Genomic DNA, 288,358 nt, shown 5'->3' with positions numbered 1-288,358 from the left:
CAGGTTAATTCTACAACCTTGAATGTTCCTCTGCCACTTGGGAGAATCCTGGAGATTTAGTTTCTACAGGTTGGAGAAAATTTCTGGATGTTGTTCAGTCACTCAGTCATGTTTGACTTTGTACCCCACGGAGTGCAGCATGCCAGGCTTCCCTTTACTATTCCCTTTACTATCTCCCAGAATTTGCTCAAACTCATTTCCGTTGAGTTGAGGAAGTCATCCAATCATCCTGTCCTCTCTTGCCCCCTTCTCCTTCTGTCCTCAATATTTCCCAACATCAGGGTCTTTTGCAGTGAGTTGGCTCATCGCATCAGGTGGCCAAAGTATTGGTGCAACAGCTTCAGCATCAGTCCTTCCAATGAATATTCAGTACCAATTTCCTTTAGGATTGACTGGTTTGATCTTCTTGCTGTCCAAGGGACACTCAAGAGTCTTCTCTTGCACCACAGTTCAAAAGCATCAATTCTTCAACACTCAGCCAGCTTTATGGTTCAGCATTCACATTGATGTATGACTACTGAGAAAATAGCTTTGACTATATGGACTTTTGTTGGCAAAGCGATGCCTCTGCTTTTTTATGTGCTGTCTAGGTTTGTCATAGCTTTTCTTCCAAGGAGCAAGCATCTTTTAATTTTGTGGCTGCAGTCACTGTCCACAGTGATTTTGTAGCCCAAGAAAAGAAAGTCTGTCACTGTTTCCACTTTTTCCCCATCTATTTGCCATGAAGTGATAGGACTCGATGCCATGATCTTAAATTTTGAATGTTGCGTTTCAAGCCAGCTTTTGTACTCTCCACTTTCACCCTCATTAAGAGGATCTTTAGTTCCTCTTTGCTTTCCAGCATAAGGATAGTATCATCTGCATATCTGAAGTTGTTGATATTTCTCCTGACAATCTTGATTCTAGCTTGTGAGTCTTCCAACCCAGCATTTCCCATGATGTATCCAGCATAGAAGTTAAATAATTAGGGTGACAATATACAGCCTTGATGTACACCTTTCCCAATTTTGAACAGGTCTGTTGTTCCATGTCTGGTTCTAACTGTTGATTGTTGTCCTGCATACAGGTTTCTCAAGAAACAGGTAAGGTGAGCTGGTATTCCCATCACTTTAAGTATTTTCCACAGTTTGTTGTGATCTACACAGTCAAAGGCTTTAGCATAGTCAATGAAGCAGACATTTTTGGTATTCTCTTAGTTTTTCTATGATCCAGTGGATGTTGGCAATTCGATATGTAGTTCCTATGCTTTTTCTAAATCCAGTTTGTACACATGGAAGTTAGTTCATGTACTGCTGAAACCTACCTTGATGACTTTTGAGCATTACCTTGCTAGAATGTGAAGTGAGCACAATTGTGTAGTGTGAACATTCTTTGGCATTGCCCTTCTTTGGGATTGGAATGAAAACGGACATTTTCCAGTCCTGAGTCCACTGCTGAGTTTTCCAAATGTGCTGGCATATTGAGTGCAGCACTTTAACAGTATCATCTTTTAGAATTTTAAATAGCTCAGCTGGAATTCCATCACCTGCACTAACTTTGTTCATAATAATGCTTCCTAAGGCCCATTTGACTTCACACTCCATGCTGTCTGGCTCTTCATGGGTGACCACAACATTGTGGTTATCTGGATCATTAAGACATTTTTGTATAGCCTGCCCCCTCTTCTTAATCTCTTCTGCTTTTCTTAGATCCTTGCCTTTTCTGTCCTTTATGGTGCTAATCTTTGCATGAAATGTTCCCTTGGTATCTCTGATTTTCTTGAAGAGATCTCTAGTCTTTCTCATCTATTGTTTTCTTCTATTTCTTTGCATTGTTCAGTTAAGATGGCTTTCTTAGCTGTCCTTGATATTCTTTGGAACTCTGCATTTAGTTGGGTATATCTTTCCCTTTATGCTTCTCCTTTCACTTCTCTTCTTTTCTCAGCTATTTGTAAGGGCTTCTCAGTCAACCATGTTGTCTTTTGCATTTCTTTTTCTTGGGGATGGTTTTGATCACAGCCTCCTGTACAATATTATGAACCTCTGTCCATAGTTCTTCAGGCACTCTGTCTATCAGATCTAATCCCTTGAAACTATTTGTCACTTCCACTATATAATCATAAATGATCTGATTCGGGTCATACCTGAATGGTCTAGTGGTTTTCCCTTCTTTCTTCAATTTAATTTGAATTTTGATATCAGAGTTCATGATCAAGCACTAGGTCTTGTCTTTGCTGATTGTACAGAACTGCTCCATCTTCAGCAGCAAAGAATATAATCAATATGATTTTAGTGTTGACCCATCTGGTGATGTCCATGTGTAGAGTCATCTCTTCTTTTGTTGAAAGAGTGTGTTTGCTATGAACCATGTGTTCTCTTGGCCGAACTGTACAGTTAGCCAATGAAGTTTGGAATATAAAACTTCATTTTATATTCCAAGGCCAAACTTGCTTGTGACTCCAGTTATCTTTTGACTTCCTACTTTTGCATTTCAATCTTCTATGATGAAAAAAGGACATTTTTTTTAATGTTAGTTATAGAAGTTCTTTTAGGTTTTCATAGAACCATTCATCTTCTTTGGTATTATTGGTTGGGGCATAGACTTGGATTACTGTGGTGTTGAATGGCTCGCCTTGGAAATGAACCAAGATTATTCAATCATTTTTGAGATTGCACCCAAATACTGCATTTTGGACTCTTTTGTTGACTATAAGGGCTATTCCATTTCTTCTAACTGATTCTTGCCACAGTAGTAGATATAATGGATATCAGGCACAATGGAGGCCTCAGTATGAGTGCATGCTAAATCACTTCCATTGTGCCTGACTCTTTGTGACCCCCAAGGACACTAGCCTACAAGGCTCCTCTGTCCATGGGATTTTCCAAGGAAGGAAATGGTTTGCCTTTTCCTCCTCCAGGAGGCCTCAGATTGGACACTGCATGAATGTTTATAGAATATAGAGACCACTACTCGTGCTAAGCACAAAATTTACCAACGTGGTTTACAATCCATTTTTGATGATGGAATAGACTTCTCTGAATTGTGATGAACCTAAAAGAAAAATTATAAAGATACTCTGATGTAGTCCATGTCTGTTTAATTGATGGGGAATGATCTTCCATCAGAATCTTATTTTTCTATCACTAAATACAAAGTGACAGTTAAGGATTACCACAAATTTAATAAAAGAAATGTATCCTCTACATAGAAAACCCTAAAGACTCCACCAGAAAATTACTAGAACTAATCAATGACTATAGTAAAGTTGCAGGATATAAAATCAACACACAGAAATCCCTTGCATTCCTATACACTAATAATGAGAAAACAGAAATAGAAATTAAGGAAACAATTCCATTCACCATTGCAACGGAAAGAATAAAATACTTAGGAATATATCTACCTAAAGAAACTAAAGACCTATATATAGAAAACTATAAAACACTGGTGAAAGAAATCAAAGAGGACACTAATAGATGGAGAAATATACAATGTTCATGGATTGGAAGAATCAATATAGTGAAAATGAGTATACTACCCAAAGCAATTTATAAATTCAATGCAATCCCTATCAAGCTACCAACAGTATTCTTCACAGAGCTAGAACAAATAATTTCACAATTTGTATGGAAATACAAAAAACCTCGAATAGCCAAAGCGATCTTGAGAAAGAAGAATGGAACTGGAGGAATCAACCTACCTGTCTTCAGGCTCTACTACAAAGCCACAGTTATCAAGACAGTATGGTACTGGCACAAAGACAGAAATATAGATCAATGGAACAAAATAGAAAGCCCAGAGATAAATCCACGCATATATGGACACCTTATCTTTGACAAAGGAGGCAAGAATATACAAAGGATTAAAGACAATCTCTTTAACAAGTGGTGCTGGGAAAACTGGTCAACCACTTGTAAAAGAATGAAACTAGAACACTTTCTAACACCATACACAAAAATAAACTCAAAATGGATTAAAGATCTCAACGTAAGACCAGAAACTATAAAACTCCTAGAGGAGAACATAGGCAAAACACTCTCTGACATACATCACAGCAGGATCCTCTATGACCCACCTCCCAGAATATTGGAAATAAAAGCAAAATAAACAAATGGGACCTAATTAACCTTAAAAGCTTCTGCACATCAAAGGAAACTATTAGCAAGGTGAAAAGACAGCCTTCAGAATGGGAGAAAATAATAGCAAATGAAGCAACTGACAAACAACTAATCTCAAAAATATACAAGCAACTCCTACAGCTCAACTCCAGAAAAATAAATGACCCAATCAAAAAATGGGCCAAAGAACTAAATAGACATTTCTCCAAAGAAGACATACAGATGGCTAACAAACACATGAAAAGATGCTCAAAATCACTCATTATCAGAGAAATGCAAATCAAAACCACTATGAGGTACCATTTCACACCAGTCAGAATGGCTGCGATCCAAAAGTCTACAAGTAATAAATGCTGGAGAGGATGTGGAGAAAAGGGAACCCTCTTACACTGTTGGTGGGAATGCAAACTAGTACAGCCACTATGGAGAACAGTGTGGAGATTCCTTAAAAAACTGGAAATAAAACTTCCTTATGATCCAGCAATCCCACTGCTGGGCATACATACTGAGGAAACCAGAAGGGAAAGAGACATGTGTACCCCAATGTTCATCGCAGCACTGTTTATAATAGCCAGGACATGGAAGCAACCTAGATGTCCATCAGCAGATGAATGGATAAGAAAGCAGTGGTACATATACACAATGGAGTATTACTCAGCCATTAAAAAGAATACATATGAATCTAATGAGGTGGATGAAACTGGAGCCTATTATACAGAGTGAAGTAAGCCAGAAAGAAAAACACCAATACAGTATACTAACGCATATATAGGGAATTTAGAAAGATGGTAACAATAACCCTGTGTACGAGACAGCAAAAGAGACACTGATGTATAGAACAGTCTTATGGACTCTGAGGGAGAGGGAGAGGGTGTGAAGATTTGGGAGAATGGCATTGAAACATGTAAAATATCATGTATGAAACGAGTTGCCAGTCCAGGTTCGATGCACGATACTGGATGCTTGGGGCTAGTGCACTGGGACGACCCAGAGGGATGGTATGGGGAGGGAGGAGGGAGGAGGGTTCAGGGTGGGGAACACATGTATACCTGTGGCGGATTCATTTTGATATTTGGCAAAACTAATACAATTATGTAAAGTTTAAAAATAAAATAAAATTAAAAAAAAAGAAATGTAAAGAAAATACCTTATGAAAATTATCTAAAATTAAATGCAGACACAAAAGTAAAACAAGAAACAAATGCAAATTGCAGGAAATAGATAAGAATGAAGTAATCAAACTTAAAGGATCACTATTAACAGTTTTAGCTTTTTGAGTATCCCTGGTAAAAGAAAGCTTTAATAAGTAATTGCTTACTAAAAGAAAAGGAAAAAAAAAAAAAAAGAAGGCAAAAATACGATACCTATGTGCATGCTGTGTATTATCTGACTCTTTGGGACCCCACAGACTGTATCCCACCAGGCTCCTCTGTTCATGGGATTTCCCATGGCAAGAACACTGGAATAAGTTGCCATTTACTTCTCCAGGGAACCTTGCAGATCCAGGGATTGAAGCCGTGTCTCTTGTGTCTCCTGAATTAGCAGGAGAAATTTTTACCAATGCACAATCCCAAAAGTGTGATGGCAATAACTAGTACTCAGTAGAAATATTGGAAGATAAAGATACAAAATATCTCCCAGAAGGAAAGAAAACATTAGAAAATTAGACACTTGTCTAGAGAGCTGATAAATCTTTGTTAGAAGAGGGAATTTATGTATTTAGCAAGCTTCAATTCTGTGACAGTGCAAAGAAACTAAGGGTGCCTTTTGGAGGTTATACTTAAAGCTCAGAAAGAACAAAAGATATCCCTGATTGGGTATGTCTTTATATTCAGGGCTTTCCAACATTTCAGAATCAAAAGTTAAAGGGAACTTTCCAGGCTGGCTCAGAAGGCACTCTTCATTCCATCTATTTCTAGTGATTAATAAATGTGTTATAACCTTTTTTTTCCCTGACATTTTCCCTTTTAATCTATTCTGCTTTGAAGGCTGAGAAAATATGCTAAACTTTAGGTACCCCCTAGGAATCAAGAATATTACTGGGCTCATTTTTGATGGGTTATGATGCATATTTTGTTATTTGACCCAACAGTTAATACTTCTCTTCCTATCTTTCAAAGGTCCATATATGTTTTACTCTGCAAATTCTTATTTATTATCTTAAAGATCATTTGCAAGTGAATTAGTGATCAGTTTTTATGTTTGTTGTTTTGCTTGACTCTGGTACAAAGAAGACAAATGTATTACTTAGGAAATAATCCCAAACCCAATTTCTATCTACTAGTTTCCAAAAGGTAAAAAGTTCATATTTTAACAAAACTTTGAAACCACTTTTCTTTAAATCTTGTAATAGTTTGCATCTTCTTGTATGATATAAAATTCCCTGGTCTGTGCCTAATATGTTGAATGCAGTTTTAAAATAACATATAAGATAGGTGGGAAATATTATGAAATTTATTCAAAAACTGCCTAAATCTATTTGGTTTGTAATATTAAAGGCTTAATTGAAGGACTCCCACTTCCAGCAAGAATTGTTTCTTCTTGCCTGAAATAACTCAACATTCAGGAAAAATATATGGAAAAAAATTGTTTTCAGAAGCAAGATAACAAGCGGTCCAAGGCAATGATCACTGAAAGACAGAAAATAAACAAGGTAAGCTGATGTCTGTGTCAGTTTATTACCTGAAAGAGTCCCAGAGTTCAGGGAGTGGAACCCAGCTCTTCTACCCTGGGCTCATTGAGAGGATCTTGTGCACATGCCAAGGATATGGATATGAGGGGGATTAAATTCAGAGCTTTTGAGTTCACATTGTATGATACCCTCTTTTCCAGTTTTCTTCCCTGAGTTACAGTCCTGAATCCCTCTGATGACTTAAGCCAGTAACAATGAAGCTTTCCCAGACAACACTTACCACTCCATGCTAAACAACTGGAAAGTGCTGTTAGGGGCCACAGAACATAAATGTGGACTTCACTCTCTGCAGTTCATTTATTTGAAAGAATGAACTCTTTCCAAATTCTGTGATTTTAGTTGATTCAGTTCCATCAGATAACCCTTTCATTTTTTGGTCCAGAATCCCCAAGGACAGGGAAGCCTGCTGGGCTGCAGTTCATAGGGTCACAAAGAGTCAGATGTGACTGAAGCAATGTGGAATGCACGCAAATAATGATTATCAGAGTTACAGTTAAGTCCAAAACAAGTTATGTAAAGTGATTTTTGTCATGATTTTTTTATGCATGATTCTCAAATTGAATTGGATGATATATATAAAAATATAGATATTTACTTATATTCATTATAAAGCATAGCAATGCTTAGCAGTCTACCATCTAGAACTCAAACTGGAAACATACAAACTTATTCAGTAACCTGGAATCTCAAATATTTTATTTTCTGATAAATATTTTTGTGCAAAGATACATTACTGATGAATAGGCACATAGTTATGATCTCATTTTATAATATTTCATAATTTTAGGCATAAAAAAGCAGCAAGCCAAATAGGTGATATTTCCTTCTATAAACAATCTTTGACCAAGCAATGATCTTGTTCATTTATTTGAATCTAAACTTATTATAAACATACATAGTTATGTATGGATATGAGAGTTGGATCATAAAGAAAGCTGAGTGCCAAAGAATTGTTGCTTTTGAACTGTGGTCTTGGAGAAGAAGATTCTTGAGAGTCCCTTGGACAGCAAGGAGATCAAAACAATCAATCCTAAAGGAAATCAGTCCTGAATGTTCTTTGGAAGAACCGATTCTGAAGCTGGAGCTCCAATATTTTGGCCACCTATTGCAAAGAACTGACTCATTGGGAAAGACCCTGATGCTGGGAAAAATCGAAGGTGGGAGAAGGGGATGACAGAGAATGAGATGGCTGGATGGCATCACCAACTTGATGGGCATGAATTTGAGCAAGCTCTGGGAGTTGGTGTTGGACAGGGAAGCTTGGCATGCTGCAGTCCGTGGGGTTGCAAAGAGTTGGACACAACTGAGCGACTGAACAGAAAACATATTATAACCAGTCAACAGTTAGTATTCCAGTTTGACATACAGATAAATAAATGCAATATATATATATATATATATATATATATATATATATATATATATATAGAGTAAGTGCACATTGACAGGAATGACATAGGGGAAATATAGAAATATGCCCCTCCTTCATGCTATATTCAGAAAGAGCCTCTTGGAGTAGGTGACTTTTAAGTGCAGATATGAACATGATATGATGTCACTTTGCAACACTTTGATGGAATGCATACCTGTGGCGGATTCATTTTGATATTTGGCAAAACTAATACAATTATGTAAAGTTTAAAAATAAAATAAAATTAAAAAAAAAAAAAAGAGAGAATGAACAAACTATGCAGAAACCCTGAGGTGGGGAAGCTCTCAATAAAAAGACTATAGAGACTAGTGTCGGAGAAGGCAATGGCACCCCACTCCAGGAAAATCCCATGGACGGAGGAGCCTGGTAGGCCACAGTCCATGGGGTCACTGAGGGTCAGACACAGCTGAGCGACTTCACTTTCACTTTTCACTTTCATGCATTGGAGACGGAAATGGCAACCCACTCCGTGTTCTTGCCTGGAGAATCCCAGGGACGGGGGAGCCTGGTGGGCTGCCATCTGTGGGGTCACACAGAGTCAGACACGACTGAAGTGACTTAGCAGCAGCAGCAGCAGAGACTAGTGTGACTAGATTATGATGAAAAAGTGGCAAGAGATGAAAGGAGAAAGCTCAACAGGGACCAGATCATAAAGATCCTTATCTTTATTGTACAGTATTTAGATTTTTAAGGTACAAAAAAGAAAAATATGGGTTTTTTGGTAAGGAAACATGATTTAAAATTTAAAAAATAAAGTCATTCTGTGCTAAATGTAGAAGTGATTTTGAAACCAGCAGAAGAGAAGCAGGGAAAAGTTGCTTTATTAGGTGCTTACTTAGAATATTGCTGATTGGGGTGATGAAGAGAAAGTGGATGAGATTAAAGATACAGACTTAAAATATTGATATACTCTGAGAGTACAACAAAAAGATTTAAAACTGATAGACTGAATGTATGTGACTGATGAGCAAGATAATATTTTGAGACCCTTTGGCATTCACTTGGTTATAATTACTACTATAATGATGGGGGGACTGATTAGGAAGTTGGCTATTTCATAATCCATCTGATTCTGAGAGGTCATATTTATCATGCATCTTAAAATAACTTGATAGATTTCTATACATTTTAGTAAATTCCTCCTATAGATTTAAATCTGGCACTGAAACCACATTCAGGACTGGTAAATATCTCTTTAAACTTATACATTTAAACTACTTCTCTAAATGTTGAATTTTACATTTCTGTACTGGATGTTAAATAGTAACTGCTTCCAAATCCTGATATGTTCCCTTCTCTTCTCTCAGGACTTCAAAACATTCTTGTGATTTAAAAATTAGAGGAGTAAAACCTAGCATGGTAGAAAGTGTCCAGAACTCTGCTCTAGTTTTATGGTTTGGTTCCTATATTTGCTCATAACGCTGAAGCCCAAGTCATGTATTTTGGGTACTACGTAAGACCAATTCTTTACAGTTATTCAGTTTTTTTCTAGACAAAATTTCCTAGATAGATTCATAACACCTTTTAGAGTGTTTTTCCATCTATGAAAAATTTTGTTCTAATATTTGTATTGTATTTACATTACTTATGTATAGATACATTCAGAGACATTAAATGTCTTTGCAAAATTGAAAATTTTCTGTTAACAACATGATTCTTCCACATAAACCAATTTTACCCTAGGTCTTAGAGTTGTATAATTTTCTTTATGTAAGTTCTATACTTTTCTGAAGATGTTTATATTTATAGATTTTATATTTTAAAAATGTAGATGGAAATTTTTTAAATCATACTTGCTATATGTTATTAAAATTTAAGAAAAATATTTCTTGCCTCACATTTATAGGTGCAACTGACCACCTTACTGAAATCTCAGAGTTCTCCAGTGATTTTCATCTTCCTATGCTTTATGCCTAGTAAATCAAGTGATATTGTTGATGAGTAATAATCATTTTTCCCTCACTTGTATTTATATTTCTTGTGTATAGGTTATATACTTCAGAGTTTTAATTAAGCAGTTATGACTTCTTTCAGTCAACTGTAAAATCACACTCGCTTATTCCCTTCAAATCAGATTTGATTATGAGGCTTGCTTTAAGCAAAGTTTTACTTGTCAGAATGGTTAGAAATATTTCATATGGCCCACCTAAAGAACACTATATAACCCTGCCTACTGCATGTATTCAATACATATTATGTCTCGAAGTTCTACAAGATATGCTAAATATGATTAGTATCAACCCCTATTTTCAGTTCAAAGGGACTTTTCCTATTAAATTTTTTTCTATGAAGAAATGTACTTACATCGTTCTATTCAGAAAATAAAATTTTATGCTGATTTTTGCATAAATAACTGTGTGTATACAAACATATGTTTCTATTTAAGAAAACAATAGTGCTTAAAATTGACAGAGTTGACTCAGATATGTATATTATCATATGCGGATGCTTTATGTATGATATACACATTCATGCTTACATACACACATACATGGGCATTTTCTGTTGTATAATAAAATCACTGGGAGTAGAAAATGACTGACTATTTCTACATTTTTCTCTATATATCACATGCCTAGTATAATCCTCAGTTTAAAAATATTTCTTGACTGAAGTTCTAACTATAAATGCTACTGTTAACATAGTTTCTGCACTATTTATGTGGTCAAATAATTTGTGTACTTCAAATATGAAAGGTTGAAAAATTTACCTTTATTCATAAATGTAAAAAAATATTTAAGCCATAATTCAGCCATAAACATTGATATAGGTGAGCTTTAAATGACTATATATGTGTGTAATTCTCTGCTTATAGTTTAATAAGTACTATTATTATTTCATGAGACATCATTAACTTTTATGGTGGTTTTTCTATGCATATAAAGTCACTGCCAATTTGATGTACTGGAAATTCTTATTTAAGATTAATACATATAATTGTATGCACAGGACTCTGGTTATTCTTTGTAAGAGCATATTTTAATTGAGTTTTAATGCCCATGCAAGGAAATAATAATTAGAATGCCAAACATAAAATCAATCATCCTTATCCAGAACTGTTCATTTGTGCTAATCATTAAGATTGGAATCATTAACAAAGAAAATATATTCATTGAGTATGAAAACTTGAAAGCAGTGGATTTATCCCAAGGCTAGTGTTCTGACATCCTCCTATTTAAATTTTCACATATAAAGCATTGCATAAAACCTTGAACTTGCCTGTTGTCTAACTATTTTAACTCCAAAGCTAAGTTTGTTCTCTCTCTAGATATTTAGAAACAAAAAGATTCTTTACAAAAATTTTCACTTTGAGATAAAAATTTAATTTCTTCCTACTCTATGAAATAATTTTAATAAGTATAGCAAATAATTTTTAAATATAATGTGATACAAGAATGATGTAAAAGAAATGAGTTATAAGGTAATAATAAATGAAAAGTTGTGATAAATATCTGCATGGCAGGATAGTTAATATTTGAATCATAGACACTTTAAAATTGTTTAGTTAAATTATAAGAAAAGTAAAAGTAATGTCATTAATTTATATAAATATATCATGTCTTAGAAGATTTCCCTTCCATCTGTGTTAAGAATCTTAAGAGAGAGAATATTCTCATTCTTGATTGTCTTGTGGATTATTATAGCCTCATTAAAAAGTGTAACCAGAAACTACCTTGATACTTTCAGAGTAGGGCTTTGGGATGAAAATTAATTATTTCCTCCTACCTCCCTTTTAATGCCTAAACTTACAAAATCCTATTTCCACTTGTCCCAGGTTTGTCAGCTGAAGAAGCTCATGGAATGGATGCCATCGATGATATGGTTCAGCTCTGTGATGCCCATTGTGTGCCTTATTTTTAATCTTAAATTCCTAGAAATGTTCAAGGTGAACTAATCAGTTGGTTACAGGAGACCAGGTCCAAAATCAGGAATAACAATGGGATCCATTATTGTGAATAGGGCAGATTTTTCTAGCAATCACATACTGGCATTTTCTAATAACTATTCATGAGTCCTATTCCAACTACAATCTCGCCTTGTATCATTGTTTCCAAGTTTTGCAATCCTGCAGATAGTCTGGCTTTTCAGTTTCTACACCATATCCAACTATTTTTTTTCATGTGTGGGCTTTTCACTTGTTTCTTCTAACTGGAATATGCCCTTCTATATTTCTTGCACACTTAACCTAGAGGATCAGGGTGGGTGGGGGTCTCTGTCTGTATGCTAAAATTTCATAGGTAAATCATCCTGTTGAAATGAGTATATCACTCTAAAACTATTCTGCAAAGAATCTATTAAAATCTGTAGTTTTCTGTAGAAGAAACATATAGGTTTACATGGTTCCTTCTGATTTTGGCATCAGAATTTAAGAGCCATAAAAAGAACATTTTAAAATCCTCATTACTAGTATATCTACAATGACTAACACAAGCAATACATTTGAAAATGAATAAATGTAAATAATTGAGTAGTGAAATGTGAACTTGGATGTATGATTCCTGAATGCCTCTCTCACATTTCACAAATTTAAAACAGAATTATCAACTATACTAACCAATTAAATATAATTGTTGAATACGTACAAGTTGTTGATGCTACAGAAGAAAAATTATATTATTAGCATTGTCAAGAGTTAATGTTGCCATGCAGATATCTTCATTCTCATCAGTCAGTCAGTTCAATGGCTCAGGCATGTCCAACATGTTGCGACCCCATGGACTGCAGCATACTGGACTTCCCTGTTCATCACCAACTCCTGGAGATTGCTCAAACTCATGTCAAAAGTGTCAGTGATTCCATCCAGCCATCTCATCCTCTAGTGTTCGCTTCTCCTCCTGCCTTCAAACTTTCCCAACATCAGGGTATTTCCCAATGAGTCAGTTCTTCGCATCATGTGGCCAAGGTTTTGGAGCTTCAGCTTCAGCCTCAGTCCTTCCAATGAATATTCAGGACTGATTTCCTTTAGGATTGACTGGTTTGATTTCCTTGTATTCCAAAGGACTCTCAAGAGTCTTCTGCAACACCACAGTGCAAAAGCATCAATTCTTGGGTGCTCAGCTTTCTTTATATTCCAACTCTCATATCCATACATGACTACTAGACAAACCATAGCTTTGATTAAATGGATCTTTGTCAGTAATGTCTCTGCCTTTTACTATGCTGTCTAGGTTGGTCATAGCTTTTCTTCCAAGGAGCAAGCGTCTTTTAATTATGGCTGCAGTTATAATCTGCAGTAATTTTGGAGCACAAGAAAATAAAGTCTGTCACTGTTTGCATTATTTCACCATCTATTTGCCATGAAGTGATGGGACCAGATGCAATGATCTTAGTCTTTTGAATATTGAGTATTAGGCCAGGTTTTTCACTCTCCTCTTTCACTTTCATCAAGAGGCTCTTTAGTTTCTCTTTGCTTTCTACCATAAGAGTGGTGTCATCTGCATATATGAGGTTATTGACATTGCTCCCTGCAGTCTTGATTCCAGCTTGTGCTTCATCCAGCCTGGCATTCTGCATGATATACTCTGTATAGAAGTTAAATAAGCAGGGTGACAATATACAATCTTGACTTACTCCTTTCCCAATTTGGAACCAGCCTGTCATTTCATGTCTCATTCTAACTGTTGCTTCTTGACCTGCATACAGATTTCCCAGGGGGCAGGTCAGGTGGTCTGGCATTCCCATCTCTTTAAGAATCTTCCACAGTTTGTTGTGATCCACACAGTCAAATGCTTTAGCATAGTCAATGAAGCTGAAGTAGATGTGTTTCTGGAATTCTCTTGCTTTTTCTTTTTAAAATTTTATTTTATTTTTTAACTTTACAATATTGTATTGGCTTTGCCATATATCAAAATGAATCCGCCACAGGTATACATGTGTTCCCCATCCCAAACCCTCCTCCCTCCTCTCTCCCCATACCATCCCTCTGGGTCATCCCAGTGCACCAGCCCCAAGCATCTAGTATTGTGCATCAGGCCTGGACTGGTGACTCGTTTCATATATGATATTATACATGTTTCAATGCCATTCTCCCAAGTCATCCCACCCTCTCCCTCTCCCACAGAATCCAAAAGACTGTTCTATATGATCCAGTGGATGTTGGCAATTTCATCTCTGGTTCCTCTGCCTTTTCTAAATCTAGCTTGAACATCTGGAAGTTCTTGGTTCACATACTGTTTAAGCCTAGCTTAGACAATTTTGAGCATTGCTTTGCAAGTGTATAATATGAGTGCAATTGTGAGGTAGTTTTACCATTCTTTGGCATTCCTTTTCTTTGTGATTGGAATGAAAACTGACCTTTTCCAGTCCTGTGGCCACTGCAGAGTTTTCCAAATTTGCTGACATATTGAGAGCAGCACTTTTACAGCATCATCTTTTAGGATTCATGCTCATTTTATCATTAATTTTCAAAACTATAGTAATCAAAGAAAAGTGGCCTGCAAGTGTAGGGGCTGGAAAAAAAGTTGCCTTTAAATCGTAGCTTGACACCTTGTCTTTAGGTCACTTAATTTCTCTGTGACTCAGTATTTATATCATGAAGAGATAAAAAAATACATATGAATAGATTTTTATGGACAGTAAATGATTTTTTAGATTTTTATGGACATAAAAAGCTTATGATATCAAAATTATAGTTACATTCTCTCTTTAAAACTGATATCTTCTCTAATCATTTGTTTACATATCTAAATATGAACTGCACAGTAATACTAAATGATTGCTTAGTAAATTGTTCAGAAAAGTTATGATCCAATGACAGAATTTATCATACCTTCACAGTAAGAAGTACCATGGCAAATATAAACACAATATTTGTATTTTAATTTGAGCCACATTTATTAAACTGAATAAATCATTATATTTATTCTATGAATCATAGATTTTCTCCATGACATAATTCTAATTCCCTTTTCATCCGTTTTACAGTAAACTTCTCTTAACTTGAACGCAGCAAAAATTTACTACTTTTTAGTAGTGTGTGACTATCTTGTTTATTTATGCCCACAGCCAAAAAGAAGAATTTGCAGTTTAAACTACATGACACATACTGGACAATAATTGTCATTCTATAGCAAAAGCCACACTCCATTTTTACTCAAGGCAAAATATGTCTTTGTGTGTTTCAAACAGAGAATGGAAAGAGTCTGTAAGCCTGACCATCTGAATCCTGAAATAAATATTAAGAACTATATTTAGGAATCCAGTGTCATTTTTTTAATGTAGGCTTTATCCTAATTTCTAAAGCAAAGAAAAAAGTCTATTATAATAGTGGAAGTATGATTAAAATGACATGTCCACATAAAGAAAATCATTTATGGTTATCCATAGTGTGAAAAGCTTGTTTTAAAAGAGAAATGTAGCTGATTTCACAATTTAAGTAGATAATAAGAAGTAATATTAAATGTATCCATGTGAATAACATTAAGCATAAAGATTCATAAGAAAATACCTGCATAAATAAAGGCTATCAATTTCCCAATTTGGGGAAAAGACAAATGATACCTCCAAAAAGTCCACTGAACTCCAAATAAAATAAAATCAAAGAAAATCTCATGGAGATACATTATAACAACTTTGCATAAAGCCAAACCTAAAGAGAAAATATTGAATGCAGCAAGAGAGAAATGATATGTCATATACACAAAACAATGAATCAAATAATGGTTGAATTTTCATCAGAAATAATAGAAGCCAGAAAACAATGGAATGACATACTCAAATATTGAAAGACAAGATCTGTCAAACAAAAATTCTTCATACAGGGTAACTATTCTTCAAAAATGAAAGGGAAATAAAGACATTTCTAGACAAACCAACAATGAGAGAAAATTTGCAAGCAGACATACCTACAATAAATTCTTAAGGAAAAATTGATGAAATGATGTCAGATGGTAACTTGAATCCACATAAAGGAAAGAAGCGAATGTGTGTGTGTGTGTTCTCAGTTGTTCAGTCATGTCCAACTCTGCAATCCCATGGATTGTAGCTCTCCAGACACCTCTGTCAATGGAAATTTTCCAGGCAAGAATACCGGGGTGGGTTGCCATTTTCTACTCCAAGGGATCTTCTTGACCCAGGGATTAAACTCGTGTCTCTTGCTTCTCCTGCACTGGCAGGTGGATTCTCTACATCAGGATACAAATAACTGAGACCAACCATATGAGGAAACAGTGAGAAAGTTGTTTTCTGCAAGTCAAGGAAAGAGGACACACAAGAAACTAAGTACCTTTATCTTTGTTTACCAACCACTAGAAAGGTGAGAAACATTGTTTTTCTATTCACCACCCAGCCTGTGGTATTTTTTAGGGCACCCATTGCAAATCAGTATAACTTATTACCTTCTTACAATAATACCATAGAAACAACAAATTATGATCTCAATCTTATTGATCACTTTCTGAGTTCGTAGTACGTTTTTAGTTAACTATGTCTTGAAGTTATTCTAAGTTATAGGTACTGCACACATGCACACGTATACACATCTGCACATATATAATTTTGCTTTTTAATATTGTGATATTTAATATTGCTTTTTAGAGAACTAAAACTAATAAATATCTAAAGATAACTGAATATTTAATAATTAGTATTCTTAGATAATCCAAACAGCAACCAAAATACAAGGAATACAAGATACCATGAAACCAGGTGGTACTGCATCAATGAGAATAAAATATATGACATTTGATCATCCTTTTCCTTTATATGGGCTTCCTTGGTGGCTCAGATGGTAAAGAATCTGCCTGAAATGCAAGAGACCCAAGTTTGATCCCTGGGTCAAGAAGAACCCCCAGAGAAGGCAATGGCTACCCAAACTCCAGTATTCTTGTCTAGAGAATTCCATGGACTGAGAGCCTGGAGGTCTACAGTCCATGGGGTCACAGAGAATAGGACATGACTGAGTGACTAACACACTTATTGCTATATATGTTATTTTGGGAAAATTATTTTAATTGAAACAGTTTTTATAAGTAGTTTTTTGTTTAATTTGGTTTTCCTTTATCTGTCATTATGAGTTATAGGTCTTTCCAAAAGTATATACTTATGGGAAGAGAATGTAATTAATAATTTGGTTAATAATTAATTAATATTTAAGTTTTGATAAGAACAGAATGTCAGAATCTTAATAGCCCGTGACTGTTAGAGTTCCTTAAAAAATTCATAAAGCGTCTAGGAATAGATAGATATTTGTTCAATATCATGAATCACCAGGATGTATGCTATAGTTAATACAATTTACATATATTATTTTCTATGTTTGTAATATATTACATATGTTTAGTAATGTATATAGGTAGGAAGTTAAGCAGGTAGATAGATAGATAAATCGATATTACCATATTATTCTTTCTAGTGAAGTGACAGTCACTCAGTCATGTCCGACTCTTTGAGACCCCATGGACTGTACTGTCCATGGAATTCTCCAGGCCAGAATACTGGAGTGGATAGCTGTTCCCTTCTGCAGAGGATCTTCCCAATCCAGGGATTGAACCCAAGTCTCCCACATTGCAGGCAGATTCTTTACAAGCTGAGCCACCAGCCTGCTTCTTTCTAGAGTGTGTATCATTCTGTATTCTCACAAGCAAGATATGAGAGTTCAAATGTCTCCAAATTTCACCAACAGAATATGTTTTAAATTTTAATCTGATACATGAGAAATGGTATCTCAGTATAAGCTAATTTTTAATTTATTTTATTAACAGCAAGGTTAAACATCTTCTATACATTTACTTCTATTGGTATTTCTTTTAATGAACTGTGGAATCTTATTTTGACCATTTTTTCTATTCAAATTTGAGGTTTCACCTCTAAACTTAATAGAGGGAGAGAACAAAGAGAAGTAGACAGTTCCTGTTTCTATATTTAGAGAATAAAGATTTCTCTGACTATAAATTATATTTCAAATATAAATTTGAAATTTTTTGGTGAATAAATAAAATTAATCTTAGAAAATTGGGGGAAGCATTTGCTAATTTTGAATGCAAGCATTAAATGTCTTTGGAAAACAACAATAAGTTTTCCCTCTACACTTCTAGGTTCTTGGATAAGATTCCTTTAATAAATAGATTAACAGGTTAAAACAAATAGAACTTTAGTAATATGTTTACCTCCTGTTTGTATGGAAAATACCTAGGAAAACTGAGTAACTCCCCCAAATGACCCAAGCCTACACTTTAAATACCATTTTGAGGTTCAGATTTAGACAGGTGTTTGGGGTTGGGGAGAGGCCAGATTTGGAAAGTTACCTGAAAGAACACAGGGAGAAAGGATATAGTTGCTATGCAGATTTAAGTTGGTACCTAATTCTTTGATAAGAGTTTCTAGAGATATGATCACCTTCCTCTTCCTGGTACAGAGATGGAGACATCCTCACAAATGGAGATTTTCCTTGTAAATGCACATGTCTCTTAAAAAAGAGTAGTTAATTTCTACTCTATTTTCAAAGCTTCTTCTATGTCTGCTGTTTCTTGAAATAATCCTTAGGCCAGAGAAGCATATTTTGGTAGCATATACTGCTACCCATCAGTTGTTATGTGCCTCTCCCACCATTGTAAAAAGACATATCTAGATTAGTCCAGTGTTCTCAAAAGAAGCATAATAAATAGAGACTAAACATTCAAAAAGTGAAGATCATGGCATCTGGTCCCATCACTTCATGGCAAATAGATGGGGAAACAATGGAAACAGTGGTAGACTTTATTTTTCTGAGCTCCAAAATCACTGTGGATGGTAACTGCAGCCATGAAATTAAAAGACGTTTGCTCCTTGGAAGAAAAGCTATGACAAACTTAGACAACGTATTAATTAAAAAGCAGAAACATTACTTTGCCATCAAAGGTCCATATAGACAAAGCTGTGGTTTTTCCTGTAGTTATGTATGGATGTGAGTGTTGGACAATAAAGAAGGCTGAGCACCAAAGAATTGATGCTTTTGCACTGTGGTGTTGGAGAATACTCTTGAAAGCCCCTGGACTGCAAGGAGATCAAACCAGTTAATCGTAAAGGAAATTAGTCCTGAATATTCACTGGAAGGACTAATGCTGAAGCTGAAGCTCCATTACTTAGGCCACCTGATACAAAGAACCTTCTATCTTTCCCAGCATCAGGGTCTTTTCCAATAAAGAGAAGGTGATGACAGAGGATGAGATGGTTGGATGTCATCACTACTCCATGGACATGCGTTTCAGCAAGCTCTAGGAGATGATGAAAGATAGGGAATCCTTGCCTGCTGCAGTCCATGGGGTCACAAAGATTCGGACACCACTGAATGACTGAACAACAGAGCCCTTATGGCCAAGTGACCATGAAGAGCCTTCTAGATTAGCTCACTCCTAACCTAAAGCATGAACAAGTTTAGCTATGATCAGCATAATCCACAGATGTCCCAAGCCTAGATTGGCTGACTTTCAGCCCATCCATGGTAACAAGAGCTAAATGAATCCTTGTGTTTGTATACAAAAGAGTTTTGTTCTTGTTGTTTGTTTCATATTGTGGCAATAACTGATAGAAATAATCGAGTTCATGTTCAAATGCCATCTCTTTTTGACATATTGGCTATTGAACATTCAGAAAAGTTCTTAAACTCTGAGTTTCTTCAAGCATGTCATGTAGACAATAATACTTAACTCAAGAGCATTTAGTGACAGATACATTTGATTGTTGCAGAGTAGGGACATATTTCATGTCAAATACAGCAGTAATATAAAGTATTAGCTATTTCAGGTATTAAATATTCATCTTTCAAAGAACCTTTTTATCAATTTTTAATTAATCATACTTTCTTTATTACCTACTATGTGTCAGGCTCTGTGCTAGGCACTAGGAACAAAATGACAAGGATAATAAATCCAATGTGTGTTCTCATGTAGGTTAAAATTTAGAAAAAGAATTAGACAATAGATAAATAATAATATAAACAGGAATAAACAGCTACAGCAAGTGTTACAAAAGTGCAAAATGATGATATTAAATTTAAAGTAGTGAGAATTATTCTGGCATGGATGTTTAGAGAAGATTTTCCTAAGGAACAGGCTTCTCTGATGGCTCAAATGATAAAGAATCCCCTGCTATGCAGAAGACACAGTAGACGCAGGTTCGATCCCTGGGTCAGGAAGATCCCCTGGAGGAGGAAACTGGCTCCTGTATTCTAGCCTGGAAAATTTCATGGACAGAGAAGCCTAGCGGGTTACAATCCATAGGGTCCCAAAGAGTAGGACATGGTCAAGTGACTGAACACACTTACATTCTTAAGGAATACTATTTGAATTTACCTAGGAATAGATAACTTCAAATATAGCTCTTCATAACCCAGATGAGTGTTTTACAAGTATTGGTGTGTGTATAAGATCATGGCCTCTGGTCCCATCACTTCATGCAAATAGAAGGGGAAAAAGTAGAAGCAGTGACAGATTTTCTTTTCTCGGCCTCCAAAATAACTGTTGACGGTGAGTGCAGTCATGAAATTGAAAGATACTGGCTCTTTGGAAGGGAAGCTATGACAAACCTAGAGAGTGTATTGAAAAGCGTCGACATCAATTTGTCAACAAAGGTCCATATAGCCAAAGCTATGATTTTTCCAGTAGTCATGTACAGATATGAGAGCTGGACCATAAATAAAACTGAGCACTGATGAATTGATGTTTTTGAACTGTGATGCTGGAGAAGAGCCTGCAGAGTCCCTTGAACAGCAAAGAGATCGAACTAGTCAATCCTAGAGGAAATCAACCCTGAATATTCATTGGAAGAACTGATGCTGAACTTCAAAGACTTTAGCCTCCTCATGTGAAGGAGGAGGCCATTGAAAAAGACCCTGATGCTGGAAAACATTGAGGGCAGGAGGAGAAGCGGGCAGCAGAGGACTAGATGATTAGACAGCATAATGACTTAATGGATATGAATTTCAGCAAACTTCTGGAGAGAGTAGAGGACAGAGGAGCCTGGCATACTGCAGTCCATGGGATTGCAAACAGTTAGACATGACTTAGCAGCTGAACAATAACAACAAGACCTGCTGTATGTTCCTATCTGAATAGGAAAAGTTTGGATTATCTGAATCTTTTAAAAGATATCACGGATTAATTCTGGGAATATATTTATTTTTATTTTTGTGAAATATTACATTTTATTTTTCTTCAAACATGTGACATACATTATACACTAATAGTATTTTCAGCTTTCATAATTTTTTTGAAGTGTAATGGAGGGAGGATATGAACATGGCAGGATAGGAGAACACTGAGTTTCTGTCCTTCCAGAAACACATCAAAAATATACCTATATGTGGATCAATTCTCACTGAAAACAAACTGGAGATCAGCAGAAAGCCTCTTCTACAACCAAGGCTGTAAAGAAAGATCTACAGGAAGTGGAATAGGAAGAAAAGAGAGGCAATCAGGTCAGGACCCATGCCCCTAAGAAGGGGCACAGAAGAGGAGTGGGATATCATGGGCTCAGAAATCCCTCCTAGGGAGTGAGCAGTTCATACTGACTGTTGGGCACCCCATCCCAGGGGTTGGACCCCAGGAGGACAAGGCCCTTTAGCTAGGGGCTTTATGAAAGCCAGTGAGATTTACAAGAATGCTATAAAAATCTAAAACTCTGCATGTGAAGAGTCACAGATGCTTGTTTACATCCAGGAGCAAGGCAGAGGAAACAGAATGAAATTGCCAGGGGTACTGGCCAGTTTCCCATAACCAAGAGAGTGCACACCCTGACCATCCTGAGTACCTGCTCTGGCCCCTCTGGCTCCAGCACAGCACCCTACTAGGGCAAAGGAGAGTGTGCACTTGGGGGAGAAAGACAGCTAGAACCCAGCTTCGTAGCTGAATGGGGTTAAGGCAGACATTGTTGAAGCTCAGGGAAGCAGTAGACCAGGAGCTTTCAAGCTCTGACGGCATGGCTGGACCATCCCAGCACACCACGCAGCCTGTCTGGGAGCCCACTCTGGCCCCTCCTGCTGCAGCACTGCTTCAGGGTGAAGGTGCCATTATTGGAAAGGCAGAGACCAGCCATTGCCTCTGATAGGAAAGTGACGATCACTGAACACAGAAGTTCTGGCTCACATGTGGCTCTCACTCTAGTTCCTCCATGCTTGGCCATGCCTCTCACCAAGTTGGTGCTGCCAGCACAATGAGAATTTTAGCAAAGAACTCGAAAACATACAAAAGAATGGTCAGTCAAAGCTGAAGAATACATTAAGAATACATAATCATTAATACATAAATGAAAAGCACACTAGAAGGAATTAAAAATGACTAGGTGATAAAAGGCAATGGCACCCCAACTCCAGTACTCTTGCCTAGAAAATCCCAGGGGCGGAGGAGCCTGATAGGCTGCTGTCCATGGGGTCGCAAAGAGTCGGACACGACTGAGCAACTTCACTCTCACTCTTCACTTTCATGCATTGGAGAAGGAAATGGCAACCCACTCCAGTGTTCTTGCCTGGAGAATCCCAGGGACGGGGGAGCCTGGTGGGCTGCCGTCTATGGGGTCGCACAGAGTTGGACACAACTGAAGCGACTTAGCAGCAGCAGCAGCAGGTGATAAAAAGAACACATAAATGATCTGAAAGATAAAATAACGACCACCCATTCAGAAGAACAAAAAGAAAAAAATATTTAAAAATGACATCAAGTGCATTAACATTCACATTGTAGGGATTCCAGAAGAAGAAGAAGAGAGAGAGGGGTGCCAAAAATGCATTCAATGAAATTATGGCTAAAAACCTCCCCAAACTGAAGAAGGAAACAGATTATCCAAGTAGAGGAGCACAGACAGCCTCAATGAAGGTGAACCTAATGAGACCCACATCAAAACATATGACTAAAATGGCAAAATTTAAAGATAGAGAGTTCTAAAGACAGCAAGAAAATTTGTAATTTGAAACTGTATGGATGGACCTGGAGGGGATTATTCTTAAACAGAGAAAAACAAGCACTGTATATGTTAACACCTTATATATATATAATCTAAAAAATAAAACAAAAATGATAGAATAAAAGAGAAACAAGCTCACAGATTTAGAGAACAAAATATTGATTACCAGTGGAAAGAAGGAAGTGGGGAAAGACAATATATGGTTATGGATTAAGAGCTACAAGTTCTTTCTTACAAAATTAGCTACAAGGATGTATTGTACAGCAGAGGGAATATGGCCAATATTTTAAAATAATTTTAAATAGAGCATAATCTTAAAAATACTGAATCATTATGTTGTACAGCTGAAGCTAATACATTTTAAAACAACCATACTTCAATAAAAAATGAACTCATGTTTTTAAAAAAATGTAAAAGGTAGAATAACACAAAAGCATATCAGATAACATCATTCTATAAATACTTATACACTTATTTTACCAAAATAATTAGATCTCACATTGATCTGCAGAAAAAGAGGCTTTTTGACTTTATTAAGAATTATTTTCATGATAACTGTGAGAAATTAAAACGAGGAAAATTCCAAACTGTGGCATTGTGCAAATTATGAGAAAATGCTAGTTTATAACCATGACAAATTAAAAAATGTAAAACTAGGAATGAAACTGCAATACTATTCTTGTTATGAAGATTCTGTCAAATAAAAAACAAATAAATATTATAGTTTATGAAGAAATTAAAATTAGAGCAGATGTTACTGAAAATATGTTTAAGGTTTTAACCTTAATTTTTTGTATAAACAAAGCTGAATGCAAATAGTTGCTCATTTGTAGATTGCTTTTTATATTCTTCTCCCTTTATGGGGACTGTACATTAGTTAGACAACAAACATGACACAGTTCTGGAAATTTCTTTTAAAAAGGCTTTTTCATCATTTGAATATCAAACAAGAATTTTCAAGCTTTTTTTTTTTCAGCCACTGCCTAAGCACACATATACACTGAAGAAACAAAGATCTTCAACATCTGTTCTTCACTGTCTCTAGATTATTACACATTTTCCAATCAGCATATTTTTAAATGCATCTAAGTACTATTTTTCTTACTGAGGGTATTTTCAAGCTGCTGGTTGATCCTTACTCTGGGGCCCACACCCCCTGTATTCTACTATGTGTGTTTTTCCTAGTAGAAAGAAAGCGAAATTGCTCAGTGTGTCCAACTCTCTGGGGCCCCATGGAGCTAGCTTACCAGACTCCTCTGTCCATGGAAATCTCCAGGTAAGAATACTGGAGTGAGTCGGCATTTCCTTAATCATGCGATCTTCCTGACTCGAGGATCGAACTCAGATCTCCTGCACTGTGGGGAGACGCTTTACCCTCTGAGCCACCAGGAATTCTCTAGTAATATCTGACCAATTCAGGCTTTCATGGTGAGGAAAAGGCTAAGTTTTACCTCTTTTTCACACTCTATATACTTGATATAGCCTAGATATTAATCTGTTCCTTCCTAACTGTGATGTATAGCTACCACCATTCTTGTTCCCCGCCCCCCACCCCCTTAGGTAAGTGCAGACTACAAGCAGGCTGAGTTATCTTCCATGTGATTTTCAGTAAAGCTTTCTCCTTCCCCAGTATATTTCCTTGTACTTCTTGTCACTCCACTGCAGGATCTTTGATTTGTTTTCATCTAGTTCTATATCATCTGCTACTATAATCATCATTTTCTTTTTGGGAATCTCTTTTCTTTTACTTTTCAAAATCACAGTCTTTGCCTGACACTTAATTCACCTTTGTGTTCTGCAGCTTCACCCTCAATAACCCCATTGGCCTGATACTGCAGCTCTTGAGTTACTGGAAGAATAGCATAGGTATTTTTATAAATTTTGATTTTTGATTTAGTAGTTTTCCTGTGATTCTGCTGCCAACCTCATTTTTGCCCTATTCTTCTTGGTATAAACTTGCCTGTTTAGTTCTGGCTGCTTCTTTCCTGGGCAGACAGGTTGGTACATCTTAAACTTCTGTCACTGCCTGCCTTAAAATACAACCAATCATGTATCTAGGTATCTATTTTGATATTATTTTTTTGTTTAGCAACTTTTCATAGTCACATAAGAAAGTTTCTCAAGTATAGTCATAACTATTCATATATTAATTTTCAAAGAAGGCCAGTAGATTGTGGTGATTTTAGTCTTTAAAACACACTAAATCCTATATAACTGTAAGGTACTAATGGAATACATCTAACCATCGTCCTCAATAAGTGGGAGCTGCTAAAAGTGCTGAAGGCTGTGATCAGCCTCCCAAGAAAGATTCAAAAGTTTCTAGGGATACCGAGTTTGGAACAAAAGATTCCCTTTCTTTCCTAATCTGGAATATTTTTATTTTTAAAGGTTGCTTAATTCCTTTCTTGAAATAGTACATGGTATTTCTAAAATTGTTGATATTTTTCAAGACTCTGAGGGAGGTTCATCACAGCCATATGAGACAGGAGTAGAATTGTGGACTTCAAGCTGTTTGCATAGCTGCATGGAATATCATTATGGAAATTAACTAGTTCTTATTAGCTATAGTATTATATTATCAGTTTACCTGCTTATGGATTTTTATTATATTGAGGCTCAAATTCTGAAACCTTATTATACTGGCATTCAAATTCAGCTAAAATTATAATGAGAGACCTTACTTTTCTCTGGTTTGATTTTCATAAATGTATAAATCTATTTAATGCACATTAAGATCTGGTCTCCTCTCTCACAAATTGATATAACCAAGAACACAGAAAAGATGAAAGGGTTACCATAAATTTAAGCCCACATTGAGGAGAACCAAAACTGAGTTTTTCTAATTGACTATCCCAACTCTCAAAGGACTTCCAAAGCTAATGGCTTGAAGCCATTCTATGTTGTCAAATTCTTGCTGCCTTTACTAGGATACATCAGTTAAAGTAGTAAAAACTTTTGCAATACTCATGAATACCATTTTATCTCACTCTTTTCTTGGATTGTATTTAAGTAATGACAAATAGTAATGCTTAAAATTTTCTACTACAGTTGTTTTAGGCTCGAATTTGATATTTATAAGATTGTGTTCTTGATATTATGGCCCGTTTGCAATCTTTGTGTGCAAGAAATGAAATTAATAACTGTCTGAAAGTAGGACTCATCCTTTTATTGTAGAAATATTCTCCTCAATGTTATGTGGCAGCCTGGATGGGAGGAGAGTTTGGAGGAGAATGGACACATGTATATGTATGGCTGAGTCTCTTCACTGTTCGCCTGAAACTATCACAACATTGTTAATCAGCTATCCCCCAATATGAAATAAAACATTTAATAAAGAAAAAGAAATATTTGACTGATGATACCATAGAGATTGTGAATATACTTTTCCAATATTCTTTCACAGGTGTTCTCATCATTCTGGTCGGGGGGCCTGAGGGTAGCACATGTCTATGTTCACAACGAGCCTTGTGAAGGAGGCAAAGAGTCATATTTGCTAACATTGCACTGTCACTGCTTCCTCACCATGGCATCTTTTTCTTCCTCATCCTTCTCCGTCTCTCTCCTTCTGCTGTTAACATGAGCCTGATGGATGTTCCTGCTCGTAGTGCACCAGCCCCATGAGATGTAGCTCCAACTCGGCCGCCACCACTGATGTCATGTCTAACTTACCTATTTCTAATGCTCAAAGCAGAACCTTATTGGAAACTTACTTACTGTTTATGCCAGAGCGTATTTCTCAAATGTCTCACTCACACCTCTTTGTCATTAGAGATACTTCTCAAATATGCAGATTCCTGGAACCCGGGAACAACTGAATCAGAATCACTTACAGCTGCATTTATAATTTAAAAGTTTAACAGGACTTCTATAAAGAAAATGCTTGATGAATATTTTATTCATGTGAGTGAAACAATATTTCACTATCAAATCTTTTTTGGGAAAAACTTGCTTTGATCATTTTCAATCTTCTCCAAATGAGAAAATCAATATAAAGTTGTTATTCACTATTCAATAAGGCCACAGTGGAACAGGATACTCCTTCCGTCAGTCACCTCATAGGAGGTCTCTCCACTCTGACCACTAGCTACTTGCTCTATTGATAGCCTGCCATGAGCTCTGAGTTTACTACCTGCTCCTCTTCTGGTTTTTTTCCCCTTACTTCATTGCTTCTTTTCATGCATGAGCTGTTCAGTATTCAGCTAAAAACTGGAGGGTGCTTCTCAGGTGGCACCAGAGGTAAAGAATCTGCCTGCCAATGCAGGAGATGCAAGAGATGTGGATTGGGTCCCTGGACCGGAAGATCTCTTGGAGTAGGAAATGGCAGCCCACTCCAGCATTCTTGCCTGGAGAATCCCATGGACAGAGGAGCCTGGTGGGCTACAGTCCATGGCGGGAGAGTGGAGTCGCCAGGAGTCAGACATAGACTGAGTGAGTGACTTACTGAAAGACTGGAGAGGCACTCTCTGTAGATCTTCAGAGCTCTCTCTGCCTTTCTCTCCTCTCTGGTATTCTAACATGCCATCCTTAGATGTCTGGGTTTACATGAGCTCTGAGTCCAGTGTCCTCAACTCAGCAGTACCTTTGCTGAGTGTTTCTGCTCCCTGTACTGCAGCCTGGAAACTCTTTCCAGGCAGTTGTGCTTAGTCTCTCAGTCGTGTCCCACTCTTTGCGACACCATGTTACTATAGCCCACCAGGCTCCTCCATCCGTGGGGATTCTCCAGGCAAGAATACTGGAGTGGGTTGCCATCCCCTCCTCCAAGGGATCTTCCCAACCCAGGGATCGAACCCAGGTCTCTCACATTGCAAGTGGATTCTTTACTGTCTAAGCCAGCGGGGAAGCCCAGGAATACCGGAGTGGGTAGCTTATCCCTTCTCCAGGGGATCCTTCTGGCCCAGGAATCAAATTGGGGTCTCCTGCGTTGCAACTGGATTCTTTACCATTTGTGCTACCAGGGAAGCCCTCCAGGCAGTTACCTCAGCCAATTATGTGGATCATATCATTTGTTTCTCTTCTCTTAGGATTTAATATCTTTTATTATCTATTGCCCAATTTCTGAAAACAGTCGTTCCTATATTTTAATTCTGTTCCGTTTTACTTCATCAAAGAAAGAGGTGAATTTCTCAACATTGTTCTAAATTTAACTTGTTAAAATTTCCCTTCTATTAGTTTAGCAAAATATACTGTGTAAGGAAGAAAACATTTCATACATAATTTTCTATTTCCCAAACTCTGAACTCAAAGATTTTTTATAATGGCTGTATTCATTATAACAGAAGCTAGTTTATATTTATCAGTGAAACACTACATTTTTTTAGCAAGTTCAATCAAATACTCCAGTTCAAATCACTCCAGACAGAAATGGTTAAAAAAAAAAGGCAGTTATATACAGCATGAATATGTTTTCCATGTTGAACCAAAGAAGTTAGATAAAAAAGCTATATATATATATATATATATATATATAATCTTGTGAATCTATGTATTTATATAGCAAAGAACAGGCAAAACTAAGCTATCATATTAGAAATTAGAATCATAGTTTCTTTGGAGACCAAGGAATGTATAATGATTGAGTGGAACAAAATGAAAGTCTTCTTGGGCGCTGGCAACATTGTGCTTCTTACTATGTCTTACAAATATTCTCTCCATTCATTTTTAGTTTATATTTTAACCATATGAAATATTTTAACTTGTATCTAGTGAAATTTTTGATTTTTATAAATATTTGATTTTTATGGGCAAAATTTCATTTTTATGGGCAATTCTACCTTTGTATCACTCTTGTGTTCTTCTCAAACATGTTAAAGTTTTTATAGTTAAAGTTAAATCTATGATTCATTTGAAGCAAATGTTGAAAACATGAGAGAGATAAACTCACTTTGAATTTTTAAATTATATACTTAAATCTTATTGTCAATAGACAGTTTATTGATCCAACAGCAGTTTTTTCTCAAGAATTAAGAATACCACCCTTTCAATTTTATTTAAAATTTCCCATTAAAGATGACCATATAAAGTGAACACTAATTGACTAAATACTAATTTTTTCTTTGAAAGTATGTAAGAAATAACACAGTATTGAAACGTTATTGGCCAGTATTCCAGAGGAGCAGAGGGATAAACATTTGCAGAGGAAGATCAGTGGTACCTGATACCTTGATTGGCATTCTGAAGTACTTTATTCTCAAGGTAAGGAAAATTCATAAACACACATAGAATTCTTTTGGAAGAAGAAAAATTTACCCTAGACATCAAATTATTTACCACAAAGATTGTGCAAACCCAGTATCTGGCACATAGTAAAATATTCTGGGCCTGAAAGAAGATAAAATAGCATGAAAGAAATCCAAGGGAAGAAACAGACCACAGAAACAGAAAAACTGTGGTTCAGACATTGGCGTTCTTCAAATAAGCTTTGGTATATCTGCTTGTCATGTTCAAAGAGATAAAAGGCAAGATGGAGAACATTTGTGGAGAAATGGTGCTGTACAAGAGAATCAAGTGGAAATTCTAATCCTGAAATATATGATAATCAAAATTAAGAACTCGAAGAAGATTCTAACAGCAGGTGAGATACAGATACAAATATTAATCATTGGGAATATAGTCCAGAGGAAAATATAAAGAAAGAGTAATAAATAGAAAAAAAAAACTATAGGGAATTAACTAAATACATGTAGTAATGCAACATACTAATCATTCAGGAAATTAAATAAATTACGATGTGAATCATTTCCAAACAAATTCGTATAACCAATGTTATCCCAGTAAAATATTGTGTAAATCTTTTTAAAGTGTATGTGTATGGAACTGAAAGTCAGTACTAAGTTTTGTACATAATTTCAGAAAACCAAGAATAGCCAGTGGTCCCCTTGAGAAGAAGGCGAATAAGTAGTGCCACCTGATATAAAGACTTAAGACTAGTGATTTTAAAAGTGTGTCATTAGCAGAAGCATAAATCTTTTTAACAAAGGAAGCATCATAAAGATTCCAAATATATATATTTTCATTATCTTTTCCAGCTTTACTGAGGTTATGAATGAATATATACACACACACCCCCCACATATGCTATAAATGTGATTTTTAAGGTATACAGTGTGATGATTTAATATACATAGAGCTTCCCTGGTAGCTCAGTCAGTAGAGAATCTGCCTCCAGTGCAGGAGATCCTGGTTCAATCCCTGAGTCAGGAAGTTCCCCTGGAGAAGGAAATGACAACCCACTCCAGTATTCTTGCCTGGAAAATCCAATGGACAGAAGAACCTGGCGGCCTGAAGTCCATGGGGTCACAAGCATTGAATATGACCCAGTGGCTCAACCACCACCACATTATGAAATGATTGTCACAATAATTTAGAAATTAATTTATATGCCTAGCATCTCAAATCATTATCTTTTTATTTGTGGTGAGGACACTTAAGATCTGCTGCTGCTGCTGCTAAGTCGCTTCAGTCGTGTCCGACTCTGAGACCCCATAGACGGCAGCCCACCAGGCTCCCCCGTCCCTGGGATTCTCCAGGCAAGAACACTGGAGTGGGTTGCCATTTCCTTCTCCAATGCATGAAAGTGAAAAGTGAAAGTGAAGATGCTCAGTCGTGTCCAACTCTTAGCGACCCCATGGACTGCAGCCCACCAGGCTCCTCCGTCCATGGGATTTTCCAGGCAGGAGTACTGGAGTGGGTTGCCATTGCCTTCTCCCACTTAAGATCTACTTTCTTAGCAAATTTCAAGTGCACAATATAATATTAACTATAAATACTATGCTGTACATTAGATCCCAGAATTTATAACTCAGTTTGTGCCCTCAAAATATATTTACATACAGTACCATAGACTTATTGCAAAGGTGGAGCTCTGGTATGTATGTTAATTGCAACTACTTCCTCAGCCATTCTGAAGTGTAGAAGTCTCACATAATTTTATGTTGCCTAGACACAACCTCTGTCCATACTATTAAAAGTAAGGCTAGTTTAACACTTTTAATTAGATTTGGGGCTCTGGGAATGGAATGCCTGGTTTAAGAACTTGGCTCTGCTGCTTAGCGGCTAAGCCTTGTTGGCATTATTGGTATTCTGATCAGACCTTCCTAGATCTGTATTAACATTTTCTGCCTTTCCCACTCCAGCTTCAATATGCTCTGAAGATTACAGCTTTTAAGCAACTTGAGCCTGCTTTTTCCATATCCAGAGAGTCCCTAGTGGCTCAGTTGGTAAAGAATCTGCCTGCAATGCAGGAGATCTGGGTTCAATCCATGGGTCAAGAAGATCCCCTGGAGAAGGAAATGGCAACCCACGCCAGTACTCTTGTCTGGAGAATTCCATGGACAGACGAGCTAGGCAGGCTATAGTCCACGGCACTGCAAAGAGTTGGACAGGACTGTGTGACTAACTTTCACTTTTCTTTTCTTTCAGAGAGACCTAGACATTACTGGGAATTTGTAGCTTCCATGGCCCCAGATGACTGACTGGACAGAACAGAGGAAACAGGTTGAAATGTCTTTCTGTGGGACTTGGCCTGAGATCTCACACTTACTAGGTGTTCTCCCTTTCCTGTCCTGTTTTTTCTGCACATAGTCTGATTGATTCTCTCTGTGAACACTTAGAAACTCTTGCATAGGCATCTTCATCTTGGAACCTGTTTCTGGGTAACACAACTGAAGACAGGATATAATATGCAACTTAAGTGTAAATTCTTCAGTTTCTTTCTATTGCCAAAAAAAAAAAAAAAAGATATTTTAAAACACTCTTCTCACAAAGTTGCCATGGGAGTTAAAAAAATTAGCACAGAGCTGGGTGTGTGCATATCATAAATGTTTGCTATTTTATTAGTTGAACCATTCAGTGATAAAACAATCAGTTCCAGAACATTTTACAAGACTGGGGATATACGTGTCTGTGTGTGTGCTCAGCTGCTCAGTCGTTTCTGACCCTTTGAGCCTGCCAGGTTCCTTTGTCCATGGAATTTTCCAAGAAAGACTAGAGTGGGTTGCCTTTTTCCCCTGCAGGGGATCTTCCCAACCCAAGGATCTTACCCACATTTCCTGCATTGGCAGGAAAATTCTTTACCACTGAGCTACCTGGAAGCATATATATATATATATATGAATTGATTTTACTACATTGTTATCTTTACTGATTATAATGACATACACAGAAAAGGGACAAATTTTCCTTCATCTAAAAATTGTCTAAAAATATGTAAATCCAGGAAATGAATACAGAATTCTATATATTTTCAAAAGTACAATATTGCTCTTTTTTTTTTTTTAAGCAAAAGGTCCTAATTCAAATTTTGTGAAGTGTTGTATGAGCCTCTCGCCACATGATTCCCATTAAGGTCAATGATCCCCACTGACTATAATGGGAATCATAACAGTTCCACCCCCAGGAAGCCCTTCACACGTTTACTTATGTCTGTAAAACCGCTTAGGCAACTTAGGTGTTATCGTGTTTCAATAAGAAAAAAATAATAATTTGGTATTTTAAAAAGCCTTTAGTTTTCACCAGAAAAGCACAGCCTAAAACAGTTTAATAAAAGTTTTAGAGAAAGAATGCCCCACCTAATTGGATGCTATGACTAAGTTTTGGCATCACTTAACTTTCATCCCATTAATAAAATAAAGAAGTGCAGTTTTATGACATGAACACTCAAATAAAAATACAGCACCTAATACCAAGATCTGGTCAAGTGATTCCTAATTGATAGTACTGGAAACTTAAATATTTCCACCACTTCTCTATTTTCTTTGCAAGTAAGAGTGATCATAAAACAATGACCATTTTTGGGGGGAAATTTAAAGGAGAAAAAGAGGAAACCTAAACATTTATGAGTTACAAGCTTGGTAATTTTCAGTCTTATTTGTCCTTTCTCTCTTTGCAAACACACACATTCTCAAACAAGCACATACACACACACACACACACTGAGAATGAAGATGCATGGATATTTTTCACTTCTAAGTGGAAACAGTATATCATGAAGGTAAGTGCACCTTCTGTAGAGCTGCTAAGTCGCTTCAGTTGTGTCCGACTCTGTGCGACCCCATAGATGGCAGCCCACCAGGCTTCCCTGTCCCTGGGATTCTCCAGGCAAGAACACTGAAGTGGGTTGCCATTTCCTTCTCCAGTGCATGAAAGTGAAAAGTGAAAGTGAAGTCACTCAGTTGTGTCCGACTCTAGCAACCCCATGGACTGCAGCCTACCAGGCTCCTCCATCCATGGGATTTTCTAGGCAAAAGTACTGGAGTGGGGTGCCATTGCCTTCTCCTTCTATAGAGCTAGACTGCTCCAATGGACACCTACTCCTATCACTTAATATTAAATCTACTTCAATAATATCAAACTTCACAGTGTTCCCAACCTATAAAATGAGGAAAACAATAGGATCTATATCATAAAGTTATTGTGAAGAATATATATGACAATATGTATAAAACATTTAAAGCAGAGCTTTATATAAGCTCTCTAAATGTAAGCTAATAATTTAAATTACTTATATCCATATTTAAACTAAGTGATTTACATTGTGCACATTTTTCCTAAGGGGAACTGGAAGGAAATGAACATGTGTGTCAATCCTAGGTATTAAGACATTATGCTTGGCACTATACTGTGTATTCTGTGAGTATGCTGCAAAGTCATATTAATACCTTTATCTTGACAGATAAGGAAACAAGTTTGCAGTGCTTAAGTAACTTTAATAGGTCATGAACCTACTGATTGGTGGGTCTGTGAGTCAAACTTAGATTTTCTGAAAATGTATCAATTCATTCCAAAGTTATTTTCATATGTTACATACAATGTCCCTGAACAAAACAGACAAGGATACTTCTCTGATGCTTCTTGTGTTCTAGTAAGGAGAGAGAGGAAATAAACAGGATGATAAACACAAACTAGTTTTAACAATGGTAACTATCTAAAGAAAACAAAATGAGACCACTTAAGAAATATAACAAGAATGGAGGCTTATGGTAGATAGAGGTATCAGGGAAAGCACTCAGCAGAGTTAACATATCAATCTAGAATTTAGTGATGAGATGGAGTTTCCAGCCAGTGTAGGGATGACAAGGGGTGGTTAGATTTGAAAGTAGAGAGAGTTATAAGCTTAAAGGCCTTGAGAGAGGGACTAAAGTTGCCAGCTTGTGTAATTGAGCAAATACTGGTAAGGATTCCTGGGAAAAGAAATGAACCAATTGCAAATTAACTATAATAATTTGATTTGGGGCAAGTTACGTGTATAATGCCTTAATAGGTATTCAAGTGGAAATAAATCAGCAATTGAAACATACATGTAGAGCTTAGGAGCAAAATCATCTTCATACATATGAAATGTTAACTGCACTGAATGAAAAGACCTGGAGAAGAAAGCAAGGCACATGCACAAGCTTTGGGATATTCCAAATTTTTAATATAAAGCAGAAAAAATATTCAGTAAGAGAAACAAAAATGGACAGCTTGGTATAGACAGAATATAGACTGTGCTGTCACAAAAGCCAAATGATATAAGTTTTTCAAAGATCTATGAAAGGTCAGCTCAGTGAGAAACTATAAAACAGGCGAGCATCAAGAGCACAGAGGACAGTCTGCAACATGGATTTCAGCTGTTCGTGTGGGATGGTGTGGTAAGAGGTCTGGTTGTTCTGCATTAAGGGAAGACTTTGAGACAGGAGATTAGGGAGTTGGTGGGGACAGCTCCTCCAATGGGTAGTCTGGAACAAGAGCAGAAACCTGGTTAGTACCAAGTGAAGAGAGGTCATATAGCAAATGTAAGAACACCTTAAGAAAATAATAGACCATGTTGCTAGCTAATGAAAATACACTGGTAGAAAGAGATAATTTGATGATGTAGAAGAGAGAGCATAATTGTCAAAGCAAAATTCTAAAGTGACTAGGATATATTGAATCTAGGGCACCACTTGGAGCTAGCTTTAGAAAAAGTACAGAAATGCATTCTTCCTTTTTAAAGAGGAAAAGGAGAGGGTTTAAGTCCCACTGCACGTGAGTTGGTAAATTTGAATGTGGAGAATTATGGAATTCTCACTTGATTACCTCTCTGTTCTTAACTTAGCTTCCTTTTGTGGGTTAGACATTTAAAAGGGATGAGAGGGTGCAAATGTTTGTTTTGGAAAGAAAGTAAACATACTCACTAAAGTGAAGGAGTTTTACTAAAGTAAAACACTGAGTGTATGAGCCAAATATGAGGATCACATAACCAGAATGACATGAATCAGAGATGAAGATATGCTAATAATTTCAAGTAATAAGTCATTTAAGAGGGACTGAATAATTAGTGAAACATCTGGATGTTGTGGATATCTATGTTTGTTCTATATTCCTGTATCAGACAGGTGCTTTGTGGCCCAGAATAATTACTGAAGTCTCTAGTGTGTTCTGCAAGCCACTTTACACAGCAGGCAGATTTTCAGGTAACTTCACATATCTGTTTAATATTACAGACTGTTGCATAGCTTATTGCAGAAGGCAATTGCACCCCACTCCAGTACTCTTGCCTGGGAAATCCAATGGATGGAGAAGCCAGGTGGGCTACAGTCCATGGGGCCAAGAGGAGTCAGACATGACTGACCGACTTCACTTTCACTTTTCACTTTCATGCATTGGAGAAGGAAATGGCAACCCACTCCAGTGTTCTTGCCTGGAGAATCCCAGGGACGGGGGAGCCTGGTGGGCTGCCGTCTATGGGGTCGCACAGAGTTGGACACGACTGAAGTGACTTAGAGGCAGCAGCAGCATAGCTTATGTGAGTTTATCCAGTGAGCCATGTCACAGACATTCAGAGGTCTATTTAATATAAGATATAGTTTATGCAGGAAACATCCTATAGATATGGTCCTTCTTTCTAATAAAGATCCTTAGTTTACTTACCTGGAAGTGCAGTTGACAAGGATATTAGCCTGGATCCATGCTCTGTTTTCTTCCCTCGCCTCAAAGGATTTTCCCTACCTTCCCAAAGAAGCAACACAATCACAGGCCAGCAATTTTAACTCCATGCTCCTCAGTGTTCACTTGCAATTTATGCATTTACAGATTTTAAGTGAGAGAAGTCATCATGCTTTCTGTTGCTATTATTTGCTTTTTTTATAAAAGTAGAAAGGTTCATGAATGGGAAGTCATGAAAATACTTTAAAAATATTGGAATAAGGGATTCTAGAGTACTTAAAAGCAGTGGCCTAGTGGTACAGTGATTAACCTTTAGAGATGGTATAGTTATTGGTCATGGTAAATTTAAGATAACCATGGGAGTAGAATGAAGGAGAATATAGAAAGTATGAAAGGCAAAATTTGAGTATATATATATATATATATCTTTTCCAACCAATATACGTATGAACACATATGAATATACATATCCACTCATATATATAGATATATGGTTATATGTACATATATATGGGCTTCCCGGGTGGTGCTAATAGTAAACCTGCCTGCCAATGCAGGAGACATAAGAGACACAGGTTCAATCCCTGGGTCAGGAAGATCCCCTGGAGAAAAGCATGGCAATCTACTCCAGTATTCTTGTCTGGAGAAGAGGAGCCTGGTGAGCTACAGTCCGTAGGGTTGAAAAGAATCAGACACAATTGAAGTGACTTAACATCCATGTATACGTATATATATTCAGTTAAAACTTAATCTAATACAATTATGTTAAGTTTAAAAATAAAATAAAATTAAAAAAAAAACTTAATCTAAAAGCTATCATATAGAAGTTAAAGTAAAATGTATTTACACTGAACTTTTGTGAGTTAAGTGTCTGGAAACTATCATAATCAGTGTTGTTATTCTAAAGGCATAGAGCTTTTAGGGCTGAACCATGTTTTCTTTAATGAAATCTACCTTTCAATGTTTATTCATAAGTTTCTAATTAATTGTCAAGTGTAATCCATCAAAACAAATTGGGATACAATTTGCACAACATCATGTAGAATTTGACCTTCACCAAATTTTACCTCACTAAATCTTCCTCATGCTTCTTTGAAAATGCTCTCCTAAGTCAAATGTATTTCTCAACTGTCTTGTATGTTTTGAGGAAATACAACTAGAAGAAATGAATGATAGGTTTACATTTTATATGTAATATTCAGTCAGCCCTCTTCCACTCAACAGCCACCTCGCACAGTCCTAAAAGTATTTAGAAAATAATTAACAGTGGAGGTAACACTGTTTGCACCTCATATAACTAGGTTTGTCTCCTTTTTAAAAAAAAAATTAAAATTAATTTATTTTTTAATTGGAGGATAATTGCTTTACACAATTTTGTTGTTTTCTGTCAAACCTCAACATGAATCTCCTTTTAATCAAGTTTTAAAAAAGAAGAGGATTACGATCCGTGTATGATACATATGTATATTTCACACTTTTGACTCTACACCATCAGAAAGAGAGGAGATGAGTGCAGGACTACATGCCATAATTGGCAAGCTCTTCATATAGGCACAAAAGTTTAGCTGAGTTAATAATAATAGATGCAGTAAATTTTATGGCAAATACCTACTGATCTTAAGAATTGCTCAGGCAATTCTAGAAATGCACAAATAAATTTAACCAGGATTATGAAGAAGAAGATCCTAAAGCATATAAAAAAATGTTTGGGGTAGGAATGTTGGAAAGGTGGGTTGAGCCCAGACTTTCAAAGATTATGAAATATAGATCCATTAAATAGTTTTATACCAATTCTGAGCCATAAAAAAAAGTAATATGTCCACTGAAAATTGCAGATTGTTTTAACTAGGCAAAATAATGTCCCCATCTCCCAGATATTATATATACTGGTTTTGTAAAACTGAAGAAAATAGAGCATATAACATCTAAATTGAAAATTCTAAAATGATTTTCCCCTAATGAAACAGTAACAAGTGTGGTAAAACTAAGGAACTTGAGAAAAGAAAAACAAAACAAAATAGAATGCCAGCATTTCTGAAGGCAGTATATTGGCGGAGGGGAAGTGACTAGCAATTTAAGTAGGGCCAAGTACTAAGTGGATAAGGAAAGGAAAAAGATGAAATTGCTCAAATGCAGAAATAATCCTTCTTCATAGAAAATTGGACAAGTTACACTTTTTCAATATCAAAAATGGATTACCCTAAAAATGGAATGATTGCAGTCTTTGACTGAAATATCAGAAAGAGAAGTATTAAAATCCTTAAGTTAAGAAATTGAAGGGGAAAAAGAACCATATAATTGATCATCATTTTGACACCAAAGGAAATAGAATGTTAAGGAAATCTTGATTCATTAAAGGACGGAAAATCTGAAAACTATTGATAAGTGCTCCGGAGAAAATGGATATCTAAGAATCAGTTCCAGTGCTAGATTAGCAGTAACAGGAAGAATTCAACAGGGCAAAACTTATGACCAGAATAAGGAAAATCATTGACAGCAGGACAATTGAACTATAATTGTGCTAGATGGTGTAATAATAAAAATGTAATAAAAAGGTCAAAGGCTTAGAGACTCATAAAACATTTTGAAAGGTGAATAATTCATATTATATTAACCAGACAGAAAAATATGAATATGATTGCAACTATTTTCTATAGCATAGGAAAATGCTTTTTGCTAACCCATGCAAAATTGAAGTGATATGCATGGCTAGGACAATACCCAGTAAACCAATTTGATCTCTAAGAGAAATGAAGGAAACACTGTTTGCAAATGGAAGTTGATAAAAACATAAGAAAGTAGTGGCCTGTAATATGACATTAAAGTTCCTCTAATTCTTAACTATGATGTTGATAAAAACAGTACTAAACAAATATATTAATTTAACTACTAGCAGTAAGAAATTTGAGACTTAGGGTCAAATTTAAATTGAGGTCATCATCAGATCACCTATGTTTACCTAAATGATTTGAGATGAATACTAACAGTTGCACAGAGAAACTGTGCACAGTGTTGCAAACAGAATGGACTATTTAACCTTAGTTAATCACACACACAGAACATATTATTCTTATCTACTTTATTTCATTCTTTGGCATTGCCTTTCTTTGGGATTGGAATGAAAACTGATCTTTTCCAGTCCTGTGGCCACTGCTGAGTTTTCCAAATTTGCTGGCATATTGAGTGCAGCACTTTCACAGCATCATCTTTTAGGATTTGAAAGAGCTCAACTGGAATTCCATCACCTCCACTAGCTTTGTTCATAGTGATGCTTCCTAAGGCCCACTTGACTTCACATTCCAGGATGTCTGGCTCTCGATGAGTGATCACACCATTGTGGTTAACTGGGTCATGTAGATCTTTTTTGTATAGTTCTTCTGTGTATTCTTGCCAACTCTTCTTAATATCCTCTGTTTCTGTTAGGTCCATAATATTTATGTCCTTTGTTGTGCTCATCTTTGCATGAAATATTTTCTTCGTATCTCTAATTTTCTTAAAGAGATCTCTAGTCTTTCCCATTCTTTGTTTTCCTCTATTTCTTTGCAGTGATCACTGAGGAAGGCTTTCTTATCTCTCCTTGCTATTCTTTGGAGCTCTGCATTCAAATCAGCATATCTTTCTTTCTCCTATGCCTTTCACTTCTCTTCTTTTCACAGCTATTTGTAAGGCCTCCTCAGACAATCGTTTTGCCTTTTTTCATTTCTTTTTCTTGGGGATGGTCTTGATCACTGCCTCTTGTACAATGTCATGAACCTCTATCCATAGTTCTTCAGGCACCCTGTCAATCATATCTAATCCCTTGAAACTATTTGTCACTTCCATTGTATAATCATAAGGGATTTTATTTAGGACAAACCTGAATGGTCTGGAGTTTTCCTTACTTTCCTCAATTTAATTCTGTATTTGGCATAAGGAGTACATGATGTGTACCACAGTCAGCTCTTGGTCTTCATTCTGCTGACTATATAAAGCTACCAAAGTAATGATCAACATCCTCCAAGCCAAGCGTCAACAGTACACAAACTGTGAAATTCCAGATTTTCAAGCTGGATTTAGAAAAGGCAGAAGAACCAGAGATCAAATTGCCAACATCTGTTGGATCATAGGAAAAGCAAGAGAGTTCCAGAAAAAACTACTTCTGCTTTCTTGAGTACGCCAAAGCCTTTGACTGTGTGGATCACAACAAACTGGAAAATTCTTAAAGAGATGGAAATATCAGACCATCTGACCTGCCTCCTGAGAAATATGAATGCAGGTCAAGAAGCAACAGTTAGAACTGGACATGGAACAACAGACTGTTTCCAAATCAGGAAAGGAGTACGTCAAGGCTGGATATTGTCATCCTGCTCATTTAACTTATAAGCAGAGTACATCATATGAAATGCTGGGCTGGATGAAACACAAGCTGGAATCAAGATTGATGGAAGAAATATCAATAACATCAGATACATAGATGACACCACCCATATGGCAGAAAGCGAATAAGAACTAAAGATGAAAATGAAAGTGGAGTTGAGAAAGTTGGGTTAAAACTCAATGTCTGAAAACTAAGATCATGGCATCTGGTCCTGTCTCTTCGTGGCAAATAGATGGGGAAACAATGGAAACAGTGAGAGACTTTATTTTGGGGATCTTCAAAATCACTGAAGATGGTGACTGTAGCCAGGAAATTAAAAGGTGCTTGCTCCTTGGAAGAAAAGCTATGATCAACCTAGACAGCGTATTAAAAAAGCAGAGACATTACTTTGCCAACAAAGATCCATTTAAACAAAGCTTTGATTTTTCCAGTAGTCATGTTTAGATGTGAGAGTTGGACTGTAAAGAAAGCTGAGCACTGAATAATTGATGCTTTTGAACTGTGGTGTTGGAGAAGACTCTTGAGAGCCCCTTGGACTGCAAGGAGACCCAATCAGTCTATCCTAATGGAAATCAGTCCTGAATATTGGAAGGACTGCTGATGAAGCTGAAACGCCAATACTTTGGCCACCTGATGGGAAGAACTGACTCACTAGAAAAGACCTTGATGCTAGCAAAGATTGAAGGCAGGTGGAGAAGGGGATGCCAGAGGATCACGTGGATGGATGGCGTCACCAACACGATGGACATGAGTTTGAGTAAGCTGCGGGTGTTGGTGATGTGCAGGAAGCCTGGTGTGCTGCAGTCCATGGGTTGCAAAGAGTTGGACATGACTGAATGACTGAACTGACTGACTTTATTTCATATTTGATATTTACATTTTATAAATTTAAATCGAGAGAACATATCAGTTATTGATACCAATAATTACAAACTACTAAAAATCAATAATTCAAAAGACTAATAATAGAAATGAATTACAGACAAAAATCCTAAAAAAATGATTTCACACAGGAGGAGCCACCATTTGCTATAAAGATTTGAAGAGAAGCTAAATATCATTAGTAAAAAGGGACATGTACTTAAAAATATCTTTTGAAATAATTTTTTTACATTTTTACATTAAATAACTTTATTTACATTCTATGGAAGCAACTAAGAATGCTGATAACACCAAACATTAAAGAAGATATAAATCAATAGGGCTATCCATTTCAAAGTGGTAGGAAGTACAGAATGCTTTTGAAAATGAATTAGCACTATTTTTTTTTAAGTTGACCAGTTACATTTCCTATTATTCACCAATTGCACTTTTCTGGTATAAGCAAGATAAATTTTAGCATATTTGAATCAAAAGACAAGAACAAGGTTTATACCACTGTTCTGTTAATAGTAGTTAGGAATAATAACCTGGAAACAATTCAAATGTCCATTGGTAATAAAAATTTACACACAATTTGTGGTCTATTCACATCACAGGATAAAGTTAGGGGTAATCACACAACAACATGAATTTTATTAACCTAATACTGAGGTTCCAAAAAGGAAGTAAGGCAGAAAGAATGTAATATATAATGTTCAATCAAAACTAAATAATGTATCATTTGGACATTCATATATGTTTAATAAAACTTGAAAAATTTAAATAAGGAAATTATGACACCAACTAATAGAAAACCATCTACAGAAGTACTAGGTTCAGGGATAGGGAAGAGAATATGGGTAAATATAAGAAACAAGTAATTTCATAGTTGCTTGAGAAGTAGTTTCCTGAATGTGAATCATATGATAATACATTTAAATTTAAGGAATCTCTTCACTCTTTAAAGTAAAAGAGGCCTATATAGAGAAAAGCTCTGGTTTTTCTCTGTATAGAAAAGCTATGACCAACCTAGACAGCATATTAAAAAGTAGAAACATTACTTTGCCAACAAAGTTCCACCTAATCAAAGCTATTGTTTTTCCAGTAGTCATGTATGGATGTGAAAGTTGGACTATAAAGAAAGCTGAGCACTGAAGAATTGATGCTTTTGAACTGTGGTGTTGGAGAAGACTCTTGGGAGTCCTTTGGACTGCAAGGACATCTAACCAGTCTATCCTAATGGAAATCAGTCCTCAGTATTCATTGGAAGGACTGATGATGAAGCTGAAATTCCAATATTTTGGCCACCTGATGTGAAGAACTGACTAATTGGAAAAGACCCTGATGTTGGGAACGATTGAAGGTGGGAGGAGAAGGGGATGACAGAGGTTGAGATGGTTAGATGGCATCAGCAACTCGATGGACATGAGTTTGAGTAAGCTCCAGGAGTTCATGATGGACAGGGAAACCTGGCATGCTGCAGTCCATGGGGTCTCAAAGAGTCGGACACAACTGAGTGACTGAACTGACTGACTAATATAGAGAAAAATAGGATTAATCAAATCCATTGTATCTGAGGACAAAAAAAACCATTAGGAGAAATCTTTGATATTAATGTATGCAATATATATATAATGTATAAAATTAGGAGATAAATTTTGCAGTGAATAAAAGAGTTAAATTTGTCACCAACATTTTTATTTTGCTTTAGTTTATTGTAGTTATATGTATAAACAAGTCTCCAAAAGTCATTTCTTCACCTTTGTGTAAGTCAAGTTTCTCAACCTTTCTTGGCCTCACCTTTCACATGTAGAAAATTAACATAGTGAAATAAATTTGCTTGGTTATTTTGGGCATTAAATGTAGCTGTGAGTGTGAAAAATAGGAGAGAGTGTTTTCTCAGTAAATATTAATATTATAATTCCTGGCAATGGCCTACATCTCCCTCTACTAATATTATTTAAAGAAGACATTCCATATTAAGTCAGATGTTTTGGGATGGCAAACAAACATTGTCTGTTCAGTTAAGCTCCTCTTTCCAATGATGCCCTCAAATGAAAATCATAGACAGCCTAGTATTTATTTTATTTTTTTAATATTTTATTTTTTAACTTTACAATATTGTATTGGTTTTGCCATATATCAACATGAATCCACCACAGGTATACATGTGCTCCCCATCCTGAACCCTCCTCCCTCCCCACACCATCCCTCTGGGTCGTCCCAGTGCACCAGCCCCAAGCATCCAGTATCATGCATCAAACCTGGACTGGCGACTCGTTTCATACACGATATTATACATGTTTTTATAAATGATCATACAGCATTCCGAGAGCTCAGACAAATATCACTTTCTTTATAAGGATGCAATTTATAAAGTTATTAATATAAGATAATCTAGTTACACATAATTAATATAAAAATTACTTTAAAAAGCAGGTAAGAAAAAGGAGAATCAAACAGAGGAAAAATTCCCTGATGACGGAAAATGTAACATTTACTTATAAGGCTCTTGAAGATTTGAGATAGGCTTGGAAAAGTTCATAAAACATTACCTTGTGGAAGATATAGTAAGAAACCACATACAACTGTTACATACTTGTTCTAGAAAAAAAAAATAGCACTCTTGAGTTTCTTGAACTTCTGGTTCAAGCTTCTATCTACAGGATTTGACCTATTAATGTTTTAGTTATTTTAGATATATATAGTCATGCCCAATAAGAATGAATTGGTTGAATGAATAAAATAAATACAAAAGAATTAAATATATCAATGGATGGAGATAGACTAACATTATTTTTCTTTTTCTCATCTTATTTATCTTGATTCTTGAAACCACAGTTCATGTAATTTTAGTTTTAACTTTTTATATACAATATCATCATTGCCCTGCAGGTTCTTTCCTGTTCATAATTCATATGATTAGTTTTGATCTCTGGCCTCATTACTGAACATTCTGGCATATTTAATCACATTAAGTACTTTTTTAGCCTGTAAACTTTTACCTAGGAGATTCTGAAGGATAGCACAAATTGAAATTCATAGTTTCTCTTTGTAGTAATTTGTGTCTGGTACAAATTCAGGGGCTGCATGTTATTTAATTTAGTTTATGTAATTATGTATTTAGTTTATGTAATTATGATAACATCATCTTGCTCTGATATGTTGTTTTTAGTCCATTTAAATCATAAGCTTTAATTATTTTTCTGCATAGCAGCTATCTTAAACTTTTGATCTATTAAAAACTAATACTCAACTGAAAGTTTTTGTAGGTAAGATGTGGGTTCTAAAAGTTATATGGAAGTAGCTATAAAAATATGGGCTGATTTGCGTGACTAAATGACTAAACATTACGAACACATCAAAATTGTTTTAAGGTAATATTTCTCATGTTTTCAGATTCACTTTGCATTAATATCAATTGTTTTATTTTTCATTTACTTTTTTACTGAAGAATAATTGCTTTACAGAAGTGCCTTTTCTGTCAAACCTCAACATGAATCAGCCATGGGATATATGTATACCCATATATACATTTGGTATGCATATATCTTTTTGAACCTCCCTCCCATCTACCACGCCCCATCCCACCCCACTAGATTGATACAGAATACCTGTTTGAGTTTCCTGAACCATACAGCAAATTCCTATTGTCAAATCTATTTTACATATGGTAATGTAAATTTCCATGTTACTCTTGCCACTCATCTCACACTCTCCTCCCCTCTCCCCATGTCCATTAGTCTATGCTCTATGTCTGTTTCTCCATTGCTGCCCTGTAAATAAGTTCTTCAGTACCATTCTTCTAGATTCCATATATGTGCGTTAGAATAAGATATTTATCTTTCTCTTTCTGACTCATTTCACTCTGTATAATAGGTTCTAGGTGCATCTACCTCATCATAACTGACTCAAATCTGTTCCTTTTTATGGCTGAGTAATATTCCATTGTGCATATTTACCCAAACTTCTGTATCCATTCATTTGTCAATGGACATCTAGGTTGCTTCTATGTTCTAGCTATTGTAAATAGTGCTGCAATAACAATGGGATACATGTGTCTTTTTCAATTTTTGTTTCCTCAGGTTATGTGCCTACAAGTGGGATTGCTGGGTCATATGGTGATCTTATTTCATTTTTTTTAAGTAATCTCCATACTGTCCTTCATAGTGGCTGTATCAATTTACATTCCCATCAACAGTGTAAGAGTGTTCCCTTTTCTCTACACCCTCTCCAGTGGCTGTATCAATTTACATTCCCATCAACAGTGTAAGAGTGTTCCCTTTTCTCTACACCCTCTCCAACATTTATTGTTTGTAGACTTTTTGATGATGGCCATTCTGATTGGTGTGAGGTGATATCTCATTGTAGTTTTGATTTGTATTTCTCTAATAATGAGCAATGTTGAGCACTTTTCATGTGTTTAACCATCTGTATGTATGTCTTCTTTGGAGAAATGTCTGTTTAAGTCTTTCCCCCACTTTTTGATTGGGTTTTTTGTTTTTCTGGCATTGAGTTGTATGAACTGCTTGTATATTTTAGAAATTAATCCACTGTCAGTTGTTTAATTTACTATTTTCTCCCATTCTGAGGGTTGTCTTTTCACTTTGCTTATAGTTTCTTTGCTGTGCAAAATCTTTTAAGTTTAATCAAGTCCCAAATGTTTACTTATGTTTTTAATTACATTACTCTAGGAGGTGGGTCATTGAGGATCTTGGTTTGATTTATGTCATTGAGTGTTCTGCCTATGTTTTCCTCTAAGAGTTTTATAGCTTCTGATCTTACATTTAGGTCTTTAATCCATTTTGAGTTTATCTTTGGGTATGGTGTTAGGAAGTGTTTGAATTTCACTCTTTTACGAGTAGCTGTCCAGTTTTCCCAGAACCATTTATTGAAGAAGCTGTCTATGCTCCACTGTATATTCTTACCTCCTTTGTCAAAAATAAGGTACCCATAGGTGCATGGGTTTATTTATGGGCTTTCTATCTTGTTCCATTGGTTTATATTTCTGTTTTAGTGCCAGTACCATACTATCTTGATGACTGTAGCTTTGTAGTATAATCTCAAGTCAGGAAGGTTGATTCCTCCAGCCCCATTCTTCTTTCTCAAGACTGTTTTGGCTACTCAGGGTCTTTTGTGTTTCCATATGAACTGTGACATTTTTTGTTCTAGTTCTGTGAAAAATGCCATTGGTATTTTGATAGGGATCACATTAAATCTATAGATTGCATTTGGTAGTATAGTCATTTTCACAATACTGATTCTTCCTACATAAGAATATGGAATATCTCTCCTTCTGTTTACGTCATCTTTGATTTCTTTCATTAGTGTCTTATAATTTTCTGTGTACAGTTCTTTTGTCTCCTTAGGTAAGTTTATTCCTAGAAATTTAATTATTTTTGTTGCAGTGGTGATAGGGATTGATTCATTAATTTCTCTTTCGGAGTTTTCATTGTTAGTATATAGAAATGCAAGTGATTTCTGTGTATTGATTTTGTATCCTGCAAATTTGCTAAATTCACTGATTAGTTCCAGTAATATTCTGATACTATCTTTATGGTTTTCTATGTACAGTATTATGTCATCTGCAAACAGTGAGAGCTTTACTTCTTCTTTTCTGATCTGGACTACTTTTCTTTCTTTTTCTTCTCTGATTTCTGTAGCTAAGACTTCCAGAATGATGTTGAATAATAGTGGTGAAAGTGGACACTCTTGACTTGTTCCTAACCTTAGGGAGAATGCTTTCAGTTTTTTACCATTGAGAATAATGTTTGCTGTAGGCTTATCATATATGGCCTTTACTATGTTGAGGTAGGTTCCTTCTATGCCCATGTTTGAAGAGTTTTAATCATAAATAGGTGCTGAATTTTGTCAAAAGCTTTTTCTGCATCTATTGAGATTATCACATGGTTTTAAATCTTTCAATCTGTTAATATGGTGTAACATTGATTGATTTGCATATATTGAAGAATCCTTTCATTGCTGGAATAAACCCAACTCGATCATGGTGTATGAGGTTTTTGATGTGTGGCTGAATTTTATTTGCTAAAATTTTGTTGAGGATTTGCATCTATGTTCATCAGTGACATTTGCCTGTAGTTTTCTTTTTTGTGTTGTCTTTGTCTGGTTTAGGTATCAGGGTGATGGTGGCCTTGTAGAATGAGTTTGGAAGTGTTCCTTCCTCTGCAATTTTTTGAAAGAGTTTTAGAAGAGTAGGCATTAGCCCTTCACCAAATCTTTGATAGAATTCTGTGAAGTCATCTGGTCCTGGGCTTTTGTTTTTTGGGAGATTTTTGATCACAGCTTCAATCCAGAGATTGTAATTGGGTTGTTCATAATTTCTGTTTCTTCCTGGTTCAGTCTTGGAAGACTGAACTTTTCTAGAAGCTGTCAATTTCTTCCAGGTTATCCATTTTATTGCCTTATAGTCGTTCATAATAGTCTCTTATAACCCTTTGTATTTCTGCATTGTCTGTTGTAACCTCTCTTTGTTCATTTCTAATTTTGTTGATTTGTTGATTTCATTTCCAATCTATTTGATTCTTCTCACTTTTTTCTTGATGAGTCTGGCTACGTGCTTGTCATTTCTGTTTATCTTCTCAAAGAACCAGCTTTTAGTTTTATTAATCTTTACTATTGTTTCTTTCATTTCTTTTTCATTTATTTCTGCTCAGATCTTTGTGATTTATTTCGTTCTACTAATTTTGGGGTTTTCTTGTTCTTCTTTTTCCAGTTGTTTTAGGTGTAAAGTTAGGTTGTTTAATCAATGTTTTTCTTGTTTCTTGAGGTAGGATTCTATTGCTATAAACTTCCCTTTTAGAACTGCTTTCACTGCATCCCACAGGTTTTGAGTTGTCTTATTCTCATTGTCTTTTGTTTCTAGAAATTTTAATTTCCCTTTTTATTTCTTCAGTAACCTGTTGGTTATGTAGAAACATGTGTTTAATCTGCACATGTTTGTGTTTCTTATAGTTTTTTTTTTTTTCTTGTAATTAATAACCAGTCTCATAGTGTGGTTGAAACAGATGCTTGATATGATTTCAATTTTCTTAAATTTAATGAGGTTTGATTTGTGACCCAAGATGTGGTCTATCTTGTAGAATATTCCATATACACTTGAGAAGGTGTATTCTTCTGCATTTGTATGGAATGTCCTGAAGATATCAATGAGATCCATCTCATCTAATGTGTCATTTAAGACTTGTGTTTCCTTATTAATTTTCTGTTTTGATGATCTGTCCATTGGTGTGAGTGGGGTGTTAAAATCTCCTACTATTATTGTGTTACTGTCAATTTCTCCTTTTATGTCTGTTAGTGTCTTATGTATTGAAGTGCTCCTGTATTGGGTGCATAGATATTTACAATTGTTATGTCTTCCTCTTGGATTGTTCCCTTGATCATTATGTAGTGTCCTTCCTTATCTCTTGTAATCTTCTTTATTTTAGGGTCTATTTTGTCTGATATGAGGATTGCTACTCCAGCTTTCTTTTGGTTTCCATTTGCATGGAATATATTTTTCCATCCTCTCACTTTCAGTGTATATGTGTTTTGAGGCCTGAAGTGGGTTTCTTGTAGACAGGATATATATTATAGGTCTTGTTTTTGCATCCTTTCAGCCAGTCTGTGTCTTTTGTTTGGAGCATTTTATCCACTGACATTTACAGTAATTTTTGATATATATGTTCTTATTGCCATTGTCTTAATTGTTCGGGGTTGATTTTGTAGATCTTCTTTCTTCTGTTTTATTTCTTGACTGTATAAGTCCATTTAACTTTTTTTTTTTGTAAAGCTGGTTTGGTGATACTGAATTCTCTTAACTTTTGCTTGTCTGAATAGCTTTTTATGTCTCCATAAATTTTGAATGAGATCCTTGCCAGGTACTGTTATCTTGGTTGTAGATTTTTCCCTTTCAGTACTTTAAATATATCCTGCCATTCCCTTCTGGCCTGAAGAATTTCTGCTGGAAAATCAGATGTTAAGCATATGGGGTTTCCCTTGTATGTTGCTTATTACTCCTCCCTTGCTAGTTTTAATATTATTTCTTTGTGTTTATTCTTTGTTAGTTTGATTAATATGTGTCTTGGCATGGTTCTCCTTAAGTTTATCCTGTATGGGACTCCTTGTGCCTATTGGACTTGACTGACTATTTCCTTTTCCATGTTGGGGAAATTTTCAGCTATAATCTCTTCAAAAATTTTCTCATACCCTTTCTTTTTCTCTTCTTATTCTGGGACCTCTATAATTCGAATGTTGTTGTTTTGATATTGTCCCAGACATCTCTGAGACTATCCTCAGTTCTTTTCATTCTTTTTACTTTACCCTGCACTTCAGAGGGCTTCCCTGGTGGCTCAGTGGTAAAGAATCTGCCTGCAGTTCAGGAGCCTCCAGAGAAGCGGGTTCGATCCCTGAGTCAGGAAGATCCCCTAGAGGAGGGCATGGCAACCCACTCCATATTCTTGGCCTGGAGAATTCCACAGACAGAGGGACCTGGCAGGTCACAGTCCATAGGGTAGCAAAGAGTCAGGCTGAGAGGAGCAACCCCACATCCAAGGAGCAGTGGCTGCGTGGCAGCAGGAGGGCCGAGAGGAGCTACTCCAAGTTCAAGGTCAGGAGGGGCGGCTGTGAGGAGATACCCCTTGTCCAAGGTAAGGAGCAGCGGCTGCGCTTTGCTGGAACAGCTGTGAAGAGATAACCCACGCCCAAGGTAAGAGAAGCCCAAGTAAAACAGTAGGTGTTGAGAGAGGGCATCAGAAGGCAGACACACTGAAACCATAATCACAGGAAACTAGTCAATCTAATCACATTAAGGACACAGCCTTGTCTAACTCAATGGAACTAAGCCATGCTGTGTGGGGCCACCCAAGACAGGCGGGTCATGGTAGAGAGGTCTGACAGAATGTGGTCACCTGGAGAAAGGAATGGCAAACCACTTCAGTATCCTTGCCTTGAGAACCCCATGAACAGTATGAAAAGGCAAAATGATAGGATACTGAAAGAGGAACTCCCCAGGTCAGTAGGTGCCCAATATGCTACTGGAGATCAGTGGAGAAATAACTCCAGAAAGAATGAAAGGATGGAGCCAAAGCAAAACCAATACCCAGTTGTGGATGTGAATGATGATAGAAACAAGGTCCAAAGCTGTAAAGAGCAATATTGCATAGGAACCTGGAATGTTAGGTCCATGAATCAAGGCAAACTGGAAGTGGTCAAACAGGAGATGGCAAGAGTGAATGTCGATGTTCTAGGAATCAGTGAACTAAAATGGACTGGAATGGGTGAATTTAAATCTGATGACCATTATATCTACTACTGTGGGCAGGAATCCCTCAGAAGAAATGGAGTGGCCGTCATGGTCAACAAAAGAGTCTGAAATGCAGTACTTGGATGCAATCTCAAAAACAACAGAATGATTTCTGTTCGTTTCCAAGGAAAACCATTCAATATCACAGTAATCCAAGTCTATGCCCCAACCAGTAACGCTGAAGAAGCTGAAGTTGAATGGTTCTATGAAGACCTTCAAGACCTTTGAGACCTAACACCCAAAAAAGATGTCTTTTTCATTATAGGAGACTGGAATGCAAAAGTAGGAAGTTGAGAAACACCTGGGATAACAGGCAAATTTGGCCTTGGAATATGGAATGAAGCAGGGCAAAGGCTAATAGAGTTTTGCCAAGAGAACACACTGGTCATAGCAAACACCCTCTTCCAACAACACAAGAGAAGACTCTACACATGGACATCACCAGATGGTCAACACTGAAAATAGATTGATTATGTTCTTTGCAGCCAAAGATGGAGAAGCTCTATACAGTCAGCAAAAACAAGACCGGGAGCTGACTGTGGCTCAGACCATGAACTCCTTATTAGCATATTCACACTTAAATTGAAGAAAGTAGGGAAAACCAGTAGAACATTCAGGTATGGCCTAAATCAAATCCCTTATTTGGTACGACCTTATCAAATCCCATACAGTGGAAGTGAGAAATAGATTTAAGGGACTAGATCTGATAGAGTGCCTAATGATCTATGGATGGAGGTTCGTGACATTGTACAGGAGACAGGGATCAAGACCATCACCATGGAAAAGAATGCAAAAAAAGCAAAATGGCAGTTTGAAGAGGCCTTACAAATAGCTGTGAAAAGAAGAGAGGTGAAAAGCAAAGAAGAAAAGGAAAGATATAAGCATCTGAATGCAGAGTTCCAAAGAATTAGAGATAAGAAAGCCTTCCTCCGTGATCAATGCAAAGAAATAGAGGAAAACAAAGGAATGGGAAAGACTAGATATCTCTTTAAGAAAATCAGAGATACCAAGGGAACATTTCATGCAAAGATGGGCTCGATAAAGGACAGAAATGGTATGGACCTAACAGAAGCAGATAATTATTAAGAAGAGGTAGCAAGAATACACAGAAGAACTGTACAAAAAAGATCTTCACGACCAAGGTAATCAAGGTTGGTGTGATCACTCACCTAGAGCCAGACATCCTGGAATGTGAAGTCAAGTGGGCCTTAGAAAGCATCACTATGAACAAAGCTAATGGAGGTGAGGGAATTCCAGTTGAGCTAAATCAACTCCTGAAAGATGATGCTGTGAAAGTGCTGCACTCAATATGCCAGCAAATTTGGAAAACTCAGCTGTGGCCACAGGACTGGAAAAGGTCAGTTTTCATTCCAATCCCAAAGAAAGGCAGTGCCAAAGAATGCTCAAACTCCCCTACAATTGCACTCATCTCACACGCTAGTAGAGTAATGCTCAAAATTCTTGAAGCGAGGCTTCAACAATATGTGAACCATGAACTTCCAGATGTTCAAGCTGGTTTTGGAAAAGGCAGAGGAACCAGAGATCAAATTGCCAACGTCTGCTGGATCATGGAAAAAGCAAGAGAGTTCCAGAAAAACATCTATTTCTGCTTTATTGACTATGCCAAAGCCTTTGACTGTGTGAATCACAATAAACTGTGGAAAATTCTGAAAGAGATGGAAATACCAGACCACCTGACCTGCCTTTTGAGAAACCTGTATGCAGGTCAGGAAACAAGTTAGAACTGGACATGGAACACAGACTGGTTCCATATAGGAAAAGGAGTATGTCAAGGCTGTATATTGTCACCCTGCTTATTTAACTTATATGCAGTGTACATTGTGAGAAATGCTGGGCTGGAAGAAGCACAAGCTGGAATCATGATTGCAGGGAGAAATATCAATAACCTCAGATATGCAGATGACATCACCCTTATGGCAGAAAGTGAAGAGGAACTAAAATCCTCTTGATGAAACTGAAAGAGGAGACTGTAAAATTGGCATAAAGCTCAATATTCAGAAAACGAAGATCATGGCATTTGGTCCCATCCCTTCATGGGACATAGATGGGGAAACTGTAGAAACAGTGTCAGACTTTATTTTGGGGGGCTCCAAAATCACAGCAGATGGTTATGGCAGCCAGGAAATTAAAAGATGTTTACTCCTTGGAAGGAAAGTTAGGATAAACCTATATAGCATATTCAAAAGCAGAGATATTACTTTGCCAACAAAGGTTCATCTAGTCAAGGCTATGATTTTTCCAGTGGTCATGTATGGATGTGAGAGTTGGACTGTGAAGAAGGCTGAGCGCCGAAGAATTGATGCCTTTGAACTGTGGTGTTGGAGAAAACTCTTGAGAGTCCCTTGGATTGCAAGGAGACCCAACCAGTCCATTCTGAAGGAGATCAGCCCTGGGGTTTCTTTGGAAGGAATGATGCTAAAGCTGAAACTCCAGTACTTTGGCCACGTCATGTGAAGAGTTGACTCATTAGAAAAGACTCTGATGCTGGGAGGGATTGGGGACAGGAGGAGAAGGGGACGACAGAGGATGAGATGGCTGGATGGCATCACTGACTCGATGGACTTGAGTTTTAGTAAACTTCGGGAGTTGGTGATGGACAGGGAGGCCTGGCGTGCTGTGATTCATGGAGCTGCAAAGAGTCTGACACAACTGAGAGACTGATCTGAACTGAACTGCACTTCAGAAGTTATTTAAACCATTTTATCTTCCAGCTCAATGATTTATTCTTCTGCTTCAGATATTCTGCTATTGATTACATCTAGAGTATTTTCACTTTCAGTAATTGTTTTGTTTGTCTGTGTATGTTTATTCTTTAATTCTTCTAGTTCTTTGTTAATTGATCCTTGCATTTTCTCCATTTTGTTTTCAAGGTTTTGATCATCTTTTCTATCATTATTCTGAATTCTTTTTCAGGGACTTTGCCAATATCTTCTTCATTTTTTTTTTTTGGACTTCTGTGTTACTAGTTTGCTTCTTAATTTGTATACGATTTCATTGCCTTTTATTTATTTATTTTTAAACTTATTGTGTTTTAGGTCCTCTTTTCCCAGGCTTCAAAGTTGAATTCTTTCTTCCTTTTGGTTTCTGCCCTCCTACGCTTGGTCCAGTGGTTTGTGTATGCTTCTTATAGGGTGAAATTTGTTCTGAGTTTTTGTCTGTTAGATTGTTTTTCCTCTGATGGGCAAGGCTGTGTGAGGTGGTAATCTAGTCTGCTGATGATTGGGTTTGTATTTTTGATTTGTTTGTCATTTAGATAAGGTGTCCTGCAAAGGACATATTGGTGGTTGGGTGATGCTAGGTCTTGTATTCAAGTGGTTTCCTTTGAGTGAGTTCTCACTATTTGATACTCCCTAGGGTTAGTTCAGATATGAAGATGACATCACTCTTATGGCAGAAAGTGAAGAGGAACCAAAGATCCTCTTGATGAAAGTGAAAGAGGAGAGTGAAAAAGTTGGCTTAAAGCTCAACATTCAGAAAACTAAAATCATGGCATCTAGTCCCATCACTTCATGGGAAATAGATGGGGAAACAATGTCAGACTTTATTTTTGGGCTCCAAAATCACTGCAGATGGTGATTGCAGCCATGAAATTTAAAGATGCTTACTTCTTGAAAGGAAAGTTATGACCAACCTAGATAGCATATTCAAAAGCAGAAACAATATTTGCCAATGAAGATTCATCTAGTCAAGGCTATAGTTTTTCCAGTTGTCATGTATGGATGTGAGAGTTGGACTGTGAAGAAGGCTGAGCGCCGAAGAATTGATGCTTTTGAACTGTGGTGTTGGAGAAGACTCTTGAGAGTCCATTGGGCTGCAAGGAAATCCAACCAGTCCATTCTAAAGGAGATCAGTCCTGGGTGTACTAAATGATGCTAAAGCTGAAACTCCAGTACTTTGGCCGCCTCATGTGAAGAGTTGACTCATTGAAAAAGACTCTGATGCTGGGAGGGATTGGGGGCAGGAGGAGAAGGGGACGACAGAGGATGAGATAGCTGGATGGCATCACCGACTAGATGGACGTGAGTCTGTGTGAACTCCTGGAGTTGGTGATTGACAGGGAGGCCTGACCTTCTGCAATTCATGGTGTTGCAAAGTGTCAGACACGAGTGAGCGACTGAACTGAACTGAGGGCTAGTTCTCTGGTAGCCTAGGGTCTTGGAGTCAGTGCTCCCACTCCAAAGGCTCAGGGCTTAATCTCTGGTCAAGCACGAAGATTCCACAAGTGGTGTGTTATGACATCAAATGAGATTAAAAGAAATATCCAAAAGTGTGAAAGTGAAAGTCGCTCAGTCGTGTCCGACTCTTTGTGACTCCATGGACTGCATAGTCCATGGAATTCTCCAGGCCATAGTACTGGAGTGTGTAACCTTTCCCTTCTCCAGGGGATCTTCCCAACCCAGGGATCAAACCCAGGTCACCCGTATTGCAGGTAGCTTCTTTACCAGCTGAGCCAAAAGGGAAACCTAGACAAATGGCAGTTACAAAATCAGGCAAATAATAATTAAAATAATGAAATATAGACATATACATATGCAGCCATGAGCAAAGTGAAAACAGTCCAACAAAAATAAAGTACAGTAGATTGACCCAGTGAACAAAAGAATTATATTCACTAGTTAAGAAGAAAAGTAACTAAAACACAAACTGGAAAACGAAACTAAAACAAGGTGCCAATTGGGGAATATAGCAATGAAAATAAAACTAACAAAATGTTGAGAGGAAAGGAAAGAAAGAAATAATAGATATGCAAAGTTAAATAGAGGTAATTGAAGAAGATTTATATACATTAAAGATTAACTGCAAGAGGAAAAGAACAGTAAGAAAGGCAAACCAAGGAATAAATGAAGAAGAAATATAATAGGTTTATTTTATTTATTTATTTAGTTTTTTTTCTGTTTATTTATTTATTTATATACCACCATGGGTATTCATGTATTCCCCATCCTGAAGCCCCCTCCCATCTCCCTCCCCATCCCATCCCTCTGGGTCATCCCTGTGCACCAGCCCTGAGTACCTTGTATCATGCATCGAACCTGGACTGACGATTTGTTTCACATATGATAATTTACATGTTTTAATGCCATTCTCCCATATCATCCCACCCTCGCCCTCTCCAACAGAGTTCAAAAGACTGTTCTATACATCTGTGTCTCTTTTGCTGTCTCACATACAGGGTTATCATTACCATCTTTCTAAATTCCATATATATGTGTTAATATACTGTATTGGTGTTTTTCGTTCTGGCTTACTTCAATCTGTATAATAGGCTCCAGTTTCATCCACCTCATTAGAACTGATTCAAGTGTATTCTTTTTAATTTTGGCTAAGATCAGGTGTAGAATAATAGGTTTAAAAATTAAAATTATAAAAAAGAGATGTTAAAAAAGGAAGAAGAAAGAAAAGAGAAAAGAAAAAAAGGAAAACTCCACAGAACTGCAAAAGCCCAACATAGAGTCAGAGGTTTATAACAACAATAAAAATTATGACTGAATATACATATATACATACACACACATAAGCAAAATCAAAACATTCCAGTAAAAATAAAGTGCAATAGATTGACCCAGCCAAAAAAGGAAACCAAAAATTATACCTACCAGAACAAAACTAACTAAAGCACAAACTGGAAAACAAAACCAAAGCAAGGTGCCAATTGGGGAAAAAAACAATGAAAATAAAACTAACAAACTTGTTGAGAAGAAAGGAAAGAAAGAATAGATATGCAAAGTTAAATAGCAGTAAATAAAGAAGATTTATAAACATTAAAGATTAACTGCAAGGGGAAAAGAATAGTAGGAAAAGCAAACAAAGGAATAAATGTAGAAAAAATAATACTAGGTTTAAAAAATTAAAATTAAAAAAAAAAGAGGAAAAGAAAAAAAAAAAGGAAAACACCACAGAACTGCAAAAGCCCAACATAGAGGCAGAGGTTTATACAACAGTAAAAAAATATGATGGAGGAAAAGAAAAGAAAAGAAAAAAAAATCTCAAAAGCTTAATTAGATTTCATAGTGCCAATAAAATCAACAACTACAACAGAGGGGGACTAAAAGGAAAAACAAAAGAAATCCAAAAAATCTACAGAACAAGTAGAATAAGAATTATTATTCAAAACATAAGAATAAATGTTTTTCTTGAGTCACTGCTGTCAGAGTCCTTTCCCTCGCTGGGAGTCACAGTCCACCTTACCTCTCTAGGATGCCCTCCAACACTGCTGATCTCTAGACCTGCTGTGGGGGCAGCTCAGATTCTAATCTGGTCCCACTCCTATGTGTTCTTGCCTCCAATGTCCACAGCTATCGGAACTAGTGCATTTTTTTGTGGGAGCTCTCTATGATGTTTTATATATTCCATAGACACAGAGACTACCTAGTTGATCATGTGGCTTTAATCTGCAACTTGTATAGCTGGTGGGAAGGTTTTGGGTCTTCTTCCTTAGCCACACTGCCCCTGGGTCTCAATTGTGGTTTTATTTCCACCTCTGCATGTGGGTCGTCCACTGGGGTTTGCTCTTGAGGCTGCCCTGGATGATTTGGGTTTGCCCCTGTGACAGCCAAGTGTGGAAGTGGTACAATTGCTTGGGTTGCAGGGGCTCTGGCAGTACAAGGTACTCAGGAGAGTTGGTGGCTAGAGCAGCAGGAAATACAATACTCTAGAAGGGTATGGCAACCAGTATTGGCCAATATGCTCCAGTATTCTTGCCTGGAGAACCCCCTTCCCTGACAGAGAAGCCCAGCAGGCCACAGTCTGTAGGGTTGCGAAGAGTTGGACACTACTGAAGTGACCCTGTGCACATAGACACAAGACGTTTTTTACCTGTGGCAGCTCTACCCCAGTGAGACTTGAGCATGAAGGTGGCACAACTGCTTGGCTTGCAGGGACCCTGGCAGCGCCAAGTGTGCAGGGACACGGACTGCCTCCCCCGCAGGAGTTAGGGCCCTATCAGAGTCTTTATTTGAGCCTCTTTTAGCTGGCGATCAGAAGGCCTCTTTGGCCAGTCTTTCTCTGTATCTCCCCCACTTCAGGCACATAAAGGGCTCCCTTGCCTGGGGTCCTTCTCTGTTGTTCAGCGCGTCAGGCACATACATGGGCCCCCTGGCAGGGGTCCTACTCTGTAGTTCAGGGCATCAGGTGTTTGATGTGCCACCCTCTCTATTGTTCAGCTGCAGATGGCATGTAGGGAGAGAGAGGCTATGGTGATGGCTCCACCCCCTACACATGACTCAGCAATATCCCCTTGCTTCCATGGCTGCCGGGCTTTCCTCCACAGGCATTTCCCATGAAATTTTCCTCCCTCACCTCCTCTTGATCAGTCTCTCCACAGTCAACAGCAGCCTTCACCCTGGGATCGCTCTACAGTTCCCAAACTCCAGGTCCCAGCTGCTGTGCTTTCCAGGAAACCTGTGCCCCAGCCCAGGGTATGTATGGCTGAGGCAAGGATTTTCTGATTCTCATTCCATTTAGGTTGCCACAGATCAGCTATTTCACTCTCAGCTTTAAATGTTTCTCTTCTGACTCAGACAATTGCCCTGATGTGGGGATCGGACCCCTGCTTCAGATCCCCCACCCACTGAGGGCAGGTCCAGTCCTACTAACACTCCTGTTTTTCCTCCTAGGTCCTTTGTCCTACTGAATTTTGCATGGCTCTGTATATTTTCCTCTGTCTGGTCAGGTACTCCTCTCTGCTCTCAGCTGGTGTTCTGCATGCACTTCTGGGTCTGAAGTTGTATTCCTGATGTATCCACGGAGAGAGATGTACTCCACGTCCACCTACTCCTCCATCATCTGTTCCAATATCAATTGTTTATTGATTATTTTTTGATTATGAAGTAACTCTTACTCCATGTCTTCATTGTATTACATGTATGGAGTATTGGAAGGTATTCACTTATGCCCATTTCTTCTGAAATTAACTGGAGAATACCCCATTAATTCATTGTTAAAATGTTAACTTAAAAGAAATTCACCATAACCAACTTAACTAAGTTTAAGAAGACAATAATGAAAGTATTAGGAAATTTTTCAATTATCATTGTAAACAAAACCAAATTATATAATAATATCTGTAAGTCATTTGATAAAATTAATTCTCCTCAACCTCCATTTTAAATAATTATTTCTTAGCCATTTAGTTCAGCTAATCCTGCTACTTATAACTCAGTCTATGCAGTATATTTATTTTATTTTTACAAGGAAAAACTATAGATTTTCTACTAAAAGAAGGAGCAAACAAGGTGTCTGCTAAAATAAACTGGGTCTGTTATCAGAATTGTCAGTCAGATATATTTGGAATAGCCCAAATAATACCTTTAGGACTTAAAACTATAAAAAGGTTTTGGTTTTCATGTAGCTCCTTTGGAAAGAAGTTTAATCTTATTTATCATAGCACATGATGAGTATTAATTATTATTGAAAAATTGCTTGGATTATACAAAATGAGTTTGGGATGGAATGAAATAATTATAACTTTAGTTAACCTCTTTATTCTTTGAGAAATCCATCTTCCTGTGGCGAAACTCAATCTTTGTAGTCACTGTGATATCATCACCCTTGATCCACACCACGGAAAGATGTATGTCTTAGGTTCTGCTAATCAGAGCTCTTTCTTCACATTGGCACAAATATACAGTCATGAAGAAAAGTTTTAATTATATAATTCAAGAAATTTATCCTTTCTTTTGCCTCAGGTGTTTTGAGATGGATTTCTATAAGAATTCTAGTTAATATATATTTTTAAAATTACTGTTAAAATTGTATAATCAATAATTGTGGATTTGATGACATGAATTAATGACATCATTTGTATAGTAATAACTGAAAAGTCCGATTTTAAAAGGTCTAAGTAATTGATAATATGAGTAAATTCTGTGCTAAATGAATTTCAAGAGATTTCTTAAAACTAATCTCAGAACTTTTAATATGCTAATATGTGACAGAACTCAAAGAAGGGGTATAGTTTGCTGAACTATCCAGGCTTCTTTGAAAACAGAAATATTTCTATATCCAACTGTCTTCTCTCAGGATACTCATGTTCATTAACAGGAACTGGCAAAACTGGACCAACCTGCTTGTTTTTGTAAATAAAGATGTACTGGAACACAATTACATACATTTCCTCTTTTGCTTTAATATATTGTCTGTTCCTATTTTGGGGCTAAAAAGCCAACTTGCTATGGAAACTGTATGTGCCATAAAACAGGACGTATTTACCATCTGGCCATTTGCAGATAAAGTAAATTGTCAAACCCTACTGATAAGCACATTTTGGGGACAGCATATGTAAACTTTTAAAAAGGAGTTCAAATTATTAAATAAATCATTTAATCTGAATAAAACTATTAGCATAGGTGATTTCAGAAGGCTAGAGAGGTATCTGAAAATTATTGTTTATTAAATTAAGGTCATTTCTATATATACTCTAGTATTTATTTAATCTCTGTGAATATGCAATGTGTTCTTATCTTTTTCATATTGTTAAGACTAACTGTATTAAAACAAGAGGAATGGATTAGTCCAGACTATGTCCTTTAACTTGAATTCAATGGGTTTTAAAATTGCTAGAATATTTGCATACATTTATATGACATGTGTACAAAGGTATATTCATTTATTTTCAGAAATAATTTAAATCTTACATCATATGCCATTAAAATGGGAAAGATTTGACAGTTAACTCTTCTCTCTCTCTTTTTTTTTTCTAAGACATATAAGCATTCTAAACTTGATGGGTTTTAATAACCAAATCTCTCAGTCTATCTTCAGACATAACTATAGACAGAATGGTGATATTCAGCCTTTTAAAAATCTTACTTGCTATTTTGATTAAATACTTAGGTCTATGAACTACATTGCATTTGACTGAGAAGAGGAGATATTATTAAAAATATGTTAAGACTGAACATACCCATTCTAAAACTCTGATCTGTTACACTGATAAAGTGCATTTCTCTGGCATCATTTTTTACACATAAACTGGCTTATAAAACATTTTATCCTACATGCTTTTGAGATCATTTCCTTCAGGGGCTCAGAATAAAGTATTTATTTAGAAGTAAGCAATGATTTTAACGTAGCAACTATTTGGAATTAGCCTGCCTTTTACATTCTTCCTACATCATTAATTTGAAAACCTTTACCAGTGCCCTTCCTTTAGGCATTAAAGTATTTTTCCCTTTTGACCTGCCTTGCAACTCAGGGAAATTATTCTGAAATAATTATCCCAACAGAACTTAGTGATCAGTACATCAGCAGACTTGTATGTCTTGGGAGCAAAATCAGCAAATTAAAAGGGCATTTTATGAAGAACAGGTCATTTAGGCTAGTTCAACTCTTAAACCTGAAAGCAAAGCCATAACAGAGTGCTGTTTTCCTAATGTCCCTGAGTATACTGGAACAAAATCTTCTCAAGTCTTTTACACAAAGAGCTCTGTTCATAAGAAATTAGGTCAAACTATTAAAATCGCCTCTGTTTGATGTAAAATAAAACTGCTTATTGCAGATCTAACAAAACACTCAGTATCCTATTAGGTTGCCTTCAAAGAATGTCCTAGATAACCTTAAGGTAATTTAAAGCACAAGCTAACTTCAATCCTTCTTGTCTACTGTAGGTCTCAAGCACATTAGAATATATTTGAAAATGCAATCTTGCAAAAACAGTCATTTTTTGCTGATTACATGCTTTTTTTCAACTGGTCACCTAGGCTTTAATTTCTCTGTTTTGCATATGGCAGAGAATGTTAAGATAACTAGAGGTAAAAGAACTAGGTTAATTAATATTAAATGGATGAGGCTTTGAAAGGCATATGGATATATAAAGCATCATTTGCTTCTTATGTGATATAAACAGGACTCCTTCCTCTTCCGCTTGTCTCTCTCTCCTTTCTTTATCTCTCAGTGTTTTCTAAGTGTCAGTAACTTCATGTGAAACTCTATTTTCCATTTTCATTTCCTAAAATTATAGAGGGAAACTTTAATTGCTATTTTATACCAAAATATTTGTAAACAATACTTCAAATACATTTTTATTTATCAAAAGGAAGATTATTCATATCCCAGATGTACCACCAAACAAAACTACTTAAGAACCCTTGTGTACATGTGAATTCAGTATACTGTGTTCTACCTTTGTTTGCCTATAAGATAGGTAAAGGCATATTAATCCACCTGTATGTTTTCTATGCTAGTCTGCAGAAAGGCAGCAAGAAGAGACTCACATATTTTTGAGCATTACCTGAAAAATATTAACAAACTCGATTTATTTTCTTGGGCTCCAAAATCACTGCAGATGGTGACTGCAGTCATGAAATTAAAAGATGCTTGCTCCTTGGAAGAAAAGCTATGACCAACCTAGACAGCATATTAAAAAGCAGAGACTTTGCTTTGCCGATGAAGATCCATCTAGTCAAAGCTATGGTTTTTCCAGTAGTCATGTTTGGATGTGAGAGTTGGACCATAAGGAAGGCTGAGTGCTGAAGAATTGGTGCTTTTGAACTGTGGTGTTGGAGGAGACTGTTAAGAGTCCCTGAGACTGCAAGGATATCCAACCAGTCAATCCTAAAGGAAATCAGTTCTGAATGTTCATTGGAAGGACTGATGTTGCAACTGAAGCTCCAATTTTTTGACCACCTTATGCGAAGAACTGACTCACCGGAAAAGACCCTGATGGTGTGAATGAATGAAGGCAGAAGGAGAAGGGGATGACAGAGCATGAGACGGTTGGATAGCATCACTGACTCAAAAGACATGAGTTTGAGAAAGCTCTGTGAGTTGGTGACGGACAGGGAAGCCTGGCATGCTGTAGTCCATGTGGTATCAAAGAGTCAGACATGACTGAGCGTCTGAACTCACTGATTAATTGACTGATTTCTATTTAAGTATCTTTACAACATAGCACCGGGTAAGTTTTGCTGCATGACAAAAGATCCACAAATGTACTGGCTTAACTTATTAATATTTTAGTTCATAATCTATGTGGTGTTTCTCCTTTTGGTTAAGCTAGCTGATTTCAGCTAGGTTCACTCATGGGATCTCTACAATATGCATGTTACCTAGAGACTGACTTGCACTGCATGGCCTCATTCACATGTTTTGCATTTGCTGTATTTTGATTGGGATATTGGAAGCTTGGCTCTCATCTATAGGCTAGCCTGTACTCTTTCACATTGCAGATGGATTCAAGGAGTCAGTAAGAGAGTAGGCTTTAAAGTCCTCAGGCTTCTACAAGTTTTGCCTGTGTCAAAGGGGCTAATTTCCTATTGACCAAAGCAATGACAAAACCTTCCCTAATTCCAGTTGTAGGAAATTCTCTACGTTTTCATGAGAGACAAAATAAAACCCCATTGCAAGGGTGATAATATATGAAACCTAAGAATTTGTGGTCATTTCTGTATTCTACCAAAATAGCATACTATATCTGAAATAAAAGCAACTGTTTGAATTAAAAAGTAATTCAAATTGGGACTCAGATTACAAATATTGCACATTGTAATGCAAATTGTATTATATTTGTATACATATTTTACAAGAATAGCTTCTGTTTTTTAATTAAGTGTGTGTGTGTGTATGTGTGTTAGTTGCTCAGTTGTATTCAACTCTTCACAACCCTATGGACTGTAGTCTGCCAATCTCCTCTGTACATGAGATTCTCCAGGTAAGAATACTGAAGTGGGTTGCAGACCTTCAGGAGATCTTTCCAGTCCAGTGACAACCTTCTTTTCTTATGTCTCTTGCATTGGCAGAAGGGTTGATTTGGCATTTACTTTACAGGTTTATTGGTACTTAGACTTTTTATTTAATTTGAAGGGCAACTCTTCTTAATAAAGACATAACAATCAGATAAAATTTTAGATATAATTTTATTTCAACTATGTTGATATTTATTCTATGAATTTATTTTGGAGATATTTCCCCAAATATTTTCCAAATTTAAGATAGACATGCTAGTTTTTCCCCATATTTTTCTCTTGTTCTGACTTCAAGTTTTCTTTCATAGGATTAAGTCTTGGGACTGTGATAAATTGTACTATTGTTCCAAAGTTTTTATTTTCTTTTTTTAGGAGCTTCATATTCACCTGCTTTACTGACAGTGAGTTTGCCATGTAACTTGTGATATCTTACCTAGAAGGACTGAACTTTACTTTCTATTGCTATCATGTTTGGTGATATGGCCTGCTTTAATAAAATTTGAGCAGCTGACATTTATCACCTTTTATCAGAAATTTTAAGAACTCCCTCCTTTGGTTCTACCATAGCTCATGTTTTCCTCTGCAGAAAGTTTAGGCATGTCAATGGCACCCCACTCCAGTACTCTTGCCTGGAAAATCCCATGGACGGAGGAGCCTGGAAGGCTGCAGTCCATGGGGTCGCTGAGGGTCGGACACGACTGAGCGACTTCCCTTTCACTTTTCACTTTCATGCATTGGAGAAGGAAATGGCAACCCACTCCAGTGTTCTTGCCTGGAGAATCCCAGGGAGGAGGGAGCCTGGTGGGCTGCCGTCTATGGGGTCGCACAGAGTTGGACACGACTGAAGTGACTCAGCAGCAGCAGCAGATAACATACTCTTCAGAAAGGGGCCTCTACTGAAGGACATTTAGAGCAAGTCCAAAGCAGTCATCAATGGACATGTAAAATAAGACAGAAGTAAGCATTTCTGTGTTAAGCTAAGCAAATGAGTGACTTTCACTTTTTGGACTTCCCTTGTAGCTCAGCTGGTAAAGAATCCGCCTGCAATGAGGGAGATCTGGGTTGGAGACTTGGGTTTGATCCCTGGGTTGGGAAGATCCCCTGGAGAAGGGAAAGGCTACCCACTTCAGTATTCTGGCCTGGAGAATTCCAAGAGTTGGATACGACTGAGTGTTAAGCAACATGAGCATTTAAAAAAAAAATATATTGCATAGCTTATGCAAAATTGACCAATAAAGAAATGAATAATTAGAAGTAGGGCGCTTCCAATGTGTGAAAATCCAATTTGTGACACTGACCTGGGAAGAGGCAGCAAGTGTTGGAGGTACTGTCACTGGATGTTGGAGACAGCACTCCGTGTTGCTATGCAGAGGCATCACACTTGGTGAACGGCGTCTGTGATGATATATAAAGAAAAACATGTATCTATTAAACATGCGGTTTTAGTGAAAATAAGGGAAAAAGGACTGTTAGTAGTTGCCATTGTTGCTAATGGTTCTCCTTGACAAAATACCTAAAGAAACCAATGAGTTAAGAAAATAATAGGCCAGATACAAGAAGACATGTAAAAGAATAAAGTCCAGAAATTCTAAGACTTACAGAACTGAAGATTCAGTTATTATTGTTGTTGACCACAAGCCAAAAACCTTAGAGTGGCAAGGTTAATTCAAATGCATTATCTTGGCAAAAAACAAAATCATGCATGTGCCTCAAAAACCCCAGAAAAATTTCTGATTAAGGTTTTACTTAAATAATTTCTATTAAATTGTATTTAATGGTTCAAAGAAAAAATACTAAATTCTGATCCTGCCACAAAGCCTTATTAAGCTTGCTATAGCTCTAATTAAGCTAACTTTAATACCCAGTATGGTTACTGTTATAAACACATAAAATTTATTGAAAGCAAATAGATTTTTTTAAGGTCATTAAGGTCCTGAGAGAGGTCTATGGCCAAAAGTACTATCAATCTGGAATTAAAAGGGATTGGCACTGTCTAAAATTCAATATAATTTATGATTTATGGTCTCCCACAAGTAGGAAGCCCTTTGAAATATTGAAATGTTCTCCCACTTAATTATTTATATATAGCCAAGGAGGATAATGGGCTTCCCTGGTAGCTCAGCTGGTAAAGAATCTGCCTGCAATGCAGGACACCCCAGTTCAATTCCTGGGTCTGGAAGATCCCCTGGAGAAGGTATAGGCTACACACTCCAGTATTCTTGGGTTTCCCTGGTGGCTCAGATGGTAAAGGATCCACCTTAAATATGGGAGACCTGGGTTCGATCCCTGGATGGAAGAGCCTCTGAAGGAGGGCATGGCAACTCACTCCAGTATTCTTGCCTGGAGAATCCCCATGGATAGAAGAGCCTGGTGGGCTACAGTCTATGGGGTCACAAAGAGTCGGAAAACTGAAGGGCTAAGCACAGCCCAGAGAGGATAATAGGAAATAAAAAGACTTATTGGCAGACACAGCCAAAAGTCATGAAAAGAATGGGTTAGGTGACTTTTTTCAGAAAGCAAAACTGGAGCATGGCAAAGCAACTTTCTCAAGCTCTAAAGTATTTGCCCAGAGAAACTGCAAAATTGCAACTGACTGATTACTGCTCTAGGCATTCCATTCTTTTCCCTCTTAATGGGAGTGTTTATTGCATTATCTTGTCCCTGTTAAATCATTGTGTACTCATGTTTGTTTCTATTTTTTAAAGAGTAGAGACTAGATAATTTGCTTTATTGTTGTTATTGTGCTTTGCTCTTGTGTGTTGGTTGTTTGGATTGCTTCTTGCTATTGTACACAGGTTTCAATATCAAAAGCAGTGATCATAACAAGGTAGAAATAAATATTATCACATAGTTTGGGACTTTTTGAGTTTGATCTTGTTATTTGATTGAACTGATGGGTTTTCATCAGGAAGCTTCCACAAGTATCTTATCCTTATCTATCAGAGGGCAGACAGAATGAAAATCACAATCACTGAAAACTAATCAATCTGACCACAGGGATCACAGCCTTTTCTAACTCAGTAAAACTATGTGCTATGCTGTGTAGGGCCAACCAAGATGGATGGGTCATGGTGGAGGGTTCTGACAAATTGTGGTCCATTGGAGAAGGGATTGGCAAACCACTTCAGTATTCTTGCCTCGAGAACCCTGTGAACAGTATGAAAAGGCCAAAAGATATGAAATTGAAAGATAAACTCCCCAGATGGGTAGGTGCCCAATATGCTACTAAACAAGAGGGGAAAAATATGTTTCAGAAAGAATGAAGAAATGGAAAACCAAAGCGAAAACCATGCCCAGTTGAGGACGTGACTGGTGATGGAAGTAAAATCTGATGCTGTAAGAACAATATTGCATAGGAACCTGGAATGTTAGGTCCACAAATCAAGATAAACTGGAAGTGGTCAAACAGGAGGATGGCAAGAGTAAACATCAACATTTTAGGAATCAGTGAACTAAAATGTAAAGAAATAGGTGAATTTAATTCAGATGACCCTTATATCTAATACTGTGAGCAAGAATCCCTTAGAAGAAACAGAGTAGCTCTCATAGCCAACAAAAGAGTTTGAAATGCAGTACTTGGGAGCAATCTCAAAAATGACAGAATGATCTGTTCATTTCCAAGGCAAACCATTCAGTAACACAGGATTCCAAGTCTATGCCCCAACCAGTAATGCTAAAGAAGCTGAAGTTGCATGGTTCTGTGATGACCAACAAGATCTTCTAGAACTAACACCAAACAAAAATGTCATTTTCCTCATAAGGGACTGGAATGCAAAAATACTAAGTCAGGAGATACCAGGAGTAACAGGCAAGTTTGGCCTTGGAATACAAAATGAAGCAGGGCAAGGCTAAAAGAGTTTTGTCAAGAGAACACACTGATCATAGCAAACATCCTCTTCCAACAACGCAAGAGATGACTCTACACACCATCACCAGCTGGTCAATACCAAAGTCAGATTGATTATATTCTTTGCAGTTGAGGATGGGAGAAGCTCTATACAGTCAGCAAAATAAGACCAGGAGCTGACTGTGGCTCAGATCATGAACTCCTTCCACTAAGCCATTCAGGTATTACCTAAATCAAATCCCTTACAGTTATATAGTGGAAGTGACAAATAGATTCAAGGAATTAGATTTGATAGAAAGAGTACCAGAGTAACTATGGATGGATGTTCATGACACTGTTCAGGAGGCAGTGATCAAGATCATTCCCAAGTAAAAGAAATGCAAAAAGGCCAAATGGTTGTCTCAGGAGGCCTTACAAATAGCTGAGAAAAGAAGCAAACCTAAAGGAAAAGGAGAAAAGTAAAGCTATACCCATCTGAATGCAGAGTTCCAAAGAAGAGCAAGGAGAGATAAGAAAGTCTTCCTCAGTGATCAATGTAAAGAAATAGAGGAAAACAATAGAATGGGGAAAACAAGAATCTTTTTAGGAAAAAGATCTCTTCAGGAAAATTAGAGATATCAGGGGATATTTCATGCAAAGATGGGCACCATAAAGGACAGAAATGGTATGGGTCTAACAGAAGCAGAAAATATTAAGAAGAGGTGGCAAGAATACACAGGAGAACTATACAAAAAAGATCTTTATGACCCATATAACCACAATGGTGTGATCAGTCATCTAGAGCCAGATATACTGGAATGAGAAGTCAAGTGGGCCTCAGGTGGTATCACTATGAACAAAGCTAGTGGAGGTGATAGAATTCCAGCAGAGGTATTTCAAATCCTGAAAGATGATGCTTTTAAAGTATTGCATTCAATATGCCAGGAAATTTGAAAAACTCAGCAATAGTCACAGGTTAGGAAATGGTGAGTTTTCACTCCAATCCCAAAGAAAAGGAATGCCAAAAAATGTTCAAACTACAGCACAATTGCACTCATCTCACATGCTAGTAAAGTGATACTCAAGATTCTACAAGCTTCAACAGTACATGAAGCAAGAATTTCCAGACATTCAAACTGGATTTAGAAAGGCAGAGGAAACAGAGATCAAATTGCCAACATCCATTGGGTCATTGAAAAAGCAAGAGAATCCCAGAAAAACATCTCCTTCTGCTTTACTGATTTTGCCAATGCCTTTGACTACATAGCTCTCAACAAACTGTGAAAAATTCTTAGAGATCAGAATGCCAGACCACCTAACCAGCCTTCTGAGAAATATGTATGCAGGTTAAGAAGCAACAGTTAGAACTGGACATGGAACAGACTGGTTCCAAATTGGGAAAGGAGTATGTCATGGTTGTATATTGTCACCCTGCTTATTAAACTTAAATGCAGAGTACATCATGAGAAATGCTAGGCTGGATGAACCACAAACTGTAATCAAGATTTCTGGGAGAAATATCAATAGCCCCAGATATGTAGATTACACTTACCCTTATGGCAGAAAGCGAAGAGGAACTAAAGAGACTCTTGATGAAAGCAAAAGAGAAGAAAAAGATGGCTTAAGACTCAACATTCAAAACACTAAGATTATGGCATCTGATCCCATCATTTCATGGCATATAGATGGGGAAACAATGGAAACAGTGACAGACTTTATTTTTTTGGTCTCCAAAATCACTGCAGATTGTGACTGCAGCACAAAATTGAAAGATGCTTGCTCCTTGGAAGAAAAGCTATGACAAACCTAGACAGCATATTAAAAATCAGAAACATTAATTTGCTGATGAAGGTCCATCTAGTGATTTTTCCAGTAGTCATGTATGGATGTGAAAGTTGGACCATAAAGAAAGCTGAGCACTGAAGAATCAATGCTTTTGAATTATGCTGTTGAATAAGACTCTTGAGAGTCCCTTGGACTGCAAGGATATCCAACCAGTCAGTCCTAAAGGAAATCAGTCCTGAATATTCATTGGAAGGACTCATGCTGAAGCTGAAATTCCAATACTTTGGCCACTTGATGCAAAGAACTGACTCATTTGAAAAGACCATGATGCTGGGAAAGATTGAAGCTGGGAGGAGAAGGGGATGACAGAGGATGAGATGGTTAGATGGCATCACCAACTCACTGGACATGAGTTTGAGTTCACTTTGGCAGTTGGTGATGGACAGGGAGGCCTGGCATGCTGCAGTCCATGGATCACAAAGAGTCAGACAGGGCTGAGCAACTGAACCGAACTGAACTACATAGCTTTTCCACTTATACCATCAGAATTGTTCTATTATTCTATCTGTTCTATTGGTTGCTCTCAACCAGGTGATGGTAAGATAGTGGTCTGTCCAACTGACAGACTGAACTGAACTGAACTTATGGGTTTTCACCCTTGGGAGAAGGCAAGTATCTTTTCAAACATCAGGAAGAGAATTGGATACCTGTGACTAACAGGACAGATACTGATTGATTGCAGTTTCTTCTCAAGTTTCCTTACCATTGCCTGAAGTAGAATTATGCTGCCTGCCTCAGTGAAGCCTTGCCCACATTACATGTTTTGTCCACTAAATGTACCTGGAAATGATTTGTCACTCTCAAGAAATGTAAAAGTCACTGCTTTGCTCTACCACTGCTTTTCCTTTCCTAGCTCAAAATATCCCAGACAAAGTAAGCTCCTTTTTTAGCTTAGGTTCCATTATTTAAAAAACAAACAAACAAATATGAAATAAACCCAAGCCAATGTGCAATAAGCATGCAATATATGAAAAATAAATATTACTTTATATAAATATTTAATAATTAAAATTGATAGAAGGTATTTTTGATATTAAAAATACTATAAGATTTAGAGTTGTTTCTAGTGGTTGGATAAGTTACCTAAGATGATTTACTCGGACTCCTTTTGTGCATAGCCTAAACATTCTTAGAAAATTGAAACATTAAGTTTAAAGAACATGCATTTATGTAGAGAACCAGGTCCATGGGAAGGCCAGCTCCCTAGACAGGCCTACACCCTGATGAAATCAGGAAGGCTTGGCTCCTTGGTTATCAGGTTACAACATAGCACTGATCAACACTACAGGTCTGTATCATATTAAGGATGAGAATAGTACAAGCCTTTATTTCTCAGGGATTTTAAGGAATGAAAGTATCTGGAAAAAAGGAAATTAGCATAAATATTTATTTTATCTGGTTCTTAATTGTGTATACTATGTTTTATATGGCATCTTGGTGTTCTTATTGATTTATTTAGAACAAAAGCAGTTACATCTATATAAAAATATCAAAATTTTTAAGGTTTCATATAGGGCAGATTGGATCTTCCCTGGTAACTCAGCTGGTAAAGAACCCATCTGCAATGTGTAAGACCTGGGTCGATCGTTGGGTTGGGAAGATCTCCTGGAAAAGAGCATGGCAACCCACTCCAGTATTCTTGCCTGGAGACTCCCCATGGACAGAGGAGCCTGGCAGCTACAGTCACAAAGATTGGACACTGGTTCACAAAGAGCTGGACATGACTGAGTGACTAAGCACAGCATAGGGCAGATTAATGTTTTTTTAATTATTTTGATGTTTTATGGATGTTACAATAGTATTTAAAAGGTACAGTACATGGGGATTTCATAATTAATGAATTGTTAAATGGACTAATTTTGGGGGGCCAATTTGACCACTGTTAAAAAGTCAATTACTGTGAGTTGGAGCTTTTATAATCAAATAGTCTTTGCTATTAACTAGAGTTTGAGGTTTCTATTTCTTCAGTTGTTATTCCTCATTTCCATAATTACAAAGAACTGCCATCTATTAGATGTATAAATGCTTACACATCTAATAGATAATAAGACATTTAAATGACAGAAACAGATTTCCTCATACCTTGTTATACATCATCCCCAGATAAAGCTCTTCTTTCCCCATTCTCCCCAAGTCAATAAATGTCCTCCTATGTTCATAGATGTGTAAGATAAACCTGGGGCCACCCTTGAATCCACTGTGTTCTTTTCCTGACATCTAGAATCTAGCAAGTCTTATTGTCTGTATATCATGATGTATTCTGAGTCTAACCACTTCTCTCCATCTTTTCAAATAATTCCTTAGTCCAAATCATCATCTCTTAGCTGTAGTACTGAAAACCATCCTAAAAGATCTTCTTTCTTTTTCTTTAGCCTTCTTAATATTGGGTTGCCCAATAAACTTTGTTTTTCCCATAAGATGGCTCTAGTAGCTCTTGGTTGCCTTTAACTTCATCCAAAAACAATTTTGTTAAATTATATTGTGACAGCTGTCACATTAGCGTGCATTTAAGAAAACTTATCAAACTAAGTGTAGCCATTTTAATATTGAAGATGAAAGAAAAAAGCAATATTTTTAGCATATTATCCTTTATTATTTCAAAGAAGAAAAAACACAACTGAAATGCCAAAAATGTGTCAAAAGTGGTTTGTGAAGTTTCCTGATGGAGATCTCACTCCACAGTCTGGTTGACCAGTTAAAGTTGACAGCGATCAATTTGAGATATTAACTGAGAACAATCAAAATTATACCACGTGGAAGATAGCTGACATATTCAAAATATCCAAATCAATCCCACTGCTGGGCATACACACTGAGGAAACCAGAAGGGAAAGAGACACGTGTACCCCAATGTTCATCGCAGTCTAATAGCCAGGGCATGGACACAACCTAGATGTCCATCAGTAGATGAATGGATAAGAAAGCTGTGGTACATATACACAATGGAGTATTACTCAGCCATTAAAAAGAATACATTTGAATCAGTTCTAATGAGGTGGATGAAACTGGAGCCTATTATGCAGAGTGAAGTAAGCCAGAAAGAAAAACACCAATACAGTATACTAATGCATATATATGGAATTTAGAAAGATGGTAACAATAATCCTGTATACGAGACAGCAAAAGAGACACTGATGTATAGAACAGTCTTTTGGACTTGGTGGGAGAGGGTGATGGTGGGATGATTTGGGAGAATGGCATTGAAACATGTATAATATCATATATGAAACCAGTCGCCAGTCCAGGTTCGATGCAGGATACTGGATGCTTGGGGCTGGTGCACTGGGACGACCCAGAGGGATGGTATGGGGAGGGAGGAGGGAGGAGGGTTAAGGATGGGGAACACGTGTATACCTGTGGTGGATTCATGTTGATATATGGCAAAACCAATACAATATTGTAAAGTTAAAAAAAAAAAATCCAAATCAAATGCTGAAAGATCATTCCCACCAGCTTGGTTATGTTAATAATTTTGATGTTTAGGTTCCACATAAGGTAGGTGAAAAAACCTTCTTGAAGATATTTTTGTCTGTGATTCTCTACTTAAAAATAATAAAAATGTTTTTTAAACAAATGTGACAGGTGATGAAAAGTGTGTACTATATAATCATTTGGGATGGAAGAGATCCTGGGATAAGTGAAATGAGCCGCCATCAACCACACCAAAAGCTACTCTTCATCCAAAGAAGGTTATGTTGTATATATGGTGGGGTTGAAAGAGAGTCCTCTATTATGAGCTCCTTTTGGAAAGCTAGATGATTAATTCCAGCAAGTACTGCTCCTAATTAGACCAACTGAAAGCAGCACTTGATAAAAAGCATCCAGTATTAGTTGACAGAAAATGCATAATCTTTCATCAGGATATGGCAAGAATGCATGTTTTTTTGATGATCAGGCGAAAACTATTACAGCTTGACTGGGAAGTTCTAATTCATCTGCTATATTCACCAGACATTGCGACTTGAAATTCCCATTTATTTCAGTCTTTACAAAATTCTCTTAATGGAAAAAATTTCAATTCCCTGGAAGACTATAAGAGGTACCTGGAACAGTTCTTTTCTAAAAAAATTAAGTTTTGGTAAGATGGAATTATGAAGTTGCCTCAAAAATGGCAGAAGGTAGTAAAATAAAATGGTGAATATGCTGTTCAGTAAATTTCTTGGTGTAAATGAAAAGTATGTCTTTTATATTTACTAAAAATCCAAAAGAATTTTTGGCCAACCCAATACACCACCTATTTAGCATCTAAAATAACCTTATTAAAAATAGTAAATGATATAATGTTATCTTCCATCTTAACATTTTCTAGTATCTTCCTTGCATACTTAAAACATAAATCTAAATTTTTCATCAGGTCCCTAGAGGCCTGTACAGTCTTGGCCCTGCTGCTTTTGTGAACCCAGGTCCCATAGACCTCCCCTTGCTCACAGCACTGCCCACACCATGCTGACCAAGCTCCTTCCTTCTTCAAGGCCTTTCCTCAGAGGCTTGAGCCCTCTGGCTGTGATTGGTCACACAACTGACTTTACTTCATTATTTAGGATTCACTTCATTCATAGACTATCTTAAAAAATGATACTTGTATATGTATATGTATAACATACTACATTATTTATTTTCTTATTGCACTTCCCAGTTAACTTAAATTATCTTATCTAATTATTGGTTTATGGTTGAATTTACATTTTTGTAAAAATGTAGAGAGACATCCTGTCTCCTGTAATTTTCTCTGTAGTTCAGTCCCAAAAGAGTGCTTGCAAAATATATAAAAAATTCAATGTATTTGGTCAATGATAATGACTATTTCTTTTCCTTTGGGGAAACATGTGGCTAAATTTCTTCCAAGTCAGTAGTTTACCATGCTAAAACAGCCAAGTTCAAAAACATGTGTATAAACATTATTTATATAAGAAGATAGAATATTTTCTGGAAAATCCTTTGCTTAGAACTGAGAGATTATGTGAAGTTTCTGATGAAATGATTAAGGCTATATATACTGTGTTTCATCAGAAACTTCACATTTATATTTTCAGTTACTCTTCAATAAGTGAATGGTACTTCATCAGTCCTTATTAGTATCTTTCTAATCAATACAATTTTCCCCTTAGTAATCTTAGATGTCAAAAGATTATTGAATGCATACAAAATATTAGTATCCTATATTCCTTTTAGACCTTTTAACAATTATATTCATGTCTTAAAAATGGAGAAAAGTGTAGGAAAAATGTATTTTGTATGTGAAGTTTTTAAAATGCATGTGCGTGCATGCTAAATTGCTTTAGTCATGCCCGACTCTGTGACCCTATGGACCATATCTCACCACCATAGTCCTCTGTCCATGAGATTTTCCTGGCAAGAATTCTGGAGTGGATTGCCAAGCCCTCCTCCAGGAGATCTTCCCAATCTAGAGATCCAACTCAAGTCTCATGTCTTCGGCATCAGCAGGCGGGCTCCTTACCACTGGTGCCACCTGGGAAGCTCTTTAAATGCATGATTAGTGGGTATAATCCAATTATAAGATGATCCTATTTTAATATTTTGTTGTCCTAACTCATACCATGCTGCTAAGTCCCTTCAGTCGTGTCCGACTTGGTGCAACCCCATAGACAGCAGCCCACTAGGCTCCTCTGTCCCTGGGATTCTCCAAGCAAGAACACTGGAGTGGGTTGCCATTTCCTTCTCCAATGCATGAAAGTGAAAAGTGAAAGTGAAGTCGCTCAGTCGTATCCAACTCTTAGCGACCCCATGGACTGCAGCCCAACAGGTTCCTCCGTGCATGGGATTTTCCAGGCAAGAGTACTGGAGTGGGGTGCCATTGCCTTCTCCGACTCATACCATAGTCATATGTAAATATATGTAAATATACAAAGAAACAAAAAATTATGAAAATTATAAGGATGGTTTTTAGCACTTCTTTTAATGCTACAGTTAAGGAGACAACAGTAGGGAAACTGACTTAAACATTAATAAAATAAGAATTGAATCACTGTATAAATATTTTGGAATAAATGCTGTTTAATAAATGAAATGCTTTAATCTCAAATGTAATGTTATGTTATTTGTTTTTTGTTAATCTTTAATAGTTAATGTTCAGGACATTGAATATTCAATAAGATGTTATCATTTGACATAGTATATTGTGATTGTATTTGGTTATGAAACTCTGCTTCTTCAGCTACCAGTTGTTTTGGTGACCTTGGGGAAGTCACACAATATTTCTAAATTTAATTTTCTACTTTGTAAAATTGGGGGTATGGATTATGGTTTGTTATAGCTATGATCATACCTAGCATTTTTATCTCTATGACCTCTTGCTCTGCATTATGTAATTTTGCCCTTAATGTAATACATTTTTCTTTTGGCACTCACAATTGTGGTTCAACTATCTGTGCTGTACATTTAATTTGAGGTCTGAATTTTTATTTTGTCTGCATTCTTTGCATACATATCCATTTCATTTTCATCACAGCTTGTACATCTTGCATTTTCTATATGAGAAAAAATTAAGATGTTTCTCTTTCCCTGAGAAAATATTTCTTATAGATACAATAATATTAATGCAAAAATAATAATTGCTGAACTTTCATTTTGCTATGCTTTAATCTATTTGGTGTAAGCACACACACACACATACATTAATTCTTTTCTCACCACTGTAACACTTGTGTATCCTATTACTCACAATGCATACCTGACTAAAGTAAGGCTTATAATAACCAAGTAATTTCTTGTCCAAAGTTATACATTTGCAAAATGCTGAAGCTAAGATATAAATGGAGGTGTCTCTGATCCTAAAACTCATGTCATTAACCCTTAAATTCCACATCTGCAACTTTTTATTGTATCCTTTTTTCCTGAATCTTTAGAGCAGTGTTCTTTCTTCACTTGCTATTTATATAATGTATCTATATGTTTTAAATGAAATATGTATCTTGGAAGAAGAAACAGCCTCATAATTAGTGTTTACCACCTATCAGAGTGTGTTTTTCCACATCACTGATTATCTCAATGATGCCAACACTATCAGTTCTTAAGATGAAAGGACAGCATTTAATCCTTAGTCAAAAAACAAAATTTCAGTATCACATAGGTATTCATAAAGGATCATTCATTATCTACTGTCCTGCATATAGAGTATTTTTTCTGATAGATTTGAAAAAATATTGTATACATATGTTACTAGAAATAGTTTTTCAAAAATTGCATTTCCTGATGGCATTCCTTCTGCCTTTGCCAGGACTGGTTGGTTTATTTCTAATCCAGTCTAAAATATGTCAGTCCATTTCACAAAAGCTCCATATTGCTATTACTTGGGCTCAACTCTGAGGAGTCAAAACCTCCTTTGAATGTTTAAAAGTTCCTAGGTAACAAAGAGAAAACTCAACTCCTTCTCCCTTTTAAAACTGACTCCTGAGTAATTGCAAAAGACATTTTTTTCCCTCAGTGATGCAACTCTAAGCTTTTGATATTAGGACACAAGCAATTCTAAGTCTTTACCTTGAGGAAAATGTACTTTCTTTTATAACTCTAGATATTAGTCAGTGTAGTAGGTTGAATTGTGTCTCCCCAAAAGATATGTCAGAGTCCTAATTTCTTGTATTTGTGAATGTGGCTTTACTTGAAAACAGAATCTTTGTGGGGCTTCCCAGGTGGTGAAGTGGGAGGAATCTGCCTGTCAATACAGGAGATGTGGGTTGGATCCCTGGATTGGGAAGATCCCCTCAGGAGGAAATAACAATACTCTAACATTCTTGCCTGGAAAATTCCATGGATAAACGAACCTGATGGGCTAAAGTCCATGGTGTTGCAAAGTATCTGACAGAACTGAGCGCCTGAGTACACTCAGAGTCTTTGAAGAGGTAATCAGGTTAAGGTAGGGTGATATTGGACTAGATGGGTTCTAAATACAGTGACTGACATCCTATAGGAAAGGGAGGGCACACTGAGAAGAAGCCCCTGTGAAGATGGAAGCAGAGAATGAAGCGACACAGCTGTGAGTCATGAAATAGCAAAGATTCTGGGATCACCAGAAGCCTGGAACAGGCAAGGAAAGATTCTTCCCTGAAACCTTCACAAGAAGCATAGTACTACTAACACTTTGACTTCAGACTTCTAGTCTCTGAAACAGAGAATAAATCTGTCTGTTTAAGTCATTCGGTTAGGCTCCGATCAGTTCAGTCGCTCAGTCGTGTCCGACTCTTTGCAACCCCATGAATTACAGCACGCCAGGCCTCCCTGTCCATCACAAACTCCCGGAGTTCACTCAAACTCACATCCATCGAGTCAGTGATGCCATCCAGCCATCTCATCCTCTGTCGTCCCCTTTTCCTCCTGCCCCCAATCCCTCCCAGCACCAGAGTCTTTTCCAATGAGTCAACTCTTTGCATGAGGTGGCCAAAGTATTGGAGTTTCAGCTTTAGCATCATTCCTTCCAAAGAACACCCAGGACTGATCTCCTTAATGGACTAGTTGGATCTCCTTGCAGTCCATGGGACTTGCAAGAGTCTTCTCCAACACCACAATTCAAAAGCATCAATTCTTCGATGCTCAGCCTTCTTCACATTCCAACTCTCACATCCATACATGACTACTGGAAAAACCATAGCCTTGACTAGACAGGCCTTTGCTGGCAAAGTAATGTCTCCTTTTGAATATGCTATCTAGGTTGGTCATAACTTTTCTTCCAAGGAGTAAACGTAAGCATCTTTTTAATTTCATGGCTGCAATCACCATCTGCCGTGATTTTGGAGCCCCCCAAAATAAAGTCTGACACTGTTTCCACTGTTTCCCCATCTATTTCCCATGAAGTGATGGGACCAGATCCCATGATCTTAGTTTTCTGAATGTTGAGCTTTAAGCCAACTGTTTCACTCTCCTCTCTTTCATTTTCATCAAGAGGCTTTTTAGTTCCTCTTCACTTTCTGCCATAAGGGTGGTGTCATCTGCATATCTGAGGTTATTGATATTTCTCCCGGCAATCTTGATTCCAGCTTGTGCTTCTTCCAGACCAGCGTTTCTCATGATGTACTCTGCATATAAGTTAAATAAGCAGGGTGACAATATACAGCCTTGACGTACTCCTTTTCCTATTTGGAACCAGTCTGTTTTTCCATGTCCAGTTCTAACTGATGTTTCCTGACCTGCATATAGGTTTCTCAAGAGGCCGGTCAGGTGGTCTGGTATTCCCATCTCTTTCAGAATTTTCCACAGTTTATTGTGATCCAGTCAAAGGCTTTCGCATAGTCAATAAAGCAGAAATAGATGTCATCAGTTTTGAGGAAATATTTAAGGCTGATCTAGGGAATTGATTGGCTTCCCAGGTGGCCTAGTGGTAAAGAACCCACCTGCCAATACAGGAGACAAAAGAGATGCAGGTTTGATCCCTGGGTCTGGATGATGCCCTGGAGGAGGGCATGGCAACCCACTCCAGTATTCTTTCCTGGAGAATCCCATGGACACAGGAGGCTGGTGGGCTATAGTCCATAGGTTCACCTAGAGTCAGATATGCCTGAAGCAACTTAGCACGCACATGCTAGGGAATTGATGCAGTCAGTAACTTGTAACTTTTCAACAGTCTCAAAATTTCTCAACTTTCAGCAGCTATCTTTTTGAGACTATCCTTCCTAAAGTTTAAAAAATTTGTCTAATATCCTCGAGTTTCTTTACTGTTACTTTTTACCTGGAAATGTATCATGAATATTTCTTTTCACTCAGAGAGATAATTGAATGCATCTTCTAGTCACCACAGATTTGAAGAGTTATATTTATATTTTAAAGTAAAAATGTATGGTGAACATATGTTATTTTATACAGGTTAAGAAAGATAGATGTCAAAATGTATAATATTTCATTTTACCTAAACATTTCAAAGCATACATATGAACACAAATAAAGCCATTTAGTTAGACTCAGATTCTTATTTGCTTGAATATTATGCCATTTTTCACTTGCAAGAATTTATTTAAGAGAATAAAACAATTTCATATTAATGTATGGAAATATGTTATACATTTATATAATATGTATATATATTCTAACAGATTATTAGGATCTACTTTGGAAGTTAAATAGATGAGAAGAAGAGAGAGAAACAGAACATCATAAACTGAAAAAAATTATTCTCCTAAGCCATAATAACTAGCCTAAATAATAAAGGTTTGCATATTGAAATTTTATTAAATTTCTATTTTCAGAGCATTACCTTTACATTAGTTTCTGAATATTTGGGACACTATAGAATGACTCATTGGAAAAGACTCTGATGCTGGGAGGGATTGGGGGCAGGAGGAGAAGGGGACGACAGAGGATGAGATGGCTGGATGGCATCACTGACTCGATGGACGTGAGTCTGAGTGAACTCCGGGACTTGGTGATGGACAGGGAGGCCTGGCGTGCTGCGATTCATGGGGTCACAAAGAGTCGGACACGACTGAGCGACTGATCTGATCTGATAGAATGAGAGTTAGCAGGGAAAAATAAAAAGAAGACAGTAGAAAGCCTTTAAACAATTACATGAAACTTTGGACTATACATTTACCATATTCTAATTAATATTTAATAAAGATGCTACAACAGAAATTAGTTTACATTTGCTTTAGCTGCTGTAAGTATCCCTGCTACATCCTCATCCAATCAGAAAATCAAATCTTTGTTTCACCAAGGGATTTTCTATTTCTGAGCTTCCCTGAAGAGACACTGTCCTTTTCATCACAGGGGATGGAATGCAAAATTAGGAAGTCAAGAAATACCTGGAATAACAGGCAAGTTTGGTTTGGAGTACAAAAGGAAGCAGAGCCAAAGCTAACAGATTTTGCCAAGAGAACACACTGGTCATATCAAACACCCTCTTCCAACAAAACAAGAAACAACTCTACACATGGACATCACCAGATGTTAAATACCGAATTCAGATTGATTATTTTCTTTGCAGCCAAAGATGGAGAAGCTCAATACAGTCAGGAAAAACAAGATTCGGAGCTGACTGCAGCTTAGATTATCAGTTCCTTATTTCAAAATTCAGACGTAAACTGAAAAAGGTAACGGAAAACCACTAGGCCATTCAGTTCAGTTCAGTTCACTCAGTCGTGTCCGACTCTTTGCGACCCCATGAATCGCAGCACGCCAGGCCTCCCTGTCCATCACCAACTCCCGGAGTTCACCCAGACTCACGTCCATCAAGTCAGTGATGCCATCCAGCCATCTCATCCTCTGTCCTCCCCTTCTCCTCCTGCCCCCAATCCCTCCCAGCATCAGTCTTTTCCAATGAGTCAACTCTTCGCATGAGGTGGCCAAAGTACTGGAGTTTCAGCTTTAGCATCAGTCCTTCCAAAGAACACCCAGGACTGATCTCCTTCAGAATGGACTGGTTGGATCTCCTTGCAGTCCAAGCGACTCAAGAGTCTTCTCCAACACCACAGTTCAAAAGCTTCAATTCTTCGGCGCTCAGCCTTCTTCACAGTCCAACTCTCACATCCATACATGACCACTGGAAAAACCATAGCCTTGACTAGATAGACCTTTGTTGGCAAAGTAATGTCTCTGCTTTTGAATATGCTATCTAGGTTGGTCATAACTTTCCTTCCAAGGAGCAAGCGTCTTTTAATTTCATGGCTGCAGTCACCATCTGCAGTGATTTTGGAGCCCAAAACAATAAAGTCTGACACTGTTTCCACTGTTTCCCCATCTATTTCCCATGAAGTGATGGGACTGGATGCCATGATCTTTGTTTTCTGAATGTTGAGCTTTAAGCCAACTTTTTCACTCTCCACTTTCACTTTCATCAAGAAGCTTTTTAGTTCCTCTTCACTTTCTGCCATAAGGGTGGTGTCATCTGCATATCTGAGGATATTGATATTTCTCCAGGCAATCTTGATTCCAGCTTGTGTTTCTTCCAGTCCAGCATTTCTCATGATGTACTCTGCATATAAGTTAAATAAGCAGGGTGACAATGTACAGCCCTGACGTACTCCTTTTCCTATTTGGAACCAGTCTGTTGTTCCATGTCCAGTTCGAACTGTTGCTTCCTGACCTGCATACAAATTTCTCAAGAGGCAGGTCAGGTGGTCTGGTATTCCCATCTCGTTCAGAATTTTCCAGTTTATTGTGATCCACACAGTCAAAGGCTTTGGCATAGTCAATAAAAGCCATTCAAGTATGACCTAAATCAAATTCCTTATGATTAAACAGTGGAAGTGACAAATAAATTCAAGGGATTAGATTTGATAAAGTGCCTGAAGAACTATGGATGGAGGTTTGTAACACTATTCACCACATAGTGGGTGACCAGAACCATCAAAAAGAAAAAGAAATGCAACAAGGCAAAATGATTGTCTGAGGAGGCGTTATAAATAGCTGAGAAAAGAAGAGAAGCAGAAGGCAAGGATAAGGGGAAAGATACACCCAATTGAATGCAGAATTCCAAAGAATAGACAGGAGAGATAAGAAAACCTTCTTAAGTAAATAATGCAAAGAAATAGAGGAAAATAATAGAATGGGAAAGACTAGGGATTGCCTCAAGAATATTAGAGATACCAAGATAATATTGCATGCAAAGATGGGCTCAATAAAGAACAGAAATGGCAAGGATCTAAGAGAGGCAGAGGAGATTAAGAATACACAGAAGAACTGTACATAAAATATCTTAATGTTATGGATAACTGGAATAGTTTGGCTACTCACCTGAAGCCAGACATCCTCTACACAAGGATGTACACACCCAGACCTTACACATGGTATCTGTAATAGTCAAACAGAAGGAAGCAAGGCAGAATGGAGGTTGCCAGGGCCTGAGGTGAGGATGAAATGAGGAGTTGTTGCCCAGAGGGTACAATGTTTATATAATACAAGATGAATGAGTTCTACAGATCTGCTCTACAACATAGTGCCCTATAGTTAATTATCCAGTGTCTATACTTTAAAGTATAAGGAGTTAGATCTCATGTTAAGTGTTCTTACCACACACACACACACACAAACAAGCAAACTATATGAGGAAATTCTTGGAAGTGATGGATATGTTTAGTATTTTGATTGTTGTGATGGTATCATGGGTACTGGCAAATAGCCAAATTCATCAAAATATATTCATTAAATATATGCAATTTTTTTGTATACCATACCTTGAAAAAGTTTAAAAAATAGGTTCTCACAACATATTGTAAATGCTATTAGTTAATCTTCATTTGGGGCTTCCCAGGTGGCAATAGTGGTAAAGAACTAGCCTCCAATGCAGGAGACATAAGAGACATGGGTTCGATCCCTGGGGTCAGGAACATCTCCTGGAGGAGATCATGGCAACCTGCTCCAGTATTCTGGCCTGGAGAATCCCATGGACAGAGGAGCCTGGAAGGCTACAGTCCACGAGTCACAAAGAGTCAGACACAACTGAGAGACTGAGTGTACACACACACAGTAATAGTCAATATTTTATTATACTACAAAAATATTTAACCTGTACTTCTAGAAAATACACTTGTTTTGTATGCAATAGATGAACAAAAGGTAGTAGATATTTAAATCCTGCTATGTGGATAGGAACTGGTTAAGACAATATTAAGATCTGATATCATACCTTTGAGTGGTCTTCTAAATTCTAGGGTTTAAGTTATGTACTAAGTTTTTAAATTACAATTTGAGGTCTTGAAAAATACATTTAAAGTTATGTAATTTTTTTCCGGCAGGCACTGAACTTTTGTCATTCATTATATTCTTATTACAATTTTCTAACTTTATTAAGGATTTGATCCATGTTTTAAAGGAAAGTTAAAACACTTCATGATTATCAAATAATGAAGAACTTATTCAATTCTAGCTTTTATTCACAAAATCAGAATAACTGTGATTTATTCGATATAAAAGTGATTTTAAAATTTTTATCATCAACTGATAACTGTATAAAGAGAAATACTCATAACATGTAAGCAAAGGTGATGAACTAATTTCAATCTACATTATTTTGCAGAAAGGCATTCTTATAGGATCCTGTGAATCACCTAATAGTTCAGGGTTCTATGATGTATATCGCTGGAGTATAGATAATTTATCATTTCTATCTCACTAAACAATATTCTGAGATAGCCATTGGAATGACTGATGCTGAAGCTGAAGCTCCAATACTTTGGTCACCTGATGTGAAGATTACACTCACTAGAAAAGACCCCAATGCTAGGAAATATTGAAGGCAAAAGGAGAAGGGCTTCAGAGGATGATATGGTTAGTTAGCATCACTGATTCAATGGATATGAATTTGAGAAAACTCTGGGAGATAGTGGAAGACAGAGGAACCTGACATGCTGCAGTCCATAAGGTCACAAAGAGTTGGACATGATTGAAGAACAGCAAACACTATTTTAATTAATTCTTGTTCAGTTGCTCAGTTGTGTCTGACTCTTCACAACCCCATGGACTTCAGCATGCCAGGCTTCTCTCTCCTTCACTATCTCGATGTATGGATGTGAGAGTTGAACCATAAAGAAAGCTGAGTACTGAAGAATTGATGCTTTTGATTTGTGGTGCTGGAGAAGACTCTTTGGGGGATTCATGCTGATATATGGCAAAACCAATACAATATTGTAAAGTTAAAAAATAAAATAATAAAAAAAAAGTCCCTTGGACAGCAAGGGGATCAAATCAATCATCCTAAAGGAAGTCAATCTTGAATATGGTTTTCATGGAAAACCATAGCTTTGACTAGATGGACCTTTATTAGCAAAGTGATGCCTCTACTTTTTTAATATGCTGTCTAGGTTTGTCATAGAGAAGGCAATGGCACCCCACTCCAGTACTCTTGCCTGGAAAATCCCATGGACGGAGGGGCCTGGTAGGCTGCAGTCCATGGGGTTGCTAGGAGTCAGACACGACTGAGCGACTTCACTTTCACTTTTCACTTTCATGCATTGGAGAAGGAGATGGCAACCCACTCCAGTGTTCTTGCCTGGAGAATCCCAAGGATGGGGGAGCCTGGTGCGCTGCCATCTATGGGGTCACACAGAGTTGGACACGACTGAAGCAACTTAGCAGCAGCAGCAGGTGTGTCATACCTTTTCTTTCTTCCAAGGAGCAAGTGTCTTTTAATTACATGGTTTCAGTCACTGTCCACAGTGGTTTTGGGGCCCAAGAAAATAAAATCTTCCACTGTTTCCATTTTTTCCCCATCTATTTGCCATGAAGTGATATACATTAGGTTTATAAATGGCACTGAAACATAATTTTAAGGTCAAGATACAATTTTCAATGCCTTTTGGAGTTCAAAGTATGAATCTAAACAAACACAGGAACACAATGTGAGTGATATTAAGTGATATACACATATAGTCCTTCTATACATATATTTTTCTCATTGCTCAAGTGGTGTACAGAAATTCTTATTACTGCAGAGAAAATTTGAGACCATGCATTGTCATTTTAATCCAAATTAGAGTGTCAGATTAGGAAATCAGTCCCTCCTAAAATCATGAAGAAAAGCAACACAACATAGATTATTCAAAACAATGAAATCATATAATGTTGAGTATCTGAATCAAGCTTATTAAAATAATATCAAGAGTCCTAACCATAAGTTTTAGTGATGTTTCTCTTTCCTATATGACATTTTTACCAATTTAATTGATTCAAAAATAAAAAGAGAACTATTATTATATTTGAGCATCATACTTGAGAAAAGCACACAGAAAAACTGTATCTTCCATGTATGCTACTAATTAATCTAAAATCTAGTGTTAACCTAATATTACTGTGCATGCAGTTTCAACTTTCTTTTATATAGATAATGTATACTATTGATATAATACCAATGTACATATTTATCTCCAAAAATTAATACAAGGATCATGAAAGCCATTTGAAATATAGAAAATAAAATGATAAAAGGTCAATAGCTATATTTTTTATTCTACATGATAAATGATATGTCACATTTTCTAAAACCACACAATAATTTTAAGTTCTTTTAACATAATCACTCATTAAATTATAAAGAAAAAATATGTTGACAATTTGTTCAATACACACACACACATATTCACACACAACCAATAGCACTAATCAAAGCCTGAAGTTAACAATAGTTTATTTGCCTGATATTTAATAATTGTATTATAACTTGACTAAAATATCTTGATTTAATGTTTATTATGATCATAACTAGAGCCAGAATCACATTAATAATAGTTTGTAAGCAATAGAAACAATTTTTACTGCCTTAAGTCCAAAACTGTCTGTGCTGTTATTTCCTTCATTATACAGTATATCTGTCATACTGTTAAAATTAACAAATAAAAATAACCTTGCAAAAGAAATATAATTTGTAATATTCAAACTCATTGCTGATTTAATAAATAAACTTGAGACAAAGTATAATGCTTGTATAGCTAAATTATTTTATACCAATTTAAAAAGACTTTAATTTTGGCTGTGTGAAAGTCTTTATTCTTGTGAAAACTAATTTACATTGGATTACTAAAACAGTTCATTATTGTGTTTTTAATAAATTCATCTTATTTGGCTAAAAAGGACAGTATTGAAATTTGCTTGATAGTTGCCCACTAAACACACATCTCATAAAAGTCTGGGGAAATAAATAATAATTTCATCATAATAGTCTTCATTTACAAATACAGCTTAGTTTTCTCCTGAAAAAAAATTTATACTAAGCTTATGAATGTTTAGTGCTTCAGAAAGAGAATGCTATGACCTCACTTAGCAATTAGTTTTCTTTCTATGCTCCATAAAATTGAAGAGATTTACAAAGCAATTGGAAAAACTAGCTTTTATAATGATGAACCATATGGCATTCAGTTTACTATATTTATGCTTAGCAGAGAGTGTAAAATTATAGTTATTGTTTTTTGTTTTTTTTTTACAAAATGAGGTTACTACTTCTATTATGTTTACAAATTAGCAAGATGCAGATAACAACAAAAAATTCAGATTCCTCTAGAAAAATTGATTTTGCTGAGACTAACATTTTTCCCCCAAACTGTTTTGGTTTATAAATGAGTTTTAACATATTTATAAACATGAAATACTGTGTTTATAAGAAATTGTCCAGGTGAAATCCACGACACAGTTCATTTGTATGGGCAGGCATCTTGCTCCCAGTAAAAATGTGTGCTTAAAGGAAGAGAAACAGAGGCACTAATTGCTACTCTGTCTGCTACCCTGTCTACTCTGTATTTCCTCCCTTAACTGAGGATATTCAGTTTGAAATGGATAAATTGCACTTAGTGATAGGTTAATCTATAATTTATTATGAAAAGTTCTTTATGCCCATAATCTGGTAAATTTTAATCTCCAAATGACTTGGAGAGGGAGAATTAAGTACATAAAATGTGGTGATTTAGTTAATAAAATGTAGAAAACACAGCACACCAGTTATGAACTGTGTTCCTTGATGGCTCAGACAGTAAAGAATCCACCTGCAATGCAGAAGATCTGGATTTGAACCCTGGGCTGGGAAGATCTCCTAGAAGAGGGTTTGGCGACTCACTCCAGTATTCTTGCCTGTAGAATCCCCATGGACAGAGGAGCCTGGCTGGCTATAGTTCATGGAGTCGCAAAGAGCTGGACATGACTGAGTGACTAAGGACTATACTAGCAAGCAACTTGTGCTTCCCTGGTGATTCTGTGGTAAAGATGCAGGAGTCAGTTTCAATCCCTGGGTTGGAAAGATCCCCTGGAGAAGGAAATGGCAAACCACTCCTGCATTCTTGCTAGGAAAATTCCCTGGACAGAGGAGACTGGCAGGCTACAGTCCATGGGGTCACAAAAGAGTTGTATACAACTTAGTGACTAAACAACAATATCAGAACATCACACTATGACCCCATCTAAAGTATCCAAAAACAATATAAAGTTTATATGTAGAATTTTCATTTCTATAAAAAGTACAAAATATGCATACCAACTACACTTTTAGTATGAAATTAATATATTTATATTATTTTTGTACTCTACAATCAATATCTCATAGTCAGAGCCCATTAGCTTGTTACCATACTCATAAAATGATAAGTTACTTTCACAGCCTTCAATTCCATCTGATTTTGAATACTAGATGAAAGTAGGACTTTATAATGAGAGTAAGGATGAACTCTGAAGCTCATGGTCATTACACTGAATTTAAGAGTCAAATATCATGCTATTTTCAAAATAAATAGGATAAACTATCAGGTATTTGCAGAAAAAGAGAGGGGAGCATAAACCAGGGGAATTTTCTAGCAGTATTTTTATTTTCCATGTCAGAAAGATTAGCTTTGCTTGCATATAACAATGTGCTATCATTTTGTGATGCTAACAGAAATGATTAAATCAAAAAATGTAAATGTAATCAGTTTTAAAGCCATCTGAAGACTCATCATCTAAGATATAAATTATAGGCTTTCCATGGCTGCTGAAAACTTAATAGCCTTTATTTCTATACAAACTATGTTGAAAGTCTGGTGTTTTGCAGAGGTTAATGAGAATTCAAATCAGAGTGCTTCTAAAAAGAAAGTAAGTGGTTCACACTAGGTCAACCATGATAAACCTGTTCCTACAGTTATCTGAACTACTACATAAATCCATTCACTTGTGAATTGTTACTTGTTTCAGTTGCCCCTTCATACCTTTTAAACAAAATGTAAATGGACTGCTCCAGCTTGGCAACCCACTCCAGTGTTCTTGCCTGGAGAATCCCAGGGACGGGGAAGCCTGGTGGGCTGCCGTCTATGGAGTTGCACAGAGACAGATACGACTGAAGTGACTTAGCAGCAGCTTATAAACAGTTTGGGTCTTTCATACACAGATCTATCCTGTGTATTTATTTTTAAGAACCTCTATTGAAATGGCAACCCATGCTAGTGTTCTTGCCTGGAGAATCCCAGGGATGGGGAAGCCCGGTGGGCTGCCGTCTATGGGGTCGCACAGAGTTGGACACGACTGAAGCGACTTAGCTGCAGCAGCAGCAGCATTGTAATGTCAGAATGATCAAACTCAACAACATGCATCACAAAGATCATTTCTAAACTTTTAAAACTCCCTCCTGGGAGAATAAAGATCATTCACTGACTACTTTATTTATTTATTTTTTACTTCTATAAAGTTCTAAACTGGCGTTATTGATAGCAGTGTAATCTGTCACTCTTTTCCCCTTTGACTGTCAGTCATAAAAGTGGTGTAGTTTTTAAAGATGGGGCCTATTGATTCTTACACTCAGTTAATGAAAATACCTTCTCACTGCCTGAAATATTTGGAAATGTTAGCAAAAATGTGACAAGATAAAGTATAATTAATATAATCTCAAACTTTGAAAATAAATTACTTTTACTTGAATTTTGATTGAACAATTTATAGAAAAACACTGAAGTAGGTGAGGACTGGAATCTTATACTGCTGACATTTTATGAAAATATTTGTATCAACTAAATCCTTGAGTCTCAGCATGAGTTTACTCTCTGAATGAAAGACATAAATAATGAAAGATTTTGGGCACTCCTGTTAAAAAGAGTTTTAATCGTATTTGTCTAGAAATCTAGTGGAAACTATTTTAACATACTCGGATGAAAGGTTCAGTATAAAATCTGTCCTGCAGAGTGAGATCAAACTGAAAAAAAAAAATCGGTTAACACTTGTAACTGATGAGATTTAAAGAGCTGATGTCACAAAAAGGATAGAGAACAGACTCTCATGTGTGAGAAATGTGGCTGAGGGAATATGACACAAGTATCATAATGCATTTTGGAAATGAAGAAATGCATGATGGAAGCTGGGCTGAAGTGAGAAGAAGAAAGTTACCTCTATGGACATTTTAGTCAATAAATATTTCAGTAAAGTTAAAGGTACAGAGAAATGTATTAAAACCTTCCTATAAAGTGAGATGCAGAAGAACAACATATTTTACTATAGCCATGTTCTTTAAAGGCTACACTTGATTAAATTATATTCTTTGTTTCTGTGGAAATTGAAGAGTATCTTTGTAAAGTATAATTACAGCTTCATTTTAAACTCTTCCATATAAATTGCCAAGTTTTTCACATATTTGTGGAGGAATTTACCTTAGATTTTAATATCAAACTATTCAGAGCCACCCTTTATATTTCCAAAAATACTTAAACATTCTTTAATTGATTCTTGATCTCAATGTTCTACTTATTTATGGATAAATATAAATATTCTGTACTTCCAGTTATGGTAATGTCTGCAATATATAATTTGTTTCAATTTTAACCTATTCTCCCACTTCCAGTTCATTGCTGTGTTGTTGCTTATATTCTATGTGTGAGACGGAAAAACAGGAGAGACGGAGACAGAAAGACAGAAACAGAGATTTCTCATATAAGATATTTCTTATTATTTTTCAAGTTCTTACCAAACTGAACCCCTGCCTAACATAACCAGTGTCATTTTCAACACACATTCCCCTCCCTCTCAACACTCTGCTCCAAAAGTCTTAATTTTATAAATGTGCTGCATTGTGTTCTGCTTACAAATATTGCATACGGTGTTCCATCTCCCTGACATTATTCCTGAGGTCTATGTTTGGTTCACGTCTACTGTGCTCTTAAGTCTCAAAGAGACTCATCATCTTCCTTTATGTGGCTTCAAAAAATATGGCATGTCTCCTTTGTGGCAGATATGGTCATTTTTTTTCCCCCTAGCTTGTTTTTCTCACTAGCATGTCAAATAACTGAGGATTGAGACTTGCTATTATTTCTTTCCTTCACATCGTTCCTAGAACTACTTCATTGATCAGTGTACTGCTTAAACATGTTTGTTGCCTAAAGGAATAAACATGAAGTGAAGCTAGCAATGATTAGACATGAAGTGCTCCTCCAATTAACCTCTTTCACTGTTTCTCATGGGTACTGCAATCCAAATGAACTATTTTTTGTTGCTAAACTGGCACAGTACCCATGCTTCTTCATAATGGTTATTGTTTCTCCAACTTATTAAACTCCACTCCTGTGAAGCTCCTGTATGGGCAACTTCAGCATTGTGGCCTATTGGTCTCCTGTGCATAGTCCATAGTTCATGATGATGTTAGCACATGGTTTACCATTTACCTTATCCACCGTATGCCTGCTGCTAGCCTCAATATTTGTATGTGCATCAGCATGAACAGAGAGAAACATACACTCTTGTCTTTGCTTTTCCCTTTGCCTTGCTTGAATTCTATTATCCAGCATCATCTTTTCTTAGGCAAATTCTCTAAAATCACTGCTATTTTTTCCAAAATAAACATAGTTATTCTTTTACATCAAAGCAGCTTAATGCCACTGAGGAATATTTTATAATGTGGAATTTGCTACATGGTAATACTTTGGCCACCTCATGTGAAGAGTTGACTCATTGGAAGAGACCCTGATGCTGGGAGGGATTGAGGGCAGGAGGTGAAGGGAACGACAGAGGACAAGACGGCTGAATGGCATCACCGACTCGATGGATGTTAGGTTGAGTGAACTCCGGGAGTTGGTGATGGACAGGGAGGCCTGGCATACTGCAATTCATGGGGTCACAAAGAGTCGGACACGACTGAGCGACTGAACTGAACTGAACTGAATATTAATAACCATTATTATTAATAAGTTGCATTTATTATATACCAGGCCAAATAGTTAATCTTAAACAATAACCCAGTGAAGTAAACATCTTTTATTACCATATTCAACAAAACTTTCAGTTTCACTGACCATGTTAGTAATACTTCTCTTATTGAACTCATTCATTCATTCTTTGCTACACAGATTTTCACACACTTTCTTTCATGGGATTCCTCAGCCTTAACTCTGCCCCACTACTTGCAGTGGATGACCCTTCCTCATCTTTTGCTGATTGATTTCGAGTCATCCATTGGAACTGCCCTGCTCCTGCCACATCTCTCTCCAGCATTTCTGCAGGGACTCCAACCTTCTGTCCCATTACAGTAGCAGAATTTCCTCTACCAATTAGGGGAAAACTTCTTCACAAGAGTCCTGAAACCCATCCTCTTCTCTTCATATAACCTGCATTCTGCAGAAATTTGTTTATTATTCTCCATATAATTCACTTTTTCCTCTCTCCTAGTCTGTGTGTTTGTTTTTTTTTTCAATTTCCAGTATCTTTTCTTTCTTCTAGAATCTGGATACAATTAACTCTAGCAGGGTAGTGATCAATACTAATGAAGCCTCCCACTTTAGGTTCTACTACTTCAATATGTGTAAATGCGAGAATGCATATTCCAATAACTGGGAGCTAAAATTTGACACTATACCAAGTTTATGCAATATTGATATAATTCTACAGAAGCTTAAGTGTATTTCTTGAACCTTTAAAATTAGAATTTGACCTTCTTATAAGTCACCTTACATATAAACAAAGTTATTCTTTGCTTATCTGTCCTAATCTATGAAGCATAGTACTAACACCTCTCTCATAGTTTTTCACTATGTACTTAGTGATTCCTTCCTCTTTGACAAGATGAACAGAATCAGAATTCTTATGCAGAAAAAAAAAATTAAATCAAAATTACCAAATTCTGAAATCACGGTAGATGGTGAGTGCTCAGTTGCTTCAGTTGTGTCTGACTCTTTACAACCCTTGGACTGTAGTCCTGCTGGCACCTCAGTCCATGAGATTCTCCAGGCAAGAATACTGGGATGGGTTGCCATTTCCTTTTCCAAGGGATCTTCCTTACCCAGAGATCCAAACTGCATCTTTTATGTCTCCTGTAATGGCAGGCAAGTTCTTTACCACTAGTGCCACCTGGAAAGCCCCACACTGAAGTAGAATTAATCCATGTTCCTTACTGAATGACTGGTCCACATTTTCATCCCCTCGTTGAGAAAGAAGTGAACTGCAAGGCTGATTTTGACAGTTTTTGGCTTGAAGAGGTGCCACATGACAAGCTGGGGGCCTGGTGGAGCAGGCACATTGACCACAAATAAGTTTTGGGAAACTTTTACTGAAATCTTTTACCTAAATAGGCTGTAGGAAGTTACAGTATTGACCAAAAGAAGACACGTGTCCTTCTTTAATATTTGCTTCAGTGAGTCTCAAAATTCTGTGACAGATTTTGGTCAAGTTGTTTACATTAAAAAACAAAACAAAACTAATAACTTCAAAACTTATAACTTAAAACCTAACAACTTAAAATTGCCACAAAAGCATTCATACACACAAAGACTGTCCAGGAGACATTTTCCTTTTCTTCTGAGGGTTTTATGAAACATCATTATTCTTACTCAGCCTTTTACTATTAAACTGAAATGGCTTTTTCAACTGAGATAAATAGTTCTGAAACAGTTGTTCCACCAATGATTAAGACTGGGGTGGCAGGTTTTGGGGATAATACTCATTTAGCATTCTAAGCTTCTTGGGCATACTTGGTGACCTTACCAGCTCTAGTCATCTCCTTGTCCACAACTTTGATGATACCCACAGCAAACACATCTCATATCATCAACAAGAAAGTGCCCCAGATGAGAATTGTCACAGAAGCTATCAACACATATGAGCTTGTCAAGAACCATATCATGGTAGTAGAATCACCAGATTTCAAGAATCTGGCAAGTATTTTCTAGATTTTCCCAGAACAATAATAAATATTCTCATTTAACTCAGCAAAATTGCAAGCAATTTAAGTCATGTGATGATCCAGTGTGATGCATATTTAGGCTGCTGGATTGTTTAGGATAATCACGTGAGCCATGAAGTCAGCTATGTCCATTGGTGGGTCATTTTTGCTGTTATAAAAAGAATGTAAAGGATGCTGCCACAATAGACATCTTTGACAGACATGTTCTTGACATTGAAGGCCGTGTTGTGCCCAGGGAGAGTTTCACTAAAAGATTTGTGCTGCTTTTCAATAGACTTCAGTTGTAACATTGACTGAACTACCATGCTGGGTTTGAGAACACTAGTCTTCACTCAGCACACATGGATAGTACAAATACCACCAATTTTATAAATGTCCTAGAAAACATGCTAAGAGCCGACTCTTTGGAAAAGGCCCCGATGCTGGCAAAGATTACAGGCAGGAGGATAAGGGGATGACAGGATGAGATGGTTGGATGGCATCTCTGAGTCAATTGACATGAGTTTGAGGAAACTCCGGGAGATAGTGAAGGACAGGGAAGGCCTGGCATGCTGGAGTCCACGGAGTTGGAAAGAGTTGGACATGACTGAGTGACGGACAACAACAACAACAACAAAAGCAGATACAAGGGTTTAACAGCTCAATGAGCTGGTGGCAGGATGAAGTCTAGAGCTTCAAGTAGCATAGTTCCACAGGCATTGCCACTATTATGGGTAGCTTTTTATCCCTTGAACCAAGACATGTTAACACTTGGTTCCGGTAGGTTCCAGCATGCCACAATTACAAATAAAAATTGGCACAAATAGTGCTGTGTTGGGTTTGTAGCCAATTTTCTTAATGTAGGTGTTGACTTCCTTAAAGATTTTCTTGTATTTATTTTAGCTATAGAGTGGTTCAGTGAGCCTATCTTGTTGACACTAACAATTAATTGTTTCACTCCCAGTGTGTTAGCCAGAGGAGCATGCTCACAATCTGTTCATTCCTGGAGATATCTGATTTAAATTCACCATCACCATCAGCAGCCATCAGGACACTGCACAGTCAGTTTGAGATGTGCCTGTAATCACATTTTTTATAAAGTCTCTGTGTCCTGGGGCATCAATGATGGTCACATAATATCGCTGGTCTTGAATTTTCACAGGGAGATTTCTATCAATGGTGATACCAAGCGCAATTTCAGCTTTCAGTTTATCCAAGACCCAGGCAGCCTAGACTAATCTCTTTCCCATCTCAGCAGCCTCCTTCTCAACTTTTTTTTTTTTTAAGTGAGAAAATTTACTTTTTTTTTTTAAATTTTATTTTATTTTTCAACTTTACATAATTGTATTAGTTTTGCCAAATAACAAAATGAATCTGCCACAGGTATACATGTGTTCCCCATCCTGAACCCTCCTCCTTCCTCCCTCCCCATACCATCCCTCTGGGTCGTCCCAGTGCACCAGCCCCAAGCATCCAGTATCGTGCATCAAACTTGAACTGGCGACTCGTTTCATATATGATATTATACATATTTCAATGCCATTCTCCCAAATCTTCCCACCCTCTCCCTCTCCCACAGAGTCCATAAGACTGTTCTATACATCAGGGTCTCTTTTGCTGTCTCGTACACAGAGTTATTGTTACCATCTTTCTAAATTCCATATATATGAATTAGTATACTGTATTGGTGTTTTTCTTTCTGGCTTACTTCACTCTGCATAATAGGCTCCAGTTTCATCCACCTCATTAGAACTGATTCAAATGTATTCTTTTTAATGGCTGAGTAATACTCCATTGTGTATATGTACCACAGCTTTCTTATCCATTCATCTGCTGATGGACATCTAGGTTGCTTCCATGTCCTGGCTATTATAAACAGTGCTGTGATGAACATTGGGGTACACGTGTCTCTTTCCCTTCTGGTTTCCTCAGTGTGTATGCCCAGCAGTGGGATTGTTGGATCATAAGGCAGTTCTATTTCCAGTTTTTTAGGGAATCTCCACACTGTTCTCCATAGTGGCTTTTTGATGGTTGTTGTGTTGATCCTGTATCTGTGGATCAGATGTCTAGTTGTGGTAGACCTGCCAGAGTCTAAATGTCCAATTACGATGGTGCTGATATGAGTTATTTCCTTTCCCAGTTTAGATTTAGCAGTGGTCTTCATGACACACATGGTTTGGTGACAAAAACATTGTGAAAAAGCACTCTTATTCCTTTTAATCAATCTTCAAAATTCAAATGTGGACGGTTGCTTCCACATTTAGAAAAGAACAGAAAAGAAGATTCACTGGCTAGCATGTTCTCTTCCAGCTCCCTCCCACTGACAGCTAAGATCAAAGAGAAATTGACTGCACCTATAATTTCTTCATCTCCTATTCCTCTACCTCATCTCTAACTTATCATATTTCCTCAAGACATTCATTTTTCACTCTGACTGCTTACCCAGATGATTTCATCTCCAAAAAGTTTCAAAAATAGTCAACTCTATTATACTGACTTTGAGCTATAAATTTCCTTCACACTTTTAACTTCAAAAAGGTAATTCATTATTAGATGAATGGTATGTCATAATTCTACTTGAAATTTTTATTTATTATTTTTTCTGTATGGTACAAGAATAATGGTGCATGTTACAAAATATAGTAGCTTCTATAGGAACAAAGACAGAATTGGCATAAACCAACACATGAAGAGAAACTAAAGGCAAAAGAGAAAAGGGAAGATATACCCATCTGAATGCAGATTTCCAAAGAATGCAAGGAGAGATAAGAAAGCCCTCCTCAGTGAACAATGCAAAGAAATAGAGGAAAACAATAGAATGGGAAAGACTAGAGATCTCTTCAAGAAAATTAGAGATACCAAAGGGAACATTTCATGCAAAAATGGGCACAATAAAGGACAGAAATGGTATGGACCTAACAGAAGCAGAAGAGATTAAGACGACATGGCAATAATACACAGAAGAACTATACAAATAAGATCTTCATGACCCAGATAACCACGATGATGTGATCACTCACTAGAGCCAGACATCCTGGAATATGAATTCAAATGGGCCTTAGGAAGCTTCACTATGAACAAAGCTAGTGGAGGTGATAAAATTCCAGTTGACCTATTTCAAATCCTAAAAGATGATGCTGTGAAAGTGCTGCACTCAATATGTCAGTGAATTTGGAAAATTCAGCAGTGGCCACAGGACTGGAAAAGATCGGTTTTCATTCCAATCCCTAAGAAAGACAATGCCAAAAAATGTTCAAGCTACCACACAGCTGCACTCATCTCACAGCCTAGCAGAGTAATGCTCAAAATTCTCCAGCTGAGGTTTCAACAATACGTGAACCATGAGCTTCCAGATGGTCAAGCTGAATTTAGAAGAGTCATAGGATCCAGATTTCAAATTGCAAACATCCATTGTATTATAGAAAAACCAATAAAGTTCCAGAAAAACATCTGCTTTATTGACTATGCCAAAGCCTTAGACTGCGTGGATCACAACAAACTGTGGAAAATTCTTCAAGAGATGGAAATACCAGACTACCTTACCTGCCTCCTGAGAAATCTGTATGCAAGTCAAGAAGGAACATTTAGAACTGGGCATGCAACAACAGACTGGTTCCAAATTGGGAAAGGTGTATGTCAAGGCTGTATATTGTCACCCTGCTCATTTAACTTATATGCAAAGTACATCATGTGAAATGTCAGGCTGGATGAATCACAAGCTAGAATCAAGATTTCTGGGAGAAATATCAATAAACCTCAGATATGCAGACGACATCACCCTTATGTCAGAAAGTGAATAAAAACTAAAGAGCCTCTTGCTGAAAGTGAAAGAAGAGAGTGAAAAAGTTGGCTTATAACTCAACATTCAAAAAACTAAGACCTTGGCATTTGGTCCCATTACTTCATGGAAAATAGATGGTGAAACAATGGAAACAGTGAGACATTATATTTTGGGGCTTCACAAACACTGCAGATGGTGACTGAAGCCATGAAATTAAAAGACACTTGCTCCTTGGAAGAAAAGCTATGACCAACACAGACAGCATATTAAAAAGCAGAGACATTGCTCTGCCAACAAAGGTCTGTCTAGTCAAGGCTATGGTTTTCTCAGTAGTCACATATGGATGTGAGACTTGGACCATAAAGAAAGGTGAGCACTGAAGAATTGATGCTTTTGAACTGTGGTGTTGGAGAAGACTCTTGAGAGCCCCTTTGACTGCAAGGAAATCAAACCAGTCAGTCCTAAAGGAAATCAATCCTGAATATTCATTTGAGGGACTCTTGCTGAAGTTGAAATTCCAATACTTTGCCCACCTGATGAGAAGAACTGACTCATTGGAAAAGATCCTGATGTGGGAAAGATTGAAGCCAGGAGGAGAAGGGAATGACAGAGGATGAGATGGCTGAATGACATCACTGACTCGATGGACATGAGTTTGAGCAAGGTCCACGAGTTGGTGCTGGACAGGGAAGCCTGGAGTGCTGCATTCCATGGAACTGCTAAGAGTCAAACACAACTGATACACTGAACTGAACTGAATATATAATGATTCTCTGCTCAATTTCAAACTGGTATTTGAGCAACAGTAATTACATGCACTTTTTTCTCAACATTGTTGTTGAAATTCTTGCCAGCATCAAAGTAAAAAGCAAATACTTGGAGTACTTAATCATATATTCTCCAACTCTAGTCTTTAGCATTAAAAAAGCCTTGATTTTCAGAAATTTAGAAGTCATTTTCAATTTTGTCTTAAAACCAATTCAGTCATTCTGTAAGCTTTACCTCCAAAATCTTGTAAAACTAATACTTATTAAGGGACTCATTCATATACTAATACTTTAAGTTCTTTACATACACTACCTTAGTTTTATTTAAAAATAAAACAAAAGCAAAAACTAGCAGTTTGGGACCACTATCATCCTCAATTTACATATAAGGAAACTGAGAATTTCCCAAGGGTATTTAGCAAGTAAAGTGGGAGTCCCAAATTTGATTGAGCTACCTGAGGATCTGTGCTCTGTTAATTTTTCTTTTTCTCACATTTTTCATGAAATTCACTACAAAATCCATTCTTAACTCCTATTAATTGTATACATTACATACAAGCAACCCTTTAAAGGGATAAATTGAATTGCTGATGTTTCTCTTGCTTAAATTCTTTAGTTTACTTTCATTTAAAATACAGTCTAAAATTCTTCTCATAATCTCCAAAACTCTCCCTTTCTAGGTCTGTCTCCCTTTTAAGTTACTTATTAGTATACAGTATCATATAATAGTATGATAGGCAAAGTTATGGCTTTCCCAAAGATTTCCATGTCCTATGGTAAAGGAAGAAATTGAAGTTGCAAATGGAACTAAGGATGCTAATCAACTGCCTTCAAAATAATGAAATTATCCATGATTTTCCCAGTGGGGCTAATGTAATCACTAAGGTGATTACATTAAAAGAGAAAAGAAAACCAGAGAAATAGCAGTGAGAGAGGCAGCATTGAGGATAAGGAAATAGAACAATGCCTCAAGAACATAGGCAGCCTCTAGATGCAGAAAACCCAATGAAACACTTTCCCACAGAAATTCTATAAAGAATGTACATGTGTCAATATCTTGTTGTTGTTCAGTCACTGTCTTGTCCGACTCTTTGTGACCCCAGGCTTCCCTGTCCTTCACTATCTCCCAGAGTTTGCTGAAACTCATGTCCATTGAGTTGATGACATACAATCATTTCATTCTTTTTCACCCCTTCTCCTTCTGCCCTCAATCTTTCCCAGCATTAGGGTATTTTCCAATGAGTCAGCTCTTAACATCAGATGGCCAAAGTATTGGAGGTTTAGCTTCAGCATCAGTCATTTCAATGAATATTCAGGGTTAATTTCCTTTAGGATTGAGTAGTTCAATGTTGGTATTCTTCAATATCTTGATTGTAACTCATTTAGGAGTTCTGACCTTCATAAATGTAAGATAGTAAATATACATCATTTTAAGTTATTCATCTTGTGGTCATTTGCTACAACAAGACTCAGTGATAAAGAATCTGCCTGCCAATGTGGGTGACATAGGAGATGCTGGTTCAGTCCCAGTCCCTGGATTGGGAAGATCCCCTGGAGAAGGAAATAGCAACTTACTCCAGTATTCTTGCCTGGGAAATCCAATGGACAGAGAAGCCTGTTAGGGCTACAGTTCATGGGATCGCAGAGTCAGACATGACTGAGCACGCGTGCACAAACACACACACACAGAAACGCATAGTGATATTTCTTTTAAGCATTCATTTACTCCTTAAACTATTCTTTGAACACATGTGTATTGTGTAGTTGCTATTACTTATTAAAACTGCATAATCAGTCATTTAAAGCAATACTCCAATTTTCTAAAATATATATATTTTCAAAATATATTGAATTTATTTAGATAGATATAGGAAATAAAATATGCCAACATGATCATAACAGTAAAGATTCTGGTAGATGGATCCCCATTGAGAAACTCATGAGCTGACAGAATAATTCATTCCCTTTAGTCTTATCTCTTTGCCAAATTCGCTCTTATGCTTAAAGCTCCTCAAAAAAAAAAATGAAATAGAGTAGGATCTGTGTTCTCTGGGAATGCAGAAAGAAGAAAAAACTGAGTATCAAAGCAATGTGGAATATAAAGATAGATATGTGTGTTTCAAAGGAACAATAATATATAACGATGGGCAAATTCTGGTCTTCATTGAAAGGCATGTCCAATATATTTTTATAAATCAACTAATAACAAGTGCATATAGGATTATTTATATATTATTCTATTTTAATAATTTTCTAATAGTCAGTTGTGATACTGAGAGAAAACTATGTTTCATTATTTTACAAACCCAAATGAATTCACTTCTTTTGATAATTGAATTTACCAACTGAAATGATGGGAGAAATAATAACAAAATGAATTTCTGTATTTCCCTCTCTTTCCTATTTTCTTTTCAGTCTATAATCAGTACCTAGCAAAGAAAATAATTTTATAAAATATTTCCTATTAAGAGATAGCAACATGAATATTTTGAGATAAGGAAAAAATTAAGACATCACCTCTAATTTTATTTCAAACTATGCAATATGTAAAGCAATTCCACTTCTGCAACAGATAAAATTGAATAAAAACAGTATTAAAATGAACAAAATAAAGCTGAATATTACTACAAAATTATACTATGCTTCTCTGATGTCTTCAATAAGGAAATGAGGGTATTTCTGTATTTTACAATAGAATATTAAATTATTGACAGGTTTATTTTTCTATAATAAAGGAAAACAAATGAACCATAAAATTTTTATATTGTTAGCAAAGAACATCCACTGTTTAATGTTAGTCTTTTGTGGCTTCTACAGTGATTCAGTCACATTGATAGTCATCATGCATCTTTATAATTTGAAGTATACTGGTGGCATCATATAAGTTAAAATGATGAAATCTTTATTATATGGTGTATTTTAACCAACTGAATTCTTATTCTTAAATATATATATTTTTAAACTTTATTCTCACCACTGTCATTTCACCTATTTATCAGTTATTCTACAACTTGCTAAATTTTTTGACTTGTCTAAAAATGAGATTGTACTTTATGACAATTACACATTTCAGAGCTGGTATACAGTGAGAGCTCAATATATTGTAGTAATAATCCTCATAATAGTGGTAGCAGTAATAGCTGGTAATAGCAGTAGTATTTTTGGTATTTATCATCATCTTTATACTATGCTATGTATTAACAGTTGAGGATATACACTAGAGCATCTATAACAGTGCTTACCATGATCCCCTTCAAATTGTTAAAGTTGTAAAGAAACAATTACATGGTATGAATAATAGATTAAGATAACATTTTTCAGAGCTACAGTTTACAATAAATAAAATTCTAATGAAACCTTATTCTTACTATATGCACTCTATTGTGCTAAATGCTAACTAAGCAGATTAACAGCTTTAGGAAAATTGTGAACATCACACCTAACATATCTCAAGGTTCAGCTAAAGAAAACAAAAAAGGTTACTAAGTGGATCCCTCATCTGCCTGGAGGCCCTACTAATGATTCTGATTCTCTGACTCAAGAAGAATTAGGTGCCCAACCCTATCTTCTTTCCCAGCATAGGTTACATTCTAGCTGCTTTTCTCCAAAAGAGAAAATTCAAGTTCTTGTGTCTCTTCCACCTCAAGTAAAATATATTAGAGATGGTTTTACACTCTTTTCACTTTCCTCTAATTAGGAAAGTAACTTGGGTTATCTCAGTCTTACATTTAAATTGTTTTAACTTTATTTTCTTTTTTTCCCAACAGATTTACTGAGTTATAACTGATATATTTATGATACCAATATTGAGTTATTTATGAAGAAAGTAGGAGAGATACTATTGTTACATAAGGAGAAAAACATTCTACATTTTATTTGATGCTCTATCCATGTTTTCTGGACATGAGCATTTAGTGGTATTCATTAAATATCTATGAGGAATGAACAAATAAATGAATATCCAGATTCCAAGAGAGATTCCAGGCTCTAGACACACCTCTTACTTAGAAACCTCTTAAACACATTGTCACATCTAGACCTTGGGATTATTAATACACAGCCTGATACATTGTTGGTTTTTGAAATCAATTTAGTGAGTTGCAGATAGCATATTAAAAATTACAGTAGCACTGAGTAAATAAATAACAAAATATATCTCATTTTGGATTGTTTCTTGTAAAACAATTGTTATATATAGTTGATGTCTTTCCTGGGTCACAATGTCTCAAGGAGAAATGGAGAAAAAAAATCAAACAACAGAAATAACAACAAAAAGGTGCAACCCAGCTTCGGGAAAACACTGAATTTCTCTCAACTACAGTTTAGCAGTTCAGCAGCAACAGATCCAATATACACTGCTACACATTGCTTGACTTACAAATGTGTATGTGAGTGCCTACATGTGAAAAATATCAACCTATGAATGGGTTAAATTTGCTTTAATAAAAGTTTTTCTAGTGTTTTCTGCAAAGTAATAAACATTTTGCTGTATATAACTTAACTTTCCATTTAGGCAATTTCTTCTTACCTGATTGCAAAATAACCAAAGGCAACAAGCCCTTCCCTTCAAAAAGTTTGTGTTCATTCATGGAATCTTTGAGAGAAATATGGTTTGTGTAAATGAACACATCCAATGACTAGAATGGAGAAGGAAATGGCAACCCACTCTGGTGTTCTTGCCTGGAAAATCACAGGGACAGAGGAGCCTAGTGGGCTGCTGTCTATGGGGTCTCGAAGAGTCGGACACGACTGAAGTGACTTAGCAGTAGCAGTAATGACTAGAAGTAAAAGGAATGTTGTATCAGAAATGATCTAAAGTGGATAGACAATTAGATTGAAGTGGACTTAAATTAACATAATTTCATCTATTATAGGGTTTAGCGATTTGATGAGTTGGTAATGCCTCATAAAATGCCACAAAATAATTTACAATGATTTTTGTTTCTCTTGAGGTGAACTACATAGAAGTATTTAGTTTGTATATTTCTTACCTGTATCACTTGAAAGAAACAGTTGCTGCTTATTAAGCACTTCAGCCAAGTCAAGCACTGTTGTAAGAGAATTATTTTATTTAAACTCCGCCAAACCCTATAAGCAGAGAAGGCAATGGCACCCCACTCCAGTACTCTTGCCTGTAAAATCCCATGGACGGGGGACCCTGGTGGGCTGCAGTCCATGGGGTTGCTGAGGGTTAGACAAGACTGAGCAACTTCACTTTCATGCATTGGAGAAGGAAATGGCAACCCACTCCAGTGTTCTTGGAGAATCCCAGGGATGGGGAAGCCTGGTGGGCTGCCGTCTATGGGGTCGCACAGAGTTGGACACGACTGAAGTGACTTAGAAGCAGCAGCAGCAAACCCTATAAGGGGCTTCCCTCAGTGGTAAAGAACCCACCTGCCAATGCAGGATACACAGGTTCGATCCCTGGGTCAGGAAGAGCCCCTGGAGAAGGAAATGGTAACCCACTCCAGTATTCTTGTCTGAGAACTTCCATGAACAGAGGAGCCTGGTGGGCTAACAGTCCATAGGGTCAAAAAAAGTTGGATATGACTTAGTGACTAAACAATAACAATAAACCTTATAAGATAGATTCTGTTGTTATACTCATTTATCAATGGGACAATAAATTCGAGAGGGATTAAAATAGTAACCCTAGGAAATACAGTAGAAAGATGCAGAGTTCGGGATAGAACACAAGTCTCTGTAAGCAGCTGGTCTAAATCAGTTCAGTTCAGTCGCTCAGTTGTGACCAACTCTTTGCAACCCCAAGGACTGCGGCATACCAGGCTTCCCTGTCCCTCACCAACACAAACTGGTCTAAGTATTTTACTGCTATCACTATTTTTAATACACATATCTTATCTGGTAGGTAATTTTATAAACATGAGGTCATTTAATATTTAGAAAAATTCTGTGAGGGAAATATTTACTTCTGATAGAAAACATGTTATCTGATGTAGAAGTACCATTTTATTACAAAATATCATGGAAATATAGATACCTAGGGAGATTTTTTAATTACTCAAAATATCTCTATTGATGGAAATAATCATTAAATAATCTATAATAGGAAGAGAAAAGAGCTTTATTTGAACCAGAGTAAAAACTATAGGCTGGGAGACACAGATATGAGAAGCATTTGAGTTGCTTTTCACTGGACTACAAAATGGGAAGGCTTATAAAGGCAAAAACTGCAAAATATATGTCATCAAGAATCACAATTAAAGCTGGTAAGATTCAAGGATCCTTAAGAAAGGATTTGTTGGGGCCTGAAATGGCAGCATGGTTGTAAGTAGAGAACTTGAGACCATATATTTGCAGCTGGCAGGTGCTAACAGATGATATTTTGAGAATGGCTCCTGGTGTCCTTGAGTCTGATACAATTAAGAAATTTCAAATTCTCAGTAAAACAGGAAAATGTCTGAAAATGCATCCACAATGGTTACACAGCTCCATTTTGAATTCCTGAATCACAGGCATAACTGACTGAATTCTAGTGGGGTCCTGCAGCTGGTATCAGACTCCTGATAGGCATGGCTGGAGCCAGGTGGATTCTGGGGCTGGTGTCTGCCTTCTGGTGAATGAGGCTGGGTCCAAGAACTAGTTCCAGCCCATTAATGGACAGAACTATGTCCTGCATTGACTTTCTCCAAGGGGCCTGAGCTGTTCCAGAGCAGTTGTTCATCCACTTGTGGGTAGAACCAGATCCTGGGCCCTGTGATGGGAAAGGCCAGGACCCAGTGAGGCTGAGAGATTCAGAAAGACACCTGCCACTCTCATGGTTGAGTCTGTGTCCCGCACAGCACCTGCTTGGCCTAGGGTGTCCCAGGAATGGGACTGAGTGGCTATTGGGCCCATCTGAGTCTTGGTGCTAATAAGCTAGAAGGATTCCAAAATGGCATTTCCAGCACCAGTGAGCTCATGGTAGAAAGAGCTACCCAAAATGGTTGCTACCAGTGTCTACATCCCCAGGATACTCCCATTTGTCTTATACATCTCTGGGAGGCTCTCCAAGATCAAGAAATACGTCTGACCCAGGCTCTTTTCAATTTATTTCTTCTGCCCTGGGTCTCTGAGCATGTGAGATTCTGGGTGCTCCCTTCAGGTAAAGAGTCTCCGTTTCCTGCTCCCCTCTGGCTCTCCTGAAAGCAAGCCCTTCTGGCCTTGAAACAGTATTCTAGGGGTTCATCTTCCCAGAGCAGTACCCTTGGGTTGGAGAGCTCAAGTGGAGTTCAGACCCCTCACTCCTTGGGGAGGAGCTCTGTAATTTTGATTCTCTTTCCATTTGTGGTTTGCCTACTGAGGAGTGTGGGTCTTGCTTTTTACTGTGTTTCCACCCCACCTACTTGTCTTGTTGTGGGTGCTCTTGCAGGTCCTTAGTTATAGATTATCTTTTCTGCTAGTCTTCATGTTGTTCTCATTGATAGTTGGTTGGTAAACAGTCGTAATTTTGCTGTTCCTTTGGGAGGAAGTGATCTCAGGATCTTCCTATACTGAAATTTTGGTTACCTATCCAAGGTGTCATATATTTTCACTGTTACATGCTCTTTTGACTATTTTTAAGAAAAGGAAGTAATCTATACTTTATTTTAATGTTGCCAGAAGTAAATCTATTTCTGACGTAATTAGATGTTTAAACATTTACAAAATTGGTGTTCTCCCAATTTTTAATATTAGAAATCTTTTCCCAAGATTTTTTCTGCCTCTGAAGCACCAAACCTTTAAATGGTTTATTACTTTTTGATCTCTTTGTAATTTATTTAGTAGACTTTCTTCCAGATATATAATTTCCTTTATGTAATATATTATTTATTTACATTTATATTTACATACCTTATGTTATTGCAACAGTATTTTATTATTATTTGTATTTTTTTACCTATCTAAAAGAATATTGCTTAATAAATGTGAGGGTTCATTTTATGTGTCAACTTCATAAGGCAAAGGGATGCCCAGATAGCTGTTACTCTCTGTATAAATATTATTTATATATAAACAGTATATATATATAATATAAACATTATTTCCAGGTGTGTCTGTGAGAGTGTTTCTGGAAGAACTTAACATTTGAATTTGTAGACTGAGTAAAGATCATCATCAATCAAGTGGTCATCATCCAATCCATTGAGGGCTTACACAGGACAAAAAAATGGAAGAAAGGTGACTCTGCTCTCTGAGCTAGGACCTCTATCTTCTCCTCTTAGACATTTGGGCTCCTGATTTGCTGCCCTTTGGATTTGGACTGCAATATGCATTAGCTCTCCTGGTTCTCCAGCTTGCAGATGGCAGTTCATGGGACTTCTCAACCTCCATAAAGTCGTAAACCAATCCTTCTTACTGACTTCTTTCTTATATAACTACAGACAGACCATTGATTCTTTTTCTTTGGAGAACCTAATGCAAGAAGGCAGGGATTGGTTGCATTTATAACATCATCTGGCCAAAATATTTTTATATTAGTTAACTTAGCTATTTTAATAATTATGAACAATATCAAAGAGCATAAAATAGCAACAAACTCAGGGAAACCCATTTATGTTATGAATCACAAATATAAACCTTATGCATATATGTTAATGATTAACTTGCTTTTAATTTATTAAGCATCTCAGATTGGTGAAGATCTATGCCTCTGCAAATACAGACTTCCTATTCCCCTCTCTTACTCTATAGAATTGACTAATATCCTAATGTATTTGAGCATCTAACCTCTCAAGTATTTATAATTTTACTAATCATGTGAATGATTATAAATAATATATAATATACTTTTAAATGTACATAAATGGTAAAATGCTTTGTCAAGATTTAATTAAAAGTTGGTAATCACTACTTTTTATTTTATTTGCACTTTAATATATTTTCCAGGTTATACATGAAAAAAAAATTGAAATGTAGTAGCATATTGCATTAGAAACATAGGCAAGGGATTTTTTATTTTGAGGTTGCCAATTTAGAATGATATTGGGAATGTTTTTTGCTGAACTCTCAAAATAAGAACAAATAAATTTAATTGGAACCTTTTCTACTACAGAAGCTTATAATAAAATAAAGGCTTAATTAGAGAAACACTGCAGAATTGTTTAGTTGTCATACATTTTAAAAGTTGCTGCTATACAGAGATGGTTAGATAGTATCACTGACTCAATGGACATGAATTTTAGCAAACTCTGGGAGATAGTGAAGGACAGGGAAGGCTGGCCTGTTGTAGCTGATTATGGAGTTACAGAGAGTTGGACATGACAGTGATTGAACAACAAAAACAACATACAAAGTAAAGACTGATTATGGATTTGCTGTACAGAATATCCCAGGCTGTGGGTAACTTAGAGGGATATGATGGGTCCTTCTTCACAAACTGGTAAGAAATTATGAGTCAAAAATATGATAAAGAGAAGAGAACTCTACTCAATGTGACTATAATTATTTCTATATGTGACTCAGAGAATCTCATTATTTTATAAAGATAACTTGTTGAAAAACTTTCACTAGCAATTATTCTAGAGAAGGAGATGGCACACCACTCCAGTACTCTTGCCTGGAAAATCCCACGGACGAAGGCGCCTGGTAGGCTGCAGCCCATGGGATCGCGAAGAGTCGGACATGACTGAGCAACTTCACTTTCACTTTTCACTTTCATGCATTGGAGAAAGAAATGGCAACCCACTCCAGTGTTCTTGCCTGGAGAATCCCAGGGACGGCGGAGCCTGGTGGGCTGCCGTCACAGAGTCGGACATGACTGAAGCGACTTAGCAGCAGCAGCAGCAGCAGCAGCAGCAGCAGCAGCAGCAGCAATTATTCTTCTTTTATATCAACCAGAGGGGGGGATTGGTAATTCAGAGGTTTCTGTGCTCTACTATCTGTCTCTCTGTCATCTTCCTCTTTTTTTTCTTTTTTTTTTTTTTTGTATTTCCCATCACATTTGAGGCTTCCCTGGTGGCTCAGATGGTAAAGCATCTGCCTGCAATGTGGAGGACCCGGGTTCGATCCCTGGGTCAGGAAGATCCCCTGGAGAAGAAAATGGCAACCCACTCCAGTATTCTTGCCTGGAAAATTCCATGGACGAAGGAGCCTGGTGGGTTACACAGTCCATGGGTTTGCAAAGAGTTGGACGCGACTGAGTGACTTCACTCACATTTATTCATTTGATCAGTATTTGTGGAATGCCTATTATGCATTAGTTCCTGTGGAAATAACTATTTATAGGACTCTTCGAATTGCTCATAATCTCATGGACAACGAGGTACACTGGTGTTTTCTTCTACATAGATCTAATTATCCTCCTTAAAATATCAAATGTGAGTCTATAGATTTACCTCGCCTGCTGGTAAACATAGAGCAGATTCTTTATTAGGAAAGGAAGTCCGAGGGCTCCCAGGGGTGCTTCACAGGAGGCTCAGTGGTAAAGAATCTGCCTGCCAATGGCACAAGCTGCCGGATTCCTGGTTGGGGATCTCCTGGAGTAGGAAATGGCAGCCCACTCCAGTATTCTTGCTAGGGAAATCCCATGGACAGAGGAGCCTGGTGGGTGACAGTCCATGGGGTCCTAGAGAGTTGTACATGAATGGACTGAGGGACAGAGGACACAGAGCTCCCAGATCTCTAGATAAGACAACTCCATCTTCAATACCTATACCTCTATTCATAGGAATGAAGGGTGTGCCCCATGCAATTCTTTCACTCCTTGAAGTCTTTTTGTCCTATTCTCCCCACCTCCCTCCCTTATAAAATGTTCAAGATTTGCTGTGGTACCTACACTCTGGTAATCTCCCTATGATTTTTGCCTCCTATTTTACATTAGTCTCTATAAAAAAAAAATCCATATTATACCTGGAACTGTTAGCTTCATTATGTTTAGAAAAAATATCTCTTACAGCTGCCACAGTTAGTAGAATACAGTTTAACAATGAAGAAAAGAGACTGAAGTAAGGATAGTGAAGTTACATTCTAAGTTTGGTTTTACAATTTTCTGTGTGATCACTTGAATCTCTGTTGGACTTGTCTTCCCATTGCAAAATGAAGATAACAGCCTCTCTCTGTTCAGTGGGTTGCTGTAAGATAATATGAGATAATATAAATTTTTGAAAAATTCTTAATCACTATATAAACAAAGTGTTAACAAGTATTAATATAAATTATAATGATAGAATTTGAGGATTATATTCAAATCTGTAAACACTAGTCCCTTTATATACACCATACAAACAAAATTGTCATAGGATTTGCCTTTTAAATTAAAAGTTTTCAGAGCATCAGTTAGAGACACAATGTGATCATTAATGGAGCTGTTACAGTCTTAATTGGAAAATGAAATAGTCATAGCCCTAGAGAAAACTTGACACCTTGTTCATTATCTGAGACTTGATTTTTGTGCTGTAATTATTTTAGGATCTCATTTAAAGTTGCAGGATAACCAAATGATTGAGTTATATATGTGAATAAACTTGAATATGTGCAAAGTGAATTCTTTGATAAATATATCCTGTTGATTCGGTTTCAAGGGAATCTGCACTAATTTCAGGTCTTTTTTCATTGAACACCTAAGGGGCAGTCAGTCACTTGGAAAGAAGCATCAAAACATGTGCCTTGAGATAAGAAAACAGACTTTTAAAGTGCTAATTTATGACTTGTAATTAGCAGCAATGCCATTTACTCTTTGTTTCAATCCCAGTAAAGTTTGAAACTCTTTCCAGTAACGGCAAGATCATTAAATACCAATTCATTGTCTGAGATAAGTGTTGTGGGAGAAAAAAAGGAAAAGAAAAATGTGACCCCTGATGCTAACAAGATTTCTAGGCAACCAGGAAGGAAAAAGACTGAAAAGTCTTTAATAGGGCTCCAACTGTTATCTAAGAAAAGGGAAAACCACTATTCGATCTCATTTAACTCTTATAATCAAGTTTTGCAGAAGCATTATTATAATCCTAATTTAATCAAGTTCAGGAAGAGCCTATATTAATCCCTCTTTTGAAGAGAAACAATTTTAGCTGAATGGCTCCTACAGAATAGGGCATTTAATAAATATTTCCCGGAATCATACAATTTGTCTGTGGCAGAACTAGCAGATACTATCCTGCTGCTGCTGCTGCTGCTGCTGCTAAGTCGCTTCAGTCGTGTCCGACTCTGTGCGACCCCATAGATGGCAGCCCACCAGGTTTCCCCGTCCCTGGGATTCTCCAGGCAAGAACACTGGAGTGGGTTGCCATTTCCTTCTCCAATGCATGAAAGTGAAAAGTGAAAAGTGAAAGTGAAGTCACTCAGTCCTGTCCTACTATAGTGACCCCATGGACTGCAGCCTACCAGGCTCCTCCATCCATGGGATTTTACAGGCAAAAGTACTGGAGTGGGGTGCCATTGCCTTCTCCGGATACTATCCTACCGTCTCTTAATTGTTAAATAAATACATACATGCATGCATATATAACAGTGTTTTTAGCCACTGAAATAACAAAGGAGGCAAATTCCTGCCCTCATGGAGTTACATTTTCCAGAGGTAGACAGAAAATTACCATATATTTAAACAAATCAGTATTACAATTTTAGTTACCAAATGGTGAAAAGTAAAGTAATGTAAAGGGATTAAGATTGGTGGGAGGATTTGGGAGAATGGCATTGAAACATGTATAATATCATATATGAAATAAGTCGCCAGTCCAGGTTTGATGCATGATACTGGATGCTTGGGGCTGGTGCACTGGGACGACCCAGAGGCATGGTATGGGGAGGGAGGAGGGAGGAGGGTTCAGGATGGGGAACACATGTATACCTGTGGCGGATTCATTTTGATATATGGCAAAACCAATACAATATTGTAAAGATAAAAAATAAAATAAAAAAAAAGATTGGTGGGAGGCATTTTAGAGTAGTTGGATAAGGTGTTTTTTTGAAGAGGTAACAGTTGAACAGAAACTAGAAGGAAATGTAAGGAAAAGGTCTGGAAGCAAATTTAAGCCAGAAAAAGTAGCAAGTGTAAATACTCAAAGTTCACTCTAAACTTGGACTATTCAAGGAATAGAAATATGGTAGATTTGGACTGAGCAAACAAATTAGGGTGAAGATAGTGGAACAGCTATTACTAAATTTTATACACATTGCTGCTGCTAAGTCGCTTCAGTCGTGTCTGACTCTGTGCGACCCCGTAGACGGCAGCCCACTAGGCTCCTCTGTCCCTGGGATTCTCCAGGCAAGAATGTTGGAGTGGGTTGCCATTTCCTTCTCCAATGCATGAAAGAGAAAAGTGAAAGTTAAGTCGCTCAGTCGTGCCCGACTCTTAGCAACCCCATGGACTGCAGCCTACCAGGCTCCTCCGCCCATGGGATTTTCCAGGCAAGAGTACTAGAGTGGGTTGCCATTGCCTTCTCCACAGTAAGCTATGGTAAATAATTTGAATATTACCCTAAATGTGATAGGAAGCCTTTGCCTTTACATTGCAAAATAAGGAAGGTGCCTCAAGGCAAAGGCTGCCTTTGGACTTCAAAGATTTTGGACTCTAGAGGGTGGAGCATAGGTTTATGAAGGTGCTTTTAGTGGAGGTTACAAGTGCTTGGATTAGGGTCATAAGAGTAAAGGTAGAGAAATAACTGAATTCTTAATACATTCTGAAGATAGCCTGATATACAATAAATTGTTATATGCATTAAATCAGATAATGCAAAAGATTTATCATATTTAGAGTATCGAGATAGTAAACTGTAGAAAACTTAAAAATCAGACAAATAAAAAGATTATATCCTACAGTTAACATAGAAATGTTTAAATTTCTACTAAAAATTAAAGACAGAGCGCTCAATAATTTTGTTATCAATCTTATTCTACTAATAAAATTAAATGTCAAATTTTGAAATATTTCTCTAATCCCCAGTTATTCCTTTTGTTATTTCTTCCATGCATTTAAAATTGCAATGTCTTGCAGTTTAAATATAGAAATGTAACAAATTTAATCCTAGCTTTTTAGAACACGTTCACATAGTGTATATAAAGTGCATCTGTTACACATATAATTTGGTATATGTATTGAATTCTAATCAGTGTGTGTGTCTATGTATGTGTGTGTGTGTTTGTAGTGTTTCAGGTATAAGGCTATGCTTGAGCTCTTGCAGTAATTTTGGTATTCTCATGGCAAGATGCCCATTTTAATAATTATGCAATTAGAAATTTCTCAGGGTAGAACCATATGAGACTATGTTCAAACCTTCCCATCAAGACTAACGATAAATAATCTATGCACATCAAAGTGACAAATTTTAATCAGTAATGGTGCAAGTAATGATTTGGCAACATATTATGTAAGATTGATAATGAGTTTGTTAAAAAAAGCAATCTGTGGTTGACAAGTTAGAGTGAAATGAAAGCATTCATAGCTGTAGGGTTCAGCTTCTGAATAGTAATCTGGCCCAGTTTATCTATCATAGGCTAGAATCTATGAGGTAACAGACAGGTGTTCAATTTCCAGGGTCAGTCATCTCCTTCAAGGCTTTACTGATTTTCTTCAACTTTATAAATTAGACATATGAAAGCCTGTTTTGGAGGGAGGTGAAAATTAGGATTACAACTTAAATGTTTAACTCATTATCTGATAAGCTATGATGCTCCAAGTAAGAAACTGTGGTTATTTTGGGTTATTAAGAATATACACATATGATGAAGTACAGTTTTTAAAATGTTTATGTTAGGCAGTTATTGTTTAGTCGCTAAGCTGTGTCTGACTCTTTGAAATCCCACTGACTGTAGCCCACCAGGCTCCTCTGACCATGAGATTTTCCAGGCAAGAATACTGGAGTGGGTTGCCATTTCCTTTGCCAGGGAATCTTCCCAAACCAGAGATCAAACTCACGTCTTCTACATTGGTAGGCAGATTCTTTACTGCTAAGACACCAGGGAAGTACACATGGTCTAAAGTCTATTTTAGATTTCACTCACCTCCCCACCAAAAATGCTTCAAACTTTTGAATTATAGAATTTAAGGAATGAAATCTAGGAAGGACCTCTATCATAATGCTTGTTAAAGTTTAATACGCATACAAATCACTCAGGGGTTATGTTAATAGGTAGATTCTAACTCAGGAGGTTTGGGGAAAGAGATGAAATTATTTTCTTATATTAAGCCTCCAGATGTTGGTGATATTGTGGGTTCATGGATCACACCCTTTGAGTATCAAGGTTCTAGACAACTGAAAAATGACAAGAAAAATACGTATAGTTTAATTCTATTCTTGGATTGAAAAAAGAAAGTTGCTTTGAATTTCTGCTTGACAAAAAGAAAAAAACAGAGATTAATAAATAATGTATTGTAGGTGGTTTTAGAAAAAAAGTTATATGACATGCTAATCAACAGACGAGGGAGCATTTTATTGGAAAAATTTCTCAGTACTTCCCCTCAACCAATCTCAGTTCAATTAGTCACTCAGGTGTGTCCAACTCTTTTCAACCCCATGGACTGCAGCACACCAGGCTTCCTTGTCCATCACCAACTCCTGGAGCTTGCTTAAACTCATGTGCATGTAGTCGGTGATGCCATCCAACCTCTTGTCCTCTGTCAGTCCCTTCTCCTCCTGCCTTCAATCTTTCCCAGCATCAGGGTCTTTTCAAATGAGTCAGCTCTTCGCATCAGGTGGCCAAAGTATTGGAGCATCAGCTTCAGCATCAGTCCCTTCAATGAATATTCAGGACAGATTTCATTTAGGATTGACTGGTTTGATCTCTTGCAGACCAAGGGACTGTCAAAAATCTCCAACATCACAGTTCAAAAGAATAAATTCTTGGATACTCAGCTTTCTTTATGGTCCAAATCTCACATCCATAAATGACTACTGGAAAAACCATAGCTTTGACTAGTCGGATCTTTGTCAGCAAAGTAATCTTTCTGCTTTGTAATATGCTAACTAGGTTGGTCATAGTGTTTCTTCCAAGGAGCAAGCATCTTTTACTTTCATGCTACAGTCACTATCTACAGTGATTTCGGAGCCCAAGAAAATAAAATCTGTCACTGTTTCCATTGTTTTTCCATCTATTTGCCATGAAGTGATGGGACCAGATGCCATACTCTCATTTTTCTGAATGTTGAGCTTTAAGCCAACTTTTTCACTCTCCTCTTTCACTTTCATCAAGAGGCTATTTGGTTCTTTGCTTTCTGTCATAGGGTGGTGTCATCTGCATATCTGAGATTACTGAAATTTCTCATAGAAATCTTGAATCCAGCTTGTGCTTCATCCAGCCCAGCATTTCACATAGTTTCTCTGCATAGAAGTTGAATATTCAGGGTGACAACATACAGCCTTGAAGTACTCCTTTCCCAATTTGGAACTAATCTGTTGTTCCATGTCTGGTTCTAACTATTGTTTCCTGACCTGCATACAAATTTCTCAGGAGGCAGGTAAGGTGGTCTGGTATTCCCATCTCTTTAAGAATTTTCCACAGTTTGTTGCAATCCACATAGTCATAGGCTTTGATGCAGTCAATAAAACATAAGTAGATGTTTTTATCTGAAACTCTCTTGCTTTTTTGATGATCCAACGGTTGTTGGAGATTTGATTTCTGGTTCCTCTGCCTTTTCTAAATTCAGCTTGAACATCTGAAAGTTTTTGGCTTCACGTACTGTTGAAGCCTCGCTTGGAGAATTTTGAGCATTATTTTGCTAGCATTTAAGATGAGTGCAATTGTGCTGTAGTTTGAACATTCTTTGGCATTGCCTTTCTTTGGGATTGGAATAAAACTGACCTTTTCCAGTGCTGTGGCCACTGCTGAATTTTCCAAATTTGGGGCATATTGAGTGCAGCACTTTCACAGCATCACCTTTCAGGATTTGAAAGAGCTCAACTGGAATTTAATCACTGCCACTAGCTTTGTTCACAGTGATGCTTCCTAAGGCCCATTTGACTTCCCATTCCAGGATATCTGGCTCTAGGAGAGTGATCATACTGTCGTGATTATCTGTGTCATGAAGATCTCTTTTGTATAGTTCTTCTGTGTATTCTTGCCACCTCTTTTTAATGTTTTATGTTTCTTTCAGGTACATACCATTTCTGTCCTTTATTATACCATTTCTGTCCTTTATTATGCCCCATCTTTGCATCATATGTTACCATGGTATCTCTAATTTTCATGAAGAGATCTCTAGTCTTTCCCATTCTATTGTTTTCCTCTATGTCTTTGCATTGGTCACTGAGGAAGACATTGACTGAGCAACTAATATTTAACACTTAATATGTAGTTCAGTCATTAGATGATCTCCTCAATCTATGGTCTCTTCACTGCCTCTGTTTCCATAATCATCAACTCAGTTTCCTTACTGAATTTCTCTTATGTCTTGCCTAAGGTAACAATAATAATTCTTAGCTAATCTAATTACTTCGAATTAATGTATTTATTCTTTGCTAAAGTAAACAAATGAAAAAAATCCACATTGAGTTGACACTTTTAAAACTATGATCCTGTTGAGTTTGCCTTCTCATTACATTTTTGCTCATGAAAAAATAACGGCATTTTGTTTTGTCTCAAAACTCTTATCCCATATTCCATAATATAGGGAAATTGATTGTTCAGAATCAGTTTTTCAGTACAGTAAATTACATACACACACACACACACACACACACACATATACAAGCAGAATAAATATCTGAGAGTGATGATTTTCCAGGTTTTTAAGTTAAAACAGGTTTATCAGCCTACCTGTCATGAAAGTTTCTCAGCTACCTTCTTGGCCATGAATGAAGATAGAGCTACATTTGAGGTGAGATCAACGTATGGAGGACACTATGTAAGACAGAGAATAAGTATGCAAGTGGCTGAAAACACAATTCAAATTTCAAGCCACATCCTCTTTTTCCTCAGTCTCTGAGCTTTTGCCTTCTCCCACAATACAGAAAATCGAGCCCAGGGTCCTGTAATTACATTTACTGGTTCTTCCTGTGATCTCCAGACACACAAACCTTGCTCTGAATCCCTCATTTCCAGCTCTGATCTGGTCTATTATTGAATGATGAGTTTTGCTACAGGCAAGCAAAATGATACCAGAACTTATATTTCACTAAAGTTCTAGAGTTTGATTTCGAATTTTTTTTCTCTCTAAGGTTGCACAAGACTTCTAGTCTGAATTCCCAGAGGTAATATTCTTTAGTTTTTGCCATTAGATATGGCAATAGGACAAGAATAAATCTTGATATCAAAGCAAAAATTGTACCAAACAAAGTTAAACAGGCAAGGACAACATTTGTTAAGGCAATCAGTAGGAAAGAGATGTCAGAACACTGAACTCAACTCTGCTGAAGCAAAGAGAAGTAGGGATTTTAAAGGTGGGAAAAGCTGGGGGGAAAGTACCCAAGGAGGTAAGCCCATTTGTGTTTGTCAAAGGAATATGAAATTTTCCATAGCTTTATGATAGGGGGAAGTTTTGAAACTTGGGACAAGGCACTCACCATCTTTCCAAGTTACTCTCCTACCCTTCCACTGAACATGGGGTAATTCTCTGACAATTAAGTTTCAAAGAGATAGCTTCCAGGGCCTTCAGAAAGACATTCATGGGTTGTAAAATTGGCAAAAGACTTATTAAAAGATTCATATATCCAAGGAAAGTAAAGTAGGAAGCCAAGAGATACCTGGAATAACAGGCAAACTTGGCCTTTGTGTACAAAATGAATCAGGTCAAATGCTAACAGAGTTTTTGCCAAGAGAATGCACTGATTATAGCAAACACCCTTTTACAAGGACACGAGAGAAGACGCTACACATGGACATCACCAGATGTCAATTCCAAAATCAGACTGATTATATTCTTTGGAGCCAAAAATGGAGAAGCTGTATACAGTCAGCAAAAACAAGACCGGGAGCTGACTGTGGCTCAGATCATGAACTCTTTATTGCCAAATTCAGACTTAAATAAAAGTAGAGAAACCACTAGAACATTCAGGTATGACCTAAATGAAATACCTTACAATTATACAGTGGAAGTGACAAATAGATTCAAGGTATTAGATTTGATAGAGTTCCTGAAGAACTATGGATGGAGTTTCATGACATTGTACAAGGAGGCAGTGATCAAGACCTACCCCCCCAAAAAAACATGCAAAAAGGAAAAATGCTTGTCTGAGGAAGCACTACATGTAGCTGAGAAAAGAAGGGAGGTGAAAGGCAAAGGAGAAAAGGAAAGATATACCCATTTGAATGCAGAGTTCCAAAGAGCAAGGAGAGAATAAGAAAGCCTTCCTCAGTTATCAATGGAAAGAAATAGAGACACGATAAAATGGGAAAGCCTAGAGACCTCTTCATGAAAATTTGAGATATCAAGGGAACATTTCACACAAAGATGGACATAATAAAGGACAAAAATGGTATGGACCTAAAAGAAGCAGAAGATATTAAGAAGAGGTGGCAAGAATACACAGAAGAACAGTATGAAAAAGATCTTCATGACCCAGATAACCATGACAGTGTGATCACTCACACTGTCAGACATCCTGGAATGGGAAGTCAACTGGGCCTTAGTAAGACAAAGCTGGTAGAGGTGATGGAATTCCAGTTGAGCTCTTTCAAATCCTGAAAGATGTTGTTGTGAAAGTGCTGCAGTCAACATGCCAGCCAATTTGGAAAACTCAGCTGTGGCCACAGGACTGGAAATGATCAGTTTTCATTCCAATCCCAAAGAAAATAAATGCCAATGAATGTTCAAACTACCACACAGTTGTACTCATCTCACACACTAGCAAAGTAATGCTCAAAATTCTCCAAGACAGGCTTCCACAGTACGTGAACCATGAACTTCCAGATGTTCAAGCTGGTTTTAGAAAAAGCAGAAGAAACAGATTTCAAATTGCCAACATCTGTTGGATCATCAAAAAAGCATGAGAATTCCAGAAAAACATCTATTTATGCTTTATTGACTACGCCAAAAGCTTTGACTATGTGGATCACAACAAACTGGAAAATTTTGAAAGAGATGTAAATACCAGACCCCCTGACCTGCCTCTTGAGAAATCTGTATGCAGGTCAGGAAGCAACAGTTAGAACTGGACATGGAACAACAGATTGGTTCCAAGTAGGAAAAGGAGTATGTCAAGCCTGTATATTGTCACCCTGATTATTTAACTTATATGCAGAATACATCATGGAAATGCTGGGCTGGATGAAGCACAAGCTGGAATCAAGATTTCTGGGAGAAATATCAACGACCTCAGATATGTAGATGACACCGCCCTTATGGCAGAAAGTGAAGAAGAACTAAAGAGCCTCTTGATGAAAGTGAAAGAGGAGAGGGAAAAAGTTGGCTGAAATCTCAACATTCAGAAAACTGAGAGTATGGCATCTGGTCCCACCACTTCATGGCATTTAGATGGGGAAATAGTGGAAATAGTAGCTGACTTTATTTTTGGGGGCTCCACAATTACTGCAGATGGTGACTGCAGCCATGAAATTAAAAGATGCATACTCCTTTGAAGGAAAATTATGACCAACCTAGATAGCATATTAAAAAGAAGAGACATTACTTTGCCAACAGAGGCCCATCTATTCAAGGCTTTGGTTTTTCCAAGAGTCATGTATGGGTATGGGTTTAATAGTTGGATTATAAAGAAAGCTGAGTGCCAAATAATGATGCTTTTGAACTGTGGTGTTGGAGAAGACTCTTGAGAGTCCCTTGGACTGCAAGGAGATCAAACCGGTTCATCCTAAATGAAATCAGTCCGAATATTCATTGGAAGGGCTGATGTTGAAGCTGAATTTCCAATACTTTGGCCACCTGATGCGAAGAGCTGACTCATTTGAAAAGACCCTGATGCTGGGAAAGATTGAAGGCAGGAGGAGAAGGAGAAGACAGAGGATGAGATGGTTGGATGGCATAACTGACTCAATGGACATGGGTTTGAGTAAATTCCAGGTGTTGGTGACGACAGGCAAGCCTGGCATGCTACAGTCCAATGGGTCACAAAGAGTCAGACAAGAAAGACTGAGCGACTGAACTGAACCTAACTGAACTGATATCCGAGGGGCAAAGAAAAAGTCAGTAATTACGTTTTCTAAAATAAATTATGAGAGAAAGAATTTCAGGAGTCTAGAGTAGGGTGTGGAGAAGGCAATGGCAACCCACTCCAGTACTCTTGCCTGGAAAATCCCATGGACAGAGGGGCCTGGTGGGCTGCAGTCCATGGGGTCGCTAGGAGTCCGACACGACTGAGCGACTTCACTTTATTTTTTCACTTTCATGCATTGGAGAAGGAAATGGCAACCCACTCCAGTGTTCTTGCCTGGGGAATCCCAGGGACGGGAGAGCCTGGTGGGCTGCCATCTATGGGGTCGCAGAGTCGGACACAACTGAAGCGACTTAGCAGCAGCAGCAGCAGCAGAGTAAGGTGTATCCTATCTAAAGATTATAATCAAACTGAGAGAAATGTTAAGCCATTTTTCTCACTGGTTATATTGATGCTTATTTAGACTCTGCTATTAGGATCTTTAGGAAACAAAATCTAATCAGATTGCTTCTGTTGGCTTTCTAGATCTGCTGTTTCAAAGGATGACAAACTTGGTGGTCTAAAACAGCAGGAATATTTTACCCCAGTTCTGGAAGCTGGAAATCTGAAATCCAGATGTTGGTAAGGTCCTGCTCCCAGAGTAGGCTTTCACAGAGAATCTTTCCTTATATCTTCCAGCTCCTGGTGGCTTCAATATCCCATATGGTCTCCATTTTCATATGGCTTTCTCTACTCTCTCTGTTTCCCCTCTGTGTGTCATTTATGAAGATACTTGACACTGAATTTAGCCTGTATATTCCAGGATTATCTTATTTTTATATCCTTAATTTAATCACAACTGAAAAGACCCTTTCCCCAAATAAAGTCACATTCTCTGTCTCCAAGGGATGAACATGGAAAGGCATTTGAGGATCATTCAATCCACTACACTGTGCTTATACGTAAAATCTTCCTGAGCAGACACATTTCCTTCAAATTCCTCAGTTATTCTAGAGGCTCTGTTACATCTCTAAGGCCCACTGCTCACAACTTTATCCTTGAACTAAGCAGGATCTTAGAGTTATTTCCTCACTGTTACCAAACAAGAACATGTTGTATATAATGGTAAGTAAGGAATGGATACAAAATGATAGGAACAACTCCATAATACTTTTAATTTACTTAACAGAGATATAATTTGGTTTACCTGTCAAAATGTTATATAAGTGAAATACAATGGCTTGCCCCACAGAATTTTTCAGATAGAAAAGGGATAGTTAGGGACTTTGGGAAAGTCATTTATACACTGCTATATTTAAAATGGATAATCAGCAAAGGCCTATTGTATAGCACATAGAACTCTGCTCAATTTTATGTGCCAGTCTGATGGGATGTGGCTTTGGGGGAGAATGGATACATGTATATGTTTGGCTGAGTCCCTTTGCTGTCCACCTGAAATCACCACAACATTGTTAATTGGCTATACCCAAATACAAAATGTATTCAGTGTTAAAAAAAATAACTTTTTTAATTAAAAAAAGAAATAAAATCCAAGCCCATTTTAAGTTGAGAGACAACTTTTTGAGAAAGAATCTCTTGAAAGAAAGAGTTACTAAATTTGAGTTTAATTCCTAAGTAGACTCTAAGAAAAGTTTATGTTTTAGAGAAAATTCAATGACACCAAAGATAGTGTATTCAAAGTCAAGAGAGAAGCATAGTGGTGAGTTATTTTTTGAATCATTCATGATTTGATGTTGCTGATGCCTACAGTGTAAGGAAATATAGTATCAGAGAAACAAAGGTGTCTGCTTTTGAAAAATATCCTATCATTTATTAAATATAAAAGCATGTTTAAATACTTTGTGATCAAGAAGAATTCTTGCTGATTATTCAGATGACTCATTTGAGAATGACAAGATAAAAATTATGTAGACATTTTTCATAGACAAATAATAAAATCCTTATTAACCCCATAACTGGAGATATAATAGCAAAAAGATGCTAAAATTATGGGTAAAAGAAAGAATAAAAATGAGAAAAATCCATAGATATGGATATAAAGAATGGAAGTTTAAAATTAAATTACTTATGGTCTTGATGATGTTTTAAAATGCACATTTTCTTCTTACTTTGAGACATAACTATCCTCTCAGTTTGATCAATACCAAAAATTGAGAGAAATTTCTTTATACATATTGTAACAACATAATCATATTACTGTCAATATTAAAAATATATTCATTTATGCTTTCTGAACAAAGTGCCCCTTTTATTGAAATATTTTGTATTCTCATATTTAACAATAATGCCACTTCAGAAGTGAAAAATATTAATACTGTCAATAAATGAGAAGACTCATAACTTATTAAAAATTAATTCAACCACCTCCAGGTCCCAGTGTACCAAGGTACACTGGCCATCGCGGTATATGATCTGACACACTCACGTGTATTTTGTCAACAGCATATTTTTAATTATCAGTGATAAACTAAGATATTACTGTATATTTCATTTTATACTTTCACTTCCTAAAGTCAAGAGAGTTATCAATGCATATTATTAATCTCTTGCTATGCTAGCCATTCCAAATACAAAGATAATTAGTAAATAATAATTATTTTCAGGAAGCTTCACAATCTAGATGCAGATATGTAAATGGAGAGCTCATAATTCAGTATATCACATGCTGTTATAGAGTTATCATTACAATATTTCTGGTCAGTAAACAAAGATATGATTTAAAGAATGGGAATAGTGGAGGTGCCTTAAAAATGCTTAAAGATTAAACAGCATTTTGAAAAAATGACTTATGGCAAAAGGGAATTGTATATCTGAGACAGTCCAGGGAATTTTGAGTCACTAATTGAGAATGTAAAATGACTGGAAATAGAGTAAGGTTGTGAAGGGTTTGCAAGTCTCAAGGGTGAAATGTGGCCAGATCGTGAAAAGTCTTATACTCTAAGCAAAGGAGTGTCAACTTCATCTTTTAATTTACAATGAACCAAAAGAGGTAGAAAGAAAAAGAAATATTGGGACTATACTTCTTGTATTTACTGTTTTAAATTAACATTTTTATTTTCATTTGGAGCAATGATTATTAAAGATCACAATAATCACTACTATAAAAGCTATTGTGTCTTGAATTCCTAAGAGAAATAATATGGAAAAAAAACATCCAATTTAGTGATATGTTGATTTATTTCTCAGAACATTTCTATGAAGCAGGTGCAGGTATCATCATTTTATAAATTCAGATAGGTTAATGCAGACAGATTAATTATATTACTCAAGTTGCCAGAATTATGAAGAAGACTAAACAAAAGTTCATAGCCAGTTTTTTTTGTTGTTTTTTCTTTTTTTAAAATTTTATTTTATTTTTAAACTTTACATAATTGTATTAGTTTTGCCAAATATCAAAATGAATCCGTCACAGGTATACATGTGTTCCCCATCCTGAACCCTCCTCCCTCCTCCCTCCCCATACCATCCCTCTGGGTCGTCCCAGTGCACCAGCCCCAAGCATCCAGTATCGTGCATCGAACCAAATGTATTTTAGGCCTTAAATTTACAAGCTATTGCATGTCAAATACATTTCAATTAGTACTTTTTAATTGCAATGTATTTGACATGCAATAGCTTGTAAATTTAAGGCCTAAAATACATTTATATATTTATATATTTTAATGTGATTTTGTAGTGATAATTAGCATTTGAATCATGTTATATAATTTTTTTAGTAGTTGGAATAATTAAATTCTAGTCTCTTAGCAAGTTTGATAATTATAGTACAATATTGCTGTCTATACTCACTATACTGTGTATTATATATCTAGAGTTTATTCAGTACTCATTGCAAGTTTGTACCTTTAAACATTTATCCTATTTTGCACCCGTCCTCCCCTCATAACAACCATTTACTCTCTGTTTTTACAAATTTTTCTTTTTTTAATTCCACAAATAAATGATACCATACAGTTCTTATCTTTCCCTGTCTGACTTGTCTCACTCAGCATAGTGTGCTCAACGTTCATCCATGTTGTCCCAACAGCAGGTAAATGAATAAAGAAGAGGTTCCAGGTGGCACAGTGGTAATCACCTGCAATGCAGAAGACACAGGAGACGGGGTTTTAATTCTTGGGTCAGGAAGATCCCCTGGAGGAGGAAATGGCAAGCCACTCTAGTATCCTTGCCTGGAAAATCCCATAGTCAGGGGAGCCTTTCAGGCTAGAGTCCATGGGGTCTCAAAAAGTTGGACACAACTGAACAATTGAAGATGAGCACACACACGCACACACACACACATGCACACACACACACACACACACACACACACATAATGAAACATTATTCAGCTGTGAGAAAAATCTAGTATGTTTACTGAGACATACATTTGACCAGTAATTTTATTATATTATGACTTGAAGTACGTTTTTCTTTTTGATCCAAAATTTAACTGTTTCAGTAATAACAATCTTAGAGAATTATAAAAATTAAAAACCAAAAGATGTTGTTGATGTGACCTTCTTTTCCATTCAAACGAAAAGTGAGATGGCTGCTACTCTACCACTATCTTTTTTTAAAATAAAGAGCCTAAAATTTTCATTTTCATAATCTATTAGTAATAAGGATATCTTTAATTTCACCATGTAATAAAAGGTGAGTATTTTCAACTCATCAGAGTGAATAGAGCTGAATTGCCTATAGTGAAATAAAATCGGTGTTTTTACTAATAAATGATATATCTCAAAGCAACATTGGTATCACTAAACAAAATTCTCGGATATATTTTACATTACATGTATAACTTTTCTTCTTTTTTTTTTCTTATTTGTTTGTAAATATAAATTGTCTTAATCTAGACTGTATAGAAAAATTTCCAAAATCATCATCACTGGTAAATTCAGGAGAATGAATATGAGTTTTACTCTTGGCAAACAAACTTACCTGCATATAAAAAAGAAGAGGAATAGAAAGAGGAGGAAGCAGCAGCAGAGAAGAGAAATTTCTAGTTATTTAGAGCTATATGAAGACTAATAATTTAAAATGCCATATTTATTGGAAATACTTTGCTTTACCTGGTTTTACTACCAAAGACCTTTATTTAAACTTATTTTTTAGTTAGAAGAAAATTTCTTTACAGTGTTGTGTTGGTTTTGCCATACAACAATGCAAATCAGCTGTAATTATAAACATCTTCTTTTGCTTTGGAGCCTCCATGACCTCCCCCTATCTCACCCCTCAGTCATCATAGAGCACCAGACTGGGTTCTGTGTTATATATCAACTCCTCACCAGCTATCTATTTTACAAACCACAGTATGTGTGTGTGTGTATATATATATATATATATACACATACTGTGTGTGTGTATATATATATATACATTTATATATATGTGTGTGTGTGTGTGTGTGCATGTGTGTGTGTATGTATCTACAGATGAATGGATAAAGAAGATGTGGTAAATATATACATTGGAATACTACTCAGCCATTAAAAAAAAGCAAAAAACAAAAACAAATGTGAGTCAGTTCTAGTGAGGTGGATGAACCTAGAGCCTGTTATACAAAGTGAAGTAAGTCAGAAAGAGAAAAGCAAATAATGTGTATTAACATATATATATGGAATCTAGAAAATGGTATTGGTGAATTTATTTGCAGGGAAGGAATGGAGATGCAGATGTAGAGAATGGACCTGTGGACATAGCAAAGATTTTTATTTGGTGAAATTAAATATATGTGTATAGCAAAAGTACAGATACAAGCAGCTAATACAAACAAAGAGAATGAAATAATTTATCAATTTTGTCTATTTAAACTTATAATTTTGACAATGGTCATCAGATTCCATCAAAGCCAGTTCTGGGGTTATTGCCACTGTTATGAATCACATCCATTCTCAGGATGCTCAGGGAATCATATTATCATGATAATAAGCATCAAAGATTCAAACAAAAATGCCAGATCTCATCACATGGATTGAATTTAGTTGAAACAAGGTACAAAAATAACATTTTTTTCCCCTACCATCTGCTGTGAGGTCTATTAAGGAGAAAACAATCCGTGTTTCAGAAATAACTAGTGATGTTGGATTCCAGCAAGCTCATCAGCATATGCCAAAAAAAGAACATGTAAAATGGAAGTTCCCATCAATGGCTCTGGGGATGCAGGTGATGGCAGTGCGCTTAGAGCCATAGAAGTTGGGAGTCTGGATGAATATCTCCCAGACTGGTGAAGGAAGAAGGGGAGGTCCATTAGACTTCTGAAATTTTGAAAGACACATAACCCAGGACATACCTGCATTTTAATGGAAGCAGTTTTCTTACTAGAGCAAAAGAAAGATAAACTTGGAAACTGATGGAATCAGGATCACCAGGAAATGATATTATGGAGAAGATCAAGATAGATTTAAGACAATTAAATATGATGTATGATGTTTCTTGTACTCTAAGTGTAGTTTAAAATGGAGACATTTCAGTTCAGTTCAGTTCAGACACTGAGTCATGTCCGACTCTTTGCAATCACATGGAATGCAGCCAAGAGGCCTCTCTGTCCATCACCAACTCGCGGAGTTTACTTAAACGCTGTCCATTGAGTCCGTGATGCCATCCAGCCATCTCATCCTCTGTCATCCCCTTCTCCTCCTGCCTTCGAATCTTTCCCAGAATCAGGGTCTTTTCAAATGAGTCAGCTCTTCCCATCAGGTGGCCAAAGTATTGGAGTTTCAGCTTCAACATGAGTCCTTCCAATGAACATGCAGGGTTGCTTTTCTTTACAATGGACTGGTTTGATCTCCTTGTAGTCCAAGGGACTCTCAGGAGTCTTCTCCAACACCACAGTTCAAAAGCATCAGTTCTTCTGCGCTCAGTTTTCTTTATAGTCTAACTATCATATCCATACCTGACTACTGAAAATCCATAGCCTTGACTAGATGGACCTTTGTTGGAAAAGTAATGTCTCTGCTTTTTAATATGCGAGGTTTAATATTACACTTGATCTTAGCCAAAAGGCTGAGAAGCGAGCTGACTGTGGCTCAGATCATGAAATACTTATTGCCAAATTCAGAAAGTAGGGAAAACCACCAGACCATTCAGATATGACTTCAATCAAATCCCTTATGATTATACAGTGGAAATGAGAAATAGATTTAAGGGCCTAGATCTGATAGACACAGTGCCTGATGAACTATGGATTGAGGTTCCTGACATTGTACTGGAGACAGGGATCAAGACAATCCCCATGGAAAAGAAATGGGAAAAAAACCAAATGGCTGTCTAAGGAGGCCTTACAAATAGGAGTGAGGAGAAGAGAAGTGAAAAGCAAAGGAGAAAAGGAAAGATATAAGCATCTGAACGCAGAGTTCCAAAGAATAGCAAGAAGAGATAAGAAAGCCTTCCTCAGTGATAAATGCAAAGAAATAGAGGAAAACAACAGAATGGGAAAGACTAGAGATCTCTTCAGGAAAATTAGACACACCAAAGGAACATTCCATGCAAAGATGGGCTCAATAAAGGACAGAAATGGTATGGACCTAACAGAAGCAGAAGTTATTAAGAAGAGGTGGCAAGAATACACAGAAGAACTGTACAAAAAAGATCTTCATGACCCAGATAATCACAATGGTGCAATCACTCATCGAGAGCCAGACATCCTGGAATGTGAAGTCAAGTGGGCCTTAGGAAGCATCACTATGAACAAAGCTAGTGAAGGTGATGGAATTCCAGTTGAGCTATTTCAAATTCTTAAAGATGATGTTGTGAAAATGCTGCACTCAATATGCCAGCAAATTTGGAAAACTCAGCAGTGGCCACAGGACTGGAAAAGGTCAGTTTTCATTCCAATTCCTAAGAAAGGCAATGCCAAGGAATGCTCAAACTACTGCACAATTGCACTCATCTCACACACTAGTAAGGTAATGCTCAAAATTCTCCAAGCCAGGCTTCAGCAATACGAGAATCATGAACTTCCAGATGTTCAAGCTCGTTTTAGAAAAGGCAGAGGAACCAGAGATCAAATTGCCAACATCCACTGGATCATGGAAAGAGCAAGAGAGTTCCAGAGAAACATCTACTTCTGCTTTATTGACTATGCCAAAGCCTTTGACTGTGTGGATCAAAATAAACTATGGAAAATTCTGAAAGAGATGGGAATAGTAGACCACCTGACCTGTCTCTTGAGAAACCTATATGCAGGTCAGGAAGCAGCAGTTAGAACGGGACATGGAACAACAGACTGGTTCCAAATAGGAAAAGGAGTATGTCAAGCCTGTATATTGTCACCCTGCTTATTTAACTTCTATGCAGAGTACATCATGAGAAATGCTGGGCTGGAAGAAGCACAAGCTGGAATCAAGATTTCCGGGAGAAATATCAATAACCTCAGATATGCAGATAACACTACCCTTATGTCAGAAAGTGAAGAACTAAAGAGCCTCTTGATGAAAGTGAAAGAGGACAGTGAAAAAGTTAGTTTAAAGCTCAACATTCAGAAAATGAAGATCATGGCATCTGGTCCCATCACTTCATGGGAAATAGATGGGGAAACAGTGGAAACAGTGTCAGACTTTATTTCTTTGGGTTCGAAAATCACCACAAATGGTGATTGCAGTCATGAAATTAAAAGACGCTTACTCCTTGGAAGGAAAGTTATGACCAACCTAGATAGCATATTCAAAAGCAGAGACATTACTTTGCCAACAAAAGTCAGTCTAGGCAAGGCTATGGTTTTTCCAGTGGTCATGTATGAGAGACATGGATGAGAGAGTTGGACTGTGAAGAAAGCTGAGTGCCAAAGAATTGATGCTTTTGAACTGTGGTGTTGGAGAAGACCCTTGAGAGTCCCTTGGACTGCAAGGAGATCCAACCCGTCCATCATAAAGGAGATCAGTCCTGGGTGTTTATTGGAAGGACTGATGCTGAAGCTGAAATTCCTATACTTTGGCCACCTCATGTGAAGAGTTGACTCATTGGAAAAGCCCCTGATGCTGGGAGGGATTGGGGGCAGGAAGAGAAGGGGACGACAGAGGATGAGATGGCTGGATGGCATCACCGACTCGATGGACATGAGTTTGTGTAAACTCCGGGAGTTGGTGATGGACAGGGAGGCCTGGCATGCTATGATTCATGGGGTCGCAGAGTCGGACACGACTGAGCGAGTGAACTGAACTGATTGAACTGAGGTTTAATATGTCTAGATTGGTCATAACTTTTCTTCCAAGGAGTAAGTGTCTTTTAATTTCATGGCTAGAGTCATCATTTGCAGTGAGTTTAGAGCCCCCCAAAAGTAAAGTCTGCTACTGACTCCATCATTTCTCCATCTATTTGCCATGAAGTTGTGGGACCAGAGCCATGATCTTTGTTTTCTGAAGAACTTTCTGTTTTCTGTTGCGCTTTAAGCCAACCTTTTCAGTCTCCTCTTTCACTTTCATCAAGAGGCTCTTTAGTTCTTCTTCACTTTCTGCCACAAAGGTGGTGTTATCTGCATATCTGAGGTTATTGATATTTCTCCTGCCAATCTTGATTCCAGCTTGTGCTTCATCCAGCCCAGCATTTCTCGTGATATACTCTGCATAAAAGTTAAATAAGCAGGGTGGCAATATACCCCCTTGATGTACTCCTTTTCCTATTTTGAACAAGTCTGTTTTTCCGTGTCCAGTTCTAACTGTTGCTTCCTGACCTGCATGCAGATTTATCAAAAGGCAGGTCAGATGGTCTGGTATTCCCATCTCTTTCAGAATTTTCCACAGTTTACTGTGATCCACAGTCAATGGCTTTGGCATAGTCAATAAATCAGAAATAGATGTTTTTCTGGAACTCTCTTTATTTTTCAGTGATCCAGCAGATGTTTGCAATTTGATCTCTGGTTCCTCTGCCTTTTCTAAAACCAGCTTGAATGTCTGGAAGTTCATGTATTGCTGAAGTCTGGCTTGGATAATTTTGAGAATTGCTTTGCTAGTGTGTGAAATGAGTGCAATTATGTAGTAGTTTGACCATTCTTTGGCATTACCTTTCTTTGGGATTGGAATGAAAATTGATCTTTTCCAGTCCTGTGGCCATGGCTGAGTTTTCCAAATTAGCTGGCATATTGAATGTAGCACTTTCACAGCATCATCTCTGAGGACTTAAAATAGCTCAACTGGAATTTATCACCTCAACTAGCTTTGTTCATAGTGATGCTTCCTAAGGCTCACTTGACTTCACATTCTAGGATATCTGGCTCTAGGTGAGTGACCGCACCATTGTGATTATTTGGGTCGTGAAGATCTTTTTTGTACAGTTTTTCTGTGTATTCTTGCCACCTCTTCTTAATATCTTCTGCTTCTGTTAGGTCCATACCATTTCTGTCCTTTTGGGTCCATGTTTGCATGAAATGTTCCCTAGGTATCTCTAATTTTCTTGAAGAGATCTCTTGTCTTTCCATTCTATTCTTTGCATTGATCCCTGAGGAAGTCTTTGTTATCTCTCCTTGCTATTCTTTGGAATTCTGCATCCAAATGGGTGTATCGTTCCTTTTCTCCTTTGTTTTTGCCTTCTCTTCTTTTCATAGCTATTTGTAAGTCCTCCTCAGACAGCCATTTTGCTTTTTTGCATTTATTTTTCTTGGGAAGGGTCTTATTTCCTGTCTCCTGTATAATGTCATGAACCTCAGTCCATAGTTCATCAGGCACTGTGTCTATCAGATCTAGTCCCTTAAATCTATTTCTCACTTCCACTGTATAATCGTTAGGGATTTGATTTAGGCCATTCCTGAACAGGTAGGAAATTAATGGTGACCTCCCTCAAAAGATCCCAGGCATGTATTGCTACAGTCCATGCCCTCAATTCTGCAGCAGGCCACCACCAACCCATGCCTTCGTTGGAGACTCCCGGACACCCACAGGCATGTCTGGAACAGTCTCCTGTGGTCACTGTTCCTTTCTCCTGGGTCCTGGTGCACAAGGTGCTGTTGTGCCCTCCAAGAGTCTATTTCCCAGTCCTGTGTAAGTTCTGGCAGCTCTATGGTGGGATTAATGGCGGCCTCATCCAAGAGGACTTATGCCATACCCACACCCAGAGCCTCTGTCCCTGTGACAGTCCACTGCTGACCCGTACCTCCACAGGAGATGCTCAAATACATTCTGTCTCAGTCTCTATGGGGTCCCAGCATGCTGGTGTGCACAAGGTTTGTTTGAGCCCTCTGTGCATCTCTGGTGGGAATGGGGTTTGATTCTAAATATGAATTTGCCCCTCCTACCATCTTGCTAAGGCTTCTCCTTTTCCCTTGGGCATGGGGTATCTCCCCACAGCTGCTCCAGTGCCTAACATCTTACTGGGGCTTCTCTGACCTTGGACATGGGGTATCCCCACATGGCTGGTCCAGTGAAGCACAGCCACCACTCCTGACCTTGGACATGGGTGACACATTTGTGTAGTTAAAAAGCTTACAGAATCAGCAAATTCATAACCTCAGGAAAAAAAGAAGCAATTATGAAATTAGAATTTTGAAGAAGGATATTTTTTTTATTTTGGGGATTGAAAATAAGAGCATAGATGAAGTTAATCTTATGTGCATTATGATTATATCTTACATTTCATGGACAAATAAAATTATTTAAATGAAGTTATATCAGTAAAATAGCTAAAATACTATTTGTTCTTGATTTATATTTACTTTCAAAGCCATAAACAAAGAGCACTAGGCACATTTATTTATGAGGAAAGTTTATTTCTCCCCCAAACTATTAATAAAATATAATTTAAAAAAAGAATGTCAATAGCACATCCCATTTTTTATTCAACAATAAATGATTTTGCTTGTACTCCAAAAATAAACTATCAGAATGAAATATAACAAAAATGGGTCTCAGAGAACTATGGGAAATATTATATTTTTAGATCATTACAAATTAAACTTAGAGAACTTTATTATCCTTACATACACACACTTTTTATCAGGCCATCTCTTAAAGTGACCCCTTGTAATTAAAAGTACAGCCACAAAATAAGTCATGCTTTTGCTATTTCTCAAGGGATATGACATCTTGTTGAATTCTGCATTTCCAACTTAAAAGCATAAAAATAATTCTAATGTAATTAGTGAGGTTAGTGTTAATGCAGTTTCTAAGAATTGCAATTGTGTTTTACATGTGGGAGCAGAGACTATCAAAGTCAGTGCAGGAATAAATGCAGAAAATAGAATGTTTCTGTCTCTTGACAGAGTTTGCAGATACAAGAAATGGCAAGAGAGTCAGATTCTCAATTTACTTTGGTTCCTTAAATTAACACCTTTAAACCAAAATTATTCTGGTAAATAAAACTATATATGTATGAAGAATGCATGCTATTTTTTTCAAGATAGATTGGACTTAAAAAAAAAATAGAGATGTGACAGAAAATAGTACAACAAAATGTAGAATGCAAGTTGAGATTATTTTGTTTAGTAGCGAATATTCTATAACTTTTTAGGTAAAGAGACTTTTAATCTTCATTGTTATTTAGTTAACATAAAGCTAACTCTTAACTCCATGAAAAACATACTTGAGGAAAAATGATTCATGGAACAGACAGATTTTCTGGCTTAAAATTGAACTAAACTGGAGATATAGACAAAAATGGGGGGGGGGTGGATTATTTATGTAGATAAGCAAAGTAGAAAAAGTAGATTTTTTTCCCCAGTATTTCTTTTTCCTTATTCTATACTTTGCTGCTGCTGCTGTTTAGTCACTAAGTGTAGCCCGTCAGGCTCCTCTGTCCATAGGATTTCCCAGGCAAGAATACTGGAGTGGGTTGCCCTTTTCTTCTCCATGGGATCTTCCCAACCCAGGGACTGAACCCAATTCTCCTGCATTAGCAGGAGGATTCTTTACCACTGAGTCACCAAGAAAGCCCATTCTATACTTTGTATGCCTTCAAATACAAATCCATTATTCTAGTACAGTCTGGTATTTTATCAAGATTGGTAAACAAGGTAAAATTTTGCTCTCTTCTGTGCAATTTGAAATTCTCTCATTTGTTGAAGTTTATATTAAATAATGTGACCTTTTGAATGTTTTCTGACAGACAGTTTCTTTCATACATATGACATATATATATATACACAAATATAAAACATATATATATATATACTTGACAATAAAAATACTATGCATTATTTTAATTGTATAAAAAAAAAAACCCAGAAAATGTCCTATAATATCATACAGAGATATACATTTACTTAAAAAAATCAAGGATGAGATATGCAATCATTTACAAAATGTTCTAGAGTAGATAAAATGAAGAATCACTGCATTATTCACTACATAATGTATAACACATTAAGAACTATGGGGACTTCCCTTATAGCTCAGTAGGTAAAGAATCTGCCTGCAATTCAGGAGATCTGAGTTCAATTCCTGGGTCATAAAGATCCCCTGGAGAAAGAAATAGCAATGCACTCCAGTATTCTTGCCTGGAGAATCCCGTGGACAGAAGAGCCTGGCAGGCTACAGTCCATGGGATTCCAAGCGTCAGATACAACTTATCAACTAAACCACAACTTTAAGAACAAAATCAGATAAGGAAAATATGAGAATAAAAAATTTTAGACAAACTGACTTGTAAACATATAGTTATATAAATATTAGAAAATATGAATTCAGTAGTGCATATATGTATAATATCATCAGTTGGACTCATCTTAAAAATTCCTAAACAGTGTTAACAGTCCATTTATTAATATAACCAAATACATTAAGATTTTGAAAGGAAAACATATGATGGTCTTAATAAATGCAGCAGTAGAAAGTTATTATAGGGATCACTTCTCTAGAATGATTAAGAGAATCTTAACAATCACTTGCATTTAGCCTTATCTTTGCCAGTCATCAAAAGGAAGTATAATTCATTTTTTATTAAACATAGGAAATGTTAAAACTCTGTATTCTTAAAGTAGCAATTCCATGAAGCCTACTACTTTGAAAAAAATGAATAGAATTAGCTTTAAGTATCAAACTCTATTTTTTTTTTTTAAACTTAGCTCCTTCATTATACAGAGGAATTGGAAATAACACAAAACACAGGTACAATAACAAATTTCTTGGTCCTCCCTATTCTCCTAAACTAGTAACACTTTTTTTCCTTAGGCTTTTTCCCCCCACTATGTATATGTCCCTGTTATGGTTAATTTTACATTTAACTTGGCTGGGCTAAGGGATGCCCAGATCAGATCAGATCAGATCAGTCAATCGTCATGTCCGATTCTTTGTGATCCCATGAATCGCAGCACAACAGGCCTCCCTGTCCATCACCAACTCCCTGAGTTCACTCAGACTCACGTCCATCGAGTCAGTGATGCCATCCAGCCATCTCATCCTCTGTCGTCCCCTTCTCCTCCTGCCCCCAATCCCTACCAGCATCAGAGTCTTTTCCAATGAGTCAACTCTTCACATGAGGTGGCCAAAGTACTGGAGTTTCAGCTTTAGTATCATTCCTTCCAAAGAAATCCCAGGGCTGATCACCTTCAGAATGGACTGGTTGGATCTCCTTGCAGTCCAAGGGACTCTCAGGAGTCTTCTCCAACAATACAGTTCAAATGCATCAATTCTTCGGCGCTCAACCTTCTTCACAGTCCAACTCTCACATCCATACATGACCACAGGAAAAACCATAGCCTTGACTAGACAAACCTTTGTTGGCAAAGTAATGTCTCTGCTTTTGAATATGCTATCTAAGTTGGTCATAACTTTCCTTCCAAGGAGTAAGCATCTTTTAATTTAATGGCTGCAGTCACCATCTGTAGTGATTTTAGAGTCCAGAAAAATAAAGTCTGACACTGTTTCCACTGTTTCCCCATCTATTTCCCATGAAGTGGTGGGATCGGATGCCATGATCTTCATTTTCTGAATGTTGAGCTTTAAGCCAACTTTTTCACTCTTCTCTTTCACTTTCATCAAGAGGCTTTGTAGTTCCTCTTCACTTTCTGCCATAATGTCTTATGGCAAATAAAAAACATGATGTCATCTGCATATCTGAGGTTATTGATATTTCTCAAAGCAATCTTGATTCCAGCTTGTGTTTCTTCCAGTCCAGCGTTTCTCATGATGTACTCTGCATATAAGTTAAATAAACAGGGTGACAAGATACAGCCTTGACGAACTCCTTTTCCTTTTTGGAACCAGTCTGTTGTTCCATGTCTAGTTGGAACTGTTGCTTCCTGACCTGCATACAAATTTCTCAAGAGGCAGATCAGGTGGTCTGGTATTCCCATCTCTTTCAGAATTTTCCACAGTTTATTGTGATCCACACAGTCAAAGGCTTTGGCATAGTCAATAAAGCAGAAAGAGATGTTTTTCTGGAACTCTCTTGCTTTTTCCATGATCCAGCGGATGTTGGCAATTTGATCTCTGGTTCCTCTGCCTTTTCTAAAACCAGCTTGAACATCAGGAAGTTCACGGTTCACATATTGCTGAAGCCTGGCTTGGAGAATTTTGAGCATTACTTTACTAGCATGTGAGATGAGTGCAATTGTGCGGTAGTTTGAGCATTCTTTGGCTTTGCCTTTCTTTGGGATTGGTATGAAAACTGACCTTTTGCAGTCCTGTGGCCACTGCTGAGTTTTCCAATTTGCTGGCATATTGAGTGCAGCACTTTCACAGCATCATCTTTCAGGATTTGGAATAGCTCAACTGGAATTCCATCACCTCCACTAGCTTTGTTCATAGTGATGCTTTCTAAGGCCCACTTGACTTCACATTCCAGGATGTCTGGCTCTAGGTGATTACCTGGGTCGTGAAGATCTTTTTTGTACAGTTCTTCTGTGTATTCTTGCCACCTCTTCTTAATATCTTCTGCTTCTGTTAGGTCCATACGATTTCTGTCCTTTTTCGAGCTCATCATTGCATGAAATGTTCCTTTGGTATCTCTGATTTTCTTGAAGAGATCCCTAGTCTTTCCCATTCTGTTGTTTTCCTCTATTTCTTTGCATTGATCGCTGAAGAAGGCTTTCTTATCTCTTCTTGCTATTCTTTGGAACTCTGCATTCAGATGTTTATATCCTTCCTTTTCTCCTTTGCTTTTCGCTTCTCTTCTTTTCATAGCTATTTGTAAGGCCTCCCCAGACAGCCATTTTACTTTTTTGCATTTCTTTTCTATGGGAATGGTCTTGATCCCTGTCTCCTGTACAATGTCACGAACCTCATTCCATAGTTCATCAGGCACTCTATCTATCAGATCTAGGCCCTTAAATCTATTTCTCACTTCCACTGGATAATCATAAGGGATTTGATTTAGGTCATACCTGAATGGTCTAGTGGTTTTCCAGTAGCTGGTAAAACATTATTTCACTTCTGGTTATGTGAGGGTGTCTCTGAAAGAGATTAGTATTTGAATCAGTAACCTGAGTAAAGAAGATCACACTCATTAAGAAGGGTGAGCATCCAATCCATCGAGGGCTTGAATAGAACACAAATCTGAAAACAAAGCAAAACAAAACAAAACAAAAAAACAGCAAACTCTCTCTCTTTCTGAGTGAGTTGGGACATTCATCTCCTGCCTTGGGTTCCTGAGCTGTTGGGACTTAAAACAGGCACTTAGACCATTGTCCCCCACTCTTCCCACCATTTTCAGACCTTTGGACCTAAACTTAATTACACCACTGGCTTTCCTGGTTTTCCAGCTGTAGAATTTCTCAGTTTCCATAACTAATGAGCCTATTCAGTTCAGTTCAGTCTCTAAGTTGTGTCCGACTCTTTGCAACCCCATGAATCACAGCACGCCAGGCCTCCCTGTCCATCACCAACTCCCGGAGTTCACTCAAACTCAAGTCCATCGAGTCGGTGATTCCATCCAGCCATCTCTTCCTCCATCGTCCCCTTCTCCTCCTGCCACCAATCCCTCCTATACTTAGTAATAAATCTCCATGTGTGTGTGTGTGTGTGTGTGCACGCAGGCGTGTGTGTGTGTGCTCAGTCACTTGGTCATGTCTGACTGTTTGCAATCCCATGTACTGTAATTGGCCAGGCTCCTCTGTCCTTGGCATTTCCCAGGCAAGAATACTGGAGTGGGTTGAAATTTCCTCCTCCAGGGAAACTTTCCAATCTAGGATCGAATTTGTGCCTCCTGTGTCTCCTGCATTAGCAGGCAGATCCTTTACCACTGAACCACCTGGGAAGCACCCCCCCCCTTTTTTTTTTCATTAACTAAGAAAGTTAGGGTTAATAAAACAGAACCCATAGTATATGCATATACATACATATATATACACACATGTATATATTTCCTGTCAAGATTCCATTGTCTTTTCCTTCCATTAAGCCCCTTAATACCACCATCATTTGCAAAATTTATACTGAATAATTTAATCTTCACTTTTATTTTTCTTGGCAGCAAAAAATGACACATTTAAACAATTAGGGCCATCACAGATTTATCATTTCTAGCTTCATCAAGAACATGTGCATGTGTGTGTGTGTGTGTGTGCGCGCGCGCATGCGTGCGCGTGCACGCACTCTAGTTGCTCAAGTCATGTCCAACTCATTGTGACCCCATGGAATGTAGCCCACAAGGCTCCACTGTCTATGGAATTCTCCAGGCAAGAATACTGGAGTGGGTAGCCATTCCCTTATCCAGGAGATCTTCCCAATCCAAGAACTGAAGCCAGGTCTCCTGCATTGCTGGCAGATTCTTTACCAGCTGAGCCACCAGGGAAGGCCAAATACATACTTGATAAAATTTAAGGAGAACTAAGCAATTATGCTTTCACAGTCCTGCAGCTACAGAGACCTAACAAAAACCACAAAGAATTTTAATTTTTACATTAGAATAAAAATACATATACAATCACTTCTCACTGTTACTTTTTGAATTATCTGACTTTAAATATACAATGTGAAGATGATACAAATATTAAAGCACTTGCACAATAGCTTTCTAGTTTTTCATTTATTTTCCCTAAAGTAACTGGATTTTTTAAAAGACTACTTCAGCTTTAGTTTCAGCTGGAGTTCCAAAAACAATGAACAATACAACTGATGCAGAGAAACCTAAAATTATCTATCCAGAGCCTGCTAAGGGATCATGTAACTGGTCTAGAGAGTGTCAATGAACTTTCGTTTTCAAACCTATATTAGTGGGTCAGGTTGCAAAAGCCAGGAAAGAGGCTTTTTTTGTGTGTGTGCAGAGCTATTGAAGTTTGCGGCCATTCTTCTCCAATATCTTATTGGAAAAAATCTCATTATTCCTCAGAGTAATGCCTTAAATATTTCTCTCTTTTCAGATTCTTTTTGACAATAGGAAACACTTTCTACTAACCACTTTTCCCTCTATGGTTCTTTGAATTTCGTAGGCATGATATAGTGAACATAGGGGCTCAGTGGGGCTTCCAGGTGGCACAATGGTAAAGAATCTGCCTGCCAATGCAGGAGACACAAGAGACCTCAATTCAATCTGTGTGTTGGGAATATCCCTGGAGGAGGAACTGGCAACCAAATCCAGTATTCTTGCCTGGAAAATTTCATGAACACAGGAGCCTGGTCGTCCATTGGGTTCTTACCATCCATAGGGTTGCAGAGTCAGACAGGACTGATCACACATACACTCACACAAACAGGTACTCAATAAAAATTTTACAAAATGAGAGAATTCAGGACAGACATAAGGAAGTGGTCAAGTTCTACTGAATTTGAAGTTGAAATGAATATATAGTATATAAAATCATGGAGCCACAATAGGCAACATATGTCATCAGCTGAACTGTTATTTTAAAGACCAGAATCTGCTAAAAAAATAAACGCATAGATAGATGGCTAGAGAGATAGATAAACAAATAATTCACCCAATCTCAGATTTGTTAAGAATATAGACTATATCAGAATTAGAGTCAATTAATAAGGGAGAATAAACTAGTCAGTTAATTAAAAGTGAATAGTGAGCTTAAGATTAGCTGATTAATACTTTGTGAATAATAAAAAGTATAGATATAGTCTATGTTAATATTGTTTCCCTAAAACCACGTTACATGTCATCTAGCCATGCTAGTCTGAAAAACAATCTGATGTTTACCCTAATTTGAAATGTATATGTGCATTTCATAAATCTCCACCTTTCAACAATCAAGAACAAGTTCAGCAATGACATGAATTCAGAAATGTGAGCCAGCGTCTCTGAAAATCCTAATTTATTAAGCTAAAACAAAAGGCTTATATTTAGAATAACAATATGTGTGAGTGTGCTCAGTTGCTCAGTTGTGTCCAATCTTTTGTGACCCCCGTGGACTGTTGTTTGCCAGGCTCCTCTGTCTGTCCATGGGATTTCTTAGGCAAGAATGCTGGAGTGGGCTGCCATTTCCTCTACCACAGATTCTTTCCAACTCAGGGATCGAACCCATGTCTCCTTTGTCTCTTGCATTGCAGGCAAATTCTTTGCTTCTGAGACATCAGGGAAGTCCCTGAATAACAATACTGAATTTAAATTTTATCATTGGAGATTTTTTCCCTGGTAATTGGTAACCTAGAACATGTCATATTTTTAACAGTGCATATAAAAGTAAGGTTATTTATGTTTATGATAGTATGGTTTCATCTGTGGAATTAAATTAAAGGTAATCTATAAAGTTGAACTAAACTTGTCTGCAAACCCTGTTTATAGGGCCTTGCTCTGTTCCAAATGTCTATATAGAATAATCAAGAATAAAGTGGATTCTGTATTTATCTTCTGTTACAAATTTAGGTTCTATATTATGTGACTGGAAACAGGCAATTTAATAAAATAATAATTGCTTTAATATATGTAAAAGATGTACTTGTCATAGCAGAGGGAAATATGAGAAAGTCTCATAAAATTACTTTATGATAAACTACATAAATGTGGATATAGATAGCCAAAAATGTGAAGAGGCCAATTAAAATCTTCTTATGATAATCCATACAATAGGAAAAGGCAAGGCTGTTGTGTAGGCTCTCCTCTGGGGGATATTTTTTTCACATATGCTTCTTATCTGCTTCATTAATTAATCCTTTATAATTTCTGTACCTGATCAAGCTCTAACAATTCTGAAGTTTATACATGTTTCATTCTATTCACTGTAACTGTTCCTTTTCTTGTTTAGAAAAAGAATCCTTCCAGACACACCTAAAATATCATTTCTGTGAACCTTTCCTAAAATCTTCATAACCCTCCTTGCATCTACTGTAACACTTTCATTATTCTCCTTTTCTGTATCCTTTATTCTTTCAGTAGAATCATTGTACATTCAACTGTTGGAAGATAAGGGCTATTCCTTAAATATTTTAGACCTCTATATGAAGTATTGTGCTGATACCATGAATTATTAAATTAATTTATGAATTAAACTGAGGGAGATTTTATAGTACATAACTAATTGTAAACCAGTTGACTGTATACAAGGGTGAAGAAAAAAAGTGAATTCAAATATGTATTTAAGAGAATAAGTAGTATTATAATGTCTTATGTCTAAGAAATTTCTTAGGGTTGGAAAGGGACATTATTCAAGTCAGAAAATGTGGGTCATTAAGAAAGAGAAAAGGAAACATTCATATCATAACTTTGATTTTTTATCTTGTTTTTGTCTGATGTCAGTCAACAAATGAAACAAATAAAACATATCAGAGGGAAACAATGAGATAGCTACATTGATTTAGATGAAATATCCTTTATAATCATAGTATTTTACAGATGTTAGACATTGCAATAATTATTTGGTCCTGTCAAAATAAGCATTTGATGTAATTTTCTCTAAGGAGAAGCAGCAAACTTTCCCCATCATTTTTTCCAATAATTAATTAAAGCATTCATTTCCACATGTTTTGTTGAAGCAATAGGATGTAACTCCTCACTTCTCCTCTCTTTTTATTCTGCTCAACAATAAACTCACTAAAATCAATAAACTCACTAAAATCATGACAGTATTATTCTTCATCACTTTACATACAATATTCATATTGATTTATATAATATTAACTCATAAATAATGCTTATGATCCATCTTATACAAGAGATAATTATTCAGACTAGCATTAACATATTACTTTGAGTTTTGTCATGTAGAAAGAGTATATCAATTCAGTTCCAAATGATGTGTAATGTGAAATATGATAGTAGTGAACTGATTTTAAAAAGGACAGTGGTCAGAATTAGCAATTAGCATATCTAGAGAATTATACCTTTACTGTTTCTTTGATTGAAATATTTTGTTTTTATGGGAAAATTTAGTATGTTTTATCATAAATCATTTTTGAAATATGACAGCAAAACTACACATATGCTTTTCAAGTTAATAATAAGCATATGATTCATGTCTAACTTTTACTACTTCAGTGACATCATTTTTATATAAGAAGCTATAAGAAATCATCTTTAACCTGAGTTTTTCTAAGAAACATAACTTTCACTCATACTTATGGTGATGATAGAAATGAAGTGGGAGGGAAAGATATGTGTTGATCTTTTTGCAAAAGAATCATACTTTGAAATTAGTGGGTTCTTAACAGAGAAATGACAGATCTAATTATAAGGTACTGATTAGTAGAGCTTTCTGTTTGAAATGTAATCACCTGAGGTGATTTTTTTTTTAACTCTGCCTCTGGAATTCAAGAAGGATTTCTTTAGCTAATTGTATTAAGAATATATACACTCCTAAAATTTAGATTTGTCACCTACAAATTAAAGACATAATTATATGCAGATAACAGGAGGGAAGTTTGTAAGCATTTTCATTGCTATATGTATGAAAAAGTAGTGAATAAAGTAGTGTATAGTTAAAGAAGGTATGTAGCCAAAGTAGTGAAAAAAAAAGGCACAAAAATGATTATAAGAACAAGTAGACATATAATTTGTAGCAAGTATGGCAAGAAATACACAAGTTTATGAGAGACAATTTGAAATAGTTGGGAAAGGTCTTTTATAGAAAGTAGAAAGATGGCACCTGAGTTAAAGGCAATATCTTGTCAAGGCTGTATATTGTTACCCTGCTTATTTAACTTATATGCAGAGTACATCATGACAAATGCTGGGCTGGAGGAAGCACAAGCTGGAATCAAGATTGCCAGGAGAAATATCAATAACCTCAGATATGCAGATGACACCACCCTTAGGCAGAAAGGATCAAACCCAGGTCTCCCACATTGCAGGCAGACGCTTTAACCTCTGAGCCACCAGGGATTCTAAAGAAGAACTGAAGAGCCTCTTGATGAAAGTGAAAGATGAGAGTGAAAAAGTTGGCTTAAAGCTCAATATTCAGAAAACTAAGATCATGGCATCTGGTCCCATCACTTCATGGCAAATAGATGGGGAAACAGTGGACACAGTGGCTGGTTTTATTTTGGGGGGCTTAAAAATCACTGCAGATGGTGATTGCAGCCATGAAATTAAAAGATGCTTATTCCTTGGAAGGAAAGTTATGACCAACCTAGACAGCATATTAAAAAGCAGAGGCATTACTTTGTCAACAAAGATCCATCTAGTCAAGGCTATGGTTTTTCCAGTAGTCATGTATGGATGTGAGAGTTGGACTATAAAGAAAGCTGAGCGCAGAAGAATTGATGTTTTTGAACTGTGGCGTTTGAGAAGACTCTTGAGACTTGGGCTCAAGAAGACTCTCTTGGACTACAAGGAGATCCAACCAGTCCATCCTAAAGGAGATCAGTCCTGGGTGTTCACTGGAAGGACTGATGTTGAAGCTGAAACTCCAGTACTTTGGCCACCTGATGTGAAGAGCTGACTCATTTGAAAAGACCCTAATGCTGGGAAAGATTGAGGGCAGGAGGAGAAGGGGACAACAGAGGATGAGATGGTTGGATGGCATCACTGACTCAATGGACATGGATTTGGGTGGACTTCGGGAGTTGGTGATGGACAGGGAGGCCTGGCGTGCTGCTGTTCATGGGATCGCAAAGAGTCAGACAGGAAAGAGTGACTGAACTGAAGTGAAGTGAACTGAGAATTGACATTTACTGGTATGACAAATCTGGGAAGGAAATAAGTTTTGAGAAAAAAAAAGTTAAAATTTGGAAATTGTAAATGAAAACACATGTGCAGTTTAAGAGATGGACATTAAATAAGAAGTTGATATTAATTATAGAATTCAAGAAATAGTTCTATACTATATATGTAAATAATCAGCAAATGACTGGAAGAAAACCAAGGAATGGATATAATTACCCAGAAAAAGCATACAGATGAAAGACAAGACTTACTCTCAAGTTCCAAAGAACAGTATTTAGACGCTTCGTGAAAGGAATGTTCAGCTGAAGTGTCTCTGAAAGAGTAGACATGCGTGTCCTAGAAAATCACAAGGTTGTGGTGTTGCTGAAAGCAGAGAAATATGTATTTCATGAAGAAGGCACTGCTTAATAGTAACAGCCCTAGAATTTTTACTAGGAGAGTTAAAATAAAAGGAGTTGTAGTCAGATGATTGTGTTGTTGGTGCATCTGCTTCATCACAAAAGAATTCAGAGATAAGTGATCAGTCAGAAGTAGATTTATTTAGAGAGAAACACACTCCACACTCAGACTGCATGTAATGTCAGAATATGAGTCAGTGAGAGAGAGGGGGCTTGGAAGAAATATACTCCACAAGGGGCCATCTCAGAAGGGGCAAGAGGCCTTAAAATTTGGCATGATTAATTTTTATGGGCTGGGTAATTTGACAGGCTAGTGAGTGGGACGATTCTTCCAACTATTTTGGGGAAGGGGTGGAGATTTCCAGGAAATGGGCCACTAAATACTTTTTGGCCTCTTATGGTTAGCCTCAAAGCAGGCACTGCTGGATGTGTCATTTGCATGTATGCTCAGTTGCTCAGTTGTGTCAAACTCATTTTGACCCTATGGACTGTATCCTGTCAGCCTCCTCTGCCATGGAATTTTCCAGGCAAGAATACCAGAGTAAGTTGTCATTTCCTACTCCGGGGGGTCTTCCCAAACCAGGGATCAAATCTGCATCTTCTGTGTCTCCTGCATAGCAGGCAGATTCCTTTAGCACTGCCCCACCTGGCCCAAGGGTATGTCATTTAGCATATGCTCATGCAATACAATGAGCATATACAGAGGCACAGGGTCTAGTGGAAGTCAAACTTTCTGCCTTCTTGGAACTAGTTGATTCTAACCAGTTTTTGTCATGTCCTGTGGCTAGGTGGTGCTAGTGGTAAAGAATCTGCCTTCAATGCAGGAGATCTGAGTTCAATTTTGTCCAAAGTTTTGTAAAGGAAAACAAAAAGTAAGCAACTTAATTTTTGGTGTATGAGGTTTATCTGTAATTTATATAAGTCAGGATTTGTTTTCAACTCACCACTGCTATTATGAAGTAAGGGTCATGGACTTGCACTTGGCCAGACTCAGCTCGGTTCAGTCATTAAATCACATCCAACTCTTTGCATCCCTGTGGACTACAGAATGCCAGGCTTCCCTGTCCATCATCAACTCCCAGAGTTTACTCAAACTCATGTTCACTGAGTTGATAATGCCATCCAACCATCACATCATCTGTCACCCCCTTTTCCTCCTGCTTTCAATCTTTCTTATCATCAGGATCTTTTCCAATGAGTCAGTTCTTCACATCAGGTGCCCAAAGTAGGATTTGTTTTCAGCTCACCACTACTATTATTAAAGGAGGAAACAGAAGAACAGGCCCCATCTTGAAAGCAGGACTCCATCTTGGGCCGGACTGTGGACTTTGAGCCCAGTATGCATGGAAATGACATATCAACTGGAAAACCAGACCTCCCCCACCCCCCACCACCACCAATGGAAAAGCCCCAGGGCTTGTACCTAAACTCTGTCACCTAAAAGAATATCCTAATTATCTGTGTAACCAAATAGAATCATAAATTCTATTATGCTAATTGGGGCATGACCACAGGCCTATTGATAATTGTTCACTGTTAACTACCTAGGCTTAAGGCATACAAATCACAGGTTTAAGGCATAGGAATCACGGGTTAACTTTGACTGTATCTTTCTTTTCCTTTGTTCAAACTAGTTTCAGATAACTTGGGGAGGTGGGTTTGAGCACGTACACTTAGGGTATATAAGGTTTTCACAAAAACTGGTCGGGGTCCTTGGCTAAGAGGAGACTCTGCCTTGGGCCCACCGGTATAATAAACTGCACTCCACTATCTGCATTGTCCTTCTGAGTGAGTTTCTTTCCTGGAACACGTGGCTACAACTTTGGTGCATTGGCTGGGAAACTCTTCACTTTGTCCCTATTTGGGACTACTCTGAGGCCTTGCGGCTTAAATCGTCTAGAAGGGGGAAGGCGCCTCACCCTTCTGGAAAGATTCTGCTTCTCAATGCCCAGACCTTTCACGTTAGCAGGTAGTGGATGGCAGCATGGGAACTGAGCACTCAGGTGAGGAGGAACCCACCTGGCAGGGTGGAAAAAGGGGACTGATCCCTCTCCTGGAAGGGACTAGAAGGGGCACGGACCCACAGGAGCCTGGAATAGGCAGGTGGCAGTGATTGCTTGGAACACAGGTTGACAAGCATGTTAGGGCTTAGGAAGGAAATTTGTGAATGTCATTTAGGAGGTGGTGTCCATGCCGTCTTGGGGAAAATTATTACCAAGCAATTGCCAGGGGATTGTTAGGGGAATAAACTTGGTCTTCATGTGCTCATATTCTGCCCTCCCCAAGGATGTGTCCCATCTGCTCTGAAATTCTTGTTCCCCTCAGAATTGTCAGGCTAGAAGGAGGGAGATACATAAATGAGCACAAATTGCCTTTTCTGGATATGGGCTGGGATGTGGGATATTTAATCCATCTGTGTTTTCATCCACACGTGATCAAGCCCACCTAGGCAGAACAGACTTTACAAGTTAAGGGAGAAACAGTCTTGGATCACGTGGTGTTCTGGTTTGGCCATGCTGAACAGCAGGTGAAGACATGCCAATCCCCCTTCTCTCTCTGGGATCTGGCAGGTAAGGCTCTTCTCACCCCAATTAGGAAGGAGGCAGAATGGCAATTTAAGTGTTTCATTGAGTGGAAATATCAGAAGTACATAGGGTACCAAGAACTTTGTAGACAAAAAAAAAAAAAAAAAGTAAAAGTAGAAGAAGGTGAGAAGGTAAGCAAGATGGGGGGAAGTGAATCTAAGGCAACTGTACTGGAGTACATGATTAAAAATTTAAAGGAGGGATTTGGAGGAGACTATGGGGTGAAGATGAGGCCTAACCACCCCCATATACTCTGTGAGGTCGAATGGCCCCTTATGGAAGTAGAATAGTCACCAGAGGACACCATGAACTGAAAAATAGTGGAAGCAGTCTATACAGTAGTCACAGGAGAGCCAGGACACCCGGATCAATATCCATATATTGATTCATGGCTAAGGTTAACTCAAGACCTTCCTACTTGGACAAGGTTCTGTATCCAGAAAGGGAAAAATATTAATGGCACAAAAATTGACTGATGATGAAAAAGGAAATTCTACAGGATTTGGACGGGGATGACCTGACCCCTCCCCCAAACTGGATAATCACACGCCTGCCTCTCAGTGCACCAGGACCAGAGGCTGCCTTAATGCCCGATCGAGGGCCAGATGAAGTTCCTGAAGCAGTCGCTGTTCCTCCGCCAGCTCTCCCGTTGAGCTGCCATTTCAGCAGCCTCTGATCCCAGCAATGGAGACCTCTGGTCAACGCCCCCAGGATTCCACCTCAGCCGGATCTCCACCTCAGCCGGATCTCCTAGATTGTATCCATCTCTTCTGGTGAGTACTGACAGGAAGAGGGAAGAAAACACAGGACTTATTCAGAGGCTGTGCTCTGCCAAGGAACAGAGGGAAAGAACCCCACTACAGATGCCCCTCAGAGAGCTACAACAGCCTTTGGTTCAGAATGCATGTGGGCACTACCATCTGCCCCCTATAGCCTATTATTACTAGCCATTTTCCTCTATGGATATATTAAACTGGCAGAGACACGCTCCACCATACTCAGGGGAGCCACAAGCCATGATTAGGCTAACAGAGACTATTTTTTGAACCCACCGCCCTACATGGGATGACATAATCCAACTACTAGTCTCACTCTTCAGCACTGAGGAAAGACACAGGATCCTAACTGAGGCCAGAAAATGGTTAAGAGAAATGGCACCTGGGGGTACTGCAAACCTAGAGCAGTGGGCAAAACTAGCCACCCCCAGTGAGAGGCCCAACTGGGACTGTAACACAGAGGAAGGGATGGGCCACCTGGAGAGATATCAGACAGCTATTTTACAAAGTATCAAGAGGGGGGCCCAAAAAACCTATGAGTATGGCAAAACCCTCCGAAGTGATTCAAAGGGAAAGTGAATCACCCTCTGAGTGAAAGGCTGTGTGAGGCCTATAGACTTCATATGCCAATAGATCCAGAAGCTGCTGGGTCTCAGATAGTGATAAATGAAGCTTTTGTGTCTCAAGCCTACCCCCAAAAACGTCAGATGGGGGGACACCAAGGTATTCATGAATTTTTATACATCCTTGAATGCTCAGTACCTTTGTTGGGAAGAGACTTGCTATCTAAATTGGGGACACAAGTGACCTTTCCCCCCATGAAAGACCCACACTTCGAGTGGGCTCAACCACCCATTTACTCTTCCTCTCGGTAATCCCTCAAGATGAATGGAGTTTGCACAATCTCCCGGAAGGAAAACCAGATGGGCCAAACAGTCGAGAGAGAGAGAGAGAGAGAGAGAGAGAGAGAAAGTTAACTCAACAATTCCCTGAGGTCCAGGCTGAAGACAACCCCCTGCCCCCCGACCCAGGTTTGCAAAACAAGCCCCACTGGTAATAGAACTTAAACCCAGTACAATTATGTCAGCACCCACCTTAGGCCTGCCAGAACTTGCTAAGCCATTTACTCTTTATGTGACTGAAAAGGACAAGGTGGCTATGGGAGTGTTGTGCCAGACTATGGGGACATGGGACAAACCCATGACTTATCTCCTGAAATGGCTGGAGAGTGTTGCCAGTGGATGGCCGAGATGCTTATGGGCAGTTGCTGCAGTTGCCTTACTGGTCCAGGAGGCAACCAAGCTGACTTTGGGTCAAGATTTGATCATAAAAGTACTGCATGACGTCAACACTCTCCCACAAGAGGACCCCCATAAATGGTTGTTGACATCCCGGATTGCTCAGTATCAGGGATTGTTATGTGAGAACCCCCATGTTACTACTGAGCTTTATCAGGCCCTGAATCTGGCCACTTTCCTTCCTGTGGGAGAAGGTGAGCCCTCACATGATTGCAAGAAAATATGCCAGCAGACCTGACTTGAGAGACGAGCCAATCCCGGACCCAGATTTGGTCCTGTACACCAATGGCACCAGCCTGGTGAAACAAGGACATGCAGTAGTCATGGAAGAAACCATCACTGAGGCTGGCTCTCTGCCATCACACTGGTCTGCTCAATGGGCCAAACTATATGCTCTTATCTGGGCTCTCCAGCTGTCAAAAGGTAAGAAGGCAAACATTTACACAGATTCCAGGTATGCTTTTGCCACACTACATGTACACAGGGCTCTGTATAAGGAGACAGGCCTTTTGACAGCTAGTGAAAAAGATATTAAAAAGAAGGAAGAAATTAAGACCCTATTAGATGCTGCCTGGGAACCAGAAAGGGTTGCAGTCATACACTGATGAAGAGATCAAAAAGAGGATACCCCCTGGGCTCGGGGAAACAGACTGGCAGATAAGACCACTAAACAAGCAGCCGAGGGCTTGGGGGTGACAAGTGAAGTCCCTATTAAAGCTATCATATTAGTGGAGCTGCCTGAGCTAACGCCGGACTCTCCAGAATAACTGAAGCCCAAAACCAACTAGCCAAAGTAGAAGGGGCCAACAAGACTGAAAAGGGATGGTGGGAATTGCCAAGTGGCAAATTATTGGTACTGGAGGAGCTGACACCCACTCTGGTAAGACAAACACACCAAGCGACCCACCTAGGCCATGATAAACTGGAAGAGCTAATTCAAAAATATTTCTTGGTTCCTCACCTCTCTTCCCTATGCAGGACAGAATCTCAGAACTGCACTGCCTGCTCACAGGTCAAAGCTGCCTCTCGGCCAGACAGAAACCTCCAGGGATTCAGCTAAAAAGCATGCTGCCGTTTGAACACCTGGAAGTGGACTTCACTGAAATGAAACCTCACTGACAATACTGTTACCTGCTGATCATGGTATGTATGTTCTCAGGATGGATAGAAACTTTTCCTACCAGGACTGAAAGAGCATCAGAAGTAGACTGGTGCCTGCTTAGGGAGATAGTTCCCAGATTTGGATATTCTGCCAGCATTGGATCAGACAACGGCCCAGCTTTCATAGCTGATTTAGTACAACAAGTAAGCAAAACTTTAAACATCAAGTAGAAATTACATACAGCATATAGGCCCCAGAGTTCTGGGATGGTGGAAGGAACCAACAAGACACTTAGAGAGACACTCTCCAAGTGGATCATAGAGACTGACTGATACTGGGTGGACTTGTTTCCGATGGCTCTGCTTAGGCTCAGGATATCCCACGGTGCCATGGCTATTCTCCATACAAAATTATGTATGGGAGGCCCCCTCCCATAATAAAACAGGTGTCAACAAATTTGCCTCAGGTAAAGGGAGATGAGATTTCATAGCAGATGGAACAACTGGGTAAGGTAATAAATCAGTAACTAAGTTTGTACAAGAAAGGATGCAGTTCCCCCTTGGGGAAGAGATTCACAAATTTGTGACAATGGATCAGGTGTGGGTCAAGGACTGGAAACACGACTCCTTGGCCCCACATTGGAAGGGTCCATATACTGTTGTTCTAAGCACCCCTACTGCAGTTAAAGTAACAGGTGTCACTCCCTGGATCCACCACATGAGGATGAAGAGAACATACCATGCAGACCCAGAAAACGCCAAGTGGACTGCATAGGTGGACCCCACTGACCCTCAAGAGACTAAGATCATCCATAAGAAGAAGGAAAAGAAGATCCCGGATGAGCCCCTTCAGGATGAAGCCGCATAATCAACTCCTGCTGCTTGGCCTCATCAATGTGATTTTGAATTTAACTTCTGTTTCAACTCAGGACAATGTTTTCATCTCATGGGCACATTCCTATGCAGACTTCCACAACACCTCCAACTGCTGGGTATGTGGGGCTATGCCTCTGTCTGTGATGCAGGGATTTCCTTGGTGGGTGTCACCACTCTGCCAAGGAGTTTTTAAACCACTCTGGTCTTTTCTGGGATGACCAAAAGAGACTTTCCTTTTTCTTGTCAATCTTAGTCTCCTCCTGCTCTGTTGGTGTAAGCCAGACCTACAGTCAATAGTCCCTGGTCATGGGGGTCACATTTGATATAAACATAAGTTTCATAGGAATATCAAAAGCCTATACCTCATATTTTGGAGAAGGCAATGGCACCCCACTCCAGTACTCTTGCCTGGAAAATCCCATGGACGGAGGAGCCTGGTAGGCTGCAGACCATGGGGTCACACAGAATCGGACACGACTGAGCGACTTCACTTTCACTTTTCACTTTCATGTATTGGAGAAGGAAATGGCAACCCACTCCAGTGTTCTTGCCTGGAGAATCCCAGGGATGGGGGAGCCTGGTGGGCTGCCGTCTATGGGGTCTCACAGAGTCAGACATGACTGAAGCGACTTAGCAGCTTAGCAGCATACCTCATATTTAAAGAACAAAGAGGGAAAAAGCTTCCTGACTGGCGAGGAAAGCCAGGCCTCTAGGTATGTTGAACAATTCTACCAAGTCTGGGATGAGTATTTCTGGATGAACCCAGAAAAGGGTCAATTAATTACTCCCACTGCTATATGCTGGGAACAAAAGAACGAAGGGTAGGGTTTGGTGACCATCCATTAGACCCAAAAGAACTAAAATATATGGGGTACCTATCCCCCGAACAATGTAAACAAACATTCGAGGTCATATAACACCCCAACCAGTTCATTCAGTGGCCAGTCTCTGATTGGAAATATAACCCTGGAATCCACTGGGTGGCGCCCAACGGAACCCAATGGCTTTGTGGGCCTAGCCTTTGGCCTTGGTTACCAATCAGCTAGGAGGGCTAACTACTAATTAGGGTTAGGGTTAGGGTTAGGGTTAGGTAGGGTTAGGGTAGGCTGCACACTGGGATTTGCTTTTGCCCATGGCAGCATTGGAGAAGGAAATGGCAACCCACTCCAATGTTCTTGCCTGGAGAATCCCAGGGACGAAGGAGCCTAGTGGGCTGCCGTCTATGAGGTCACACAAAGTCGGACACGACTGAAGCGACATAGCAGCATGGCAGCATAAAGCTTAACCTATAACAAGCCCCGGTAAATCTACCTTATTTACATACTAGGTGGACAAGGTCTGTGTTTCAATGGTATGAGTATATTGCTGCCTTATTCGCACCTCCTATACGGACAACAGATATTATGATTAAAGTAGAAGCCTTGACTAATTTCACAAAACAGACCCTCCTAGATAGTGATAAAGCCATCCAAGCCTTAAATGAAGAACAAATTCAAATAAGAAAAGTGGTAATTCAAAATAGAATGGCTTTGGCCATGCTCACAGCTGTTCAAGGAGGGACTTGTGGTATAATTAAGGTTGAACATTGTGTATATATTCCTGATTTATCTGGCTATGTATCAGCTGCTTTAGATGACATGAAAAATCAGGTAAAAGCAATGTCAAATGAAAACATTCCTTTCTGGACTTTGGTCCTGCCTTGGGGGGAGGGTGATTGGTAGAAAACTATATTTACCATTGTTACAGTTGCCTTGATAGTTCTGCTTTGTGGACCCTGCATTTTACAATGTATTATGAACTTTGTAACCCAAAGTATTGTGTCGTTCTCCTAAATAGGCCGTTGGAGAGGCAGAGTGCAATATATCCCTATGAGTGATGCTCATATTATGAGTTAAGAGCACCAAGAGGGGGTGATGAAGGAGGAAACAGACAGAACAGGCTCCATCTTGAAAGCAGGACTCCATCTTGGGCTGGACTGTGGACTTTGAGCTATATGCTCAGTATCTATGGAAACAGCATACTAACTGAAAAACTAGACCCCCCAGATGAAAGAGCCCCAGGGCTCATAACTAGACTCTCTGGCGCCTAAAAAAATACCCTAATTATCTGTATAACCAAGTAGAATAATAATTTCTATTATGCTTATTGGGGTATGACCACAGACCTATTGATAATTGTCCACTGTTTACTACCTAGGCTTCACTCAGTTCAGTTCAGTTCAGTTGCTCAGTCGTGTCTGACTCTTTGTGACCCCATGAATCGCAGCACGCCAGGCCTCCCTGTCCATCACCAACTCCCGGAGTTCACTCAGACTCATGTCCATTGAGTCAGTGATGCCATCCAGCCATCTCATCCTCTGTCGTCCTCTTCTTCTCCTGCCCCAAATCCCTCCAAGCATCAGAGTCTTCCAATGAGTCAACTCTTCACATGAGGTGGCCAAAGTACTGGAGTTTCAGCTTTAGCATCATTCCTTCCAAAGAAATCCCAGGGCTGATCTCCTTTAGAATGGACTGTTTGGATCTCCTTGCAGTCCAAGCAACTCTCAAGAGTCTTCTCCAACACCACAGTTCAAATGCATCAATTCTTCAGCGCTCAGCCTTCTTCACAGTCCAACTCTCATATCCATACATCACCACAGGAAAAACCATAGCCTTGACTAGCCAGACCTTTGTTGGCAAAGTAATGTCTCTGCTTTTGAATATGCTATCTAGGTTGGTCATAACTTTCCTTCTAAGGAGTAAGCGTCTTTTAATTTCATGGCTGCAGTCACCATCTGCAGTGATTTTGGAGCCCAGAAAAATAAAGTCTGACACGGTTTCCACTGTTTCCCCACCTATTTCCCATGAAGTGATGGGACCGGATGCCATGAACTTCTTTTTCTGAATGTTGAGCTTTAAGCCAACTTTTTCAATCTCCACTTTCACTTTCATCAAAAGGCCTACGAATCACAGGTTAACTTTGATTGCATCTTTTTTTTTCCTGTGTTCAGACTAGTTTCAGATAACTTGGGGAGGTGGGTTTGAGCACGTACACTTAGGGTATATAAGGTTTTCACAAAAACTGGTCGGGGTCTTTGGCAAAGAGGAGACTCTGCCTTGGGCTTGCCGGTGTAATAAACTGCACTCCACTATCTGCATTGTCCCGAGTGAGTTTGTTTCCCGGAATGCGTCGCCACAACATTATGAAGTAAGAGTCATGGACTGTTTCAGACTTGCACTTGGCCAGACTAGTTTAGTCTGATTTGCGACTTGGACTCAGAATAATGAACACTAATAAGCAAATGTAATTTTCCACAGTCTTTATCACAGAAAAATTTAAATTGAGATACAAAACATGATTCTGATGCTGAATTCATGATTCTCTATTTTTCTAATGTGAGTTTAATGGCTACACTGTATAATAAAAACCAATTATTTTTACCATGGGAAATTATTATAATAACTATATATTATTTATAATATATAGTTATATATTGATTTATATTGTAATGATTATTATAATAAAATTATAATAATTACAGAGAATTATTACATATTTCATGTACTATCCAGATATTAATTAGATTGAAGATGGTTAGTGAGAAAATATTAATATAATTTATATCATGGCTATTGATATTGAAGGTTTCAACCATGGTAAGATCCTTAATTTTAATTATATTCCATAATTAAAGTTAATGAACATATATGTAGAGAGTTAAGTTACATAATGTCATCCTAAATTCTTTGAGACTGTAATGTACTACTTAATAAACATATCATATATAATGCATAAAAATAATTCATAGAATTACAATAGAATAAATGATAAATAATATAATAATTGATCATTACCTTGGGTAATGATTTATTTTTTACAATTCAAGTTATAAGAGTTCATGAATACACAGATATAGAGAACAACTGTATGGATACCAAAGGGGAAGAGTGGTGGGGGGATGAACTGTGAGATTGGGATTGACATATATACACCATTGATACTACTAAGTTGCTTCAGTCATGTCCGACTCTGTGCGACCCCATGGACTGCAGCCTACCAGGCTTCTCCGTCCATGGGATTCTCCAGGCAAGGACACTGGAGTGGGTTGCCATTTCCTTCTCCAATACACCACTGATATGATGTATAAAATGGATAAGTAATAAGAATCTATTATACAGCACAGGGAACCCTGCTCAATATTCTGTGGTGATGTAAATGGTAAGGAAATCAAAAAAAGAGGGGATACATATATACATACAGCTGGTTCACATTGCTGTATCTACATTTAAGAAAGAAACTATACAATAAAAAAGAATTAATGAATAATATCAAACTAACACATCTTGGCTTTAGATGCATGAGCTCTAGTTATTTTGAGGCTGTTTCTTTGCACTGTCTCTTCCTCAGAGTAAAGTTGTTTGGATTGTTTTTATGTCTCTATAGTTGTCTTTCAAACCTATGTCTTCAGGTCCATCTCTTCTGCATTCCATGCTTTTATTTATTTGCACATACTATTCTTTGGAATATTTTGCTACTGTTTTAAACACAGCATTTAAAAGATATCAATATTTGATGGCAGGCCATTTTCCCTGTCTTATTTCTTGTATGTGCCAAAGAAACTACATTTCATGTAGTCACGAGGCTTAAAACATTAGAGATGTATATATCTCTCCAGTGCTTTATTTCTCTACCAAGTTCTATTACTTTCTTTCTATAAAATTTCACAGATTTTACCATTTTTCTATATTTCCAAAATGCTATATCAATTGCAGTTGTTTTTCATAACTGTTACATTTTCTGCTAACTTGTTTCATGCCTGGAAAATGCTCCTCTGCAAAATATCATTTGCTAGAATACTCTTCCTAAAAAGGACTCTCCCTTCTCTTAAACAATATTTCATTCTCTGCAGAATAACATTCAAAGCCTTTGACATAACAGGCCATAAATGACCTGGCCAAATGGAGAAGCTTATACCATTCCATAGTTATACAAATGTATCCCTTCAACAAAATTGTACATCATTTGGACCCCCAAAGATGTCTTATCCATTCTTTCCTCAGTGTCATATCTTTTATCAGACACCTTGTCTCTTTGTCTGCTTATTTAAGTCCTAGCCCTCATTTCAATGCCTGGCTTAGGGTTATAGGAATATCTCCTGCCTTTGAATGTTTAATGATGTCTGTTTCACTATTATTTGCCACAATGACAACAAGCTTCAACTCCTCTAACTCCTTTCTCCACAGATGATCTTTTAACATACTGTTATTTATATTAACTATACTCTCAAGACAACAAAGAGATATAATAACAGCTCCTTACTGTGGACATTTACAGTCTTAGGCTGTTCAACATATTAAGCCTATTTACACATTTCCAGAATTTCCCAATATGTGTGTTTTGTTGAGAGGAGAGCCCAGCTCCTACTATAGGAGATGAAATGCTTTTTTCAGAAGGCCAAGACATAGATACAATATCTAGACTTGGTCATCAATTCATTGAATCAAAAATTTTGATGGTAAGCCAGGGACTTAAAGAAGCAGCAGCAAGGCAGTTGTTCCAGTTTTAAAAAGCAGCAGTGTAAGCTATCAAAACTGAGTACCAACACGGTGCTGATATGTGCAGGGTTTCAGCATTTAGTGGCAGCTGAAGATGTGTTCCCTACTTAACTATTACATGACCTGATATTGTCTCTGGTTCTGTCTTCATGGAGTTTCTTATGTCTCCTTCTTAGACTTCTAGCTTCAGGCACATATCTGTGCATGTTTTCCTGAAACTTCCTGACAATTCCTTCAAGTACTCATTATCCTTTCCATGAATTTCTCTCTGCCAATATTATTCAGAGTTATTTTTAAGTTTTTCAAATAAGAATTTAAAAAAATTTATTAAGTTATAGGAAAGTAATTGACAAAAATACCAGGGCTATGGTTTGAATTTTGTCTGCATCCCCCAATTGTACGTTTAAGTCTTAACTTCCAGTACTTCAGAGTGTGAACTTATTTGAAAATACAGTCATTGCAGATATAGTTAAGAAGTGGTAATACTGGTATTGGGTAGATGTCTAATCCAACAGGACTGGTGTCCTTACAAAAAGGGGAAAATTGGAGGCAGATATACACAAGAAGAACACTGTGTAAAGATGAACCAAAGATGGGGTTGCTGCTTCTATATGTCAAGGAATGCCAAGTCACCAGCAAATCATCGGAAGCTAGAGGACACACATGGAATAGATACTTCTTCATGGTTCTCAGAAAGAATCAGCCTGACCATCACCTTGATTTCATACTTCTAAACTTCAGAACTGTGACAAAAAAAAAAACAAAAGTGTCATTCAATTTATGGTATTTTGTTAATGACAGCCCTAGTAAACTCATATAACCAGTACCTATCATACATGCTCTTCCCTAAATGAAGTTATCTAGTCAATGTAATGAGTTTTCATACCATAATCAATCATCATCAGTTCAGTTCAGTCACTCAGTTGTGTCCGACTCTTTGCAACCCCATGAATCGCAGCAGGCCAGGCCTCCTTGTCCATCACCAACTCCCGGAGTTCACTCAGACTCACGTCCATCGAGTCAGCGATGCCATCCAGCCGTCTCATCCTCTGTCGTCCCCTTCTCCTCCTGCCCCCAATCCCTCTCAGCATCAGAGTCTTTTCCAATGAGTCAACTCTTAGCATGAGGTGGCCAAAGTACTGGAGTTTCAGCTTTAGCATCATTCCTTCCAAAGAAATCCCAGGGCTGATCTCCTTCAGAATGGACTGGTTGGATCTCCTTGCAGTCCAAGAGACTCTCAAGAGTCTTCTCCAACACCACAGTTCAAAAGCATCAATTCTTCGGCGCTCAGCTTTCTTCACAGTCCAACCTTCACATCCATACATGACCACTGGAAAAACCATAGCCTTGAGTAGACAGACCTTTGTTGGCAAAGTAATGTCTCTGCTTTTGAATATGCTATCTAGGTTGGTCATAACTTTTCTTCCAAGGAGTAAGCGTCTTTTAGTTTCATGGCTGCAATCAGACTAGGATAATGCTTTTACACTTTCTATGTATTAGACATGAAATACATAAAACTCCCACTTGGTAAGTGCTAGACATTTTATCACAAGGGGAAATTTGTTACTCCAGCTGGTACAGTTTAATAGAAACTTGAAAATGGCTTCTGTAAAATGAGACAAGAAATTACCCAGGAGGAAATTTATTTTAAGTAGAAAAGGTATACTTTCTCAGCTTCCAAGAGGTATATAGCATCTCTATTGCTCTACCCTCAGACAAGTAGTTTTCATAATCTGGGTATTTGGAGAAGAGGGAAATGGAAGAAAAATGGCAGATTAAGTAAAGTGAAAGTTGCTCTGCTGTTGCTAAGTCACTTCAGTCGTGTCTGACTCTGTGCGACCCCATAGACGGCAGCCCACCAGGCTCCCGTCCCTAGGATTCTCCAGGCAAGAACAGTGGAGTGGGTTGCCACTTCCTTCTCCAATGCATGAAAGTGAAAAGTGAAAGTGAAGTCGCTCAGTCGTGTCCGACTCTTTGCGACCCCATGGACTGTAGCGCACCAGGCTCCTCCATCCATGGGATTTTCCAGGCAAGAGTACTGGAGTGGGTTGCCATTGCTCAGTCATGTCCAATTCTTTGTGACGCCATGGATGTAACCTGCCAGGCTCCTCTGTTCATGGGGATTCTGAGGCAAGAATACTAGAGTGAGTTGCCATGTCCTCCTCAAGGGGATCTTCCCTACCCAGGGATCAAACCCAGATCTGTTGCATTAGGGGCAGATTCTTTACTGTCTGAGCCACCAGGGAAGCCCAGGAGGGGAGATGGTAGGTGTATTTTAAAATTGAAGGCAAGGATAAATCAAGAAGAAAAAACAATTTTAAAGAGAAGAGATGGGGCAATTATGAGTTGAGTCAAGTGGCTGAGGCAAAATTAGATGTAAACCAAAAGCCAAAATAATGCAAGTTTAAACTGAGTGGACAACTCAGATGATGTTCTAACTGATGTAAATGTGTTCCTTAGAGTAAGATGATTTGAGACCTATGAAACTATTCTTGGTTCCAGCTCACTCGTATCTTGCCGTACTGTGATTTCTTGGCTTTATACACCTATCATTTAGGGTTGTTCTACCCAAATGGAAATCTAGAAACTATTTAGACAAATAAGCACCAAGAAAAGGTAATTTTCACTCTATATGGGTTTTTTTCATCTTGTTTTATAGATGATCCTTGGATCAAGAGTTAATTCTGGCCTTTCTATTAATCTTCAGTGTTTTGGGAAGAATAATTCATATGTTTCTAAGATAGGCCTGTGGGTTAGAGCAAGAAGGCTCAGATTTATTTGGTCTACAAGAGAAGTGGAAGCTTCCAGGGAGCTTTGGAGATGATTTTCTATGTCAAAATATTATATATTTTAAAATATTCAAAGTTTTGCCCTCATACCAAGGTCACTCTCAGATAGTTGTTGATGAAATACATTTAATCAAACTTTATAATAGCTTTGGGTGAGAACAAACAAAACAGAAGTGACAGGAAAATAGAAACATGACTGATGAACAGCAAGTTTTAGATGCAGAAAGTTTGGATTTCCACTTGCAAGTTCTAAAATCAGAAATTGTAAGTATTCACAGTTTTTATGAGCCTTGTATGATACAGGTAAGTCATGTCTATATGATAGCTCTTTAAGAAGAGGCACTCAAAAAGGTGACATTTCAGATTGAATAAGACATCTTGTATTTTATAGTTCACAATGTAGTTTTATACATAGTTGTTCCTTGATTTGAGCATAATCCTTTGACTCACACAAAGCAAAGTTCATTATCTGCGTTTTGTAATAAAGAGAGACTCAGAGAGTAAACAAGTTGAGCAAAGCACTGCTGGTGTCAAAAGAGAGCAAAATGTAGGATTTGAGCTCTCCTGCAGTTCACTCTGTGACATGCAAGGTTCAGTTTGAAAGGTCTGCTGCACAAGATATTATCTGAATGGAGTATCTTTCTTTTGAAAGCATATTTATTTTGTGATTGTAAAACCAAACCAAAGAAAATGTGGCTGCAGTAAGTTCTATATGGTGGTCAGCACAATTACACAAGTATTTAAGCATACTTTATTGTTTTCAGGAGTCAACAATACACTATAAAACCATGCATATCACTTACACTTAGGTTGGAAAAACTCAGGAAAATATATCAGGACATGTGGGTAATAGATGTTATGGTGGAATAATGAAGGAAAGATCAAAGAAGGGACCTAGAGGTGAAGGTTGGGTTTATTCATTTGCAAAATTCAATGTCTTATACTAAAAAGTATGCTCTGATAGGTTATAGTTTTTACTTACACTTGTTCATACATGAGGAATACTCAGTAAATGCTGATGTGTCATATTTGAGAAATCAAGCTTATTATTTAGCAGAAAAAATTCAACAGAGAAAAGCTCTAATTCATAATACCCTTAATGATCTTAGGATGAACTTAACTAGATCTTAGGAAGCTGGATTTTTAAGAGATTTTATAGAATACTTTGTTTGTACACGTCACTTTATAAATAAGGAAACTGAAACTCAAGGGATATTTATGCTAAAAAAATTACAGAATGAGGACTCAGTACAATATATCTAGCTTTTTGCAATTTCAATAGATCTTACTCAGATGTTCTATTGTCTCTGAAAGAAAACCTTAGAGTAATATTGCTGCTTTAGTGGTTAAACATATTTTATTTGTGTTTATTCTGCAAAGTGACCAGTTTGAGAAAATATATAAAAACAAAACAAAGCAAAAACATATATGGCTCACATTTCTAAGGACCAGAACTAAAGTAAAAGCTAGGCGCATCAATGGCAGTGTTGAGGACAATGGGATTGCTCTACAGTTTAATGAAGATTCATAACTTAAATGAGATTTCTTACTACTCAAGACTGAAAACATGTATGATATAAAATTAAATTTATAAAATTCCTTGATGTTATTATTCAGTATAGAAACAAATATATTAAATACAGTAATTAGTATATTAAGCCCCTGAAGAGGCTAGTAAAACATACAAATCTGAAATGCAAATAGCATACTTTCTCTTATATTAAAAAATATATTTATAAGTTTAAAAATACTTTAGTAAAATTAATTCAAATAAGTGGATTTGGCTCCAAAATGATCAGTTCCATATTGTTTATAATATTAGAAATGGGAAAACAATATAAATTAAAAAATGCTTTTCTATTTTAAGGAACACTAAAATAAATATACTCATGTAGGGAGAAGACTTTCCTTATGAGAAAGTGAAAAAAAGAAGTGTAACCTCAAGGATTAAACTTTAAAAAGGTACTTTGAGGGTTACAAAAATAGACTCACATTTCTACCTCTCTGTACCAGATAGACTAAGTTAAAAATTTCTTATCTTAAAGATTAGTAATTAGAAAAAGACCTTATGGCAAGATTGATTCTATAGTCCCAAGAAAGTACTTTTGCTAAGCTTCAATCAAAAAGTAGCTTCATGGTGATTTTGTAACAGGAATTGTCTTCCTTATTTAAAACATTTCTTAAACTTTTTATTCTCAAAATAATGCTATGTAATGTTTTAAAGTCATATAAATTTCATGTTTTCATTTTCTTTATATTGTGTTCTTTAGTCTAGTGTTGACTGCCCTTTAGATAATTCTGCCTCTGTTGCTTGAAGGGTTTTTTTCAGAAAATACTTATGGTCAAGTTAAAAAATCAACAGAGCTTATAGGGAGTCATTTCTGGCTGAATTTTATTATTATCTATAATAATATTTTTATTATCTATAAAAGTGAATACTTTTTATTTTGCCCTGTAGGAACGATCACAATTGATCACCTTAAAGGCATTTTGCTGCTGCTGCTGCTAAGTTGCTTCAGTCGTGTCTGACTCTGTGCGACCCCATAGATGGCAGCCCACCAGGCTCCCCCGTCCCTGGGATTCTCCAGGCAAGAATACTGGAGTGGGTTGCCATTTCCTTCTCCAAGGCATGAAAGTGAAAAGTGAAAAGTGAAAGTGAAGTCGTTCAGTCATGTCCGACTCCTAGCGACCCCATGGACTGCAGCCTACCAGGCCTGCCCATCCATGGGATTTTACAGGCAAGAGTACTGGAGTCGGGTGCCAAGGCATTTTAAACCATCCTTTAAACCATTATAAGATAGGAACTGTTTTGAGGGATCAACAACAAGTGGAGGAGAGCCATTTATAGGTAATAAATGCAAGGAAGGGATTTTGCAATTTATCAAACACTTTCATATGCATTATTACATTCAATTTTTTTTTTTTTTTTTTTACAATATCCCTGGAGGTAAGCATTGTGATTCTTGCTTTATCAGGAAAGAAATTCAAGTCTCAAAATTTTTATGGCTTGCCCAAGGTCATATCAAATGTTAAGAATGGGAGCTAGAGAATGACTTCAGGTTTTCTGGTTCTTAGTTTAGCAAAGCAATCGTGAAAATCTACCTTAATATTGTCAGTAATTGCTTTGCATCTCCACGCGGTTTCTCTATTTTAGTTTTCACTTTTCTCTTGTCAATGAAAGACGCCTCTGGACTTAGGTAAGGAAAGACTTTATTTGAAAGCATTATTGCAAGAGGGAAGAAAGGGACTACTGCCATAGGGGAGGTGAAAGAAGAAAGGGATGATTACAATAGGAAGAACTTTCAAGCATCTCAAAGGCAAGGTCAAGAGTCATATAATATATATAAAAGTAACCTAGGCTTCCCTGGTGGCTCAGTGGTAAAGAATCTGCCTGCAATGTGGGAGATGTGGGTTCGTTCAATCTCTGGGCCTGGAAGATTCTCTGGAAGAGGGAATGACTAACCACTCTAGTAGTCTTGGTGGGAAAATTCCATGGACAGAGGAATCCAGCAGGCTAAGGTCCATGGGGTTGCAAAGAACTGGACACAATCGAAGTGACTCAGCACAACCTAGGCTATACAGATTGGGTATGGGGAAGTAGGATAAGCAAGTGTAGTATGTTGGTCAGTCTGTTTTCCAGCAGGGTGAGGTAGTATGCTTGCTTAGGCTGAGGTTTGGTCAAAGTTCAGGGATCTGGGGAAGATGAGAATCTATTTTAAATTTAAAAAACTTATTGGAGTATAGTTGATGTACAACGGTGTGTTAGTTTCAAGTGTAGAGCAAAGTGAACCAGTTATACATATATCCACTTTTATTTTTAGATTCTTTTCCCGTATAAGCCATTATTTTTTATTGAGTAGAGTTTCCTGTGCTATACAGTAGGTTCTTAATTAATTATCTATTTTACATAGCAGTTCAGTTCAGTTCAGTTGCTCAGTTGTGTCCAACTCTTTGCGACCCCATGGACTGCAGCATGCCAGTGCCTCCCTGTCCATTGCCAACCCCCATAGTTTACTCAAACTCATGTCCATTGAGTAAGTGATGCCATCCAACCATCTCATCCTCTGTCGTCCCCTTCTCCTCCTGCCTTCAATCTTTCCAAGCATCAGGGTCTTTTCAAATGAATCAGTTCTTTGCATCAGGTGGTCAAAGTATTGGAGTTTGAGTGTGTATATGTAAATCCCAGTTATCCAGTTTCTTTATTCCCTGGTAACTATAAGTTTGCTTTCTACAATTTCAATTATGAGTAGAATCTTAAAAAAAAAAAGGGGGGGTAAATGAACTTATTTATAAAACAGAAGTAGAGTCACAGTAGGAGAGAATCTTAACCAAAGCTTGGTAACAGTTGATCAGTAGGGACAAAGAATTCAGCTAATTATTCATGAGGCAAAGAATGGGAATTTGGAGGGTCTGTCTCTGGCTTTGTCATAGGAGCATCTCTGAGTCTAATCTAAGTCATATGGGGAATGATGATTTTTTGAAGGGAGTCAAAAGTTCCAAATTTCCAGTTATAAAATAGAAAGGTCATGGGAATGTAAGGTACAGCATGGTGATTATAGTTAATAATATTATATTATGTATCTGAAAGTTGCTAAGAAAGTAGATCTTAGTCTTCATCACAAGAGAAAAATTTTTTGACTATGTATATTGATGGATGTTAACTAGATTTATTGAGGTGATTGTTTTGCAATATATATAAATATCAAATCATTATGTGAGTTATACCTCAATAAATAATAGTTCTTAAAAGTCACTCTTCTCATTTAATAAACATCTTCCAAGAGAAAAAAATACATGGAAGCCCTAAGATCCACAATAGTCTTCCCATGATTTCTGCCCGCTATGACAGCTTCCTATTTTTTTCTTATATCACCCAGAGGAGTATATTTACTCTTAAGTTCTCTTAATTCATATCAGGTGGGGTTAGCATTTATAAAACACCATTAAGTCCAAGGAAGTTGAACGAATTCCAAACAGACATGAATTATTAAATCAAAGTAATTTAGGTGAATCTGAACTTCACTTTCTCTTCAAAACCCTAACCATGTATATTATATCACTTCTGTAGGTTTTTTGTTTTCCCTTTGGCAAAACAAAATTGCTCTCTACCTAAGGATATTTAATATATGCAGTATAGTTATTAAAACACTCAGGATTTGTAAAACGTTTCACAAATGTAAAATATTTTTACCCAAAATAGTAAAATAGACTAAGGAGCACTAACTTGGTGTCACCCGTGAGACCAAATGCTTTATCAGTCTGCACTATTTCAAGCTGTAGTTACACATGGGTCTCATGCTGTTAGAGTTGCTGTGTCTCAGAATAAGGATAATGTTGAATCTTCAAAACATATTTCACTACATTCCAAAATCTTTCCTATACTACGTATAGCCAATAACCCTTTGTGTTTCTCAGAAATATATTTGTATTATTTTACTCACTGTACAGTCTTGATGTTTTATTTATTTATGTACATAACTACCAATTTTCAATAATTTCTCTGAGGAAGAAATGAGGAAATAATACTTAACACAGAAAATTTAATTTATGAAGATCATATTACATATACTTTTATTATGCATAATCATTGCAATGGATTATACAAAGTGCTAGATTATCTTAGTTTAGTGTCTGTTTCTTTTTTTTTATATCCCAAGCCACAAATAAGGATGATAATGATAATAATAGAAAAGTTACACTGCATACTGTATAACTTGTCTTATTTAATTTTTATTAAACTCCTATTAGGTAAGTACTGTTACTTTCATTCCATTTACAGATTAGGAAACTGGCATAGAACAAGCAAAGTCACAAGGATAGATATATAACTCAATAATTTGTGCAACTAGCATATACATTTAAGCTATATTACCAAATGAGAACATTGACTTGGGCTAGATAAGGTAGAAGAAAAAGTCACACTTTAGTATTTTTTAAAAATTCTCATTATTTAGTCTTAATTTTCTTGGAGGGACAAAAATACTTTTTTGGGGTTTTTTTTTGGTGCATGAGATTTTTATTTTATCATTTATTTTACTTTTAGCTTTATTTCTCATTTCTAATTTCATGTTTTCATGTTCAGATGGTACTTTATAATATAAATAAGGAAAATAGTGAATATTTATGCAAGCACAGACTGTGTTCCAGGTACTGTTTTAAGCATTTTATATATACTGAAGCCAAGCAGGACCCTGTGGGGCTTTCCCAGGAGCAGAACCCTTGTGTCCTCCACCTCTTGTTCAAACAAAGAGTTTAGCCTCCTAGGTCTTCCCCAAAGGGCAAATTTAAATAGGGAAGTGAGAAAATGCAGAAACAAAGGAAAAACAGTCAAGTAAGATACAAATAATAAGAGTTTAGCCATAAAATGAAGGACTTTTAGTTTCTCCTGAAGGGCTATAAATAACATCATGAATCATATTCTTGAGTTGTTTTGCAGCTACTGAAAGCTGCACCAGATGGAAGAAGTTAACTGCATATGACCATAAGTACATAGACTCCAGACCAGTTGGATTCAGAAGGTTGATGATGTTGACTACCAAGAGTTACCTGGTTAGCTCACCACCAACCAATCAGAAGAATGCCCATGACCTGATCACACATGCTACAACCCTCTCCTTCACCTAGCCTGTAAAAGCCCTTTTCACACACAATATTGGAAATCAAATATATTTCAATTAAAACACAATCAACAAAAATCATCAAAAAAAACACCTTATTTGAAAGCCATGGTCATTGAGCATTCTCCTCATTTCCCCCATGTTAGATGCTATGCATAAATACTATACTTTCCTTCACCACAACTCTGCATCAGTAGATTGGTTTTACTGTGCACTGGTGAGAAGCATCCAACTTTGATTTGGTAATTCTTCCAACTCAAGCCACTTGGCCCCTAATCTATGCTCTGAAACATGGTGCAATATAGCTTCTTTTAATAAATGGTATGTCCAGTGGTCATGTATGGATGTGAGAGTTGGACTGTGAAGAAAGCTGAGCACCGAAGAATTGATGCTTTTGAACTGTGGTGTTTGAGAAGACTCTTGAGAGTCCCTTGGACTGCAAGGAGATCCAACCAGTCCATTCTGAAGATCAGCCTTGGGATTTCTTTGGAGAGAATGATGCTGAAGTTGAAACGCCAGTACTTTGGCCTGGCGAACTCATGTGAAGAGTTGACTCATTGGAAAAGACTCTGATGCTGGGAGGGATTGGGGCAGGAGGAGAAGGGGACAACAGAGGATGAGATGGCTGGATGGTATCACTGACTCAATGGACGTGAGTCTGAGTGAACTCCTGGAGTTGGTGATGGACAGGGAGGCCTGGCGTGCTGCGATTCATGGGGTCATAAAGAGTCGAACACGACGGAGTGACTGAACTGAACTGATGCAATTTTTGTTTGCATATTTTATTATTGCTCTTAATAAGTGGCATGCATATTTTGTTTGTTTCCAAATTGGGAAAGGTGTACATCAATCACCCTGCTTATTTAACTTACACACAGAGTATGTCATGCAAAATTCTGGGCTGGATGAAGCACAGGCTGGAATCAAGATTGCCAGGAGAAATATCAGTAACCTCAGATATGCAGATGACACCACCCTTATGGCAGAAAGTAAAGAGGAGGTAAAGAGCCTTTTGATGTAAGTGAAAGAGGAGAGTGAAAAAGTAGGCTTAAAACAACATGCAGAAAACAAAGATCATGGCATCTGGTCCCATCACTTCATGGTAAATGGAGAAACAATGGAAACAGTGACAGACTTTATTTTGGGGGCTCCAAAATCACTGCAGATGGTGACTATAGCCATGAAATTAAGACACTTGCTCCTTGGAAGAAAAGCCATGACCAACCTAGACAAAATATTAAAAAGCAGAGACATTACTCTGCCAACAAAGGTTTGTCTAGTCAAAGCTATGGTTTTTCCAGTCGTCATGCATGGATGTGAGAATTGGACTATATTGAAAGCTGAGTGCAGAAGAATTGATGCTTTTCAACTGTGATGTTGGAGAAGACTCTTGAGAGTCCCTTGGACAGCAAGGAGATCAAACCAGTCAATCCTAAAAGAAATCAGTCCTGAATATTCATTGCAAGGACGGATGAAGCTGAAGCTCCAATACTTTGGCCACCTGATGCAAAGCACTGACTCATTGGAAAAGACCCTGATGCTGGGAAAGATTGAAGGCAGCAGGAGAATGGGATGACAGAGGATGAGATGGTTGGATGGCATCACTGAGTCAATGGACATGAGTTTGAGCAAGCTATGGGAGTTGGTGAAGGACAGGAACACTAGCATGCTGCAGTCCATGGGGTTGTAAAGTCGGACATGACTGAGTGACTGAACTGAACTGAACTGAATTTTTGTTTTCTTTTGCAAAAAAGGGAAGTTAGAAATAAAATCATCTACTACAAATTATTTAATGAAATAGTAGATACATGCTGCTAATTTTAGTACTGTAGCCATTATTTATTTACTGTCTTATATCAGTAAATAAGAAAATAGAAAAATGTGAACACTAAAATATATACATTTTAATTCTGCATTGTCCAGAAATTCTTGAAAATCTTAGAATAAAATGTACTTATTAGTTTAGTCAGTATTAAATAACTTCTATTAGTCATGCACTGTCTTAGTTACTATGGAGACAAAAATCAAAATAAAAGCAGTTGCCTTCTTAAGTGGAGAGGAGCAGAAGACAGAAAATTAAACAAATCCTGTATTTCTAGCTTGTGACTTCATAAAATAATATAATGATCCCTGATTGAGAAATTTTAATCTAATGAGTAGCATTTTGTAGCTCATATGATTCTCTTTGTGACTTCTTCATAAAGGTTCAATTTTTCTGGAAGTTGCATAGACCTGAATATTCATGTTTCTCTTGAATATTGACTTTACACAAAAAATCAAATAATCCTGGAGGAAAAAAAGGACAAAGCTCTGGCTTATGGTTTGAGAGACTGAATATGAAGAGAATTAATGAAAAAAATGAACAGATGCAGTTTAAGCAATTAAAAAAACACATGTAAATGGAAAAATCCTGAAGTGAAGTGAAGTGAAGTCGCTCAGTTGTGTCCGACTCTTTGCAACCCCATGAACTGTAGCCTGTCAGGCTCCTCTGTCCATGGGATTTTCCAAGCAAGAATAGTGGAGTGGGTTGCCATTTCCTTCTCCAGGAAAAATCCTGAGGAGAGAGTAAAAACCTGAATATAGTAGAGTTTATGGGGGAAAATCTTGTAGAATGTAGGAGTTTTAGAGTGAAATTGAATGATGTAAAATTACAGAGAAGATGAGAGATTGTGCAAGAAAAATAGTGGCAAGAGCTCTGAGGCAGAAATTTAGTTTACCTTGAAGGATAAATAAGAAGCTCTGTACTTTATGGAAAGTTTTTAAAAAATGATTTTTTTTAACATCTAGAATACAACGTATCTATACCTAAATATATTGGTTATTTAAATGTATTAAATGGGGTTATCACCTTACAGCTTTATTGTTTTCTCACCTCTACCTTCAATAATGATTTATAAGTCTTCTTCCTCTTGACTTGGCAATATCTCAAGTAAATCTTTATGCATTCATTACTGACTTGACCATTCTGGTATTCTTGACATTTCTGGTCGTCTTAGCTCCTATCAGTTCCTTGAAACCCTCTGTTCATTATTATGTTTTCCCACTATAATTTCATTTTTGAATTGAATTTTCTGATCAGTACCTCCCATCATTCCAGATTCCTCTTTTATTCTTTGATCTCCTTGGAACTGCAGTCCATCAACTCCTCCATAGTTTAATTTTCTCACCTGCTTTGTGTCCTCCAGGTGAAATGCCATGGTCAGTAGTTACAACATGGACAACAGTATCATTTAGATAATTATTAGTCTTTCTCCCCCTGTTTTAACTTTCCATAAGTTTTCATGATTCATCTTAAATCAAGGGGAAAAGATAGGGCCAGAGAGATAATTTCCCAGAGAGAAATAGAGGAAGGCACTGACCAAAATTGCAAACCACCTGTACTCATGACTGTAAGTATACACTTACAGTCTTCTGTTTTCTAGAAAAATATTACAAGAGGATAAAGAGTGCTTATATTGCTTACATGCAGGGCACAGTTATCACCTCTAACTGTGATTTTTACTTAGGCTAAGGGCTTGTATTTTTAAAATGATACATACTGCAACAATCCTGAATTTTTATTTAATGAAATAGCATACCCATCAATATTTATCACAGCCTAACTTGAGACATTTATCATTACATTAGAGAGAGATATCGTTCTCATATATTGGAAAGCAGCCTTAATATTGTGCAGTTTTCAAAAACAAACTTGGAGGTCTCAAGTGAGAAGACTAACAGAAAATTGATTCTCTAGTTATAGGACCAGCACAGTATTAAATACTTAGGTGATGCCTTCCTGTGCTCTACTTACATTTCCAATTCCTGGATACAAATGCTCCGTTCTGTGGAGGAATGGAAGTTCATGCATCTGTCTCATGTAATTTTTCCTTTGTCTGACAGTGCTGCCAGCCAAGGGACCTATTAATGCCAATCATAATGGCAAATGTTAAGCAACAGAGCCCTGTCCAGTTAGAACTGGTCACAACCAACCACCTCATTTTACCAATTTACAGAAGTTTCTAGTTTTCAGAGGGTAATATATGTTTTTATTAATATCTAAAGAAAGAAATAGGAATTATATTTTGGGATTAATGAAAATTAATTTACTTATTATCACTTGATTTAGGACCATAATTCTGCAGAACTAGGTTTATAATTTTTATTGTTTTTAACATCATCTGGGGTTTTTGTGTGTGTGTGTGTTATGTATCTTAGGATTTCTGAAGCTACAATGTATCACAAAATTTAATAAGTAATACCACTGTAAGTTTAGAAATGAGAAGATTTTCAAGTTATAAGGGATAATCACAGATTAATTCATCAAAGTCTTATGAGTTGAATAAATGAACAGTTTCCAAATATAAGAAACTCATAAACAAGAGTAAACTGATGTAATTGGCCCATGGACCTGGCATCTGGGGTAATTCTGTTACATTAACATGAAAAGGGAGAGACCATACTACTGAGATCCATAAGATGAAAAGCTGTGTTTTTATCTGGAAAATTTGGCCAATAAATGCCTGAGTTCCCTAACAGAGGTGAAGGAGCATTGTTATCAATACATGAGAAAAATCTTGCATTTACATTTTAGAATTTCACCAAATTGACCTTGCCTGAGTTATTAAAATTATAGCACATCCTAAAATAAAACAATACAGAAGTATAGGAGTTCATAAGCTACAGTTTAAATCTTGCTCCCATGCAAGCGCACACAGAGGGTTTTTTAAAAAAATGTGGAATGATATATCTGAGCACTTATTAAATAGATTTTCTTTTACAGACACTTTATTTTACAAACACCTTTAGGTATAATTATTAAAGTAGTATAATTATTAGAATTTCTAAATACTTTTAAAAAGAGTTTGGAATAAAATACACACACTGAAAAATAATTTTTAAATATACAAACACCATAGAGAAAACATATTTTAAATGCATAATACTGTAGGCATTGGTTCTTTCAAATTTTCTATAAATGGAGCCATTATTTTTTAATGAATAAGGATCTCTATAATAATTAAACTTAGGAAGCAGAATATAACACTCAGAAACCCAAGAATATAAATAATATTGTGAGGTCATGGGAATGACTAAAATATTTATGAACAGTGAGACAAATAATTATTAAAGAGAAAAATATGAGTATATAATATACTGAAAAGTAACATGAGGGCATATTACAATAATAAATTTAAAAATAAATGTTTTAAAAACTTTATATAAAATATATAATATTTTACGTAATTGTAGTAAGACTTTTTCAAACAATATCATGACCAATATTTTAGAACTTCTATAAATATTCTTGCTAAATTAATAGCAATTCATTTTTTGTTTGAATATAAATTTCTCAGATTTGTGGTGAAATTAGCTATATTGTTTGTGGCATAGATTCTCCATCCTTGAATATTTTTAACAAATCTAGTTTTATATACTATATGTAAGGTTTTTTCATATATTTTATGTAATGTATTTTTAAGAATTTTGTCATGAAATGTTTCATGCGGCCTTTATAGATGACTGACACTTTGAATACAAACATAATTATTTGATTACAATTCTATCTCACAGAGCTTTCCTATTAATATTGGATTATCACCCTCCTTTGTTAATTTCTTATATTGCTTATACCTTTGTTCAGTTAAGTTCAGTTCAGTCACTCAGTCGTGTCCGACTCTTTGAGACTCCATGAAATGCAGTACGCCAGGCCTTCCTGTCCATCACCAGCTCCCAGAGTTTACTTAAACTCATGTCCATCGAGTCGGTGATGCCATCCAGCCATCTCATCCTCTGTTGTCCCCTTCTCCTCCTGCCCACAATCCTTCCCAGCATCAGAGACTTTTCCAATGAGTCAACTATTCCCATGAGGTGGCCAAAGTATTGGAGTTTCAGTCTCAGCATCAGTCCTTCCAATGAAAACACAGGACCGATCTTCTTTAGGACGGACTGGTTGGATCTCCTTGCAGCCCAAGGGACTCTCAAGAGTCTTCTCCAACACCACAGTTCAAAACATCAATTCTTCAGCAGTCAGCTTTTTTCACAGTCCAACTCTCACATCCATACATGACTACTGGAAAAACCATAGCCTTGACTAGACAGACTTTTGTTGGCAAAGTAATGTCTCTGCTTTTGAATATGCTATCTAGGTTGGTCATAACTTTTCTTCCAAGGAGTAAGCGTCTTTTAATTTCATGGCTGCAGTCACCATCTGCAGTGATTATGGAGCCCAGAAAAATAAAGTCTGACACTGTTTCCACTGTTTCCCCATCTATTTCCCATGAAGTGGTGGGACCGGATGCCATGATCTTTGTTTTCTGAATGTTGAGCTTTAAGCCAACTTTGTCACTCTTCTCTGTCACTTTCATCAAGAGGCTTTGTAGTTCATCTTCACTTTCTGCTATAAGGGTGGTGTCATCTGCATATCTGAGGTTATTGATATTTCTCCCAGCAATCTTGATTCCAGCTTGTGCTTCTTCCAGTCCAGTGTTTCTCATGATGTACTCTATAAGTTAAATAAGCAGGGTGACAATATACAACCTTGACATACTCCTTTTCCTATTTGGAACCAGTCTGTTGTTCCATGTCCAGTTCTAACTGTTGCTTCCTGTCCCACATATAGGTTTCTCTATAAGAGGCAGGTCAGGTGGTCTGGTATTCCCATCTCTTTCAGAATTGTCCACAGTTTATTGTGATCCACACAAAGGCTTTGGCATAGTCAATAAAGCAGAAATAGATGTTTTTCTGGAACTCTCTTGCTTTTTCCATGATCCAGTGGATGTTGACAATTTGATCTCTGATTCCTCTGCCTTTTCTAAAACCAGCTGGAACATCTGGAAATTCACGGTTCACATACTGCTGAGGTCTGGCTTGGAGGATTTTGAGCATGACTTTACTAGAGTGTGAGATGAGTTCAATTGTGAGGTAGTTTGCGCATTTTTTGGCATTGCTTTCCTTTGGGATTGGAATGAAAACTGACCTTTTCCAGTCCTGTGGCCACTGTTGAGTTTTCCAAATTTGCTGGCATACTGAGTTCAGCACTTTCACAGCATCATCTTTCAGGATTTGAAATAGCTCAACTGGAATTCTGTCACCTCCACCAGCTTTGTTCATAGTGATGCTTTCTCAGGCCCACTTGACTTCACATTTAAGGATGTCTGGCTCTAAGTGAGTGATCACACCATTGTGATTATCTTGGTCATGAAGATCTTTTTTTGTACAGTTCTTCTGTGTATTCTTGCCAACTCTTCTTAATATCTTCGGCTTCTGTTAGGTCCATACCATTTCTGTCCTTTATCGGGCCCATCTCCACATGAAATTTTCCCTTGGTATGTCTAATTTTCTTGAAGAGATCTCTAGTCTTTTCCATTCTGTTGTTTTCCTCTATTTCTTTGCATTGATCGCTGAGGAAGGCTTTCTTATCTCTCCTTGCTATTCTTTGGACCTCTGCGTTCAGATGCTTATATTTTTCCTTTTCTCCTTTGCCTTTCACTTCTCTTCTTTTCACAGCTATTTGTAAGGCCTCCTCAGACAGCCATTTTGCTTTTTTTTCCATTATTTTTCCATGGGTATGGTCTTGATTCCTGTCTCCTGTACAATGTCATGAACCTCAGTCCATAGTTCATCAGGCACTCTATCATATCTAGTCCCTTAAATCTATTTCTCACTTCCACTGTATAGTCATAAGTGATTTGATTTAGGTCATACCTGAATGATCTAGTGGTTTTCCCTACTTTCTTCAATTTAAGTCTGAATTTGGCAATAAGGAGTTCATAATCTGAGCCACAGTCAGCCCCTGGTCTTCTTTTTGCTGACTGTATAGAGCCTCTCCATCTTTGGCTGGAAAGAATATAATCAATCTGATTTCAGTGTTGACCATCTGGTGATGTCCATGTGTAGAGTCTTCTCCTGTGTTGCTGGAAGAGGGTGTTTGCTATGACTAGTGCATTCTCTTGGCAAAACTCTCTTAGCCTTTGCCCTACTTCATTCCATATTCCAAGGCCAAATTTGCCTGTTATCCCAGGTGTTTCTTGACTTCCTACTTTCGCATTCCAGTCTCCTATAATGAAAAGGACATCTATTACCAGTCTGTATTTGCCATTTATTTTCTGCCAGAACCCTACTAGTCTTCAATACAGAATAATAAAAGAAGTAATAGGATATGCCCTTTCAGAAATCTATATGTCTCACAATACTTGAGTTGGAGTTTATGTTCAATTAGTTTTTTCTGGAGAACTCTTGGTAGTGTAACCTATCATTCTTTTTTTTTTTTTTTTAATTTTATTTTATTTTTAAACTTTACATAACTGTATTAGTTTTGCCAAATATCAAAATGAATCCGCCACAGGTATACATGTGTTCCCCATCCTGAACCCTCCTCCCTCCTCCCTCCCCATTCCATCCCTCTGGGTCGTCCCAGTGCACCAGCCCCAAGCATCCAGTATCGTGCATCGAACCTGGACTGGCAACTCATTTCATACCTATCATTCTGAAACATTGGTCTGAGTACTATTTGTTTTTTATTTCTGGTATTCATTAATATTTCATGTTTATGGTTGGTTCCCTTCTTTTTCTGGGAACATATGACTTATTTGAAATTTCCTGCTTGTAAAAATAGACATTCAGTTTATTAATTCAAAGATATACATACAATATAACAAAGCAATGCCTATATACATCTAGAAAAAAACACATATATATTTTAAGAATAAGCATAAATTTAATAGAAAAATAGAACTGTACCAAATTTGTTTATATATTTATGCATATATATATATACACATATGTATGTATATATCTAACTAGATCACAGATATTCTTAATCAATTTATTCTTATCTACTGTTTACTTGTGATTTAATAAGACTGCCTGTCATTATGATTTTTAACTGGTTATTGCTAGAATTTAATTAAACTACTTTAAAAAATTAACAAATGCATACTTTATACTGGTGGCTCAATGGTGAAGAATCTGCCTGCCAATGAAGGAGAGATGTGGGTTTGATCTCTAGGTTAGGAAGATCCCCTGAAGAAGGAAATGGCAACCCACTTCGGCCTTCTTGCCTGGGAAATCTCATGGACAGAGGAGCCTGTCAGGTTATAGTCCATGGGGTCACAAAAGAGTGGGACATGGCACAGTGACTAAACTACAAAAAAACATATTTTATATTAGCTTCAGTGTATTTCACTTGGTTGTTTTGGATTTTCCAAGTATCTTATTCTTGTATTTGTTTTATTATTATTTTATTCTAGTTGCTCTAATAAGCTTAATTTAATCCATCTATAAAACTATGAAGTAATTAATTTTTGAGATTTGCAATCTTACACATGTCCATTATTTTGTAGGTTGTATGTGTTTTTTTAAAACATATTTGTAATTTTAAATGTAATAAATTATTGTAAAATTTTAAAAGTTGTATACTATTACATTCCCTGGTGGCTCAGTGGTAAAACAGTTTGCAATGCAGGGGCCTCGGATTAAATCCCTGGGTCAGGAAGATCCCCTGGAGAAGGGAACAGTTACCTACTCCAGAATTCTTGCCTGGAGAATGTCATAGACAGAGGAGCCTGGCAGACTACAGTCCATGGGGTCACAAAGAGTTGGACATGACTGAGCAGCTAACACATGAATGCACACACACACACACACACACACTAGTTATAGTGTATATATTAGTTTTAGCATATTATATATACTATATATCATATATTTCATACTTTCATTTCACTTTTCATTTCTTCAATGTCTTTGAAAGCATCTCAACTTTGGTTTCTACACTACCCTTTAATTCTGCTCTCTAGATGTTTTTTGATTTGTTAATAAAATATTATTTTCTTCTACCCGATTATACATTGATTTGTCTTTTCTCCAATTATTTTTCTCAATCTCTTAAATGTATTTTAAATTTATACATTATATTTCACTATGGATTTTTTGAAAATTTCTTTCTAATCTCGATGTGAAACATTTTTGTAAGGAATTTTCACACTATCTTTTGTAATAAACTTATTCATTGGTCCACTGTCTCATTAAATAACATCCTTGGAGTTCTGAGGTCAGCAGGCAAATGTTGAGAGGAGGGTGGAGACGCTTATGAGAATTTCCTGGTTAAAAATAGATTCTCCCCTCCCAACTCCACAAAGAGGGTCTTCCATGACCACTTACATTTGCCGTACTTGACAGTTATTCAAATTGCTCAAATATCACTTTTCAGCATCTACCATAACCACATTTCTTACTGTAGCTTTTCCTGATTTGATTTTTCAAGCTTCATTTTTCCATGTTATAGTTATTTTTCATAGTCTTTATTAACTTTTAAAAATATATAATTTGTTTATTCTTCAGAGTTCTACTTTAACTCCTGCTAGAATATATGCTTCATGAGGACTCAGAATTCTTACAGCTGTGCCTGGAACATACTTTATTTCATGTGATAAAACTCAGAAGCCCACCACAGACTTACTAAAAGAAAATTTCTAGAACTCTGCATTTTTATAGGTTCTCCTCTGATTCTTACACACAAAATGTTGGAAATCACTGTACCCTAGAGATATGGGTGCTGTGTAAATATATGTATTTTGAGAAGTTTCCCAGGCAACATGATTAATTTTCCAATCTCCTTACCCCTACAGACCTGGTAGGTATTCAGCAAGTGCTGCCCATTTGTACCAAGCTGGGATCTATTCCTAAGGTCATGAACATTTTCTGAAATTTCAAATGTTTGTTTCCTGTTAATACTGTCATTAGTCATGTTCAGAGATACAGATCCAGTCCTGGATCTATCTTTGCCTAGCTCATCTGTCTTGGTCTATGAATGAAGAGGTATTCACCAAACTGTGGGAACCCCACACGATTTGCTGCTCTGTTATATACTGGACTCTAGTTACATCTGGTAACTCAGTTGTTAAAGAATCTTCCTGCAATGCAGGAGATGTGGGTTCAGTCTCTTGGTTGGAAAGATCCTCTGGCAAAGGATACAGCAATGCACACCAGTATTCTTGCCTAGAAGATCCCATGGACAGGGGAGATTGGTAGGGTTGCAAAGAAGTGGATATGACTTAGTGACCAAACCACCACCAGTTACTTATGTTACTCTGTATGACTGGAAATAGTGCCTCACCCTTCCTGGAGGCACCACATGTCTTTTATTACTTAGGGAAACTGGGTTTATTTTATGTGAGGTAAATTATAGATGGTATACTTTTTTTTCCCAAATTGATTTTGTTTTTATTTGTGAAATCTTCTTTAGTGACATCAGTTCAGTTCACTCAGTCATGTCCAACTCTTTGCAACCCTATGGACTGCAGCATTCCAGGCTTCCCTGTCCATCACCAACTCCCAGAGCTTGCTCAAACTCATGTCTATTGAGTAAATGATGCCATCCAACCATCTCATCCTCTGTCATCCCCTTCTCCTCCTGCCTTCAATCTTTCCCACCATCAGGGTCTTTTCAAATGAGTCAGTTCTTTGCATCAGGCAGCCAAAGTATTGAATCAGCATCAGTCCTTCCAATGAATATTCAGGACTGATCTCCTTTAGGATGGACTGGTTGGATTTCCTTGCAGTCCAATGGACTCTCAAGAGCCTTCTCCAAAACCACACTTCAAAGGCATCAATTCTTTAGCACTCAGCTTTCTTTATAGTCCAACTCTCATATCCACATATGACTACTGAAAAAACCATAGCTTTGTCTGTATGTACCTTTGTAGGCAAAGTAATGTCTCTGTTTTTTAATATGCTGTCTAAATTGGTCATATCTTTTCTCCCAAGGAGCAAACATCTTCTAATGTCATAGCTGCAGTCGCCATCTGCAATGATTTGGAGACCCCCCAAATAAAGTCTGTTACTGTTTACATTGTTTCCTCATCAATTTGTGATGAAGTGATGTGTAAGAGAAAAAAAATAATGTGAAGAGCAGGAGTTGCCAGAAGCTTTAGCAAGAGCATCTGGCCAGATCAGGAGTCAACAGACACTTTGGAGAGAGTTCTTCAATTGGCATGGTGCCCTGGCTCTCCCAAAGTGCACTTCAAAATAGAAACACTTAATTCCCTTATCTCACTCAAGTTTATGAAGCTCGCATGGGTCAGGTGAACAAACGGATGTGAAGAGAGAACAGAATGGAAAGTACTCCTCATACTTAACATGGAGACATTACCTCTTGGAGTACTTTCCCATGGCTTCTTGTATTTGACTTCATGTGGCATCCTTCTTTAGTTAAAAATTCTTTAATTCCTCAAATGTCAGGTACACCCATAATTCAATGTGAATAATTTAAATATGTATTGCATTAATAATAATGTTAATAATAAAAATACATATTGAATATTTTCATTGTCTTTGGAATATCCGTGCCCTTTCGTTTACTAGCACTAATATTTGAGTTGACTGAATGGCTGTAAGACTTCAGTATTCAACAGATTTATCAGTCACTGAACACTTTTATTAATCTCAGTTGTAAGATATATTTGCTACTAAAGAGCAGAATGAGGTTTTGTAGTTTATTTTTTTGTAATTTAATTTATTTATTTTAATTGAGGCTAATTACTTTACAATATTGTAGTGGTTTTTGCCATACATTGACATAAATCAGCCATGGGAGTACATGTGCCCCCTATCCTGAAACCCCTCCCACCTCCCTCCCCATCCCATCCCTCAGTTTCATTCCAGTGCACTGGCCCTGAGTGCCCTGTCTCATGCATTGAACTTGGACTGGAGATCTATTTCACATACAGCAACATACATGTTTAAATGCTATCTCTCAAATCATCCCATCTTCACCTTCTCCCACAGAAGTCTATTCTTTACATCTGTGTGTCTTTTGCTGTCTCATGTATACAGTCATAGTTACCATCTTTCTAAATTCCATATATATGCATTTATACTGTATTGATGTTTTCTTTCTGACTTCACCCTGTATAATAGGCTCCTGTTTCATCCACCTCATTAGAACTGTTACAAATGCATTCTTTTTAATAGCCAAGCAATATTCCATTGTGTATATGTACCACTGCTTTCTTATCCATTCGTCTGCTGATGGACATCTAGGTTGCTTCCATGTCCTAGCTATTATAAACAGTGCTGCGACGAACATTGGGGTACACGTGTCTCTTTAAATTCTGGTTTCTTCAGTGTGTATTTCTATTTCCAGTTTTTTAAGGAATCTCCACACTCTTCTCCATAGTGGCTGTACTAGTTTGTATTCCCACCAACAGTGTAAGAAGGTTCCCTTTTCTCTGCACCCTCCCCAGCATTTACTGTTTGTAGACTTTTTGATAGCAGCCATTCTGACCAGCATGAGATGGTACCTCATTGTGGTTTTGATTTGCATTTCTCTGATAATGAATGATGTTGAGCATCTTTTCATGTGTTTGTTAGCCATCTGTATGTCTTCTTTGGAGAAAAGTCTGTTTAGTTCTTTGGCCCATTTTTGATTGGGTCATTTATTTTTCAGGAATTGAGCTGCATGAGATGCTTGTATATTTTTGAGATTAATTCTTTGTCATTTGCTTCATTTGCTGTTATTTTCTCCCATTCTGAAGGCTGTCTTTTCACCTTGCTTATAGTTTCCTTTGTTGTACAAAAGCTTTTAAGTTTAATTAGGTCCCATTTGTTTATTTTTGCTTTTATTTCATTACTTTGGGAGGTGGGTCATAGATGATCCTGCTGTGGTTTATGTCAGAGAGTGTTTTGCCTATGTTTTCCTCTAGAAGTTTCGTAGTTTCTGTTCTTACATTTAGATCTTTAATCCATTTTGAGTTAGGGTTAGGGTTAGGGTTAGGGTTAGGGTTTAGGGTTAGGGTTAAGGTTAGGGTTAGGGTTATTTGTATGGTGTTAGAAAGTGTTCTAGTTTCATTCTTTTACAAGTGATTGACCAGTTTTCCCAGCACCACCTGTTAAAGAGATTGTCTTGTCTCCATTGTATATTCTTGCCTCGTTTGTCAAAGATAAGGTGTCCATAGGTGCATGGATTTATCTCTGGGCTTTATATTTTGTTCCATTGATCTATACTTCTGTCTTTGTGCCAGTACCATACTGTCTTGATGACTTTAGCTTTGCAGTTTATTCTGAAATCAGGCAGGTTGATTCCTCTAGTTCCATTCTTCTTTCTCAATATTGCTTTGGCTATTCCAGGTTGTTTGTATTTCCATACAAATTGTGAAATTATTTGTTCTAGTTCTCTGAAAAATACCATTGGTAGCTTGATAGGGGTTGCATTGAATCTATTGCTTTGGGTAGTAGACTCATTTTCACTATATTGATTCTTCAGATCCATGAACATGGTATATTTCTCAATCTATTTGTGTCATCTTTGATTTCTTTCACCAGTGTTTTATAGTTTTCTATATATAGGTCTTTTGTTTCCTTAGGTAGATTTATTCCTAAGTATTTTATTATTTTGTTGCAATGTTAAATAGAATTGTTTCCTTAATTTGTCTTTCTGGTTTCTCACTGTTAGTGTATAGGAATGCAAGGGGTTTCTCTGTGTTAATTTTATATCCTTCAACTTTACTATATTTATTGATTAGCTCTACTAATTTTTGGGTGGTGTCCTTAGCATTTTCTATGTAGAGGATCATGTCATCTGCACACAGAGAGTTTTACTACTTCTTTTAAAATCTGGATTCCTTTTATTCCCTTTTCTTCTCTGATTGCTATGGCTAAAACTTCCAAAATTATGTTTTGTAGTTTTATTTTGTTGGTTGTCTAACTCAATGAAACTGTGAGCAATGCTGTGTAGGGCCACCCAAGATGGACATGTCATGGTGGAGAGTTCTGACAAAACATGGTGCACTGGAGAAGGGAATGGCAAACCACTTCAGTATTCTTGCCTTGAGAACCCCATGAACAGTATGAAAAGACAAAAAGATAGGACACTGAAAGATGAAATCCCCAGGTCAGTAGGTACCCAACATGGTACTGGAGAAATCAGTAGAGATCAGTGGAGAAATAAACCAGAAAGAATGAAGAGAGGGAGCCAAGCAAAAACCATACCCACCTGTAGATGTGACTGATGATGAAAGTAAAGCCCGATACTGTAAAGAGCAATATTGTATAAGAACCTGGAATGTTAGGTCCATGAATCAAGGTAAATTGGAAGTGGTCAAACAGGAGATTGTAAGAGTGAACATCGACATTGTAGGAATCAGAGAAATACAATGGACTGGAATGGGTGAATTTAACTCAGATGACCATTATATCTACTATTGTGAATAAGAAACACTTAGAAGAAAAGGAATAGCCATCATAGTCAATAAAACCGTCTGAAATGCAGTAACTGGATGCAATCTCAAAAATGACAGAATGATCTCTGTTTGTTTCCAAGGCAAGCCATTCACTATCACAGTAATCCAAGTCTACACCCCGACCAATAATGCTGAAGAAGCTGAAGTTGAACTGTTCTGTGAAGACCTACAAGACCTTCTAGAACTAACACCCCAAAACATGCCTTTTTCATTATAGGGGACTGGAATGCAAAAGTGGGAATTCAAGAGATACCTGGAGTAACAGGCAAATTTGGCCTTGGAATACAGAATAAAGCAGGGTAAAGGCTAACAGAGTTTTTTTTTTTTAATTTTATTTTATTTTTAAACTTTACATAATTGTATTAGTTTTGCCAAATAGCAAAATGAATCTGCCCCAGGTATACATGTGTTCCTCATCCTGAACCCTCATCCCTCCTCCCTCCCCATACCATCCCTCTGGGTCGTCCCAGTGCACTAGCCCCAAGCATCCAGTATCATGCATCGAACCTAGACTGGCAACTCGTTTCATACATGAAATTATACATGTTTCAATGCCATTCTCCCAAATCTTCCCACCCTCTCCCTCTCCCACAGAGTCCATAAGACTGTTCTATACATCAGTGTCTCTTTTGCTGTCTCGTACACAGGGTTATTGTTACCATCTTTCTAAATTCCATATATATGCATTAGTATACTGTACTGGTGTTTTTCTTTCTAGCTTACTTCACTCTGTATAATAGGCTCCAGTTTCATCCACCTCATTAGAACTGATTCAAATGTATTCTTTTTAATGGCTGAGTAATACTCCATTGTGTATATGTACCACTGCTTTCTTAGCCATTCATCTGCTGATGGACATCTAGGTTGCTTCCATGTCCTGGCTATTATAAACAGTGCTGTGATGAACATTGGGGTACACGTGTCTCTTTCCCTTCTGGTTTCCTCAGTGTGTATGCCCAGCAGTGGGATTGCTGGATCATAAGGCAGTTCTGTTTCCAGTTTTTTAAGGAATCTCCACACTGTTCTCCATAGTGGCTGTACTAGTTTGCATTCCCACCAACAGTGTAAGAGGGTTCCCTTTTCTCCACACCCTCTCCAGCATTTATTACTTGTAGACTTTTGGATCACAGCCATTCTGACTGGTGTGAAATGGTACCTCATACAAGAAAAAAGTCAAATAAATAACCTAACTCTACACCTAAAGCAACTAGAAAAGGAAGAAATGAAGAACCCCAGGGTTAGTAGAAGGAAAGAAATCTTAAAAATTAGAGCAGAAATAAATGCAAAAGAAACAAAAGAGACCATAGCAAAAATCAACAAAGCCAAAAGCTGGTTCTTTGAAAGGATAAATAAAACTGACAAACCATTAGCCAGACTCATCAAGAAACAAAGGGAGAAAAATCAAATCAATAAAATTAGAAATGAAAATGGAGAGATCACAACAGACAACACAGAAATACAAAGGATCATAAGAGACTACTATCAACAATTATATGCCAATAAAATGGACAACGTGGAAGAAATGGACAAATTCTTAGAAAAGTACAACTTTCCAAAACTTGACCAGAAAGAAATAGAAAATCTTAACAGACCCATCACAAGCACGGAAATTGAAACTGTAATCAAAAATCTTCCAGCAAACAAAAGCCCAGGTCCAGACAGCTTCACAGCTGAATTCCACCAAAAATTTAGAGAAGAGCTAACACCTATCCTGCTCAAACTCTTCCAGAAAATGGCAGAGGAAGGTAAACTTCCAAACTCATTCTATGAGGCCACCATCACCCTAATACCAAAACCTGACAAAGATCCCACAAAAAAAGAAAACTACAGGCCAATATCACTGATGAACATAGATGCAAAAATCCTTAACAAAATTCTAGCAATCAGAATCCAACAACACATTAAAAAGATCATACACCATGACCAAGTGGGCTTTATCCCAGGGATGCAAGGATTCTTCAATATCCACAAATCAATCAATGTAATACACCACATTAACAAATTGAAAAATAAAAACCATATGATTATCTCAATAGATGCAGAGAAAGCCTTTGACAAAAGTCAACATCCATTTATGATAAAAACTCTCCAGAAAGCAGGCATAGAAGGAACATACCTCAACATAATAAAAGCTATATATGACAAACCCACAGCAAACATTATCCTCAATGGTGAAAAATTGAAAGCATTTCCTTTAAAGTCAGGAACAAGACAAGGGTGCCCACTTTCACCATTACTATTCAACATAGTTTTGGAAGTTTTGGCCACAGCAATCAGAGCAGAAAAAGAAATAAAAGGAATCCAAATTGGAAAAGAAGAAGTAAAACTCTCACTATTTGCAGATGACATGATCCTCTATATAGAAAACCCTAAAGACTCCACCAGAAAATTACTAGAACTAATCAATGACTATAGTAAAGTTGCAGGATATAAAATCAACACACAGAAATCCCTTGCATTCCTATACACTAATAATGAGAAGACAGAAAGAGAAATTAAGGAAACAATTCCATTCACCATTGCAATGGAAAGAATAAAATACTTAGGAATATATCTACCTAAAGCTAATAGAGTTTTGCCAAGAGAATGCACTGGTCAAAGCAAACACCCTCTTCCAACAACACAAGAGAAGACTCTACACATAGACATCACCAGATGGTCAATACCGAAATCAGATTGATTATATTCTTTGCAGCCAAAGATGGAGAAGCTCTATATAGTCAGCAAAAACAAGACTAGGAGCTGACTATGGCTGAGACCATGAACTCGTTATTACCAAGTTAGACTTAAACTGAAGAAAGTAGGGAAAACCACTAGATCATTCACGTATGACCTAAATCAAATCCCTTATGACTATATAGTGGGAGTGACAAATAGATTCAAAAGATTAGATCTGATACACAGAGTGCCAAAAGAACTATGGACAGAGGTTCATGGCATTGTACAGAAGGCAAGGATCAAAACCATCACCAAGAAAAAAAAAGGCCATATGGTTGTCTGAGTAGGCCTTAAAAACAGTTTTGAAAAGAAGAGAAGTGAAAGGCAAAGGGAAACAGGAAAGATATACCCATTTGAATGCAGAGTTCCAAAGAATAGCAGGTAGAGATAAGAAAGCCTTCCTCAGAGATCAATGCAAAAAATAGAGGAAAACAGTAGAATGGGAAAGACTAGAGATTTCTTCAAGAAAATTACAGATACCAAGGGAACATTTCATGCAAAGATGGAGTCAATAAAGGACAGAAATGGTATGGACCTAACAGAAGCAGAAGATATTAAGAAGAGGTGGCAAGAATACACAGAAGAACTATACAAAAAAGTTCTTCATGATGCAGATAATCAAGATAGTATGATAACTCACCTAGAGCCAGATATCCTGGAATGTGAAGTCAAGTGGGCCTTAGGAAGCATCTCTATGAACAGAGCTAATGGAGGTGATTGAATTCCAGTTGAGCTATTTCAAATTCTAAAAGATGATGCTGTGAAAGTTCTACAGTCAATATGTCAGCAAATTTGGAAAACTCAGCAGTGGCCACAGGACTGGGAAAGGTCAGTTTCTGTTCCAATCCCAAAGAAAGGCAATATCAAAGAGCACTTAAACTACTGCACAATTGCACTCACCTCACACACAAGTAAAGTAATGCTCATAATTCTCCAAGCCAGGCTTCAACAATATGTGAACCATGAAATTCCAGATGTTCAAGCTGATTTAGAAAATCCAGAGGAACCAGAGATCAAATTGCCAACATCCACTGGAATATCAAAAAAGCAAATGAGTTGCAGAAAAAAATCTTAATTCAATAAAAGTTCCAAAAAAAACTTCTGCTTTATTTACTATGCCAAAATCTTTGACTGTGTAGATCACAATAAACCCTGGAAAATTCTGAAAGAGATAGGAATACCAGACCACCTGATCTGCCTCTTGAGTAATCTGTATACTGGTCAGGAAGCAACAGTTAGAACTGTGCATGGAACAAATGACTGTTTCCAAATATGGAAAGGAGTACATCAAGGCTGTATATTGTCACCCTGCTTATTTAACTTATATGCAGAGTTCACTATGAGAAATGCTGGGTTGGATGAAGCACAAGCTGGATTGAAGATTTCTAGGAGAAATATCAATAACCTCAAGTATGCAGATGACACCATCCTTATGGCTGATAGCAAAGAAAATCTAAAGAGCCTCTTGATGAAAGTGAAAGAGAAGAGTGAAAAAGTTGACTTAAAACTCAACATTCTGAAAATGAAGATCATGGCATCTGGCCCATCACTTCATGGCAAATAGATGGGGAAACAATGGAAACAGTGACAGACTTCATTTTTTTGGGCTCCAAAATCTCTTCAGATGGTGATTGCAGCCATGGAATTAAAAGTCGCTTGCTCCTTGGAAAAGTTATGATGAACCTAGACAGCATATTAAAAAGCAGAGACATTATTTTGCCAACAAAGGTCCATCTAGTCAAAGCTATGATTTTTCCAGTAATCATGTATGGATGTGAGAGTTGGACTATAATGAAAGCTGAGTGCGGAAATACTGATTCTTTTGAACTATGGTGTTGGAAAAGACTCTTGAGAGTCCGTTAGACTTCAAGGAGATCCAACCTGTCCATCCTAAAGGAAATCAGTCATGATCATTCATTGGAATGACTGATGCTGAAGCTGACACTGCAATATTTTGGCCACTTGATGCAAAGGACTGGTGTTGAAGCTGAAACTCCAATACTTAGGCCACCTGATGTGGATAGCTGACTCATTTGAAAAGACCCTGATGCTGGGAAAGATTGAGAGCCAGGAGGAGAGGGGATAACAGAGGATGAGATGGTTGGATGGCATCACTGACTCAATGGACATGGGTTTAGGTGAATTCTGGGAGTTGGTAATGGACAAGGAAGCCTGGTGCACTGTGGTTCTTGGGGTCGCAAAGAGTCGGACATGACTGAGCGACTGAACTGAACTGAACTGAACTGATGCGAAGAACTGACTCATTTGAAAAGACCCTGATGCTGGGAAAGTATGAGGCAGGAGGAAAAGGGGATGACCGAGGATGAGATGGTTGGTTTGCATCACCTACTCAATGGACATGAGTTTGAGTAAACTCTGGATGTTGGCTATGGACAGGGAGATCTGGTGTCCTGCAGTCCATGGGGTCACAAAGAGTCAGAAAAGAGTGAATGACTTAACTGAACTGGACTGAACTGTTAGGATGGATGCCATGATCTTGAAGTTTTTTGAATGTTGAATTTTTAAAGCCAGATTTTTCACATTCCTCTTTCACTTTTATCATGTGACTCTTTAGTTCTTTGCTTTCTGCCATAAAGAGGGTGTAATCTGCATATCTGTTCCTGCTGCTGCTGCTAAGTCACGTCAGTCGTGTCCGACTCTGTGCGACTCCATAGATGGCAGCCCACCAGGCTCCCCCATTCCTGGGATTCTCCAGGCAAGAACACTGGAGTGGGTTGCCATTTCCTTCTCCAGTGCATGAAAATGAAAAGTGAAAGTGAAGTTGCTCAGTCATGTCTAGCTCTTCTGTCCACGGGATTTTCCAGGCAAGAGCATTGCAGTGGGTTGCCATTGCCTTCTTCCCCACATATCTGAGGTTATTGATATTTCTCCCAGCAATCTTTATTCCAGCTTGTGCTTCAGTCAGCCAGCCATTTCGCATGATGTACTCCGCATATAAGTTAAGTAATCAGGGTGACAATATATAGCCTTGATGTACTCCTTTCCCTATTTGGAACCAGTCTGTTGTTCCAAGTCAGGTTCTAACTGTTGCTTCTTGACCTGCATACAGATTTCCCAGGAGGCAGGTAAGGTGGTCTGGTATTCCCATCTCTTGGAGAATTTTCTGCAGCTTGTGATTTACACAGTCAAAAGCTTTGGTGTAATCAATAAAGCACATATCTACCTAGTTTTTAAGTCACCTATGTGTATGGGGGGGCATATTTCCGACACTTCAGTCCAATATATATTTTGCAGACATGTTTTGTGGTCTAGAATCTGAATTTTTTGTTTTCCACCAAATATTTTTGGTTCTGTGTGTGTGTGTGTGTGTGTGTGTGTGCTTGCACTGGTGTATGTGCATGCATGCTCAAGTTGCTCAGTCATTTCCTATTGTTTGTGATCCTTTGCCTATAGTCAGCCAGGCTCCTTTGTCCATGGAATATTCTATTCAAGAATAGTGGAGTGGTTTACCAAACTACTTATGATTAATTCAAATTGGTTCACCTGTTCAAACATGCAAGGGACCATTTTGATAACAGTTCAGCCTTTGTTTCTTTTCTCTGGCACTGTCCCCAAATGTGTATTAATACTACTTATAGCAATGTTCATATTGTGATTTATGCCTTTGGAATACACAAACTCGTTATATTTTTATCATAATTTAACAAATCACATGTACAGATGGCTAGTTCATTTGATTAAGGGGTATTTCTAATTGGGAAGACATTGCTAATCATAACAAGTTCACTTCTGCATTATTGATTTCTTAATGATCATGTTAACTTTTTAAAGTAAATAAGTTCATTACTCAAGCTTTGTTTTCCTCCTTCATTATTTAAACATTTCTTAATGCTTATATGCAACATGAAGCACAGCTATGTTTTTCACAGATAGAGGAAGAACAAGAGAGACTAATTCCTTGCTGTCATCAAGCTTACATTCTAATGTTGGTATATTAAGTATCATTGTGTAATATGTGTGTGTGTATAAAGTCACATATATATTCCAGCTTAAGAATAAATGAAAGGAAAAACATAAATAAAAGTATAATATCTTCTATCTCAAAAAAAAGGAAAATTTTCAATTAAAGAGTTGTTATTAGGGATGAAAACAACGGACAGCCTCATCCAATATAGGCAGTAGTAAAATAGCATTAGAATGTAAATTGTTTCTGTTCTCAATTTATATACTAGAAATTAATTTGGTAGTCTACATCAAAATCCCCCAAATTTTCCTTATCAGAGTCATTTTCTTTTTGTAGAATTTATACATAGGTTATATAGAGAGAGATGCGAATGACTGGATGGCAAAAAGGTGTTCATTTACATCAATAGTATATTTTCAAAATACTCAAAAATAAAGGTGTTGTTATTCAAAGTATGCTATGTTCACATAATTGAATACTGTTAATTTATTTTCAATTTATTTCTCTGTGCCATGAGCTCCAAGGGCTTAAGATAAGATCCAAAAATTTAAAAAATCAGTTGGATTAGGTCAGAAAGATGAAGTTGATGTAATTTCATAAATGTAGATTATAGGTTACTGAAAAAATATTTCTACTGGTATTTTGACACTTAATATGTTTCTGAAATAGCTCTTCATTTCATACTATAATTATTTTTGTCAAGTTGGAAAGCACATTTTATTCTGTCTTCTGGAGTAGAATTTAGGTCAAAAGTTGGTAAATAAAAGTAGACAAATATATATATTTTTTAAAGCAGTTAGATAAAACTTGCTAAACATAAGACTGCAACCTTTGTAAGAATGGAAGCTGACTAGAGAACTACAGTGATTGAAGCTATTGTAAAGGATTCATTCACAGGCACTTCACACTTGTCAGGGTTGGTGGCTGATCTAGATGGTTTTAATTCTATACTTCCATGAGTTTTCATTGGTTTAAATACAAAGATGAGAAATAGCCTGACATAAGAGCTTTTGATTAATTTTTGGTTCTGTCACAATCTGCTTATGCTAGTACATACAGAAATTCATTACTGCAATTTAAAGGGGAAAAAAATATCTTCATGTTTAGCTCCTTCTGATGCTATTCCAGTAAATGTGGGCAGCAGAAATTAATTTTTTATTGTATTTTTACCTTGGTGGTCAACTTTTTGCTTACAAATAGGAAAGAGTTGAATGGAGAAGTCATTTTCCTCTTCACAAGATTCTTTTGAATTAGAATGCTACAGCAGGAGGGTATTTTATTTTAGCTCCATTTTAATAAATAAGTAAATTTTATCCCTGATACTACAATTCTGACTTGTTTGAGCATCTGATTGAGATTTTACTACCAGTACCAAAAGAGATAACCTAGGTGACTAAATTAACACTGTAAATAACTTTTATTTTGTTTTTTTTTTTTTTTTTTTTCTAAACCAGAGGTTTAATTAACCTCTGCCCTTTCTGTTTGCTGATGAATGGCTTGCCTATCCTGAAGAGCTAGCATCTTGACTAAGCAGCGTCATCATTTCTTCAAAGTTTTATTGGCCTCTATTACTCTTAGAGGTAATTTAGAATCACTGAAATACTTTTTCAAAATAACTGAAAAAAAAATAACCTAACTATACTATACTATCTTATAAGAACTCAAGAAATTTTAATATACTGTTTAGCAAACTTTTCAATATTGTTTTCTACAAATTTACAATCTGACTTCACATACAAAAAGCTATAAGTATAACAGAATTCTTAATTACACTGAGTTCTATGAACACCCCACAGCTCATTCTAAGCACAGGTAATAATAATTTCATTCTATTACAGTACAATTTGCCATACAACAAAATAATTTAGAAAATGAAGTTATTTGCAGATAACAGTATAAGTATAAAAACACCATTTCCCTGTTAAGAATTATTTTACCGTGCTTAAAAAAAAGGTAATTTTTGTCTTGTGTTTTTTCTCAAAACAGAGTAGTTTTTCAGCTTCCAAAGGGATTTACAATCTTTCTAGACACAATATAAATCTTTCTGTTAGATACGTTTAACTCCTTTTTATCCAGAAAAATTATTATTTTTTTATCAACAGAAGAATCAGACAAATGCCAATTTGAAAAATCATCTCTGAAGTCATGTAGGTGATGAGGGAAAGAGACTGGGGCTGAGTTATTGTTGGAGAGAACCTGTGATTTTTGAAAAGGTGATGTATGACTGTATTTAGCTGGGTCTATACAATTACAGAAGCACTTAGTAACTCAGAGACTTTGCTGTCAATGATTTCTGCAAAACTCCAAAATAAATAAAACTTGAGTATAAGGACTTAAACCTTAAGTTTAATCTAAGAGATCCTAAGGAAGCCAAGTCAGTATGTATGGAGGGGCTGAGAGTATGGAGAAGAGTTGGTAAGACACCTAACAGGGACAATGTCTAGAGAACCATAATGATACTAAACAGTATTTCAAGGTAGTATGGCTTTAATTCTATGTTAGATCAATAAATATATACTGATACTTCTTAATACATCTAAAGTAAAATATCTACTTTTAAAGATATTGTTTCATGCTATGCTTGTCAGAACTTTGTTGGACAGATAGAACATGTACAATCTATGACACATACAGCTTAAATATCTTACCTAAAAGTCCATCACAGTGAATACTCCTTTCTTAAAGATTATTTTTCCTGATGTATTCCAGGGATAGGATGATAATATAGTAATGTCTCCATCATGTGCTATCTCAAAACAGAAAATTCTATATTTTTATTCTTTCAAGAAAGTCAAGTTCACACAAATGTTTGATTTTTCACTACACTGTTCTACTATTCTAATCCATGCACTACCTCTGTGAGTTAAAAAAGTTTGTTTCAATGTGTTTACTATGGATGAACTAGGAGAATGCAGTTTGGGTACTTTGAGCTGTGTATATTTGTGATAACAATTCTAAATAAGTTATTTACCTATGCACTGTTCTGTATTCCCCATGTAAATAATACTGAAATGTGTAGAGAAGGTCTCACTTTCTGGCATAAGACAGAGATAAACAGAGTAAGTATCCTAAATCACAAAATAAAGATCTTCCTCTACCTTAAAAAATTTATACAAAATACCCTTAAAGCTTTGTAGATCTGCCTTTCAACAATAATCAGTTGAACTCAGAGCTGCATTTGGCCAGGTAAATGTTTTTAATTTTTGCCTTCTCTTCACACAAAGCAAAAACTGATATATTTTTCAGATTCACATCATCTCTTTCTTATATATTTTATCTTACATGAATAAGGGGATAAGAAAAATAATTTTCCATACATATATGTTGTATTGTTCAGCTGCTAAGTCATATCTGACTCCCTGGGATGGTATGAATTGCATCATGCAGGCTTCCCTGTTTTTCACTATCTCCCGGAGTTTGCTCAAACTCATGTCCTTTGTGGAGAAGGAAATGGCAACCCACTCCAGTATTCTTGCCTAGAGAATCCTGTGGACAGAGAAGCCTGGTGGGCTGCCATCTATGGGGTCACACAGATTCAGACACGACTGAAGCGACTTAGCAGCAGCAGCAGCAGCATGTCTATTGAGTTGATAATACTCTCCCACCATCTCATTCTCTGTCACCTCTTTTCCTCCTGCCCTCAATCTTTCCCAGAATCAGGGTCTTTTCCAATAAGTTGGTCCTTCACATCAGGTGGCCAAAGTATTAGAGCTTCAGCATCAGTCCTTCCAATGAATATTCAGGGTTGATTTCCATTAGGATTGACTGGTTTGATCTCCTGGCAGTTCAAGTGACTCTCAAGAGTCTTCTCCAGCATCACAGTTTGAAAGCATCAGTTCTTCAGCACTCAGCCTTCTGTCCAGTCCAACTCTAACATCCATCCATACATGACTACTGGAAAAACCATAGATTTCACTGTCCTTTGTTGGCAAAATAATGTCTCTGCTTTTTAATATCCTGTTTACTTTATGATAGCATTCATCCAAGGAACAAGCACCTTTTAATTTTGTGGCTGCAGTCACCATCTACAGTTATTTTGGAACCTGACAAAAGGAAATCTGTTACTGCTTCCACTTTTTCCCCATTATTTGCCATAAAGTGATGGGACTAAATTCCACTATCTTCATTTTTTGACTGTTGCATTTCAAGCCATCTTTTTCACTGTCCTCTTTCACTTTCATCAAGAGGCTCTTTAGTTCCTCTCTGCTTTCTGCCATTAGGGTTTTATCATCTTCATATCTGAGGTTATTGATATTTCTCTCAGTAATCTTGATTCCGGCTTGTGATTCATCAAGCCCAGCGTTTCTCATGACATACTCTCTGCATATAAGTTAAATAAGCAGGATGACAATATAAAGCCTTGACATACTCCTTTTCCAATTTTGAACCAGTTTGTTGTTCCATGACTGGTTCTAACTATTGCTTCCTGAGTTGCATCCAGATTTCTCAGGAGGCAGGTAAGGTGCTCTGGTAGTCCCATCTCTTTAAGAATTTTCCACAGTTTATTATGATTCACACAGTCAAAGGCTTTTGAATAGTCAATGAAGCATAAATAGATTTTTTTTTCCCCTGGATTTCTCTTGCTTTTTCTATGATCCATTGTATGCTGGCAATTTGATCTCTGGTTCCTCTGCCTTCTTTAAACCCAGCTTTTTACATCTAGAAGTTCTTGGTTTATGAACTGTTGAAGTCTAGCTTGAAGGATTTTGAGCATTACCTTGCTAGTGTGTGAAATGAGTGCAATTGCACAGTAGTTAGAACATTGTTTGGCACTGCTCTTCTTTGGCATTAGAGTGAACATATTCTAAACAAATTTAGGAGGACATCTTCATCACAATTACATTCCTTATTTCTGTAACTGGCCATGTAGTCACAGCTAGTATTCGTAACTATTGTTTTCCAATAGCCATTCCATATTCTCTTTGCCTTAAGGAAGCACCTCAATTAGTCATGGTTCTTTACCTGGTGAGGTGACCCAAACTTTCTTCCCTGAAGAGTCTGAGCCATTAGTGGTCCAGCCTGGATTGAGTGTTGTAGTTTTCCACTGATTTTAATCACACAGAGAGGCAGTAGATAGATGGGCTCTAGGTTAGACATTAATAACTGGCCTACTATTTGCATTTCATTGGGAAGGAAGAAGTGGATCTCACATTGGATACTTACCACTAGCCTCCTGTTTGCACTTCCTGAGACAAGATACAGGTGGGCTCGAGTTGAGGAATTTACAATCAGCCTCCTGTTTGCTCTCCAGAATGGAAGTAACAACAGAAACCGAGTAAATAGCCTGTCTTTGTCTCTTGTATTGGAGAAGGCAATGGTACCCCACTCCAGTACTCTTGCCTGGAAAAATATACACCTCAAGGTAATAGTCATGGCAATAGTCAAGTTAATAATCATGGCAAAAAAAAAATTAAAAAAAAATAATCATGGCAAGGATAAAGAAGGTCAAAAACCTGTTTTAGTAAAGGATTAAGGGAACTCCACTTCCTGCCTTTTTGGGAAAAGAGAGACACTATGCATGCACAGAGAGGCTCCTTGGGGTCAAAAGTCAGGGGATAAGTCCAGGCCATATGAGTCTTGCTCTTCCCAGAAGGCTTCACTTCGAGATCCATTTTGGCTGAGGGGTGCATGTGCACCTCAGGAGAGGGTCCTGAGATCAATTTACCAGTGAGGGACAAAGCAAGATGATTTGCTTGAGGGAAGATAAAGATCAAGAAAACTACCCATTTATGAAGGATTTAATTTTTCCAAAGGTGCAATTCTCTCTCTGAGCTTGCTAATGCACCTTTCTGCATGTACTTTTCTTTTCAACTAACTTACCTACTTGTTACCTTCTGAATTTGTTCTTGACTTTGGCAGGCAAGGACTAGGGACTCTAGCCTAACTGCTGGCCCTTGTGGTTCAGTGGTTAGGACTCTCAGTCCAGGAAACTAACATCTTGCTTACAGCTGCTGCTTACTGCTGTGTGCATCCGAAATCAAGGGTGCAGTAATGCTAACAGACACCTTGGGTCTTCTGTATTATATTCTTCCTTAGTTCCACTGTGGGGTAGTAGCCTGATTTCCCTTTGGTTGTCAGAATTAATCATCCAAGCCAGCATGATAACTCCCTTCTTTCCCATTGATTTGGAGGCATGAGAAGCCCAATAGAGGCTGAGTGGCAGTTAATTTTCAGTTCAATAAATTATTGTTGTGTCTCCTAGTGGAAACACAGGAGACTAAGTGTTCCAAAACACTTCCTTTCGGAACTAAGATGACGAGACCAGCAGAGTTAAGTTTGCAAGGACAAGAACACATTTGCAAGTGAGTCACTAAACAAATACTAAGTGGTGCTGCTCTCATCTTGGCCCTTGGTTCCTAAATTTAAGGGAGAAACAGCACCAAATATTTGATGCTGTTTTACAGCATTTACGTCCTCCTGGAGGACACAGCCATAGTTCCTTATCCAGCACTGTAACTGAGAGTCCCTTCATGACAAAACAAACATATATTTCATCTATGTCCTTGTTTCCTTGCATACAGCTCCTAAAATCCTTGGAATTTCTCAAGTAATGTGTCTTTTTATGCTAATGAGATGACTGAGTGGGGCTTGAAGGGGGCTTCTGGGTAGCTTCAGGATGGGGGAATGGTTGCCAGGGGAAACAGTTATCTGGATAGAGGGTTGAAGTTTTCAGCCCTTCTCTCCATCCTCTATTGATGAACAGGGGCTGGAGGTAGAATTGATCATTAACAGGTATTGATTTAACCTTTCACACTTACATAAGAAAATCTCCATAACAAGCCCTAACTAAAGGGGCTGAGAGAGCTTCTGGGTTGGCAAACACTTAAGGGGCTGGGGCTGTGGCAGAGAGGGATGGAAGGGCCACCTTCCTTCCCACATGCCTGACCCTATGCATTTCTTGCTTTTGGTGGTTTCTGAGTTACAGCCTTTATAATACATGGGTCATTTCTTAAGAACACATAAATATTTGAAGTCTAATTGATAGGGTCCACATGGGGTCTCACTGATGAGATGTCTTGTTATGTTGACCTCACAAACAAAGAATAAATCACAGTGATCCGTGAAACTGACCAAATTACCCTAATGGCATCCTGTTCTCACTGGCACCTATTTTCTCTGGCTATGTGACCATCCCTTCAGAGAAGTTTTCATTGGTGGGGTATAAAAAGAACCCTGTAAGGAAGGGAGGATGCTGGTTCTCCTTATGAGCATCACCCTCTCTTTTCCCTCTAATGAATTTCCTTTTTCTTGCCTGACTGCCCAGCTTGCTCTCTTTTTCTCTGCACTCGCCTAACACTAATTACATGGACTACTTACAATGTCACATTCATAAATGGAGAACATAATACCTTTCTACAAGAAAATAATACTACTAGATAAAAAGAAAATATCCTAAGATATGAAACAACTAACAGCTATCCTAGACATAGTGATAGTTAGTGTAGCACTGCTATTGACTGGTGTGATCATTCACCTAGAGCCAGACATCTTGGAGTTTGAAGTCAGGTGGGCCTTAGAAAGCAGCACTATGAACAAAGCTAGTGGAGGTGATGGAATCCCAGTTGAGCTATTTCAGCCCTAAAAGATGATGCTCTTAAAGTGCTCCACTTAATATGCCAGCAAATTTGGAAAATTCAGCAGTGGCCACAGGACTGAAAAATGTCAGTTTTATTCCAATCCCAAAGAAAGGCAATGCCAAAGAATGTTCAAACTATTGCACAATTGCACTCATCTCACACGCTAACAAAGTAACACTCAAAATTCTCCAAGCCAGGCTTCAACAGTACATGAACCATGAAGTTCCAGGGGTTCAAGTTGGATTTACAAAAGGCAGAGGAACCAGAGATCCAATTGCAAACACACAATGGATCATAGAAAAAACAAGAGAATTCAAGAAAAACATCTGCCTCATTGACTACGCTAAAGCCTATGACTGTGGTGATCATAACAAACCGGAAAATTCTTAAAGAGTTGGGAATACCAGACCACCTTAACTGCTTCCTGAGAAACCTGTATGAAGACCAAGAAGCAACAGTTAGAACCAGACATGAAACAATAAACTGGTTCAAAATTGGGAAAGGAGTACATCAAGGCTATATATTGTCACCCTGCTTATTCAACTTACATGCAGAATACATCATGAGGAATGCTGGGCTGGGTGAAGCACAAGCTTGAATCAATATTGCTGGGAGAATTATCAGTTACTTCAGATATGCAGATGACACCACCTTAAGGGCAGAAAAAGAAAAGGAACTAAGGAACCGGTTGATGAAAATGAAAGAGATGAGTGAAAAAGCTGGCTTAAAACTCAACATTCAAAACACCAGGATCATGGCATCCAGTCCCATCAGTTCATGGCAAATAGATGGGGAAACACTGGACAGAGTGACAAACTTTATTTTCTGGGGCTCCAAAATCACTGCAGATGGTGACTGCAGCCATGAAATTAAAAGGCAATTGCTCCTTGGAAGAAAAGCTATGGGCGAGAGTTGAACCATAAAGAAGGCTAAACACTGAAGAATTGATGCTTTTGAGCTGTGGTGCTGCAGAAGACTCTTGAGAGTCCCTTGGTCTGCAAGGAGATCAAACCAGTCAATCCTAAAGGAAATCAATCCTGAATATTCATTGGAAAGACTGATGCTAAAGTTCCAATACTTTGGCCACCTGATGCAAAGAGCCAACTCATTAGAAAAGACTGATGCTGGGAAAGATTGAAGGCAGGATGAGAAAGGGATGACAGAGTATGAGATGGTTGGATGGCATCACTGACTCGATGGACATGAGTTTGAGCAAGCTCTGGGAGATGGTGAAGGACAGGGAAGCCTGGCATGTTGCAGTCTATGGGGTTGCAAAGAGTCCTACATGACTGATGATTGAACAATAACATCTATTGATTACAAATATAAACATTTTTGAAAATTCATGGTATTTTTTTGTTGTTAATTTATACCATATACTGAGCAATAAAAGCAAAATTTGAAGATCTTTTACAGGATTAAATGGTTACAGAGTATTTTTTTACCAAAATAGAATGAAAATTGAAGTCAATGAAAAGAAGAAATCAAGAAACCACTCAAATATTTAAAAACTTAATTATATACATTCAAATAATTCACAGATTAAAGGATAAATCATAAAGAAATTTATAAAATAGGTAGAACTGAATAGAAATAAAATTTCAATCTATCAAACTTGGGGGATAAACTTATACATAAATGGATATTTAAATATTTAAATGCTAACTCCAAACACTAAAGGTCAGTGTTTGAGGAAGTTTTTCAACAAAGGGAGTAGAGTTATTTTATTAAATATCCCACTAAATTTTCTAACAAGCTCAACTGAAAATTGTGACTCAAAATGATATTTGAAGATACCATGAGGTAAATATTATTCAGATTTAATGTCAAATTATTAATTTTTTTTTTTAGCACACATTTCCTATATTGGCAGGTGGATTCTTTACCACTAGTGCCATCTGGGAAGTCCAAGTATTTTATGAACATCATATCATTTGACTCTCATAAAAATAAGTACTATTCAACTTTTGTCAGAAAATTGACACATAGAAATATCAGGGTATTAATGTCTAACACGAGACTTAGTAAGAATTAGAACTCATTTTGGAATCCAGGGAGTGAGACTCCAGAATCTAAGTTCTTCTCTTTCATATTGCTCTGCCTCTAATTGCAGTGGTCTTTTGATGGCCTTTTACTTTAGTCAGTAGGATACACTGTGCTTGCTATAGGGCTTCCCAGATGACTCAGTGGTTAAAAAAAAAAAAAAAGAAAATCTGCCTGCTAATGCAGGAGACCCAAGAGATGCTTGTTCTATCCCTGGTTTGGTAAGATCCCTAGTAGGAGGAAATGGCAACCCACTCAATGAGTTCTTGCATGGAGAATTCCATGAACACAGGAGCCTGGCAGGCTATAGTTTATGTTGGCCACAAAGAGTCTAACCTGACTACTGCTTTTCTTCTGTTCTGGCTATTTTTTTTAAAACCAAATTTTATTAAACCAATATTTTTAATGTCGTCTCTGAGACGATGACTCTGCTAAATGCTGTGAACAGAAATTACTTTATATGAGCAAGAAAAATCATTTTAATGATCAAGGTTCAATGCATCTTTAGGCCTTTAAATGAAGACATAAGCTCCCCAGCACCATTAGTTCTGCACCACGGTAGAAAAATCTCTCTTGAAAGTGAATGAAAAGCACAAAACTGGCTATTCTAACAGAGCCAGGAAAATAAGACCCTTCTCCAAAATTCTAGGTATATATATTTTTTCTATTCTAAAGTTCCACAGTGGGCTATACACTGGCACGTACAGTAAATTTTGATGTATAAAAGTCATGTGACCTAGGATGTTGCTTGAACTGCACAAGAAAATGCGCATGAAATACAAGTGCACTTTGAGCAAGTGCTATGCAATTATTGGAAGGTGGATATGCAGTATGTTATATCTTCTAACAGAAAAAAGTCTTCATAACCAGCCAAAATTTTATTAGCACCTTATGATTTTAACTGATGTGGCTTTGAGAGTTGGTTTTCTAGACGTTACTTCCTCAAATGATTTGTGAGAAAAGCAAAATAAATATTTCATAAATACAGAAGCAGTATTGAATATGCTTATTAAATAGGAATTACATTCAAATTTGGACTTCCCTCATGGCTCAGATGATAAAGCATCCGTCTACAATCCGGGAGACCCAGGTTCAATCCCTGGGTCAGGAAGATCCCCTGGAGAAGGAAATGGCAACCCACTCCAGTACTCTTGGCTGGAAAATCCCATGGATGGAGGAGCCTGGTAAGCTACAGTCCATAGGGTTGCAAAGAGTCAGTCACGACTGAGCAACTTCACTTTCACATTCGAGTTTAAATTGTAAGATGAGAAAGATGATATCTCTGAAAAGTGATTAATTCCAAGTTTAACACTACATAAACTAGTATTGATTACTTTGCTGAAAAATATAAATGATGATTAATAATTTCACACATTAAAAAAGTAGAAAGGCATAAGAGTGAAATGTGTACAGTACTAATACATTGATCATTAAGCCAGCTACTCCCAAAAAAGTCAAGATACAAGTTATCTATTGCAGAATAAGAGAAAAACATTATCTTTGAGTTACGGCTCAATCTAAATCTCCTATCACATCATTTATGATGATAATCTCCCATGCAGCAGTGAAAATCATGCTCATGGACAGTTTTTCTATTATAGAAAATGAGATTTTGAGAGGAAAAGGACTAAATAATTTGAACAGCGCTACTTAATTTTCACCAGAAAGTCTAGACAGAATTGAATATGCAGTATTGATTACTTATTCAGTGAATAAAACTCATTAGCCTGCACATAAGTAAGTAGATGGCATGTACTTTATGCCATCTTAGACTAATACAAATAAGTTATATTTGCTTAAATTACATAGATATATTCAACTGTAGATTACAAGAGAGGAAATGTGTGTCATGAATGACTTTAAAAGCTGTCTGAGTAAATTATTCATAAAAATTATTAAATGTTCTTTGGATGAATTAATCTACTCCTAAGTGAGGTTGATGTCTCATTCTATTGAAATGATACATACAGGAATAATCTAATTTATTTTTGAAACTGACATATTCTTATTCTTTCTAGTCTTTTATAAATGAGAGAAGCAGATTGGACCAGTAGGTAGCATAATTTCTGTGGTATGTCCAATCAGAGTAATTTTATTTGCTACATATAAATTATTTTAACTGATAAATATAACCTGTTTTTGAATTCTCACAGTCTGACTTACCTCTATTAAGTTAAAAATATTTTCAGGATCTAAAAATAGAAATATTAAAGTGGCAATTTGTTTATCTCTAATTCTCTGGCCCTGATACTGAGAAAGATTGAAGGCAAAAGGAGAAGGGGATGGCAGAGGATGAGATTGTTGGATAACATCATCAACTCAATGGAAATGAATTTGAGCAAACTGTGGGAGATAGTGGAAGTCAGAGGAGATTAGTGTGCTGTAGTACATGAGGTCACAAAGAATCGGACACTACTTAGCTACTCAATGAAAATAACAAACAATAAATTCTCTGACATTGTGATAACCTATCTACTTCATCTTAGTGTCTTCATCAACAAAAGACTATATTTCTCCAGATAAAGCAAATTTATAACACTAGAAGCAACACTGATTCAATGCCCAAAGTACTTATTCTCATCCCAATTATGTAAAAGGTGTGACACAGACATGCATATTGGGATTATATATGTTGAGAAACAATTGAGAAAGAATAAATATAAGTTAGATGTGGAACATTTTATTTCTGATAAAAGCTGGATTGGGTACATGAAATATATGTGGTGCCATAAAATCTAGTAATAAAAAAAAAAAACACATTCATTCACAGGCAGCACTACACAGATGCAATTTCCACTGCAACTACAAGTCACAGTTATTTGCCTTACTGAAAGAACACTTGGTTAAAAGGAGTTGGGACTGTGCTATTATAAGCAACTGTGTGGGTGAAATGTGAATTTTAATTCCTTTTGACACCAATTTAGGTATTTGAGCACTGGAATATTAACATATATTGTCAAGTACATAGTATGTTTTGACTGATATTTCACTATTTATTAATTTGAAAGGATTATGTTTGGGGCATTTACATATTAGTGCCATAATATTATTAGTATACAACTGTGATATAATTTCACTATAAAACACAACCTTTAAATAGCTATTTTTGACAAAATAATTCAGTTCAGTTCAGTCGCTCAATAGTGTCTGACTTTTTGTGACCCAACGAACCGCAGTAACCAGGCCTCCCTGTCCATCACCAACTCCCGGAGTCCACCCAAACCCATGCCCATTGTGTCGGTGATGCCATCCAACGATCTCATCCTCTGTCATCTCCCTCTCCTCCTTCACTCAATCTTTCCCAGCATCCACGTCTTTTTAAATGGGTCAGCTGTCCATATCAGGTGGCCAAAGTATTGGAGTTTCAGCCTCAGCATCAATCCCTCCAAAAAACACCCAGGACTGATCTCCTTTAGGATGGACTGGCTGTATCTCCTTGCATTCCAAGGGACTCTCAAGAGTCTTCTCCAACACCACAGTTCAAAAGGGTCAATTCTTCTGTTCAAAAGCATCAATTCTCAGCTTTCTTTATAGTCCAACTCTCACATCCATACATGACTACTGGAAAAACCATAGCCTTGACTACAAGGACTTTGTTGTCAAAATTATGTCTGCTTTTTAACATGCAGTCTAGGTTGGTCATAATATTCCTTCCAAGGAGTAAGCATCTTTTAATTTCATGGCTGCAATCACCATCTGCAGTGATTTCGGAGCCCAGAAAAATAAAGTCTGTCACTGTTTCCACTGTTTCCCCATCTATTTGCCATGAGGTGATAGGACCAGATGCCATGATCTTAGTTTTCTGAATGTTGAGCTTTAAGCCAACTTTTTCACTCTCTTCTTTCACTTTCATCAAGAGGCTTTTTAGTTCCTCTTCACTTTCTGCCATAAGCAAGTGTCATCTGCATATCTGAGGTTATTGATATTTCTCCAGGCAATCTTGATTCCAGCTTGTGCTTCTTCCAGCCCAGCATTTCTCATATGTACTCTGCATATAAGTTAAATTAGCAGGGTGACAATATATGGCCTAGACGTACTCCTTTTCCTATTTGGAACCAATCTGTTGTTCCATGTCCAGTTTTACCTGTTGCTTCCTGACCTGTATACAGGTTTCTCAAGAGGCAGATCAGGTGGTCTGGTATTCCCATCTCTTTCAGAATTTTCCACAATTTATTGTGATCTACATAGTCAAAGATTTTGGCAATAAAGCAGAAATAGATGTTTTTCTGGAATTCTCTTGCTTTTCCATGATACATGGAAAGATCAATGTTGGCAATTTGATCTATTTTTCCTCTGCCTTTTCTAAAACCAGCTTGAACATCTGGCAGTTCATGTATTGCTGAGGCCTGGCTTGGAGAATTTTGAGCATTACTTTACTAGCGTGTGAGATGAGTGCAATTGTGCAGTAGTTTGAGCATTCTTTGGCATTACCTTTCTTTGGGATTGGAATGAAAACTGACCTTTTCCAGTCCTGTGGCCACTGCTGAGTTTTCCAAATTTCCTGACATACTGAGTGCAGCACTTTCACAGCATCATCTTTAGAATTTGAAATAGCTCAACTGGCATTCCATTGCCTCCATGAGCTTTTTTCGTAGTGATGCTTCCTAAGGCCCACATGACTTCACATTCCAGGAAGACCAGCTCTAGGTGAGTGGGAGTGATCACACCTTCGTGATTATCTGGGTCATGAAGATGTTTTTTGTACATTTCTTCTGTGTATTCTTGCCACCTCTTCTTAATATCTTCTGCTTCTTTTAGGTAAATACCATTTCTGTCCTTTATTGAGCCCATCTTTGTATAAAATGTTCCCTTGGTATCTCTAATTTTCTTGAAGAGATCTCTAGTCTTTCCCATTCTATTGTTTCCCTCTACTTCTTCACATTGATCACTGAGGAAATCTTTCTTATCTCTCCTTGCTATCTTTGGAATTCTGCATTCAAATGGATATATCTTTCCTTTTCTCCTTTGCTTTTCACTTCTCTCCTTTTCACAGCTATTTGTAAGGCCTCCCCAGACAGCCATTTTGCTTTTTTGCATTTCTTTTTCTTGGGGATGGTCTTGATCCCTGTCTCCTATACAATGTCATGAACCTCCATCCATAGTTCATCAGGCACTCTGTCTATCAAATCAAGTCCCTTAAATCTATTTCTCATATCCACTGTGTAGTCACAAGGGATTTGATTTAAGTCATACCTGAACGGTCTAGTGGTTTTCCCCACTTTCTTCAATTTAAGTCTGAATTTGGCAATAAGGAGTTCATAATCTGAGCCACAGTCCGCTCCTGGTCTTGTTTTTGCTGACTTTGTAGAGCTTCTCCATCTCTGAATGCAAAGGATATAATCAATCTGATTTCGGTGTTGACCTTGTGATGATGTCCATGTGGAGTCTTCTCCTGTGTTGTTGGAAGAGGGTATTTGCTATGACCAGTGTGTTCTCTTGGCAGAACTCTATTAGTCTTTGCCATGCTTCATTCTGTACTCCAAGACCAAATTTGCCTGGTGTTTCTTGACTTCCTACTTTTGCATTCCAGTCCCCTATAACAAAAAGGACATTTATTTTGGATTTTAGTTCTAAAAGGTCTTGTAGGTCTTCATAGAACCGTTCTACTTCAGCTTCTTTAGTGTTACTGGTCAGGGCATAGACTTGGATTACCGTGATATTGAATGGTTTGCCTGGAAATGAACAGAGGTCATTCTGTCGTTTTTGAGATGGCATCCAAGTACTGCATTTCAGACTCTCTTGTTGAGTATGATGGCTACTCCATTTCTTCTAAGGGATTCCTGCCCACAGTAGTAGATATAATGGTCATCTGAGTTAAATTCACCCATTCCGATCCATCTTACTTCGCTGATTCCTAGAATGTCTCTGTTCACTCTTGCCATCTCCTGTTTGACCACTTCCAATTTGCCTTGATTCATGGACCTAACATTCTAGGTTCCTGTGCAATATTACTCTTTATAGCATTGACTCTTGCTTCTATTACCAATCCCACCCACAACTGGGCATTGTTTCTGCTTTGGCTCAATCCCTTCATTCTTTCTGGAGTTATTTCTCCACTGATCTCCAGTAGCATGTTGGGCACCTACTGACCTGGAGAGTTCATCTCTCAATGTCCTATCTTTTTGCCTTTTCATACTGTTCATGGGGTTCTCAAGGCAAGAATACTGAAGTGGTTTGCCATTCCCTTCTCCAGTGGACCACATTCTGTCATGTGAAATACAACCCTTAAATAGCTATTTTTGACAAAATCATAAGGGTAGCAAAATTGTAGAAAAATACTTTCCAGGAGCACTCCAAGATCTGGGGATGAAAAAATTGTTATCGTATTCAAAGTCACTTCAAACCTTCTCAGGTTACATCAAACTGTAGTATCTCAGATGTATCCACAAAGTGCAGAAGGTGCTATTTTTGGAACTGCCTCATAAAGGTAGAAACAGGAGCTGGCCTGTCCTGATAAACACTTGTTTTCCTCTGCAAGGACTAGATGCATCTCTAACAGAGACATTTTGGTTAAGCCCAATGTGTTAAGATCAGAGAAGGGGTATGAAAGAAGAGCTGGGAAATGTCAGGACTAAGTTCTATTTCTCTGACTTTCTATTTCCATGTGGAGTCATTTTTGTCAGAAAAAAATCTTCTTATGTCTATTCTTACCTCCACAATAATGTTCTTGTCAATAAAGAAATAAATAAATCTGCAGTGTTGTGGAAAGTAGAAAATACCTAAAGAACTTAATGATTTTATGAAGAAAATTTCTGGTCAAGATGTTGAAAATGTTATCTGCTTTCTTCTTATTTCTTACAATATATGACAAGAGAAAGTTACACTAAAGGAAGGAATTTAAATATGAAAGAATCAGGACTTCATGATTTGAAAAATCCTCATCCTCTATAGACATCAATGGTGTTAAAATTGATAAATTTGAGTAAAGATAAATTTAGGACAATGCCCCCAAAACATAGCTCAAAGCATGTGGCAAATTGAGCATGTGATTTTAAAAACCTTTGCTAAGTTATCTTAAACTATGAGTAAAAAAATATGTTAGCTTAATGTCATTAAATTTTGAAGGTGTCTAAGTATAGTTCAGACAGACACACACACACACACCCTTCATCTAGAGTATTTATGGGTGGCTTCATAGATTCTCTCAATCAACTAAAAGAGCTTCTATAAAAACTTGAGATCAAGTTGGTGACACAGAAGGCTTCTGACATTCCCTCCTCCTAAGAACACACTAAATACACAGGTTCACATGGATCAACTTCCTTTAAGAGAAATTCAGAAACTAGTGGGGTGACTCCTACGTATTGAGTAGCTGAGAAACTAACCACATCAAAACAAACAGGAAAGACTGAGATGCATTCTTCCTAAAAACCCCATTCCCTGTACAGTGCCTTATAATCAGGAGGTAACACCAAACTCCCAGCTTCTCTCTGAGGAATTAAGGGTTCAGACCACACATACAAAGACCCAATTTTCCAACTATCACCTGAGGTGCTTGCTGTGCTTAGTCGCTCAGCTATGTCTGGCTTTTTATGACCCCATGGACGGTAGCCCACCAGGCTCCTTGGTCCATGGGAACTCTCCAGGAAAGAATACTGGAGTAGGTTGCCATTCCCTCCTCCAGGGGATCTTTCCAACCCAGGGATTGAACCTGGTCTCCTGCATTGAAAGTGAATTCTTTACCATCTGAGCCACCAGGGAAGCCCAAGAAGACTGGAGTGGGTAACCTATCCCTTCTCCAGGGGATCTTCCCAACCCAGGAATCAAACTGGGGTCTCCTGCAATGCAGGTAGATTGTTTACCAGCTGAGCTACCAGGGAAGCCTATCACATGAGGTATGGGTCCCCAAATCACCTAGTTCTAATAGCCAATGGTGCTTTGCATTCATGAGTCCCTTATGAGTATGAAAGTGAAGTCGCTCAGTCGTGTCTGACTCTTTGCGACCCCATGGACTGTAGCCTATCAGGCTCCTCCATCCATGGGATTTTCCAGGCAAGAGTGCTGGAGTGGATTGCCATTTCCTTCTCCAGGGGATCTTCCTAACCCAGGAATCGAACCTGGGTCTCCCACATTGCAGGCAGACACTTTACCATCTGATCCACCTTATAAGTATAGTTAAAAAAAAAAAAAAGCAGCATTAGGAAGCATTGCAAACAGAGCAGAAGATATGGAAGACAGAGTCAGTGAAAACTGGGAAATTGGCATTGATATATATACACTATAAAATATAAAATAGATAACTAATAAGAACCTACTGTATAGCACAGAGAAATCTACTCAATACTCTGTAATGGTCTAAATGGGAAAATAATCTAAAAAAGAGTATGTATATATATAAATGATTCACTTTGCTGTACACCTGAAACCAACATCACACTGTAAATCAACTAGACCTCAATAAAATTTTTTAAAAGATAAATTTTAGATATAATTTGGGCAGAAGAGGAAAGAGAACTAAGATTTTTAAAAAGTGAAATAATTCTCCAAGAACTATTCTCTCCATTAGAAAAGGCAACATGAGGGTAATGGGTATCTTGGAAGAAGAGAGGGAGAAGGAAACAGAGTTTATTTAAAGAAATAACAGCTGAGAACTTCTCATACGTGGAAGGGACTGAATATACAAGTCTATGGAGCTAAAAGAATACCTAATTATCCCAACGCAAAAAGATGTCTCCAAGACACTTTATACTTAAGTTGTCAATGACAAAAAGAATTTTAAAAACAGCCAGGGGTGGAGGGAATCAGAACTTACAGGAGAAACCCAATTAGGCTATACACTGACCTACAGCTGAAACACTAAGACCAGGAGAGAGGGAGAATGCAGAAAGACATGCTAAAAACATTGAAAGATAAAATCTGTCCTCCAAGAACTGTCTATCCAGCAAACTTACCTTTCAGATATGAAAGGGAAAGTCTTTCTTAAACAAACAAAAACTGAAGGAATTCATTGCCACCAGCTCTACCTTACGAAAAAGTGGAAAGGAGATTTTCTACTTGAAATCAAAAGAATAAAGTACATAAAACTGTCAGTAAGGTAATAAATATAATCAGAAAATTATAACTCAAAATCATAAGTTGTTAAACAATTACATCATAAAGGTTAAAAATATATCTCCTATTCAGATATTTTGTGCTATTTCTACCAGTGTAGAAATAGTATTATATACTTTTTAAAAAGTATATAATAAAAGTATTATATACTTTTTAACACATTGATGGTATTTTACAAATTTTATTACCCTAATCACAATAAGCTATGCTATTCATTTATTCTTGGATGTATTCATTCATTTAACATATATTTATTAAACATCTACTATTTTGAAGTTAAACAGTTAAGCACTGGATACATGAGTGACAAAAAATACAATCTCTTTTCTTATGTGGCTTAAAATCAGGGGCTGATATGCATTACTTCTTGATTATATATTCTCTGCAACCCTCTTGTATGGTATACAATATGCACTTTTGACATTGTGGTCATCTGTATTTAATTAAACCATTTCCTGGAAATCATTTGGGAAAAGTATACTTCTCGCTATGGAGATGCTTTCTCATTTTAATTTTTTCCTTTACTTTCGCTCCATTGTTGAGTAGGTGAACAGACATAACCTTTTTTTTTTTTCAGACTGTAAATATTCATGTAACTGAATATTACATGGAATCATCTCTGTAGTTCAGACATCAACCCAGCATAACAATAGTCCCACCCACTTCCCTGTTGGTCTAGTAGCTAAGAATCTGTGGTCCCCCTAGGTTTGATCCCTGGTCAGGGAATTAGATTCCACATGCTGCAACTAAGATTCTGCATGTTAAAACTAAAGATCCCATGTGCTGCAACTAAGACCAGCATAAGAAAAAAAAAAAAACTAAATAATTAATTTAAAAAGCCACACCCAATATTTCTTCTCGTGACAATTTATATATATATATATATATACACACACACATACATACATAAACAACCTTTATACACTGGATATTTTTAAAGTGTACTTATAGTGAAGCATGCAGAAATGTGTTCTCCAAATCATTTTTTGGAATTGCTTACAAACACCTCTGCTATCTACCAGCAGTTACTCTTTGTACATTATTAGAACAGAAGAGTCAGTGTTTAGAATTGTAATACATTATAAAATTACCATTTCACATGAATTCTTAATTCATTAATTTCCTCTATTCTTCTAGTCAATTTTAGTGCACAGATGATTATCTGGTATTACTTTTCCATGTATTTCTACTCTTTCACTTTTGTAACAGCTAATTTGTAAAAATGTCACTATCTTTCCATATCCTTTGCAATTTGATTTAGTTGTTGCTTCCATCAATAAGTAGAGTCTGTTTCCTCACTTCCTGAATCTGGACTGGCTTTGTCAGTTGCTTTAACTAACAGAATACAGCACTAATGAACTTTTACAAGTTCTGAATCTAGGTCTCACTCCTTTGGGGCTTTGCACCTGCATTGCTGATACCTCAGGTAGCCTTCTAGAAGTTGAGACACCACACCGAGCAGAGAGAATCCATCACATATGAAACCAGTCCAAATCATCCTGCCTCTAGCCCATCGAGCAACTGACTGTAGTCACTGGAGTGAACACAGCCATAATCAGAACAGCCTAGCTGAGCTCAGGCCAGCCTGCTGACAAGAATAGTATGCTAAAGGATGGATGTCTTATGCCACTGCTTTGGGGGTGATTTGTTGTGTAAAAATACCTTAGAATATTGGTCAGTGGTGAGATTTTAGATTCTTAGACTGACAATCTCAAAATGCTTATAATGATGTTCAGAAAGAATTTTCTTGTGTGGGATAATGTGCTTCCATGACTTCTATCACTACTGTTAGGTAATGGTCTTTAAAATCATTTAATCAGCCCAGATCACTATTTGAGATACATGTTTACATATCTCCTTGCCTATCAAGAATCTTGGCCCATTTATCTTATAGGCTACTCATATTCAGAAACTCAAAAAGCGAATTAAACACTGTTCCTAGAAATCTGTTCACTTTTATCATCTTCTTGGTGAAAGACATAATGCTGGACACCTAGACATAGTGGTATCAGTAATTCTTACACAATCCCTTACTGTTTTACATCTTTACTACCAGAATAACATTTGCAAAATAGCACATTACCATTCAGCTGACTGAACTCCAGGGGTAAGGGATCCAGAGATCAGGAGGATAGATATCCCTTTTTATCTGTGAGTGGATGAAACTTAATTCCATCCAGGAAAAAGACAAAATAGAACATGGGTTGCTGCTAATGATCTGATGTAAATTACAGTGCTTTGTCTTGCAGATCATAAAGTATATATTGTAAAATAAACTAAATGTAGCCATAGGCATTGGTCTAATACAGAGAAAGACTGAAAAATTCAGAAAAAAAAAAAAGGTAGTGATGTTGGTACAACATGGCTTTAGAATTTAGATCCCTAGTATATAACATCCTGTAAACATTCAGGCATCAAGGGCAACTTCTAAAGCAGTAACTGATTGTGTCACTGAGTTGCAAATTTGATTTTAATCCCCATCAAGTGAGTGCATTAAATTGTTGACATTTCTATTATTCTAATCTGGACTAGATTAAAAAAAAAAAACATTAAACTGAGATTTCAGGTAGAAAAAAATCAGTAAAATTAGTTTTCTACAAGACTGTGAGGAATTTCCTAACTTAAACAGAAAGATAGTAAAAGTGTAATGAGATTGTAATTTTCAGCTTTTTAAATAAATAGTATAGATAGATAAATATTAGGCAATTTTGATTGTAAGTGTCACTTGAAAATGCTAGTGGCATTTGCTATAAGATCTACCTGATACTCAAGGAAGTATTATAATAATAATCAAAAAGGCATTTTCCTTGGACTTCATATGTCCTATAGTGAATTGTTAAAAGTTGATGAAAAATTTATAACTTTTAACTGTCATTTGGTATTTTTTTCAATGCATTAGAAGTAACAAAAGCTAACACCTCCTCTTTTTCTTAATATCATACAGAAACTGTCTCTACGAGACAGCAAAAGAGACACTGATGTATAGAACAGTCCTATGGACTCTGTGGGAGAGGGAGAGGGTGGGAAGATTTGGGAGAATGGCATTGAAACATGTATAATATCATGTATGAAACGAGTTGCCAGTCCAGGTTCGATGCACAATACTGGATGCTTGGGGCTGGTGCACTGGGACGACCCAGAGGGATGGAATGGGGAGGGAGGAGAGAGGAGGGTTCAGGATGGGGAACACATGTATACCTGTGGCGGATTCATTTCGATATTTGGCAAAACTAATACAATTTTGTAAAGTTTAAAAATAAAATAAAATTTAAAAAAATTAAAAAAGAAAAAAAAAGAAAAATCAATAGGTTTTGGAAAAGGGAAAAATAGTCTTTTATTAAAATGGACTATGTGTGTGTGTGTGTGTGTGTGTGTAGCATTTACTTAGAATGTTTTTATAAATCACTTTATAGGCCACTTCTTTTACCTTTCAACTTAGAAACATGATCATTTGTCAACTCAATTGCATTAAGTATAACCTTTTCACTATTAATTTTTTTGCCTCAATCGGGGAGTGTTCTTTTCAAGATTAGTTGAAAAAGATATTTTCTAAAGAAATCAACTTTACTAAAGAAACTATCTTACATGTCCCAATTCAGAATTTCTCTGGTTTGACAACCTATGTGTTGTCTAATATGTTTAATATGTTTTCATTTAAGTTAAATTTTCATAAAGTGCTTGCTGATATTTTAATGATATTTTAGCATGATAATTAGTAAATCAAATTTTTAAAAATTCTAATTATAATCTGTCATGGTTAATCATTGACATGCAATGGCATGTTTTACCTTGCAAATTTGGATTGATATTGTTACTATTAATAAGATATTTAACATAATATCAGTAAATTCTAGTTATATTTGGAGACACAGAATGCATTCAGATTTGATTGCTATAGAAAATCTTAAGAAAAGTACTAGAATAACATCAACAATGGGGAAGGGAGTAAATCATAATTTGCATTTAGGTAAAGAGGCTCAGTTTAGTATATAATTTAGTTTCATATTTGAAAAAAAAAAAACACATAATTTTTCCAAACCCAGAAAGAAACTAACAAGGGATAATTAATAAGAAAGTGAAAGAAAGAGTTAGTCACTAAGTCATGTCTGATTCTTTGTGACTCCATGGACTGAGAGCCCATCAGGCTCATCAGTCCATGGAATTTTCCAGGCAAGAATACTGGGGTGTGTAGCCATTCCCTTCTTCAGGGGATCTTTTTGATTAATGAGAAACTGTTATATATCTGGCTTTATTAACTAGCCTACTGAAAATCTTTTATCTTTCTTTCTCCAAATCAGCGAAGAATTCTGACATTTTCTATGGGAATGTTACATTTTTTTCCCCTTTATTGAGGAGTTTTAATTATATAATAGGCACAGTATCTGGAAAATAGGACAGGGTAAAAACAGTGCAAGTTTTTAGTATAATTAGTCCATATTTATGCTTTTCTTGATTATCTGTTCCTTCACTACCAACCACCTACCAATTTTTTTTTTTCACTTTAGTGAGTTGATTATTCTTTTAACATATATAATTTAAAACATCTTTTCAAGTGCTTTAGAAGATATCAGGTCCTTTAAGAAAAGGAAACAGGACTCCCCTGGTGGTCTAGTGGTTAAGAATCTGCCTTGCAATGCAGAGGATGCAAGTTCAATCTCCAGGCAGGGAACTCAGATCCCATATGTGCCACAACTAGAGAGTCCACGCACCACAACAAAAGATTCCACATGATGCAATGAATATCCCATGTGCTGCAACTAAGACCTGACACAGCTAAATAAATAAATAAAATATTTAAAAATTTCATTCCCTAAAAAAAAATAAAATGACAGAATTTCTGCTCAGCTGGATAAAGAACTGGATCCTGAGAAGTGAAACAAAGGAATAAAACTGTGGTGTAAAGTTTAAGGATAACTTGCTTGGAAGTTTGTTGTCTAATCTAACAGAGGAAAGCAAGGCCTATAGGCAAATGGTGAAACAGTATACAAAGCAATTAACTCAATGGAAACTCCTGACAGAGATATGGGAACAGTATCAACATTCTTCCCTGGGAATCTTATACTGCTGCTGCTGTTGCTAAGTCGCTTCAGTCGTGTCCGACTCTGTGCGACCCCATAGATGGCAGCCCACCAGGCTCCCCCATCCCTGGGATTCTCCAGGCAAGAATACTGGAGTGGGTTGCCATTTCCTTCTCCAATGCATGAAAGTGAAAAGTGAAAGTGAAGTTGCTCAGTCGTGTCGGACTCCTAGCGACCCCATGAACTGCAGCCTACCAGGCTCCTCCGTCCATGGGATTTTCCAGGCAAGAGTACTGGAGTGGGGTGCCATATGCTATTAATGCATTATTGGCACATCATAGTCTATTGACAGCATACAGTTCACCCATATAAAACTTCAATATATTCAACTTTATTTATATTATTGAGTTTTTCATTATTTACATTCTAGAGTAGTGTGTTGGCTAATACTTGATACTATTGTTTACCAAGTTTAAATAGTGCTTCACACAAAAGTAACAGGCACATAGCAGGCTTTCAGTTAATGTTGTTGAGTGAATGAATAATAAATCAATCAATAAGCCTGACGTTGATGTGAACCATATGCCTTTATTTCAAATGAGAAGGGGTGACTTAAGATGAGTACTCCATTGACTTGATTCCCTATGTTGACATCATTTGGCATTTTTGTACAATTGATCTAGTAATATTGACCAAGTCATTTTAAAAAATTCAGTATGCCTAGAAAAACTATGTTAAATATTGTGTGTACAAAGTTAGATAAGCAGCCACCTGGTTTTGGAAGATACTGAAATATAGAAGTAGAGACTAGAAGTTTGATCTGCAAGGAGATCAAACCAGTCAATCCTAAAGGAAATCAGTCCTCAATATTCATTGGAAGGACTGATGCTCAGGCTGAAGCTCCAATACTTTGGCCACCTGATGAGAAGAGCCAATTTATTAGAAAAGACTCTGATGCTGGGAAAAGTTGAAGGCAGGAGGAAAAGGGGACAACAGAGGACGAGATGGTTGGATGGCATCACCAACTCAATAGACATGAGTTTGAGCAAGCTCTGGGAGATGATGAAGGACAGGGAAGCCTGGCTTGCTGCAGTCCATGGGGTCACAAAGAGTTGGACACGACTGAGCTACTGAACAAAAGCGACAACAGAAGTAGAGACTAATATGTAAATCAGGAATTATACTGGTATGATCACTGTCTTAGGATAAACAGAAAGTAAAATCAGAACAAAGAAAGAGCATTAAAAGAACTCGAGTTCTTCAATGAAAGAAAATTGGAAAATTTGGCTGAGTTGAATCTTTAGGATGAGTAAAAGGAAATCAAATGAAGATGAAAGGTAAGGCAGAGAAGTAGCAAACCCTGAATCTCAATCTGTAAGAATTTCAGAACTGAAATAGGTAGGCCTTGGGAACTTGAACGACAGAAGAAATTACAACAGAAATTAAGATAGTGATACTGAAATATCTTAAGTACTGGTTTGTCTAATGAGTTTGCACTTTATCCTGAAAGCCCCATGGACAGCAATTGTATTGTTTGAAAATGAAATATTATTTTAAGCCTCATAAGGATAAGTTGCTTAAAGTAGTTAATTCAGGAAGCAATTAAGATGCTAAAATAGTACCCATTAACTATCAATGGAAGTGTGAATAATGCTGTAAAAACTGTAGTTATTATTGAAATTGTATCCTTCCATTGAAATCTTACTATGAGAAATGTAAATCCCTGCATGATACTGAATGAATGTGCATGCATGAAATTGAGAAGCACTGAAGTATGGTTATGGAGCTCAGTTTCAGATGAGGAATTACTTTCTGATGCCATGTGTCAGTAGTTGGTCATGAAGATCAAAAAGGAGGAAATTTAGTTGGGAAGGAATCTCTGATTATTTGTGGAGTTCAATTCTCTCCTTATATTCATTTCCCAATTTCTTACTTGAAAGAATATCTGTTACTTCCTAATCCTGTTTAAAGCATTAATATGCTTAAAACCTGTTCATAATAGAATATGTAGATGGCTTCTGAAGCAATCTACCACATTCAAACTCAACACTCATATTAATTTTCTCAAGACACTTGAACACTTTATAGTGCTAATTATGCCTATTAATGTGTCATTTACTTTGAAATGATATGTATGTTTTCTTCTAAAATAGAAATCCTTAATTTTGCTTAGCAGAGTTCTATTTCTGTAAGCCTTTATGATCTAATGACTCTGATTTCTCTTGGAAATAATAGGTTTACTTGTATAATGAATAGTAACACATATGTTTAATGCAGATAACTGACTGCTTATCAAATTGGTTCTAATTAGACATTTTTGCATTATGGGATTAGTATAAGCACTGTTGGGACAGGGCACATGAAGCATGTGGAATTTCTAAGTGAGAATGCATTTATAAAGATGGCATTTTCCATTTCACATTAGCTTTGTACCAATTGCTAAGTGAAAATGGCTACAGATTCACAACTTTTTCTGACTGTACCTGCCCGGCAAACACATTTGGAGAACATGCGTGGAAATAACAGACACGGTGAGATTTGAGAGAAAAATATTTAAAATACTGACATTTCCACAAAGTATTCCTTCTAAATGAGTATAGGAAGAGATGAGAAAATTCCCAAGTGGATAGGTTCCTGTGTTAAAATAAGTTTATTGGTACTAAACGATGTCTTTCCCAGCTTGCTATTGAACACAGGCTAAGGGAAGCCTGGCTGTTTCATCTCTATCATTCTTTTTCTGACTCATCCAATTCATTGTCTTATATGTATTTAACCAGGATTCCTGATTAAATGTTACTAGAAAAATACAAGGCTCAATAAATTTCCCAAAATTTAAATTTAATTTTAAAGCAATTCTAACAATTTATAAACTATCACACAACTGCACTCATCTCACACGCTAGTAAAGTAATGCTCAAAATTCTCCGATCCAGATTTCAATAGTACATGAATCATGAACTTCCAGATGTTCAAGCTGATTTTAGAAAAAGCAGAGGAACAAGAGATCAAATTGCCAACATCTGTTGGATCATTGAAAAAGCAAGAGAGTTCCAGAAAAACATCTATTCCTGCTTTATTGACTATGCCAAAGCCTTTGACTGTGTGGATACAATAAACTGTGGAGAATTCTGAAAGATATGGGAATACCAGACCACCTGATCTGCCTCTTGAGAAATCTACATGCAGGTCAGGAAGCAACAGTTAGAACTGGACATGGAACAACAGACTGGTTCCAAATAGGAAAAGAGTACGTCAAGGCTGTATATTGTCACTCTGCTTATTTAATTTACATGCAGAGTACATCATGAGAAACCCTGGACTGGAAGAAGCACAAGTTGGAATCAAGATTGCTGGGAGAAATATCAATAACTTCAATTATGCAGATGACACGACTTTTATGGCAGAAAGTGAAGAAGAACTAAAGAACCTCTTAATGAAAGTGAAAGAGGAGAGTGAAAAAGTTGGCTTAAAGCTCAACATTCAGAAAACAAAGATCATGGCATCCAGTCCCAACACTTCCTGGAAAATAGGTAGGGAAACAGTGGAAACAGTGGCTGACTTTATATTTTGGGGCTCCAAAATCACTACATATGGTGACTGAAGCCATGAAATTAAAAGACACATACTCCTTGGAAGGAAAGTTACGACCAACCTAGACAGCATATTAAAAAGCAGAGCCATTACTTTGTCAACAAAGGTCCATCTAGTCAAGGCTATGGTTTTTCCAGTAGTCAAGTATGGATGTGAGAGTTGGACTGTGAAGAAAGCTGAGCGCCAAAGCACTTTTGAACTGTGGTGTTGGAGAGGACTATTGAGAGTCCCTTGGACTGCAAGGAGGTCCAACCAGTCCATCCTAAAGGAGATCAGTACTGAGTGTTTATTGGAAGGACTGATGCTGAAGCGGAAACTCCAATGCTTTGGCCACCTGATGTGAAGAGTTGACTCATTTGAAAAAACCCTGATGCTGGGAAAGATTGAGGGCAGGGGAAGGGGACGACAGAGGATGAGATGGTTGGATGGTATCACCAACTCGATGGAGATGAGTTTAGGTAAACCCCAGGAGTTGGTGATGGATAGGGAGGCCTGGAGTGCTCTGGTCCATGGGGTTGCAAAGAGTCAGACATGACTGAGAGACTGAACTGATGTTAATAAAATTTTTCCTCATATCAGATTGTTGCTGCTGCTACTGCTAAGTCAGTTCAGTCGTGTCCAACTCTGTGTAACCCCATAGACAGCAGTCCACAGGGCTCCCCCATCCTTGGGATTTTCCAGGCAAGAACACTGGAATGGATTGCCATTTCCTCCTCCAATGCATGAAAGTGAAAAGTGAAAGTGAAGTCACTCAGTCGTGTCTGACTCTTAGCGACCCCATGGACTGCAGCCTACCTGGCTCCTCCATCCATGGGATTTTCCAGGCAAGAGTACTGGAGTGGGTTGCCATCGCCTTCTCCATATATCATATTAAGATATATTTATACTTTAGCTTAAGATATATTTCCACTTTAGCTGAAGAACTATTTTTCAGACATTTATGTTTACTTAAAAATATACTAGATGCTAACCCTTCATTGTGTAAAACCCTATTTGCCCTTATCTTTTTTGCATAAAACAATATATTCTTTTCCAATTATAATTTTACTAAAATTTTCTTGCACTTACATCTTTTCTAGTAGGTAAGTGATGAATCTTTAATTACATATGTATAGTATATGACATGTCAAGTGGAGCAAATAGCTAAACAGTCCTGAGCCTAGGGCCTGTTGGTGCAGCCAGGAATTAGGATACCTCCCAGGCTTCCCTGGTGGCTCAGAGGTTAAAGTGTCTGCCTCCAATGCAGGAAACTCGGGTTCGATCCCTGGGTAGGGAAGATCCCCTGGAGAAGGAAATGGTAAACCACTCCAGTACTCTTGCCTGGAGAATCCCATGGACCAAGAAGCCTGGTAGGCAACAGTCCACGGGGTCGCAAAGAGTCAGACACGACTAAGCGACTTCACCCAGAAGCAGTATCAGGGGCGGATGTATAGGTCACCAGTACAGGTCATCCTCTGAGACACTGCACAACTATCTGGTAGGGCCAGACATCACACTTAGAGAGCTTAAAAAGGAATCCCAACCTTTGACTGTGGGGCTTTGAAGCTACATGATCAGGGAACCCATTTCTGGTGTCATGAGGGGTCAGTTCTAAAATATAACATGTAGAATCTTCACTCTAGCTCTATTCTGCCAATCCAACATCAGTCCCACCTGTGTACAATCCAAGGACTGGGACCTACTATTCGATGTTGCAGTTGTTTGATAGGATATTATTTGTTATATCTCTGCTATAATGGTTGGGAGAGCTTCTGTCCCTTACTCCTTCTCTCATGATAGGGATTGGGCTAGGAAAGGGCTGTGGGCCAAGTTTTGTAGTCAACCAGGGCTGCTTATGTCTATCAATCTATGCAGAAAGCCAATTGCTTTCCTCAGAGCCCAGCTAACAAGGGATAAATCTAGAGAAATGTTTCCTTACCACTAAGAAAGAAATTATCTCTGTAAGTTATAAAATACCACATACAATTTATATTACGTGTGTGCATACTAAGTCATTTCAGTCATTCCAACTATTTGTGACCCCATGAACTGTAGCAAACCAGATATATAACCAAAACAACAGAATCCAAACACTTTAGCACAGCATACCTGACCATGGTCTTTGTGTATCAGCTTGAAATTATCTCCACCCACTCCCAGTACATAAACAGACAAGAGAGAGACTTTGATACAATTTCAATTAGCAAGCAATATGAGCTACATGAAGCTCCATCACTCACTGGGAATACTGCTGTGGAAGACAGGAAAATATCTGCCCTCATTCTGTTATACTTTAGTGGAGGAGGCTAACAAAAAAATTAAAATACAAATGATACATTAGTTCAGTTCAGTCACGCAGTTATGTCCTACTTTTTGCGACCCCATGGACTGCAGCATGCCAGGCTTCACTGTCCAACACGGACTCCCAGAGCTGTTTAATTTCATGTCCATTGAGTTGGTGATGCCATCCAACCATCTCATCCTCTGTCATCCTCTTTTCCTCCTGCCTTCAATCTTCCCAGCATCAGGGTCTTTTCCAATGAGTCAGTTCTTTGTATCAGGTGACCAAAGTATTGGAACTTAAGCTTCAGGATCAGTCCCTCCAGTGAATATTCAGGAAAGATTTCCTGTAAAATTGACTGGTTTGATCTCCTTGCAGTCCAAGGAAATCTCAAGAGTCTTCTCCAACACGACAGTTCAAAGGCATCAATTCTTAGGCACTCAGCTTTCTTTATGGTCCAACTCTCACATCCACACAAGACTACTGGAAAAACCAGTGCTCTGATTAGATGGACTTTTATAGTCAAAGTAATGTCTCTGCTGTTTAATATGCTGTCTAGGCTGGTCATAGCTTTTCTTTCAAGAAGCAAGAGTCCTTGAATTTCGTGGCTGCAGTCACCATTTGCAGTGATTTGGAGTCCAAGAAAATAAAGTCTTCCACTGTTTCCACTGTTTCCCCACCTATTTTCCATGAAGTGATGGGACTGGATGCCATGATCTTAGATTTTTGAATATTGAGTTTTAAGCCAGCTTTTTCACTCTCCTCTTTCACTTTCATCAAGAGGCTCTTCAGTTCCTCTTCACTTTCTGCCATAACGGTGATGTCATCTGCATATCTAAGGTTATTGATATTTCTCCCAGCAATCTTGATTTCAGCTTGTGCTTCACCCAGCCCAGCATTTCACATGATACACTCTGCATATAGAGTACTGCATTGCATAAGGAAATGGCAACCCACTCCATCATTCTTGCCTGGGAAATCTCACGGACAGAGGAGCCTGGTGGGATACAGTCCATGGGATTGCACAGAATTGGACACGACTGAGCGACTAATACACACACAATCTGCATATAAGTTAAATAAGCAGGGTGACAATATACAGTCTTGACATATTCCTTTCCCAATTTTGAACCAGTCCATTGTTTCATGTCCGGTTCTAACTCTTGCTTTTTGACGTGCATACACATTTCTCAGGAGGCAGACAAGGTGGTCTGGTATTCCCATCTCTTTCAGAATTTTCCACAGTTGTGATACAAACAGTCAGAGGCCTTGGTGTAGTAAATAAAGCAGAAGTAGATGTTTTTCTGGAACTCTCTTGCATTTTTGATGATCCACCAGATGTTGGGAATTTGATTTCTGGTTCCTCTGCCTTTTCTAAATCCAGCTTGAACATCTGAAGTTCTCAGTTCGCATACTGTTGAAGCCTCATTTGGAGAATTTTGAGCATTACTTTGCTAGCATGTGAGATAAGTGCAGTTGTGTAGTTGTTTGAGCATTCTTTGGCATTGCCTTTCTTTGGGATTGGAATGAAAACTAACCTTTCCAGTCCTGTGGCCACTGCTGAATTTTCCAAATTTGCTGGCATATTTAGTGCAGCACTTCAACCACATCAACTTTTGGAACTTGAAATAGCTCAGCTGGAATTCTATCACCTCCACTATCCTTATAAATAGCTGAGAAAAGAAGAGAAGCTAAAGGCTAAGGAAAAAAGGAAAGATATACTTATTTGAATGCAGAGTTCCAAAGAATAGCAAGGAGATAAAAAGTAGCCTTTCTCATAGTCAATGCAAAGAAATAGTGATAAATACTAAGAAGAAAAATAAAGAGTGAAGAAAGTATTATTTTTGTGAAAATCAATTTTTAATAGATTACCCAGAGAATATCTCACAGATAAGATTTTTAAATAAAAATCCAAAATGGATAAAGTTTTAACCCATGTGGCTATTTTGGGCAAGTATCTTCTAGGCAGAGAGAACAAATACAAATAGGTCTTGAAGTGGAAGTTTGCCCAGCATGTTTGTGGACAGAGCAGTGAAAATGAGGTAATCAAGTGGGTCAGTGTTATAGGCTGAATACTGTTGAGAAAACCTCTTCCATTATTGTCAACATCAAGCCTTTATCTAAACTTTATTCCTGTTTCAAAATTTGCCCTTGACAATCCTTCCTACCAGAAGCCATCCCTGCTGCTTACCAAAGTCTGCTGCTGCTAAGTCACTTCAGTTGTGTCCGACTCTGTGCTACCCCATAGATGGCAGCCCACTAGGCTCCTCTGTCCCTGGGATTCTTCATGCAAGAATACTGGAGTGGGTTGCCATTTCTTTCACCAAAGTCTAGTGAAGGTAATTCTTCTCAGAATTTTTAAAGTGTGTGCTATGTACCTCTGTCAAAACTATTCCAAGACACTGTTGCTTACATGTTTTACTGTACATGGTTGTTCAATTATTCATCCCCTACACAGGAAGGTATTGACTATTGGTGTAACTCAAGGATAGATGGATAAAAATTAAAAATTAGAATGAAAGTGAAAGTCACTCAATCATGTCCAACACTTTGGGACTCCAAGGACAATACAGTCCATGGAATTCTCTAAGCCAGAATACTAGAGTGGGTAGCCTCCCTCTTCTCCAGGGGATCTTCCTAACCCAGGGATCAAACCCAGGTCTCCAACACTGCAGGCAGATTCTTTACCTGCTTAGCCATGAGGGAAACCCAAGAATATTGTAGTGGGTAGCCTCTCCCTTCTCCAGCGGATCTTCCTAAACTAGTAATTGAACTGGGGTTTCCTGCATTGCAGGCAGATTCTTTACCAACTGAGCTATCAGGGAAGCCCCCAAATTAGAATATTTTGGGTTTAATGCCAAGTTTACATGACCTATCTGTGACTTAAAGAGTTAACTAACCTCACTGTTTCAAACTCATCTCTGACTTGGAAATAATTGTACTAATATTTGATATGGTCCAAACATTGTTCTAGGAGCCTCACAGTTAATAATCATTGTATTTTCACATCATTACTATCTGTAAAACTTGCAGGGTTATGATAAAGGTATTGATTTAGTTAAGTTATATAAAATGCCTTTAAACTATTTCTGGAATACATTAAATGTTTATCTAATTGTGCATACATTTAAGGAAAACTACTTATGAAATAAATGGTTATGGATTTCCAAAAATTTCTTTACATTTAAAGATCTACTTTTAATCACTTTTCAAAATTATTTATGCCATGTTCATTATAAACTATCATCTTCTGAGAAATAATGATTGTGGCTTATAGACAATATTTCTTAAAACACTGCTCCATATGTGTCCCTTGGATATTCCCTAAGACTTAGACATTCATTCTTGTACATTTTTCATATAATTAGAAAATAATAAACACTTATATTCCTTCTTTGAGGTATCCTTATATGGAATATTATGTCAAAATATTATAATTGTCCACTCATGTCCTCAATAATAACAAGTACATACTTGCACACTCAAGTAATGAAAACTATTTCTCTCTTGGTTAATAGTAATTTTCAGTTTTCACAAATTCAAGCCTCACTCATGCTCACAGATATAAATCAGTGAAATTTTCAGCCAGAGAAATATGACAGTTCCTTGAGGAGCTACCACACGCCCAAGGTCAGACCCGGCCGCTGAGAGGAGCAACCCCACATCAAAGGAGCAGCAGCTGCACGGGTGCAGGACGGCCGAGAGGAGCTACTCCATGTTCAAGGTCAGGAGGGGCGACTTCATCCAAGGTAAGGAGCAGCAGCTGAGCCTTGCTGGAGCAGCCATGAAGAGATACCCCACATTCAAGGTAAGAGAAACCCAAGTAAGATGGTAGGTGTTGCAAGAGGGCACAGAGGGCAGACACACTGAAACCATAATCACAGAAAACTAGCCAATCTGATCACATGGACCACAGCCTTGTATAACTCAATGAAATGAAGCCATGCCATTTGGGGCCACCCAAGATGGATGGGTCATAGTGGACAGGTCTGACAGAATGTGATCCACTGGAGAAGGGAATGGCAAACCACTTCAGTATTCATGCCTTGAGAACCCCATGAACAGTATGAAAAGGCAAAATGTTAGGATACTGAAACAGGAACTCCCCAGGTCGGTAGGTGCCCAATATGCTACTGGAGATCAGTGGAGAAATAATTCCAAAAAGAATGAAGGGATGGAGCCAAAGCAAAAAGAATACCCAGCTGTGGATGTGACTGGTGATAGAAGCAAGGTCTGATGCTATAAAGAGCAATATTGCATAGGAACCTGGAATGCCAGGTCCATGAATCAAGGCAAATTGGAAGTGGTCAAATGAGATGGCAAGAGTGAATGTCGACATTCTAGGAATCAGCAAACTAAGATGGACTGGAATGGGTGAATTTAACACAGATGACCATTAATCTACTACGGTAGGCAGGAATGAAGAAATGGAGTCACGATCATGGTCAACAAAAGAGTCTGAAATGCAGTACTTGGATGCAATCTCACAAATGACAGAATGATCTCTGTTTGTTTCCAAGGCAAACCATTCAATATCATGGTGATCTAAGCCTATGCCCCAATCAGTAACACTGAAGAAGCTGAAGTTGAAGGTTCTGTGAAGACCTACAAGAACTTTTAGAACTAAAACCCCAAAAAAAAGATGTCCTTTTCATTACAGGAGACTAGAATACAAAAGTAGGAAGTCAAGAAACACCTGGAGTAACAGGCAAATTTGGTCTTGGAGTACAGAATGAAGCAGGGCAAAGGCTAACAGAGTTCTGCAAGAGAACGTACTGGTCATAGCAAACACCCTCTTCCAACAACAAAGGAAAAGACTCTACACATGGACATCATCAGATGGTCAACACCGAAATCAGATTGATTATATCCTTTGCAGCCAAAGATGGAGAAGCTCTATACAGTCAGCAAAAACAAGACTGGGAGCTGACTGTGGCTCAGAACATGGACTCCTTATTGCCAAATTCAGACTTAAACTGAAGAAAACAGGGAAAACCACTAGAACATTCAGGTATGACCTAAATCCAATCCCTTATGATTATACAGTGGAAGTGAGAAATAGATTTAAGGGCCTAGATCTGATAGATAGAGTGCCTGATGAACTATGGATGGAGGTTTGTGACACTGTACAGGAGCCAGGGATCAAGACCACCCCCATGGAAAAGAAATGCAAAGAAGCAAAATGGCTGTCTGAGGAGGCCTTTACAAATAGCTGTGAAAAGAAGAGAAGCGAAAAGCAAAGGAGAAAAGGAAAGCTATAATCATCTGAATGCAGAGTTTCAAAATAGCAAGGAGAGATAAGAAAGCCTTCCTCAGTGATGCATGCAAAGAAATAGAGGAAAACAACAGAATGGGAAAGACTAGAGATATCTTCAAGAAAATTAAAGATACCAATGGAACATTTCATGCAAAGATGGGCTCAATAAAAGACAGAAATGGTATGGACCTGACAGAAGCAGAAGATATTAAGAAGAGGTGGCAAGAACACACAGAAGAGCTGTACAAAAAAGAGTTTCACGACACAGATAATCACGATGGTGTGATCACTCACCTAGAGCCAGATATCCTGGAATGTGAAGTCAAGTGGGCCTTAGAAAGCATCATATGAACAAAGCTAGTGGAGGTGATGGAATTCCAGTGGAGCTATATCAAATCCTAAAAGATGATGCTGTGAAAGTGCTGCACTCAATATGCCAGCAAATTTGGAAAACTCAGCAGTGTCCACAGGACTGGAAAAGGTCAGTTTTCATTCCAATCCCAAAGAAAGGCAATGCCAGAGAATGCTCAAACTACCTCACAATAGCACTCATCTCACACGCTAGTAAAGTAATACTCAAAATTCTCCAAGCCAAGCTTCAGCAATACGTGAACCATGAACTTCCAGATGTACAAGTTCATTTTAGAAAAGGCAGAGGAACCAGATATCAAATTGCCAACATCCATGAGATCATGAGAGAAGCAAGAGAGTTCCAGAAAAATATCTATTTCTGCTTTATTGACTATGCCAAAGCCTTTGACTGTGTGGATCACAAAAAACTATGGAAAACTCTGAAAAATGGGAATACCAGACCACCTGACCTGCCTCTTGAGAATCCTATATGCAGGTCATGAAGCAACAGTTAGAACAGGACATGGAACAGCAGACTGGTTCCAAATAGGAAAAGGAGTTTGTCAAGGCTGTATATTGTCACCCTGCTTATTTAACTTATATGCAGAGTACATCATGAGAAACGCTGGGCTGGAAGAAGCACAAACTGGAATCAAGATTACCAGGAGAAATATCAATAACCTCAGACATGCAGATGACAGCACCCTTATGGCAGAAAGTGAAGAGGAAATAAAAAGCCTCTTGGTGAAAGTGAAAGAGGAGAGTGAAAAAGTTGGCTTAAAGCTCAACATTCAGAAAACTAAGATCATGGGCATTTGGTCCCATTACTTCATGGGAAATAGATGGGGAAACAGTGGAAACAGTGTCAGACTTCATTTTTGGGGGCTCCAAAATCACTGCAGATGGTGACTGCAGCCATGAAATTAAAAGACACTTCTCCTTGGAAGGAAAGCTATAACCAACCTAGATAGCATATTCAAAAGCAGAGACATCACTTTGCCAACAAAGGTCCATCTAATTAAGGCTATGGTTTTTCCAGCAGTCCTGTATAGATGTGAGAGTTGGACTGTGAAGAAATCTGAGTGCCGAAAAATTGATGCTTTTGAACTGTGGTGTTGGAGAAGACTCTTGAGAGTCTCTTGAACTGCAAAGAGGTCCAATCAGTCCATCCTAAAGGAGATCAGTCCTGGGTGTTCATTGGAAGGATTGATGCTAAAGCTGAAACTCCAGTCCTTTGGCCACCTCATGTGAAGAGTTGACTCATTGGAAAAGACTCTGATACTGGGAGGGATTGGGGGCAAGTGGAGAAGCAGACGACAGAGGATGAGATGACTGGATGGCATCACTGACTCGATGGACATGAGTTTGAGTGAACTCCGGGAGTTGGTGATGGACAGGGAGGCCTGGCGTGCTGCGATTCATGGGGTCGCAAAGAGTCGGGCGCGACTGCGTGACTGAATTGAACTGACTGAACTAGAAAACTATGAAATTATAGAATGATTAAATCATCAAAGAGGGAATAAGATCATTCTCACTGGCATTTTAGATCAGGCATAAATTTCAACAAAACATAGATCCTTCTTAAATAAGAAAGTAGCAACAAGCCAAATTATATAGGTAGAATTCTCCTAGGGAAATGTGAAAAGCTTTGGGTAGACATGTATAAATCTAGAGTACAAGCAGAATAACTATTAATAAAAGTGTCATCTATGGAGTAGTACTGATCCAGAAACTGTAACTGTCATGAAGAAATAAGGAGTTTGTTTAGCATGTAACACAATGAACTATTTCCTTTATCAGGAAAACCTTGGTATGGAAATATAACAGAAGCTTAACTTCCATTATATATATATATATATATATATATATATATATATATATGTAGAGAGAGAGAGAGAGAGAGGGAGTGCTTTATAAAGTATTCTGATTTACATTCTGGTGGTGCAAATTTTAATCTCCTCAATACATGTAATAAACACTTTGATACCATCAGTTTGGTACTGGTATAGAGAATATACAGAAAAAAAATGAATTACAATTTTGTTAAGCTAGACAGTATCAGAATATGTAATTCCTTAAGTGACAGGCATTGATGAATATTAATGTTCTGGGTAGTGTGATCATATGATCAGAGCTAATTTTAAGGACCTGTAATAGCTAGTCTTACAGGTGTGGCAAAGAAAATCCACCTGGACTAGAACTATGAAGGGTATTGTTTAGGAGGTTGAAAATGAAAGGAAGAATATGATAAACTGTACAAGTAGATAACTAAATCATTTTAGAAATTTTTTTAATCCCTTGGAAGCTTTTTGTATATCCAATTTAATTCATAAATTGTATGCAAATTGCTAAAAGGTACATGCATATGTGCTCAGTCACTTCAGATGTGTCCAACTCTTTGTGACCCCATGGACTGTAGCCTACCAGGCTCCTCTGTCCATGGGATTTTCCAGGCAAGAATACTGGAGTGGGTTACCATTTCCTTCTCTAGGGAATCTTCCCAACTCAGTGATTGAACTCACATCTCTTTCATCTTCTGCATTGGCAGGTGGGTCCGTAAAAAAGTACAATGCTTGACTATACATAAACAAAAGAAATGTACAATAGGACTTACACATGATCCTTTTTTTTTTTTTTTTTTTTTTTTGCTTGAAAGGGAACTAGTCCATCAACAGTTGCAAGCACATGTGAGTCTATAATGTTATGTGGCAATGAACACACAATGTTAACAACATACACCTGGAAACAAATATCTCTGACTCTCTGCATCAGAGGTTAACTTGTGCAAAGCCATAAAGACAGCTTCCATGTATGTAACTAAACCTTTATCTAGACAAGTATAGACAACATAAGCTTATTAAAATCTAGCTTTGTTAAACTTGAAAGTGTTTCAAGAGTTACCTAAATATATTAAGGAAAAAGGGGTCATAGGAAGCAGTTCTTTCATGGTGTACTTCATGCTAAAAGGACTAATAAATAAAATATATTTTCTCAAACAACAATATGTTAATATATTTTCCAAAAGAAAATGCAAACAATTTTCTTTATAACATAGGCTAGATTTACCAAATGAAAGAGAAACTTAGGATTATTTATTCAACAAAAAGGAAAGGTCAACATAACCTTCAGAAATGAAATTAGAAAAGTACTTTTGAATTTGAATGAAATACTACAGCAATCACAAACAAAATGGCAATAAATTATGCCTCTTAAATCTAAGTGCTACAATTATAAAATTCTCAGAACAGTTTTAGAAATGATAGATTCAATGTTCTGCTACATAGAAGACAAAATAACAGCACTCTGCTGGCAAAGCTTTTCCATAATGATTTCCTTTTTCCTTTTCAGAAGGTATTGACAATAAGAACAGCAATCCCTGCGGATGGTTTGGAAACATCGTAATATCTGAAATATTTTTTGAATTTCAAAGAAGAAATGATGGAAAAGAAAATGTGCACAGATTATTTAACATAATGACAAGGTTTGTACCCACAGTGGAACATCCATCAAAAATTACAGTTTTATCATATAACCATTGGGGTTTGACAGTACAGAACTGTCTATAAAAATGGAAAAAATTATACTAACCGTAAACAAAAGACTCAGTACATAGGATAATTTGACTTCCTTAAACTTTAGAATTTAAGACAACAAAACTGTGATTCTAATAAGTAATATCAAGATTGTTTCAATAATCAAAAAAAGTAATACTTGTTAGATAATGATGTTTATGTATAGACTTTATTATTTTTTTTAATTTAATTTTATTTTTAAACCTGAAACACTGTATTAGTTTTGCCAAACATCGAAACGAATCCGCCACAGGTATGTATAGACTTTAAATACAACTTAAAATTTTGGATAACTGTCAACTATATATAATAGATTACTCATGTTAAATTTATCCCAACATTCAACAGTCAAAATGTTAAATTTAAATATAAAATAAAATACCTGTGAATGTGACACTACCTAAGCTTCAAAATATTGCATTTAGAGTAGAAGAATATGTTCAACTAAGGTGGGAATCAAAGAGAATTGATCTCACCATTGCACAATCTGCAGTACTATGGACAGAGAAGAAAGAATTTGAGTTCATATGTAAGAATTGCTTTCAAACAGAAATGCAGATGGTCTAATCAAACATTTCACTAAAAATGTCTTCTTCCTCCAACAAATAAAAAAGATTATTTTAGTCCATGGACATTTGGGTCCCTTGTTGCTTCAAGGATGATTACAAACAATGCCCTACTCTCAAATTCTAATAAATGTATTAAAATGCATGCTATTATTAAACATCAGATTTAAGAGATTTAAGAAAACTGATCTTTGTCTAATTGCTAGAAAACTTAAAATGCATTTTTAAAATTGATTTGGCTATTTAGGTTTACATTAATATCAAAGGCCAGAAGTGCCTAGATATTTTAGTATATAGAAAATCCTAGACAGCTAAATCTTAGACATCTTTCCCAAAAAAGAGAAAAATTAAACAGTATTAATTGTGAGTACAAAGAGTTCCTCAATGAAAGAAATTCACTTTTCTTTCTTATATCTATTTTCTAACATTTAAGACTGTGTCAAATATGTATATTATCACCCTGCTTATTTAACTTATATGCAGAGTACATCATGAGAAATGTAGGGCTGGATGAATCACAAGCTAGAATCAACATTGTGGGGAGAAATATCAACAACCTCAGATATGCAGATGATACCACCCTCATGGCAGAAAGTGAAGAGGTACTAAAGAGCCCCTTGATGAAGGAGAAAGAAGAGCATGAAAGGGTTGGCTTAAAGCTCAATATTCAGAAAGCAAAGATCATGGCATCTGGTCCCATCACTTCATGGCAAACAGATGGGGATAAAATGGCAACAGTGGCAGATTTTATTTTCTGAGCTACAAAATCACTACTGATGGTGACTGCAGCCATAAATTAAAAGATGCCTGCTCCTTGGAAGAAAAGCTATGATGAACCTAGACAGCGTATTTAAAAGCAGAGACATTACTTCACCAACAAAGGTCCATATAGTCAAAGCTATGGTTTTTCCAAGTAGTCATGTATGGATGTGAGAGTTGGACCTTAAAGAAGGTTAAACACTGAAGAATCGATGCTTTCAAACTGTGGTGCTGCAGAAGACTCTTAAGGGTCCCTTGGACTGCAAGGAGATCAAACCAGCCAATTCTAAAGGAAATCAGCCATGAATATTCATTGGAAGGACAGATGTTGAAGCTCCAACACTTTGGCCACCTGATACGAAGAACTGACTCATTTGGAAAGACCCTGATGCTGGGAAAGATTGCAGGAGAAGTTAGGAGAACCCTAAACCTAACCCTAACCCTCACCCTCATCAACAGAGGTTGAGATGGTTGGTTGGCATCACCAACTCAATGGACATGAGTTTGAGCAAGCTGCGGGAGTTGGTTATGGACAGGAAAGCCTGGCATACTCTAGTCCATGGGGTTGCAAAGAGTTGGACACAAATGAGTGACTGAACTGAACTGAAATACAAGACAAGAGCTTCCCTGGTGGCTCAGTGGTAAAGAATCTGCCTGCCAACACAGAAGATGTGAGTTCAATCCCTGGGATGGGAAGATATCCTGGAGAAGGATGACAACTCATTCCAGTATTCTTGCCTGGGAAATCCCAGGGACAGAGGAGCCTGGTGGGCTATAGTCAGTGAGGTCACAAAAGAGTCATCAATAAAGATAAGACAAGAAGTTATAGTCACCAGTTTCAGTGTAGGGAAATGAAATGCTGGCTGAGCATGGGACAATGTCACAGGGAATACTTTTAAAATACCGTGTGTGTGTGTGTGTGTGCGCGCGCACACACATGCACACATGTGCTTGCATGCAAACATGTGTGTGTCTGCATTAACATATGTGTGTATGTAAACTTTGGAAATTATCTCTCTTTCTCCGTTAAACAGAGACAACTGAATATTTTTCTTTGTTTTCCGAAAGAGGTCATATGAAAAATAATTTTAGACAGCTGATTAGAAAGTATAATTAGGTAGCTATGGTAAACATATATACAATTTTTAAGTAAAAAAGGAGATATTTTTCTCTTTTAATAACAACCTATACATACTGGAGGGGATGAGGATGGAAGGTCACAGGATGGATTTATTTATAGAGCTCTCAGAGGAGGAAATAGGACAAAGTTCTAGGGTAACAGCAGCTCTGAAAATTGTTTTAAAAGAGGCAAAGTGTTTCTGAAGTAGTTTGTCCTTTTGGATTTAAACATATTGATTTTTGCAATGAATTGTTATGTCAGCACTTCATCTACTCCAAAGGAAAAGCATGATAAATCTGCATTATGCTTTGAGGAAAGAGCATTACCAAGCTCTGGTATAAGCTTTCAAACCAGCTATTTCTAGTAACAGGTCGGATTTACCCACCAGCTATTCTACCACACATGCATAGATTCACACTTTATGCTGAATGGACTGTATTTTTTGAATACACTTATTACTTTAACTCTTATTGCAGCATTTATCTTCAACATTTAACATATTATATTTACTTCAAAATTTTTCCAGATTACGATATATAATTAATTTCAAATAGAATCTGAATGAAATGAAATAGGTCCTTTAAAACAAGAAATATTATCAAATATTACCCCTGTGTTGAATCTATACCATACTATTATTATTGCAATAAAAATTATTTATATTCTTCTTCACCTGAACTGATCCATCTTCTTTCATGCTTATTCTGGTTTTAAAAAACCAATCAAGGCAAGTCACAGAGTTTCTCCTTTAGGATTTTATTGTGCCTGCTTTGAAATAGAAATTGGATTGTCAGCTGAATCTTTCCAAGGGCTTAAGAACATATCGTAGAGTATGGAACTAGAGGTACTAAAGTATTTTGTTTAGAATACAATCTTGTTTATCTCATAACCTCAATTTTCCATCAAAGAAATCCATATTCATTCATATTATATTGGCTTTGACTTTGCCACAACTGAAAACAATAGAAAGGTTAAACACTTTTGGTTGTTTAGAAGGAACTGGAAAGCTCAAGGAAAAGGAGCCCTTTCTCAAGTTCATGTTTCCCTCCATTATGTTTCTGACTTGCTTCTACAAGAATCTGACAGATGTAGCATACTGCTTATCTACAAACAGCTCAGTTATTTAGAAGAAAATGGAAAAAAGGGAAGGAAAGTGCTAAAATATAATATTTGCTTTTTGTCTCTTTCTAGAACAAAACTAACAAGTACAATAAGCATATATATGGAATTTAGAAAGATGGTAACAATAACCCTGTGTACGAGACAGCAAAAGAGACACTGATGTATAGAATAGTCTTATGGACTCTGTGAGAGAGGGAGAGGGTGGGAAGATTTGGGAGAATGGCATTGAAACATGTAAAATATCATGTATGAAATGAGTTGCCAGTCCAGGTTCGATGCACGATACTGGATGCTTGGGGCTGGTGCACTGGGACGACCCAGAGGGATGGAATGGGGAGGGAGGAGGGAGGGGGGTTCGGGATGGGAACACATGTATACCAGTGGCGGATTCATTTTGATATTTGGCAAAACTAATGCAGTTATGTAAAGTCTAAAAATAAAATAAAATTAAAAAAAATAAAAAATTAAAAAAAAAGTACAATAAGGAAATGCTGATGTATTAAAATTACTAAACTCCATTTCCCCATTCCTGTCTGCCATTTCATACCTTGTTGTAAATAACTTTCCACACACCAGGATGTTGCTATTCTTGACTTACCAATAGCCACCAAAATTACTGATCATCTGAAAGGTTTAGGATCCTGTGGGAAGTACTAGAAAAACAAAGTAGCATAATATATAAGTCTTTGCTTAACATAAGGTAGTAATTTAGGAAAAATGCACACCAGATAATGATTCAAAGTACTGTAAAGAAGAATCAAAAGAGTAGTATGTTCCTTAAACCAACCTAACTCATAAGAAGGAGAATACTCTTAGACTCACCTGAGAAGATAACAAAAGATACCCCCTCCTGCTAGAAACTAGGATAAACTAATTCTCACTCTTACTACCATCTGCAACCTCTGCTTTCTCCTCTCATTAAAGAGAAGAGTGAAGAATGCAGAGTGGTATGGAATTTCTGATGACCGGGGCCAAATGACTAAAACTTTGTGTCTTAGCTGTTTTTAATGAAATAAGGGTGTTGCAAGTTCAAATAGTACATTTAAAGGTGTAAAATATAGACAGTAGTAGAAGGATTTGCATGAAGCTTGTTCTTAACTAGAACTTCCTTTTTCAAACACAGGAAGAATAAATATAGAATGACAGTTTGAAATGGTATCAAGGGAAGATTTATTAAAGCTATCAACACCTAAATGGAGAAGGAAATGGCAACCCACACCAGTAATTTTGCCTGGAAAATTCCATGGAGAGAGGAGCCAGGTGAGCTATAGTCCATGGGGTTGCAAAGAGTAAGCCAAGACTGAGCAACTGAGCCCATCAAAACCTAAAAGTGTCTGTTCTTTTGAGTTTTCTTTTCTTTTGTTTGGTTGGGGGTGTCACAAAAGGGAAAGTTCTCACAGGTAGAGCAAGGCTAAAAATACAAAGAAAATGAACAAAGCTAATTGATGACTCATGACCCAAGACAATCCAGAGACAAGAAAGAAGGAATAAAGAAGGAATAACTTTGTTTTAGAATAAAAGAACAATGTATCTCCTTCTGGGGCCTGAAAATGAATGAAAATAAAATACTTTTTTAAAGAACAGGTAGATAAAGTAGTATTTAGTAATGGAAAATAGAATTTAATGTGCATGGTATTTTCATTTAATGTTATCTAATATCCCCAAATGTTAACTTTAGAGGGATTATATTAAAAAAAATAGACATTATGCAAATAAATGTGTTACTTAAAGCATTAGGTTATCTACTTTGTTTTAAAATGCTATTTCTTGATATAAAATGGTAGAAGCTTTCAGTCTTGGAATATGAAAGTATCTTCTTCTAGCTATTCTTAACTGCATTGAGAGACTTTATACTGTACTATATGGATCAAGTAATGCTTTTGGGAGAAGATCCACTAAAACTGGAAAACTCCCACTGTGGATTCTTAGGCAATAATTTATACTACCAGTATATAGACAAAAATATTCCTTGATTCCACACCATTTTTTTTTATGTTTTTGACTCTTTCTTCATAAGGAAGGGATGAGATCTTCATTAAAAATTATCTGGTTAAGGACTAAAAAATAATTCCTATAAAACACATTTCTGGACCACATAAGCATCTCATCCATATTATTCATAGTTTAAATTGTAGGACAGTCTTGCTGAGTAGACTATCAAATCCTTCAAAATGGAGACCATCCTTATGTATGTTTGTACATTGTCATCTAACACATTTGTTGTGGTTGTTTAGTTGCTAAGTTGTGTCCTACTCTTTGCAACTCCACAGACAGTAGCCCACCAGTCTCGTCTGTTCATCAGTCTAATACGTAATAAAGGTTCAACATATCCTAATAAAGCCTTCTGATCAAAAACCACAAGAAAGATGCCATTTTTCAAACCAATTAAATTTTAATAGCTAATTATAGCAAGAGAGAATGCACATCAGGATAACTATATGGTATATATATAAAAAAAGTGGTTATAAAAGCAAACTTAAAGGATTTGGAGGACTAGAGTTAGTCATAGGATTATCTTTGAAGGAACTGATAAATATTTCTCATGGAGAACAGCAAGGTTTCAATTAATCTATAGCCTGGCTGATAGATTATAGAAATGCTGATAGATTATAGAGCCAATTAATCTATAGCTTAGCTGATAGATTACAGAAATGTTCATATTTCTATGATTTGGCCACAGGGCTTTCTTTGGCCAATGGGACATTGGCAAATATGGTGTAACCCAAAGCCTGAAGAATGTCTGTGCCTTGGTGCTTACTGTTTTTGCTTGGTAATACAATTGCTAGATAAATAAACCACCCAGTTGGATGAATATCCAGGGTGAAGAGGGGGAGGTCATTCTAGATTAGGCTCAGATGAATAGGCCTGGTGATTGCACAAAAATGACTGAACAGAATGGAGAACACATGAACCACCTAGCAAAGCCCAGCCCAAAGTACTAACTCTCAGAATTATAATCCGAACATGCATTGTTATAAGCTACTAAGACCTGTAGTGGTTTTGTGTCTCAAGAGCTATCAAATAGTTAATAGAAGATGAACCAATTCAGGGAGTCTTTCTGTTCCATTCAAGTGTGCAATCATTTATTACCTATGTTCAGAATTTATGTGAAATCTGTGAGTTAAGGGCATTTTGCTGATAGCTTCCTGTGCTGATTGCCTCAAGGTTTGCTCAATCCTTCTTATCTACCTTGAAAGCATGACCCCTTTTCCAGTGGATAAAAACCTTCAAAAGATACCTTAAACTGAATCAACAGTGAGAACTAGTGAAGTGAAAAGAAAATCCTCCTTCACCCGATACTTGTCCCTGCTTCAGAAAAATGGAGCTAGTCCACAAGGAGATGATGAACCTGTCCTCCCACCAGAGTATATGTTGTATGCCAAAACAAATTGTTGCAAACAAACAAACAAAAAATAAGAACATTTAGGCCATTCAAAACTCATTCCTTGGCTTCAAAAATAAACATAACCATCTGCCTGCACATTTTTTCTTCTTGGGAAAACTCAATAGATGTTACATAAAGTTTGTACTGCTTATAAATGAAGAATTTAGAGCAACTCATTGCAATATGCCAGCTTAATTACAAACATGAGGTATATAATATTTTGGTAAAGCACTTGCTCTATTGAAGTCATTGTTAGAAAGCAGTGTTTTAAGTCCATATTTTGTCGTGACTATAATTTAACAGTATAGAAGCAAAATTAATATGTTGGTGTTTCCCTTTGATTAATACAGAACATTTTATTCAAAGTGGCTTTCTATTCCTTTTTGTTTCTGCCAAAAAGACCTGGTAGACATTGACAAGGAAATGGAATATTGTATGGGCCAAATTTCTGACATTCATTTCCCTCAGATATCAATTTAGTACAAAGCAGAATAATCTGCTGTTCACAAAGAAGAAAAAAAAAAGATCCCACTACATTTGAAGGCAAATCCATTTACTTAGAGGTTATAGTGACTGAACATAATTTTCTCAGGAGGGAACTTTGATGTCTGAAATGTCTAAGACAAGAAACATCAGAAGCAAGAATTAGCTGCATCTTGTCAATTGTGGGTCTTTGGATAGTTAAGGACACTGGATAAAGGAGAAAACTCCTTCTGTTTGGAATTAGAATCAATTTTGACATAAGCTGTCAAATAAAAACAACAAAAACAAAAAAGAAGCCAAACTGCCCTAGAGAATATAAACTGCTAAACCAACTAGATGTAAAATTATAAATTCTACCTGTATTTAATTACATCTGGGTTAGAGGAGACTACCAGTTCACCTCTTTGAAACAAAGTTAGAAATAAATAGACCTACATAGAGTGTACCATCGGAGATTATCAAAGTGTTTTTTGAAGGTAAAGTACAAAGAAAAAGTGAAAAAGAGATGTTGAATATTTTTATAGAGTAATTTTTAAATTCAATCCATTAAAACTTCTTTAACTAAAAACTAGAGGTTGAACATGACCAGAGGCATTTTTAATACATAACAGATGTGGTAGCAAAGAACTGGTACAAATTACTGAAGAAAACTAAATGAACGAGATAGTTTACTTATTAGAAAATGCTCTTTTAATAGATAAACAGCATATCCTTATGTAATATTAATAAAGAAAGCAAAGACGATTTGATTCTATATACAGACATTTCTAATGAATATGCACATATAGTATATAAAAATGTAGAGGATTTTGTTATATAAAACTGGTTTTCATTTTCCCTGATGCCATGTGAGATTTACTTATGTCTTTAAAAATATATTGTTACCAAGATATTTTCTATAGACTGGGACTTCGGAAAAATCCAAAATATTTTAATTTTATGAAGAAAAAATAAAAGTTCTATTTATTACAGCTATTCTTTTATATCCATCAAACCATATAAAGGACAGTAGCTCAAATATGTATCAGGGATAAGAGTGCCTGGGTTCAAATAACTCTTCCCATTTACCCATGTTCTTAAACTCTAAATCTTAATTAAATAATCTACTTTATCTCATAGTTTTGTTGCAAAAATTAAAAGTGATGATAGGTAAAAATGTTTACCAGAGTACCCATTTAAAAATTTAAAAGGTACAAAAATATGATGATATATATGATAAAAGTATGATGATAAAGACCGTTTATCATTTATCCCAATGAAATAGTACAAGATCCTAAAGACCTATCATCTTGGGACCATTACAAATTTGATTTAATTATTTTAGAATGAAAGTGAAAGTGAAGTCGCTCAGTCGTGTCCAACTCTTTGTGACCCCATGGACTATAGCCCATCAGGCTCCTCCATCCATGGAATTTTCTAGGCAAGAGTGCTGGAATGGGTTGCCATTTCCATCTGCAAGGGATCTTCCTGACCCAGGGATCAAATGCGGGCAGATGCTTTACCATCTGAATACAGTGAGCAAATATTAATACTTTTGTATAGTTCAGTTAACTTTAAGCTGTTTATAAAAAAGCAATATACTCCAACACTGAATTCACATTTTATTGTCTCAATTACCAAATATTTATTAAACACCTACTGTGTGCAAAGAACTCCCTAAGCTCTAGCTATACTGCAGGTAACCAAATAGACAAGAACTCCTACTCTCGTACAGTATACATTTTAGTGGGAGAAAATGTGTAATAAGCAAACAAGTTGTAAATATGTACCATAAGATATATACAGTCCTGAAAAGGTATATAAAGCAGGAGAACAGGAGAACAAAGATGGCTAGAGACTATTTGGAGTTTAAAAATCAAATAATTATGGTAGGTTTCAAAAGACAAAACAAGGACATCTGAGCAAAAAATCTGAAGGTGAGGCAGTAAACAGTGAGACGGGGAAAGTACTTTCCAGATGGAGAAAAGAGCCAGTAGACTGGATATGGGTTTAAGAGAAGACAAGAAATCAAGGTGATTTAAATGTTTTGTTCCTATGCAACTATAAGAATGGAATTTCCATTTATTTTGAGAAGAGAGAAAGAAAAGAGAAAATTATAAGGAGAACATAGGAACATCTAGGGACCATTGGTTTTAGGGATTAACACTGCTGCTGCTGCTGCTGCTAAGTCGCTTCAGTCGTGTCTGACTCTGTGAGACCCCATAGATGGCAGCCCACCAGGCTCCCTCGCCCCTGGGATTCTCCAGGCAAGAACACTGGAGTGGGTTTCCATTTCCTTCTCCAATGCATGAAAGTGAAAAGTGAAAGTGAAGTCGCTCAGTCGTATCCGACTCTATTAGTAAATATTAAACTTTAATATGAATATTAGATAACTATTCAATATGGGTAGAGATACTGAGAAAGTAGCTAACACAAAAGGCACAGCTCAGGTGAAGTGCTAGGCTAGAGATGAAAGTTTGAGAGTGACATATATAGCTATAGGTAGCTACTTTTAAAAACAATTAAAAAAATGATTCTTTTTTTTAAATTTTATTTTTTAACTTTACAATATTGTATTGGTTTTGCCATATATCAAAATGAATCCACCACAGGTATACATGTGTTCCCCATCCTGAACCCTCCTCCCTCCTCCCTCCCCATACCATCCCTCTGGGTCGTCCCAGTGCACCAGTTCCAAGCATCCAGTATTGTGCATCAAACCTGGACTGGAGACCTGTTTCATATATGATATTATACATGTTTCAATGCCATTCTCCCAAATCATCCCACCCTCTCCCTCTCCCACAGAGTCCAAAAGACTGTTCTATACATCAGTGTCTCTTTTGCTGTCTCGTATACAGGGTTATTGTTACCATCTTTCTAAATTCTATATATATGCGTTAGTATACTGTATTGGTGTTTTTCTTTCTGGCTTACTTCACTCTGTATAATAGGCTCCAGTTTTGTCCACCTCGTTAGAACTGATTCAAATGTATTCTTTTTAATGGCTGGGTAATACTCCATTGTGTATATGTACCACTGCTTTCTTATCCATTCATCTGCTGATGGACATCTAGGTTGCTTCCATGTCCTGGCTATCATAAACAGTGCTGCAATGAACATTGGGGTACACATGTCTCTTTCCCTTCTGGTTTCCTCATTGTGTATGCCCAGCAGTGGGATTTCTGGGTCATAAGGCAATTCTATTTCCAGTTTTTTAAGGAATCTCCACACTGTTCTCCATAGTGGCTGTACTAGTTTGCATTCCCACCAACAGTGTAAGAGGGTTCCCTTTTCTCCACACCCTCTCCAGCATTTATTGCTTGTAGCCTTTTGGATTGCAGCCATTCTGACTGGCGTGAAATGGTACCTCATAGTGGTTTTGATTTGCATTCCTCTGATAATGAGTGATGTTGAGCATCTTTTCATGTGTTTGTTAGCCATCTGTATGTCTTCTTTGGAGAAATGTCTATTTAGTTCTTTGGCCCATTTTTTGATTGGGTCATTTATTTTTCTGGAATTGAGCTGTAGGAGTTGCTTGTATATTTCTGAGATAGAAGAATGGAACTGGAAGAATCAACCTACCTGACTTCAGGCTCTACTACAAAGCCACAGTCATCAAGACTGTATGGTACTGGCACAAAGACAGAAATGTAGATCAATGGAACAAAATAGAAAGCCCAGAGATAAATCCACACACATATGGACACCTTATCTTTGACAAAGGAGGCAAGAATATACAAGGGATTAAAGACAACCTTTTTAACAAGTGGTGCTGGGAAAACTGGTCAACCACTTGTAAAAGAATGAAACTAGAACACTTTCTAACACCATACACAAAAATAAACTCAAAATGGATTAAAGATCTAAACGTAAGACCAGAAACTATAAAACTCCTAGAGGAGAACAAGCAAAACACTATCCGACATACATCACAGCAGGATCCTCTATGACCCACCTCCCAGAATATTGGAAATAAAGGCAAAAATAAACAAATGGGACCTAATTAAACTTAAAAGCTTCTGCACAACAAAGGAAATTATAAGCAAGGTGAAAAGACAGCCTTCAGAATGGGAGAAAATAATAGCAAATGAAGCAACTGACAAACAACTAATCTCAAAAAAAAAAAATGATTCTAAGTATTTCATTTTTACCTTGTTTTTTTTTTTTACCTAAATATTTCAAATTCTTTTAGATTTAAGGTATGTATTTTCTCCTCTTAGAAGCTAGATCAATCTGAAATAACTTTTCCTTCTAAATATATTACATGTATATCTATTATTGTCATGTTTATAGCTCTTTATTATAATTAACTCTGAATTTAGCATCTTCACTCTGGTAAACTGAGAACTCCCAAACTGAAGAATTTACATCTTATTTCTCTTTTCAGGTCCAGGTCCTAAGGACGATTCTCAATTTAAGACTGAATAGTGCTATATAATCAGGGAACATTTTCATGTGCATTAATTTAACATTTATTTTTAAGAAAATTATACAGAGCTGGTGAAAAGAGGCTGGACTTTATATATACACATGAAAAGAGTTAGCCACATTGCCTGAAGAGCATGAAATTCTAAAGAATATTGAGCAACTAATTTGCAATTCACAAAACAATTATTTTATGACTCAATGGAAGATGCCCTGGATTGACTACAATGGTGGTAATATATCAATACTTTGAAAAATGGCTGATGTTGCCTAAATTAGGGTGTGGATGCTGTTGCAGCAAGTGAAAAAGTCTATATACCTGCAGAGAATGAGAATCTGGGAATTAATATGGATGGCAGTTGAGATAATATTTACTTTGGGATGCTGCAGAATGAGAACAACTGACAAAGGACTGATTTTTATGGAAATACTAAAAATTGTGAAAAGAAAATTAAAATAAGAAATACAGTGAAAAAGAGAAGCTACAGATATGAAGAGAATGACCAGAATAAAGTTGTACCATAAGAAAGGGAGTGTTTCAAGGAGAAAGAAATAGATTAATATGAAAATTTTCAGAGAGAGATAAATTACATAAAGAACAACATTATTTACTGAATTTGACAGTAAGTTCATTATTGGAATTTTTAGATAAAAATATTTTAGTAATAATAAACTTAGGAGTGACTGGAAAGATTAAGAAAAGGATTTAAAAATGATTCACCATTATAAACTTAGAGGTGAAGGAAATGATATATCAACTGAGGGCAAAAGGGCTTACTCAAGCTTTCTGGGATTTGTTTGCTTGATGATGGGAGCAATATGAGCACTTTTATTTTCCAAAGGGTAAGATCACTCAGAATCCTTTACCATGGTTTAAAATGCTCTATCTGTTATAGAGAGATAGTGATAAAAATAAAAATGCTCACAAGCTCTGGGCTTCCTCTGGGAAATGAGTTTCTCATTTTTGCTTTTACTGTAGGTTGAGTAAATTTCAAAATTTGATATTTCTAAAATAATTGTCTCAGTCTCTCTGGGTATCTGGAATGATAGTTGTTTGAATTAATGGGGCATCTGCTTTATAGTTAATTCTATGTATCTCTTTTCAGGACTCCCTAGATGAAACCTGTACTTTTTTATATTCTAAGGCTGATATTAATTCAACAAAACACTTCTTGAACTTAAAACAAGTCTTCTCTGAAATGTCTTAACAACAAGAATCTGTAATCCATAGTTAGGTCCAGAATAAACTATTAAGAAGAGTGTAATCAGTCAGACTAATTACTCCATTGTAGCCAAGGGCTACTCCAAAGTAGTACTTGTCTAGTTGTCTGTGCTCAATCCCTGCAGCTACTTTTGAGCATTTCTGTTATAATAGCTTAAACAGATCTATTCTCACAAATACTTATGTTACAGTGTTCTAAGAGTTCACATACACACAAAAAGTCATCTGTCTGCTTTGAAATTAAAATATAAAGCTTATGTAAATGTAATAGCCTAAATGATTATATGACACAAAGGTCATTCTATTAACAAGAAAATCATCTTATAATTATATAAAATCCATCTATTTTGGCTAAATGAACAATACAATCAGACATGAATTTTGTCTGAGTGTGTGTGTAGAACAAGTTGTGACATAACTTACATTAGTTTCTAAGGGGCCTGTGCTAAAAACAAGAGGGCTCTTCCATTGCTGAGTGCAGTGATGACTGAATATGCAAGTATTTAAAAGATACTGAAGCAGAGCAAAATTGCTCTGCGTAACAAATCCAGGAGAACAACTGGCTTTGCAGTGGGAGACTTCAAGAGAATAATAGGACCACTGAAACACTGGACACTGAATTGAGAAGAGGTCAAAATATAGAGAGAAACTTGATTTACAATGCAAACATGAGAATTCATACTGGCAATGTGGCCTGGAGAAGTGGAGATTGAAATGCTGAGCACTTGGAAAAGAGGAAGTGGTGGAGGTCCATTTATTGGTGCACATAATACTATGACAGATTTGGAATGTGTAGAAAATAGTACAGGCATATAGATACCTTCATAGAATTGTCTGAAAGCATGCATTCAATTCAAATTAGATCTTTAAAAAAAAAACAATGGACAACTTAGAGGAACACAGGTATACTTCATTGTCAATTTATCTATATGGGCCATATTTTTTGTTCTGTTAATGGAACGTACCTAATGTCAACATGGAAGTCAGGGAAAGTTTGACATATTCAGTGTCACAATTTCCTCCCTGACTTAGCATCTTTTAGTAACAGCTGAACTGCAAGGACATCCAACCAGTCCATTCTGCAGGAGATCAGCCCTGGGATTTCTTTGGAAGGAATGATGCCGAAGCTGAATCTCCAGTACTTTGGCCACCTCATGCGAAGAGTTGACTCATTGGAAAAGACTCTGATGCTGGGAGGGATTGGGGGCAAGAGGAGAAGGGGACGACAGAGGATGAGATGGCTGGATGGCATTACTGACTCGATGGACGTGAGTCTGAGTGAACTCCGGGAGTTGGTGATGGACAGGGAAGCCTGGCATGCTGAGATTCATGGGGTCGTGAAAAGTCGGACACAACTGAGCGAATGAACTGAACATTTAAGAATGTTTATGACATGTGAAGAATATCCACAAGAATTTCAAGAGTGTAGTAATCAGGCCCTGCCTTCTTCTAGCTCTTTATCTTGAATTATTATTCTTCTTTCTATGTTAGACTCTGAAATGAATACAGGTTCAGATATATTTCAGTCATCTAATAAATCATTTACTGGTTTCACACTGCCCCATACTTCTTATGTCTTATGTCTAATTTTGTCTTATTAGACTGTATGAACCATGAGTGATACTTCTATCTCACTAGCATCTCAGTAACCACCAAAATATCTACAATTATAATAAGTGCTTAATAAATATCTGTAGATGAAATGGATAAAGGATTGCATTTGATATCCACAAATTTTTTTGGTAGGAAATTCCATTTTTCTATGATAACCAAATGATGCTTTTGTTTTTTCTAAGACTTAAAGGGGGCTTCCCTGGTGGCTCAGATGGTAAGAATCTGCCCACAATGCAGGAGACCCAGGTTCAATCCATGGGTAAGGAAGATCCCTTAGAGGAGGAAATGACAACCCACTCCAGTATTCCTGACTGGAGAACTCCATGGACAGAGGAGCCCGGAGGGCTACAGTCCATGGGATCACAAAGAGTCAGACATGACTGAATAACTAACACACACACACAATACTTAAAGACAGTCCTAAGCCTTACACTATTTAAATATTTTGCTTAAGCATTTTACTTAAAAAAAATAATGAACTTTTATGATATTAACAAATAATTAGCTTTAATTGAGAACAAGTTCTGTTTTAAACTATATATTAATACAGCATTTAGCTCAATATGCTTTCTAGAATTCTCTCAAGTTATATATATGTCCTCATGCCAGTGTTACATATGAGACACTGGATGTATTAATAGACAGGTCCACTGAATCATTGAAAAAGCAAGAGAGTTTCAGAAAAACATCTACTTCTGCTTTATTGACTATGCCAAAGCCTTTGACTGTGTGGATCACAATAAACTGTGGAAATCTAAAAGAGATGGGAATACCAGACCACCTGATCTGCCTCTTGAGAAACCTGTATGCAGGTCAGGATGCAACTGTTAGAACTGGACACAGAACAACAGACTGGTTCCAAATAGGAAAAGGAGTATGTCAAGGCTGTATACTGTCAGCCTGCTTATTTAACTTATGTGCAGAGTATATCATGAGAAACACTGGGCTGGAAAAAGCACAAGCTGGAATCAAGATTGCCGGGAGAAATATCAATAACCTCAGATATGCAGATGACACCACCCTTATGGCAGAAAGTGAAGAGGAACTAAAAAAAAAACAGCCTCTTGGTGAAAGTGAAAGAGGAGAGTGAAAAAGTTGGCTTAAAGCTCAACATTTCAGAAAACGGAGATCATGGCATCTGGTCCCATTACTTCATGGCAAATAGATGGGGAAACAGTACAAACAGTGTCAGACTTTATTTTTGGGGGCTCCAAAATCACTGCAGATGGAGACTTCAGCCATGAAATTAAAAGATGCTTACTCCTTGGAAGAAAAGTTATGACCAACCTAGATAGCATATTCAAAAGCAGAGACATTACTTTGCCAGGAAAGGTCTGTCTAGTCAAGGCTATGGTTTTTCCAGTGGTCATGTATGGATGTGAGAGTTGGACTGTGAAGAAAGCTGAGTGCCAAAAAATTGATGCATTTTAACTGTGGTGTTGGAGAAGACTCTTGAGAGTCCCTTGGGCTCTAAGGAGATCAGCCCTGGGTGTTCTTTGGAAGGAATGATGCTAAGGCTGAAACTTCAGTACTCTGGCCACCTCATGTGAAGAGTTGACTCATTGGAAAAGACTGATGGTGGGAGTGATTGGGGGAAAGAGGAAAAGGGGACGACAGAGGATGAGGTGGCTGGATGGCATCACTGACTCGATGGATGTGAGTTTGAGTGAATTCCAGAAGATGGTGATGGACAGGGAGGCCTGGCGTGCTGTGATTCATGGGGTCGCAAAAAGTTGGACACGACTGCGTGACTGGACTGAACTGAACTGAACTGAAACTACGTAAGATCACTAGACTGTTGACTGCTAAAATGGAGGTACCATCCCTGGATCGTGATTCTTAATCCTTTACTCTTAACTACTCTTCTAGACTCAGTTTAGTTTAGTCATTCAGTCATGTGTGACTCTTTGCAACCCCATGGACTGCAGCATGCAAGGCTTCCTGTCCATCACCAAATTCCAGAGCTTGCTCAAACTCATGTCCATCGAGGCGGTGATGCCATCCAACAATCCCATCCTCCATCATTCCCTTCTCCTCCTGCCTTCAATCTTTCCCAGCATCAGGATCTTTTCCAATGAGTCAGTTCTTCACATCAGGTACCCAAAGTATTGGAGTTTCAGCTTTAGCATCAGTCCTTCCAATAAATATTCAGGATGAATTTCCTTTGGGTTCACTGGTTGATTCTCCTTGCAGTCCATGGGACTCTCAGGAGTCTTCTCCAACACCACAGTTCAAAATCATCAATTCTTTGTTGCTCAGCTTTCTTTATGGTCCAATTCTCCCATCCATACATGACTACTGGAAAAAAACCATAGCTTTGACCTGATGGGTCTTTGTTGGCAAAGTAATGTCTCTGCTTTTTAATATGCTATCTAAGTTGGTCACAGTTTTCTTCCAAGGAGCAAGCATCTTTTCTAGACTGCTCCACAGCATTTTCCCTAGGAGCTCAAAATGTTTAATACTGGTTGTACTTAATCCAGTAAAATGTGAAAATAACATTCATTAATTCATTTAATAACTGCTTCATTACATGTTAAGTACATCCCATGCTATACATTGGGATACAGTGCAAGTAAGAATCAGTTCAGTTCAGCTCAGTCGCTCAGTCATGTCCGACTCTTTGCGACCCCATGAATCGCAGCACACCAGGCCTCCCTGTCCATCACCAACTCCCGGAGTTCACCCAGACTCACGTCCATCGAGTCAGCGATGCCATCCAGCCATCTCATCCTCCGTTGTCCCCTTCTCCTCCCCCCAATCCCTCCCAGCATCAGAGTCTTTTCCAATGAGTCAACTCTTTGCATGAGGTGGCCAAAGTCAGCATCATTCCTTCCAAAGAAATCCCAGGGCTGATCTCCTTCAGAATGGACTGGTTGGATCTCCTTGCAGTCCAAGGGACTCTCAAGAGTCTTCTCCAACATCACAGTCCAAAAGCAACAATTCTTCGGCAGCAAGTAAGAATAGGTGGGCCTTGAGAGTTCCTTGGACTGCAAGGAGATCCAACCAGTCCATTCTGAAGGAGATCAGCCCTGGGTGTTCTTTGGAAGGAATGATGCTAAAGCTGAAACTCCAGTACTTTGGCCACCTCATGCAAAGAGTTGACTCTGGAAAAGACTCTGATGCTGGAAGGGATTGGGGGAAGGAGGAGAAGGGGACGACAGAGCATGAGATGGCTGGATGGCATCACCGACTCGATGGACGTGAGTTTGAGTGAATTCCAGGAGATGGTGATGGACATGGAGGCCTGGTGTTCTGCAGTTCATGGGGTCGCAAAGAGTCAGACATGACTGAGTGACTGAACTGAACTGAACCCCTGAAACTGACTTTTCAGGATCAGAGCCAGTGTTAACTGGAGACTAACACTGTTGGCTCTGAAAAAGACAACCGAAGTCCACCACTTAGTTCCACAATGGGCTCGTAACTTCTTTACTCAGTTTCTTTGTCTGCTAAAATACCATGTCAGAGAATTAAATGAGTTTGTTTACACATATAAAATGCTTATTGCAGAAAATTTCACATCACAAACACTGACTTCACTTTGTTGGATGGACTGAACACTAAGCATGCAGTCATGTTAAACAATTTAAATGGTCTAGAAAAAAGGAGAAAGGCCTCATATCAGCATTGACCAAATAACCCATCCTAGTATTACCAAACCACTCTTGGATCCACTCACCTGACATGCAGCAAAGTCAATCTACTGGCTCAAGGTTCCGACAAAGGAAAATACAGTGTTTATAGCAAGGTACCAAGCAAGGAGAACTGTCATCTTGTGCTCAAGAATTCTGAACTCCCCAATGGCATTCAGGAAAAGGTTTTTAATGACAGTGTGAGGGAAAGTTATCAGGGTGTTTGATCAGCTTGTGCTTAATTTTCAGGTTGGTTGATGGTGAGGTAACAGTGGGAAAGGTTGAAGGTGGGAGAAGAAGGGGACAACATAGGATGGGATGGTTGGATAGCATCACAGACTTGATGGACATGAGTTTGAGTAAGCCCCGGGAGTTTGTGATGGACGGGGAAGCCTGGTATACTGCAGTCCATGGGGTTGCAGAGTCGGACAAGACTGAGCGACTGAACTGAACTGAGGTAACAGTGATATTTCAGGGATCTCAATCATCAACCTTCTGGTTCTAACCAGACTGAGGTCAGTGTGCCTGTGGTCAGCAGTTTTCATCTGGTGGGAGTGTTGTTTTCATATAAACTGAGGTATGTGCACTGCACAATGTTATCTAGGCTTTTCAGGGAAGGACTAAGGATCTTGTGTCTCTGCTGTGTGACTTATGTGTTGCTTAAATTGATACCACTTTTCCTTCCTGACTGCAGTTCTTTGCCTCTGCATGTGCTCATTTCTCTAATCATTAACCCTTGAGGCAGCCATTTTGAAACTAAGGGAAGGTTCAGGAAATTGAAATTTTCCTTTAAGTGAGAGGTAGGGAACATGAAGTAGTCTGTTACCAGAAAGCCCATTGAGGGGTTGCTGGGTTTGTAGTTTTGAGATAAAGGTGTCAAGAAACAACATCTATGGCATAAGGAATGAGTCCTAGAAAGCTAGCCTGTGTCTGATGTGAGATGAAATGTGGTGCCTTCACCATAAAAACAGAACAAGACTTCATAACAGACAAGAATAAATTCTCTAGGAATCCTTGAACAATGGATGACCTAAGATCAACCCATTTCAGAAAATATTCAATCAAGAATTGACCTCTCCCTTGAGTGTACACCAAAATGAAACTTTGAGGTTAAAAGAAAAATGGAGATACAGACAAATGCAAGTAACATCCCATCCTAAAACTCTCCAGATAATTGACCTTCTATACATGGTTACAGCTATATCAATTTATTTTCCTGTCTCTTTCAGTTTTAAAATGTACCATATAAGCCAGAAATGAGAACAAAATGATACAATATTAAAAGAGTAAACAGAGACAAAGCTAGTGACAAATTACTTTCATTCTTTGTTTATAAATATCTTTCCCATCATCTAAAGAAATTAAGATCTGTTGATTATGTTCTGTCCTGGGAAAAACATTTTTATAAATTCAGTGGACATTGATAAATACACTGATGCTCATAGCTGCCCTTTCATAAAGAATAATATATTACTAAGTTATTATCATCTGTTAGAGTAAATTGGAAACTAGTCATAAAGTAACTCATTAGATAAAGAATGCTAGTTCACTTATAACCTGGACATTCAAGATTACTGGAATAATTGCAAATTTATACACAGTAATGGAAAAATTTCTAGCCATTTCAATTTTATCTATGCCTTTAGAAATTGTTAACAGATCCAGGGATTAGATCTGATAGAGTGCCTGAAGACTATGGACAGAGGTTCATGACATTGCAGAGGAGGCAGTAATCAAGACCATCCCAAAGGAAAAAAAAAAAAGGCAAGAAGCCAAGATGGTTGTCTGAGGCAGCCTTACAAATAGCTGTGAAAAGAAGAAAAGCAAAAGGCAAAGGAAAAAAGGAAAGATACCCATTTGAACGAAGAGTTCCAAAGAATAGCAAGGAGAGATAAGAAAGCCTTCCTCAATGATCAAGCAAAGAAATAGAGGAAAATAACAGAATGGGAAAGACTAGAGATCTCTTCAGGAAAATTAGAGATACCAAGGGAACATTTCATGCAAAGACGGGCTCAATAAAGGACAGAAATGGTATGGACCTAACAGAAGCAGAGCTGTTAAGAAGAGGTGGCAAGAATACACAGAAGAACTATACAAAAAAGATCATGACACAGATAACCATGATAGTATGATCACTCACCTAGAGCCAGACATCCTGGAATGCAAAGTCAAGTGGGCCTTAGAAAGCATCACTGCAAACAAAGCTAGTGGAGGTGATGGAGTTTCAGTTGAGCTATTTCAAATCCTAAAAGATGATGCTGTGAAAGTGTTGCACTCAATATGCCAGCAAATTTGGAAAACTTAGCAATGGCTACAGGACTGGAAAATGTCAGTTTTCATTCCAATCCCAAAGAAAGGCAATGCCAAAGAATATTCAGACTACCATGCAATTGCACTCATCTCGCACACTAGCAGAGTAATGCTCAAAATTCTCCAAGCCAGGCTTTAATAGTATGTGAGCCATGAACTTTCAGGTATTCAAGCTAGATTTAGAAAGGGCAGAGGAATCAGAGATCAAAATGATCTGTTGGATCATTGAGAAAGCAACTGAGTTCCAAAAAACATCTACTTCTGCTTTAGTGACTATGCCAAAACGTTTGTGTGTATCACAAGAAACTGTGGAAACTTCTTAGAGAGGGAAATACCAGACCACCTGACCTGCCTCTTGAAAATCTGTATGCAGGTCAAGAAGAAACAGTTAGAACTGGATATGGAACAATAGACTGGTTCCAAATCAAGGAAAGGAGTACATCAAGGTTGTATACCGTCACTCTGCTTATTTAACTTATACGCAGAGTACATCATGAGAAATTCCAGTCTGGAAGAAGCACAAGCTGGAATCAAGATTGCAGGGAGAAATATCAATAACCTCAGATATGCAGATGACACCATCCTTATGGCAGAAAGTGAAGAAGTAAAGAGCCTCTTGATGAAAGTGAAAGATGAGAGTGAAAAAGTTGGCTTAAAACTCAACATTCAGAAAACTAAGCACCCAGTCCCATCACTTCATAGCAAATAGATGGGGAAACAGTGGAAACAGTGGTAGACTTCATTTTTGGGGGGTTCCAAAGTCACTGCAGATAGTTACCTCAGCCATGAAGTTAAAAGACACTTGCTCCTTGGAAGGAAAGTTATGACCAACCAAGACAGCATATTAAAAAGCAGAGACACTACTTTGCCAACAAAGGTCTGTCTAGTCAAAGCTATGGTTTTTCCAGTAGTCATGTATGGATGTGAGAGTTGGACTATAAAGAAAGCTGAGTGCCAAAGAATTGATGCTTTAATACTGTGGTGTTGGAGAAGACTCTTGAGAGTCCCTTGGACTGCCATGGATATCCAACCAGTCCATCCTAAAATAAATCAGTCCTGAATATTTATTGGAAGCTGAAACTCCAATACTTTGGCCACCTGATGTGAAGAACTGACTCATTGGAAAAGACCTTGATGCTGGGGAAGGCAGGAAGAGAAGTGGACAACAGAGGATGAGATGGTTGGATGGCATCACCAACTCAATGGACATGAATTTGAGTAAGCTCCAGGAGTTTGTGATGGACAGGAAAGCCTGGGGTGTTGCAGTCCATGGGGGTCACAAAGAATCAGACAGAACTGAGCAACTGAACTTAATAGATCCAGGTCCAAGTCAAAAACTCCTTTTTGTAAACACTCACTTAAGTACATGGATAAAGATTATAATGTTTTATAATCAATACTATAATATAAATATCTGATTCAAGATATAACAACCATAACTCTTATCATTGAATTAAACTATAATTTTAGAAATAGACTGTAATTTTAGTTTAACATGTAACAAGTTGTGGCACAAATAAATTTATTCTAGTAACTTTCAGTCATCTACTGATTTATAGAAGTTGTGATATTGATAGCTTATGGTGAATGGCATCAGATTCTTGATCTCCTAAGATTTATCTTCAGGACCATGGACCAGTCTTGATCACTCAAGAGCTTCTGTTTGGCAGAGTTTTATTAAAGTATGAAAAGGGACAGAGAAACCTTCCGACATAGACATCAGAAGGGCAACGGAGAGTGCCCCCCTCGCTAGTGTTAGAAAGGGAGTTATGTACTTTTTAAATTGGTTATTACAATAAACCAAAAGAATATCTCAAGTTTGTGAAAATTTTACCAGACCCAGTTTCACAATTTACATTTTAGCATACCAGTATTAGAATTTAACAATAGAAAAGTCCTACCACACCCACTCCCATAATATACATTCTAAGATATCAGGATTAGTCAGAAAGTTTTCAGGAAGGAGAAATTGTCCTCAAACAGGATACAGTGTTGCTATATAATCCTTAGTACAGAGTTTAAACTGAGTTGTTTATTGTGTAATCATCAGTTCTGGGTTTAAAGAAAAAAACGTTTTATGTGATTAAGACTAAGGAATGTAGAGGGGAAAAAAAGAGTTTGTCCTTTCCTCTCCTTGAGAATTCCAGACCCCTATCTCCTCCTTGAGAGCCTCAGACTCCTTTCTCCTCCTTGGGGACCCCAGACTTATTGACCTACCTAGGAATTGACTCTCTCAATATGACACTTTTGTGTATACAACTATCAAGATGCCCTAATACAATAAGGAGCCATATTAGTCCCTTCAAAGATTTCTCCATTAAATGACATTAGTGACCGAGTTATTTGGTAGATCCCAAAGGACACTGAAGTCACTGCCTGCCATCTTAGTCTTCCCTTTGCCCTCCATGCTTTTACTCCTCTCTCATGATCCTTTTCCCTCCACCATTATTCAGGACCTTCTAACATGAACACTGCTTACATGCCTACAGTGAGGGTGAAGAACATACAAACCGGATGGGGAGGAAGCCAGGAGAGAATGAGAGGCATGTGGAAATACACTGAGCTAATTGCTGGACCCAGGAGTTTGACTCTTTTTAACCTGATTCTATCAAGGGAATGAGATAGATGCATGCCTTACACAGACCGATTCAGTAAAAGGTTCCACACACAGAGGCAGTTGTTGGCTGAGAATCTGTTGTTAAGCCAGAGTAAAACAAAGAAGAAAGAAGGGATAAGTGCCAAAGAGTTTAAGCAGTCATTACTGAAAGACTGAGTCAAAATTCAAGGGCTCTCCTTAAAGCTAACTGTTCAGGGCACAGAAGGGAGCAAGCTGGCAAAGGGGAGCTGGTGAGCTGGAGGGAAGTTCCTTGATTTTTGCAGGAAGAAGGGGAGAGGAGGGTCATAAAGGTATGTTGAGGTGTGTACCTGTTAACATGAATGCTGCTGCTGCTGCTGCTGCTAAGTCGCTTCAGTGGTATCCGACTCTGTGCGACCCCATAGACAGCAGCCCATCGGGCTCCAACATCCCTGGGATTCTCCAGGCAAGAACACTGGAGCAGGTTGCCATTTCCTTCTCCAATGCATAAAAGTGAAAAGTGAAAGTGAAGTCACTCAGTCATGTCTGACTCTTAGCGACCCCATGGACTGCAGCCTACCAGGCTTCTCTGTCCATGGGATTTTCCAGGCAAGAGTACTGGAGTGGGGTGCCATTGCCTTCTCTGGTTAACATGAATACAATGTACTGTTTCCCTTTCCACAGACCTTATCACAATGAGTCACAAGGGCCTGCACTCACCCTTGCCAACACCACAAAAGGACAATTTTCCAATAAGGAAAGAACTTCAAACTTACCTAATGAATGAAGGCTCTGCACACGTACACTGTGCATAATAAGTGTTCAATATCCTTGGGTCCTCTGCAGTCAGGGTCTGAGTCCATACAATGCTGAGCATTTCTTTGTATATATATGTGAGCAGATGCACAATAAACATTCCTCAGCTCTGTGGAACAGCCTTCCTCTCCATCTAAGAGCTTTTCAAGCTAAAGACATCTCTTCATATGTGGAATCCTTAAAATATCTGCAGCATCCTTCGCCCTATACCCCACACCTCACTATATATATATATATATATATATATATATATATTTTTTTTTTTTTTTTTTTTCAAAATCTGTGCTCCAATTTTCAAACTAAAATTTTAGAACAAGTTCTGTGTGCTAGATGACTCATATGTACTGGAAATAGTAAATAATTTTAACATATTGTAATTATTATATACTATTCACCAACCCATTTCACACATTGTGTTTCAATATTTTAATGTTCACTGCATCTGTGATTGTGCAAGTTGCCTCTATGTAAGCACATATTAATTATATTTTGCTTGTCATATGTTCAGTGCTCTTATTTGCTTTCAGCTTTAAATTAATATTAAAGTGGTTGTTAAAAGCCACCCCTCAGTTAGTACTTTGCTCCATTAAAGTCATGTACTCCAACAAAGTCATGTTGTAATTTAAGAAGGTGCTATTGAAGATACTGGATACCTTCTACTTTGTGTTTACTTTGTCAGCAGAGTTTGACTAAAGTACACTACTTCTATCCTTGCTAAATTTTGTCTCAAATGACTGAAAACGTGTGTGTCTAAGAGGTGACTAGAATTAACTTTATCCCTTAGAAACATTTTAATTTAATTGATTTTTAAGACCCTTGTCCAGGAGGATATGATAAGTTATTTTGTCTAACTGCCACTGTTGTTGTGGTCCATGCCTGCATGCTCAGTCATGTACAGCTCTTTGTGACCCCACAGACATAGCCCATCAGGCTCCTCTGTCCATGGAATTTTTCAGGCAAGAATACTGGAGTGGGTTGTTATTTCCTACTCCAGGGGATCTTCCCAACCCAGGTATCAAACCTGTGTCTAACTGCTATTACAGACATTTCATTTCCAGTTGGAATATATTGATGGATTTTCAGTTCTTTCATATAAGATTTTTTATCACTATTATCTATATCATCACTTACCATTGAATGAAAGAGAATTTGAACTCTTCTGAGATTTGAAAATGTTCAAACACTAACTATGCTTTATAACTATGTTAGGGGATATGGGAAAAATAAAAAAAGGCATAGAATTTCAACTTACTGATTCTAGTTTACCAACAAATGAATTTGGGTACTAAGAATAACTGAACATATAAATTTATAAATTATACATTTTAAAAAGGTCAAACAGAATCATATGCTGTCATGAATGATAGGCTCTAAATACCAGACTTTAGAAGTTGCTCATAATTTGAAATTTGATGTTTTCATTATATGAAAATGTTAAATAAAATAGTTATGTGTACATTTCTGTGTTCTAAAGTGTAAAGTTAAATTACTCTAACTCTGTGAACAAAAGTTATATTCTGAGATTTACTGATGGAAAACATGTTTTTAAAAAAAATCTCTTAATTATGTTAACAAGTGAAAGAGACGAAGCTGGGAAGTTAATGAAGAGACTTCAAAGGGCCTTTCCAAAACTGTGAAGTTTTTATTTTATCCTGAGGAAAATGTGGAATCAATAATGACTTTTAGCTCTCACATCATTAACATCTCTGCCAAATGTCACTTCCTCAGAGATGTATTCCCGACCACTTGATACCAAAATGAAAAATCCTCTAATTTTTTCTTGTATTCATTTTTCCTTATTGGCACTGACTACCATTAATTAATTTATCTAATACTTTGGCCACCTGATGCAAAGAGCTGACTCATTGGAAAAGACCCTGATGCTGGGAAAGTCTGAAGGCAGAAGGAAAAGGGAATGATGGAGGACAAGATGGTTGGAGGGCATCACCGACTCGAAGGAAATGAGTTTGAGCAAGCTCCGGGAGATGTTGAAGGACAGGGAAGCCTGGCGTGCTACAGTCCACAGGGTCCCAAAGAGTTGGACATGACTGAGCAACTGAACAACAAATATTTTAGATATTTGCTTAATGTCCAACTTTCCCATTTTCCCATTAGAATTTAAGCTTCATATAAGTAAAGACTATATTTTCTTATTTCTGTTCCTATTGTCATTCACTGCTGCATTTGCAGAGCCTACGATACTACCTGGAAATAGGCATGTTGAAATGAGTACTGGTATAATGAACACATGAATTGTATATAATCAGTAATAGCTCAACTATCTGAAAAATACATGGATGATTTCAATTTACCTACCAGAAAGTAGGTAAAATGTGAAAGTAAAGACACAGTAGTCACAAAGAAGCCTAAAAATGCATAAAGTATCTAATAAAAATAGTTTATGAGTAGTGAGAAAGATCTATATCTTTCTCATAGGACTTATTACATATGATTCTAATTCATATAGTGATCATATTTCCAGCCCTGCATCAAGTTACAAAAGCAGAATATTAGAGAAATAGGAAGGTGGTACACTTTGCAGTGAGTGCAGTCTTTTGAAACTCAGGATCACATTACTCCTTATTCTAGGTTGTATAGTGTTCCCCCCAAACTTCATGTCCACCCAGAACTTGTGAATGTGATCTTATTTGAAAATAGGGTGTTAGCAGATGTAATCAAGTTAAGAGAAGATCATACTGGATTAGATGTGGCATAAAGCCACTGATTCATATTCTTACAATGAGAGGGCTGTTTGGAGACATAGAGCCACAAAGAGAAAAGATAACCTTTGTGAAGACAAAGGTATGAATTGGAGTGAAACAGTTATAAGCCAAGGAAGGTCAAGGATTGCAAGCACCCATCAGAAGCCAGGAGGATGCAAGGAAAGATATGTTCCTAGAGTCTTTAGAGAGATTGTGGGTCTGCTGACATCTTGATATCAGACTTCTACACTTTAGAGCTGTTAGGGAACAGTTTTGTCATTTTAAGCCACCTGAGTGCTAACAGTGCTAATCGTTTCAGTCATGTCCAACTATGCAACCTCATGGATTGTAGCCCATGAGGCTCCTCTGTCCATGGGATTTTCTAGGCAAGAATACTGGAGTGGGTTGCCATTCCCTTCTCCAAGGGATCTTCCTGACCCAGGGATAGAACTGGCATCTCTTATGTCTCTTGCACTTGCAGGCAGAGTCTCTACCCCTAGTGCCACCTGGGAAGCTCACCTAGTTCATATAATTTGTTACAACGCTCATAGGAAATTAATACATCCACTTCCTTAGAATGCTTCAGAGGCTTACAGTTGTATAAGCAATAGCAGTAAAGAGTGTAATATACATATCATATGTACTCAACAAATGTTTGCTGAACATGGAATATTCTCAAAGGAAAAAAGTTGATTGGCTATATTAAGATTATTCGAGTCAGTAGGAGAGATCTGGGAATTCTGTAAAGAGAGATTCAAATTGCCCTCAATGTCTACATTTGTGAAATATATGTCAGTATTCTTGAGTTTGGTTATAGAATACCAAACTAAAGTGAGCTAAAATAATGAAAGCTATACTCATTTATATAAGATGTTCTTCCCATTGGATAGTACTGCCACAGTTGGGTGGCTCAGTGCTATTAAACCAGTTCAAATTCTATAAAATTCCACTGGCTTTTACCTTCATTGTGGCAAGATGGACACAGTAATTCTAAGTATCACATCTTCATTTAAGTTATCCACAGGGTAGATTCTAGGCTTATGTTTGTGCATGTGTGCCTGTACGTGTGTGTTTGAGGAGACATGTTCCAAAATCTACCCAGAACAAATTCTAACTCAGTTCTTTATAACCAGTATTTTATCACATGCTTATAAGAATCTGCCTGCAATGTGGGAGACCTAGGTTCAATCCCTTGGTTGGGAAGATCCCCTGGAGACGGGAATAGATACCCACTCCAGTATTCTTGCCTGGAGAATCCCATGATCAGAGAAGCCTGGCAGGCTACAGTCCATGTGGTCACAAAGAGTCAGACACACTGAGTGACTTTCACTCACTCATTCATGTCTTAACAACTAATTGTTTGCAAGAGGGAGGAACTAGGTATGCCTTAAACCCATCAATATTTCCTCCATGAGGCTAGGCTGGAAGGCACTGCCCTCGTCTCCCCTAAAGGTCAGTTTCAACTGTATGGTGGTGAACAATCTGGGTTCATCAACATAAACCCAAGAAAGATTTTGCATATAGCTGTTAGTAGCAAACAATGGTGTCTACCACAGAGTTTGAATGTTGTAGCCTTGTGGTACCACAAGACTGTGGCAAGACATTAATGTCTTGATAACACAATGTTCAACATCTCAGTTTCTTCATCTTTCTTATTATAATAATCAAACTCTTCCTAGAAAGTTAATCAATATTTCTGACTTCTGAAAAACAGAGACTGTCTTCAGAATCCTTTCTGTACAATAATGAAAAGATTAAAATGTAGGGTATAACATATATGGTTGCATAAATAAGAATGCTGGGTGGCTAGTGATTTTTATTCTCTTAATTCTAGAAATGTGGCCAACAAATAATAGGTATTAACTCCAACAAACATCAACCCATATTTTTCCTTTTCTTAAAGGAGTTTGATTAAAATATTTACACATTTTGCCAAATGTGCACAATTATATCTTAGCTCTAACAGCAATGTTACATAATTATTTTGATCTTATAACCACTAATAGGATAAGAGAGGTACTTAAACAAAATTAAAGTTATTGGAAAACAGATTATAAATTCACTAAGCTAATAAACATTTATTAAAGTAAAAACATGTGCTTAAAACTGTGTTCAAGCAACATGCATATGTGGATATAACAGTTTAATATCTGAACCACTGCCCTGGTAGGAATGACAAGATCTCTGCTTCCTAACCTGGCTCAATCCAGGGATGTTGCAAAGGTATTTCCCAAAGCCCAGGGATTCCTCACAGTTTTTTAAAGTTGTCCTTGCTGAGTAGAAGAAGGAATCCAGTCAAGTGGGGCTCCAGGGCCCATTCAAATGCTTCTTCTCTAAGGCAGATCAGGCTTATTCACCAGAGTGACCAGGAAGAGTTAAGGAAGAAGGAATATAGAAAAGAAGACTAGGTGAAAGGAAGGAAGAGAAGGAATTTTTTCTAATTGGAGACTACTGTCTCTTGATCCATTCTTTTAGAACAAATATATAATTATTGGTCAACTTCTAATTTAGAGAGTTTTTGTAAGTCATATTACCCTAAAATAGAGCTATGTATGTAGAACATTTATTGGGCAGTTCTCTTCAGAACAACACAAAAGAAGTAAGGGAATCAGTGTCATCAGAGGGAAAGGATGAAGTGCAAATGCATTTGTAACAAAGATCTCAGCAGATTCCTGAGGACGCTCTGGAGTTGAAATGGTCCTTCAGAAGAGTTTTATTGAAGCAAAGAGCTGGACTTTGTTCCCCTATTGTCTTTAAATACAGATTGCTCTGGAGAGCTGGTCTAACATTAGATGACCTGGCTCATTATGCTGAGAGAAGGGTTTGGCTAGCAACACTCCAGTCAACCAGGGGAAGGAACACCTTGGTCCTGAAGTTGGAGGGGGAGAGTACATCACCGCATTCACTACAGGATCTAGACTTTAATGGTTACATATTCAGAAAACAGAATAGGCTACCTCTCTACTTTACCTCCCCACACATGCATATTTTCATACAATGACAATTTGTCCTCTGTACTTCTGGCTAGGAGAGGGAGCTAGAAAACCCAAGGCTTACTAAGCATGTACTACAATGGCTATTGCAGAAATATGGAAGGGAGAAAAGAAAGCAATTTTCAATTACTGACTTTCAAATTGACATAGAGGAGTATAATCTCAAGATAAAGTTTCCTTCCAAAATCCAGGACTTGTTTTTACAAAAAAAGGGTCCTGAAAGACTCCAATATATATCACAAAGAAAATGCATATTTCCCCATTTGCCCAGACTAGAAGAAAATGGGCTACCCTGGTAGTTCAGATAGTAACGAATCCACCTGCAATGCAGGAGACCTGGGTTTGATCCCTGGGTTGGGAAGATCCCTTGGAGAAGGGAATAGGTACCCACTCCAGAAGATACCAATGGCTTAGAATAAGAAGGACATTGTAAAGAGAAATCAATAGATCAAAAATTTGAGATGCTGCTGTAGAAATACATGCCACTTCTGTCACTAGATGAGCACTTTGCAGACATGAAGATGGAGAAAGAGCCTTCTGATGGGTTGTTATTCTAGAACAGAATAAAGCTATAAATTCATGGTAGGCACAAGATCCTAAAATTCCTTTCTCCATGGCAAAAGAGACTGAATTTCGAGGTTTGTCCTGCCCACATTGATGGGGTTCAGGTGTCTTGTGTGTGTGTACTTGTGTGCTCACTCTGAATTCTTTGCAACCTCATAAACTGTGGCCTGCTAGGCTCCTCCATCCATGGAATTCTCTGGGCAAGAAAACTGGAGTGGCTTGCCATTTCCTCCTTCATAGGATCTTCTCAATCCAGGGATCTAACCCATGATTCCTGCATTGGCAGGTGGATTCTTTACCACTGAGCCAACTGGGGGGCTTCCTACATGCAGCCTTATAAAATTTCTTAAACTCCTAAAAGTTTGCTTGAACACCAAACTTTACTTATGGGGTTAAATCTGACATAAATGCAATATTAAGACCAGGCTAACATAAAAAGAGCTTGAAGCTTGACAAAGTTATAACATCAGTAAACAAGTCATAGATTGTTTGGCTGGGGACCATTTGGAAAAGGCCATGCCTTAGAAATGCCAGTGTGGAGGAACGACCGTGTACAATGGGGTTGAAAGTAATCCATCTCAATGGAGATGCATGTTGAATATGTTCAGATGTCTTTCCACCCAGCCACACTACACATTAGATGAAATTCAGATGTAGGGGTTGATAAGTAGAAAGTACTGACTAATGGCAGAAAACTCAGTAAAAATGTAACTTAATCACTGAATTGAAGACATTTCTTCAAATTTTATAGATTATTTACCACTACTATACAAAATAAAATCAAGATAGAGACAAGGCTGAAGTATTGAAAAATAAAGGCAATTGCATCTATTGCTGATCTGAATAAAGAGCTTGCAAATATAGTTCACATAGGGGAAAATAAAGTCAAAATTTATAGTGCAAGAAGAAAGCAGAGAGGAAATAGAAACAACTATAATACTGAGAGATACAATCATCGCAGCCTAAAATTGGAAGTAATAAGGGCTGAATGTAGCGTTTTACCTCTGTGAGAAGATATTTTTCAAATTCCCAGGTTCTGAGGAATATGCCTGCTTAGGAAAGTTTTTGCCTTACTGTTGTCAGGAAAGGTTTTCAAAGAATTAGAATTTGACCAAAGATATTACTGTGTGTCTTTTCAGTAACTGTTGGGTATTGGTTAATGCAGTCTCTGAGGATTATCTGATTGCATACGATTTTGAGGTGGCTCAGATGATAAAGAATCTTCCTGCAATGCAGGAGACCCAGGTGCATTTCATGGGTCAGAAAGATCCCCTGGAAAAGGGAAAAGCTACCCACTACAATATTCCTGCCTGAAGAATTTGATGGACAGAGGAGCCTGGTGACCTACAGTCCATGGGGTCGCAAAGAGTTGGACATGACTGACTAACACTTTCACTTTTTCACAGGGTTTTGTCCTTCTAGTTGTCTTTCTATTGATCACTCTATTTCACAACTCTTAGGTATAGAAGTTAAGTTGCAGAAAATTGATAGTATAAGTGCATAAAAATTCTGTTTACAGGAATAAAATAGACTTTTATACTGTAGAAAATATGAGTCCAAATATTATATTTTATGGCATATATATATATATATATATATATATATAATGATATTAACTAGCTTTGCAGCTATTAGCAAATTTACTTTGGCATTCTTGCCTGGAAAATCCCATGGATGGAGGAGCCTGGAAGGGTGCAGTCCATGGGGTCGCTGAGGGTCAGACTGAGAGATTTCACTTTCACTTTCATGCATTAGAGAAGGAAATGGCAATCCACTCCAGTGTTTTGCCTGGAGAATCCCAGGGATGGGGCATCCTGGTGGGCTGCCGTCTATGGGGTCACACAGAGTCAGACATGACTGAAGTGACTCAGCAGCAGCAGCATACATGTGCATAAGTATATTTTTCATATTTTGAGTTACTTTTAACATCTTAGTGTTTTCCGCACTAATGAGCATTTAACATACATGATTGAAAAACATTCACTTTATACTTGTATAAATGTCTTGGTTTTGCAGTTTGCAAGTTATGTTTACTATTCCATGTTCAGCTGAAAAATAACTCAGATTTTTTTTTATTTTTATCTTTTTTATAGATTCTTGAATTAAAATCTCTAATGCTATATTTGTCACTAGAGGCCTAGTACAGATTTATATCTCAGCCATGTTCTAGGCAAAACACTGTTTTTGAATTCAATGAATTTCTTAAATATATTTTCCTCAGGAATAAGCAATACCGAAAAACCTGCCCCATTTGAGCTCTCTGAGTAATTCTTTGAATATTTTCAAGGACCTAATTTTATAGACAAGTTACCTGTTTTAAACAATTTCCTTCAATCCCCACCTTGACCCTTAATGCAGAAGAGAATCTGGAACAGCTGATAACAGTTTTGCCAACACAGGCCTAAAATGTCTACTACATCACCCTAATACAGGGTTGTCATAAAACACTGAAGGCCCAGTGAAAACTGAAATTCAGATAAACAAAAACTACTTTTTTAGTATAAGTAGGTCCCATGTTTTGGGACACATACTTATTTATCTATACTGTAACAGTATTTATTTTAAATATTCAAAAATGGCATACTGTGCTTAATTGCTAAACCTGGTAACCCTACCCAGGCAAGGGGGTAATATGTAATACATACTGAATGGAGCTGTCTTGACATTTTAAATCAAACAGCAAAATCTAGAGCAAGAGGAGCTCTTTTCTTTGTAATTGAATTACTACCTAAGCCACATCTATTATTTAAGCAATTTTGTACCTGAGTGTCGAACTGTGGTAGACTATACTTTAAAGTCTGAGCTAGCTACAGTGCCTCTGGCTATGCTGCCTGTAATAAATATATGCCCCGGCAGTCCCTATCTAACTGTCTCAGCTGGGCTACAACAAAATACAATAAACTGGATATAAACAATATGAATGTATTTCTTACAATTCAGGAGGCCGAAAGTCTGAGACTAGCATGGTCAGGTTCTGCTGAGAGTCCCATTCCAGATTGCAGACTGCTGATGTCTCCACAAATCCCTTAAGGTAGAAAAGAGAGCAAGTCAGCTCAGTGGACCCTTCTTGGAGTCCCTGGTGGCTCAGAGGTTAAAGCATCTGCCTGGAATGTGGGAGACCTGGTTTCGAACCCTGGGTCGGGAAGATCCCCTGGAGAAGGAGAATGGCAACCCATTCCAGTACTCTTGCCTGGAGAACCCAATGGAGGAAGGAGCCTGGTAGGCTACAGTCCATGGGGTCGCAAAGAGTCGGACAGAACTGAGAGACTTCACTTTCACTTTCAATCCCATTCAAGTGGGTTCCACCCTTGTGAGCTGATTACCTCCCAAGGTCTCCAACTCCAAAGATCATCACAGTGTTAAGGGAGAAGGAAATGGCAACCCACTCCAGTATTCTTGCCTGGAAAATTCCGTGAACAGAGGAGCCTGGTGGGGATTAGGATTTCAACATGTGCCTTTGCAAAGGATGGCAAACATATAGTCTATTGCGCTTAGAACCCAACAGCTTGTAACTGACATGCTTTTCTGGACTTCATTTGTATTTCTTGCCTCTGCTGCCCACACACAGCCATCTCTGATGCTGCTGAGACTGCCAAAATTTGTAAATCCCAGAGGTCCTCATCTTTGCTTAAAGGTTCCCACCTTGTCTGCACCTTGGAATCACTTCCTGAGTTTTAGGTCACTACTTATACCTGGGCCCTACCCTTAGCAATTGGGTATGAGATACCCCCAGATGACCCTAATTGCAGCCCAAATTGAGAAGTCCAGGTGATACTGATGATGCTAATCCTCTGTAAAACAATAATTCAGCTATGGATAAAACCAAGGTCAATATACTAGGTACGCTAAGGTTTAAAATTTCTTCCCGATGCCTCAATTCAATTGTAAAAATGCAATCAACCTGAGTTCTACACTTTTCAAGGTGAAAATGCCTCATTATCCTATAGAAGTCTACATTTCAGAGTCAAATGGCCAACCTCATTAAAAGCCTATCCACACCTATACTTCTAAAATTTATCAGCAAAAACAATCAACTCATCTTTATTTCTCTTGCTTTAGTTTTAGGACTTTTTAGGAACCTTAATAAATATTATCACTCTTGCCCACTCAGGTCCTGCATAATTTGAGAAATAACAATGTATCATCTTATTTTTGACAAGTACCAAGTTAAATGACTTGACTTTACCTCTGCATCTGGTCCATGACTGCTGAGTAAGTTGTTCTAACTCTATTGTTATTAAGTTGGTACATTAGCTTCTTATATTTTTAAGACTAAATAAAAGGTCAGATTTAATTAGGGGACTGATTGATGTACATAAGAGAAAATTATATCATGACACCAGAATAGCAGTCTGAGTAAAAGGAGTTAGTTGGCCTTACTGAACTGCTAATCAATCTTTGACAGCTAAATGGATCCACTGCCATGTGAATCCTATAAATGTCAACTTAACTAGAGTATTCATTTAATCTGAACTGGTCTGCCTACTTCCTTATTTGTCCTGTTAGATTTTAAGTTTCTTTAAGAAACGGGTTTATTTCTTTTAACTTTACCTCCAGGACCCAGACTAGGTTAATGACACAATAAATATCACTTAATTGTAATGCCATATAAAAAAATGGCACTATCAAGTTAGAGACAGAGGGCACCTCTATGATCTCATACATTATAGAAAAGTTTTAAAACACAGAAATGTTAAAAGAACCTTCCGAAGAACAGTTACCATCTCACATAAATTTGAGGAGCAAAAGAATGTGTTTGCACATTTGAAAGTTATTAAGTAGTTAACAGACCTGGAGATCAATGCATATATGAAAGGGTGTGGTGAGAAGGGGTTGGAGCAATCTGATGAAGTGTCTTGTAACATTCTAAGGGACTTGAAGACTTATGTGTTCCTCAAGCAACTGTTGCACAAGAGTTATCCAATTCTCTAAAGGAAAAAGAAAGGATGTTTACTTTTGTTGTATCAGTGGACTTTTAAAAATATGTAATGATAAATTACATTGCCTAAACTAGATCCTGCTCTGATTGATGGTAAAAGCAACAGATATGCAAAACTGTCCTTGATTTTTGATACCTTTATTAGGAAGCAACCTACATTTGAGAGGAAAAAAATCCCTTCCTGTTAGAGACTTTAGATCTTTCTTCTGCTGTCTTAATCTAGAATAATGATGATGACGATAATAAACAATAATGACAATTCTTATGACACTAAGACCCTATAGAGTTTGAGTGAAAATCTAGCTTTGCTTTTATCTGAATTAGTGATACTTCACCTCTTTGTGTCTCAAACCCTTCACCTACAAGACAAATATATCATAGTATTTATTTCATAGATGTCTGAAGAATTCTTGAGTGAATATGTGTTAAATATGTAGAGACTGCAGAGAGTAAATGTTACATAAATAGTATCTGTTATTAATGATACCAGAATTTTACAAACTTTCTACTTAAAATAAGCTTATTTTTCAAATATTTATTTACATTTCCAATAAAATAGACTTTGCATAAGTCAGTATTTATATTCTTAACTTTGAATATTCCAGTCTCCAGATATTGTTAGAAATTTGAATTATGATTTTTATACCCTTTCTGAAAAAGTACATGATAACAGAAGCCTGGTTAGCCAAAGCCTGGAAAGGAAAAGTTTTTCATCCAGAAAAAAAAAAAAAAAAAAAAAAAAAAGCACTTTTATACATTTAGAAGCAATTTACATTCAGGAAGTATTCAGTCCTTACCAGTCCATGTCAGGTGTTATGTGCTCAGAGTATGATAAAGACTGGATTTATTTAACAATCTCTCTTGGCTTGCCATGTAGAAACTTTATGATATCAAGTGCATATCATTAGCTGAGAACAGGAACAAAAATATTCTCTTAAAAAATAATAGCAAATTCTACAAGTTTGACTTAAAGATATCAAGTCCCTGGTGCTAGAAATTTTACAAGTAATATTGATGTCATATGACATAGATAACATTTCTAAAAGTGTAAGATGGATCTTAAATATTGTTTTATCTTTGACTTACCATTCAATCAGTATAAAAGCATCACAACTACACAACTAACACAAGATTAATTATATGAGATATATAGAGAAAGATACACATTTATGTAACTATTCTTGGAATATCAGATTTGAACTTTTTTTTATTTTATTTTTTAACTTTACAGTTCAATTCCAGAAAAATAAATGACCCAATCAAAAAATGGGCCAAAGAACTAAATAGACATTTCTCCAAAGAAGACATACAGATGGCTAACAAACACATGAAACGATGCTCAAAATCACTCATTATCAGAGAAATGCAAATCAAAACCACTATGAGGTACCATTTCACGCCAGTCAGAATGCCTGTGATCCAAAAGGCTACAAGCAATAAATGCTGGAGAGGGTGTGGAGAAAAGGGAACCCTTTTTACACTGTTGGTGGGAATGCAAACTAGTACAGCCACTATGGAGAACAGTGTGCATATTCCTTAAAAAAACTGGAAATAGAACTGCCTTATGACCCAGCAATCCCACTGCTGGGCATACACACTGAGGAAACCAGAATTGAAAGAGACACGTGTACCCCAATGTTCATTGCAGCACTGTTTATAATAGCCAGGACATGGAAGCAACCTAGATGTCCATCAGCAGATGAATGGATGAGAAAGCTGTGGTACATATACACAATGGAGTATTATTCAGCCATTAAAAAGAATACATGTGAATCAGTTCTAATGAGATGGATTAAACTGGAGCCTATTATACAGAGTGAAGTAAGACAGAAAGAAAAACACCAATACAGTATGCTGCTGCTGCTGCTGCTGAGTCACTTCAGTCATGTCCGACTCTGTGCGACCCCATAGATGGCAGCCCACCAGGCCCACCCGTCCCTGGGATTCTCCAGGCAAGGACACTGGAGTGGGTTGCCATTTCCTTCTTCAATGCATGAAAGTCAAAAGTTAAAGGGAAGTCGGTCAGTCATGTCTGACCCTCAGCGACCCCATGGACTGTAGCCTTCCAGGTTACTCCATCCATGGGATTTTCCAGGCAAGAGTCCTGGAGTAGGGTGCCATTGCCTTCTCCGCCAATACAGTATACTAATGCATATATATGGAATTTAGAAGGATGGTAGCAATAACCCTGTATACGAGACAGCAAAAGAGACACTGATGTATAGAACAGTCTTTTGGACTCTGTGGGAGAGGGAGAGGGTAGGATGATTTGGGAGAATGGAATTGAAACATGTATAATATCATATATGAACTGTTTTAATGTTACTTCTACCACCTTCCCTGGTGGCTCAGAGGTTAAAGCATCTGCCTGCAATGCAGAAGACCTGGGTTCGATCCCTGGGTTGGGAAGATCCCCTGGAGAAGGAAATGGCAACCCACTCCAGTATTCTTGCCTGGAGAATCCCATGGACAGAGGAGCCTGGTGGGTTACAGTCCACAGGGTCACAAAGAGTCAGACACGACTGAGCGACTTCACTTTACTTCTACAATTTTTCTTAAAGAATTAGAACATACACCTTATGGAAAAACAAATCATTAAGGATATTAACTGATTATAATTAAAGTATTATTATGATTAAATAATTTTCTGTTTCCCTCATATTTTCAACATCAATAATATTAATGAATATCTGGTCAAAAAATGATCTGTTTTTTAAAAGATACAGTTTTGTTTGGAGATGCAAAAATGTGTCTAGATATGAATCACTGATATTGTACTATAATTTACATCCATTGACTCTCTGAATTTGAAAAGGACCTAGAGAATTATTTAAATTATTCCTAGTAGTAACGTATATAAATTGAGTGCTGTGAAGATATTAAAATTATCATTACTCTTCAGTTTGTCTTATAACATTTTTGTGCTAGTATCAAATATCAGAATTAATATACTCTTTAGAACTATTTTTCTTGTCAACATACTTTGTATTTAGAGAACAGAACTATATTGACTGACTTAGATATGGGCTAACATAAAATTCTTATGAGTATTTTCATTTTCATTAAATGTCACTTTGGGTCAGTGCTGATTTTGCAAAATTAATTGAGGGTAAATAACAATTCTAGAGGGTAAAACTGAAAGTATATGGATTTAAAGGAAAAGAAGAAATAGAAACAAATGGATTACTTTAAAATGTTGTTGTTCAGCCACTCAGTCATATCCTACTCTTTGTGACCCCATGGACTGCAGCATGCCAAGCTTCCCTGACCTTCACCATCTCCCAGAGTTTGCTCAAACTCATGTCCACTGATGCCATCTGACCATCTCATCTTCTGTCATCCCTTCCCCCTTGCCTTCAATCTTTCCTAGCATCAGGGTCTTTTCTAATGAGGAGTTAGCTCTTCACATCAGGTGGCCAAAGTATTGGAACTTCAGCTTCAGCACCAGTCCTTCCAATGAATATTCAGGATTGATTTTCCTTTACGATTGACTGGTTTGATCTCCTTGGCCACCACATCCACTATTTTAAAATAATTGCTTGCAATTCAAAACCTGGCAACAAATTCTCCTTTCAGTCTTTTGAAAGTTCAGGTACACTGTGCCTTTCTTTTTCTAGACATATTCCTTAGAGGGAAGTTTGTAAACATTCTTGTTATTAACCTCATTAGTACCCTTTGTGTACAATTTGCTGACTAACATGATCTTGTGGTGGAAAAACTGTTGAGAACAAATGACTTTCCCTCTGCACAGAAATATTTCTAAGAGAACTTCTGATGAGCACATCAAGTTTCAGGCATTTGCTTGCCAAATGCCATCTGTTTTCACATAAAATTTCTCTAGAAACAGAGAAGGGTGTAATGAGGGAATCCAACTCATTTGTCATAACCTTTTAAGATAAAAGGAAAAATATCCTTAAAAAGACAATTATTGCTTTTTACCATATTATGATTTTACAAAAGAATATCAACTTGTCTTTAGTATCCCTTTAAGAAGAGCGGAATATATTATAGATGAAAACATCAACATTTAATGTTGTAAAGGTTAAGAGCATTCTTTGCTATTATACTGATTGTTATAATATGATTAAAATGGTGATTTTTAAAGCAATCACTTGTGAGAAATATTAAGACATTTCAAAGAAACACAGGTAATGGCTCTGTTTTAAATACATTCATCTTATGATGTTTTTGAGAGTTTATACAAATCAGCACTTCAAAAGAAATTAACAATTTAATGTGATCAAAACAATTATTTTAATATGACTATTTCACTTCTTTACACCAGCCCCAATTGTTGCTCAAGTTAATATTACCTCAAACTTGTAGTACATAATGGCACAAACATCCCAGTGATACAGGTTCAAACAAAATAGCAAAGACCCTTCTACTGTGAAAAATATTGTCTAAGACAGCTCCCAAGACTCTGGTCCCCTGGTGTAATAAATAAAATGGACTATCATTTGCTTGATCAGATTCTAATCAGTCAACTTTGAATTAATCAATGGGAAGATTGTCTGAGGATACCTGACCTAATCAGGTATGTTTTTTAAAAGAGGTTAGTAAAGTCAGAAATTGGAAGTGTGAGGGGCTAAGGAGGGGGCCTCCTGGCAAGCTGCTGTGGGGAGCAACAAATAGGATCAGATCAGTCTCCGAATAAGAGCCAAAGAGAAAAAACAAGGCCTCAGTTTTACAGCAGCAAGGAATGAATTCTGTCAACAACGACATGATCTTAAGAAAGGATCCTGGGCACCAAAAATGGAGGTCAGTTGGCAATTTGATTTCAAGTTTGTAAAACCTGATACAAAGAACTCTGTTCAGTTGTGCTTTGGCTTCTAACATACAAAAATCACAAGATAACAAGCAGGTATTATTTCAGGGTGCTATGTTAGTGATATTAATAATTTGTTAGGAAGCAATAGAAAATTAATAGTGTACAGAGGCAGGGAAGGAGGGCTTGGTGAGAGGAGAGGTATGGAAGCTAATTCTGGTTAAAATTCTGAACCTACTTTTTAAATTATATTCAGATGGTGCACACCACCAAAGTATATCTCACTGAGCAGTTCCACACAATAATCCTCTATTTATTATTATATTTCATAAAGCTATGGAAATTCTTCAGGAATTGTTCAAAATATTTGAAATTTATTCACTAGCTGTTCACCTGTTTGTTATATGTTATTAGACTTATAGGAATTAATAAATACAATTACTGTGAGGTATCAATACAAATTCAAATAAAAATAACTAAACGAGAATTTATTTGAAGACATTTAAAATATTAAATGTTAAAAATATTTCTAGAGTTTTAGTAATGTATTTGAAATGGTCTTCTAATTAAGGATAAATTAAAATGAGTAAATTATAAAATATGGGACATACGAATACATGACAATGCTAATTAAAGAAGAATTATAGCCTTAGAGTCATAGGTTTAAATATATTAAATATATACACACATATCTGTCTTTCATTTGAAAGACAGCATTTAACAACTTTACATGTTTTGACAGACTCTAGTGGTTCAACCCCTGCTGTTGCACTTTGTAGACTCAGAAGAGAATATATTGTGCTGTAATCATTCTACCTGTATACCTACAGATCTTTCTAACCAACAACAGTACCTTCCTTAAGGGAGATACCAAGCTCTGTAGTTTAGTCCTTTACTATTTCCTCTATTCTTCATTTTTCAGATCATTATGAGATTCCAAAGCACTTTTTTTATGTGTGCTCAGCTTTCTTCATTTTATTTTTGGTTTACTTTGTTTTCCATAGTTACACTCTTTTTCTGTGATAGTCCAGAAAGAACCAGGCCTAGATCAACTTGGAAAAAAATCAAGAAGGCAGGTGGTTCTGAGAAACATTTCTAGTGAGGTTTTTTACTTGAAGGTTCATAGCATACTTTTGCCTATGTGCAGTTAGGAGTGTGTGTGTGTGTGTGTGTGTGTGTGTGTGTGTGTGTGTATGCACATGTGTTTCAGAGGGTGGGGAGGGTGGGCATCATTTCCCCAAATATTGAGGCAAGAAGATTTTTATTTTACATGTAACACCTGAACTTCTGGATATAATGGCCCTTAGGATAAGCATTGGAAAAGGCTGAATCAGACTTTGGAGCCAAAATTCTTCCCATTACTGTGTTGCTTTTCAGTGCATTTAAGATTAATGGTTTCTGAGTGTTTTAAACCCCTCTGACAATCCTTTGTCTTCAGAGGTCCTTCCTTTTAAGTAACTTTCTTAAGCCTCCTGCAAAGTTGAAGGAATTATATAGGAATATCAACTTGATTCCCTGGTGGCTCAGCAGTAAATACCTGCTTGCAGTTCAGGAGCTGCAGGAGCCTTGGGTTTGATACCTGGGTTGGGAAGATCTCCTGCAGGAGGAAATGGCAACCCACTCCAGTATTCTTGCCTGGAGAATCTCATGGACAGAGGACCCTGGTAAGCATAGGGTTGCAAAGAGTCGGACATGAGTGAAGCAACTTAGCATGCATGCAACACCAACTTGATAGAAAAAGATTGCTCAGGACTACACAGTTATCTTAAAATTATAACTTATTTTTCTGCCTTATTTTAGGCAGAAAAAGGTTCCTTACCTCTACTTCTAAATGGCCAAATTCTTCATAACTCGCTGCAACTCAAAACTTTAACTTCACATATAACTTTCATGACTTCTGTACAATTATATCACAGATACTATTTTTTAATGAAATTTGGTTACGTCGTTCTTTACTTTTGGATTGGAAGCCTTCACATTTCTATTTATCTTAGGAATTTTGTATATCTACTTGTATGCATATCTTCAAAGTGAGCTAGGATATTTAAATGGATAGTCTTCTTTCTAGTTGACAAATTATTAAATTAACATTTTTAAGTAAAGATTTGGACACACGTAGATCATACTTGTCTCAAAATACATTACTGAATTTTTAAAAAGTCTATTAGAGTTTTTACATTAGCAAAGAAAAATAACATAAAGAATAAATATTTTGCAATGAAAGTCATGTTTTGCAGACTATGACATATAAAAATGCATTCAAAATAATTACCAATATTGTTACATAAAGGGATTATACATCAATGTTTAGTCATTTGAACATTTCAGCTCCAAACAGAAACTAATAACATTCTAAATTTGAAACTGTATGCTGTTGATTTTTAAGCATTTTAAGCATTAAGAAAAGAGGAAAATAAAAAGCCTAGAAGAATGTTTAATATATCATTTTTTCCAACCACCTGAACTTTATTTTGTTCAAATTACTTTTAAAAATTAAAATATCTTTATGTGAGATCAAGGAAAATATAGATAATACCAATCATAGAGTGTATTTTTATGAATAACATGATAAAGGGAAGATTTGGAAATTTAAAAACGGGAATATTTGGACAGTAACTTTGTTTCTTATTTTCCTATGACACTGGAGAATTATCTGCCAACTATTGATTTTAATCTCAAAAATTGGATTCTATACATAAAACACTGTATAAGTGTAAGGGATTTGATTTAGGTCATATCTGAATGGCCTAGTGGATTTCCCTACTTTCTTCAATTTAAGTCTGAAGGCTCTTGAGAGTCTCTTGGACTGCAAGGAGATCAAACCAGTCAATCCTAAAGGAGATCAATCCTGAATATACATTGGAAGGACTGATGCTGAAGCTGAAGCTCCAATACTTTGTCCACCTGATGCAAATAACCAACCCAATCTTTCCCTGATGCTGGGAAAGATCGAAGGCAGAGGAGAAGGGGACAGCAGAGGATGAGATGGTTGGATGGCTTCGCTGTCTCAATAGGCATGAGTTTGAGCAAGCTCCAGGAGGTGGTGAAGGACAGGGAAGCCTGACATGCTGCAGTCCATGGGGCTGCAGAGTCGGCCATGACTAAGCTATTGAACAACAACACATAAAACACATATTTTCCCTTAAGTTTCTTTTTTCCATTTTCACATATTTTATGCTCAATAGATAACTTTCATTTATGTCACAAACAAACAAAAAAAACAAACAAACATAAAAACCAATAGGTGTGCACTCAAACACAAATCTAGTTATTGCTGTGCAGTTATTTTGTATATATGATTAGCATTTATAATTAATTGACGTTAAGGATGGCATCAACACAATGGATGTGAGTCTGAGCAAACTCCAGGAGATAGTGAACGACAGGGAGGCTTGGTGTGCTGCAGTTCATGGGGTTGCAAGAAGTCGGACACAGCTTAGTGACTGAAAAACAACAAGCAAAGCAGATTATCCTGGATAGTCTGAGTGAGACTAATCAAATCATTTGAAATGATGTAAGAGCAGAACTGAAGTTTTGCAAAAGGGGAAATTCTATCTCTGGACTATAGTATAACCCCTTTCTGAGAGTTTACCTCCTACCTTCCTTATAGTTTGCTCTGTAGACTTCAAATTTGCCTAACGTGTCCCCACAAACATGAAGCTAATTTGTGGTAATAAATCTCTTTAATTGTATATATACTTATGTGTATTTATATTTAATATACATAATTAACATGATATTACATATTATGGTATAAATTACATAATTATATTATATAATATAATACCTATAAATAATTTACAAATATGTTTTTAATAATTATAAAATATTATTACATGTAAATATATACCTCCTCTGTTTATGCGTAAAAATTCTACTGGTTCTCTCAGCAAGCTCTGAGTGATACACCCTTGCTTGTTTTTCTGTCCTATACCCTCATGTATTTTCATCTTTTCCATTTTCCACCCTATATTGCTTTTTAAAACTTCCACCCACTTCTCTTTAAAATATAATGCAAATTTTCAGTCATTATTTCAAATTGTTTATATTTTATTATATGTCTCTGAAGACCCTCTGACTTCCTCTCTACTTGATTTTAATGACAAAACTTCCTAAAAGAGGTCTCAACTCTTGCTGCTCAGAGTTGGTCCACAGGCACAGCATCATCATCATCTGGGAACTTCTCAGAAATGTACATTCTAGAGACACATCCAGATCCTTGATATCAAAGTCTCTTTTTAACTATGTCTTATGGTAATTCATATGCACATTAATGTTTGGAACTATGAGACAGACTACCAATTGAACTTTCTTCCTTGGCATGCTAAATTCTGTAACCACCATTATTCTGTATCAGGATCTCCAAAATTAATCTTTTAATTTTAAAATCTAATGCAAATTTTCAGTCCATATTTCAAATTGCTTACATTTTATTATTGAGCTTATTTCTAGAGGCCTCTTTTCATGTCTTCAGAATCATTAAATGTTCTCAGAATCATTAAAGAATCTCATCTTTTCTAAAGCTTAAGTTGTCAACTATAGAAGATCTTTCCAAAATTTATTAAAACATCTACTAGCAGGTCAAAACAGAAAAATGAGGAAAAAAGAAAACTGAGATATTGCTATGTCCCGGAAACCATGGTATGTAAAGTATTTAAAGATGAAAGGAAAAGTCAAGTACATAAATATTCTGCTGAAAAGTTAAGTAGAGTAAATACCAAGAACTGAATCTCGGATGTCCTAATATGTCACTAGTGATGCTGACAAGAAAAACTTCTAGAGTGATGAAGACAGAATCGGATAGGAATGTGGTCAAGAAAGGTCATATGTAGGCAGATATTTAGTGCAGCTTTACTCTAACAGAGGATGGGACTGTAGTTGGGATAAGTGATAGGAGCTAGGAAGTTTGTCTTTTTTTTTAAGACAAGATATTTCAATGTGTTTTTATTCTTATTGGTAACTAGCGATAACACAAATAAAAGAGTGGGTCATAGCTGAATCAAAGGCGTTGATGACATGATGACATGCATATGACCATTGCACTAAGGAGCAGTAAGACTGAGATGAGGGAAAACAGAGACTATGGGTACAAATGTAGGTAGGTTAATAATATAATGGAACAATATTGAAGTTCAATTCTGTTTGTTTTTATTTTCTCAGTTAAATAAGAAGCAAGATAATCCTCAAAAAGATAGAGGAACAAAGAGAGAGAGAAAGAGAATGTATGTGTGTGGCATATTAGAGACAAGAATCTTATGAAATAACTGTCTGACAAAAGTTAATGTATATTGAAGGTACACTGGAAAAAAAGTGGAAAATAAAGTGCATAGTATGTAACTGTGATCTTTATCTAAGCCTTTTATTAAAATACAAATAATTAAAACGTTTTGCAGGATTTTCAAACAAGTATTTATATTAGATAATTCGAAATAAGGTTTGAAATATAACCTCTAATAATTTAAAATTATACATTTTACTGTAAACTCTATTTTGTTATATCTTTGGAAAATAACATGCCTTATTTTATTGGATTTTCAGTGCCTTATCTGAGAACATTTAAAACTAACTGTTCTTATGGGCAATAAGCCAAACGGCCTGCAATTTGTTGACTCATTCACAGCTAGCTGAAACTGAATTCTAACTATCCCCAGTGGTAGAAGTTTAATCATTTGGATCACTGCTTACTCTGGAAACAAACTAAGGAGAAATTGAAATTATCATCCTCCCAAACCCAAGAAACATTCTCAGGGGCAATGACCTATTTTAGATTTCCTGGGTAAACTGCACTAGACTTCATCCTAAACTCAGACCACGCTATCAAAATACAATAATGACCACACAGTCCACAAGTTGCACAAGGCCAGCACTTTTTTCTTCTTAAAGAAAAAAAAGAAAAGTCACGTTATTATTACTCCCCTCACTCCATAGGTTTATTTATTCTTCTCAACAGGTAGAAGCATTTCATTCAGTATTTATTGAACATCTCCTGTGGGCACAATACCAGGAAACTGGTGATAGTAAATGAGCCAGATTATATTGTTAGCAAGCAGATGTTCGAGCATTATTTGTCACCTGTGACTAGTGGGGTGCTTGACTTAGCTGATGTTTGAAAATTCGGCAAAGCAGCTGGAATCTTTTATGTGAATGTGTGTGTTTTTTTGCAAAATATGTTAGTAAAAATGTAGTTCAGTGGAGATTGGTTTCCCAGTGTATAAATTCAGAAACTCATAACTTCAAATATCAGAGTTGTGTTTTCATCAGTAACAATGAAGACATCCATAGAAGTTTATAGGAAATATTTATGTATTATTGTTTCCTTTCCACCACTTCTCTTCTGAAAATGAGTTTTACCCAAAACAAAGATGAGCTTACAAAATGAAATCTGAGACAAAGCCAGGCTACCATTGTAAATATCAAATGGATTTTTTTCATATTTCTTTTCATCCATATAATGTGCTATTAAATTAGAACAACCAAATGGATCCTAAGATATTGCCTCTCCAAACATTGTAAAAATGTGTTTGGTCCTATAAAAATGAATCTCTTTATAAATCATATAAACCAACTAATTTCCCATGATCATCCAGAAATATTGACTCAGGAAAATAAGTTTTACTGACCTAGATCATCCTTCCACTTTTAATTGCATATTTCATAAATCTTTATTTTTAGCAGTGACTCTCTCACTTCCTTTGCCTCCACTCTTCTTCTCTCATTTTTTCCCTGACTCTCTCTGAAATACAAAATTAAAGTAAAATTTTTAAGATATATATATATATATATATATATATAAAACAGATAGAAATCTGAAGTACACTTATAATTATACTCCTGATCTAACCTCCACCTACTCAAATTTTATTTATCAATCTCAGTAAATGACAGCTTAATTTTTCAGTTTACTCAAAAAAAATTCTAAGGTTATCTTTAGATAAAGTTATCAGCTATACTGGTCTCCTTGTTTCATTTCCTACACTCAAATTATCAGCAAGTTTTTGTGGCTCCATCTTTCCAAATTTTCTGATCCCAACCACTTCTCACCAAATATGCCAACAACATTATTTTTCAAGCTACTATTTGTCTCATTGTAATAAAACCCAAATTAGTCACCTTTTGTTTATCCTTACCTCATCTCTTCTGTTCATTCTCCACATGTCAAAATAATTACTTTAAAATTCAAATCAGATCAGGTTACAGCTACTCTATACAATTCAGTGATTTTCCATTGCTCAAACTGGCCTATAAGACCCTATATGTCTGCTTCTTTGCTGATCCTCTGATCTGATCACTCTACCAAACTTTTATTTGCTTGCTCTAGGTTAGTCATTCACCACCTTACTGCTCTTTGCTCATGCCTCATACAAAGCATGCTCTGGCAATCATGTCACACTTCCTTCTAGGTGGAATCTCTTCTCTGAAGTAAATTCAAAGCTTTTACCTCTCCTTCCATCAAGTGTCTGTTCAAATGGCACATTATTGAGACAGCTTCCCAGGTGGCTCAGTGGTAAAGAATTCTCCTGCCAATGCAGGAGATGGAGACTCAGGTAAGATCCTTGAGTTAGTTAGTTAGGTATGATCCCCTGGAGTAGAAAATGGCAACCCACTCAAGCATTCTTACTTGGAAAATTCCATGGACAGAGGAGCTTGGTGGGCTGCAGTCTATAGGGTCACAAAGAGTTGGACACAACTAAGCACGCAGACATGCTTCTTCATTCACTAATCCATGAAAAAATATTAATGTTACTGAAGGAGATCAGCCCTGGGATTTCTTTGGAAGGAATGATGCTGAAGCTGAAACTCCAGTACTTTGGCCACCTCATGTGAAGAGTTGACTCATTGGAAAAGACTCTGATGCTGGGAGGGATTGGGGGCAGGAAGAGAAGGGGACCACAGAGGATGAGATGGCTGGATGGCATCACTGACTCGATGGATGTGAGTCTGGGTGAACTCCGGGAGTTGGTGATGGACAGGGAGGCCTGGCGTGCTGCAATTCATGGGGTCGCAAAGAGTAGGACACGAACTGAACTGAACCTCCCTTTGTTGGAGAAGGCAATGGCACCCCACTCCAGTACTCTTGCCTGGAAAATCCCATGGACAGAGGAGCCTGGTAGGCTGCAGTCTATGGGGTCGCTGAGGGTCGGACACGACTGAGCAACTTCACTCTCACTTTTCACTTTCATGCATTGGAGAAGGCAATGGCAACCCACTCCAGTCTTCTTGCCTGGAGAATCCCAGGGACGGGGGAGCCTGGTGGGCTGCCCTCTATGGGGTCGTACAGAGTTGGACACGACTGAAGTGACTCAGCAGCAGCAGCAGCAGCAACCTCCCTATGTACATTTTTATCCTTCTCTGTCTGGAATATTTTTTCATATAAACCTTTTTTGAGAAAAAAAGTTTATTTATCTATGTGTTTTCTGTTTCCTTTGATGTAACTGTAAACTTTGTGACAGCAAAGGTTGTATGTGTTTCCTTCAATATTACATGCAGAGCCTCTAAAAGAATGGCTTATATGTAGGAGCCATGTTAAAAATTGCTTAATTTTAAAATGTATTATCTCTAAGTCACAATCTATTTATTACTTTAAATTTTTCAACATATCTTTTAACATTTTCAAAATTAGGTTGTATTTTTAATGGTCTAAGACCTACTTTATACAACAAATAAATATACTGTATTTCACATCAAGTTAAAGCATTGAGCCTAACCTCCATAATCCATCTACTTAACAGTGGGAAAATAGTGAAATGAAGAATCTCAGTTTCTCAAAGAGATCCTTATTAAAGAAAGAGTCCTCACAACAAGCATCTATGCTAATAAGCTAAGGTGGGAAGAACGGATTATGGATGCCTTATTCTTAAGTGAAGGGCATAAGGATTAAAGAAGATGAGAGAAAATGAATGTAACAGCTATGAACAGAAATATTACAAAAGAGTCTGTCACTGTGTTTCATACAACCCCTATGAAATTTTGCTTCTAAATAATGTTGAGGAAAATATTTTCATAATGTAGAGAAAAATATAAATCATGTTGAGGAAAATTTACTCGTGGAAGTACAATTACTTAAGAACAAATGGAAAAAACTTGAATAGACTGAGTTCTCTCTTATAATTATATTATATAAAAAATAATTTGGAACCTCATCCTTAAGGGATCCAAGAGCCTGAATCATATTACACAGTCTGGGAACCTCTTTCTCTTAGTCAAATGACACATAGCAACTAAGAAAACAGTCAAAAAACAGCAATAGAAGAAAAAGAAGTGATAGGCAAAGGAAAAACATTTGGAATGAAATAAAATATAATTCCATGCATAATCTTTAAAATTTTTGAGTATGTGACATAAAAATATTGTGTTTCCAAAAGACTGCAACATATCAATAAGAAAACTGAAATTTTAAAAACCTGTTTAAAAAAATTTTTTTTGAGTATATAGATATTTATAGGGATTGAGAAATTGTTAAAATAAGATGATTGCTGGGTTAGTTATAACCTTTTAATGTTCTTATTCAGGATGGAATTTTTTTACAGTCAGGTGAGGGAAGCTTTCTACTTGTCTCTGGAGATGCTGGGATATCTGGTTTGATTCTTGGCCAAAATAAGGTCTATTTTACTAATAATTTGTGATTACTCTGTAAAGTCTGAAGTTCCTCTGGTATGAGGAAAGATTATTTATGGATGGCTTTCTCCTGGAGTAATAGATTAGAAAACTTGGCTTGGCTAAGTGACCAGAGAGACATAAAATACACTGCTGAAAACATCTGTCTGGGGTGCTCTGAAATTAAGATTCATTGTACAAATCTTGAAAGTTCAACCCAAAGGCTATGCATATCTTTGTGCAAATAAGAAGGACCTTAGGGAACATAAGCCTTGATGTCTGTTGGATCTCCTTCAAAGTTTGCTGAACTCTCCTTTTGCTGTCCTGTATTTTTTTCTTTTATTAGACACTTGAATATGTTCTATAGAGTCTCATGAATCTGAGCAATTATCCAAACCTCTGTCATATTTACAGTTGTACACAATTAAAAGCAAAGAAAAAATACAACAAGCAAGAACACACACACACACACATATACACACACACAAAACCCCCAAAAAACAAACAACAAAAATTAGATAGCCTTTGCTGGTACCTTCTTTAGGAGAGGAAATCTTTGTAGCTCTACTAAGTAACAGGCACAACATAACATGTAAATTTATGCTATTTTGGCTCTAATTGAATAGTAAATAGAAAATCAAAAAGAAATTAAATAATTAATTAAATAATTAATTTACAGAATTAAATAATCCTTTAGAGGGCTTGTTAAACAGTGCTCCAGTAAGAATGGAAAAGATATACTGTTTAACCTTTATCTTATGCCATATTTTAAATGGCCTTCCTTAAAGAGAGTAAAAGCAAGTAAAATTTATATGATCTAGTAGTTACTATATTTTCTCATTTTATGTGCGTAAAGTGATAATACTTCCTTATTTAACTTCTGAAGAATGGCATTTAAAGAACATAGATAATAAGACCCAGTGCAATTTACCTAATGTATTATACTTAAAATCTTTGATAATGATTGAGTCCTACAGAGGAATTATACATTATACTTTTGTTTATATAGGTACATTCTAGCATGAGTGTATTTATTGTGATCAAATTGTTCAGAGCTTACACATTGCTGATCAAGACAAATCTGATGCAGTTCAGTTCAGTTCAGTCCCTCAGTCCTGTCCGACTCTTGGTGACCCCATGAACCCATCCATGTACTGCAGTACGACAGGCCTCCCTATCCATCACCAACTCTCAGAGTTCACGCAAACTCATGTCCACAAAGTCGGTGATGCCGTCCAGTCATCTCATCCTCTGTTGTCTCCTTATCCTCCTGCCTTCAATCTTTCCCAGCATCAGGGTCTTTTCAAATGATTCACCTCTTCACATCAGGTGGGCAAATATTGGAATTTCAGCTTCAGCATCAGTCCTTCCAATGAATGTTCAGGACTGATCTCCTTTAGGATGGACTGGTTGGATCTCCTTGCTATCCAAGGGAATCTCAAGAGTCTTCTCCAACACCACAGTTCAGAAGCATCAATTCATCAGTGCTCAGCTTTCTTTATAGTCCAACTCTCACATCCATACATGCCTACTCAAAAAACCATAGCCTTGAGTAGACGGATCTTTGTTGACAAAGTAATGTCTCTGCTTTTTAATATGCTGTCTAGATTGGTCATAACTTTCCTTCCAAGGAGTAAGCGTCTTTTAATTTCATGGCTGCAGTCACCATCTGCAGTGATTTTGGAGCCCAGAAAATAAAGTCAGCCACTGTTTCCACTGTTTCCCCATATATTTGCCATGAAGTGATGGGACCAGATGCCATGATCTTAGTTTTCTGAATGTTGAGCTTTAAGCCAACTTTTTCACTCTCCTCTCTCACTTTCATCAAGAGGCTCTTTAGTTCTTATTCACTTTCTGCATAAGGGTGGTGCCATCTGCGTATCTGATGTTATTGATATTTTTCCTGGCAATCTTGATTCCAGCTTGTGCTTCCTCCAGCGCCTCATTTCTCATGATATGCTCTGCATATAAGTTAAAGAATCAGGATAACAATATACAGCCCTGACGTATTCCTTTTCATATTTGGAACCAGTCTGTTGCTCCATGTCCAGTTTTAACTGTTGCTTCTTGACCTGCATACAAGTTTCTCAAGAGGCAGGTCAGGTGGTCTGTTAGTCCCATCTCTTTCAGAATTTTCCACAGTTCATTGTGATCCACAGTCAAAGGCATTGGCATAGTCAATAAAGCAGAAATAGATATTTTTCTGGAACTCTCTTGCTTTTTTGATGATCCAGCGGATGTTGGCAATTTGATCTCAGGTTCCTCTGCCTTTTCTAAAACCAGCTTGAACATCTGGAAGTTCATGGTTCATGAATTGCTGAAGCCTGGCTCGGAGAATTTTTAACATTACTTTACTAGCATGTGAGATGAGTGCAATTGTGTGGTAGTTTGAATACAAGATGTTTTCATTATTTTTGTGGGCAGGAGTCCCTTAGAAAAATGGACTAGCCATCATGGTCAAAAAAGGAGTCCGAAATGCAGTACTTGGATGCAATCTCAAAAATGACAGAATGATCTCTGTTCGTTTCCAAGGCAAACCATTCAATATCACAGTAATTCAAGTCTATGCCCCAACCAGTAACACTGAAGAAGCTAAAGTTGAACAGTTCTATGAAGACCTACAAGACCTTTTAGAACTAACACCCAAAGAAGATATCCGTTTCATTATAGGGGACTGGAATGCAAAAGTAGGAAGTCAAGAAACACCTGGGGTAACAGGCAAATTTGGCCTTGGAATATGGAATAAACCAGGGCAAAGGCTTATAGAGTTTTCCAAAAACACACTGGTCATAGCAAACACCCTCTTCCAACAACACAAGAGAAGACTCTACACATGGACATCACCAGATGGTCAACACCAAAATCAGATTGATTATATTCTTTGCAGCCAAAGATGGAGAAGCTCTAAACAGTCAGCAAAAACAAGACTGGGAGCTGACTGTGGCTTAAATCATGATTTCCCTATTGCCAAATTCAGACCTAAATTGAAGAAAGTAGGGAAAACCACTAGACCATTCAGGTATGACCTAAATCAAATTCCTTATGATTATATGGTGGAAGTGAGAAATAGATTTAAGGGACTAGATCTGATAGATAGACTGCCTGATGAACTATGGACGCAGGGTCCTGACATTATACAGGAGACAGGTATCAAGACCATCCCCATGGAAAAGAAATGCAGAAAAGCAAAATGGCTGTCTGGGGAGGCCTTACAAATAGCTGTGAAAAGAGGAGAAGTGAAAAGCAAAGAAGACAAGGAAAGATATAAGCATCTGAATGCAGAGTTCCAAAGGATAGCAAGGAGAGATAAGAAAGCCTTCCTCAGTGATGAATGCAAAGAAATAGAGGAAAACAACAGAATGGGAAAGACTAGATATCTCTTCAAGAAAATTAGAGATATCAAGCAAACATTTGATGAAAAGATGGGCTCGACAAAGGACAGAAATGGTATGGACCTAAGAGAAGCAGAAGATATTAAGAGGAGGTGGCAAGAATACACAGAAGAACTGTACATAAAGACCTTCATGACCCAGATAATCACGATGGTGTGATCACTCATCTAGAGCCAGACATCCTGGAATGTGAAGTCAAGTAGGTCTTAGAAAACATCACTATGAACAAAGCTAGTGGAGGTGACGGAATTGCAGTTGAGCTATTTCAAATCCTGAAAGATGCTGCTGTGAAAGTGCTGCACTCACTATGCCGGCAAATTTGGAAAAGTCAGCAGTGGCCACAGGACTGGAAAAGGTCAGTTTTCATTCCAATCCCAAAGAAAGGCAATGCCAAAGAATGCTCAAGCTACTGCACAATTGCACTTATCTCACACGCTAATAAAGTAATGCTCAAAATTCTCCAAGCCAGGCTTCAGCAAAACATGAACCATGAACTTCCAGATGTTCAAGCTGGTTTTAGAAAAGGCAGAGAAACCAGAGATCAAATTGCCAACATCCACTGGATCATTGAAAAAGCAAGAGAGTTCCAGAAAAACATCTATTTCTGCTTTATTGACTATGCCAAAACCTTTGACTGTGTGGATTACAATATACTGTGGAAAATTCTGAAAGAGATGGGAATATCAGGCCACCTGACCTGCCTCTTGAGAAACCTGTATGCAGGTCAGGAAGCAACAGTTCGAACTGGAGATGGAACAACAGACTGGTTCCAAATAGGAAAAGGAGTACGTCACGGCTGTATATTGTCACCCTGCTTATTTAACTTATATATAGAGTACATCATGAGTGATGCTGGACTGGAAGAAGCACAAGCTGGAATCAATATTGCTGGGAGAAATATCAATAACCTCAGACATGCTGAGGATACCACCCTTATGGCAGAAAGTGAAGAGGAACTAAAAAGCCTCTTGATGAAAATGAAAGAGGAGAGTGAAAAAGTTGGCTTAAAGCTCAACATTTTGAGCTTTAAGATTTTGAGCTTCAACATTTTGAGCTTAGTTTTGAGAAAACTAAGATCATGGCATTTGGTCCCATCACTTCACGCAAATAGATGGGAAAACAGTGGAAACAGTGGCTGACTTTATTTTGGGGGGCTCCAAAATCACTGCAGATGATGATTGCAGCCATGAAATTAAAAGACACTTACTCCTTGGAAGGAAAGTTATGACCAATGTAGATAGCATATTCAAAAGTAGAGACATTACTTTGCCAACAAAGGTCCATATAGTCAAGGCTATGGTTTTTCCAGTGGTCATGTATGGATGTGAGAGTAAGACTGTGAAGAAGGCTGAGCACCGAAGTATTGATGCTTTTGAACTGTGGTGTTGGAGAAACTCTTGAGAGTCCCATGGACTGCAAGGAGATCCAACCAATCCATTCTAAAGGAGATCAGTCCTGGATGCTCTTTGGAAGGACTGATGCTAAAGCTGAAACTCCAATACTTTGCCCACCTCATGTGAAGAGTTGACTCTTTGGAAAAGACTCTGATGCTGGGAGGGATTGGGGGCAGGAGCAGAAGGAGACGACAGAGGATGAGATGGCTGGATGGCATCACCGACTCGATGGACATGAGTTTGAGTGAACTCTGGGAGTTGGTGATGGACAGGGAGGCCTGGTTTGCTGTGAATCATGGGGTTGCAAAGAGTCAGACACGACTAAGTGAATTAACTGAGAAAATCTAGTATTCTGTTAATCTATTCATAGCTACTGTATAGTTAAAGAAGGGAAGAAAAGGAATAATGTAAAATCTTAACATGCAGTTAATAAAATGGAATTTTTTCATAGATTTCTTTCATATTTTATATATGTATTATATGTATATATATATTATATATATATATATATATATATACACACACACACATATATGTATGTATATGCATTTCCTTGGTGGTTCAGATGGTAAAGCATCTGCCTGCAATGGGGGAAACCTAGGTCAGTCCCTTTGTTGGGAAGATCCTTTGGAGAAGGGAATGGTAATTCACTCCAGTATTCTTGCCTGGAGGATTCTATGAACAGAGGAGCCTGGCAGGCTGAAGTCCATGGGGGTCACAAAGAGTTGTATACAACTTAGCTACTAACACAGGTACACACACTCGCATACACACACATGCACACACACACACACACACACACACACACACATATATATATATATATATATACACATACACATACATATACATATTTACACATGTATGGGAGTTTTGTATGTGTTTATCACTTAATATAATGTAAAATTTAAGATGTGAGATATATCTAATATACCTCCATACAGTTTTCAGTACTGTAAATTTAACTTCCAAATTGCTGTTCAGACACTAAGTCGGGTCCAACTCTTTGCAATCCCATGGACTGCAGCATGTGAGGCTCCTCTGTCCTTCACTATCTCCCAGAGTTCGCTCAGTTTCATATCCATTGAGTTGGTGATGCCATGTAGCCTTCTCATCCTCTGCCACCCTGTTCTCCTTTTGCCTTCAATCTTTCCCAGTCTCAGGGTCTTTTCAAATGAGTCAGTTCTTCACATCTGGTGGCCAAACTTCTGGAACTTCAGCTTCAGCATCAGTGCTTCCAATGAATATTCAGTGTTGAATTCTTTTAGAATTGACTGGCATGATCTCCTTGACCAAAGGGACTGTAAAGAGCCTTCTCTAGCACTACAATTTGAAAGAATTAATTCTTCAGTGCTCAGGCTTCTTCATGGTCCAACTCTCACATTCTTACATGACTATTGGAAAAACCATAGCTTTTAATAGATGTACCTTTGTTGGCAAACTGATGTCTCTGGTTTTTAATATGCTGTCTAGTTTTATCATAGATTTCCTTCCAAATATTCAAATAATGCATTTAATCATATAAATTTTAAAAAGAAGGGAAATCTTAGATCATAAGGAAAATGACATTGCAAATGTGAGATATTACTTTAAAGTGCATTTTTTTAAAATTGAATTTAAAATTTATATACATATGTGTATATATATGTACATATATATATGTACATATCTTTTATGGAAAGCTCTCTGAGACAATTCGGTTAGTTCTTAGAGTGAAGTGTGAACCAATCCACAAATATTATACATGAGTACATGTTGTAATGTTTTACTCTAATGGATACTCTAAGAATTATATTTTATATAATTTAAAATACGCTGCCATCCTTTGAATAAAATTGCAAACTACAAACTTTCATATAGGAAATTTTGAAGGTCATGGTTAAAAAAATGTAGTTTCAATATAATTTCAAGTTTTTCCTTTATACATTTATGCTCATAAGAACTACCTCAAAGCGTGATATATTATTAAAACTATCCTATTGTTTCCTTTGTTGCTTTTTTTCCAAATTTTCAGCCTTTATAACTATTACTAGTTATTTAGGAGTAGCTACATTTTACCCATTTTGTTGCTAATGGCAAAGAGATCTAAGAGCCCACAGTTAACTTTGTTCTATCAAGAATAGTTTTAAAGTGTTTACATAAAAGCCTAGTCAAACATTTCTTTCAGAATAAAAGATTGATTTTTAAACTTTAAAGAGAAATATTTTATCTAGAAATATATTTAAATTCTCCAGAGATTTGATTATGATAATCATGAACTCTCCTTTTGGTATACTCATCTCTAAAATTAAATTTTTGTAATTAACTGAAAGTAATGCGCTGTGGTGTTTTCTAGTAGTAAAAACAATTGGGTTTCTATGGATAGAGTACATCATTAAAGCTCAAATATAATGATCACTTGACTATCCTTCTAACAGACTAATTTTACTTTACAACTATAACTGTATCATATTTATTGCAATATCTTATCACACAAAAATAAATAAGTACTTAGATGCTTAATTGCTGACAAGTTGAAAAACAAATATAAACTCCTAGTCCAGTTGTGGAGATGTTGTGGAGGTCAGAGGGAAATCTAAAACTACAAAGAGTTACAGAAAAATCAGTGGAAAACACCTGAGGAAAGAGAAGAAACTTTGACCTGATGAGAAAAGGAAAGGACTTCCCAGCATTGAGCAGAATCAGTCTCCAGATTTGAGTGACAGAAAAAAAAAAAAAAAAAAAAGACCTCAACCTTATCAGTTCAGTTCAGTTCAGTTCAGTCACTCAGTCTTTGCAACCCCATGAATCACAGCATGCCAGGCCACCCTGTCCATCACCAACTCCTGGAGTATACTTAAACTCATATCCATCGAGTCAGTGAGGCCATCCAGCCATCTCATCCTCTGTCGTCCCCTTCTCCTCCTGCCCCCAATCCCTCCCAGCATCAGGGTCTTTTCCAATGAGTCAACTCTTCACATGAGGTGGCCAAAGTATTGGGGTTTCAGCTTTAGCATCAGTCCTTCCAAAGAACACCAAGGACTGATCTCCTTTAGAATGGCCTGGTTGTATCTCTTTGAAGTCCAAGAGACTCACAAGTCTTCTCCAGCACAACAGTTCAAAAGCATCAATTCTTCAGCATTCAGCTTTCTTCACAGTCCAACTCCCACATGCATACATGACCACTGGAAAAACCATAACCTTGACTAGATGGATCTTTGTTGGTAAAGTAATGTCTCTGCTTTTGAATATGTTATCTAGGTTGGTCATAACTTTTCTTCCAAGGAGTAATCATCTTTTAATTTCGTGGCTGCAGTCACCATCTGCAGTGATTTTGGAGCCCAAAAAAATAAAGTCTGACACTGTTTCCACTGTTTCCCCATCTCTTTGCCATGAAGTGATGGGACTGGATGCCATGATCTTCATTTTCTGAATGTTGAGGTTTAAGCCAACTTTTTCACTCTCCTCTTTCACTTTCATCAAGAGGCTTTTTAGTTCCTCTTCACTTTCTGCCATAAGGGTGGTGTCATCTGCATATCTGAGGTTATTGATATTTCTCCTGGCAATCTTGATTCCAGCTTGTGCTTCTTCCAGCCCAGCATTTGTCATGATGTACTCTGCATATAAGTAACTCCTCAAAATGTTGGTGTTATGGAAAATGATAAAGGCAGGAGGAATGTCCTAAAAAGACAAAGATATATGTTAATTAATTGTTCTTGTTTACATCAGGCAGGAGATGTATGTCTAAATTGGGGGAATGGCAATAGTAGATATGACACTGTGTTTTCTTGGTGGTTCAGTTGGTAAAAAATCTGCCAGCAATGCAGGAAACTGCCTACAATGGAGGAGAATTGGGTTCCATCCCTGGGTTTGGAAGATGCCCTGGAGAAAGAAATGGTACTCTATCCCAATTATTACACTACATATTATTTTATCAAAATATTATTTTATATGATATTTGTGTTGTAAAGCCATAGGAACATATCCATAGTAAACACATACTGAAATATTTGATGCCATGCCTGGATGTCTGCAACTGTAAATGTAACTTTTAAAATGCACATACATATGTACACAGAAAGAGAAATGATGGAAATGAGTGTGGTAAATATTAAACATTGACACTTCTAATTAAAGGGCTTCGGATATTCATCATTCTATTCATGTGCCATTTTGGTAGGTTTGGAATTTTTAAATAAAATTTAAATTTTGTTTTATAAAAAAATGATTAATTTATGGAAAATAATATGAAAAGTATATGCCAAACTACTTTGAATTTAACATATCTTAAGAAAAATTAAGGAGCTTCCCTGGTGGCTCAGGGGTAAAGAATCTGCTTGTAATGCAGGGGAGTAGGAGATGCAGGTTTGATCTATGGATCTGGAATACCCCCTGAGGAGGAAATGGCAACCCTCTTCAGCATTCTTGCTGGGAAAAATCCCATGGACTGAGGAGCCTGGGGGGCTGCAGTCCATAGGGTAACAAATTGTCAGACACAACTGAGTGACTGAACACACACATGAACACACATGAGAAAAATTAAATTAGATTATTAGGAACAAGAGTAATAGAAAGGATATCATTTATGAAGATCCTGAAATAACAAATGAGATATTTCAATGGCTGGTGGACAGAGGTATAGGAAATTAGAATCACTTGATTTCAGGGTACATTTTTAAAATAGCAGACTCTATAATTGTTGAATGATTGAACACAATAGGTATATAAGAGAAACAGAAACTTCAAGGATGTGTCTAAAGAATAGGGTGAATAAGGTGCCTTATTTCAGAGCTTGAACAGTGAACATTTTGACCTGAGTATTTTAAATCCTTGGAGAAAAGATTCATATGCAATTATGCATTTGAATGCGGAAATGGTGACAGAACTTTCAGTTCAGTCATTCAGTCGTGTCCAACTCTTTGCGACCCCATGAATCGCAGCACGCCAGGCCTCCCTGTCCATCACCATCTCCCGGAGTTCACTCAAATTCACGTCCATTGAGTCGGTGATGCCATCCAACCATCTTATTCTCTGTCGACCCTTCTCCTCCTGCCCCCAATACTTCCCAGCAATACAGTCTTTTCCAGTGAGTCAACTCTTCACATGAGGTGGCCAAAGTACTGGAGTTTCAGCTTTAGCATCATTCCTTCCAAAGAACACCCAGGACTGATCTCCTTTATAATGGACTGGTTGGATCGCCTTGCAGTCCGTGGGACTCTCAAGAGTCTTCTCCAACACCACAGTTCAAAAGTATCAATCCTTCGGTGCTCAGCTTTCTTCACAGTCCAATTCTCACATCCATATATGACCCCTGGAAAAACCGTAGCCTTGACTAAACGGACCTTTGTTGGCAAAGTAATGTCTCTGCTTTTCAATATGCTATCTAGGTTGGTCATAACTTTTCTTCCAAGGAGTAAGTGTCTTTAATTTCATAGCTGCAGTCACCATCTGAAGTGATTTTGGAGCCCAAAAAGATAAAGTCTGACACTGGTTCCACTGTTTCCCCATCTATTTCCCATGAAGTGATGGGACCAGATGCCATGATCTTCGTTTTCTGAATGTTGAGCTTTAAGCGAACTTTTTCACTCTCCACTTTCACTTTCATCAAGAGGCTTTTGAGTTCCTCTTCACTTTCTGCCATAAGGGTGGTGTCATCTGCATATCTGAGGTTATTGATATTTCTCCTGACAATCTTGATTACTGCTTGGGCTTCTTCCAGCCCAACGTTTCTCATGATGTACTCTGCATGTAAGTTAAATAACCAGGGTGACAATATACAGCCTTGACGTACTCCTTTCCTGTTTGGACCCAGTCTGTTGTTCCATGTCCAGTTCTAACTGTTGCTTCTTGACCTGCATACAGATTTCTCAGGAGGCAGGTAAGAGGGTCTGGTACTCCCATCTCTTTCAGAATTTTCCACAGTTTATTGTGATCCACACAAGTCAAAGGCTTTGGCATAGTCAGTAAAGCAGAAATAGATGTTTTTCTGGAACTCTCTTGCTTTTTTGATGATCCAGCAGATGTTGGCAATTGGATCTCTGGTTTCTCTGCTTTTTCTAAAACCAGCTTGAACATGTGGAAGTTCACGGTTCACTTATTGCTGAAGCCTTGCTTGGAGAATTTTGAGCATTACTTTACTAGCATGTGACATGAGTGAAGACAGAAGTTTAGGGTGAATCAAATATCAATTTGAGTCACCAGCCTATATCAGAACCATGGGAGTAGCTTACAAAGTTAAGTCTTAGTTAACACTGACAGTTCATTTGATTCACTTGAGCGATTTTAAGAGGTATTCATATCCAAGCTCTATACCAGATCAATTAAATTAGAATCTAAGGACATGGGAAACAGGCACTTGTATTTGTTCGTGGTTTTGTTGAGATATAATTGACATTTAATATTCTATACATTTAAAGTGTACAATGTGCTAATTTGATACATTTATAAAATGTGAAATGGTTATTATCATACTATTAGCTACCTCCTCCATCCCATCACAGAGTAACAATTTCTTTTTTGTTGTTAGAATACTTAAGATTTATTCTCTAGACAACATTGAAATATATGATATATAATATTAGCAATAAAGCTTTTTGGATGGTATGATTATGAAGTCCTGACTAGAAAACTCTTGACCTAGGTAGAGAGTCTAATAAAATATCTGATCTATGTCCTAAGACACACCAATAATCACAAATCTAGAGGGGTAGGAGAGAAACCAGTACAAAATAGGTCTGGAATGAGCAAGCAAAGGTAGGAAGAAACCAATAAAATATGACACTTCTGAAACCAAAGGAAGAAAGAATGCCATTAATGCTTCTGGAAGACAGAATAAAATAAACTAAGACATTTTATCATGGTTGGACAAAGTGAAAATCCTTAGTTACCATACCATATGTTGTTTTTAATTAGATTGGAAGAGATACATGTGTGATTCAAATAGTTTATAGAGATTTGAAGAAAAGAGATTAAGAAAGCAAATAATGATGAATGTACTTGACTTTAGGCCTTCTCTGTGAAGAATAACAAAGGAACAGTATTTGGCTAGTGAGAAGAGGGATTATTGCAGTGTATTTTTTGTGGTAGATAATTTATTGTATATATTTTCCATTTATAATGTGGTTAACAGCAGGAACATTCTTTTCATCTTGTAAAAATCATAAGACATATTACAGAAGGTCAAAAGATGGCCCTGGGAAGATAAGAGATCTTTTAGCAAAGAAAGGATTTCATAGTATACGGATACACGTGAATGATTTTCTTCTATAAATAACATCCCCAAAAGATGTCCTTTTCATTATAGGGGAGTGGAATGCAAAAGTAGGAAGTAAAGAAATACCTGGAGTAATGGTAAAACTTGGCCTTGGAGTACAGAATGAAGCAGGGCAAAGGCTAATAGAGTTTTGCCAAGTAAACACACTGGTCATAGCAAACACCCTCTTCTAACAACACAAGAAGACTCTATACATGGACATTACCAGATAGTCAATATAGAAATCAGGTTGATTATATTCTCTGCGGTCAAAGATAGAGAAGCTCTATACAGTCAGCAGAAACAGACTGGGAGCTGACTGTGGCTCAGATCATGAATCCCTTATTGCCAAATTCAGACTTAAATTGAAGAAAGTAGGGAAAACCACTAGACCATTCAGGTATGACCTAAATCAAATACTTACGATTATACAGTGGAAGTGAGACATAGATTTAAGGGAACTAGATATGATAGAGTGCCTGAAGAACTATGGATGGAGGTTCATGATGTTGTACAGGAAGCAGTGAAGAAGATCATCACCAAGAAAAAGAAATGCAAAAAGGCAAAATGGTTTTCTGAGCAGGTCTTACAAACAGCTATGAAAAGAAGAGAAGCAAAAGGGAAAGGAGAAAAGGAAAGATATACACATCTGAATGCAGATTTACAAAGAATAGCAAGGAGAGATAAGAAAGCCTTCCTCAGTGATCAATGCAAAGAAATAGAGGAAAACAATAGAATGGGAAAGACCTAAGATCTCTTCAAGAAAATTAGAGATACCAAGGGAACATTTCATGCAAAGATGGGCTCCATAAAGGACAGAAATGGTATGGACCTAACAGAAGCAGTGGAGAAGGCAATGGCACCCCATTCCAGTACTCTTGCCTGGAAAATCCCATGAACAAAGCCTGGTAGGCTGCAGTCCATCCGGTCGCTAAGAGTCGGACACAACTGAGCGACTTCACTTTCACTTTTCACTTTCATGCATTGGAGAAGGAAATGACAACCCACTCCAGTATTCTTGCCTGGAGAATCCCAGGGACGGGGGAGCCTGGTGGGCTGCTGTCTATGGGGTTGCACAGAGTCAGACACTACTGAAGTGATTTAGCAGCAGCAGCAGCAGCAACAGAAGCAGAAGATATTAAGAATAGGTGGCAAGAATACACAGAAGAACTGTACAAAAAAGATCTTCACGATCCAGATAATCATGATGGTGTGACCATTCTTCTAGAGCCAGACATCTTGGAATGTAAAGTCAAGTGGGTGTTAGGAAGCATCACTATGAACAAAGCTAGTGGAGGTGATGGAATTCCAGTTGAGCTATCTCAAATCCTAAAAAATGATGCTTATAAATTGCTGCACTCAATATTCCAGCAAATTTGGAAAACTCAATAGTGGTCACAGGACCAGAAAAGGTCAGTTTTCATTCCAATCCCAAAGAAAGGCAATACCAAAGAATGCTCAAACTACCACACAATTGCATTCATTTCACATGCTAGCAAAGTAATGTTCAAAATTCTCTAAGCCATGCTTGAGCAATTTGTGAACTATGAACTTCCAGATGTTCAAGCTGGATGTAGAAAAGGCAGAGGAACCAGGGATCAAATTGCCAGTATCTGCTGGATCATGGAAAAAGCAAGAGAGTTCCAGAAAAACATCTATTTCTGCTTTATTGACTATGCCAAAGCCTTTGACAGTGTGGATCCCAATAAACTGTGGAAAATTCTGAAAGAGATGGGAATACCAGACCACCCGATCTGCCTCTTGAGAAATTTGTATGCAGGTCAGGAAGCAACAGTTAAAACTGGACATGGAACAACAACTGGTTCCAAATGGGAAAGGAGTATGTTAAGGCTATGTATTGTCATCCGACTATTTAACTTATATGCAGAGTACTTCATGAGAAATGCTGGGCTGGATGAAGCACAAGCTGAAATCAAGATTGTTGGGAGAAATATCAATAACCTCAGATATGCAGATGTCACCTTTATGGCAAAAGTGCAAAAGAACTAAAGAGCCTTTTGATGAAAGTGAGACAGGAGAGTGAAAAATTTGGCTTAAAGCTCAACATTCAGAAAACAAAGATCAGGGCATCCAGTCCCATCAGTTCATGGCAAATAGATGGGGAAACAGTGGAAAAAGTGACAGACTTTTTTTTGGGGGGGGGGCTGAGTGGTGGGGCTTCAAAATTACTGCAAATGATGAATGCAGCCATGAAATTCAAAGACGCTTGCTCCTTGGAAGAAAAATTATGACCAACGTAGACAGCTTAATAAAAAACAGAGACATTACTCTATCAACAAAGGTCCATCAAGTCAAAGCTGTGGTTTTTCCATTGATCATGTATGGATTTGAGAGTTTGACTGTAAAGAAAGCTGAGTGCTGAAGAATAGATGCTTTTGAACTATGGTGTTGGAGAAGATTCTTGAGTATCCCTTGGACAGCAAGGAGATCCAACCAGTCCATCCTAAAGGAAATCAGTCCTGAATTTTCATTGGAAGGACTGATGCTGAAGCTGAAACTCCAGTACTTTGGCCAGGTGATGTGAAGAACTGACTCATTTGAAAAGACCTGATGCTGGGAAAGATTGAAAGTGGGAGGAGAAGGGAACTGCAGAGGATGAGTTGGTTGGAGGGCATCACTGACTCAATGGACAGGAGTTTGAGTAGACTCCAGGAGGCCTGGAGTGCTGCAGTCCATGGTGTTGCAAAGAGTTGGACATGACTGAGTGACTGAACTGAACTGTACTGAGAGATGCTAGATTGCATAAAGAATAGTGTAGTTCTTGTTCAATTACTTTTACTTTCTAAATGAGACAATGTCTAAACTTTGGCAGTAGAGAAAAGGAGGAAGCATATTTAGGAAAGATTGAAATTTTCACTTCAGAGAGTGGAATTTAACAAATTCAAATGGGAAAAAAAGTAAGATTTCCTATGTGCTACACTGTGCTTCGGAGAAGGCAATGGCACCCCACTCCAGTACTCTTGCCTGGAAAATCCCATGGACGGAGGAGCCTGGTAGGCCGCAGTCCAGGGGGTCCCCGAGAGTCAGACATGACTGAATGACTTCACTTTCACTTTTCCCTTTCATGCTTGGAGAAGGAAATGGCAACCCACTCCAGTGTTCTTGTCTGGAGAATCCCAGGGACGGCGGAGCCTGGTGGGCTGCCGTCTATGGGGTCGCACAGAGCTGGACACGACTGAAGCGACTTAGCAGCAGCAACACTGTGCTTTGCTTAATTGCTCATACAGACCACAACTAAACATTAAGTAAGCAACTATCATGGTTTTGTCCAGTCATCTTAAGTGACATACAGGAAGATATCATTGGATTTACAGTTTTAAGAAGTTAGTAGTAGAGAGAAAGGAGAGAGATGGCTGACTGGTTATATTCCATGT

The 288,358-nt window shown here is 37.3% G+C and overlaps 1 long non-coding RNA gene across 17 annotated transcripts; it reads right to left on the bottom strand.

The window, feature by feature from the left end:
- Nucleotides 1-121,673: 121,673 nt before the first annotated feature.
- On the bottom strand, nucleotides 121,674-257,997 carry LOC129657751 (uncharacterized). 17 transcript variants are annotated; one of them, XR_008717072.1, is made up of 6 exons: nucleotides 256,969-257,997; nucleotides 256,579-256,670; nucleotides 192,784-192,886; nucleotides 181,634-181,764; nucleotides 134,159-134,227; nucleotides 121,674-122,002 (listed from the first exon to the last, which is right to left on the bottom strand). It is a non-coding gene; the product is annotated as an uncharacterized LOC129657751 (long non-coding RNA). The 17 variants fall into 17 exon arrangements; XR_008717077.1 differs by lacking the exon at nucleotides 134,159-134,227 and having other exon boundaries at nucleotides 256,969-257,995; XR_008717074.1 differs by lacking the exon at nucleotides 192,784-192,886 and having other exon boundaries at nucleotides 256,969-257,994.
- Nucleotides 257,998-288,358: the final 30,361 nt, after the last annotated feature.

The sequence above is a fragment of the Bubalus kerabau genome, chromosome 7 (assembly GCF_029407905.1).
Source record: "Bubalus kerabau isolate K-KA32 ecotype Philippines breed swamp buffalo chromosome 7, PCC_UOA_SB_1v2, whole genome shotgun sequence".
Taxonomy (NCBI): Eukaryota; Metazoa; Chordata; class Mammalia; order Artiodactyla; family Bovidae; genus Bubalus; species Bubalus kerabau.
This window is presented reverse-complemented; position numbering and strand designations above follow the sequence as displayed.